Source organism: Odocoileus virginianus, chromosome 10 (genome assembly GCF_023699985.2).
Source record: "Odocoileus virginianus isolate 20LAN1187 ecotype Illinois chromosome 10, Ovbor_1.2, whole genome shotgun sequence".
In the NCBI taxonomy this organism is placed as follows: Eukaryota; Metazoa; Chordata; class Mammalia; order Artiodactyla; family Cervidae; genus Odocoileus; species Odocoileus virginianus.
The window spans coordinates 3,461,974-3,731,298 of record NC_069683.1 but is presented as its reverse complement, the minus strand read 5'-3'; the positions used below and the strand labels follow the sequence as shown (position 1 = coordinate 3,731,298).

The following is a 269,325-nucleotide window of genomic DNA, read 5'->3' as shown; positions in this document are numbered from 1 at the left end:
ATAAATAACCCTTCCCCTTTCTGGCAGGGCGCTAGTATGCATACCCAAATGTGTGATTTGTTGCATCAGAAGACCCCTGGCTCATAATGGGAAGGTGGACTTCCCTGCTAACTCAGTTGATAAAGAGTCCACCTACAATGCAGGAGACCTCAGTTTGATTCCCGGGTTGGGAAGATACATTGGAGAAGGGATAGGCTCCCTGTGCCAGTATTCCTGGGCTTTCTCCATGACTCAGCTAGTAAAGAATCTGCCTGCAATGTGGGAGACCTGGGATCCATCCCTGGGTTGGGAAGATCCCCTGCAGAAGAGAAAGCCTACCCACTACAGTATTCTGGCCTGGAGAATTCCATGGTCTATACAATCCATGAGGTCACAAAGAAATCTACCCTGAATATTTCTTAGGAGGACCAATGCTGAAAGTCAAGCTTCAATACTTTGGCCACCTAATGTGAAAAGATGACTCATTGGAAAAGACCCTGATGCTGGGAAAGGCTGAGGCAAAAGGAGAATAGGGTGGGAAAGGATGAGATGATTAGATAACTTCTCTGGCTTCAGTTACGTTCAGTCGCTCAGTTGTGTCCGACTCTTGGCGACCCCGTGAACTGCAGCAGGCCAGGCCTCCCTATCCATCAACAATTCCTGGAGTTCACTCAAACTCGTGTCCATTGAGTGAGTGATGCCATCAAACCATCTCGTCCTCTGTCGTCCCCTTCTCCTCTTGCCTTTAATCTTTCCCAGCATCAGGGTCTTTTCCAGTGAGTCAGTTCATAGCATCAGGTGGTCAAAGTATTGGAGTTTCAGCTTCAGCAACAGTTCTTCCAATGAATACTCAGGACTGATTTATTTTAGGATGGACTGGTTGGATCTCCGTGCTGTCCAAGGGACTCTCAAGAGTCTTCTCCAACACCACAGTTCAAAAGCATCAATCCTTTGGCGCTCAGCTTTCTTTGTAGTCCAACTCTCACACCCATACATGACCACTGGAAAAACCATACCTTTGACTAGATAGAACTTTGTTGACAAAATAATGTCTCTGCTTTTTAATATGTTGCCTAGTTTGGTCATAACTTTTCTTCCAAGGAGCAAGCGTCTTTTAATTTCATGGCTCCAGTCACAATTTTCAGTGATTTCGGAGCCTCAAAAAAGAAAGTCTGTCACTATTTCCATTGTTTCCCCATCTATTGGCCATGAAGTGATGGGACAAAATGCTATTATCTTAGTTTTCAGAATGTTGAGTTATAAACCAACTTTTTCTTTCTCCTCATTCACTTTCATCAAGAGGCTCTTTAATTCTTCACTTTCTGCCATAAGGGTGGTGTCATCTGCATATCTGTTATTGATATTTCTCCTGGCAATCTTGATTCCAGCTTGTGCTTCCTCCAGTCCAGAATTTCTCATGATGTACTCTGCATATAAGTCAAATAAACATGGTGACAATATACAGCCTTGATGTACTCCTTATCCTATTTGGAACCAGTCTGTTGCTCCATGTCCAGTTCTGTTGCTTCCTCACCTGCATACAGATTTCTCAAGGGGCAGGTTAAGTGGTCTGGTATTCCCATCTCTTACAGAAGTTTCCAGAGTTTGTGGTGATCCATACAATCAAAGGCTTTGAAATAGTCAATAAAGCAGAAATACATATATTTCTTGAAATCTCTTGCTTTTTTGACAATCAAACAGATATTGTCAATTTGATCTCTGGTTCCTCTGCCTTTTCTAAAACTAGCTTGAGAATCTGGAATTTCAGAGGCTTCATGTTGAAGCCTGGCTTGTAGAATTTTTAGCATTACTTTACTAACATGTGAGATGAGTGCAATTGTGCAGTAGTTTGAGCATTCTTTGACATTACCTTTCTTTGGGATAGGAATGAAAACTGACCTTTTCCAGTCCTGTGGCCACTGCTGAGTTTTCCAAGTTTGCCAGCTTATTGAGTGCAGCACTTTCACAGCATCATCTTTTAGGATTTGCAATAGCTCACCTGGAATTCCATTGCCTCCACTAGCTTTGTTTGTAGTGATGCTTCCTAACGCCCACTGACTTCACATTTCAGGATGTCTGACTTCAGGTGAGTGATCACACCATTATGATAATCTGGGTCGTGAAGATCTTCTGTGTATTCTTGCCACCTTTTCTTAATATCTTCTGCTTCTGTTAGGTCCATACCATTTCTGTCCTTTATTAAGCCCATCTTTGCATGAAACGTTCCCTTGGTATCTAATTTTTTTTAAGAGATCTCTAGTCTTTCCCATTCTATTTTTTTCTCTATTTTTTTTTCTTGCATTGTTCTCTGAACAAGGCTCTCTTATCTCTCCTTTGCTATTTGTTGGAACTCTGCATTTAAATGGGCATCTTTCCTTCTCTCCTTTGCTTTTGGCTTCTCTTCTTTTCAGAGCTATTTGTAAGGCCTCCTCAGATAGCCTTTTTGCTTATTGCATTTCCCCCCCCCTTGGGGATGGTCTTACTCCCTGTCTCCTGTACAATGTCGTGAACCTCCATCCATAGTTCACTAGGCACTCTCTCTATCAGATCTATTCCCTTAAATCTATTTCCCACTTCCACTATATAATCGTAATGGACTTGATTTAAGTCATAGCTGAATGGTCTAATGGTTTTCCACACTTTATTCAATTTAAGTCTGAATTTGACAATAAGGAGTTCATGATCTGAGTCACAGACAGCTCCTGGTCTTGTTTTGCTGACTGTATAGAGCTTTTCCATCTTTAGCTGCAAAGAATATAATCAATCTGATTTCGGTGTTGACCATCTGGTGATGTCCATGTGTAGAGTCTTCTCTTGTGTTGTTGGAAGAGGGTTTTTGCTATGACCAGTGTGTTCTCTTGGCAAAACTCTATTAGCCTTTGCCCTGTTTCCTTCCATACTCCAAGGTCAAATTTGCCTGTTATGCCAGGGTTTCTTGACTTCCTACTTTTGCATTCCAGTCATAATGAAAAGGACATCTTTTTTGCGTGTTAGTTCTAGGAGGTATTTTAGGTATTCATAGAACCGTTTAACTTCAGCTTCTTCAGTGTTACTGATTTGAGCATAGACTTGGATTAACATGATATTGAATGGTTTGCCTTGGCAATGAACCGAGATCATTCTGCCATTTTTGAGATTGCATGCAAGAACTGCATTTCTGACTGTTTTGTTGACTATGATAGCTACTCCATTTCTTCTAAAGGATTCTTGCCCACAGTAGTATATAATGGTCATCTGTGTTAAATTTACCCATTCCAGTCCATTTTAGTTCACTGATTCCTAAAATGTCAACATTCACTGTTTCCGTCTCCTGTTGACCACTTCCAATTTGCCTTGATTCGTGGACCTAACATTCCAGGTTCCTGTGCAATATTGCTCTTTACAGCATAGGACCTTGCTTCTATCACCAGTCACATCCACAACTGGGTGTTGTTTTTGCTTTGTCTCCATCCCTTCATTCTTTCTGGAGTTATTTCTCCACTGACCCCCAATAGCATATTGGTTACCTACCGACCTGGGGAGTTCATCTTTCAATGTCCTATCTTTTTGCCTTTTCATCCTGTTCATGGGGTTCTCAAAGCAAGAATACTGAAGTGGTTTGCCATTCCCTTCTCCAGTGGACCACATTTTGTCAAAACTCTCCACCATGACCCATCTGTCTTGCATGGCCCTTCACAACACGGCTCATAGTTTCATTGAGTTAGACAAGGCTATGGTCTATGTGATTAGATTGGTTAGTTTTCTGTGATTGTGATTTTTAGTCTGTCTGCCCTCTGATGGAGAAGGATAAGAGGCTTATGGAAGCTTCCTAATGGGAGAGACTGAGGGGGAAACTGGGTCCTGTTCTGATGGGTGGGGCCATGCTCAGTAAATCTTTAATCCGACTTGCTGTTGATGGGTGGAGCTGTGTTCCCTCCCTGCTATTTAGTAGTAGTGAAAGTGAAATCACTCAGTCATGTCGGACTCTTTGCGGCCCGTGGTTGCTAAAAATCGGACACGACTGAGTGACTTCACTTTCACTTTTCACTTTCATGCATTGGAGAAGGAAATGGCAACCCACTCCAGTGTTCTTGCCTGGAGAATCCCAGGGACAGGGGTGCCTGGTGGGCTGCCATCTATGGGGTCACACAGAGTCGAACATGACTGAAGCGACTTAGCAGCAGTATTAGCAGAGAAATCAGGAGAAAGGTAATGCTATTGTAAAATGCACAGAATTTCAACGACAACAAAAAAAAAAACAGTTTTCTGAAGCTTTTTGGCACATCACACGCATTTAGGGGTTTAAAACGTTTCCAGATAGCTACTGAAGAAATATCACTGCTTGCAGATTTTTAACTTGATGAAGTTGCTCACATTTCATGTCCAAAGCATTGCAAAATGAGTCTGGACTTTTCCCATTGGCCGAAAACACATTCACCTTAGATTTCAATGACAAAATAATAACTAATGGTAAACTTGTAACAGTACAAAGAAAGTTGCTGAACAGTTCATAGAAAATGAGAGCGATATTATATATATAATGTAATACCATGTACATACATAACTATCGATCTAGAGCATATGTTGTTGTTGTTAGTCCCTAAATGGTGTCTGACTCTTTGTGACCACATGGACTCTAGCCCTCCAGATTCTTCCATCCATGGGCATTTCCAAGCAAGAATACTGGAGTGAGTGTGATTTCCTTCTCCAGGGAATCTTCTGGGACCAGGGATCAAACTGGTAACTCCTGCACTGACAGGTGGATTGTCTTCCACTGAGCCGCCAGGGAAGCCCCTAGAAGAAGACACTATCACTGCTGTTCAGTTTCTCTGTTGTGTCTGACTCTTTGTGACCACATGGACGGTCGCCCATTGGGCTCCTCTGTCCGTGGGGATTGCCAGGCAAGAATACTGGAATGGATTACCATTTCCTTCTCTGGAGGATCTCCCTAAATCAGGGATCGAGCCTGCATCTCCTTCATTGGCAGGCCAATTTTTTACCACTGAGCCAACAGGAATGCCCAGAAAAACATACATGGAAAACTTTATTTTAATTTTATATTTTACAAGTTTTTTAAAGAAATCTTGAAGTGTTGAGCATTTACTTAGTTGTTTGTATATTTGTCTTTTAAACAAAAGTAATTACTTTTAAACTAAAAGTAATTTATAAATTAGAATAATATTCTTTAAGAAAAAGAATAAAACATTGTAAGTTAAAAATAAGCAGGGATATGAACATTCTAATGATAATAGTTAGCATTTGTTTGTAAGGCCTTAGATGATTTACATCAGTTGTGTGATATAATACCTACAATAACACTACAGATCTGGCATTATTACTTACTTGGTGTGATTGAGGAAACTTGAGTCCAAAAGTTTCAATGATTTTTTCAAATGTTGCAGAGCTACAAGGGTTGCAGATCAAGAACTGAAATCTAGTACAGCCGCTATGGAGAACAGTGTGGAGATTTCTTAAAAAACTGGAAATAGAACTGCCATATGACCCAGCAATCCCACTTCTGGGCATACACAGCGACGAAACCAGATATGAAAGAGACACGTGCACCCCAATGTTCATCAAAGCATTGTTTATAATTGCCAGGACATGGAAGCAACCTAGATGCCCATCAGCAGACGAATGGATAAGGAAGCTGTGGTACATATACACCATGGAATATTACTCAGCCATTAAAAAGAATTCATTTGAATCAGTTCTAATGAGATGGATGAAACTGGAGCCCATTATACAGAGTGAAGTAAGCCAGAAAGATAAAGACCAATGCAGCATACTAACACATATATATGGAATTTAGAAAGATGGTAACGATAGTCCTATATGCAAAACAGAAAAAGAGACACAGATGTATAGAACAGACTTTTGGACTCTGTGGGAGAAGGTGAGGGTGGGTTGTTTTGAGAGAACACCATCAAAACATGTATATTATCTAGGGTGAAACAGATCACCAGTCCAGGCTGGATGCATGAGACAAGTGCTCGGACCTGGTGCACTGGGAAGACCCAGAGGAATCGGGTGGAGAGGGAGGTGGGAGGGGGGATTGGGATGGGGAATACTTTGAAATCCATGGCTGATTCATGTCAATGTATGACAAAAACCACTACAATATTGTAAAGTAATTAGCCTGCGACTAATAAAAATAAATGAAAAAAAAAAAAAAAAGACTGAAATCCTGTAATGGATAGTTCCAAAGCAAGTGCTACTAATCACTCTGTTATATTGCTTCTCCACAAAGCACATGAAATAATTTCTAGAACTGTTATTACTGTTTCTAAAATGGACCTCTTTTTATAATAAAATTCTCCAAATTTGTATGATACTGTTTAAAGGGTAATAACTATACTTCATCATTCTGCAAATCAGTTGCCCCAAATGAATTGAAGGACACCATGAATTTAGCACGTTTCAGCATTTCAAATTATTTTCTTAAGGCATATTCCAGGAAAAGGGCTTCCCATGGCTCAAGGTTAGAATTTGTTGCCAATGCAAGAGATGTAGAGGGCGCCTGGCTCAGTCCCTGGGTTGGGGAGGTCTCTTGGAGTAGGAAATGACAACCCGTTTCTCTATTCTTGCCTGGAATATTCTGTGGACAGAGAAGTCTGGTGGGCTACGGTCCATGGGGTTGCAAAGGGTCGAACACGACTGAGCATGACCACAATGCCAGGAAATGCCCAAGATCACATTAAATCAAGCAAAGAATTGTTCACAAAACAAACAAACACATAACTAAATAGTTCAGGTTGTTTCTAGAAAGAGAAAGCAGGGGAATAAAATATAGATAAGGAAAAAACAAAACAAAAATGGTGAGCATGAACACTTACCTTCAATGCTATTTTAATTGTTCAGAACACTTTACCTGGACTTCCCTCATAGCTCAGCTGGTAAAGAATCCACCTGAAATGAGGGAGACCTGAGTTCCATCCCTGAATTAGGAAGATTCCCTGGAGAAGGGATAAGTTACCCACTCCAGTGTTCTTGGGCTTCCCTTGTGGCTCAGCTGGTAAAGAATCTGCCTGAAATGCAGGAGACCTGAGTTCGATCCCTGAATTAGGAAGATTCCCTGCAGAAGGGAAAGGCTCCCCACTCCAGTGTTCTGGTCTGGATAATTCCATGGACTGTATAGTCCATGGGGTCACAAAGAATCAGATACGACTGAACGACTTTCACTTTATCTTCTGCATGACTCTACTGAGAGCATTTTTTACTTCCTTGTTTCGAAGACTATATATGAGGGGATTCAGCATGGGGATGACAATAGTATAAAATACAGAAGCCACTTGATCCTTTCCCAAGGAGTAGGATTTACTTGGTTTTAAGTGGGTAAAAATCAGAGTGCCATAAAAGACAGTGACCCCCAGAAGATGTGATGCACAAGTAGAGAAAGCTTTTTGCTTACTAGAAGTGGAAGTGATTTTCAGGATAGTAGATAGGATGGATACATAGGACACTGCTATTGTAATAAGAGACAGCACTAGACTGGAGCCAGCAAAAGTGGATATGATGATTTCTATGTCACGTGTGTCAGTGCAGGACAAGGCTAAAATTGGGGATAGATCACAGAAAAAGTGAAAGATTATATTGGATTTGCAGAAATGCAATCTGCTCATGCAAAGTCCATTAACAAAAGAGTCCATAAAGCCAATCAAATAGCATCCAAATACTAGGAAGCAGCAGCGTCTGGTGTACATGACAATCGGGTAATGCAGAGGGTTGCAGATGGCTACATAGCGATCATAGGCCATGGAGGAGAGAAGGAAACATTCAGTCCCACCCAAGAATATAAAGCAACTCATCTGGATGAAGCAGTTCAGGTATGAAATGCTCTTGGTGGAATTCAGTAAGTCGTCTAAGGTTTTAGGGGTGATGACACTTGAGTAACTGAGGTCAAGAAATGACAAGTGACTGAGGAAAAAATACATGGGTGTGTGAAGCTGGGGGTCCAGGCGGATTATCAGGATCATCCCCACATTCCCCAGCACAGTGATCAGGTATATCAGGAGGAAGAGGGTGAAGAGGACCAGCCGGATCTCTTCAGAGTCTGTCAGGCCCATGAGGATGAAGTCAGACACATGAGTGATATTCCTTCTGCCCATAGTCTTCAAATGCTCCAAACTGTTGAGAACTCAAAGTTGATATTCAGCAGGAATTACTTCAAAAATAAAAAAAAAAAAATTACTTTGTGTATGTATGAATGACATCACTTATTCATATTAATTTAGTGTTTCCATGAAGTGATGATAAGGAGGTGTGTATAGTGTATGCAGAGACAAAAACTCATTTTGATTTCCAAATATAAAAATATGTGTGAGTTGACATTTGGATATATTATAACAAAAACTAATACATTGAAAAATTAGAATAAGCCTGACATGACCCTAAATGCTCCTGTTAAGGCACTTAATTAATGCATTTCACGAGATTTTTATACCATAATTAGCCATATTTTTCTGATGAGACAAAGGGCACAGATAATTTAGTTAACAGATTTAGAACTCCTAAATTTTGGCTCCACAATTCCACTTCGATAGATTGACTCCAGAGAGCATGTCCATAATACTATCTGTGTGTGCTCAGTCATGTCTGACTCTTTGCAAACCCCATGCACTGTAGCCCTCCAGCTTCTTCTGTCCATGGAATTTTCCAGGCAAGAATATTGGAGTGGTTTGCTATATCCTTCTCCAGTGTATCTTCCCCACTCTGAGATCAATGTCTGGGTGCATAGTATGCACCATGTCTCTTGCATAGCAGGCAGATTCTTGACCACTACACCACACCATAATACCATACTCCTATTTATAATTAATTTCAACAAAACCAAAAGTAAACTGCTAGCTATATGATAAGGAATGATAAATGATTAGTTTTAATGTACCATGTTCTGTCCCTTCATTTCAAATACTATTTAATGCTAATGACAAGTATCCAAACTTAGTGGACTTTAATAGGGTGTATTAAAATGATAGACCACATGTTAGTACTAATTTCCAAAAAATATGATATTTTTCTAATCTGACCACTGAAAATCAAATTTCTTCCAAAATTATATCTCTAAAAAATACTAATGACTTGTAGACCCTGATTATATCAACTCTGTACTTCTCCTTCCACAAATCCTGACACTTTTTAATGTCCAAAAGATATCTGCATGCATATCCTGCTGATAAAGTTCCTGTTTTATTGGATCCTACCTAAAACCTTCCAAATTTGAGAATGATACTTACTTTCAGCCAAAGTTGGTGAAAAAACACTTTCTTCCAATATTTTCTCTCTAGAAGTATGTCAAACTCCAATTTTTCTCACAAATAACACATGAAGACCATTTCAGTTGAAAATTACTATGATGCAATATTTGTTTTCTTTGAGATAAGTTCTTTTAAAATTTTGGTGCATTCATTTTGTTTTATTCTGAGGCAAAAATAAATCAAATGAAGTTTTGTTCAACTCCTGATCATGCATAAAATTCGCCAGGAAGTTATGTCTAAAATGAGTATCAGGGATCAACTGTGTACATATATGTAAGTGAAGGCTCTCATTCTGATAACTCCAGATTACGTCATATTCTGGGGGCTGATGATAATGCAAACTTTGGCCGTCTCTGTGGACCAGTTTCCAAGGAAGATTTCTTGGCGTGTCTCCAAGGACAGGAGTTCAAGTACTAAATGCTGCTATGCTAAACTCTGAGAAACTAATTTTTTTCCTTAGAAGCCACACAGTGAAGACCCTAATGCTGTGGCCTTCCAACGTGATGCTCTGAATTTATGCCTGCTGTGGTAGAGAAATTATTTTTAGAGAAATATTTCCTTATTCTGTGACTGAAACTATCAGGGATGGAATGATGCATTTTTTACAATGAAATCTTTATATTTAAATGGTGACAATATTATAGGAGTGGACTTCCCAAGTGACACTTAGTGGTAAAGAATCCGCTGGCCAGTGCAGGAGACATGAGAGACACGGGTTCAGTTTCTGGCCTGTGAAGATCCCCTGGAGGAGGAAATAACAACCCACTCTAGTATTCTGGCCTATTGAATCCCATGGACAGAAGAGCCTGGTGGGCTACAGTCCTTGGTGTTGAAGAGGAGTGACTTAGCACACATGAATTAGAGTAAATAAACATTTTTGAAACAAAATGTCAATATAATAAAATTCAAAGAACAACATGACATAATCAAAACTAATGTAACATTTTGATTATAATTTCCCAATTATCTTTTACTTCATTAAGTGCTTATTTGTAGACCTCTAGATTTTCAATAAAGGACAGAAAAGGTATGGACCTAACAGAAGCAGAAGTTATTAAGAAGAGGTGGCAAGAATACACAGAAATAAAACTGTACAAAAAAGATCTTCACACCCAGATAACCACAATGGTGTGATCACTCACCTAGAGCCAGACATCCTGGAATGTGAAGTCAAGTGGGCCTTAGGAAGCCTCACTAAAAACAAAGCTACTGGGGGTGATGGAATTCCAGTTGAGCTATTTCATATCCTTGAAGATGATGCTGTGAAAGTGCTGCACTCAATATGCCAGCAAATTTGGAAAACTCAGCAGTGGCCACAGGACTGGAAAAGTCAGTTTTCATCCCAATCCCAAAGAAAGGTAATGACAAAGAATGCTCAAACTGCCACACAATTGCACTCATCTCACAGGCTAGTAAAGAAATGCTCAAAATTTTCCAATCCAGCCTTTAGCAACAGGTGAACTGTGACCTTCCAGATGTTCAAGCTGGTTTTAGAAAAGTCAGAGGAACCAGAGAGCAAATTTCCAATATCCGTTGGATTGTCGAAAAAGCAAGAGAGTTCCAGAAAAAAACATCTATTTCTGCTTTATTGACTATGCCAAAACCTTTGACTGTGTGGATCACAATAAACTGTGGAAAATTCCGAAAGACTTGGGAATACCAGACCACCTTACCTGCCTCTTGAGAAACCTGTATGATGTTCAGGAGGCAACAGTTAGAACTGGACATGGAACAACAGACTGGTTCCAAATAGGAAAAGGAGTACGTCAAGACTGTATATTGTCACCCTGCTTACTTAACATATATACAGAGTACATCATGAGAAATGCTGGGCTGGAGGAAGCACAAGGTAGAATCAAGATTTCCAGGAGAAATATCAATAACCCCAGATATGCAGATGACACCATCCTTAAGGCAGAAAGTGAAGAAGAACTAAAGAGCCTCTTGAACGTGAAAGAGGAGAGTGAAAATGTTGGCTTAAAGATCAACATTCAGAAAACTAAGATCATGGCATCCCGTCCCATCATTTCATGGCTAATAGATGGGTAAACAGTGGAAACAATGGCTGACTTTATTTTGGGGGCTTCAAAATCACTGCAAATGGTGATTGCAACCATGAAATTAAAAGATGCTTACTTCTTGGAAGGAAAGTTATGACCAACTAGACAGCATATTAAAAAGCAGAGACATTACTTTGTCAACAAAGGTCTGTCTTATCAAGGCTATGCTTTTTCCAGTGGTCATGTATGGATGTGAGTTGGACTTTAAAGATAGCTGAGCATGGACGAATTGATGCTTTTGACCCGTGGTGTTGAAGAAGACCCTTGAGAGTCCCTTGGACTGCAAGGAGATCCAATTGCTCCATCCTAAAGGAGCCCAGTCCTGGGTGTTCATTGGAATGACTGATGTTGAAGCTGAAGCTCCAGTATTTTGGCTACCTGATATGAACAGCTGACTCATTTAAAAGACACTGATGCTGGGAGAGATTGAGGGCAGGAGGAGAAGGGGATGACAGAGGATGAGATGGCTGGATGGCATCACGAACTCAATGGACATGAGTTTGGGTAGACTCTGGGTGTTGGTGATGGACAGGGAGGCCTGGCATGCTGCCCTCCATGGAGTTGCAAAGAGTCGGAAACAACTGAGCGACTGAACTGAACTTAACCTCTTATCTCTGTTAAGCAATTTAAAACAAATGAGTTAGGCATTTAATTTAATAAATTTAATTTTTTAATGACAACAAATCTGTAGAAATCAGGAGAAGGCAATTATGATTTAAAATACACAGAATTTCAATTAAAAAGCAATTTACTGATGCTTGTTAACACATCATAGAAAGGAAGGATTTTTTTAAAATATTTTTAGATAGTCACCAAAGAGATATAACTGTTTGCAGATTTTAACTTGAATTTAAAAACACTTCATATCCAAAGAATTGCAGAATGAAAGTCTAAATCTTTCCCATGTATCAAAAGCACATTCATCTTAGACTTCATTGACAAAGAAATAGTCAAAGGTTAAACTTGTTAGTGTACACAGTAAACTGCAAAAAGGTACATGTGAAATGACAGAAGTATTGTTCTAGCATATAATATGTATACACACACACACACACGCATAGCTGTCAATCTAGAAGAAAACATACAAAGTTGTTAATTTTTAAGGCATTTCTATTTCCTTACATTTTCAACATTTTTAAAGTTTTCTGCAATATTGACAGGTACCATTTTAAATCCAAACCTGTGAGGTGCTGAGTTTTTTCTTAGCTGTTTGTGTGTTTGTCCTTTAAATGAACCAAAAGTAATTTTTTTACAAACAAGAGAATATTCTGTAAGAATAAGACACTGTTCACTAAAAATACTGAAGAAATAAGAGTGTTCTAATGATAATGGTCTGACTTTAATAGTACTACCTTAAACACTTAATCAGCTATATGATTTAATCTTTATAAAAACTCTATGGACCTGGAAACATAATTTATTATGTCTGATTGAGGAAATGCTTTATTTAAGAGTTACACAGTGGAAAGAGTTGCAGATCTAGAATCAAATGTCTGGAGTGTTTGGTTCAAAAACAAGAGCACTCTGGCATACTGCTTTTCCACAATGTAAATGAAATAATTTATAAAACTGTTATCATAGTTCCCAAAATGAAGCTTTTTTCCATCATAGAATTCTCTGAATCTGCATGATATACTTTAAAATACGGTAAATAAAACTTTTACTTCCTAATCAGCTACCCTTAGAAACAGATACATTTGCACCATTGATTTAACATGTGTCAGTGTTTCCAATTATAATGTGGATTTCTAAAGGCATGTTCTAAAAAATGCCCAAGAAAATATTTGGTAAAGCAAAAGATAATTCTACAGAATAAATGAATAAATAAAGAACAAGTAAAGTCTTCAATTCATTTCTGGAGAGAGGAAGGAAATGCCATAGAGGGAAGAAGAAAAAATAATAGCTTAAAATTTCATCATCACTGTTATTTTAATTGCTTGGAAGCCTTTCTTTTCTGAATGACCCTACTGACAGCATTTTTTACTTCTTTGTTTCTAAGACTGTAAATGAGGGGATTCAGCATGGGGATGACAATAGTATAAAAAACAGAAGCCACTTGATCCTTTCCCAAGGAGTAGGACTTTCTCGGTTTTAAGTAAGTGAAAACCATAGTGCTGTAGAAGATGGTGACTCCCAGGAGATGGGAGGCGCAGGTAGAGAAGGCTTTCTGCTTCCCTGAAGTGGAAGTAATTTTCAGGATAGTGGACAGGATGGATGCATAGGACACAGATATTGTGATAAGAGACACCACGAGGGTGGAGCCAGCAAAAATGGATATTGTGATTTCAATATCATGTGTGTCAGTGCAGGACAGCGCTAAAATTGGGGGTACATCACAGAAAAAGTGATAGATTACATTGGAGTCACAGAAATGCAATTTGTTCATGCAAAGCACATTGACAGTGGAATCTGTAAAGCCAAACAAATAAGATCCAAAGACAAGAGAGCAGCATCTCCTGGTGGACATAACGACGGGGTAATGCAGAGGGTTGCGGATGGCTACACAGCGATCATAGGCCATCGAGGAGAGAAGGAAACACTCGGTGGCGCCCAAGAAGACAAAGCAATACATCTGAGTGAAGCAGTTCGGGTATGAAATATTTTTGACAGAAGTCAATAAGTTGTCTAAGGTTTTAGGGGTGATGACACTTGAGTAACTGAGGTCAAGAAATGACAAGTGACTGAGGAAAAAGTACATGGGTGTGTGAAGCTGGGGGTCCAGGCAGATTACCAGGATCATCACCACATTCCCCAGCACAGTGATCAGGTATATCAGGAGAAAGAGGGTGAAGAGGACGAGCCGGATCTCTACAGAGTCTGTCAGTCCCATGAGGATGAAGTCAGACACATGAGTGATATTCCTTCTGCCCACAGAGTTCAAATGCACCAAACTGTTAAGATATCAAAGTTGAAACATATCAGAAAATACTTCAAAAAGTTTGTGTTGCTATATATGTCATGACATATTTATATTTGTTTAATAATGCAAAAAAGCAAAAGGGCTGCCTGAGGAGGGCTTACCAATATCTGTGAAAAGAAGAGAAGCAAAAAGCAAAGGAAAAAAGCAAAGATATTCCCATTTGAATGCAGAGTTCCAAAGAACAGCAAAGAGAGATAAGAAAGCATTCCTCAGTGATCACTGCAAATAAATAGAGGAAAACAACAGAATGGGAAAGACTAGAGATCTCTTCAAGAAATTAGAGATACCAAGGGAACATTTCATGCAAACATGGGCTCAATAAAGGACAGAAATGGTATGGACCTAATAGAAGCAGAAGATATTAAGAAGAGGTGGCAAGAATACACAGAAGAACTGTACAAAAAAGATTTTCATGACCGAGATAATCATGATGGTGTGATCACTCACCTAGAGCCAGACATCCTGGAATGTGAAGTCAAGTGGGCCTTAGGAAGCATCACCAAAAACAAAGCTAGTGGAGGTGATGGAATTCCAGTTGAGCTATTTCAAATCCTGAAAGATGATGCTGTGAAAGTGCTGCACTCCATATGCCAGCAAATTTGGAAAACTCAGCAGTGGCCACAGGACTGGAAAAGTTCAGTTTTCATTCCAGTCCCCAAAAAGGGCAATGCCAAAGAATGCTCAGACTACCACACAATTGCACTCATCTCACAGGCTAGTAAAGAAATGCTCAAAATTCTCCAAGCCAGGCTTCAGCAACAGGTGAACTGCGAGCTTCCAAATGTTCAAGCTTGTTTTAGAAAAGGCAGAGGAACCAGAGATCAAATTGCCAACATCTTCTGGATCATCTAAAAAGCAATAACTTTCCAGAAAAACATCTATTTCTGCTTTATTGACTATGCCAAAGCATTTGACTGTATGGATCACAATAAAATGTGGAAAATTCTGAAAATGTTGGGAATACCGGGCCACCTGACCTGCCTCTTGAGAAATCTGTATGCAGGTCAGGAAGCAACAGTTAGAACTGGACATGAAACAACAGACTGATTCCAAATAGGAAAAGGAATACATCCAGGCTGTACATAGTCACCCTGGGTATTTAACTTCTTTGCAGAGTACATCATGAGAAACACTGGGCTGGAAGAAGTACAAGCTGGAATCAAGATTGCCAGGAGAAATATCAATAACATCAGATATGCAGATGATACCACCCTTATGGCAAAAAGTAACGAGGAACTAAAAAGCCTCTTGTTGAAAGTGAAAGAGGAGAGTGAAAAAGTTGGCTTAAAGCTCAACATTCAGAAAACCAAATCATGGCATCTGGCCCCATCACTTCATGGGAAATAGATGGGGAAACAGTGGAAACAGGGTCAGACTTTATTTTGGGGGGCTCCAAAAATTACTGAAGATGGTGATTGCAGTTATGACATTAAAAGATGCTTACTCCTTGTAAGGAAAGTTATGACCAACCTAGATAGCATATTAAAGAGCAGAGACATTACTTTGCCAGCAAAGGTCCATCTCATCAAGGTTATGGTTTTTTCAGTAGTCATGTATGGATGTGAGAGTTGGACTGTGAAGAAAACTGAGCATGGACGAATTGATGCTTTTGACCTGTGGTGTTGGAAAAGACCCTTGAGAATCCCTTGGACTGCAAGGAGATCCAACCAGTCCATCCTAAATGAGCCCAGTCCTGGGTGTTCATTGGAAGGACTGATGCTGAAGCTGGAACTCCAGTACTTTGGCCATCTCACGTGAAGAGTTGACTTATTGGAAAAGACCCTCATGCTGGGAGGGATTGAGGGCAGGAGGAGAGGGGGATGACAGAAGTTGAGATGGCTGGATGGCATCACCGACTCGATGGACATGAGTTTGAGTAAACTCCAAGAGTTGGTGATGGACAGGGAGGCCTGGCGTGCTGCGATTCCTGGAGTCGCAGAGTTGGACATGACTGAGTGACTGTACTGAACTGAACTGAATGTTTCTTAGAATTGGTGATAATGAGGTATGGACTGTGTACAAATAGAAAAATAATAATTTGATTCCCAAATATAGAAAAAGATGCAAATTGATATTTGAATAGAATGAAACGTAGTATATTGAATAATTTCTATAATCCTGACACAGTTCTAAGTGCTTCCCTTTATTAATGCATGTAATGACCATGAGATTATTATACTATAGTATTATTAGCCACATTTTTCATATGAGAAAAGGGAGCATAATTTGTGTAATGTATCCACAGTTACAACTATTAGATGTTGGCTCTGCATTTCTACCAAAATAGATTGACTCCATAGAGCATGTCCATAATATTCCTGTGTTAGTTAATTTCAAATATGCCTATTAAAATGCTATATATATAAGAATCATAGTAGAATATTTTTAATATACTATGCTCTACTATTTTCCCCAATATTATTTAATACTAATGAAAAATAACTTTCAACCTTTGGACTTTAGTAGCTTGACCACATACTTAGTATTAATTTCCAAAAGACAAAAACTTATCATAACCTGGCCATTCAAAATCGAATTTCTTCCAAAATTATATTTCTAAATTGCTGAAAGACCATGATCATAGCAACTCTATATTTCTGGGTCCATCAGTCCTGGCACTACTGAAGGCAAAGATATATAAAATGATATTTGCATGCATACTCTTCTGATATTATCCTTACTTTATTTAATTTCAACTAAAACCTTCCAATTTTGAGAATAATGCTTACCGGGAGGCAAGGTTGATCAAAAAACACTTTTCTTCTATATTATCTGTCCAGAAGAATGTCAACTTCAACATTTGCTCACAAATAAAGTATGAAGACCATTTCAGTTGAAAATTTCTGTAATATAATATTTTTTCTTTGAGATAAATTCTTTTTAAATTTTAGTGAAGTCATTTTGTTTTATTCTGAGGGAAAAATTAATCAACCTAGAAAGTTTGTTCAGTTCCTGATCAAATGTAACATCTGCCAGGAATTTATGTCTAAAATGAATATCAGAAGCAGAGCAGCATTGCCTTGCCTCTTATCCTAATAATTCCAGGGCACTTCACATACTGGGGATTGATGATTGCAACATTTGGTCATCCCTGTGGACCAGTTTCCAAGGAAGAATTCTTGGCATATCTCCAAGGGCAAAAGGGAATTGGCATGTCTTCAAGGATTAATGCAGGTATGCTAGGTCATGAGAAACTAGATGTCTTCCTTTCCAAGACCCACAGTGGAGGGACTAATGGTTTGGTCTTCCTGTGTGATGCTCTAAATATTTCCCTAGGTGGCAGAGAAACTATTTATGGAAAAATACTTACTTACTCTATGCCTGAAACTTTCAGGGAAACAGTGATACATATTCACAGTGAGTCTTTTATATTTAATTGTGTGACACTATTATGGGAGTAGGCATTTTCATTAGAAACAAATTGAGAATTTAAGAACATTGAAAAAATGATGTGAAAATTTTCAAAACTTTTGTAACATTTTGGTAAATTTCTCAGGATGATTTTTTTAATAGAAAGCTTGTTTGCATACCTGTATAATTTCATAATTATTATTACACTGGGTGTTCACTATCCACCCTTATTTGATAATTTACATTTCATAACATACTATGACCAATGTTATTCTAGCTTCTCATAAAACCAATAATGTCACATTTTATTTATTAACTGATACCCTATAACCAACTTTATTCTAGTGAAGTTCTCTTCAGATGTTAAGAATTTTATTGAATATTATTCATCCAAGATGAGACAACAAAAAAAAGACTGTAAAAAGGAATAGACTAATTAGATTAAAATACTTTTATGAATCTTTCATTAATTCATGATAATTAAACCAATTTTCATATAGATTTAAAAGTGACTCTTACTGGAAGCTCTGGTCATACTCCAGAATTTCAGGAGATAATTTGTTTGGAAGAAATGAAAAAAGTGTGCATTTATTGTACTTTTAATGAATTTTGGAAGAGCAATTATACTCACCCAAACTTCATCCTGCTAGAACAAGTGTGAAATAAAGTTCATATTTTGTCATGGGATAAGAAAAATTATAAACAAAAACTTTCCCCTGACCTTTCACCTCCTCTCTCCCCTCTCCTGTTTATTGTGTATCTGCATTATTCATTGGACAAGACTCCACCATCAACAGAAACACCTGCTCAGCCTTAAAGAGCAACATTTTTCTAGCATCAGCAGAGCAACTCCTTAAGATATTCCTTCTTGATCTCATATGGGACCACTATGACCCATGACTTCCCTGGTGGCTCAGATGGTAAAGAATCTGCCTTCAATGTGGGAGATCTGGGTTCAATCCCTGGGTCTGGAAGGTTCCCTGGAAGAGGAAATGTCAACCCAGTCCAGTATTCTTGCCTGGGAAACTCCATGGACAGAGGAGCCTGGTGGGCTGCAGTCCATGGGGTCGTAACGAGTGAGACTCAGCTGAGCAACTAACACTTTCACGTGCACCATGACCCATTATTGCTTAGATCTAGATTGTATCTGCTGTCAAATATACATCATTTAATGTACATGTCTCTGTCTCAAAACTTATATAACTGTCTTTTGACTTCTAACGGGCAGAACACTTCTTGGAGATTTCTGAGGAGTTGTCCTCAGGTTATAATCTTCGACTTGAATAAAATTTTCCATTTCTTTCTTGGAGTGACCAATTAATTTTTCACTGAAAGTCTGAATCTTTGAGACCCTATGGACTGTAGCCCACCAGGCTCCTCCATCTGTAGGATTTCTCAGGCAACAATACAGGAGTGGTTGCCATTTTCCTCTCCAGGGGATCTTCTGGACCCAGTGATCAAACTCAGGGCTCCCACATTGCAGGCAGACTCTACCCTCTGAGCCACCAGGGAATCCAGTCTTCTTTGAGATTAAGAAGCCAGAATAAATTTACTTGATAATAGGTAACTTTGAGAGTTAAGTCAAATACAAAGCTAATGGTAATTTTGAATGCAAAAGCCACATCAACAACCATAGTGTTAGTGTTAGTCACTTAGTTGTGTCCAGCTCTTTGCAGCCCCATGGACTACATAGCCTACCAGGTTTCTATGTCCCTGTAATTCTCCGGGCAAGAATACTGAAGTGGGTAGCCATGCCCTTCTGCAGGGAATCTTCCCGACCTGGGGATTGAACCTGGTCTAGAGCATTGCAGGCAGATTTTTTACCATCTGAGCTACAGGAGCTTCCCTGTAGCTTTTGGTGACTATAATTTTGACTATAAATGTGTGATTATAGTTTGATGACTATAATTTTGGTGACTGAAAAGTTACCAGGAGCAAGTCACTTGCTTAATATTTTCCCATTATTGAAATTTATCTTGATTATGTTCAATTGTTTTTAATGAATTTGGGCTATTATTATACCATTGATTGTATAGTAGCAGAAACCAAAGTCTGATCATAGATTTTTTAAAAAAAAAACTTCCTTGATTTAATATGATATAGTTTCATCATCTAATTTATTAAACTATGCCATCCACATACATTTCTTTCTCTCTTGGGTTATTTTTTTTTCTTTCTTTCTTCTTTAATGAAGAAATTAAAGGAAAGAATGCTTCTTTTTTTCTCTTTGGATGATGCTGCTGCTTAATCCCTTTATTCATGTCGAACTCTTTGCAGCTCTATGGACTGCTCACCAGGCTCCTCTGTCTTTTTGGGAAAATATCATTAAATTATCTTTCTTGTTTTCTAATTCTTTCATTGTTATCTAAGTTGTATCACTTTTCACCTACTTTATGAGATCTGTGGGGAACAAAAAATAATTTTCGCTCTGCCCGTTCAGATTTTTGGCTGAAACCTACCTCCTTGTAATGAAAGGCAGATGACCAGAATAAAAACAAATAGAAATTTAGTAACATGTATACCCCCTTTATACATGGGAGACACCCAAGAAAACTGCGTAGTTCTCCAAAAAGGGTCCAAGCCACTACATAAATATCATCTCCAGCTAAAGATAAAAGAAGATGTGGGAGGGTGGGAACCAGGGAAAGAATAGTAACCGAGAGTGCAGTTGTTAATGCAGACTCAGCTTCATTCCTTCTTCATTGAATAGAGATTTAGCCATCTTTCTCTTTCTGGTACAGAAAGGGAGGCAAAGTGAAAGTGATAGTCACTCAGTCATGCTGGACTCTTTGTGAGTCTTTGTGAACTCATGGACTGTATGTAGCCCGCCAGGCTCCTCCGTCCATGGGATTCTCCAGGCAAGAATACTGGAGTGGGTAGCCATCCCCTTCTCTGGTGGATCCTCCCAAACTAGGGATCAAAACCAGGTCTCCTGTGTTGCAGGCAGATTCTTTACTGTCTCAGCCACCAGGGAGAGTGCTACTGTTAGTCATTCAGTTGTGTCCAACTCTTTGCAACCCCATGGATTGGATTGTAGTCCACCAGGTTCCTCTGTTCATTTGGATTCCCCAGGCAAGAATACTGGAGTGGGTTGCCATTTCCTTCTCCAAGGGATCTTCCCCACCCAGGGACTGAACCCAGGTCTCCTTTATTTCAGGCAGATTCTTTACCCTCTGAGGTACATGGACATTTCCCCTTTAAATGTAAATGCTTCCTACAAAAGGGTAACTTCTACTCAATTTCCAGAACATCTTCTGTGTCTACTGTTTTATTTTATTTTTTTTTTTAATAACCAGATAATCCTTGAGCCTAGGAAGCATCTATTGGCATTGAAAATTCTGTCCCCTTTCAGGTTGAATTCATTGTTTTTTCTCTAGGACCTCGTAGTACCCTCTTGGCCCACTCTGGAAAGATGTATATTAGAGGTTTTGAGGGACGGCACAGATAGAACAGTTCAAAGAGGGAATGATTAGAAGTCACCAAGGATAAATTTGAGGTGTATATCAAAATATGTGTACATCTGGACATTTAATCATAACTCAACATGTGAAATATATCTCTACATTTTATGATTAACTGGAAAATTGTGGTATGTTTCTGCTCTTAGAGAGAGATTAACAAGGAAACATTAAAACATAAAAAAAAGCAATTTGATATATAATTTTATTAATACTAAATAAATATAAAGTCCTGAAATGATCTACAGAATACATACAAGTGCAAGTGCAAATACATGCAATTAGAACCCAGGAAAATATAGGAAAATATAAATAAATTTCAACAGCTGACATTTTTCACACAATTATAAAAATTTGAACATTTTAGTTATAGTGCATAAATGAAAAGCTTTGATGGAGAAAAAATAAAGGGAAATATCAGTTTAATAATTTTCTGTGATGATGGTAAAATATAATGAAAGCAATCATCTGAATCTGATATTGTGCTTGGAAGGAAATATGTATGTTGGTTTAAGAAAGGGAATGAGTGATGAGTTGTTAAGACAGCCTTAATAAGTCTCTAAATAATACATAGTATATCTCATCAGCTGTCACTTATAATAGTTTATAATGTAAAAATCACATTGTAAAGTGAAGTTTTCAGGAGTCAGATATCAGTAATGTATGTCAGAGAAGAAAATTAAAATTTTCAAAACCAAATGTATACATTGTGCACACACACACACACATCCTTTCACATGAATTGTCTTCAGCTAGTCCCAAGACTGAAGACTGTTTATTTCTGCAGGAGGTTGGTTTGTGATATATGTAAGATATGAGAAGTCCTAACCAGTTGACTGTGATGATTACAAAACACATCAACAAAGTATAAATCCACAAACACTCATTTCCTTATCCTAACCATTAAAGAAAAAAATCATTTGAAAAGAAATCTATTAATCACTATGCCATTTTTAATATACAAGTAAGCAATGTTTTTGAAAGAATTCTAAAAATAGAATTTTTTTTGTCTATTTTATTTATTATTTTTAGAAATAGAATTTTCAATTAATGTTTTTTGAGTGCTGATATGCACGGCTGCTAAGTCACTTCAGTCGTCTCCAACTCTGTGCGACCCCACAGACAGCAGCCCACCAGGCTCCCCCGTCCCTGGGATTCTCCACGCAAGAGCACTGGAGTGGGTTGCCATTTCCTTCTCCAATGCATGAAAGTGAAAAGTGAAAGTGAAGTCGCTCAGTCATGTCCGACACGTAGCGACCTCATGGACTGCAGCCTACCAGGCTCCTCCACCCAGCTGGTATGCACAGGATTGACTAAATACCAGGCAATATATAAACATGAATAAGATAGAATTATTAACCTTAATGAATTCATCATTAGGTTTCCACAAGCCAAAAAAGCAAAGAAAGCATTTACTTATATGTTGCATATGTGTCACATTTGTTCCATGCTGTGGAGAGAAAAACTATGACTAAACAAATTTTTCTCACAGAGCTTACAATCTTGTTGAAGAGAGAGATAAATATTTTAAATACACATATTTTCTCCTAAAAGAACTTCATGAAATTAACCTTTGGTTCCTTTCAATAAATGTTTTGACTGCTCAATTTGTTTCATTACTTCGCAATGATTCATGCACAGTGAAGGTAGCAATGGGGATTTCATCTTTTCCAGAGGTCATTTTGTAACAATGCTGGGAAGAGTACATTAAACTGGGTTGATGTTCAAGTCTCTTTACAAGGAAAAGTAAAAGCAAAAATTTAGAAAGATGGTAATGATAACCCTATATGCAAGACAGAAAAAGAGACACAGATGTATAGAACAGACTTTTGGACTCTATGGGAGAAGGCAAGGGTGGGGTGATCTGAGAGAACAACATCGAAACATGTATATTATCAAGTGTGAAACAGATTGCCTCTCCAGGTTGGATGCATGAGACAAGTGCTCAGGGCTGGTGCACTGGGATGACCCAGAGGGATGGGATGGGAAGGGATGTGGGAGGGGGGCTCAGGATGGGGAACACATGTAAATCCATGGCTGATTCATGTCAATGTATGGCAAAACCCACTACAATATTGTAAAGTAATTAGCCTCCAACCAATAAAAATAAATGAAAAACAAACAAACAAACCCAGTTTCATTTTTAATACCATCTACTTAATGAAGTTTTTCTGCCTGATTTGGAGAAATGAGAATCTCTAAATATACCTCCAAAATGGCTTAGGAATTATGCTATGCTAAGGTACTTCATGTTTCTACACACACACATAGACACACACACACACCCATTAAAAAATTATCAACTCTTTGATCTTAGGGAAGCACATTATAGTGAATAAAAATTAAACTCAGCTGTTTTTGATGGCTTCTGTACTCCACTGCATAAATGCATCACCTTTATCTTGATACTACACCTGATCTTGGCCAAAGGCCAAGAAGCGATCACCTTTATCTTGAAAACAAGGTAAAAATATAGCTTGTCAAAAGACTAGAAAAATGAAAAATGCCCAGAAATATAAGAAAAAGCATTATGCTTCTGAAAGATGAGAGAAAAGTAAAAAAGTATATTATTGAACAAATGCAAGCAAAAATAAATAGCAATTGCTATAAATATAGAGTCTAGAAAACATGGATATCAGAGCAAAAATAAGTCATAATAGTCTCAAGTAGAATTTGTAAAAATGGAAAATAATTAAAATAAATTAGGTAGGTGAAACAATGCACATTTAAAACATTTGAATTTGTTGAGAGTTTTGAATTAATACAAGTAATTTACATTTACATTATCTCCTAATAAAGAGTTTAAGCTTATGTGTATTATTTTTAACATTTAAAAATATTTTAAAAAACCAAAGATTGTTTTATATAGAAAGCAATCTAAATTTCAAATAACAAATGTTTTTATAACCACTGATGTTTGAATAAAATGATCTACAAAAGTTTAAACAAGAAATATGAAATACCTAGAAAATAAAAAAATATGTTCTGAAATAAGCTTTCAATAGAGAAAATCAAAATTGCAATTCAAGGTTATGTATAAGAAAAGCTTTAAAATATAAGAAATGTTAGTATTCTAAATGATTAAAGGTGATGCATTACCAGATTTCAGAAGTCATTGCAAATTGCTAGCTTTATTATTTTCCTCTGCTTAAAAAAAAAAAATTAGATGAACCAAGCATTTAGATTAAGAATTTATTTTTAATAATCATATCAAACCTATAGAAATCAGCAGAAAGGCAGTAATGTTTTAAAATACACAGAATTTCAACAAAGAAGCATTTACTGAAGCTTGTTGACCTGTAACAGAAAGGTAGCCTTATTAAATATTTTCAGTTGGGAAGGGAACTCCAATCCAAGTGTGAAGGAATATACATACACGTATACTTGATTCACTTTGTTGTACATCAGAAAGTAATGCAGCATTGAAAAACAATTATGCATCAATAAAAAATAAATATTAATAAAATAGAATTGATATATTCTGGGAGTCATAAAAGCAATAACACTGCATGCAGAATTTTAACTTATAAACTTACAAATATTTCATGTCTAAAACACTGCAAAATGGGAATCTAGATTCTCCCACAAACCAAACACAGTCCTTTTAGATTTCAATGATAGACTAGTAATCGAAGATTAAACTTGTAAGTGTACAGAGAAAACCTCAAAAAAGGACACAGGAAATGATAAGAATATTGTTTATGTACATAATACACACACACAAACACACACACACTTATATATATTTAAAAATATCAATCTGTTTACAATAGCTAGGACTTGGAAGTAACCTAGATCTCCATTGGCAGATGACTGGATAAGAAAGCTGTGGCATATATACACAATGAAATATTACTCAACTATTGAAAATAATGCACTTTTATGCATTTTTTTAACCTCAGTTTGAATGAGGTAAATGAAACGTGAGCCTATTATACAGAGTGAAGTAAGTCAGAAAGAAAAGCAACAATGCAGTATATTAATGCATATATGTGGAATTTAGGAAGATGGTAACAATGACCCTATATGCGAGACAGCAAAAGAGACACAGATGTAAAGAACAGACTTTTGGGCTGTGTGGGAGAAGGTGAGGGTGGGATGATTTGAGAGACTAGCATTGAACCATGTATATTACCATATGTGAAACAGAGCACCAGTCCAAATTCGATGCATGCCAACAGGACATCAAACCCGGGGCACTGGGACAACCCTGAAGGATGGGATGGGGAGGGGAGTGGGAGGGGGGTTTAGTATGGCGGACGCATGTACACGCATGGCTGATACATGTCCCATTATGGCAAAAACCACCAAAATATTGTAAAGTAATTAGCCTCAAATTAAAATGAATAAATAAATAAAAACTATCAGTCTAGAAGAACACATACAAAACCCCGAATAACTTCTTAGGCATTTCTATTTCCTTAAATTTTTCAAATATCTCCAATATTAACACACTCCATTCTAAATGCAAAATTGTGAAATGCTGTTTTCCTTTAGTTTTTTTGTGTGTTTGTCCTTTAAATCAACCAAAGCTAATTTATAAAACTACACATGAATATTTGTTAAGAAAAAGGCATTGAGCAATGAAAATACTGCGGGGATGTGAATGTTCTGATGGTAATGGCCAATGTTTACTCAGTTCAGTCGCTCGGTAATGTCCAACTCTTTTGCGACTCCATGAATCGCAGCACACCAGACCTCCTCGTCCATCACCAACTGCCGGAGTCCACCCAAACCAATGTCTATTGAGTCGGTGATGCCATCCAACCATCTCATCCTCTGTTGTCCCCTTCTCCTCCTGCTCTCTATCTTTCCCAGTATTAGTATCTTTTCAAATGAGTAAGCTCTTCGCATCAGGTGGCCAAATATTGCAGTTTCAGCTTCAACATCAGTCCTTCCAATGAACACCCAGGACTGATCTCCTTTAGGATGGACTGGTTGGATCTCTTTGCAGTCCAATGGACTCTCAAGGGTCTTCTCCAACATCACAGTTCAAAAGCATCAATTCTTCGGCACTCAGCTTTCTTTAGAGTCCAACTCTCACATCCATACATGACCACTGGAAAAACCATAGTCTTGACTAGACGGACCTTTGTTGACAAAGTAATGTCTCTGCTTTTCAATATGCTGTCTAGGCTGGTCATAACTTTCCTTCCAAAGAGTAAGCATCTTTTAATTTCATGGCTGCAATTATCATCTGCAGTGATTTTGGAGCCCAGAGAAATAAAGTCAGCTACTGTTTCCAGTGTTTCCCCATCTATTTCCCATGAAGTGATGGGACTGGATGCCATGTTCTTAGTTTCCTGAATGTTGAGCTTTAAGCCAACTTTTTCACTCTCCTCTTTGACTTTCATCAAGAGGCTCTCTAGTTCCTCTTCACTTTTTGCCATAAGGGTGGTTTCATCTGCTTATCTGAGGTTATTGATATTTCTCCCAGCAATCTTGATTCTAGCTTGTACTTCTTCCAGCCCAGCATTTCTCATGATGTACTCTGCATATAAGTTAAATAAGCAGGATGATAATATACAGCCTTGACATACTCCTTTTCCTATTTGGAACCAGTCTGTTGTTCCATATCCAGCTCTAACTGTTGCTTCCTGAACTGTATACAGGTTTCTCAGGAGGCAGATCAGGTGGTCTGGTATTCCCAACTCTTTCAGAATTTTCCACAGTTTATTGTGATCCACACAGTCAAAGGCTTTGGCATAGTCAATAAAGCAGAAATAGATATTTTTCTGGAACTCTCTTGCTTTTTCAATGATCTAGCCTTAAAAAGTTAACATTCATTAACTGGTTTAATATTTACAGTAACTCTTTTGACCTGGAATTGTTGTTTATCTGTGAAGTTTAGGAACTTGAAACTTAAAGTTTCAGTGATTTTTTTTTAAAGCATTCTACAGGTAATTGTGTAGAAGGTTTGGAATCTAAATCCTTGAATATTTGGTTCTCAATGAAGTACTCATATTCACTCTGCTCTCTTGCTTCTCCACCAAGTAAAGGAAATGATTTCTGAAACTGGTATCATTTTTTCCAAATGGAACTCTTTTCAATCATAAAATTCTCTAAAGTTTGATTATGCATGGGCATTTGTACAGCACCCTTCAAAAACTGACAACTATACTTTTCATTTTGCAAATAAGTTGCCCTTAAAAGCATTGATATTGAGACCATGGTTTAAACATGTTTCATGGTTTCCAATTACAGTGTAGATTTCTTAAGTTGTATTGTTAGAAAGGCCTGAGATTGTATTTATTCAAGCAAAAGATGGATCAATAGAATAAATAAATAAATAAATAGTTCAATGTGTTTTTGGAGAAAGAGCAAGGAAATACACTATAGGGACAAAAAAAATCGCAAACAGAGGAGCTTAAAAGTTCAGGATCAATGTTACTTTAATTTTTTGAAGCTCTTTCTCGTCTGTAAGACTCTGCTGAGAGCATTTTTTACTTCTTTATTTCGAAGACTGTATGTAAGTGGATTCAGCATGGGGATGACAATACTATAAAAAACAGAAACTACTTGATCCTGTCCCAAAGAGTAGGACTTACTTGGTTTTACGTAAGTAAAAATCGTAGTGCCATAAAAGACGGTGACTGGCAGGAGATGGGAGGCACAGGTAGAGAAGGCTTTCTGCTTCCCTGAAGTGGAAGTAATTTTCAGGATAGTGGACAGGATGGACGCATAGGACACAGCTATTGTGATAAGAGACACCACGAGTGTGGAGCCAGCAAAAATGGATATTGTGATTTCAATATCATGTGTGTCACTGCAGGACAGCGCTAAAACTGGGGGTGCATCACAGAAAAAGTGATAGATTACACTAGAGTCACAGAAATGCAATTTGCTCAAGCAAAGCACATTGACAGAGGTGTCCATGAAGCCAGTCAAGAAGGATCCAAAGACAAGAGAGCAGCAGCGTCTGGTGGACATAACGACGGGGTAATGCAGAGGGTTGCAGATGGCTGCATAGTGATCATAGGCCATGGAGGAGAGAAGAACACATTCAGTGACACCCACAAAAACAAAACAATTCATCTGGATTAGGCAGTTCAGGTATGAAATATGCTTGTTGGAAGTCAGTAAGTTGTCTAAAGTTTTAGGGGTGATGGCAGTTGAGAAACTGAGGTCAAGAAATGACAGGTGACTGAGGAAAAAATACATGGGGCTGTGAAGCTGGGAGTCCGGGCAGATTATCAGGATCATCACCACATTCCCCAGCACAGTGATCAGGTATATGAGGAGAAAGAGGGTGAAGAGGACCAGCCGGATGTCTTCAGAGTCTGTCAGTCCCATGAGGATGAGGTCAGACACATGAGTGATAGTCCTTCTGCCCATAGTGTTCAAGTGCTTCAAACTGTTGAGCAATCAAAGTTGGTTCTTACCAGGAATCACTGCAAAAAAGATTTGTGTTTCTATGAACAACAAAGCATATTTATATTAGCTTTTTCTGAAAAGGGATAATATTGAGGGGTGTCTCAAGTATGAAGAGAAAAATCTTTTCTTGATTTCTAAATATAGAAATGTGTATAAATTGACATTTAGATGTAGTATATTAAAAGCTACTCTATTGGAAAATTAGAAATAGCCTTGTAGTGTTCTAAACATTTCATTTTATTAAGGCTTTTATTCCCATTGAGAAAATTATACCATAGATATTAATATTAGTCACATTTTTAGATGAAAAAAAGTACATAGATAATTTAGGTAATTTACCAACTGTCAGAGCTAGTACATGTTGTCTCAGTAATTCTATGAAGATAGATTGATCACATAGTGTATGCCCATAATACTAATTGCTATTCATAATTCATTTCAGCAACCATGAAAAACAAATGCTAGATATAAAATAATGATGAAAGAATTGTTTCAATACATCATGCACAATTCTTTTTCTCCAATATTATTTAATACTAATAAAATATAAATCTGACCTTTGGAATTCAGTAGGGTGTATTAAAATGGTAAATCACATATTAGCATTAATTTCCAAAAATATGAGTTTTCATAACTTGACATTCAAAATCAAATTTCTACAAAAAAATTATGTTTCTGAAATATACACATTTCTTGCAGACCCTGATTACATCAATGTTATCTTCCACAAGTCCTGGGAGTACCTAGGGTAAGGTTAAATGATATCTGCATGCATGCTTCTCTAATGTCCTTGTTTTATCTGAACCTAACTAAAATTTTCTGCTTTTTAGAATAATACTTACCAGCAGCCAGAGTTGGTAGAAATACAACTATTCTAATATTATCTGACTAGAAGTATGACAAAGTTTCCCTCACAAATAAAATATAGAGACCATTTCATAAAATATAGAGACCATTTCAGCTGAAAATTTCCGTAACATAATATTTTTTGATAAGTTTTTTTAAAAATTGTAGTTCTTTTTTTTATTCTGTGGGAAAAGTAAATCAAAGTAGAAATTTTGTAAACTGCTGTCCAAATGTAAAATTTGTCAGGAAGTTGTGTCTAAAAAGAGTATCAGGGGTCTAACTGTGTATGAATACAGAGTAGAATACACCTTGCCTCTCATTCTGGTAACTCCAGGGAACCTCATATACTGGGAATTGGTGATTATGCAACATTTGGTCATCCCTATGGACCAATTTCCATCAAAGATTGCTTTACATGTCTCCAAGTTCAAGGACTAAATGCAGCTTTGCTAAGCTTTGAAAAGTTGGTTGCGTTTTCCCTTAGGAGCCACACAATGAAGAGCCCAATGCTTTAGTTTTCCTTTGTAATGTTCTAAATTTATTCCAGTGGTAGTAGAGTAATTATTTCTAGAGAAATGATTAATCTATGATTGTAACCATCAGGAATGCAAAGATACATTTTTTTACAATGAAATTTTATATTTAAATATATGTGTGACACTATGCTAAGAGTAAATATGGCCATTAGATACAAAATGAAATCTCCAAATATGAAAAAGAAAATTTTTTAGAAGTGATCAGAACTGATTTTTTAAGCTTTACTGAAGCGTCATTGATGCAGGAAGATTTATACACATTTACTATATACTCATTAATGAATTTGGACATCTGCACATAGCCAAATGCCATCACCACATTCAAGGTTCTAAACATAGCCATCATCTCCAAAAAATTCCCTTGTGCTCTATGCACGTGTGTGTTTTGTGGTAAAAAATGATGTCTATAGATAACCATCATATACTAAAATATAGCATGTACAAAAATAAAATGAATACATAACAAAATTAAAAAATGATATGAAAATAAACTCAAATTTTGGTGAATGTCTGAGCTATTTTTGTTCATTGAATGCTTAATTGTATTCTGCTATATTTGCATACTTATCATACTATAGAGTTAGTATCCATCTGCATTTTATAACTAAAATTTCACAATATAATGTGACCAATTTTATACTAGCCTTTCATAAATCCCATAATTAAATGCCTTATGCATTGACTGATACCCTTTGACCAACTTTCCTCCAGAGTTCAGTTCAGTCACTGAATCATATCAACTCTTTGTGACCCCAAGGGCTGTAGCATGCCAGGCTTCCCTATCCTTCACCATCGTCTGGAGTTTGCTCAAACTCAAGTCCACTGAGTTGATGATGCCATCCAACCATCTCATCTTCTGTTGTCCCCTTCTCCTCCTGCCTTCAATGTTTCCCAGCATCAGGGTGTTTTCTAACGAGTAGGCTTTTCACAGCAGGTGGCCAAAGTATTGGAGCTTCAGCTTCAGCATCAGTCCTTCCAATGAATATTTAGGAATTATTTCCTTTAAGATTGACTGGTTTGATCTCCTTGCAGTCCAAGGGACTCTTAAGAGTCTTCTTCAACACCAAGTTCAAAAGCATCAATTATTTGGTTTTTGGCCTTCTCTAAGGTCCAACTCTCACATTCATACTACTAGAAAAAACTATTACTACTGGAAAAAGCATCTACTACTTTTTTTCCGTGACTACTGGAAAAAACATAGCTTTGACTGTATGAACCTTTGTCAGCAAAGTAATTTCTGCCCCTCCAGAAATGTTCATCAAATATTAAATATTTCATTGAGGATTGTTTGTCCAAGATGAAGAAGACTCTAAAAGGGGGTAGACTAAATATCTAGGTAGATTACAATATTATTATAAATTTTCTGCTGATTCATGATAATGAAATCAATGTTTATGTAGATTTAAAAGTGAATCTTACAGGGAAGTTTGCCTATACATCCAGAATTTCAGGTAATAATTTGTTGGTATTGATAAAGAAGCTACATTTTTATGTGTTATTCATTTGATGCAATCAACTGTATTCCTCAAAAGATAGTGCTGCTAAAACAGGAATATCTAGAAATTAAAATGCCAGTGTAAACTTATTTGACAACAGACAACTCTGGGAGTTAAACCAACTGAGGAACTCTCAGTTATTTTCAGTGTAAAGTCACCTCAAGAACCATGATGATTGCAAAATTACCAGAAGCAAGTTCTTGCTTAGTAATGTCCCGATGTTGAAACTCATTTTGTTAAAGTTTAGGATTATGCTTTCAGAATATTTATTTATTTGACCATGACCATTTATTTTATCATGTTGATACCAAGTCTTCATAAAACCAAGTTCTGCTGCTGAGTTTATGACTAATATCTATCCAAAATGTTATTCCCTTCCTTGTCCAACACCTGTTCCCCACAAAGTTGAGGATTATCAAAGAAAAGAGGGATTGAAACCCAGCAGGACCTTGTGGGGCCCTCCCAGGTACAAATGCAGTTTCTAGTCCCCAGTTTCCTATTTGTAGAAAGAAGGTTTTCATCCTCCTTGACTTTCCTGAGTTCTGAAGGGCATATTCAAACAATAACTGTTTAGGTCAATGAACACATGGGGAAAGAAACAATAGTGTAGTAATGGGCCAGTGTCCAGCTTCCTCCACAAGGGAGGCACATAACAGTGCATGTCACTGAGATCTTCTATAGGAACTAAGACCCCACCCAGGTGGAGGAGGGAAACTTCAGGCTACGCACAAGCACGGGGACCCCAGACTGGTTGGAACCAGAAGGCAGATCCCTGGAACACCATCCTGTGACCTCACCACCAACCAGTTAGTGGAAGGTAATGTATCCTGCAGAACTCCCTGCAAATTTTCCCTATAAAACTTTTCCTTGAAAGTCATCTGGGAGCTTGGTTCTTTTGAGCATGTGGGCATGTGCACTAACTCACTTCAGTCATGTCTGACTCTGTGTGATGCAATGAAATGTAGTCTGCCGGCTCCTCTGCCCACTGGATTCTCCAGACAAGGATGCTGCAGTGGGTTGCCATGCCCTCCTCTCGAGGATCTTTCCCACCTAGAGATCGAATTCCCATCTCTTATGTTTCCTGCTTCGGCAGGCAAGTTCTTTACCACTAGCCACCTGGGAAGCCCTTTGAACACGAACACCACATCCACCTTACTTAACCTTAGAATAAAGCTTTCTTTGCTCCAAATAGCAACATTTCTCAACAATACCTAACCAGTTGATTTCAACTACTTAAAGTCACCTATACAATGTATAATTCTGTATATTTCAATGTCCTAACCACTAAGAAACACATGATTTGAAAAGATATTTATAAATAAAAGATGTTGTGGTGAACCAAGGATGAAAGAGTAGATAAAACCAAGGAGGGTCCTGGCATACAGGAACAGAAACACCAAACTTCCCGCCCCATGTTGTAACTATTAATGGATTTCAGGTCCTCCTGAGCAGTATAAACTGTCTCCCCTCCTACTCCGTAGGGAGAAGGCATTTGCCTTACTCTGCCCCCCACTCAGTATACGTGCCTCATCCAGTCAGCAAATGACCTGCCAGACCCCTACCCCACCCCTTGTACCCTGGGTATAAAAGTGGACTAAGGACCCCTGTTCAAGGTCAGTTCTCCCTTGAGCTGGTCCACTGTTCTAACAGCATCTCCCACTCTAATAAACTTTATTTCCCTCTCATTCTTCCTCATGTCTAGAAATTTGTTTCCAACCCACACCCAGACCCTGACAGATGTCTTTGAAATAATTTCTTAAATAGAATTTTCAACAAAACTAATAGTTTTTGAGTGCTAATGTGCTCAGTTGCTAAGTCATGTCCAATTCTTTGGGATACCAGGGACTGCAGCCTGCCAGGCGCCTCTGTCCATGGAATTCTCCAGCAAGAATACTGGAGTGGGTGGCCATTCCCTTCTCCAGGGGATCTTCCCAATGCAGGGATCAAACCCTAGTCTCCTACATTGCAGGCAGACTCTTTAGAGTCTGAGCCACCATCTCTATAGATACCTCCAAAATGCCTCAGGAATTGTGCTATAGCCAGTGCTTGATTAATCTACACATACACACACACACACACACACACACACACACGCACATGCACACAGTTTATGCAGTCTTTGAACTTAAGGAAGCACATTGTATTTGTTAAGAAATGGAACTCTGTGGTTTTTGAAATAGTCTCTACTTCATAAGATGAGGTTTCATAGATAAATGGTAAGAATTTTAACTCTCACAGCAAAATGAATGAACATTACCAAGAGATTTCTCTGTGTTACTCAATGTCCTCTTATCATTTGTGTTTACACCTCATGAAAATTAACAACTCTAACCCTAACCATTCCCTTTCAACCACAGATTTATAATTGCTTTTATTATTTTTCTATGCTTTCACTTCCTCTCAGTTAATCAGCAATCATATGTTGTTAATAATATTTTAGTTATCATTTCTTTTCTTTTAATTACTGTATTTATTTTAATTGGAGGCTAATCACTTTACAATATTGTAGGGGTTTTTGCCATACATTTTTCACAGAATATTCTTTATGAAGGGCTAGTTTAGGGATATAGGTTCAGGATTTCCATGAATATCTACAGATGTGGAATAGAAATTTTTTTTTAATATTTTTATTTGTTTTTTGTTTTTTTCATTTATTTTTATTAGTTGGAGGCTAATTACTTTACAATATTGTATTGGTTTTTGTCATACATTGACATGAATCAGCCATGGAGTTACATGTATTCCCCATCCCGATCCTCCCGCCCACCTCCCTCTCCACCCCATCCCTCTGGTTCTTCCTAGTGCACCAGGTCTGAGAACTTCTCTCATGCATCCAACCTGGGCTGGTGATCTGTTTCACCCTAGATAATATACATGTTTCAATGCTGTTCTCTTGAAACATCCCACCCTGGCCTTCTCCCAGAGTCCAAAAGTCTGATCTATACATCTGTGTCTCTTTTTCTGTTTTGCATATAGGGTTATCATTACCATCTTTCTAAATTCCATATATATGTGTTAGTATACTGTAATGGTCTTTATCTTTCTGGTTTACTTCATTCTGTATAATGGGCTCCAGTTTCATCCATCTCATTAGAACTGATTCAAATGAATTCTTTTTAATGGCTGAGTAATATTCCATGGTGTATATGTACCACAGCTTCTTTATCCATTCGTCTGCTGATGGGCCTCTAGGTTGCTTCCATGTCCTGGCTATTATAAACAGTGCTGCGATGAACATTGGGGAGCACGTGTCTCTTTCAGATCTGGTTTCCTCGGTGTGTATGCCCAGAAGTGGGATTGCTGGGTCATATGGAAATTCTATTTCCAGTTTTTTAAGAAATCTCCACACTGTTCTCCACAGTGGCTGTACTAGTTTGCATTCCCACCAACAGTGTAAGAGGGTTCCCTTTTCTCCACACCCTCTCTAGCATTTATTGCTTGTAGACTTTTGGATAGCAGCCATCCTGACTGGCGTGTAATGGTACCTCATTGTGGTTTTGATTTGCATTTCTCTGATAATGAGCGATGTTGAGCATATTTTCATGTGTTTTTCTGCCATCTGTATGTTTTCCTTGGAGAAATGCCTGTTTCGTTCTTTAGCCCATTTTTTGATTGGGTCATTTAATTTTCTGGAGTTGAGCTGGAGGAGTTGCTTGTATATTTTTGAGATTAATCCTTTGTCTGCTGCTTCATTTGCTATTATTTTCTCCCATTCTGAGTGCTGTCTTTTCACCTTGCTTATACTTTCCTTTGTTGTGTAAAAGCTTTTAAGTTTCATTAGGTCCCATTTGTTTATTTTTGCTTTTATTTCTAAAATTCTGGGATGTGGGTCATAGAGGATCCTGCTGTGATTTATGTCGGAGAGTGTTTTGCCTATGTTCTCCTCTAGGAGTTTTATAGTTTCTGGTCTTACGTTTAGATCTTTAATCCATTTTGAGTTTATTTTTGTGTATGGTGTTAGGAAGTGTTCTAGTTTCATTCTTTTACAAGTGGTTGACCAGTTTTCCCAGCACCACTTGTTAAAGAGGTTGTCTTTTTTCCATTGTATATCCTTGCCTCCTTTGTCGAAGATAAGGTGACCATAGGTGTGTGGATTTATCTCTGGGCTTTCTATTCTGTTCCATTGATCTATATTTCTGTCTTTGTGCCAGTACCATACTGTCTTGATGACTGTGGATTTATAGTATAGTCTGAAGTCAGGCAGGTTGATTCCTCCAGTTCCATTCTTCTTTCTCACGGTTACTTTGGCTATTCGAGGTGTTTTGTATTTCCATACAAATTGTGAAATTATTTGTTCTAGTTCTGTGAAAAATACCATTGGGTAGCTTGATAGGGATTGCATTGAATCTATAGATTGCTTTGGATAGTAGAGCCATTTTGACAATATTGATTCTTCCAATCCATGCACATGGTATATTTCTCCATCTGTTTGTGTCCTCTTTGATTTCTTTCATCAGTGTTTTATAGTTTTCTATGTATAGGTCTTTTGTTTATTTAGGTAGATATACTCCTAAGTATTTTATTCTTTTTGTTGCAATGGTGAATGGTATTGTTTCCTTAATTTCTCTTTCTGTTTTCTCATTGTTAGTGTATAGGAATGCAAGAGATTTCTGTGTGTTAATTTTATATCCTGCAACTTTACTGTATTCGTTAATTAGCTCTAGTAAGTTTCTGGTAGAGTCTTTAGGGTTTTCTATGTAGAGGATCATGTCATCTGCAAACAGAGAGAGTTTCACTTCTTCTTTCCTATCTGGATTCCTTTTACTTCTTTTTCTGCCCTGATTGCTGTGGCCAGACACTTCCAAAACTATGTTGAATAGTAGTGGTGAGAGTGGGCACCCTTGTCTTGTTCCTGATTTCAGGGGAAATGCTTTCAATTTTTCACCATTGAGGGTGATGCTTGCTGTGGGTTTGTCATATATAGCTTTTATTATGTTGAGGTATGTTCCTTCTATTCCTGCTTTCTGGAGAGTTTTAATCATAAATGGGTGTTGAATTTTGTCAAAGGCTTTTTCTGCATCTATTGAGATAATCATATGGTTTTTATCTTTCAATTTGTTAATGTGGTGTATTACATTTATTGACTTGCTGATATTAAAGAATCCTTGCATTCCTGGGATAAAGCCCACTTGGTCATGATGAATGATTTTTTTAATATGTTGTTGGATTCTGTTTGCTAGAATTTTGTTAAGGATTTTTGCATCTATGTTCATCAGTGATATTGGCCTGTAGTTTTCTTTTTTGTGGCATCTTTGTCTGGTTTTGGAATTAGGGTGATGGTGGCCTCATAGAATGAGTTTGGAAGTTTACCTTCTTCTGCAATTTTCTGGAAGAGTTTGAGTAAGATAGGTGTTAGCTCTTCTCTAAATTTTTGGTAGAATTCAGCTGTGAAGCCATCTGGTCCTGGGCTTTTGTTTGCTGGAAGATTTCTGACTACAGTTTCGATTTCCTTGCTTGTGATGGGTTTGTTGAGATCTTCTATTTCTTCCTGGTTTAGTTTTGGAAAGTTATATTTCTCTAAGGCCTTGTCCATTTCTTCCAGGTTGTCCATTTTATTGGCATAGAGCTGCTGGTAGTAGTCTCTTATGATCCTTTGTATTTCAGTGTTGCCTGTTGTGATCTCTCCATTTTCTTTTCTAATTTTGTTAATTTGGTTCTTCTCCCTTTGTTTCTTAATGAGTCTTGCTATTGGTTTGTCAATTTTGTTTATTTTTTCAAAAAACTAGCTTTTAGCTTTGTTGATTTTTGCTATGGTCTCTTTAGTTTCTTTTGCATTTATTTCTGCCCTAATTTTTAAGATTTCTTTCCTTCTACTAACCCTGGGGTTCTTCATTTCTTTCTTCTCTAGTTGCTTTAGGTGTAGAGTGAGGTTATTTATTTGACTTTTTCTTGTTTCTTGAGGTAGGCCTGTAATGCTATGAATCTTCCCCTTAGCACTGCTTTTACAGTGTCCCATAGGTTTTGTGTTGTTGAGTTTTCATTTTCATTCATTTCTATGCATATTTTGATTTCTTTTTTGATTTCTTCTATGATTTGTTGGTTATTCAGAAGCGTGTTGTTTAGCCTCCATATGTTTGAATTTTTAATAATTTTTTCCTGTAATTGAGATCTAATCTTACTGCACTGTGGTCAGAAAAGATGACTGGAATGATTTCAATTTTTTTGAATTTACCAAGACTAGATTTATGGCCCAAGATGTGATCTATTCTGGAGAAGGTTCTGTGTGCACTTGAGGAAAAGGTGAAGTTGATTGTTTTCGGGTGAAACATCCTATAGATGTCAATTAGGTCTAGCTGGTCCGTTGTGTCCTTTAAAGTTTGTGTTTCCTTGTTCATTTTCTGTTTAGGTGATCTATCCATAGCTGTGAGTGGGGTATTAAAGTCTCCCACTATTATTGTGTTACTATTAATTTCCTCTTTCATACTCATTAGCGTTTGCCTTATATATTGCGGTGCCCCTATGTTGGGTGCATATATATTTATAATTGTTGTATCTTCTTAGGATTGATCCTTTGTCATTATGTAGTGTCCTTCTTTGTCTTTTTTCACAGCCTTTATTTGAAAGTCTATTTTATCTGAGATGAGTATTGTGACTCCTGCTTTCTTTTGGTCTCCATTTGCGTGAAATACTTTTTTCCAGCCCTTCACTTTTAGTCTGTATGTGTCCCTTGTTTTGAGGTAGATCTCTTGTAGACAGCATATATAGGGGTCTTTTTTTTTTGTATCCATTCAGCCAGCCTTTGTCTTTTGATTGGGGCATTCAACCCATTTACATTTAAGGTAATTATTGACAGGTATGGTACCGTTGCCATTTACTTTGTTGTTTGGGGTTCGCGTTTATACAACCTTTCTGTGTTTCTTGTCTAGAGAAGATCCGTTAGCATTTGTTGAAGAGCTGGTTTGGTGGTGCTGAATTCTCTCAGCTTTTGCTTGTCTGTAAAGCTTTTGAGTTCTCCTTCATATCTGAATGAGATCCTTACTGGGTACAGTAATCTAGGTTTTAGGTTATTCTCCTTGATTACTCTATGTATGTCCCGCCATTCCCTTCTGGCCTGAAGGGTTGCTATTGATAGATCAGCTGTTATCCTTATGGGAATCCCTTTGTGTGTTATTTGTTGTTTCTCCCTTGCTGCTTTTAATATTTGTTCTTTGTGTTTGATCTTTGTTAATTTCTTAATCTACCAATTTTCTACTCTCAACTTGTTGATAGTGGAGAAACCAGCATGTCAAAACTTATGAAAAATCAATTTAATAGGATTTCAACATTTTGCAGTGTGATGGCATAATCACATCAGGGTGGGATTTAGTCACCATTCAGATGTTTTACAAATCTGGGCATGTCTAAGTCTGAATAATTTATGTACTGAAATGAACCCCTTACATGATGATCCAGTATTCCATATCAACAAATAAAATGATAATTCACCTCCTGCATTTCATGACTCTGTTACCATTTATTTTGTCTTATTCTTTTGGGGGTTACTCCACTAGTTCCGAAATTTTTGAGCCATTGAATGCCTGAAACACTCCAGGTTTGCTTTAATTGCAACATGCACAGATTTGTCATGGAAACAGTTTTTGAAATGCTTTCAGAAGAGCATTTTTTACATCTTTGTTCCTCAAACTATAGATAAGCGGATTCAGCATGGGAATAACAATGGTGTAGAATACAGATGCCACCTGTGCCTGGGTCAAGGAGGATGTGTTCTCAGGCTGCAGATACGTGAAAATCAGGGACCCATAGAAGATGGTCACCCCCATGATGTGGGACACACAGGTTGAAAAGGCTTTCTGTCTGCCTGCTGCAGACCGGATCTGCAGGATGGCTGAGATGATGGCCATGTAGGTGACTGTGATGATGAAGAGAGAGCTAAGAAGGGTGAAGCCAGCTAAAACAAAGATCACCATTTCTGTGTTGAATGCATCCACGCAGGACAGGGCCAGAAGAGCTGTGGTGTCACAGAAAAAATGATTGATGCTGACATCACAGAATGCCAATCTGCTGATCACACAGATGGAGACCAGAGAATTGGTGAAGCCGATCATATAAGGCATGACTCCCAACCCCCTGCACACCTTCTGGGACATGACCACAGAATACAGTAAGGGATTGCAGATAGCTACATAGCGGTCATAGGCCATGGACCCCAGAAGAAAGCACTCACTACACACTAAACCCACAAAAAAGTACATCTGAACAAAGCAGCCAACAAAGGAGATGGTTTTCCGGATTGACTGGAGATTTACCAGTGCCTTGGGTGTTACAGTAGTGGAATAAAATACATCAATGGATGCTAAATTGCTAAGGAAAAAGTACATAGGTGTGTGGAGCTGACAGTCGATTCTGATTAACAGAATTAGTCCAAGGTTCCCCAAAACAGTGAAGAGATAAATAAAAAGAAACATCAAGAAGAGGCTGATTTGTAGTTCAGGGTGATTTTCAAATCCAGAGAGGATGAAGAATGTCACCTCTGTGAAGTTGTTCCCAGCCATTTCTGTCCACTCAGATCCTTGACTTCTCTGCTGAAAAATGATAGGAAAAGTTAGAAGAAATTCAAGTCCAAAGGAATGATAAGCGGCACTAACCTAGACTCCCATAATGAGAGAGTAACAGATGGGAAGCAAATATTAAATGACTTCAAGTTAATTGAGAATTTGTGCATGATTTTAATTTTTTAAAAAATAGAACTAACAAACAATAATCAAAATTCTAAGTTCACATTCATTGGAATTGATTGCACTTTAAAAAAAAACCCAAATCTATCTGGATTGCTTTGTAGAGAAATTTCTCTACAGATAAACCATCCTCTTCCCTTGTCTATTACTGGGACCTAGTTCATATGCTTAGAAACTTACATACTGTAATTGATTATATATTATTCTTAGAAAACATGAAACTCAGCTGGAAATTTAAATTTTGACATGTAATGCTACCTTTTGTGGCAGTCATAAGATTTCAACAGCCAATAAGTACTTTACAGGGTTGTTTTAGGTGCTTGATGTGATCTTCTATGGGCATATCTAATAGTTCCTTGGACTCAATAAAACTTGCTAAATTTTGCAAATATATATGTATATACTTTATAAAATATATATTTTACAAAATTGTATATATAAACATATGCATATATTTACATATAGTGAGACATTATATATAATGTGTATATATATAAAATGGAGAAGGGCATGGCAACTCACTCCAGCATTCTTGCCTGGAGAATCCCATAGACAGAGGACCCTGGTGAGCTAGAGTCCATGGGTCACAAAGATTTGGACACGACTGAGTGACTAACACACACACACTCTCTCTCTCTCATATATATATGTATACACGCATACACACACACACACTCTCTCTCTCTATATATATATATATATATATGTATGTATAGATGTATGTATTTAAGTCCCCTAATACAAACTCCCAAGTTGTGAACTTTCAAAGATGTAAATGTGCGTTTCCATGTTAATCACATGTCAGCTCACATGTCTGGCGAGCGTTGTCCGTCCTCTACAATCTGTTGTGCTTTTGTGTAATTTACAACAATGTAGAAATTGCTACGCGGAGTACAGTAGTTCAGGATCTTTATTCCAAGTGCAGGTTGGGCATAAGCAAGCATAAGAGCAGCAGGGATGAAGCTGGTACTGCTCAGAAGAGAATCAGGAAATGGCAAGCGGATTTGATATATTTGAGGAGACACTGTTAGGTTTTTGAGGCACAGGACCCGAATGTAGAATGGTGCACGAAAGCTGCAGCAGCCGTTCAGAATGCAACCCGTTGCTAGCCTGTCTCTAGGAGAAGAATAAAAGAGCTACAACTCAGACATCTCTGCATCGATTTTTGAAGAGGGCATTCATTGATAGAACTGAATCCGGCAAGGAACAAAAACCTGTGCATCGGCGCCAGGCCTGAGTGACATCGCAGCTTGCCCTGTTACTATCGCTGTGGATTTTCAGCTCTGCCATCTCCTAGCTCCTCTCTGCTCTGCACTCGGTAACTTTTCTTGCCTGCCCACTCAGTGCCAGCCCCTGTATGCCAGCTGTTGTTCTGCAGTACTGCACTTTTCAAAGTACTGTACTGTAAGATTTAAAACTTTCCTTCCTCTTTTGTGTTTGTTTTTTATGCATTAGCTGTGCAAAAATTATTATAAACCGACTACAGGAAAAAATTATATAGCTGACTGTGTTATCTGGATACCTAGGCTGACTTTGTTGGACTTAATGAACAAATTGGACTTACCAATGTGCTCTAGGAATAGAACTCCTTCATATGTAGGGGGCTTATATGTTAATATAAAAGGAAACAAACATCTTGTTTATTTTATGCTGCTGCTAAGTTGCTTCAGTCATGTCCGACTCCGTGTGACCCCCTAGATGGCAGCCCACAGGCTACCCCGTCCCTGGGATTCTCCAGGAAAGAATACTGGAGTAGGTTGCCATTTCCCTCTCCATTGCCTTCTCCGTGTTTATTTTATATGTTAATGCTAAAATCCTCTCTACTTTTTTTTTCTATCACATACCCTTTCTTTCTACCAGTGAACATTTCTAAATGGGGATCATAGTCTATGATGCAGCCAAATTGTTTTGTCTCTCTGGTTAGAACCAGGTTTATTGCCAGCATGAAGCACTTGGTTATCTACAACATCAGGCAATAACTAATTCATTGCCAATAGCAGGATTCAACTCAATAATGTGATGCGAAGAAGCCTACAAATGGTAAAAGAATATGATTTGTTATATTTAAAACAGAAAATTAAAATATAAAGTGATTTCACTAAAAATTAAAGAACTTATTTTCCTAGTTATATTGACATAAGCATGTGATAAATAAGTAAAACTGAAACTGGTATGATATTAATGTGGTTTATTTCAGACTTACAGCACTCTGCTTGAGTAGCCCGAAGGAATCTTATGTTATATAAAGTACACCTAATCCCTTAGTATCTCTCACGTTCACAGTGCTCCTATTTATTTATCCATTCATTCCTTTATTTAGCATTTAGTCAATGAAGACATTTTGTCTTGGCTGTCATTAAAGGCGCTTTTCTTAAAGCATACTGGAAGGCGCAGGTGTATAAAAATAAAAATTGTGTCAATGTGAGAATCACACATAACTACACAATAATTAAAAGAAGAGGATGGTAAAATTAGACTTACCTGGGATTTAGTCATCAAAAGGAAACTCTCTTTTCATTCAGGACACTTCCACCTTTTTCAGGTTTATGATCAGACAATAGGAAGACAAAACATTACTTAATACTTGCAAAATTCATCATAATTTTTGGCACATAACTATATTTGTCTCACTATAATTCTGAACTGTATGAATTCCAAGTAAGATAACTTGGATCTGTTGCTGTTTTTGCTGCTGCTGTGTTTGTTATCACAGAGCTCTATTTCTAATATAATGGACCCTTTATGATATTAGGAGTTGGTGGGGAAAATGGTGGTGGTTTTGATGACAATTATGGAAAATACATATATCACCTTCCAATGGCAGGATGACATAAGAGCCAAATTAGCAGAGCGATTGTTTATTTGCATGTACCTTCTCAATAATTCAAATCTATTTTTTAGTTCAAATTTAGATTTTATTCAGAATTATTTTTGTTCTCAGGGTTTTTATAAAACAGTCTCATGACAAAGAATTATCTTCAAAAATCTAGTCTTAAACTGTCTTTTTATACCAAAATCTCTTTTTAAATTCACAAATATATATCATAAAGAAACTGGTCAATTAGCACCTTTTATCTCTTGAGATTTGTATTTTAATTGTACCCCAAGGTTTATTTTTAATTTGTATGGGATGCATCTGCAGTGAAAATGTTTGGAAACAAATAGTCCTTATTTGTGTGTATTTGTTTAAATGTCCATAGGCATACTGAAAAATGCAATTTAATACAGTTTTCAAAATTATATTTATTTTATATTATACATTTAAATTATTAAATATTGCATTTGTTTTTATTATATACATTTTATATTTTCTGTTATAAATTGTTATATATATTTTATATTATTCATATTATATAAAATATATATAACAGCTTTTCTAAAATATGAAATATATATGAGATTCATAATATTAGAAAATATCAGCTAACTACTGCCCCTTTCTAAGCTTCCCAGGTAACTCTCCCAGCAAAGAGAAGTAAGTCTTCCTATCTACTGATTTAACATTGAAATCATGTTAACATCTATGTTAATAAATCTTGTATGCTTTTATTTTTTTTTAATGCAGGCATTTAGTGATTTTTAATTGACTTGCTCCATGGTATGTACACAAAATAACTGGCTGAGAATAAGTACTCCATCTAGAAAAATAAACACAAAATCTTAAGTAAAATTAGAGTTTGTGCTCTGAGTTTGATGCTCAGTGAAATGGTCAGTACTTTGAAAAAATTTAATTATATTATTATAGTTTCTTTATTTTCTAAGCATCTTGGTAAGATACACTCTATAAAGATTCTAGGTTAGTAAATCTCTGAATGGCCCACAAAAGCGAAATTTTTTTTCATTTATTTTTATTAGTTGAAGGCTAATTACAATATTGCAGTGGTTTTTGTCATACATTGACATGAATCAGCCATGGATTTACATGTGTTCCCCATCCCAATCCCCCCCCCCACCTCCCTCTCCACCCCATCCCTCTGGGTCTTCCCAGTGCACCAGGCCCGAACAGACTTTTGGACTCTGTGGGAGAAGGTGAGGGTGGGATGTTTCAAGAGAACAGCACCAAAACATGTATATTATCTATGGTGAAACAGATCACCAGCCCAGGTTGGATGCATGAGAAAAGGGAAAATTTTTAAGTGTCTCAGGTCCATGGATTCTTTCCAAATACTAGCTTAGAAGGATCTTACAGATTTGCCTAATTAAGTTACTTTTCAATTGGTATCATAATATTTTATTTTTTTACTTACCTTTAGAAGGGATTTAGTATTACAATGATGAAACATGACAGATTTTTCACTGGGGAAGAAAAAAAAAATGAATCTCTAATTCTACTTGTTACACTAGAGATTTAAAAAGAGAAATAAAATCTATTATACATGGACCATATCAGTTAAAGGTGGTCAGCATATTAAGATATTAGGAAGAAAGAAATTGTACTATAGTTCCCCCACTCTAGTATGTGTCCTGAAAAACCTAAACTTTCAAAAAATTGGGCTGTAAATATCAAATTTCCATCCATTATCTTACTTTTTTCAACATATCTTTATTGAGCAACTATTAAATAACAGATATTGTGCTTTATGTAGGAATACAAAGATGAGAATAAAATCATCTCACTTTTGCATCCCTTAGAGTTGGTTGCCTCCTTAAAAATTCAAAATTTGTCTCAGTTTTTCAATATTCTGACATTTGATGAGCTAAAGATATTGTGGTTACCATTGTATAAATGGTTTAGGGACGTTGTTGGACCAAGCTATAGGGTGAACATGTGCGAGCATGCTAAGTCACTTCAGTCATGACCAAACCTTTGCAACCCTATAGACTGCATCTCACCAGGCTCCTCTGTCCATGGGGATTCTCCAGGCAAGAATACTGGAGTTGGTTCCTGTGCCCTCCTCCAGGGGATCTTCCCAACCCAGGATGGAACCCATGGCTCATGTCTTCTACCTCAGCAAGAAGGTTCTTTACTATGTATTATATTCTTGTTCAATTAAGTTTATATTTCTTATAAACCCATTTATAAGAGAGTGAAAAAGCTGGCTTGAAACTCAACATTAAAACAAACAAACAAATAAAATGAAGAACATGACATCTAGTCCCACCACTTCATGGAAAATAGAAGGGGGAAAAGTGGAAGCATTGACAGATTTTATTTTCTTGGGCTCCAAAATCACTGCAGGCAGTGACTGCAGCTATGAAACTGAAAAACGCTTGCTCCTTGGAAGAAAAGCTGTGACAAACCTAGACAGTGTATTAGAAAGCAGAGACATCACTTGCTGACAAAGATCCATAACATCAAAGCTGTGTCTTTTCCATTAGCCATGTAGGGACTAAGAGTTAGAACATGAGTTACACCATGTGAGAGTTAGCCAACAAAGAAGGCTGAGCGCTAAAGAATTGATGCTTTCAAATTGTGGTGTTGGAGAAGACTCTTAAAAGAGTCCCTCGGACTGCAAGGAGATCAAACCAGTCAATCCTAAAGGAAATCAACCCTGAGTATTCATTGGAAGGACTGATGCTGAAGCTCCAAACTTTGGCCACCTGATGTGAGGAGCTGACTCATTAGAAAAGACCCTGATGCTGGGAAAGACTGAAGGCAACAGGAGAAGTGGGTGGCAGAGGATGAGATGGTTAGATAGCATTACTGTCTCAACGGACATGAATTTGAGCAATAGTGAATGACAGGAGCTTTGGCATGCTGCAGTCCATGGGGTTGCAAAGAGTCAGATATGATTTAGCACAACTATAGCAAGAAAATAAACCCAGTTTGGACTCTGGCTGTCAATCAGCTATATTTTTAACTTTTTATTAGATATTTGTAGACTTACCTTGTTCAGGAAAGCTAACAGCTTACATGATTATAGCATAATTATTAGCATAAAGAAGAAATAAAGAGTTTACTTAATTTTACCAGTGTTTACACTAATTTCTTTTTTCCTGTTCCAAGATCCGAGTCAGAATAGCATGCTGCACTTGCTCTAGCAGACACTAATGGAGGCACCCCATTATGTTAGTCTTTATTCAGCTTTTGTCCTCTCCACCCATTTAACCTACAGATGTTTATTCTTCCTTTCTTTCTTGCTTAATTGCACTCTGAAAATGTTTACCCTCTAACTATACCCCTCCAAGACAGCACTCTCTAACCTTCCTTTCCTCTGGGGGCATTCCTCATTCCAGAAAGAGTATCACAGGATGATGACCTCAAGAAACATCGAACCTGTCCTGGAATCACCTGAGATCCTGGAATCACCCTAAAGATCTTGCTGCCTCCAGGAAAAGGAGAAGAATGCAAGACCACATCAACCCTGATCCTTATCTTTAGCCCCACTTTCCATCCTGCAACTATAAGACCTCTTCCAACTTCTGAGGAAGGGGGTGCAGTTCTGGAAGCTTTAGTTTGCTGTGGTTCCCCTTTGACAGGCAAAGTAATATAGCTACTCCTTTCTACTCCTCCAAAACTCTGTCACCATATTTCTTCTTGATATTAGCAGAGAGGCTGGTTTTGGTTTTTTTATTTTTTGGCAACACAGTTAATGTCTTATCTCTTTAGTTTTCTGATAGTGATTGCCTCCTTTTCTTTGCTTTTTGTTCATGACCTTGATTCTTTTTAAAGAAATTGGTCAAGTATTTTGAAGAATGTCTCTCAATTTATGTTAGCCTGTTTTTTTCTAGTGACTAACTTGAAATTATTCATAATGGGAAAAAGTACCAAAGGCCCATATACATGCCTTGTTCACATTATCAGAGGATACATTACATTGATAAATATTTCCTGTTTTTTTCTAATGACTAACTTGAAATTATTCATTATGGGAAAAAGTACCAAAGGCCCATATACATGCCTTGTTCACATTATCAGAGGATACATTACATTGATAAATATTTCTAGTAATATTAAACTTGGTCACGTAGTTAAGGTAGAGTCTGCCCGAATGCTTTACTGTAAAAATATGATTCCTTCCTCTGTAATTTACATAAATTAATATTTATATGCAATTATATATATATGCAATAGTAACATTCTTACTTAAATTAATATAATTTACTATGTATTTTATATAGATTCATATATATGTAAAAAACAGACTATGTAAAGTTATTTCATTTATACTTTTTGGAATCCATCAATAAGCTACATCTGCTGATTATCATGGTTGTGCTTTCACAGTAAATTTCCATTTCCCATATTCTTTCAACATATTTTAATGGAAAATATCCTCTAAGGGAGAGTTATTCTTATGCATTTATTTATACCAGTATGTACTTGTTTATAAGTGTTTTGTCCTTTGAGGTTATTATCTAACACTGTCATCACTTATTTTGTTATTCAAATTGTTCTAGCTTTGTTAGTGGAAGCATCATTGTTCCTGTGTGCATGATTATTTGTACATGTTTGTCATTTTCTCTTTATTTTTACTTCTTTTACCCTGGCAGCACAAGGTACTCCATGTTTATTTTATATTTTCCTGGGAAAACAACCACTTTTCCAAGGACACCTGTTATCTTTTATGAGAGTTGGACGTTTGGAATCCAGGATATTTTATTTTCCTTTGCATTTCATTTTCATGTGTGCATTTATATTTTTTCCTTAAGAATATATAACAAATGTTTAATGTTCTAAGTTTTCAAGTTCTTCTGATCATAATTTTATAAATGAAGACTCTATGCTTTAGTTGAAAATGTTTAGAACTTGGAAACATAATTCTGAGTTTGTGTTCAGAAAAACCATTTGCTCACTTTATGGCCATGTAGGCGTTTCTTACCACTTTGATTCACAGTTCCTTGTCTGCAAAGTGACAATAGTAGCACCCACCTTACATGTTTGTGAAAATTAAATTAAATATGTAAAATGCTCTGCATGATATTGAGATTTTACCAGGTACTCAATCAATACCTGAGTGGCTGTTGATGTATTCAGTCAGTTCCCTGGTGACTCAGATGGTAACTAATCTGCCTGCAATGTGGGCAACGTGAGTTTCATCCCTGGGTTGGGAAGGTCCCCTGGAGGAGGGCATGGCAACCTGCTCCAGTATTCCTGCCTGGAGAATCCCCAAGGACAGAGGGGTATGGCGGTCTACAGTCCCCTGGGTCGCAAAGAGTCAGACGTGACTGAGCGACTAAGCACACAGTCAATCAGTATCTATCTCCTGTCCTTAATATAAATGCTTCATAATAATCTATTACAACCATATACCCACATTGATTGAACTGTTTCCTCCACTGTTTGACTTTCACACTCATTATGATTTTTTGTTGTTTATTTTTATACATTTTTTACATTTTTTATTGGAGTATAATCTATTTACAATGTTGTGTTAGTTTCTTCTGTAGGTCGATATGGAATTACAAAATACATGTAGGAAATTCTATTTGTTTATGTAAAATGGTAGGAGGACTATATACTAATATTTGAACATATGTGTACTTGAATTCTACCTCTGAAATCTTGATTTTTTTAAATCTTGGTCAAGCTTTTAACTCTTTGTTTCCTCAACTATAAAATGGATTAGTTCTTCTAGAGTTTAAAAAAGAAGGAAAATTGAAACCACTCTCTGTAACTGATTTTTTTTTGGGGGGGGGTGCTTTGTATAGAAGCATGTATGTGTGGGTGTTTGTGTGATTACCATCTACTGGTTCATTATTATTCAATAAAAGTTGAAAATCATGTTTTATAACTAAACAGCCTATAGAAGATGGTGTCAGTTTCTTACATAAGAAGTTAGAAGATATTCAAAATAATAATTTGGGAATTGAAGGAATCCAAAGTGTACACTGGCATGAAATTATTTCATACTGGAGACATTTTGGATTCAACTTAGAGAGACTTCTCAGAGCTTCCTTTATCTGACTGAAGGCAGAACTTCTGAGAGTGAGGCTGCATAAACCCCCTCTCTTTAGGGCTGCTCTGTCTGCCAGGAAAAGACTGAGAAGGCCACCTGCCTCTATCATACACAAATGATGCCCCAAAATTTCTCATCTGCCATGTCTTCCCTTAGAAGATCATTTGTTTTTCTCACAGAAGCCATTTCTCACTCTCCCTTTCTTCTGTTGTCAAATTATTGAACAAGTAAATTTTTTCTGTACTTTTATATACATAAGAATAAACCTCATCTATTCTCCCATTAATCTAATCTCCCATTAATCTATTCTCCCATTTAATCTACCTTTTGTCAATTTAATCCACATTCCTTTAATTAATAAACCTGAGAAAGTAAAAGAAAAAGTTTCTTCCTTTGTATATGCACACACATAAAATGTAATGTAACGTATGGGCATCTATTTCCAAACGCCAATGAAAAATATCTTTGTGCATATGCTAATTTAAAATATCATCCTTCTTTTCTCCAAAATTCTCACACATATTTAATCATGTACCCATATGTAGCATCAACTAATATTTTTAAAAGTTTCTGCATGAAAATCATAGTCACTGAGCAAATATTTTTCTCTTGATAATTCTTTTCATTGCTTCTTTGGCTTCTGTGTGCCTTACACTGTATATCAGAAGATTTAGTATTGGCAGCAAAAGAGTATAGAACACAGACAAGATTTTGGCTTTCTCCTGTGGGTAGCTAGAGCTGGTTCCCAAATAAGTAAAAATCACTGTTCCATAGAAGAGACTCACTACCGTTAGGTTGGAGGCACATGAAGAGAAGGCTTTGTATCTGCCTCTCAAAGACCGTGTCTTCAGGACCGTGAGAAGGATTTCCAGAGAGGAACTAGCCACAGTCAGAAAGGTGGCCACTGATGTGCTTCCACAGAGGACAGTAAATAGAACCTCATTTGTAATGGGTGTCAGAAAAGGCAAGTTGGAAAAGCAGAGGGATATCACAGAAATAGCGGTTAATGACATTGTGCCCACAGAAGGACAGACTGAGCAAACCAGACAGGTGGGTGAGTGAGTTAGCACAACCCAGTAGATAGGAGGCAGTGACCAGGTGGGTGCAGAAGGTGGGTGTCATGAGACCTTTATAGTGAAGAGGGCGGCACATGGCAAGGTACCGATCATAGGCCGCGGCAGCCAAGAGGAAGCATTCCGTGGTCAGGAACAAGCTGACGAAGGAGTATTGAAGGAGGCAACCGCTGCAGGAGATAGCTTTCTGTCCTGCTACGTAGCTCACCAACAGCTTAGGAATGAAGACTGAGGACTAGCAGAAATCCAGGAAAGCCAACTGGCTAAGGAAAAGGTACTTGGGAGAGTGGAGTTGATCACTAACCAGGATGATGGCGATAATCCAGACATTTCCCAGGACAGTAATGAGGTAGATCAAGAGAAACAGCACAAATAGGACTGTATTCAGTTCAGGGTTATCAGTCAGTCCCAGGAGGATGAATTCAGTTATCCCACTGACACTGCTGTCAGCCATTTATGTGACTCCTCTAAGACTGATCTGCAGAGGGTGAGAGAAGAAAGAAAGTAAGCAAAGGAACAACTTGAATATACGAATTCCATTTGCTAGTAGCTTTAGAAAGCTGCATGGTTTTAGTTAACATTAATAACCTGAAAGTGAAAGCGAAGTATTAGGCACTCAGTCTTGTTCAGCTGTTTGTGGACTTGCCAGGCTCCTCTGTTCATGGAGTTCTGCAAGCAGGAGCACTGGACTGTGTTGACATTGCTTTCTCCAGAGGATGCTCCTGACCCAGGGATGGAACCTGGGTCTCCTGCATCGTAGGCAGATTATTTACTGTCTAAGCAACTAGGGAAGCCTCAATAATAATAATAATAGTAATCTATAATAATCTATAATAATCTAATTCTTTCAAGTATGAAAAGTTTACCAGATATAAAACTTTACTTGGTACAAAGTGTCACCAGTGCATGTAACCTGGCATTATGCATCATAAAAGAACCTCTATAGAAATTAAAGTCCTCATGAAGGGCCCTAAGAGGAGTCTTTAACAAAGAAAATTCAGGAGATAGATCTTAGATAACAGTGTAGTCCAAATTCCATACATAGACAAGAATCTCATATTTTAAGAAAGTACATCTGTTAACAAAGAGCAAAAAAAATCAATATTTAGCAGGTAAATTCTTGAGACATCTAGCAAAATTATTCTGTATAACAACTTTTTTCACCTAGACAAAAAACATGTTAAACAATTAAAAAAACAAATGAATAGAATATATATGCATATACATATGCATGTATATAATATCATCTAATAAAATTAATGATTATCCATAAAAATGGAAAATGGCAATTATGAGTGCCTAGGATATAGAAAGAAACAAATTTAAAAATTGTCTATCTTAACATATCTTACTTGTTAAAACTCATTCACTGCAGGAAGTCATTCTTTGCTCCTCCAATAGATATTTATTATTTCATCCTCTGATTTCCCATTTTATTATCCAATGACTTGAATTTGCCCATATCAGATTTTTAAAATTAAGATAGAAAACTTTCAATATTTTTTAATCCTGACAGTCAAAAAGTCTCAAATCTAATTTCAAGTATAATGCATATGCTTTTGGCATATTTCATCCCAAATCTGAATTTTTACTCAGGTATAATTATCTAGGAATAGTCAGATCATTATTTTATTTTAGTTTTTTATCATATAACTCAAAGAACATAAAAATCAAGGTTCTTATAAAGCAATTATCCATCAATAAAAAAATAAATTTTAAAAAGCAAGGTTTTGATATCTAATATATTAGGGAAATACTTGATTAAATAATTTTTAAGAAAGGTTTTCTTTACTGCAGAACCTTTAGTAATGCATAGTATGTAACTATGCTTTGTGAGTTCCAACAAAAGAAATAAATATAGAACATGTTTCACATCCAATTAACAGTTGAATATATTTTCACTAAAAATTAATGAAAATGATGTTCCAAAATCCATGCTTTGGAAGTAATGCTTCTTGGTATTGAATGAAGAATGAATGAGCTTGGATCTCTATGCCTTATTATCAATGTGGTGTAAAGTAAGCTATTTAATAACATTAGTGTCATGTAAGTTATTAGTAACAATTCAATTCCTACAAACCATGCTACAGAATACCTTTGATTATGTCTATGTTACCAAAGCACAAGATGTATAAAAAGGTGACTAGACACTTTTTTACCACATTAAGTTGTGGTTTCAGATCTCTCAGCTTCATTTATAACCCTTCCTCAAGACATAGTTATGAGAATTAAATAAGAAAACATGTGAAAGCTATGCTGTATACCATAGGCGTTCTCTAAAAGTTTGCTTTATATTCAAAGTAAAACTAATAAAGAAAATAGAGATAAAACTATCTGTTGACATACCAGACAAACAGGTTTTGGCTAAAGTCATTTTTTGGATCTTTGCTCTTTTGAGTTTCGTTTTATTAGCTTTGCCTGGACTAACTTTGTTTCTTAAAAAATCAATGTGTTTCTTTAATGATGAGTTTCTTATTTCTTTGATTTCATATTTCTTTTTTGATTGACTGTCAATCTCTCAGTCATGTCTGACTCTTTGCAACCTCATGTACTATAGCCTACCAGGTTCTTCTGTCCATGAAATTCTCCAGAGAACAATATTGGAGTGGAATCCCTTTCTGCAGGGAATCTTTCTGACCCACAGATCAAACACAAGTCTCCCACATTACAGGCAAATTCTTTACTATCCGAGTCACCAAGGATTACTTAATAAAAAGTAATTTTTATCTATACTGCCTTATAACAGCACTTATCTTTTGCTATAAATTCAGGTATATAAAATAAATTAATCATTGAGTCTCAAGATTAGCTCTGGTAATAGGACCAAATAAATAACTGTTCTTTCCCTCAGATTTAACAAAATTCAACAGTTTGCAATAATTAGTTTTAGTTCTTAAACAATTTTTTAAAATATATTATTGCTTTTAATTTATGTAATTACGTGAAATTTTAAGCACAGCTACTTGAGGAAATATGGACTAAGCCCACTGATTCTTTCAAGAGAGTTAGTTGACTTGTATTGTGAGACTGTTCTATTTCCAATGGTTAGAACAGATTTGAGGCAGGTGATTTTTCTTCCCCTTCCATTTATGGCATGTACTGAGAGTTGCTGTTTTTGAGAAGTGGAAAAGGCATTTATAATTCCTTTGTTAGAACACATAAATGCAACACCTACGTGGTGCCAAAAGGAAGTCTGTTCCTTTCTCTTAGTTTCTTGACTTGTGTTTATATTTGGCTCTGGGCCTTTGGAGGAAGTGATCACCAGGGACTCTGTGAATACTGAGTTTCATCAAAATGGCTAACAAGAGGCATGGGGAAAGTAAGGTCCCAGCATATCTTTCCAAATTATAGCAGTTCATGGATTTGGCTTTTTCCTAGTCTTAGGGAAAATTGTCAATCTGTTCTTGTCTACTAAGATGAGGCTCTACATGGGAAAGTTCTTCCCTGGTGGTTCAGTGGAAAAAAATCTGCCTGCAATACAGGAGACGTGGGTCTAATCTTTGGGTCAGGAAGATCTTCTGGGGAAGGAGATGGCAGCCCACTCCAGTACTCTTGCCTGGAAAATCCCACAGACAGAGGAGCCTGGTGGGCTGCAGTCCATGGGGTCACAAAAGAGTTGGACATGACAACAACTAAACAACAGCAACAAGGGAAAACCAAATTATTAAAAATGAACTCCACGGTGTTTATAATTATGATTTACATAGCTTAATTATATATGTGTGTGTGTGTGTGTGTGTGTGTGTGTGTGTGTTAAAGAATGCTAAGTTCCATTTTTTGATGACTACATGTTTCTGTTGCAGTAGTGTTGTTTAGCTGCTAGCCATGTTCGAATCTTCGCGGCCCCATGGACTGTAGCCCTCCAGGCCCCTCTGTCCACGGGGTTTCTTAGGCAAGAATACTGGGATGGATTGTCATTTCTTTTTCTGAGGGATCTTCCTGACCCAGTGAACTCATGTCTCCTGCATTGCAGGTGGATTCTTGACCTCTGAGCCCCCAGAAAAGGAGCCATAATGGGTCTATGCTTGTGTGCGTGCCAAGTCACTTCAGCTGTGTCCAACTCTTTGCAACCCTATTGATTGTAGCCCACCAGCCTCCTCTGTTCCTGGGATTCTCCGGGCAAGAATATGAGAGTTGGTTGCCGTGGCCTCTTCCAGAGGATCTTCATGACCCAGGAATTGAACCCATGTCTCTTATAACTCCTGCATTGGCAGGTGGGTTCTTTACACTAGCACCACCTGGGAAGCCCAAAAAAACCTCAAATCTTAGAAACATAAATTCATTGCATTGACTTGAGAGTCTCCTAATAAGTATCAAAGATAACCACAGTGTCAGTTTGCCATGGCTAGTCCATATGCTGCCAGTAACTTATTTTTGTAACGCTTTGGACCATTTCCAAATTGCAAACTCTAAGTTTACACATATGAAATAAAATTAGCACATATTTGATAGAGGTTCTCTGAGTGCTGAGAGGAAATTATGTGATATAAACATCAGCTGAGCCCTGATTTCTCTTGATTGATATTAAACAGTAACCAGTTTTATGTATGAAGTATAGAGCTTAGAGCTACAAGTGTTCATTCTCAATTTTTTCCCCTATATTTTATGTAACAATTGATAGAGTACTAACAGATATTTCATTGGTGAAGTCCTCATTGATTCCCCATTGACTAATTGTATTGTCATTTAAAGCCATTTGGAATGTGCTTAACTTGGTTTATTTACTTTCAGGACATATACTAATAAATATATATTTAGTTTGTTACTAATTTTCATTATATTCCTAATTTTTCAATCTAATAATATGAACTACAAATCTGCAGCAGACTCTCCATCTGTCTGAGAATTCTAAGACAGATTTCTTTTCCTCACTTAAGCAGCCAGTTTCCTTTTATAGTATAATGTAGTAGCTCTTCACTGGAGGAGGGAATGGCAAACCACTTCAGTATTCTTGCCTTGAGAACCCCATGAACAGTATGAAAAGGCAAAAAGATAGGACACTGAAAGATGAACTCCCCAGGTCGGTAGGTGCCCAGTATGCTACTGGAGATCAGTGAAGAAATAACTCCAGAAAGAATGAAGGGATGGAGCCAAAACAAAAACAACACCCAGGTGTGGATGTGACTGGTGATGGAAGTAAGTCTGATGCTGTAAAGAGCAATATTGCATAGGAACCTGGAATGTTAGGTCCATGAATCAAGGCAAATTGGAAATGGTCAAACAGGAGATGGCAATACTGAACTCACTGCAGATGGTGACTGCAGCCATGAAATTAAAAGAAGCTTATTCCTTAGAAGAAAAGTTATGACCAACTTAGCATATTAAAAAGCAGAGACATTACTTTGCCAACAAAGGTCCGTCTAGTCAAGGCTATGATTTTTCCAGTGGTCATGTATGGATGTGAGAGCTGGACTATAGAGAAAGCTGAGCGCCAAAGAATTGATGCTTTTGAACTGTGGTGTTGGAGAAGACTCTTGAGAGTCTCTTGGACTGCAAGGAGATCCAACCAGTCCATCCTAAAGGAGATCAGTCCTGGGTGTTCATTGGAAGGACTGATGCTGAAGCTGAACTCCAATACTTTGGCCACCTGATGCGAAGAACTGACTCATTGGAAAATTCCCTGATGCTGGGAAAGAGTGAAGGTGAAAGGAGAAGGGGACAACAGAGGATGAGATGGTTGGATGGCATCACCAACTCAATGGACATGGGTTTGAGTAAACTCTGGGAGTTAGTGATGGACAGGGAGGCATGGCATGCTTCAGTCCACGGGGTCGCAAAGAGTCGGACAGGACTGAGCAACTGAACTGAACTGATAGGAGCTCTTGGGCTTCCCAGGTGGTAAAGAATCACCTGACATTGCAGGAGATACAAGAGAAACAGAAAAACTGTAAGTCAGGAAGAGCATCTGGAGGAGGAAATGGAAACCCGCTCCAGTATTCTCGCCTGGAGAATCCCATGGATGGGGGGACTGGAGGGCTACAGTCCACTGGGTTGCAAAGAGCCAGACATGACTTAGCAGCAAACTGCGGCAACTACACATTCACACTTAGTACAACTGTGTTCTTTTATCCAAGACCTGGGAGTCGGGCCCCTTCTTTCACAGAGACTGTACTGTATCAGGGGCTTCCCAGGTGGTGTTAGTAGTGAAGAGCCCTCCTGCCAATGCAAGAGTTGCAAGATCCAAGGGTTTAATCCCTGGGTGCGGAAAAGCCCCTGGAGGAGGGCATGGCAACCCACTCCAGTGTTCTAGCCTGAAAAATCCACGGACAGAGGAGCCTGGTGGGCTATAGTCCATAGTGTTGCAAAGAGTCAGACACAACTGAAGCAAATTGGCACAGCACACAGAACTATATATATATAATATATATGTATGTATATATATTATATATATATGTGTGTGTGTGTGTGTATATACTATAACAGATTTTTTAATTAAAAATTTATTTTTCTGAGTTTAATAATCTTATTTGTTTCCCTTTCATTGTGTTCCATACTCTTGGATAGAAGATATTGAATATTCTTGAGAAATTGTGAAGAATTATATAAAATTAGGCTTAAATATTACCATTATTTTATTTTATTCTGAAAATTACTTTCATACAAATGCACTTACCTGACATCTTATACCAAAAAAAAAAAAAAATGTAGCCATATAGGAGTCAATAATATATTGAATGTTTTTGGAAAATTGTGAAGGTCTATACAAATGTTATATGCTCTTTTTGATAGTAGTCGTGGTGTTATTTCATTCTAAAAAGTAAACTTTCAAATGAGTTTCTTTGCATGAAAGGATAATATAATAAGCATTTCAACCAGCTACCTTCTCACGTAGTGGAACCATTTGCATATTATTTTAGCTTAAACTGAGAAAAAATAAAAAATAAAAATGTAACAATATTTACTGAGGCTTTAGCTTTCTCATTGTGCTGTTTAGCCTACTTGCCACCAGTTATTTCAGTATTTAGAAAATTAAATATGATTTTATTTATAAAAAAATGTATTCCTTAGAAAACTGTTCCTGTTTTCCAGATATTCTAATTTATAGGAATTTAGGGAAAGGAGATCGCTATGGGACAGTCAGCATTTACAGGCCTGATTTTATCATTATGCATCTGTACATAAAATTTGTGGGGTTTTTTGTTTTTTTCTTATTTCATAAAGTTTCTAACTGGGATTTAACATGTGCTGTGCACACTTACTCAGTCGTGTCTGACTCTGCGACTTCATGGACTGTAGCCCGCCAGGCTCCTCTGTCCATGGAGATTCTCCAGGCAAGAATATTAGAGTGGGTTGCCATTTCCTCCTCCAAGAATTAACATACTCATACACATAGAGAAGTCCATAAATTGTAAGTAAATAGATTTTAATAGAACGAACACGGCTATGTAACTACCACTCAGATCAAGAAATAGAGCATTACCAGCAACCCAGAATCCTCCCTCAAAATGGGAGAAAATATTTGCAAATGAAGCAACTGACAAAGAATTAATCTCCAAAATGTAAAAATCATTCATATAGCTCAGCATGAGAAAACCAAACAATACAATCAAAATATGGGTGGGAGACCTAAACAAACTTTTCTCCAAAGAAGACATATACATGTTCAAAAAATATATGAAAAGATGCTCAACATCACTGATTATTAGAGAAATGCAAACCAAAACTATGATGAGGTATCACCTCACACCAGTCAGAATGGCCATGATCAAAAAATGCACATATAATTTGAGTCAAAAAGAAAGCAACTGGCTTCACATATTTTTTCTCCCTAGAATTCACAACATGTTGTCTCCTATCTACTCTGTCACCTATCTACTCTATCTACTCTCTACTACTGTCAGAAAATTTTTTGTTTAATGTCTAAAGAAGATGTTGGAAGGAAAGGGAAATAAGTCTGATTATCAATGGTTCCTTGATTAACTTGACAGCACCCTTTCTAAACATTAAGCAATATTTTTCAGGATATATTTTCTGTGAGTATTAGTGGCCCTTCTGTGTGAAATGGTAATGAAACCAGTACCTTCAGAGAGGCATTCGATCTTTCTCAGTTTCCTGTGATTTAATAGTAATGGAAGCAATGGCAAGAAAAAAGGAAATGGTCTAGACTAACCCCTGTGAGTGAAAAGGTAATCAAGAACCAAGTCCTCTTTCTGACTATTTTTGTGTGTTTGCATTCATTTTGCAGAATATCTGACTATAAGTGGTTCAGGATAATTCCAGGAACATGTATCTGTCAGTTTTATTGGATAGTTCAATTACCAATGCCTTTTGCTTTAAAATTATTTTGCTTTTTGTCTGTGCTCAATAGAGAAATGAGTTAAGAGATACTTCATTACTTATGAATTTTATGTTTGTGTCGCCTTATCTGTGTGTATGTCTGTATGTATACATTTATTTCTACCTAAATATAGGAATAAAAATGTTAACAATTAGCCAGAGATAGCTAAACTGGAACTTAGTATGGCTTATTAGCTTAGTTTACACAATAACCAGCCAAATGTGCTATGACATGCTATTCTTCCAGGCCTTTTTCTTCCATTGCAAGACAGTTCATAATTTTAATAAATTCACATAAATACCATTATCCAAAGCACTCATTTGTCTACTAACAATTTGGCACATATGATATGACATTAACAAAGAATATGCTTCATTTCTTTAGCCCTTTTCACAGCATGCTTCACTTCCTTGTTTCTTAAGCTATAAATTAATGGGTTTAACATAGGGATAACCATGGTATAAAACACAGATACCACCTTCTCTTGTTCTAAGGAATACTGGGAGCTTGGTTGAATGTAGCTAAAGCTTATAGAGCCATAGAATAGAGTCACAACCGTGAGATGTGAAGCACATGTGGAGAAGGCTTTGTGTCTGCCTGCTGCTGAGCGGATCCTCAGGATAGCAGCAACGATGAAGATGTAGGAGATCATCACAGTCATGAAAGTGATCAATGCAATAATGCCAGAGAAGATTAAAAGCAGCAGTTCATTCATGGATGTGTCAGAACAGGACAGCTTCAGCAGCGGGGGAAGGTCACAGAAGAAGTGCCTGATGACATTTGGCCCACAGAAAGACAATTTCAGCAAGCCAGTTGTGTGAGTCAACGAGTTGATTACGCCTCCTACACATGATCCAATGACCAGAGCAACACAAACTATTTTTGTCATAGCCACGGTATAAAGTAAAGGGTTCACAATGGCCATATAGCGGTCATAGGCCATTGCTGCCAGCAAGAAGCCCTCAGTGGTAAGGAGTGACACAAATAAAAAGTACTGCACCATGCATGCAGAGAACGAGATTGTCTCCCGTTCAACAAAGAAGTTCATCAGCATTCTGGGTGCAAAGACTGATGAATAGCAGGCATCGATGAGTGACAGGCAGCTGAGGAAATGGTACATGGGTGTTTGGAGTTTGGGAGTTATTTGGATTAGAAGGAGCATCCCTAGATTACCCACCAAGGAAATGGTATAGATGAGCAGCAACAGCAGGAAGAGAGCCACTTTCAGCTCAGCATGATCTGTCAGTCCCAAAAGGATAAACTCAGTCACCAGTGTAAAATTAACATCAGCCATGTGTTTGTTTATCTTGGTACCTGTCAACAAATAAATTGAGAATGATCATGCAGCATTATCAAGACTACTCGGAATCTCTAACTAGTAATATGACTTGAGTTATTGACTGCTCTGCTCTGGTGATTTTAGCTATAAAATTAGAAAACATTTAACTAGAAATATCTATTCTCTTCAAGCACTGTCTATTTGCATGTTCCATAGAAAATTTCAAGAATTTAAGCAAGAAAACATTAGAGTCTTAGCTTCAGGATACATTCAAAATGCTATTCTTAGTGTGAAGAAAAAAGCTTAAGTGAATTTCATTCTGTGTGTGTGTGAATTGCTCAGTTGTGTCCTACTCTTCCTCTGTCCATGGGATTTTTCCAGGCAAAAATATAGGAGGGGGTAGCCTTTCTCCAGGGGATCTTTCTGACCCAGGGTTAGAACCCAGGTCTCCTGCATTGCAGGCAGATTCTTTACCATCTGAGCCACCAGAGAAGCTTCTAAAATAGGCAAAATCCAGATTATAAAGCATCATTATTTAAGTTGGAAATTTAACCTGTGGTACCACTGAAGTTCTCTTTTAAAAAATGATACAGGGGTGTCCCTTGGAGTAGTGGTTAGGACTCCATGCTTCCATTGCAGGGGGTGGGGGATGCACCAGAGATTTGATCTCTGATCAGGGAACTAAGTCCCCACAGTCAAAAACTGAAGGAAAAAAAAGTTTAAAAATGACACAGATAAACTTATTTACAAAATAGAAACAGACTTACAGATAGAAAACAAACTTATGGTCTTCAAAGGGAAAGGGGATGGGGAGATATAAAGTAGGAATTTGAAAGTAACATATGCATACTACTATAAATGAAATAGATAAAAACAAGGACCTACTGAATGACACAGGGAACTATACTCAATATTTTATAGTAAGCTATATGGGAAAAGAATTTGGAAATGAATCCATATACATTATATACAAATAATTCATATGTCTTATATACATGCATACATATACATATATATTTATAGAGATAGAGAGAGAGAAAATCACTTTCCCATACACCAGAAACTAAAACAATATTGCAAATCAAATACACATCAACAACAACCAAAAAATAATCTTACATCAGATTTCATTGTGGCTAATGCCAAATCTATAAATATCTGAGCATAAGCTGTATCATAATATTTAAACTTTTTTCCCACTTGTGTTTTCATGTTTAGTGTGTAGTCCACATTTTTTAAACTTTGATTTGACAAAAGGCAAGGTCCCAATATCAAAAACTCTGGATTCATTTTTAGAAAATAGACAGAGGCATTGGCTTTTGAGAATAACGTCCACTAGAAATTGAAAAGGAGTACTCTGAGCTCATATATGAAATATGATGAATAGAACTTATAACTGGCCTTTTTTGGAAAAGTTCCTATTTTAAAAAAAATTATTGAAATATAGTTGGCATGTTTAGGTGATGCTCATTTTCCAAAATGACAAATCATGCAACAATATACTCCTACATTCATATAATAGTGTGGAAAGTCTTATAGAATAAATAACATAAGAAGCAGAACTGTTACTGACCTACTTTGGATGGTTTGTATTAACAATGCATTTCTAATACAAAGGAAGATTCATGGCCTTTGATATCCAATAGAAATGCCATACTCAAGAGACTCAGGAAACAATCTTTATGCTTTTCTAAGTAAAGCAAGCTTATAAAATAAAGCCAACCCATAAAACACACAAGTACTTCTCTGCAATATTTTTTTTCATGATATTGCAACAGGTTTCTTAAAATATGCCATGTCTTTTCCACTTAACCAATGCTCATCTTTTGAGCACTTGGAAAGTCCCATAAAGTAAAACCAACCTATAGAACATACAGCAACTTCTTTGCAATATTTTTTTCATGATATCACAGCAACTTTCTTAAGATATGCTATGTCTTTTCCAATGCACATTTATTATTTCTACATTTTGCCCACAAGATGGAATTCTTTTCTCACATTTATATTAAAAATGAAAACATTGTAAATAAGTCAGGATACTAGTAACCTTGGCTCAGATGCTAAAAAAAATCCACCTGCAATCTTCCTGGGTTTGATCTCAGCATTCTAGCCTGGGAAATTCCGTGGACAGAAGAACCTGGCTGGCTACAGTCCATAGGGTGGCAAAGAGTCAGACAAGACTGAACAACTGACAAACACACACACACACTTCACTCCTACAGAATAAAGATACGGTTTTCTCGGCTTTATCATCCTTTCACATGGGAGATGCTAGCCCTGTGTTCAGTATGTAAAGCCCAATATTTCCTTATTTCCTATCATTTTAATAATCTCACAATATTGTCCTTCTATTATAGTACCCTTTTAGATCTAGAATATCTGTGGAGACAGGTGAATAATCTTCATAAGTTTACATAGTAATGATTTATATTGAAATTCATCCTTTAGAAAATATTACAAATTGAATCCAATCATTCGTTTTTATTACTCCCAAAGAAATCGCATGACAACTTTGAGGTTAATATAGAGAAAGAGACTTAAGCAGAGGATACAGAAAGAGATGAGAGTCAAATTACAAATCCCTCACTCCCCTATACCTTGAAGTCTTTATCACATTAAAATCTGAACCTCTTCTTCTTCTCTGTATTTCAACGTATATTGACAGAATGCATATATGCTGACTATTAAAATCCAGGAATTTTACTTACCAGAGAGTGGAAGAAAAAATGTGCAGCAGTTTAGCTAATTGACGAACCTCATCACCACCCATTCTTGTGATCTGTTTTTCTAAATTTCCCCCAAACAAAAACAAGCACAGAAAAGATAGTTAAATTTGTTGGTTTGCAGTGATGCATAAATTAGGTCAATGACAGATGTTAACAGGTAGTAGATTTGAAATTTAAAATTTCTAAAATAAAAAACAAAAGGCACAGATTCCATGTTGTCAATGCAAGAGTGGGATGATCAAAGAACAATCATATCAGAAAACAGAATTAGTTAAAAAGTTCATTTATATAATTACCTCAGTTCAAATGGGAATAGACTCCCTGGAGTTCATCTTGTGATCAAAGGATATAATAAATGTGTTATTGAAAGTTCCTCTGTGCATCTGGAGGGATTTAGAAAACTCACAAGAATGCAACTGCCCCCTTAAGGCATTTCATGCCCTTACTTTACAATGAATAAAGGAAATTTGCCACAAGTAAAGAGAAAAAAACAGTGTGTATGTATATATATAATATATATATATATATATCTTTATATATATATATATGAGTTTGAGTAAACTCTGGGAGTTGATGATGGACAGGGAAGCCTGGTGTGCTGCAGTTCATGGGGTTGCAAAGAGTTGGACATGACTGAGGGACTGAATTGAACTGAACTGAACATATGTATATATATGTGTATAAATATATATATATATATATTTATTTATTTATATATAAATGCAATTGATAGTGATCCCTGCAAGGTGCATTAGGAAGAGGAGCTTTTCGGAACATATCTGTGCCTAATGTCAGAAACACAGACACACACACACACACATATAGACATTCAAATAAACACAAACAGAAGCAATAGGAAACATCAGTGAGCTTTAAGGTAGTAGAACAAGACCTGATAATTTAAAAAAAAATCTATCCCTTTACTTCCTTGGATTGTAAGAACATCAACAAAAAAATTACAATTAAAACTACTACATCTTAAAAGGTTTCCTTGCAAAGAACCCAACCATTGATCCAATCTAGCCTGTGTCTCCTGATAAAAATTTGGAGGTTTTTACCTTTATCTTAAACTGAATCGTGAGCAATTCTGGTAGCAGTATTTTAAACTATTCCATACATATATATACACACACATGTGGAATATATACATATATATTTGTATGTATGAACTGTCCTTTATTATTTATTCTATAATCAATTACAATTTTTCAACCTAAATTCAAATTTCTTAAATATCAGAATTAACAGCTGATGGGGCAAAAGTTAGGGGTGGGGGTTAGGTGATATTCTAAGCTTGAGCTAGGCCATAAGATAATCCATTATTTGATAAGACCTAGAGCATTTTAAGTACTTGTGTTCTCTGTTTTTTTTTTTTTAATATATAATCCATTTTCAATCCACATATGAGATATTTATATAAAAAATGTACAACTAACCCTTGAATAATGTGTTGGGGTGCCAATCTTCTTGTGTAGTTGAAAAACTGATGTGTAATTGAGAGTCTTCCCTCTGTTTTTGTTTTGATGAGGTTCATCCAGTTCTGCAAATTCAACTGGGGAGCGTTTAGTAATGCAGTAGCTACAATTGAAACAAACTGATGCATGAATGGACCCCTGCAGACAGAAGGGTTGTTTGGACGTTTGGATGGCATCGGTGACTCAGTGGACATGAGTCTGAGCACGCTCTGGCAGTTGGAGATGGACAGGGAAGCCTGGCGCACTGCAGTACAGTTCAGTCCAGTTCAGTTGCTCCATCGTGTCTGACTCTTTGCGACCCCGTGGACTGAGGCACGCCAGGGCTCCCTGTCCATCACCAACTACCGGAACTTGCTCAAACTCATGTCCTTTGAGTCGGTGATACCATCCAATCATCTCATCCTCTGTTTTCCGCTTCTTCTCCCGCCTTCAATCTTTCCCAACATCAGGGTCTTTTCAAATGAGTCAGCTCTTCGAATCAGGTGGCCAAAGTATTGGAATTTCAGCTTTAACATGAGCCCTTCCAATGAATAATCAGGACTGGTTTCCTTTAGGATGGACTGATTGGATCTCCTTGCAGCCCAAGGGACTCTCAAGAGTCTTCTCCAACTCCACAGTTCGAAAGCATCAATTCTTCACCACTGAGCTTTCTTTAGAATCCAAATCTCACATCCATACATGACTGCTGGAAAAACCATTGCTTTAGCTAGATGGACCTTTGTTGGCAAAGTAATGTCTTTGCTTTTTAATATGCTGTCTATGTTGGTCATAGCTTTGCTTCCAAGGAGAAACCATCTTTTAATTTCATGGCTGTAGTCACCACCTGCAGTGATTCTGGAGCCCCAGAAATAGTCTCTCACCTTTTCCACTGTTTCCCCACCTATTTGCCATGAAGTGATGGGACCAGATGCCATGATCTTAGTTTCCTGAATGTTGAGTTTTAAGCCAAATTTTTCAAGCCCTAATTAGTTACTGTGTGAATATGCCCTTTGGGACACAGGGAAAGTCTAGGAGGATGAAAGTCTTCTTTCTACAAATAAGAAGCTGGGGGACAGTGTTTTTGTACTTGAGAGGGCCCGACGGGTTCCTCTGCATTTCAATCCCACTTTTTTTGATAATCTTCAACCTTATGGGGAACAAGTGATGGACAAGAAAAGAGATACAATTTGCATAGAGATGTTAATCATAAACTCAGCAGGGGAGCTCAGTTTTAGGAGGACCTGCTTTCAACATTACAAAATAAATGGTATGAGTGGACTAAAAAAGATGTACAACTTGAGAGATGTGAGTTAAGTTTTATTGGGGGCAAAATTAGGACTGCAGCCCAGAGGCAGCATCTCAGATAGCTCTGAGAGACTGCTCCAAAGCTGCAGTGGGTTGGTCAGTATATAAGGTTTTGGTGAAGTGAGTTCAATACCATGAAGCACTTACTCGACAAAAGGTTTTTTGTTAATCATAAAGATCTGAGGTTACCATGAAGGAATTTAGTGCTTAGTGCTTCTCTAGATATGAGGAGATGCAAGGATTGAGATCATAAAATTTATTCCTAAAAAATCCAACTATCTAAAGACCCGTCCCACCAGATTCCCTGGAGCGGAGAGTGCCTCACTCAACCCTGAACACTCTCAGGGGATGTTGAAGGTCAACATCTATAGCAGCATGGAGTTCAGTCTCCATAGAGGAAGATGGCAAATGCCTGTTGTTCAGTCATTGGCAGTGCCAGTTTTTTGTTGACATATGAGAGTAGCCTGAAGACATACCACTAAACATGAACAAAATGAGTTTCAACTTTGGGATATCATTGAGCAAGAAAACCTCTGTCCTGGTAATTTTGAAATTACCATTGTTACACAGGTGGTATTTACATTAAAAATTACCATTAGTTTCTCAATTGCTGGCTTAACTCTCACAGTTGCCTATTATCAGATAGATTTACACTGCTTTTTTTGTTTTTTTAATTTCCAAAGACATCTGCTTTATTAAAACTAAATTTTGTTGAGTAGAATCCCCCTTCAAAAATATAACACATACAAAAGTAGCTCCTTTATCAACACCAATAAGTTATCACCTGAAAGTGCAGCATGAGCAGCCTTCATTCTCTGTAACAGTCACTTTTAAGTCTATGTTAACATGGATTTAATTATCACAAATCAGCAGAAACTTTATAATAATGTTATAAGCTATTCTTAGTCTGTCCCTTTTAGACTCTTCCTTGTTTCCTTATCTTGATAAATCATCCTCAGTGAAATACTTGTCCTGGTCCAGGCACGGGTTGGAAAAGAATTTCCAGACAATAGACAGAATCAGAGGGAAATAAAGTTTATTAGAGAGGGAGACGCTGTTAGAACAGCAGGCCAGCTCAAGGGAGAATTGACGGTGAACATAGGTCCTTAATCCACTTTTATACCCAGGGTACAAGGGGTGGGATATGGGTCTTGAGGGTCATTTGCTGATTGGATGAGGCATGTATACTGAGTGGGGGTAAGAGTAAGGCAAGTGCCTTCTCCCCTCCTATGGGGCAGGAGGGGAGACAGGTTATACTGCTCAGGAGGACCTGAATTCCATTAATAGTTACAACATGGGGGAGGGAAGGACGATAAGGGTCTGGTTTTCCTTTCCTGCATTCCAGGACCCTCCTTGGTTTTATCTGCTCTTTCATCCTTGGTTCACCACAATGCAGTATTTGATGAACATTTCTGGAGGAAAGTTGGTCATGGAGTATCACTCAATGCATAATGCATGAAATTATGGGTTTTAGGAAAGGACAGCATAACATTGGCCATAGTATATTGTGAAATTTTAGTTATAAAATGCAGATAGATACTAAATAGACAGTATGATAAAAAGTATGCAAATCTAGAGGCATCCAAATAAGCATTTATGAACCAGAAAAATTAAGAAAACTTTATCAAATATTACAAGAGGTTGATTATTTTCATATCACTTTTGAATTTTATTATATTCTCATTTTGTATCTTTATTTTTCCTGATATGTTTTAGTATGCAACAGTTATTTTAGAAAAATCAGTTGTTATCATAAATTATACATATGCAAAAAAGAACACAAGGACAGTTTTGGAGATTTTTGGATAGGCTTAGAGCTTTGATTGTGGTGATGGCATCATGGATATATACAGAAGTCCAAACTCATCAATATGCACCTAGTAAATGAGTGCAAATCTTCCTGTATCAATTATATTTCAATAAAACTTAAAAATATTAATTCTTACCTTGCCTAGAATTCCCTTCACATTTTAAGATTTTATTTTGTTTCTAATGAACACAGTAACTCCTATAATGTTACAGATTTAAATATAAAAGTTTAATTGTGAAAAATGCATCATTTTGTCCTTAATGGTTCCAGTCATAATCAAGCATTTTTCTAGAAATAGTTTCTCTATCACCACATTCATAAATCTAGAGCATCACAAAGGAAGATTAAACCATCATGCTCTTCACTGTCTGACTCCTAAGAGAAAAGATAACTAGCTTTTGAAAACATTAGCATAGCTACACTTAGTTTAAGAAATCTTGTCCTTGGAGACATACAAAATAATATTCCTTGAAACTAGTCCACAGGGATGGTGAAATTTTGCATTAACATCAGTCCCCAGTATGTGAGGTACCTTGAAATTTTTAATATAAGAGGCAAGGCATACGCCGCTCTGTTTACTTACATGGTAGAGCCTTGATGTTCTTTTTAGACACAACTTCCATGCAAAATTTGCACATGATCACCAGCTGAACAGAATTTCTATGTTGATTAACTTTTCTCTAAGAATAAAACAAAATGAATGTACTAAGAAGTCAAAAGAAGTTATCTCAAAGAAAACAAATATTACAGAAGTTTTTGACTGAAAAGATCTTCACATTTCATTGTGAGCAAAATTTGAGGTTGATACTTCTAGACAGATAATAGTAGAAGAAAATGATTTTTCACTAACTTTGCCTCCTGGTAAGTACTATTCTCAAATTTAGAAAACTTTCGTTAGGTTCAAATATAATAAGGAATTATCAGAAGTCTCTGCATACAGGTACCATTTTTTAAATGATATCTGTATCATTTCTCACAGATATCATTTAAATGATTTCTATATCATTTCTTACTGATATTATTTGAATGATTACTTGCTCTATCATTTCTTCTTCTTACCCTAAGAAGTTCCAGGACTTGTGGATCCAGAAATATAAAATTGATGTAATTAAGGTCTGCAAGGAAGTTGCTAATTTTAGAAGAAATTTGATTTTAATAGTGAAATTAGGAAAATGCATATTTTGGAAATGAATGAAGCTATATGAAGCTATAATTTTAATACTCTTTACAATTAAAAAGCCAAGAGGTTGTTATTTATTTTTCATTAGTATTGAAGAATATTTGAATGTAATGAACAGTACATGATACATTAAAACAATTCTACCACTGTTCCTTTTATATCTAGCATTTATTTTCAGGTTTGTTGAAATTAATTATAAATAGGAATAAAGTATCATGAGCATACTTTCTAGGATCAATATATCTTGATAGAATTACAGAGAAAACATGAAATAGCCCTGACTGAAATAATTACCTAAATTTTCTATGCACTTTTTCTCACCTAAAAAATGTGGGTAATAGTAATGCCTATGATGTAATAGTCTAATGAAAATTAAACATTTTAGCAAAAAGAAATGGTGTTAGGGCTATCCTAACTGTTTTTAATATATTAGCATTTATTATATTTTATCCAAGTGTCAGTTTATGCCTGTTTCTATATTTATACATTTGGCAATCAAATTAAGATGTTTCTCTTCATGCTTTACACACTTCATTCTTATCACATCCTAGAAACACTAAATTAAAATAAATTTATCATGTCATTAATGAAAATGCAAACTATTTGAAGACATTTTTCCTGAGTATCAACTTTGATATCTCAACAGTTTGGAACATTTGAACACTATGGGCAGAAGGAATATCACACATGTGTCTGACTTCATCCTCATGGGCCTGACAGACTTTGAAGAGATCCGACTGGTCCTCTTCACCCTTTTCCTCCTGATATACCTGATCACTGTGCTAGGGAATGTGGGGATGATCCTGATAATCTGCCTGGATTCCCAGCTTAACACTCCCATGTATTTTTTGCTCAGTCACTTGTCATTTCTTGACCTCAGCTACTCAAGGGTCACCACCCCTAAAAGCTTAGACAGCTTACTGACTTCCAACAAGTATATCTCATACCTGAACTGTTTCATCCAGATGAATTTTTTTATCTTCTTGGCCGCCACTGAGTGTCTCCTTCTCTCCTCCATGGCCTATGATCACTATGCAGCCATCTGCAACCCTCTGCATTACCTGCTTGTTATGTCCACTAGACGCTGCTGCTCCGTACTTTTTGGATCTTATTTGATTGGTTTTATGGACTCCTTTGTCAATGTGCTTTGCATGAGCAGATTGCATTTCTGTGACTCCAATGTAATCTATCACTTTTTCTGTGAAACACCCCCAATCTTAGTGCTCTCCTGCACTGACACACATGACATTGAAATCATTCTATCCATATTTGCTGGCTCCACCCTACTGGTGTCTCTTATCATGGTGTCTGCATCCTATGTGGCCATCTTGTCTACCATCCTGAAAATTACTTCCACTTCAGGGGAACAAAAAGCCTTCTCTACTTGTGCCTCCCTTCTCCTGGCAGTCACTGTCTTTTATGGCACTACAATTTTTACTTATGCAAAACCAAGTAAGTCTTACTCTTTGAGAAAGGATCATGTGGCTTCCGTCTTTTATACTATTGTCATCCCCATGTTAAATCCACTCAGGTATAGTCTTCGAAACATAGAAGTGAAAAATGTTCTCAGAAGAGTCATGCAGAAGAGAAAAGGCCCCAAACAATTAAAATAAAAGTGATTAAAAATTTTAAAGCTCATTTTTCCCCATCCCTATAGTGTATTTCCTTGCTTTCTCTACAGAAATATATAGAATCAGTAATATTTGTTATTTGTGTATTTATGTTGTTGTTGAACCATCCTCATTAACTAAATACAATGTCAAATATTTCTAAGAATATGCCTTTAGAAATCTACACTGTAACTGGAAATCATGAACCATGTTAAATCATGGTCTATATACCTACATTTTTAAAGGCAGCTGGCTTGCAAAATGAAAGATTATAGTTTTCATCTTTGAAATTATATCAAACAACTTCACATGCATAATCCAACTTCCCAGAATTTTATGATGTAAAATAGCTCAGTTTTGGGAATAGTAAATTATTTTGGAAATTATTTCCTTTACTTTGTGGATAATCAACATAGCAGACTGATTATGAGCACTTACCCAGACCCAACCAACCATTCCAGAATTTAGATTCTAGATCTGCTGTACTTTTGCTTATATAACCCTTTAAAGCATTGCTGAAAGTTTAAGTTTCAAGTTTCCTCAAGAAAAATAGTAATTTATCTTGCTCAAGATAAATAATAATTCCAGGTCCACAAATATTCTATAAAGATTAAATCAGATAATAATGGAATTTAAGGACATACTAATAAGCGCTGGCCATTATTGTTTGAACACTCATAATCCTGCAGTATTTTATATGTACATGGCTTTTTCTTATTGAATATTAACTCTTTTATGAATTACTTTTGATTGATTTGGTTATTTTCTGCAATACAACAAACTGAGTCAGGTAGATACACACACATCCCCTCCCTCTTGGATTGAACCTCCCCCCAAAGAAATCATTTTAAAAGGCTTACTTCTGTGACATGTCAACAAGCTTCAGTACACTGCTTCTTCATTGAAATTCTATGTATTTTAAGACCTCATTGCTTTTCTCCTGATTTCTATAGGTTTGACATGATTATTAAAAATATATATATTTTTTACTTAAATGTTTGTCTCATTTGTATTAATATTTGTAGCAAAGACAAATTGTAAAGCTAATAAATTACAATGAAATCAAATGTTGCAGCAACCTATTAACTTTAATCAAGTAGAGTGCTAAAATTTCTTTTATTTAAAAATTTTGTACATTACCTTTAACTTTCTCTACATAAAGCACAAGAATATATTTTAAATTTTCCAAGTATTTCATAATTTTCTATATTTTTGTAATTAAATAGATCATTATGTTCAAATAATAATGATTGCAAACATTTTATTTTTTTTAATTTATATTGGTTTCTATCTAAAATGGTGTCTGTTTATTTTTTTACAAAGTACTTTTTAAATGTTAAAATTCAAACTCTCTTTTAGGAAATAAATGTTTAAATTATTTTTACCAAATTAAAACTCTCAATAAATTTATATGTCTTGCATTATTTTCCCCTAATTTATTTTAAAAATTCCCTTTCATATTTGAATGCCATTAAATTATGAAGACACCTTTGCTCTGATATTCACATTTTCTAGACTTTATATTTACAGCTATTGTTATTTGCTTTCACTTGCATATGTTTAAGAATAACTTTTTAACTCCTCTCTCCTCTTTCAAAAGCATATTACCTCATTTTATTTTTATGGGCATTTTTTTTTAATTTTTCTAGTCTATTTGACAAACTGACTTTACCTTGATATCAAGGTAAAGGGATACATTTTTGCAGTGGTTGTTGTTCAGTTGCCAATTCGTGTCCAACACTTTGAGACCCTATGGACTGCAGCATATCAGGCTTCCCTGCCCTTCACCATCTCCCAGAATTTGTACAAGTTATGCAGTGAGGCTATAGCATAAAAGAGCAAAATTTAATTTTTTTCTGTTCTTTTTTTTCATTTATTTTTATTAGCTGGAGGCTAATTACTTTACAGTATTGTAGTGGTTTTTGCCATACATTGACACGAATCAGCCATGGATTTACATGTATTCCCCATCCCGATCCCCCCTCCCACCTCCCTCTCCACCAGATCCCTCTGGGTCTTCCCAGTGCACCAGGCCCGAGCACTTGTCTCATGCACCCAACCTGGGCTGGTGATCTGTTTCACCCTAGATAATATACATGTTTTGATGCTGTTCTCTCGAAACATCACACCCTCGCCTTCTCCCACAGAGTCCAAAAGTCTGTTCTGTACATCTGTGTGTTTTTTTCTGTTTTGCATATAGGGTTATCATTACCATCTTTCTAAATTCCATATATATGTGTTAGTATACTGTATTGGTCTTTATCTTTCTGGCTTACTCTACTCTGTATAACGGGCTCCAGTTTCATCCATCTCATTAGAACTGATTCAAGTGAATTCTTTTTAATGGCTGAGTAATATTCCATTGTGTATATGTACCACAGCTTCCTTATCCATTCATCTGCTGATGGGCATCTAGGTTGCTTCCATGTCCTGGCTATTATAATACTTAATCCCTATAATGTGTCTCTCTAAGTTCAAAGAATTGATAAGTTTTAAAGATTAGAAATAACAGGGAACATTTCATGCAAAGATGGGCACAACAGACAGAAACAGCAAGGACCTAAGAAGCAAAAGAGAGTAAGAAGAGGTGGCAAGAACATACAGAAGGACTGTGCAAGAAAGGTCTTAAAGACTCAGATGACCACAATGGCATAGTCACTCACCTAGAGCCAGACATCCTGGAGTGTGAAGTCTAGTGGGCCTTCGGAAGCACCACTATGAACAAAGCTAGTAGGGGTGATGGAATTCCACCTGAGCCATTTGAAATCCTAAAAGATGATGCTGTTAAAGTGTTGCACTCAATATGTCAGCAAATTTGGAAAACTCAACAGTGGCCACAGGACTGGATAAGTGCATTTTTCATTCCAATGTCAAAGAAAGTTCAAACTACAGTACGGTTGCTCTCATCTCACATGCTAGCAAGGTAATACTCAGAATCCTTTAAGATAGGCTTCAACAGCATGTGAACCAAGAACTTCCAGATGTACAAGCTGGATTTAGAAAAGGCAGAGGAACTGGAGATCAAATTGCCAGTATCCACTGTATCAGAGAAAAAGCAATAGAATTCAGGGGGAAAAAGTCTTCTACTGCTTAATTGACTATACTAAAAATTTTATATGGGTCACAACAAACTGTGGAAAATTCTTGAAGAGATGGGAATACCAGACCACCTTACCTGCCTCCTGAAAAACCTGTATTCAGGTCAAGAAGCCACAGTTAGAACCAGCCATGGAACAATGGATTGGTTCAAAACTGGGAAAAGGAGTAGGTCAAGATTTTGTATTTTCATCCTGCTTATTTAACGTCTATGAAGAGGACATCATGTGAAATGCACAGTTGGAATCAAGATTGCTGGGAGAAGTATCAACAACCTCAGTTGTGAAGATGATACTACCCTAAAAACAGAAAGTGAAAAGGAACTTAAAACTCTCTTAATGAAGTTAAAAGAGGAGAGTGAAAAGCCTAGATTAAAACTCAACATTCAAAAAACCAAGATCATGGCATCTGGTCCCATCACTTCATGGTAAATAGATGGCAAATGTAAACAGTAACAGATTTTATTTTCTTGGGATCCAAAATCACTGTGGATGGTGACTGCAGCCATGAAATTAAAAGACACTTGCTCCCTGGAAGAAAAGTTATGACATGGAAGAAAATCTATGGCAAACCTAGTCAGCATATTAAAAGGTGAAAGATTTATATGATCTGAAGAAAAACCAGAGTATAGGCAGCATATTAAAAAGCAGAGACATCACTTTGTGGACACCTGTTCATATAGTCAAATCTATGGTTTTTCCAGTAATCCTGCGGGGAGGTGAGAGTTGAACCATAAAGAATGATGAGCACTGAAGAAATGGTGTTTTCAAACTGTGGTGCTAGAGAAGACTCTTGAGAGTCCCCTGGACAGCAAGGAGATCAAACCAGTCACTCCTGAAGGAAATCAACTCTGAATGTTCTTTGGAAGGACAGATGCCAAAGCTGAAGCTCCAACACTTTGGCAACATGATGCGAAGAACCAACTCATTAGAAAAGATCCTTATGCTGGGAAAGATTGAAGACGAGAAGGGGGTGATAGAGGATGAGATGGTTGGATGGCATCACCAACACAGTGGACTTGAGTTTGAGCAAACTCCCAAGATAGTGAAGACAGGGAAGCTGTTTTATTGCCATCCACACAATCGCAAAGAGTCGGACACGACTTAGCAACTGAACAACGATATGCATGTTTGTGTGTATGTATATAAACATAAAGTGCTAGGTATAGAATATCACTGTGACATTTGTGAGGTATATTTAGAGACTCTCATTTCTCCAGATTGGGCAGAAAAAATTCATTAAATCTATAGTATTAAAAAGAGAAACTGGGTTTTCCTTTTATTTTTCCTTAACAAGAGACTTGAACATAAACCCTGTTTAATGTACTCTCTTCAGCATTGATACAAAATGGCCCCTGGAAAAGATGAAACCCTCAGTACTGCCTTCATTGTGCATGAATCATTTAGAAGTAATGGAAGTTGGGTAATCTTATTTAAATGTTTATTGAAAAGAACTGAAGATTAATCCATAAAGTACTTTTAGAAGAAAATATGTGGGCTTATATTTCTCTCTCTCAGACAAGATTGTAAGTTTTTTGAGAGAAGAGTCTGTTTAGTCATAGTTTGACTATTGCTATTCACAGCATGAAACAAACACATATGTAGTATTTATGATATTTACAATAAGTAAATGTATTCTTTGCTCTTTTTGGCTTGTGGAAACAAAGTGATTAATTTATTAAGATCAATGATTCTTCCTTAATCATGTCTATAACTTGCCTTGGAATTTGGACCATCCTGTACATATTAGTACTCAATAAAACATTAGCTCAGTTGAAAATTCTATCTAGAATTCTTTCAAAAATATTGCTTACTAGTATGTTAAAAATGGCATAGAGATTAATAGACTTTTTAAAATGATTTTTACTTTTAGTAGTTAGGATATGGAAATCAGTGTACATAGATCTGTATTTGTTCATATGATTTTAAATCATTGGAGTCGAGGTTTTAGGATTTCTTTTGTATTATACATCAAAAAGAAACTTCCTGTAGTGATAATTGGTCGTCAGTTTGGGGATAATTGAAGACAATTCATGGGAAGGGATCTATGAGTGCACATATATAGGTTTGATTTAAATTTTTAATTTTCTTCTCAGATATGTATTACTGGTGCCTGATGCCAGGAGACTTCATTTTACAATAAAATATTTTACATTATAAAGTATTGTAAGTGACAACTGATGAAACATACTATTCATTATTTTAGGGACTTATTGAGGATACTGTTTTAACTCATCCCTCATTCTCTTTATTAATTTAACATTGATTATTTTTCTTCTAAGCACCATGTCTGAGTCAGATTAGTTGCTTTCAAGATAGTTCATTATCATTATTGAAAATTACTAAAATAATTATATTTCACTTTCTTTCTCGACCAGGGATTTTCATCCATGCCTCATAACTACAATGCTCAGATTTTGATAATTGTATGAAACATCCTCACTGTTGAACCTTCTTTACATTTACTGTGGTTCTAATTGTACATATATTTTCATTTTCACTTGTATTGAATATATACTCTTCTGTAGATAATTTCAAGATTTTGTATTTATTTAATGCTAATAAAATCAGGTATCTAAATTTTATTTCTGTGCTTTAATATTGCATTGCTATTCTCTTTCTAAGAGAAAAACATGCCACACTTTTTTTATTAAGCATACGACACAGAAATATATTTTATTTGTTCAGACTTATGATTAAATGTCCATCTATATTTTTCAAAATGTCCTAGTATTTATCCCTAGTGTACTTTTCATCATTCTAGACTAAGGAAAAAAGTAGTGTGTATATCTATCTATCTGTATATACATGTAGGTGACATTGTTAGGCACTCAGTCATGTCTGACTTTTTGCAACACCATGGACTGTAGCCCTCCAGCTTCCCTGTCCATTAAATTCTCCAAGCAAGAATGCTGGAATACATAGCCATTCCCTCCTCCAGGGGATCTTCCCACCCCAGGGATCAAACCCTATTCTCCAGCATTGCAGACAGATTCTTTACCATCTGAACCACCAGGGAGGCGCATATGTATGTATGTGTATATATATATATATATATTAACTGTAATCAATTAGGATATGAAGCTGGACCATCATTAAATTAAGAGAGATTTAAAAAATCTCTGATCATGCTTTGGTTCCTGACATGACACAATGAATGGTATAAGAATAGTTTGAAATCAGGAAAAACACTAAAATGAACATAATGAGTTCCAGTGCTAGAAAATATTAAGAAAAACTTTCTCCTCATAGTTTTGCATTTGTTATGGTTTTTGAGGTGGCTTTTAGTTGTAAAATGAGAGTGGATACTGAATATACAGTATGATAGTGATTATGCAAATCTAGAGGTATACAGATAAGTACTCCATGACAAAAATAATTGGGAGAAATTCATTAAATTGTTACAACAGTTTTGGTTTTTTTCATATCATTCTTTGAATTTTGTTATATTCTTGTTTTCTTTTTAACAAACATATTTACTCCCTAAATAATATTACATATTTAAATATCAAAATTTTTGTCAAAATGTATCATTCTGCCCCTGATTATTTTAGTCATAGAGTAGATATTTTGCTAGAAATAGCTTCTCTACCAACCTGGGCATAAATTTAGAGCATCACAAAGGTAGAGCAAGCCATTAGGCCCTTCATTTTGTGGCTCCTAAGAGAAAAGGCAACTAGCTTCTCAAATCCTATCATAGCTGCTTTTGGTCCTTGAACTTTTGTCCCTGGAGACAGGCAAAGAAATCTTTCTTGATAACTGGTCCACAGGGATGAGCAAACATTTCATTATCAACAACTCCCAGTATACAAACTACCCTGGAAATATTAGGAGGAGATGAAAAGCACGCTCTGCTCTGCTGATGTACCTAAAGAGTGGGGCCCTGAAATTCTTTTCAAGCATAACTTCCTGGAAAATTTTACATTTGGTCAGGAACTGAATGAAATTTCTAGTTTGATTTACTTTTCCCTACAGAAGAAAACAAAATGATTCCATTAAAAATTAAAAATAATTTATCTCAAAAAATAACCATGTTTATTACAGAAATTTTCAACTGACATGATCTTCACATTTTATTTGTGAGAAAAAATTGTGGCTGACATACTTCATAGACAGATAATATTGAAAGAAGTATATTTCACCAACCTTGGCCTCCAGTAAGTATTATTCTCAAAGGTAGAAGGTTTTAGGTAGAATCAAATAAAATGGAGATATTTTCAGAATATGTACAGTGATATCATTTAAACCTTTCCCTAAGTAATGTCAAGATTTGTAGAACCAGAAGTACAGAGTTGATGTTATCAGGGTCTGCAGTCAATGTGTGTATTTAGAAATATAATTTTGGAATAAATTTAATTTTGAATTATCAAGTTGTACAAGCATCCTACTGTTTGAAGATTAATATGAATATATGGTCTATAATTTAGTATATGCTACTGAAGTTCACTAAAGTTGAAAGCAATATTTCATTAGTATAATATTAAATATATTGGGAAAGAAAAACAGTGCATGGTGCATTAAAATGTATATATCAATTTATATATCAAATTATCAATTATATATATCACAAACTTTTTTTTGTTTTTTTTAATTTTTTTCTTTTATTTTTATTAGCTGGAGGCTAATTACTTTACAATATTGTAGTGGTTTTTGCCATACATTGACATGAATCAGCCATGGATTTACATGTATTCCCCATCCCAATTCCCCCTCCTGCCTCCCTCTCCATCCCATCCCTCTGGGTCTTCCCAGTGCACCAGCCCTGAGCATTGTCTCATGCATCCAACCTGGGCTGGTGATCTGTTTCACCCTTGATAGTATACTTGTTTCAATGCTATTCTCTCTGAACATCCTACCCTCGCTTTCTCCCACAGAGTCTAAAATTCTGTTCTGTACATCTGTGTCTCTTTTTCTATTCTTCATATAGGATTATCATTACCATCTTTTTAAATTCCATATATATGTATTAGTATACCCTATTGGTCTTTATTTTTCTGGCTTACTTCACTCTGTATAATGGGCTCCAGTTTCATCCATCTCATTAGAACTGATTCAAGTGAATTCTTTTTAATGGCTGAGTAATATTCCATGGTGTATATGTACCACAGCTTCCTCATCCATTCGTCTGCTGATGGGCATCTAGGTTGCTTCCATGTCCTGGCTATTATAAACAATGCTGCGATGAACATTGGGGTGCACGTGTCTCTTTCAGATCTGGTTTCCTCAGTGTGTATGCCCAGGAGTGGGATTGCTGGGTCATATGGCAGTTCTATTTCCAGTTTTTTAAGAAATCTCCACACTGTTCTCCGTGGTGGCTGTACTAGTTTGCATTCCCACCAACAGTGTAAGAGGGTTCCCTTTTCTCCACACCCTCTCCAGCATTTATTGCTTGTAGACTTTTGGATAGCAGCCATTCTGACTGGCGTGTAATGGTACCTCATTGAGGTTTTGATTTGCATTTCTCTGATAATGAGTGATGTTGAGCATCTTTTCACGTGTTTGTTAGCCATCTGTATGCCTTCTTTGGAGAAATGTCTGTTTAGATCTTTGGCCCATTTTTTGATTGGGTCATTTATTTTTCTGGAATTGAGCTTCAGGAGTTGCTTGTATATTTTTGAGATTAATCCTTTGTCTGTTGCTTCATTTGCTATTATTTTTTCCCATTCTGAGGGCTGTCTTTCCACCTTGCTTATAGTTTCCTTTGTTGTGCAAAAGCTTTTAAGTTTCATTCAGTCCCATTTGTTTATTTTTGCTTTTATTTCCAATATTCTGGGATGCGGGTCATAGAGGATCCTGCTGTGATTTATGTTGGAGAGTGTTTTGTCTATGTTCTCCTCTAGGAGTTTTATAGTTTCTGGTCTTACATTTAGATCTTTAATCCATTTTGAGTTTATTTTTGTGTATGGTGTTAGAAAGTGTTCTAGTTTCATTCTTTTACAAGTGGTTGACCAGTTTTCCCAGCACCACTTGTTAAAGAGGTTGTCTTTTTTCCATTGCATATTCTTGCCTCCTTTGTTGAAGATAAGGTGTCCATAGGTTTGTGGATTTATCTCTGGGCTTTCTATTCTGTTCCATTGATCTATATTTCTGTCTTTGTGCCAGTACCATACTGTCTTGATGACTGTGGCTTTGTAGTAGAGCCTGAAGTCAAGCAGGTTGATTCCTCCAGTTCCATTCTTCTTTCTCAAGATTGCTTTGGCTATTCGAGGTGTTTTGTATTTCCATACAAATTATGAAATTGTTTGTTCTAGTTCTGTGAAGAATACCGTTGGTAGCTTGATAGGGATTGCATTGAATCTATAGATTGCTTTGGGTAGTATACTCATTTTCACAATATTGATTCTTCTAATTATGAACACAGTGCATTTCTCCATCTGTTTGTGGCCTCTTTGATTTCTTTCATCAGTGTTTTATAATTTTCTATGTATAGGTCTTTTGTTTCTTTAGGTAGATGTACTCCTAAGTATTTTATTCTTTTTGTTGCCATGGTGAATGGCATTGTTTCCTTAATTTCTCTTTTTGTTTTCTCATTGTTAGTGTATAGGAATGCAGGGGATTTCTGTGTGTTAATTTTATATCCTGCAACTTTGCTATATTCATTGATTAGCTCTAGTAATTTTCTGGTAGTCTTTAGGGTTTTCTATGTAGAGGATCCAGTCATCTGCAAACAGTGAGTTTCACTTCTTCTTTTCCAATCTGGATTCTTTTTATTTCTTTTTCTGCTCTGATTGCTGTGGCCAAAACTTCCAAAACTACATTGAATAGTAGTGGTGAGAGTGGGCAAAATTCCAACATATGGAGGCTGAATTTTTTTGTTATTATATATCTAAAAATTTTGCAGGTTTGCTGAAATCATTCATAAATAAGAATATAGATACTATTATGGGTATTCCTTCTGAGGTCAATCTACCTTGGTAGAATATCAGATCCAATATTTAATAGCTCTGACTGTGGGTGGGCTAACTAACTTCACAGTGCTTTCTTTCTCATATGAAGAATGTGTCAAATGGTAATAACTATGGTATAATAATCTCATGGTAATTAAATGCATTAATAATGACAAGCCTTCAAACACTATCAGTCATTCTAACTATTCAGCTGTACTAGGTTTTGCTACATTATATCCCAATGTATAGTTACCCTTATATCTATATTTGGTAGTCAAATTAAGAGTTTTCTTTTCATACTCTCTACAACCCTGTTCTGACTTTTTAGAAACATGAAACTATAACATCAAATATAAATATATCATGTTGTTTATAAAAATTCAAGCTTTTTGAAGTAATTCATGTCAAGTATCAACTTTGATCTCAACAGTTCAGAGCATTTGAACACTATGGGCAGAAGGAATATCACTCATGTGTATGACTTCATCCTCATGGGACTGACAGACTCTGTAGAGATCCGGCTCATCCTCTTCACCCTCTTCCTCCTGATATACCTGATTACTGTGCTGGGCAATGTGGGGATGATCCTGATAATCCATCTGGACCCCCAGCTTCACACACCAATGTACTTTTTCCTCAGTCACTTGTCATTTCTTGACCTCAGTTACTCAAGTGTCATCACCCCTAAAACCTTAGACAATTTACTAACTTCCAAGAAGAATATTTCATACCTGAACTGCTTCAGCCAAATGTATTTCTTTGTGTTCTTGGGTGCCACTGAGTGTTTCCTTCTGTCCTCCATGGCTTATGATCGCTATGCAGCCATCTGCAACCCTCTGCATTACCCCGTCGTTATGTCCACCAGACGCTGCTGTTCTCTTGTCTTTGGATCCTATTTGATTGGCTTCGTGGACACCTCTGTCAATGTCCTGTGCTTGAGTAGATTGCATTTCTGCAACTCAAAGATAATTTATCACTTTTTCTGTGATGGACCAGCAATTTTAGCATTGTCCTGCACTGACACACATGACATTGAAATCATCATATTCATTTCTGCTGGCTCCACCCTCATGGTGTCTCTTATCACGATATCTGTGTCCTATGTTTCCATCCTGTCCACTATCCTGAAAATTACTTCCACTTCAGGGAAGCAGAAAGCCTTTTCCACCTGCGCCTCCCATCTCCTGGGAGTCACCATCTTCTATGGCACTATGATTTTCACTTACTTAAAACCAAGTACGTCCTACTCCTTGGGAAAGAATCAAGTGGCTTCTGTTTTTTATAGTATTGTCATCCCCATGCTGAATCCACTTATATACAGTCTTAGAAACAAAGAAGTAAAAAATGCACCTAATAGGGTCATGAAGAACAGAAAGGGCTCCAAATAATTAAAATAACAGTGATGTTAAACTTCAAAGCTCATTTTATTTTTTCATTCCTATAGTGTATTTCCTTCCTGTCTCTTCAGAGACAAAAAGAATTGTTTTTTTATTTATTGTGCTGAGCCATCATTTGCCTAACTAAATATAATCTTGGGTATTTTTAAGAATATGCCTTTGGAAATCTACATTATAATTGGAAACCAGAAATATGTTAAACCATGGTCTAACTATACACATTTTTTAAGTGAAACTGATTTCCTAAATGAAAAAGTATAGTTGTCAGCTTTTAAAATATGTCATATATATTCCAAAACATAATCCAACTTCAGAGAATGTTATGATGGAAAAGAGGTCAGTTTTGGGAACAATGATACCAATTTCAGAAATAATTTCCTTTACTTTAGAGAGAAGCATTTTAGCAGAGTGATTATGACCACTTGCTTGGGAACCAAACATTCCAAAATTTAGATTCTAGGACTGCTGCTCCATTACTTATATAACCCATAAATCACTGAAAATTCAAGCCTCATGTTTCCTCAATTGCACTAGATAAGTAATAGTTCCAGGTCCATATAGTTACTATAAGGGGCTTCCTAGGGACTCAGTGGTAAACAATCCATCTGTCAATGCAAGAGACATGTGTTTGATCCCTGGGTCTGGAAGATCCCTGGAGAAGGAAATGACAACCCACTCCAGTGTTCCTGCCTAAAAAATTCCATGGACAGAGAAGCCTGGTGGACTAGAGTCCGTGGGTTTGCAAAGAGTCTGACAGGACTGAGTGACTAAGCATACATGCACTCACACACATAGTTACTATAAAGATTAAATCAATTCATTTATGCAAAGCATTTAGGGTAGTACTGATACATGTTGGCCATTATCAGAAGAATATTGATACCCCTCCAGTATTTTTAACACACAATGACTTCTTTGTAATGAACATATAGTTGTGTTTTATGAGTTATTTTAGGTTGATTTAAAAGGCAAACACACAAACAGCTAAGGAAATACTCACCACCTCACAATTTTGGATTTTGAGTGGAATATGTTAATATTATAAAAATTTGAAAAATATTGAAAATTTAAGGAAATAGAAATGCACTAGAAGTTATTATGTGTTTAGTATGTGTTCTTCTAGATTGATAACTATGTACATTTTATGTGTATATATTATGAACATGTGTGATATTTCTGACATTTCCTATATTTTTTGAGACTTTCTGCATACACTTACATGTACAAACTTGTATATTCCTTTATCATTAAAATCTAAGATGACTGTGTTTGTATGTGGGAAAGATGTTCATTTTGCAGTTCTTTGGACCTGAAATGTTATTGAATTCATCAAGTTAACATTCTGCATGAAAGAATGTGAAAGTCACTCAGTTGTGTCTGATTCTTTGAGACCCCAGGGACTATACAGTCCATGGGATTCTCCAGACCAGAATACTGAAGTGGGGAGCTATTTCCTTCTCCAGGGGATCTTCCCAACCCAGGGATCAAACCCAGATCTCCCGAGTTGCAAGCAGATTCTTTACCAACTGAGCAATCAAGGAAGCCCATTGACAGCTTACACAGTCCAAATCTAAATTTGCCCATGGCCCCTTACAAGATCAAGAAGCAAGGTTTTCTATTCATGAGTCGTTGATGCTGGGAGAGGGTTGGTCTTTACGGCTTAGCACTCGTTTCTGTTGATGGGTCGACACGTAATGCTGATACACAGTGCACAGCGCAGAGGAGAGAGGAGGCCAGAGGACATCAAAATGCTTTTTATCTCTAAATTTTTCTTGAGTCATCATAAAATATGAATTTTATCTCATATCTATGTAATAGAACTTTAAAAAGATTTCAAGTGGTTTTGCCAGTGTTTATAAATAATATTGTATATAAATGTTGACATTTTTATAATAATATACTTAAAACTTTCACATTTTTATATCACCATATATCCATATATGGACAGCCAAACAATACATTCCAAACTGAGCTTAGTAGGGAAAGTTACCTTTCTTGAAGAATTTTTACCAAATGTGTGTGAAAGCAGCACCATCTGTTTATAGAGGTATGTGCTCAGCAAGAAGCACCTTCCAGGGACTTCCCTGACTGCCAGAGATTAAGACTTTATCTTCCAATGCAGAGTTCAATCCCTGGTGAGAGAGCTAAGATCCCACATACCTCATGGCCAAAAAAACAAACAAACATAAAACAGAAGCAATATTGCAACAAGTTCAATAAAGAATTTAAAAACAGTCTACATCAAAAGAAAAAAAAAAGCTCTTTAAAAAGGAAAGAAAAGAGGACAAAGTAAAGGTAAAGGAAACCAAGTGTCATTATTTCCCTGAGTGCTCAAAACTATTCCCTTCCCTTTAAAGCTTCATCAGAAAGTATCAGAAAACACTGGCTTTCTTTAAAAATAAATAAATAAAGGGTAAAATTCCTATGCTACTTTTTGTGATTTCTAAAATCCCACAAAAATACAATTATTTTCTTTTTTCTTTAATGGAAGGTCTTTGGAGAAGGGTCATGAGTTAATGGATTATTAAAATGCTTAATATTCCCTTTCAGTGTGATAGTTGGAGCTTTTTCTCCTTCATTTCTCCCTTCTGTCTTTCTTTTTGTCCTTTTTCTTTGAACAGATATCATGGCACCCTAGAATCTATCAGGAGGATAGATTCTATCAGGTTCTTGACAAAGTTGTGCTTTTACCTATGTGACCTTGAACACATCAATTTTCCACTATATTTACTAGTTCCTTCATCTTCATGACAAGGAACTCAGCCCATTCACCTCTAAGGTAGTTTTTATATATGACATCTCTGTAAGTAAACAAATATGTGTATACGTGTGCCTTGACCTTCAGCAATCGGTAGCTAACTCTTCAGAGAAACTGACGGGAAAACATCCACTTAAGCCGTTCTTTCTAGTGTGAGACTGACAGCTATGCCCTGCACCTTGGTTCTAACGTTTCGGAGTCCAATCCCATGGCAGCTTCTCTTGTCATCACCCATAGCATACTGATGGTAGCTCCTGTCGAGCTTTACAAGGGTGCTAATGACTCCCTAAAAAAATGTGTTTCTTCAGTTCAATTCAGTCGCTCAGTTGTGTCTGACTCTCTGCGAACCCATGGACTGCAGCACGTTAGGCCTCCCTGTGCATCACCAACTCCCGGAGTTTATTCAAACTCAACGTCCATTGAGTCGGTGATGCCATCCAACCATCTCATCCTCTGTTGTCCCCTTCTCCTCCTGCCTTCAAACTTTCCCAGCATCAGGGTCTTTTCAAATAAGTCAGTTCTTTGCATCAGGTGGCAAAAATATTGGAGTTTCAACTTCAGCATCAGACCTTCTAATAAATACCTTGGGAAAGTGAATGTTCTTGAAGCCCTTGGAGAAGCCAGGTGAGAGGTGAGGAGGGTGATCTTTAGGCAGCTGTGGAGTAGATCACACCTAATAGGTTATTTACAATATTTCTGTCGTACATCTTCAATATCATGCTGGGTTGGTCTGACATTCTGATTTCAAATCCCAAATCCTTGCTTGGTGTTCCTGTGCCAATACAGTTAGCCATACTAAACTTAAAGTTCTATTGACCTTGGTCTCATACTCACAGAGTCCATTCCTATAGATATTCTCCAGACTCCTGCCAACCTTGATTGGTGATGTCCTGAAATTCTCAGCAGATCAGATTTGGCATTTCACTGTCTGGGCTATGTGGGCTTTGAAGTTTCACACCAAACACAGGAAAGGCAGGATGATGGGGTTGAGAGTAAGGGAGGCTTGTATCTGCTTGTGTTTAACCCTCCAGGTGCAGTCAGTAACGAGACTTAGTGCTGGGGCAGTTCCTATTCCCTGGGTGAAGGGGAGGAATTATTGGGTTTTGAAATGAGACTTAAGGATTTGAGATGAGAAATTCTCAGATTCTTACTTCTCTACCCAAATGCCCCTACCCTAGGCCTCAGAACCTCACTCCCTTCTGGTCATATTCTTATCTTTCCTTAAAAGCCAAACAAGCTTATTTGGGGAGGTAACTGCACGGCTACAATGTGGTCATAGCATCTGTCCTCAAATACAGTTTCCCAAGGACCAGAGGAAGTGAGAGACTTCTTCAAAGTTATTTAAGCTTGCTGCTGCCTGCTTGTTTTGTCAGTTGGATAGCCTCAGGATTAAACTACAGCAGAAGCCAACTCCCCCCATGATGTTCATAATCTCCATCTGCAAGCTTCTCTGCTACAGGAAGTGATCCCTCAGTGCTTTGTTCCACCTAGCTTTCACTCCATGATGCCACTGGCGATCACTTAAGTAAGTCTGATGCTACTGCCGGGGCTTCTCAGGTGGCACTAGTGGTAAAGAACCCACCTGCCAGTGCAGGAGACATAAGAGACCTGGGTTCAATCCCTGGGTCAGGAAGATCCCCTGGAGAAGGGCACGGTAAACCACTCCAAGATGCTATGTGTTACCACTGTGACATTTCCCACCAGGATGAGTGTATATGTCTAATCTTCAAATAAGTGAACAATTCAATTATATTTGAATGTTTATCTCCTGAGACTGCTCTAAGACCAGTATCAGTTATAAACATGGAAGGTAGCTGAAGGCCACACAAACTGGTTAATTTGGTGAGGGTTTAATAAAGATATTAATACAAAGGGATGTCTAAGGCTTGCAGAATTTCCAAAGACTAGTGCAATAACTCTAGAACTAACAAATTCTGAAAGCCGTTACCTCCTGTGTTCCTGGAGGAATCAATATAAGAAAAGAAAGCACTGGAGGGGAAGCTTTGAAATGGGCCATCCAGCAGAATCTATGGTTTAGGTCCAGGGACGAAGCCAGCTATGACATTTTGCAAGAAAAGAGACTGGGAAGAAAACACTCTGACCCTACTGTCTTCCCTTCTAGTCACAACCACTGGCTAAACACAGTTAAGTACGCAGAGAACAAATGAGCCCACTGACGCAGCTAGTACAGCTGAGCATCCAGAAGCAGAAACGAGATTAAAGGGCTAGAGAATAAATCTGGAAGAACGGAGGAAAGGTATTCAACATGTAGTAAAGGCAGCGATGGAGACAACGACATGGAGAACAGACTTGTGGATAGAACGCATGGAAGGAGACTGTGGGACAAATGGAAAGAGCAGCATGGGAACACGTACAGTATCATGTGTAAAGCAGGTGGCCGGTGGGGATTTGTGTGTGGCTCAGGGGGCTCAAACAGGGTCTCTGTGACAAGCCTAGAGATGTGGGATGGGGAAGGGAGAGAGAAACACAGATATATGCTTATGGCTGATTCACGTGGATGTATGGCAGAAACCAGTGCAATATTGTAAAGTAACTATCCTTCAATTAAAAATAAATAAATTAAAAATAAAATAAAATACATTAAAATGTACCAGTGAACTTGTGATTTTAATATGCAGAACATGCACATAAATATATATGTGTTTACATATATATAGTATATATATATGATACACATAAGTTTAATTTGGCTTATACATAACTAAAGAAAAATGAGAATGAACATTCTGACTGATTATATTTTCACGAGGAAAACGTAGTCTCAAAAAAAATTTCTCCATCTTCAGTTCAGTCACTTAGTCATGTCCAACTCTTTGTGACCCCATGGACTGCAGCACACCAGGCTTCTTTATCCATCACCAACTTCTGGAGCTTGGTCAAACTCGATGTTAAACTCATTGAGTTAGTGATGCCACCCAACCATCTCATCCTCTGTCGTCCTCTTCTCCATCTTAGTAGTTCCCAGTTTCTCAACACACAGCTTTATTTAATTGCCATGAAATCCTAAGGGTTTGCAGGAATCTGCAACCCCAGGGATGCAGAAACTGATTTAAATAATTCTGAGACAACCATACATGAATTCTGTTCAGGCGATGGTACTGCTGATACTTTATGTAAGTTTTCTAAATGAGATATTAGAGGTCTCAACATCATACTCAAAGATATATTTTTGTCTAGTTGCTATTATTAAGGTTAAAACTCAAAAATAAAACTATAAAAGCAATAAGAAATTCAAATGATGTAGAGATTTATTGTACTTTGTTACTTATGCAGTAATTACAAATTGCATTTAAAATTGATTCTTTAGAATATTGTTATATATTGCTCCTTACTGTCAATTACATAAAACACATAGGTAATTCTGTGTACTTTATAATCCTTTCATTGTTTTTTTTTTTGTTTTGTTTTGTTTTTTCAAGTATCACAGTGTTTATTGATAGATACAAGTATATAAAATCAGGGCATGAACATGACTTGATAAATTAAGTAGACTTAATTTCAATACTACAATAAGAGGGACCAATTCAAATTCTCACCATTTGTTTCACACCCACAAAGACCACTTCAAGGGCATTTACGATCTCTCAAAACTGATCAGTTTTGTGCAAGTAAACCATGTTTCTTTTAAAAAGACTTGTGCACTTGCCCAGGCTCAAGGATATTAAAATCTAGCACATAAAGCCCATTACTAGAGGTAGAAATACAGGCAATATACTATTACGGCAACAACCATCAATTACAGTTAAGAATTGTATACAGTTAAGGTGGTATACAGTTGTATACCACCCCTCTCTATATGTTTTTTCCCAAACATATATGTGTGTAGGTTTGTTATTTATTTATTTTTCTGTATAATTTAATATTTTCTTATCCCAAGAGATATTACTAAGATGCATGAATCTAGAAAGATTGTAGAGTGTCCCAACATATAAAAGCACTTAAAAAATACTTTACTGTTTTAAAAAATATGTAAAATAGGAAAGTCTGCAAGTATATAGAGAACAGATTTGTGGTTAGCAAGGGTGAGGGATTGGGGGGAGGGATGGAGAATTAGGTTGGCTTTAGTAGATGTCTATTATATATAGAATGGACAAACAACAACGTCTTAATGTATTGCAAAGAGAACTATATTCAGTATACTATGATGAACCATAATGAAAAAGAATATAAAAATGTATATATATTTACACACACATATATATACATATGAATACACACACACACACACACATATATATATATAAATGAAGCACTACTTCATTTATATATGTACTTATAAATGAAGTAATGTAGAAAGAATGGAACATTGTTGTACTTCAATTTGAACAATTAATGGAATTAATATTTGATATAAACAAGTAAATATTAAGCTATGAAGTAACACATTTAATAAAAAGGAAAATGGACATTACAAATAGCACCAAAATATAAAAGACAGAGATTACAAATACATCCTCTCTTTATTTCAATAATCTTTCAGTTAAGTTCCGTTCAGTTGCTCAGTCTTTGAGACCCGATGAACCGCAGCACACCAGGCCTACTTGTCCATCATCTACCCCTGGAGTCCACCCAAACTCATGTCCATTGAGTCGGTGATGCCATCTAACCATCTCATCCTATGTCATCCCCTTCTTCTCCTGCCTTCAATCTTTCCCAACATCAGGGTCTTCTTCAATGAGTCAGCTCTTCACAACAGGTGGCCAAAGTATTGGAGTTTCAGCTTCAACATCAGTCCTTCCAATGAACACCCAGGACTGGTCTCTTTTAGGATGGACTGGTTGCATCTCCTTGAAGTCCAAGGAACTCTCAAGAGACTTCTCCAACACCACAGTTCAAAAACATCAATCTTCTGCACTCAGCTTTCTTTATAGTCCAACTCTCATGTCCATACACTACTACTGGAAAAAGCATAGCCTTGACTAGACAGACCTTTGTTGGCAAAGTAATGTCTCTGCTTTTTAATACGCTATCTAGGTTGGTCACAACTTTCCTTCTAAGGCATAAGCATCTTTTAATTTCATGGTTGCAATCACCATCTGCAGTGATTTTGGAGCCAAGAAAAATAAAGTCAGCCACTGTTTCCACTGTTTCCCCATCTATTTGCCATGAAGTGATGGGACCAGATGCCATGATCTTAGTTTTCTGAATGTTGAACTTTAAGTCAACTTTTTCACTCTCCTCTTTCACGTTCATCAAGAGGCTCTTTAGTTCTTCTTCACTTTCTGCCATAAGGGTGGTGCCATCTGCATATCTGAGTTTATTGATATTCTCCTGGCAATCTTGATTCCAGCTTGTGCTTCTTCCAGCCCAGGGTTTCTCATGATGTACTCTGCATATAATTTAAATAAGCAGGGGGACAATATACAGCTTTGACATATGCCTTTTCCTATTTGGAACCAGTCTGTTATTCCATGTCCAGTTCTAACTGTTGCTTCCTGACCTGCATACAAGTTTCTCAAGAGGCAAGTCAGATGGTCTGGTATTCCCATCTCTTTAAGAATTTTCCAGTTTATTGTTATCCACACAGTCAAAGGCTTTGGCATAGTCAAAGGCTTTTGACATTTCATGCAAAGATCAGCTCAATAAAGGACAGAAATGGTATGGACCTATCAACAATCTTTACTAAAGTAAGAAATAATAACCAACTTCAGAAATTTAGAACTGAATACTGTTAAAGTCCGTGGGGTCGCAAAGAGTCAGACACAACTGAGCGACTGAACTGAGCAGCTAAAGTAATTAAACTTAGAAGGTATTAGACTGAGGAGGCTCTAAAGTCTTAGTAGACTGTACACAAAACAAAACCCAAATCTGAGAATACAAAGATCAGAAAATGAGACATAAGAAAAAACAATCACAAACAGCTAACTCGACTTTCCCCAGGAAGGCAACAGCTTACTATGTAACCAATGAAATATTTTTTTTGTTTTGTTGTGATTCCACATCTTCTCTATAAAAATTTGTCCCCTAGCTCCTAATCCCTGGAGTGTTCCTAGCTATTTTCAGTTTGGAGCTGCCTGATTCAAATTGAACTGTGCTTAAAGAAAGACTTGAAAATTCCCATCTGCCAAAGTTCATTTATTAGCAATATATATGTAATGGTAAGGTCTGAGTGGTTTTCTTACAAGATGAAAACTCTTTTTAGAATGATCACTTTCATTATTGGATCCTGGACTTCAAGGTTTACTGTTGATACACTGACATTTATTTAACTATTTTGTTTATATTGAGCCCTGTGATTGAAGCAGGACTCCCATTTTCTCTCCTTTTAGGGGAGATTCTCTTCAACCACGGGGAGAAGCGACCACACGGTGGCTGAGTCCATCCGTTGTTGGCGTCACAGCAGAAGCCAGGACAACGCTGGTCCTGTTTGTGGAGTTCCGTGGTGTCCGCTCTGTGCTGTGCTCCACGACCCTCCTGGTGCTGATCTGCAGTGACTCTCAACTGCACACACCCAAGTATTTTCCCTTGGGAATCTGTCTTTTCTGGATTTCTGTTATTCCTTTGTGTACACACCAAAGGTCCTAGTGACCTGCATCTCTGAAGACAAGAGCATCTCCTTCACTGGCTGTGTAGTCCAATCTTCTTCTCTGCAGGGCTGGGATACAGTGAGTGTTATCTGCTGGCTGCCATGGGTTTTGACTGCGAGGTGCCTATTTCCAATCCCCTGCTCTCTGCTCAGGTCATGTCAAGGAGACTGTGCATCTGTTTGTCTGTATATTCCTATACTGGGGGTTTTGTCAATGCAATAATAAGCTCCAGTAACACACTCAAATTGAATTTTTGTGATGACAGTGCTATTGATGACTTTTTCTGTGATGTCCCTGGTGAAGTTGGCATGTGATGTGAAAGAGTCCTACCAGGATATACTGTACTTCCTCCTGACCTCCAATGTGATCATCCCCACTGTGCTCATAATTGCATCCTACCTCTTCATCATCGTCACCATTTTGAGGATCCCACTCCACCCAGGGCCGCCTCAAGGCCTTCTCCACCTGCTCCTTCCCCCACCCCGATCTCTGTCACCTTGTACTATGGCTCTCTTCTCGACATCTACTCCTCCCATCCAACTTCCAGCTATCCCTCTGAGAGGGACAAGATAGTGTCTATATTTTACACCATGGTGTTCCCCATGCTGAACCCCATGATCTATAGTTTGAGTAATACAGATGTGAAAGAAACTCTGAACAAACCCTTCATATTAACATAATCCAAAGTCTAAATTGACAAGAACTTCTCAAATCAGTGCTTAGTGATAACAGACTTCTTCAAGGGAAGCTTGGGTCGAAGAATTAAAGAATACTAGGTTGAGAAGATATTGTTTTGCTTTAGTCATCATATTATAATCTATACTCTAAAACATAGGTTCAATTTAATATTACTATAATTTTTAAAGTAGCATTCATAATTAATGCAAAATAAAAGTGTGCATATTTTGCCTGGAATTCAAAAGACTTGAATTTTACTTTACTAACCCCCCTGATTTGACCCAATTTATTTTCTTTGCCTAATGGGATTTATGGGAATATGAAGAAATTGTCTTATTGATTCTGGGGGGTTTAAGGAAAAAAAAAAAACCAAAAAACTTACTTCTCATCACATACTTAGAGCTTCTGTGGAAATAAAAGAATAAGCAATGTTAGCATTGTGATGAAAACAGAATGGCCAGTGGCTTGTTACTTAAAGAATGTATATGGAAAAGAAAGAGCAGATGCATCAGAGGTAGTGCAGTGAAGTGGCTGCAACTATTTCCTTTAAGTTTTTAATATAAATGTGTTTATCAATGTCTGTACTACAGCAGTAGCTAAAATCTTTCAATAGCAAAGTTCTAACTTATGAGATTCAGGCTGCTCATTCATGATATGTGACTAATAATCCTTAATTTGCAGGGTTGTAAAGAGTATTAAAAAATGCCAACTGACCCTGCCATGCACTGAAAATGGAACTTTAAGTTTCTTTGTACTTAATATCTTCTGGCGGGAAAAAGGCCTTGGGTCTAGAACACAATGGGGCTTGCTTATTGGCTTTTCAGTTTCCATTTGTTCTCCTTGCTATTTCCCTTCAGGGGACATGTGGTGGTCCACAGTGGGAGAGAAGGGAAGTGAAAATGTTCGGCACTCAGCTGTGTCCCAGTCTTTGTGATCCCATGGAAAGTAGTCCACCAGTCTTCTCTGTCCATGGAATTCTCCAGGCAAGAATACTGGAGTGGATAACCATCCCCTAGCTGCTAAAGAGGAGAAGGTGATGGCACCCCACTCCAGTGCTCTTGCCTGGAGAATCCCATGGACGGAGGAGCCTGGTGGGCTGCAGTCCATGGGGTCGTGAAGAGTTGGACACGACTGAGTGGCTTCACTTTCATTTTTCACTTTCATCAATCCCCTGGAGAAGGGAAAGGCTACCCACTCCAGTGTTCTGGCCTAGAGAATTCTGTAGACCATGGAGTCACAAAGAGTCAGACACGACTGAGTGACTTTCACTTTCACTTTCTCCAGGGGATTGACCAACCCAGGGATTGAACCCGAGTCTTCTACATTGCAGGTATATTCTTTACTGTCTGAACCACCAGGGAAACTGATGGCAGGCTTTTGTCTGTAAGAGTTTGCTCTCTCTCAGGATTATACACAATCTAAAAGACACATATTTCTAATGATTTGAAAAGATGTTTGTTTGTTTTCAGTTTAAAAATGATGAAACAGTTGGCTAATAGTAAATTGACACCACTTTTACAAAGACACAAACTGATGAAAATATTTTCCATGTACTCACCTAGAGTTATATGAATAAATATGGAAGGAATTACTTGCTAAAAGCTATATGTGTATAAAATCTTGTGTAATCTATAAAAATTTAGCCACCCAAAATCTTTCCTCATAAAATGAAGTTCACTGACTAGTATTCAAAGTCAAACTATGTGCACAAAGCCCATTGAATTACTTTTCTCTGTAAGACCTCCAAAAGATAAGCAAGTAGAGAGATTTCATGAAAATCTAGTACTCAAGATGGATAATACAGTATTTTAAAATGTCAAACAATCTAGTATTATATGTATATAACAATTTAATCACAACAAAACAGCATTAAAAAAGAAAAATGATTTGATTAATGTTTCATCTTTTAAGTATAACATCTTGTATTTACCTGAAATATGGCAATGTTTCCAAACATGTTTATAAACCAATAACTTGGAAAATGCAATGAGAGCTTTCTGCAAAATATATAAAATATATATAACTTTCATCTCTGTGGCCTTATGGTCTGTGTTGCTTTCCAGAAGGCCTCTTTGATGTCTTTGTTTCTCAGGCTATAGATGAGAGGGTTGAGCAGTGGGTTGATCACAGTGTAGAACAGGGCAGCCATTTTGTCTCTCTTCAGGGAGTAGGTGGAACTTGGCCTTGAGTACATGAAGAGCAGGGATCCGTAGAAGAGCATGACCGAGACCAGGTGTGAAGCACAGGTGGAGAAGGCTTTGCGCCTTCCTGAAGCTGTGTGGATCCTCAGAATAGCCAGAAGGATATTGAAATAGGAAATTATGATGACAAGAATGCTGGAGAGGACGGTGAAACCCACAACACCCAGGAGGACCTGCTCATAGACCTTGGTGTCTGTACATGACATCTTTACCAGTGGTGGTGCATCACAGAAGAAGTGGTCAATGATATTTTTGCCACAGAAACTCAGGCGAAAGGTGTTGGCAGTATGAGCGATGGCATTCAACAACCCTCCTATGTAGGAGCCAGCAACGAGTCCGGTACAGAGAGAAGGGGACATAGAACTTGAGTAAAGTAGCGGGTTACAGATCGCCATGTGGCGGTCATAGGCCATGGCTGCTAGAAGATAGCACTCAGTGTAGGTTACAGCACAGGAAAAGAAAAACTGGGCTCCACATCCAGCCAGTGACATACGCTTATCTTCTGAGACACAAGTAGCCAGGATTTGGGGGTGTACACAGAGGTGTACCAGAAATCCAAGAAAGAGAGATTGCCAATGAAAAAATACATAGGTGTGTGCAGGTGGGAATCAATATGAATTAAGATAACCAGGGTCATGTTACCAGACAAGGTGATCAAATAGAGCATCAGAAATATTCCAAAAAGAATCAGCTGCCACTTGGGGTCTGATGAGAGGCCCAATAAGATGAATTCAGTCAGGGTGGTGTGATTTCCAATTTCCATGTCCACTAGGAGAAAGCTTGATAACATAATGAGATAAATAAGATAGTGATTTTTCTTTTGAAAGAAATAAGTAGGGTATCAATTAAGTCAGCAACTACTAGGAGGCATATTAAATCCTTATTATGTAGATAAAATACATAGTTCAGTCTGTGACATGGTAAGACCACTAAACTGGAGAAAACATCTGCTTTTAAAATTAAGACTTTCCCTTACTAATTGTTTAAGGTAGAACTAGCAATTTGGTCTCATCAAACAGTTCAGCAAAATATGACCCCAACAGTTTGTCTGGTTGAGTTAAGCAGATATACAGGGAAACATCCAACCAAATGTCTGGTACGTGATGAGTGCTCAAAAAATATGAGTATTCTGTGTGTATTATTGAACATTTGTGTGTCAGGAATCATGCAGATATTTCTACAAATATCAGTACACTGTAATGTTCCTGCCACTATTAATACAATAGAAATATTTACATATTTCTTTCTATATATTTTTGCTTAGCTGCTCAGTTGTGTCAGACTCTTGCGACCCCATTGATGTACGTAGCCCGCCAGTCTCCTCTGCCCATGGGGTTTCCCAGGCAAGAATTCTGGAGTGGGTTGCCATTTCCTTCTCCAGGGTATCTTCCTGACCCAGGAATTGAATCCAGGTCTCCTGTATTGCAGGCAGACTCTTCACTGACTGAGCTATGAGGGAAGCCTCACATATACCTACATTCCACTATGTTCAGATAGTATCCTAAATCCATACTTAATCTGCTTAATCCATTTCACAATTTACAAGGTATTATTTTAATCATCACCTTCCCAGGTGGCTCAGTGGTAAAGAATTCATCTACAATGCAGGAGACATGAGTTCATTCCCTAAGTTGGGAAGATTCCTTACAGAAAAAAACTGGCAACCCACTCAGTAGTCTTGCCTGGGAAACTCCATGGGCAGAGGAGCCTGGGAAGTTACAGATCATGGGGTCACAAAAGAGTCAGACATGACAACAGTTAGTAACAGCAGCAATAAAATTATAATCCTTGTGTGTTAGTAGTTGAAGAAACATTTCCAATGCCCTATGGGACTGATCAACAGTAGAGCTGGTATTTGAGCCTAGAGTTTCCTTTATCAAGAACACAAGTTCTCAGCTGTTAAGCCATTGACCTCTCTTAAAAATAGGTAAGTGCATTTTTGTCTTGTTCCCCTATAATCCTTGGACAACCTGAATTTCTTTACCTACAAAGTGAGATTTAAAAGCTATTTTTAATAATGTTTTTATTCTGCACTTTCCTATAGTTTATGTGAGATTTATACACATAGTTAAACATTTTTGGATTCAGAGAACTTTGAATATTAGAAAGAACCAATTTTTTGATGTCAAGGTGACATTGAGAAATCATGAATCCTTCCAGCTTTGTATCTTGAACTTCCAGAGCTCTCAAAGAGAAGCCACAAGAAGGTATCTAATGTAAGCTAAAAGAAGGTACCTAATGTAAACTCTATAGAATGAGTGCTCATGCTCCAAGAGCTAGTTTACTTCCCTCTCAAGTATAGAGGCAGTGAAATAAAGTTAGAGCTAAGAGAACTGTGATTTACTTTAATATTAAAACATTCATCTTTGATTTAAGCCAGAGACAATGCTATACCTAGAATGCAAATCTAAATTTTCTACCTCAGGGTCTATTGGTTTGGTTCCACTTGTTACTTGTGAGGTAGCTCAATCTTTCCAAGATAAGGTATCCTAAACTTTCAAATGTATTGATACATGATGTGTTCAGAGAGGATGCGACTTCATTAATAACACATTGGTGAAAGCAACTTTGGAGTCCTGAAGACCATTCCATTTTTTTTCAGTATATACTGGATTTCTTCTCATTAACACACCAAGCACAGACACTTTAGTCTTATACTCAAGGTTCTATAAACTGACTTTAACTTAAGCTTTTATAAACCTCCCTCTCACCTCTTGTCTTTATCTACTAGAACTTCAACCAAAGTATATTACTCACGTGACTGATCCCCACACATCGTGGGGGCTTCACAGTTACAGTGCTGTTGTTATTCATTTGTACAGTACGACTTCTTTCCGAATATGCTCAAACTTGGTAGAATTATCTCTGGTGGAGTTTTTCAGTATTATAGTGTTAACACATAAAATGGTGCGTTATAGGTACTTCGCTTGTGGTCTGGTGGTTAGACTCTGCTCTCCCAATGCAGGGGACCAATGTTCAATGCCTGGTCTAGGCCTTGTGACCATAAATTAATTTTCTACATTCATGACTCTACTACTTTTCTGTAAATAAGTTCATTTGCACCTTTATTTTATATTCTGCATATAAATGGTATATGGTATTTGTCTTTGTCTGACATAATTGTCTGACATAATTGTCTGACGTAATTGTCATTCAGTATCACAATCTCTAGGTCCATCCATGTTGCTCCTAAAGGCATCATTTTGTTCTTTTTTGATGGCTGAGTAATATTCCATATGTACCACCATAAACATAAAGCTAATTTTTAACACAATATAAATTTAGGAAAAAAACTAAAATATCTGGACAGAACCAGTTATTACTCTTGTACAAGTGCCCTCTAAAGAGATAACTGGAAAAAATAAACAACTGTTGTGGTCTAAGCTCAAAATATTCTCAGAAGTAGAGATATTTAAAAGACCGCCCAAAAATGAGTTCAATGCTAGCCCATTGTCAGGGGTAATGAGAGCAGGAGAGGATATCCATGAGAAGAAAGAACATATATCAGATTCCTAACATGACAGGGAATCTGGTAAGCCAAGAAACAGAGTGATTGACTTAAGATTGGGTGGACAGAGGAACTAGGAATGAGCCATATAAGTTATCAGCTCACTAAGCTTGTCGGAAGCCATCTTAGGGACTTCCCTCTTGAAACTGAAACAACTGGAAATATTGCCATCCTGAGGGAGTAACACCATCAGGTTTGCATTTTCAAGGTTTACTCTGGCTGCAGATCAGACAATGGATTGAAACTCCTCTTAAATGGAGTTTCTCTGAAATCCTTGGTCCTCTATTACCTCTTCTGTTAAGTCTTCTGATAAAGGCAGGAAAGAGACATTCACAAATTGATAGGGACTGTATAAACTGGGGACTTATCTTAATAAGCAAGACTCAAAGACTCTCAGTCTCAATATATCTTCTTACCAGGAAGGTGTATTTATACAATGATTTAATCTCCAAAGACTAAGAAAGGTTTAAAGACAAGATCCATTCAAAGTATTAACTGGTAATGAAAGCATCCCTTCTGTATTTTTTTTTCTCTAGAAATTACAAGAATCTGGAAAATGTGAATTAATAAATTTGGTGAAAACTTTAGAACATTCTATAACAAGATGGGACCTCATAGTCACACTGAATTCTCTGTGAAACATAATTGCATCACAAATGAATCACATTATACTTTGTACTAAATCTCTAATGTTTAAAAGATAAAGAGGGTTTAGGACTCGGTGCACCAACTTCAGGGTGTACTGGTTAAAAAATAGAAGCAGTTTTTAAAATTAAAAAAATAAGGAAAAAAAGTTAACTAATCACAAAGCAATGATCTCTGTGATATACACACTTAAATGACCACAGTACTTTACTGATTTCATGATGTCTAGAGTAGATCTGTTATTACATCCTGTGATCTGGCATCATCTTGGGGTTTGTTTTGATAGTTTGCCACATTGGCAGCACCATGCAGAGGCCAAGCCTGGATCTCAAGAAACATCGCATGTTTCTCTTCTTGCTTTTGGAATTCTGACACCACCAAGTAAACAAGCCTGCTAGTTTTCTGAATAATGAGACATCTGGCTACATTCTCTTTGTGACTCCAGCTGACAGCAAGTTGGACCCAAGACGTGTGAGTGGATCCACATGTGAGAGGTTAAAAATTCTGCAACTGAAAAATTTCTAAGTTTCTTTCTAATACTGACATTCTATAATTATAAGAGATGAGTAATAAATAATTTGAAATTCATGTATTTGATGATGAATGCCTAGTTTCACCCTCCAAAACTGATCTATCTGCTCATTTTCCCTAGAACCTACTTGTCAATGCAGAAGACATAAGAGACGCAGGTTCAATTCCTGGGTTGGGAAGATCCCCTGGAGGAGAGCATGGCAACCCACTTCAGTATTCTTGCCAGGAGAATCCCCATAGACAGAGAAGCCTGGCGGGCTACAGTCCATAGGTCCAAAGAGTTAGACACGACTCAAGCAACTTAGCATGCATTCATGCACACGTTAGGAATCAACCTACTCTGTTTCTCTCCTGTCTTCTCTTCAAACTCCCAAGGAATTCTGGTGTCCCAGCCTTCAAAACATATCCTGAAAGGACTTCCCTGGCAGTCCAGGTGTTAAGACTCTGTGATTCCAATGCAGGGGCCATGGGTTCAATCTGTGGTCGGGGAACTAAGATCCCACATGATCTATGGTGTGGGGGGAAAAGAAAACAAAGTTTATCCAGAGTCAGAGCACTTGTCACCACCTCCACTGGTATCATCGTGATCCAAACGGCCACCATTTATGCCATGAATATTGAAAAATCCTTCCACTGCTCTGCATACTTCTTCCTCTATAGCCTGTTTTCCAAGTATCATTTAGTATTGTTCTTTCAAAAAAAAAAAAAGGGGGGAGGGGGCAAGCCATGTCACCCTTGTTTAAAAAAAAAAAAAAACTCTATAATGTGTTCCAATATATTTTAAGTTGCAGTGAAATTCCACAGAGTGGCCCTAATATCCTCTGTGAGCAGACTCTATGGTCCCTACAGAGCCTTATTTTCTAAGACTCACTCCTCTATTTCTGGTCCAGCCTTGTAGATTTCCTAATTGTTCTCAAGAACAGCAGCCCTGCCCCAAAACAAAGATTGTTTTGTGTTGAGAATCTGGGTTTCCTGTCTGTTTCCTGTGTGAACAGTATTCCCCAGATATTATCAAGACTCACACTCTCAGCTCCTTTAAGTTCCAAGCAATTGACATTTTCTGCCTTTTCTGCTCACCCTCATTGCTCTATTTTAACTTCTCTCTCCCCTTCCAAGCAAACATCCCCATGCTTAACCTGCTCAGACCTGTTCTTTTTCCCCAGCCATACGGCCATCCTCTCCTTTTTATTAAGTTAATGGTTTATCTTTTGCTTTCAAAATGTAACAACACAGGTCAGAAAGACTTCTCTGTTTCGTCTACTGCTGTATTCCAAAGTATGGAAGGGCTCTTAGCATCTGTTTGGCATTTAATCAATATCTCTGAAATTAATTAATGGGTAATTTGCATTTATGATTTGAAGATATCTCCTTTCTAACCTTGCTCAAACTCTCCAGGACACACCTTCCCTCAAGTGGTCAGTGTATTACATCACTGTTAAGAAAAAAGTGTAAATAAAACAAAGACTCACAGCCGCCAAGATGGACTAAAATAAATCCCAAATTTGAGTTAAACTGCAAATAAAAAGTGAATAAAATAAAACACAGAAAACTGTCAGAGCCAGTCCTGTTGAGCCTCCCGTATAAAAGGAGTTCATATGTCATGTGATCCTTGAAACAGCTCTGTCCCTTTCTCCCTTCACTGGAGCTCTTAAAATTCAAGGGAAGAAGGCATCTTTCTAGCACCAGAAAATGAGGGTCAAGAAGGAAAATATCGCTCACTAGCCGTTTAAAGAGCACAGCGTTCTCAGAACTACTAGAGTCAAAAAAGCATGTCTTTTTTGCCCTCTTATTTTCTCTACTCTCTACATGACTATATGATGACCCAGCATAACTACCACATTGAGTTAGAATTCTGAATGAAGGTTACATATAACATGGATGAAATTCTAGGTAGAGGATTGTGTGTGTGTGTGTGTTTGGCATAAGAATGACCCTTCGAGAGCCAGGCCAGACTCTGTCTTAGGTCATGGAAAAGCCAGAGCACTCAGTTACCGCTTACCCTAGCTGCTTACCCTTAATCAGGAAGGACACTTCTGGAAGTGACACCTTCTTCCCTCTCCTCTGATGCTTTGGGGAGCTTTGTTAGATATAATATAAGTGTTTCCTCAATAGTCCTTTGGGACCTCTTCTACAGAGCATCCCAGAAATACGTGCCTCCCTCACCAAAGACACAGTTAGAGCTCATTTGGAGCATGGGGATAATATATTAATTAAGACACGATGAAATGAGTATTTCATTAAAGGTCATCTCTCAAAATGAAACTGTCACAATTCAATTGTACATGTGTGTGATAGTAGAAGCTCCCCAAATGGTACTAATTAGACTATTCTAGAAATTATCATGTGATTCATTGTGTTTTTTATTTCCCCCATTATATGTTCCACTGTCTGTCCCGGCTACTCTTCTTTGTCTCAGTCACCGGGAAACACCTATCAATCCTTGGTGTCAATGCTTGAATTGCAACCCTCTTGGGCTTCCCTTGTAGCTCAGTTGGTAAAGAATCTGCCTGCAGTGCAGGAGACCCAGGTTGGGTCCCTGGGTTGGGAAGATCCCCTGGAGGAGGAAATGGCCACCCACTGCAGTATCCTCGCCTGGAAAATCTCATGGACAGAGGAGCCTGGTGGGTGGGCTGCAGTCCATTGGGTCACAAAGAGTCAGGCACAACTGAGAGACTAACACACACTAAAATTCATATGTTGAAGAGCTAACCTCCAGTAAGTTGGACTGTGGCTGTATTTAGAGACAGAGCCTTTATAAAGGTGATTCAGCTAAAATGAGATGGTTAGGGTGAGCCTTAATGCAATCTGACTGGGATATTTATAAAATATTTTACAAAATGGAACAGAGACACAAAGAGATATCAAGAAAGCATGTGCACACACACAAAAAAGATTCATGTGAGGAGAAAGCAAGAAAGTGTCCACACGTCAACAAAGAATAGAGACTTGAGAGCACACGAAACACACTGGCTCTTGATCTTAGCCTTTTAGTCCCCAGAGCTGTGAGCAATAGTTTTCAATAGTTTATGACACTCAGTCTCCGGTGTTTTGTTATGGCAGGCCTGGCAAACTAATGCACTCACTTATCAATACTGGGGCTTCTATTTTAATAAGCCTTGTGTTTTCTGTGTATAAGGCTTATGAAATGTGATGCATCATAACAAAGCATTCTTTAATCTTCATTAATTCTTATATAAAACTGAGCAAAGAAATATAAACATTCATAGACTTCAGTTGCTATCAATTTTTGCTTTACCTCATTGAGATTTTCACTCTGAATATTTTCTTGAATGCAAAGCTTCTGGAAATCTATCTCTATAGTTTATTTCTATCTACATCTTAATTTTTGTATGCTTCATAAATAGCTCTTCTTTGTCCTTCATTCTTATAGATGTTAGGGAATTTTTTTTAAACTACATGACTCTAAAGATATGTGTTCTTTCTTATGTGTATTGTCAAGGAAATCTTTGTATTATAGCAAGTGAAAATAAGAAAATCAGGAAAGAAAAATAAAGTTATTTTGAATGACATTTTTATGAATCTTAAAACTATACACTTTTAAGAATTTTTAAGGATAAAATTAAGAGTTTTTAAATGACAAGTCAAGCAGGGCAAAGCCTAACACAGAAGCAACATAGGATGAAGGGGTTGTGTGTTGGGGAGACGTGTACCTGCCTGTGCTTAACCCTCCCAGGCACAGTCAGTAAGAGGCTTTCATGCTAGCACCATAGCCTCTGTCTCAGAACCCCAATCCTTTCCAGTAAATACTCTTATCTTTTCAATAAATACCAAGCAATTTTAACCATTTGTTAGCTGAAGAACTCTGCCCTGCTACAACTTGGTCATAGCATTGGTCCTCAAATATAGCACCCCAGGGCCAAGAGTGGGGCTTCCCAAGTGGCACTGGTGGTAAAGAACCCAAATGCAAATGCAGGAGACATAAGAGATGCAGATTCAATCCCTGGGACAGAAAGATCCCCTGGAGAAGGGCATGACAATCCACTCCAGTATTCCTGCCTGGAGAATCACTCACACATGCAAGGAACAGAGGAATCAAGATATTTCTTCAAAGTTGTCCTTAATTTGGTAGATCCCTGCTTGCATTATCAGTTGGATAGTCCCAGATTTAATCTGCAGCAAATGAAACTCTCCATGTGATACTTAAAATCTCTATTAACATGTTTCTACGAGTCTACAGGTGATAGGTGGTAAAGAATGCACCTGCAATGCAGGAGACACAGGTACAGTCCCAGGGCAGGAAGACCTCCTGGAGAAGGAAATGACAACCCACTCCAGTATTCTTGCCTGGAAAATACCATGGACAGAGGAGCCTGGTGGGCTACAGTTGACGAGGCCACAAAGAGTTGGACAGAACTAAGCGACCAAGTACACATACCTGTTTCTCTAACATAGGAACTGATCCCTCAATTCCTTGCTCTCCACCTGTTGTTCACTCCATGATGCCACTGGTGATCACTGAAGTAGTCTGAGGCCACTGATGCAATGTTACCAAGTGGCACTTCCCATGAGGCTGTTTATATGTCTAATCTTAAAATATATGAATGATCCAATTCTCAGTTTAGTTCAGTCACTCAGTCATGTCTGACTCTTTGTAACTGAAAGGATGGCAGCACACAAGGCCTCCCTGTCCATAAAAACTCCCGGAGTCCACCGAAACTCATGTCCATTGATTTGGTGATGCCATCCAACCATGTCATCCTCTGTCATCCCCTTCTCAGCCTGCCCACAATCGTTCCCAGCATCAGGGTCTTTTCCAATGAATCAGCTCTTCACATCAGGTGACAAAAGTTTTGGAGTTTCAGCTTCAGCCTCAGTCCTTCCAATGAACATCTAGGACTGATTTCCTTTAGGATGGACTGGTAGGATCTCCTTGCAGTCCAAGGGACTCTCAAGAGTCTTCTCCAACACCACAGTTCAAAAGCATCAATTCTTCAGCACTCAGCTTTCTCTATAGTCCAACTCTCACATCCATACACAACTACTTGAAAAACCATAGCATTGACTACATGGGCCTTGGTTGGAAAAGCAATGTCTCTGCTTTTTAATATGTTTTCTAGGTTGGTCATAACTTTCCTTCCAAGGAGTAAGTGTCTTTTAATTTCATGGCTGCAATCACCATCTGTTGTGATTTTGGACCCAAGAAAAATAAAGCCAGCCACTGTTTCCACTGTTTCCCCATCTATTTCCCATGAAGTGGTGGGACCAGATGCCATGATCTTAAGTTTTCTGAATGTTGAGCTTTAAGCCAACTTCTTCACTCTCGTCTTTCACATTCATCAAGAGGCTCTTTAGTTCTTCTTCACTTTCTGCCATAAGGGTGGTGTCATCTGCATGTCTGAGGTTATTGATATTTCTCCCGACAATCTTGATTCCAGCTTGTGCTTCCTCCAGCCCAGGGTTTCTCATGATGTACTCTGCATATAAGTTAAATAAGCAGGGTGATGATATACAGCTTTGACATATTCCTTTTCCTATTTGGAACCAGTCTGTTTTTCCATGTCCTGTTCTAGCTGTTGCTTCCTCAGCTGCATACAGGTTTATCAGGAGGCAGGTCCGGAGGTCTGATATTCCCATCTCCTTCAGAATTTTCGTTTATTGTGGTCCACACTGTCAAAGGCTTTGGCATAGTCAATAAAGCAGAAATAGATGCTTTTCTGGAACTCTCTTGCTTTTTTGATGATCTAGTGGCTGTTCACAACTTGATCTCTGGTTCCTCCACCTTTTCTAAAACCAGCTTGAACATCTGGAAGTTCACGGTTCATGTATTACTGAAGGCTGGCTTGGAGAATTTTGAGCATTACTTTACTAGCGTGTGAGATGAGTGCAATTGTGCGGTAGTTTGAGCATTCTTTGGCATTGCCTTTCTTAGGGATTGTAATGAAAACGGACCTTTTCCAGTCCTGTGGCCACTGCTGAGTTTTCCAAATTTGCTAACTTATTGAGTTCAGCAGTTTCACAGCATCATCTTTTAGGATTTGAAATAGCTTAACTGGAATCCCATCACCTCCATTAGCTTTGTTCATAGTGATGCTTCCTAAAGCCCACCAGACTTCACATTCCAGGATGTCTGGCTCTAGGTGAGTGTGAGTAATCACACCTTCATGATTATCTGGGTCGTGAAGATCTTTTTTGTACAGTTCATCTGTGTATTCCTGCCACCTCTTCTTAGTATCTTCTGCTTCTGTTAAGTGCCTACCATTTCTATTCTTTATTGAGCCCATCTTTGCATGAAGTGTTCCCTTGGTATCTCTAATTTTCTTGAAGAGATCTCTAGTCTTTCCCATTCTGTTGTTTTCCTCTACTTCTTTGCATTGATCGCTGAGGAAGGCTTTCTTATCTCTCTCGGCTATTCTTTGGAACTCTGCATTCAAATGGGTATATCTTTCCTTTTCTCCTTTTCCTTTCACCTTTCTTCTTTTCACAACTATTTGAAAGGCCTCCTCAGAGAGCCATTTTTCTTTTTTGAATTTCTTTTTCTTGGGGATGGTCTTACTTGCTGTGTCCTGTGCAATGTCATGAACCTCTGTCCATAGTTCATCAGGCACTCTGTCTGTCAAATCTAGTCCCTTAAATATATTTCTCACTTCCACTGTATAAGGCATGTGATTTAGGTCATACCTGAATGGTCTAGTGGTTTTCCCCACTTTCTTCAATTTAAGTCTGAATTTGGCAATAAGGAGTTCATGATCTGAGCTACAGTCAACTCCCGGTCTTGTTTTTGCTGACTGTATAGAGCTTCTCCATCTTTGGCTGCAAAGAATATAATCAATCTGATTTTGGTGTTGACCATCTGGTGACGTCCATGTGTAGAGTCTTCTCTTGTGTCATTGGAAGAGGGTGTTTGCTATGACCAGTGCGTTCTCTTGGCAGAGCTCTGTTACCCTTTGCCCTGCTTCATTCTGTACTCCAAGGCCAAATTTGCCTATTACTCCAGGTGTTTCTTGACTTCCTACTTTTGCATTCCAGTTCCTATAATGAAAAGGACATCTTTTTGGTGTTTTAGTTCTAGAAGGTCTTGTAGGTCTTCGTAGAACCGTTCAACTTCAGTTTATTCAGCATTTCTGATTGGGGCATAGACTTGGATTACCGTGATATTGAATGGTTTGCCTTGGAAACAGACAGAGATCATTCTGTCGTTTTTGAGATTGCATCCAAGTACTGCAACTCGAACTCTTTTGTTGACCATGATGGCTGCTCCATTTCTTCTAAGGGATTCCTGCTCACAGTAGTAGACATAATGGTCATCTGATTTAAATTCATGCATCACAGTCCATCTTAGTTCACTGATTCCTAGAATGTCAATGTTCACTCGTCTCATCTCCTGTTTGACCACTTCCAATTTGCCTTGATTCATGGACCTAACTTTCCAGGTTCCTATGCAATATTGCTCTTTACAACATCAGACCTTGCTTCCATGACCAGTCACATCCACAACTGGCTGTTGTTTTTGCTTTGTCTCCGTCTCTTCATTCTTTCTGGAGGTATTTCTCCACTGATCTCCAGTAGCATATTTGGCACCTAATGACCTGGGGAGTTCATATTTCAGTGTCTTATATTTTTGCCTTCTTATACTGTTCATGGGGATCTCAAGGCAACAATACTGAAGTGGTTTGCTATTCCCCTCTCCAGTGGGCCACATTCTGTCAGACCTCTCCACCATGACTCATCTGTCTTGGGGGGCCCCACACCACATGGCTTAGTTTCATTGAGTTAGACCAGGCTGTGGTGCTGTGATCAGATTGGCCTGTTGTCTGTGATCGTGGTTTCGTCTGTCTGCCCTCTGATGCCCTTTCTCAGTGCCTACCTTCTTTCTGGGGTTTCTCTTACCTTGGACTTGGGGTGTCTACTCTCGGCCACTCGCTGCTCCAGCATCGTGCAGCCAATACAAATCGAACCCAGTTCTATTTGAACATTTATCTCCTGAGACTGCTCCAAGAACAATATCCATTATGAAAACCTGGCAGGTAGCAGAATGCCACACAAGCTGTTTAATTTGGTGGAGATTTAATCAAGGAATTATTATAAAGGGAGGCATCTGGCTTACAGACTTTCCAAAGAAATTGGCTCAATGGTAAAGAATCTGCCTGCTAATGCAGAAGACATGAGTTTAATCCTTCAGTCAGAAAGATCCCTTGGAGAAGGAAAGGGCAATACACTTCAGTATTCTTGCCTGGAGTCCCATAGACAGAGGAGCCTGGTGGGCTCCTGTATAGGGTCACAAAAGAATCCGACACAACTGAGTGACTAAAGAACAATATTATAATGCTCTATCTATGTCAGGCAAATATAACAGGGGAAAAAATCTGTTAAAAGGAATTATCTTCCATACTTTCCAATAAGTTTTGTCCTGAAATTAAACTTAAACTTAAAAAAAATAATTAGTCTATTTAAAAAGATGGAAGGAGATGATTGTTTTCTGGAAAGAAAGTTGAACCTGAAGCAGGTTAAACATAAAGGGGTCAGTTGAATGGAGTTTTCATTTTCCTTCTACGTACTGTGGGGATTTTGACTCTTTTTAGTAACAGACATGAATTAATATAGCCTTCTAATAGAAATTTAAAAGAATTATTTCCCTCTATCTATAAACATATTAAAGACAATTAATGACACTGTTTATAAATGATTTTTTTTAATTTTTCTTTATAATTATTTATGTCCATATGTGTACAGTCAGAATCTCCAGTCCAACTTCAGCATAACAAGGAAAGACTCTTTTCTTGGAGAAATCTTGCCATGTTGTGGTGTATAAAAATAATACTGTGCTTAAAGTATTCACACTTGTGTTCAACAAGAAGCGCTGTCCTTTTGCCAGGCTCTGCTGCCCTAGATAGAATCCATACCCTTCCAAGTGTCCATAATCTAGAATCCTAACTCTAGTATTTATAATGCTGAATAATTTACATGTATTTGCAGTTGTATATTTCCCTGTCTCTTCTCTAAACCACAAACCCCTAAGAACACTGGGTGATTTTTGCCCTGAGTCAGATATGACTGAGCATGCATGCAAGAAGTAAAACACAGTGTTCTGATACACACATTTATATAGTGCAATGAGTACTATATCCAAGCTAATTAACATGTCTATCTTCACATCATCATCGTGTGTGTGTGTGTGTGTGTGTGTGTGTGTGTTGAGATCACCTGAGATCTACTCCCTTAGCAAGTTTCCAAGATAATATAATTATTAGCTATGATCACCACGCAGCACTTTGGGTTTCTCAAGCTGCTTCATCCTACATAACTGAAACTTCACACACTTTGACCAACATCTCCCTGTCCCTGATGAACACTCTGCTCACTATTTCTATGAATTTGGCTTTTTGAGAGTTCACATGTAAGTGGGATCATGCAGTATTTGTCTTTTTATGCCTGGCTCATTTGCTTAGGATAATGTCCTCCAGGGGCTTACCAGGGCACCTAGTGATAAAGGATCCACTAGAAATACAGGAGACACAAGAGATGCAGGTTTAATCTCAATTTCCTGAAGTAGGAACTGGCAACCCACTGCAGTATTCTTGCCTGGGAAATCCCATGGACAGAGGAGCCTAGTGGGCTACAGTTGATGGGATTGCAATGAGTAGGACACGATTGTGCTCAACTGAACACACTATCCCCCAAATTCACCCATGTTGTTGCCAAACACAGGATTTCCTTCATTTTATTTTTTTTTTCATTTATTTTTATTAGTTGGAGGCTAATTACTTTACAATATTGTAGTGGTTTCTGTCATACATTTACATGAATCAGCCATGGATTTACATGTATTCCCCATCCCGATCCCCCCTCCCAGCTCCCTCTGCACCCATATCACAATTTCTTTATCCACTCATTCATCAATGGACATTTAGAATATCCAATGTACTGATTTCATTTTCTATGGATACATATTCAGAAATGAAATTACTGAATCATATGGTAGTTCTGTTTTCAGAGAAACCTCCAAACTCTGTTCCATAAAGCCTATGACAATTTTCCCCTCCCAAAATGCATGAGGGTCATTTTTCTCTACATCTCTGACTGCACTTGATATCTTTTGTCTTTTTGACAATATCATTCCAATAAGAATGAAGCAACACCTCATTATGGTTTTAATTGGCACTTTCCTGATGATCAGTGACGTGGAATATATTTTGATATACCCATTGGTCATTTGTATGTCTTCCTTGGAGAAAAAAATGTCTATTCAAATCCTTTGCCCATTTTTAAAATCAACTTCTTTGATATTTTTTTACTACTAGGATGGCTGAGATCCTCACGTTTTGGACATTAACTCCTTATCAGATCTATGATTTGCAAATATTTTTCCAAACACAAGTTGTCTTTTCACAATGATGAAAGTTTTCTTTGTTGTGCAGAAGCATTTTGATATAGTCCACTTTTATATTTTTGCTTTTGATTTCTGGGCTTTTGGTGTCACATTCAAAAAATTATTGCCAACGTCAAGGATATTTCCCTCTATGGTTTCTTCTAGTTTTTACAGTATAAAATATTACATTTAAGTCATTAATCCATTTTGGGTTGACTACTGCATGTGCTGTAACAGCAGGGTCCTACCCATATTTCTCTTTTGCATAATTAGTCATGGCTTTTTATTGAAACCCTCTCACGTTTATGTTAAAACTTAGCATTGTCATGCCTTGTAATACCTATTTTGAATTATTTCGTCAGTTCAGGACCTCCCCCTTAGCTAGTATAATGCTTGCTCTGTTATAATTTGCTCTGAGTGTGTTTATGTGTGTGTATACAGAATATACACATACAAAGTTTACATGCATTGAAAATATATAAAGCATATTTGCATGTATTTGTTATATCCATTCAGCAGATTTATACCAATCAACTATCTCTCAGAGAAAAGATTCTTTAAAAAAAAAAAAAAAAGCTGGCCAGAAAGGAAAGAAAAATTGATTTAACTGAGAGCAAGGGTCATTATTTCCCTGAGTGCTCAAGACTACTTCTTTCCCCTTACTGCCTCTGTCAAAAAGAACCAGGAAGCTCTAATTCTCTTTTTTTAAAAATTCTCCTTTACTTTTCTATCACATATTTCTAAAATTCCACAGAATATGATTGTCTTTTTTAAGAGAATGTCCTTTGGGAATAGTCATGAGTTAACCATAAAATGTTTAATGTTCTCTTTTAGTGTGATTAGTTATTTTAGCTTTCTTTCCTTCTCCCCTTGTTTCTTTCCTCTGTTTTTTATAAGTATCATGGGACCCTAAAAAGAGTAACTGCCTAATCATCAGCAGGACCAGGTTCTTAATATTGTGCTTCTACCTCCATCACCTTAAGCCAATCAATTTTATGTATTAGTTCCCTCATCTCACAGAAAAAAAAGATCAGCCCAGATTATTGCTAAGGTAGTTTTCACTTCTAACACTTCTGGGATTCAAAAAACTTTGAGTGAGTTTCAAACCTGAGCAATCAGAAGTTAAATCTTCAGAGAAGCTATTACAGCAAAAAACTAACTTAAGTTTTCCATGCCAGTGTGAGACTTAGACTCCAAGACGCAATATTTTTACTGATCTTCTTCCTAACAAGATGCTTTGGGCATTATTAAGACTGATTGAGTGTTCAGAGATGGGCGATTACTAACCTTGAAAGAAATTATTTGCCTAACTCCTAAACAAGTTTCAGAGGAACTAATTAGTGAAGGCAGTCTTAAATAAGAAAACTTCCTGGGTGATAATTGCTGTTCAACTCTGAAATGTAGCTCTTGAGGTCTGATACAGTGAGGCAGCAAAGAACTGACCCCGGGGGAATCACAATGCCTTTGTAAATTACTATAATGTGTGGGGTAGTTCTTTCTAGCTCTGTAAGTTTATTGATTGTTATCCTAGTTTCTTGAAGTTACATTGTTTTCCTTACAAAACAAGCAAAAGAAAAATTTATTCCCATTTAGCAGAAACTGGCAAAGCAGGAAGATTAAATTGTTTTATAAAAGTCAGAAGCTATAGGAAAGGCTGTAATTCAAACTCTTTGCTAGTTCAGGAACATGGGTCCTAGTCTTCAAAGGCTACATATTTTGTTATTCCCATTACATGACATTATAGAAAAGGCAGAAATATATAGACAGAAAAATATCACCGATTGTCAGGGGTTTGGAGGAGGGTAGATACATAAAGTAGGTGAAGCACAGGAGATGTTACATTAGAAAAAAATAAGAAAAAAGTGCATAGGATCTCTCTGTATTATGTCTTATACTTATTTTTCATATTTCTCATAATTATTTCTCTTTATTTCATCTACAATTATCTCAAAATAAAAAACTTAATTAAAAACAAAACCAAAAGAGTGTGTGTACTGCAGGAGGACAGTTTTAGGTTGGTACACCAGCCCTTGATACTGAGCAAGTTATTTAAAATCCCTGAGTTTGTTTCTTCAAGCATAGGTGCAAGCTAGTGGGACCCACAGAAAGGAATTACATGGGATAGTACATATAATGTGCCTAGAAGATAGTAAGTGCTCAATGTTCCACCTCACTAAACCAATTAGACCATAATATGACTCCATCTAGTTTTCTATTCCTATCCCATACCACTCAGCTGTACCATCCCCATAATCTCAGCTAAACGTGACCCCATGTTTTTCTCATCACCAGGCCCTCCTTCGGTCATTCCCTTCCCCCGCTATTCCTCTCATCACACCTGGACCCCAAAATCCTACCTTCAGTGCCCGTCTCAAAGGGCCCCTCCTCCACAATGATCATTTACTGCCTAATCTAATACACAATGAATATTCCTTCCTTCTTTCCTTCCTTCCTTTGAGTCTTCATCGAACCCTTGTTTCCTTCTTATGACTATTAACAATCCTGTCATAAATTTTAGTCATTATACATTAGCCATGCATTACTCAACTGGGGCTTTCCTAAGGATAGAGACTATATTTTTCTGGTTATTTTTATTAATATCAGCAATAAAGGCCAACAAACTATAGTATTTTAACTTTAGTAAATAACCCCAATTTTGTTGCTCAGAAATGGTTGTAATTCTATATTATAAATGTGAAGCCCTGCTGGGAGCAAGGTAGCTTCTGGAGGTTAAAGAAAAAATTAGTGACAAACTTCAGTCTGATACTCTCCCCTTTGACTTACTATCCAGTGAGCTTCCCAGACCAATATCTTCATAATCTTACCTGGACAAGATCACCAGTCCTATACTGTCAATATTGTCAACAGTCCTTATGCTCTCAGACTTTCTGCATAAACACTTACACATTTGCTAGAGTATTAGTTTATCTCAATTTTACAAGCAAAATTATGCAAAGATTGTAGTCATTTAACTTCCGCAGACCCATCTTCTATTCCCATTTTTTTTTTCCACCAAAGTGTCCACAAGCCCAAAATCTCCAAAAAGTCCATAGAAGTACCTCATCAAGGGCAAAATCCATGCCACAGGGGCCTCAAGTTTAAAACTAGGTAAATCCAAGTATGAAATGAGAATGGTAATGTGTGTTTTATACCAAGAAATAGTAAATTAAAAATTGGAAGTCTATAAATTGGCAAGGGAATGCTTAAAGCATGGTTATTGACTGATACTGAATAATAAATATGTTAAACAGGCTTATTTTCAAATTCAAATTTCAATTAAAAATAAATAAAAGGAGAGTTACTACCCTTGAAAAGGACAATAAAGAATTAAGTGGACAATCTTAAGGGTATTCTAGGATCCTTTCTAAGTAGACATTATAGAGATACACTCATTATATAAAGCTTAAACAGCACAGAAACACAGAAAAAAAATTTTCAGTGATCTCATCACACAAATATAACTGCTACTAAGTTAGGTGGTTCATTTCTGATCTTCCTTGTTTTAAATCTTTCCCCTCTGTTTAGTGTTTTGAAAACATATGTTTAACATTTTTTTACTACATATTTAGCCAGAGAATAATATCATCATGGTTTATAAACACTTGTTTAAGACTGGTAATAGCTAAAAAAATATGTTTATATATAGGACATAAAGTTACAGCTCATTGGGCTTAAATATTCAACAGAGAAAAATAATCATTTTAGTAGTTGATCATTCCATCTGTAGTAGGTGCATCTGAGCCCAAAGATTGTACTTTTAAGGATGAAATTCATAAATCCATTTTAAAATCATTTTGAAGTTCTCGTTTTTAATTTTTGTTTTTTGTATTTTTTTTTTTTTTTTTTTTTTTAGAGAAAAGGTAGAGACCTGGATACTTCTTTAAGGCAGAATCTACACCCCTATTCTGTACAAATCCTGTCAATCAACTTTTTTTAAAAATCATAGTAAAATAACATAAACATATATAAAATTGCCATTTTAATGATTCAATGTATAACTGACTTTATACATAATTGACAATGTATAAGTGACATTAAGTAAATAACACCATCATACAACCATTACCACCATCCAACTCCAGAATTATTGTTTCATCATTCGAAACTAAAATCTGAACCTATCAAATAGCTCCATACTGCCCCCCCTCACCACCTGCTGGTGACCACTGTTCTATTTTCCATCGCTGTGAATTTGACTGCTCTTAGTTTCCCATGTGGCACGAATGGTACGGAACTCGCCTGCCAATGCAGGAGATGTAAGAGACGCGGGTTTGATTCCTGGGTTGGGAAGATCCCCTGGAGAAGGAAATGGCAACCCACTCCAGTATTCTTGCCTGGAAGGTCCCTCGGACAGAGGAGTCTGGCGGGCGACAGTCCACAGAGTCGTGCAGAGTCAGACACAACTGAAGCGACTTAGCTCAAGTACCACACATAAGTGGAATCATATAATATTTGTCCTTTTGTGTCTGGCTTATTTCACTTAGCTTGTCAGGGAACATTTAACAGGAGGATTCCTGCATGCTGTTTTCTATTTCTCATAAATCCTCTGTTCCTTATCAGTTCCTAGCAATGGGAACGAGTGAAACGTCATGTAGTTCTCAGGACTGAGATCTTGGGAAAGGGTATCTGCTTGGATTCCTTGCAGTAACTCCCTTCAGTGACTCTTTTCTGCTTCAGCGACCTTGTATGTATTAGACTATCCATATTGTGACTACTGATAAAATTTCATCCTGTGTAATAGCTGAGTAATCATCTTATGAAAGATATATAAGCCTGCATTTCTGCTAATAAAATACCCTTGCTCCATCAGAGCTTGGATCCCTGTGTCTTTCTTTCTTTTTTTCCTTTCTTTCTCTCTCTCTCCTCCCTCCAGCTCTCTCTTCCACTTTCTTATCATCAACTCTGAACCACCAGGTTCTGGTCCATTAAAGGGCCGCAACAACTGGTGCCTGAACAGGGACCTGGTATACGTGATATTTCAAACAAAGTGACTCAGAGTCTATTGAGATCTGTAAGTACTAACACACGGGGCAACGGCTGAAAAGCCCCATCATTTCTCTACCTTTACTTCACCATTTATTCAAAAAAGCCTTTTAAATCTTAAAGCAGAAAACTATGGGATCTCTGTCTGTCTGGATATATATTTATGCCTCAATGTATGTCTTTGTCTCTAGATAATATTGTTGAGGTTAATTTATGAATGAACTAACAACATTTCATGGTTTCTGAAAGAAAGTAGGATGCATGTTTTCAGTAAAAACAGTATAAGAAATGGAATTACATTTCATTAAGAGAAAAAGGAAGTATGGCTTATAGAGGGCTATTCTATGAATAGACAAAGTGATGAATACAGAAAGTGTAAAAAAGGTTTATAAAAGGTGAGATCAAAAAAAAAGTTCCATGTGTGGTACATTTTATTAAGAAAAAAAGAAAGAAATATGGCTTATAGATGACTGTTCTATGAATGGACAAATAAAGTGATAAATACAGAAAGTGTAAAAAAGGTTTGTGGAAAGTGAAACCCAAGAAGAAAGTTCTATGTGTGGTACATTTTATTAAGAGAAAAAGAAGCATGACTTACAGATGAATACAGAAAATGTAAACAAGGTTCGTGGAAAGTAAAAGAGAGTTTTATACATGATACAAGTTTCTTAAGACTTATGACTTTACTATTAACTGCTAGCTATAGCTATATTACTTTCTATGTCACTTGTTTCAGAAGATTATTTCTTACATTAACAAATGTGTGACTGAGCTTATGATATAATGCTGATATACAGTTCCATATGAGATCAATGATTGTATTAATATAACTCTGGATATGAGAAAAGGCAACAAGAGGAAATATTTTCCTGGACCAAGAGACTAGTAAGAGAGTGGTCCAGAGACTTGCTACTTACAAGGCCTGGTCCAATAGCAGCACACTGAGTGGTCCATCAATGAAATCTTCCCTAGACCTGGGAATGAGCATTCCCAACACCTTGAGACATAATGGCCATAAGATACCCCCCAATCATGGTCAAATGCGTGGCTATGAAGGGACCCTGCTGCCTAGACATTGGCATTTGCCAGCTGCCTCTACAAAGATTACATCATGTCCACTGCAAGCTGTTAACTTTCAACACCACCCAAAAGGAGTTCATGGTGGAAATAAAAAAATAAGACACTCTGTGCTCTAGGAAAAACCCAGAAAACCTTCAGACAGTCAGATGTTTTCAAGTAAAGATTTTATGAGCCCAAATTCTTGCATCTTCTCATACCTAGAGAAACACTAATGTCATGAACCAATGTCTGGTCCTAATTCTCCTGGTAGCCCCTAAACAGCTTTTCTACTTCTATTAATCTTTGGGCCATGTACCTTTAACTTTCTTGTTAAGTTTGATTCTTCCAGAATACAACAAATCTCCAAATATTAGTATGACAAAAATATTCCCTGACCAATGCCTAGACAGTGCTGAAAAAAGTCACCTTATCATTCCATGGACCTCATCCCCTCTGATAATGCACCCTGACACAGGGCAGACAAAGGGACCCCAACCCCACCATGCCCCTGTACAGCCTAAAGAAGCCAGAGCGGTCATCGCCCCTTTTCCCCTGAGACCGGGTTCCCAAATGCCTGAAAAGAGAAATAGGTAGACAGCTAGACATGAACAGGATCTCAAAAGGGACCAAAATCCAAAATCAAGATTTACAAAATTTAAAAAAATAATAATAATGTTTATGGCTAATCATACAATTGTCAATTGGGGAGCCCATGGTATATGGTTATCTAACTGCTCAGAGGATACTAACAGGACTATATATGATTATGTTACTCAAGTAACATAGAAGATTACTAACAGTTCAATGAAACACTTCCATGAAAAGGACTCCTCCTTGGCTGACTTGACGGTAAAATGGCACCTTTTCACCCTCAGTTCAGTTCAGTTCAGTTCAGTTGCTTATCGTGTCCGACTCTTTGCGACCCCATGAATTGCAGCATGCCAGGCCTCCCTGTCCATCACAAATTCCCAGAGTTTACATAGAAGTCAAATAAGGAGGGTGAAACGTAGAGCCTAGCATTTCACATGATGTACTCTGCATAGAAGTTAGATAAACAGTTCAGTTCAGTTCAGTTCAGCCACTCAGTCTGTGTCTGACTCTTTGCGACCCCATGGATTGCAGCACGCCAGGCCTCCCTGTCCATCACCAACTCCTGGAGTTTACTCAAACTCATATCCATCAAGTCAGTGATGCCGTCCAGCCATCTCATCCTCTGTTGTCCCCTTCTATTCCTGCCCCAATCCCTCCCAGCATCAGGGTCTTTTCCAATGAGTCAACTCTTCACATGAGGTGGCCAAAGTACTGGAGTTTCAGCTTCAGCATCAGTCCTTCCAGTGAACACCCAGGGCTGATCTCCTTTAGGCGGTCCAGGGGACTCTCAAGAGTCTTCTACAACACCACAGTTCAAAAGCATCAATTTTTTGGCCCTCAGCTTTCTTCACAGTCCAACTCTTACATCTATACATGACCACTGGAAAAACCATAGCCTTGACCAGGAAGACCTTTGTTGGCAAAGTAATGTCTCTGCTTTTTAATATGCTATCTAGGTTGGTCATAACTTTCCTTCCAAGGAGTAAGCATCTTTTAATTTCATGGCTGCAATTACCATCTGCAGTGATTTTGGAGCCCCAAAAAATAAAGTCTGACACTGTTTCCACTGTCTCCCCATTTATTTCCCATGAGATGTTGGGACCAGATGCCATGATCTTAGTTTACTGAATGTTGAGCTTTAAGCCAACTTTTTCACTTTCTTCTTTCACTTTCATCGAGAGGCTTTTTAGTTCCTCTTCACTTTCTGCCATAAGGGTGAAGTCATCTGCATATCTGAGGTTATTGATATTTCTCCCAGCAATCTTAATTCCAGCTTGTGCTTCTTCCAGCCCAGTGTTTCTCATGATGTACTCTGCATATAAGTTAAATAAGCAGGGTGACAATATACAGCCTTGACATACTCCCTTTCCTATTTGGAACCAGTCTGTTGTTCCATGTCCAGTTCTAACTGTTGCTTCCTGACCTGCATACAGGTTTCTCAACAGGCAGGTCAGGTGGTCTGGTATTCCCATCCTCTTCAGAATTTTCCACAGTATATTGTGATCCATACAGTTGAAGGCTTTGGCGTAATCAATAAAGGAGAAATAGATGTTTTTCTGGAACTCTCCTGCTTTTTTGATGATCCAGCAGATATTGGCAATTTGATCTCTGGTTCCTCTGCCTTCTCTAAAATCAGCTTGAACATCTGGAAGTTCTCGGTTCACGTACTCCTGAAGCCTGGCTTGGAGAATTTTGTGCATTATTTACTAGCTTGTGCGATGAGTGCAATTGTGTGGTAATTTGAGCATTCTTTGGGATTGCCTTTCTTAGGGTTTGGAATGAAAACAAACCATTTCCAGTCTTGTGGCCACTGCTGAGTTTTCCAAATTGGCTGGCATATTGAGTGTAGCACTTTCACAGCATCATCTTTTAGGATTTGAAATAGCTCAACTGAAATTCCATCACATCCACTAGCTGTGTTCATAGTGATGCTTTTTAAGGTGCCCTTGACTTCACATTCCAGGATGTCTGGCTCTAGGTGAGTGATCACACCATTGTGATTATCTGGGTCGTGGAGATCTTTTTTGTACAGTTCTTCTGTGTATTCTTGCAACCTCTTCATAATATCTCTACTTCTGCTGGTCCATAACATTTCTGTCCTTTATTGAGCCCATTTTTGCATGAAATGTTCCCTTTGTATCTCTAATTTTCTTGAAGAGATCTCTATAGTATTTCCCATTCTGTTGTTTTCCTCTATTTCTTTGCATTGATCGCTGAGGAACGCTTTCTTATCTCTCCTTGCTATTCCTTGGAACTCTGCATTCAAGTGGGAATATCTTTCCTTTTCTCCTTTGCTTTTTGCTTCTCTTCCTTTCACAGCTATTTGTAAGGCCTCCTCAGGCAACCATTTGCCTTTTTGCATTTCTTTTCCATGGAGATGATCTTGATCACTGTCTCCTGTACAATGTCACGAACCTCTGTCCATAGTTCATCAGACTGTCTATCAGATCTAGCCCCTTAAATCTATTCCTCACTTCCACTGTATATTCATAAAGGATATGATTTAGGTCATACCTGAATGGTCTAGGGGTTATCCCTACCCTCTTCAGTTTAAGTCTGAATATGGCAATAAAGAGTTCATGATCTGAGCCACAGTCAGCTCCAGGTCTTGTTTTTGCTGACAGTATAGAGTTTCTTCATCTTTGGTTGCAAAGAATATAATCAATCTGATTTCAGTGTTGACCATCTGGTGATGTCCATGTGTAGAGTCTTCTTTTGTGTTGTTGGAAGAGGGTGTTTGCTATGATCAGTGCATTCTCTTGGCAAAACTCTATTAGCCTTTGCCCTGCTTCATTCCATACTCCAAGGCCAAATTTGCCTGTTACTCCAGGTGTTTCTTGACTTCCTACTTTTGCATTCCAGTCCCCTGTAATGAAAAGGACGTCTTTTTTGGCGTCCTCAATAACTAAATTGGGTCTAAACAATGAAACATCTGAAAACTTGCTGCAAATACTGAAAAACTTGAAACTTGGACTAGATATTTCACAGAGACCAATCGTAGTCTAACTGTGTCTTTCATTATAATCAATCAAATTTCATACAAGCTTGGGTTCCCCTTCCTTTTGTTACAATTATATTTGTTGTTTACCATTGCCTTTACACAAAAATTGGTAAAACTAAGCAAACTCAATTGGCCAAGACCCTTCTTACAAATATAATAAATAAGGGGGAATTGTCAGGGAACATTTAACAGGAGGATTCCTGGGTTCTGTTTTCTACTTCTCGTAAATCCTCTGTTCCCTATCAGTTACTGGCAACAGGAATGAGTGACACAGCACACAGTTCTCAGGACTGAGATCTTGGGAAAGGGTATCTGCTTGGGTTCTTTTCAGTAACTCCCCTCAGTGATTCTTTTCTGCATCAGCGACCTTGTATGTATTAGACGATCCATATTGTGACTATTGATAAAATTTCATCCTGCGTTAACAGCTGAGTAATCATCTTACTAAAGATATATAAGCCTACATTTCTGCTAACAAAATACCCTTGCTCCATCAGAGCTTGGGTCCCCGTGTCTTTCTTTCTTTCCTTCTTCCTTTCTTTCTTACTTTCTCTTTCTTTCTCTCTCTCTGTCTCTCCCTTTCACTTTCTTACTGTTGATCAGGACCACCAGGTTCCCGTCCATTAAAGGAGCCCAACATTAGCATAATATTTTAAATTTCATTCATGTTGTAGCATGTATCAGAATCCCACTCCTTTATAAGGCTGAATAATATTCCACAATATGATATCCACTTGCAATGCAGGAGACCCTGGTTTGATTCCTGGGTCAGGAAGATCCCCTGGAGAAGGGATAGGCTACCCAATCCAGTATTTTGAGCTTCCCTTGTTTCTCAGCTGGTAAAGAATCCACCTGCAATGTGGGAGAATTGGATTCAATCCCTGAGTTGGGAAGATCCCCTGGAGAAGGGAAAAGCTCCCCACTCCAGTATTCTGGCTTGGAGAATTCCACGGAGTCGCACAGAGTCGGACAAGTCTGAGCGAATTTCACTTTCACGTTCACTATATGAATACATCACTTTGATATACATTTATTTGTCAATGGATATTTGAGGTTTTTCCATATTGTTCACTATGATGGATAGTCCAGCTATTGTCAGTAACCTTAGCCATGCAAGGACAAAGCAAAGATTTTCTACTGAAATTAGGATGAATATGATAATATAAAATAGTAGCTAGTTTATGAGCACTCATTTAACAAATATTACTAAGCACCTACTCTGTAGTAGACATTCTGCTAGGCGGACAATGCTGAATGAAAAGAGCTTTTCGATTAATGGAAAAAGTACAAGGGTGCCTAGAAATAAGGGGACAAAGACAGAGAGCTGGCCACACAGACCTGGCAGCCTCCTCAGGTACAATATGGAAGGCAGTTTGCAGAGGTGCTCTGATGGCCTGGCCCCGGGACCCCAGGGAGACTAACCCCGACATCCTCTGCTCTGTTCTCCACTTTGCCATCATATACTAATCTGGTTAACACAGGCACCCGAACAACTCTTCTTCACAGCCCCATTGTGGATAAGGGCCATGGGACAGCAGGATAGGGCTGTGGAGAGGCAGCCAGGCAGGAAGTGTGAATATTTTGTCTGGTGAAGTTTCCTGGCAAACACAGCTCCACCTAGGCTCCCAAATCCGTCTTCACATTCATCAGAAACATATGCACCTTTAGCTGACTTGTCATTTTACTGACATCTAGGCTGCAACAGGACTAACACTGCGTGAACATTCCACAGTTCAGAGATGCATCAGCTTTTGGAATATGCTATATGTGAACATGAGACTGGATTTGAAATTCATTTTCATTGTAACAAGAAATCTCAACACTCTGTTTCTCAAAGGGAGAAAATGAAGAAAACTTTAACATCATTTCTTTAAATTTAATGTCATGCCCTTTAAGTATATGCATATGTAGAGCTGATTCACTTTGCTGTATAGCAGAAACAAGCACAACAGTGTAAAGCAAATATACTCTGGTAAAAAAAAATAAAATAAAATAATACATATTTTTTTAATTTAAAAGATTATCCTTCAGAAAATGTTCATAGTCATTTCAACTGAAAAAGCTGAGGTAAACTGTTGGAAGCAAACTCAAGTTTTCCCATTCAAAAATTTGGAAATAAATTATTTGTAATTTGTATACATATTCAAATAACCCATCTTATCATTTTGAATTGTATTTGCTTCATAAAAATATGATATTTTAAAATCATATAGGTTCCCTCTTGGATACCCAGTCTCTTCCCAGTGTCTTTAGTGTGCTGGACAATTAACATGTTTCTTTATTTTACCATGACATGAAATCCATTCAGCTCTATGATGACTAAATTATATGTGTCAATTTGGCTGGGTCACAATGACTGTCTGTGGCCAGACATTATTCTATATGATCCTGTGAGATGTTTTTGGGTAAGAATAACATTCAAATCAGTGAATTTTGAATCAGATTACCCTCCAGCAAGTGTGCGGGCCTCATCTAATCAGTTGAAGGCCTGAATATACTAAAACACTGATCTTTCCTGAACAAGAGAAAATCCTGTGGCAGACTCTTTTAAGATTTGAAAGTCCAGCATTGGCTTTTCTTGTGTCTTCAGCCTGATGGTTGGACTGGAACTATAACAATCAACCCTTTCCTGAATATCCACCCTGCAGAATTTATACTTGCCAGCCTCCATAATATCATGAGTTCATTAATTAAAATTAATGCCATTCTACTTATACACACACATCCTATTGGTTCTGTTTCTCTGGAGGACCCTATTACAAACACAAATGATAATAGCAAACAACTAGTGATCTTTATGTAACAAGACGCTATTCCAGTCACTTCACAAAAATTAGCTATGTAATTATTATTACTATTATTATCAGTTTCATTCTATATATGTGATTACAGAAGCTCAGATACATTAAGTAACTTGCCCAGGTTCACACAACTATTAAGTATAAAAGTAAGAATATAAACCAAGTTCTGTTTTAATGTATATCATCTTAATTAGTATGTATGAATAATATACTTCTTCTGTAGATCTGAATAAAAACAGTGCTTTTCAAACTGCAATATAAGTTCTACTAATGGGAGTAAAATCACTGTGGATGGAGATTGTAGCCATCAAATAAAGAGGCTTGCTCCTTGGAAGAAAAGCTATGACAGACCTAGATAGTATATTAAAAAACAGGAACATCACTTTGCCTGCAAATGTCCATATAGTCAAAGCTATGGTTTTTTCTAGTATTCATGTACAGATGTCACAGTTGGACCATAAAGAAAGCTGAGCACTGAAGATTCGATGCTTTTGAACTTTGATGCTGGAGAAGAGTCTTGAGAGTCCCTTGGACTGCTAGGAGATTAAACCAGTCAATCCTAAAGGAAATCAACCCCACATATTCGTTGGAAGGAATGATACTAAAGCTGAATCTCCAATACTTTGGCCACTTGATGACAAGAATTAACTTATTAGAAGAGACCTTGATGCTGGGAAAGACTGAGGGCAGAGGGATAAGGAGGTGACAGAAGATGAGATGGTTGGATGGCATCACTGACTCAATGGACATGAGTTTGAGCCAACTCCAGGAGATAGTGAAGGACAGGTAAGCCTGGCATGCTGCACTTCATGGGGTCACAAAGAGTCAGACATGACTTAGTGACTGAAAAACAACATTGGGAATACTAATAAAATCTGTTCTGTTTGGAAGGACAGAATAGAACAGAATTGTTTGAAGGAATAGAATTGAATAAAGCAGGAATAAAGTTTCACACTATATGGTTAAATCTATCAGGTTTTTCCTACAGTTATTTTAAGCTTAAAAAATGCACCACTAAGTCCATGTATCTTTACTGGTATTATGTTATGCTTATATTTACCCATCAGGATTTTCAAACCAAACCCCCACAAAATATCTGTTAAATATACGCACCACATCTTCTTTATTCATTCATCTATTTATGGACAATTAGGTTGCTTCCATATCAAAGCTATGTAAATAACATTTCTATGAACATTAGAGTACATATGTCTTCTCAAATAAGTGTTTTTGTTTTCTTAGGATAGATACCCAGGAGTGAAATTGCTAGATAGTATGGTAGTTCCAATTTTAATCTTTTGAGGAACCTCAAATTATATCTCATAGTGGTTGCTTTAATTTGCATCCCAACCCATGTGCAAAAAGGGTTCCCTTTTCTTCACATTTCACCAACACTTATTATTTCTTGTCTTTTTAATTTTTCATTCTAACAGATGTGAGGTGATACCTCATAGAGGTTTTACACAACCTTACCAAAAAAAAATGAAAATTTGCTATTTGTATCAATATGGATAGTACCTGTAAGGTACAATGTTTACTGAGATAACTTAGATAGGAAAAGACTAATATTGTACATTTTCTCAAACACACACATGCATATATGTATTTATACAAATATAAATTTACTGCAAAAAGGTAAAATTGCTGTCTGAAGAGGCCTTACAAACAGCTGAGAAAATAAGGGACTCAAAAAACAAAGAAGAAAGAGAAGAATATAAGCATCTGAATTCAGAGTTCCAAAGAATAGCAAGGAGAAATAAGAAAGCTTTCCTCAGCAATCAATGCAAAGAAATAGAGGAAAACAATAAAAAGGGAAAGACAAGAGATCTTTTCAAGAAAACTAGAGATACAAGGGAACATCTCATGCAAAGATGGGCTCAATAAAGGATAGAAATGGTACGGACCTAATAAAAGCAGAAGATATTAACAGGTGGAAAGAATACACAGAAGAATTCTATAAAAAAAAAATATCTTCATATCCCAGATAATCACGATGGTGTGATCACTCACCTCGAGCCAGACATCCTGGAATGTGAAGTCAAGTGGCCCTTAAGAAGCATACTTACAAACAAAGCAAGTGGAGGTGATGGAATTCCAGTTGAGCTATTTCAAATCCTAAAAGAGGATACTGTGAGAGAGCTACACTCAGTACGCCAGAAAATTTGGAAAACTAAACAGTGACCATAGGACTGGAAAATTTCAGTTTTCATTCCAATTCCTAAGAAAGGCAATGCCAAGGAATGCTCACACTCCCGAAAAATTGCACACATCTCATACGCTAGTAAAGTAATGCTCAAAATTCTCCAAGCCAGGCTTCAACAATACATGAGCATGAACTTCCAGATGCTCCAGCTGGATTTAGAAAAGGCAGAGGAACCAGAGATCAAATTGCCAACATCTGTTGGATCATCGAAAAAGTGAAAGAGTTCCAAAAAATCGTCTATTTCTGCTTTATTGATTATGCCAAATCCTTTGACTGTGTGGATCACAATAAACTGGAAAATTCTGAAAGAGATGGGAATACCACACCCCCGACCTGCCTCTTGAGAAACCTGTATGCATGTTAGGAAGCAACAGTTAGAACTGGACATGGAAAAACAGACTGGTTCCAAATAGGAAAATGAGTATGTCAAGGCTGCATTTTGTCACCCTGCTTATTTAACTTATATGCAGAGTACATCATAAGAAATTCTGGACTGGAAGAAGCACACTGGATTCAGAAATATCAATAACCTAAGATATGCAGATGACACCACCCTTATGGCAGAAAGTAAAGAAGAACTAAAGAGCTTCTTGATGAAAGTGAAAAAGGAGAGTGAAAAAGTTAGCTTAAAGCTCAATATTCAGAAAACTATGATCATGGCATCTGGTCCCATCACTTCATGGCAAATAGATGGGGAAACAGTGGTAACAGTGACTGAATTTATTTTTTTTGGTGGGGGGGGCACTCCAAGATCACTGCAGATATTGATTGCAGTCATGGAATTAAAAGGCACTTGCTGTTTGGAAGGAAAGTTATGACCAACCTAGGTAGCCTATTAAAAAGCAGAGACATTACTATGCGAACAAACTCCCACAAGTCAAGGTTAGGGTTTTTTCAGTAGTCATGTATGGATGTGAGAATTGGACTATAAAGAAAGCTGAGTTCTTAAGAATTGATGGTTTTGAACTGTGGTATTGGAGAAGACTCTTGAGAGTCCCTTGGACTGCAAGGAGTTTCAACCAGTCCATCCTACAGGAGATCAGTCCTGGGTGTTCCTTGGAAGGACTGATGTTGAAGTTGAAACTCCAATACGTTGGCCACCCAATGGGAAGACCTGACTCATTTGAAAAGACCCTGATGCTAGGATTGAGGGCAGGAGGAGAAGGGGACAACAGAGGATGAGATGGTCAGATGGCATCAGTGACTCAATGGACACAGGTTTGGGTAAACTCTGGGATTTGGTGATGGACAGGGAGGCCTGGCCTCCCTCATGGGGTTGCAAAGAGTCAGACACGACTGAGCGACTGAACTGAACTGCACTGACATATATATGGTGCTGCTGCTGTTAAGTCACTTCAGTCATGTCCGAACCTTAGTGACCACATGAACTTAGGCAACCAGGCTCTTCTGTCCATGGGATTTTCCAGGCTATCTATCTATCATCTATCTATCTATCTATCTATCTATCTATCTATCTATCTATCTATCTATCTAACTATCTACCTACCTATCTACCTATCTATCTATCTATCTATATAATTTTACTCCATTCTATCAGAAAGTCTTTCAAGCTTGAAACACGTTAAAGATAAGCCTAAGGGACTGTGTTACTATAAACAGGCTCTGTGGACCATTCCATTTGTCAGAGCTGAACGCAAATAGATATTTAGTTCCTGAGATACACATAGCTCTTTGTGTCAAGGCCTTTCCCAAAACTGGCGGGTACAGCCAGAAATTTCATTTCATTTTTCAGGTTGAACATAAAACCCCACATCATTTACTGTACCGATTCCTATTGATGGAAGCTAAATATGAGTGAAAAATCTTGTGCAAACAATGACATTTAACAAGACCAATTCGAAGGAGTCAGCAGAAAAAGAAAATATATATTTTAGTTCAGTTCAATTCAGTCACTCAGTCGTGTCCAACTCTTTGCAACCCCATAAACCACAGCACGCCAGGCTTCACTGTCCACACCAACTCCAGAAGTTTACTCATTGAGGAGGTGACGCCATTCAACCGTCTCATCTGCTGTTGTCCCCTTCTCCTCCTGCCTTCAAACTTTCCCAGCATCAGGGTCTTTTCCAATGAGTCAGCTCTTCCCATCAGGTGGCCAACGTATTGAAGTTTGAGCTTCAAAATCAGTCCTTCCAAGGAACACCCAGGACTGATCTCCTGTAGGGTTGACTCTTTGGATCTCCTTGCAGTCCAAGGGACTCTCAAAAGTCTTCTCTAACAACATAATTCAAAATAACAATGCCCCAGTGCTCAGCTTTGTTTATAATCCAACACTCACATCCATACATGACTACTGGAAAAATCATAGGCTTGACTAGATGGACATTTTTTGGCAAAGTAACATTTGTTTTTTAATATGCTGCCTAGTGTGGTCATAAGTTTTCTCCCAAGGAGTAAGAGTCATTTAATTTTTTGGCTGGAGTCACCATCTGCAGTGATTTTGGAGCCCAGAAAAATAAAGTCTGTCACTGTTTCCACTGTTTCTCCATCTATTTGCCAAGAAGTGATGGGACCAGATGCCATGATCCTAGTTTTCTGAATGTTGAGCTTTAAATCAACTTTTTCACTCTCCTTTTCACTTTCATCAAGAAGCTCTCTAGTTCTTCTTCATTTTCTGCCACAACTTGTTATCATCTGCATATCTGAGGTTATTGATATTTCTCCTAGCAATCTTTATTCCAGCTTGTGCTTCATCTAGCCCAGGGTTTCTCATGATGTACCCTGCATATAAGTTAAATAAACAGCATGACAATATACAGCCTTGATGTACTCATTTTCCTATTTGGAACCAGTCTGTTGGTCCATGTCTGGTTCTAACTGTTGCTTCCTGACCTGCATACAGATTTCTCAAGAGGCAGGTCAGGTGGTCTGGTATTCCCATCTCTTTCAGAATTTTCCACAGTCTATTGTGATCCATACAGTCAAAGGCTTTTGCATAGTCAATAAAGCAAAAATAAATGTTTTTTCTGGGAACTTTCTTACTTTTTTGATGATCCAGTGGATGTTGGCAATTTGATCTCTGGTTCCTCTGCCCTTTCTAAATCCAGCTTGAACATCTGGAAGTTCATGGTTCGTTCATGTATTGCTGAATCCTGGCTTGGAGAATTTTGAACATTACTTTGCTAGCGGGTGAGATGTGTGCAATTGTGTGGTAGTTTGAGCATTCTTTAGCATCACCTTTCTCTGAGATTGGAATGAAAACTGACTTTTTCCAGTCCTGTGACCACTGCTGAGTTTTTAAAATGCTGACATATTGATTGCTACAGCTTCACAACATCATCCTTTAGGATTTGAAATAAATTAGCTGGAATTCCATCACCTACACTAGCTTTGTCCATGGTGATGCTTCCTAAGGCCCAGTTGACTTCACATTCCGGAATGTATTGCTCTAGGTGTGTGATCACACCATCATAATTATCTGGGTCATGAAGATCTCTTTTGCACAGTTCTTCTGTGTATTCTTGCCACCTCTTCTCAATATCATCTGCTTCTGTTAGGTCCCTACCATTTCTGTCCTTTATTGAGCCCATCTTTGCATAAAATGTTCCCATGATATCTCTAATTTTCTTGAAGAGATTTCTAGTCTTTCCCATTTTTTCCCCCTCTATTTCTTTGCATTGATCACTAAGGAAGGCTTTCTTATCTCTCCTAGCTATTCTTTAGAACTCTGCACTCAAATGGGTATATCTTTCCTTTTCTCCTTTGCTTTTTGCTTCTCTTCTTTTCACAGCTTTTTGTAAGGTGTCCCCAGAAAGCTATCTTGCTTTTTTGCATTTCTTTTCTTGTGGATAGTCTTGCTCCCTGTCTCCTGTACAATGTCAGGAACCTCCATCCATAGTTCATCAGGCACTCTGTCTATCAGATCTAGTCCCTTAAATCTATTTCCCATCTCCATTGTGTAATTGTAAAAGGTTTGATTTAGGCCATACCTGAAGAGTTTAGTGGTTCTCCCTATTGTCTTCAATTTAAATCTGAATTTTGCAATAAGGTGTTCATGATCAGAGCCACAGTCAGCTCCCAGTCTTGTTTTTGCTGACTGTATAGAGCATCCCCACTTTTGTCTACAAAGAATATAATCAATCTGATTTTGGTTTTGACCATCTGGTGATGTCCACGTGTAGTCTTCTTTTGTGTTGTTGGAAAAGGGTGCTTGCTTTCACTAGTGTGTTCTCTTGGTAAAACTTATTGGCCTTCACCTGCTATTTTGTATTCCAAGGCCAAGTTTGCCTGTTACAGCATGTATCTCTTGGCTTCTTCCTTTTGCATTCTTGTCCCCTATGATGTAAAGGACATATTTTTCTTTGTTGTTAAGTCTAGAAGGCCTTTTAAGTCTTAAAGAACCTTTCAGCTTCTTTGCCATTAGTCGTTGGGGTATAGACTTAGATTACTGTGATATTGAATGGTTTACTTTGGAAATGGACAGAGCTCATCGTGTTGGTTTTGAGATTGCACCCGAGTAGTATATTTCCAACTCTCTTGTTGACTATGAGGGCTACTGCATTACTTCTAAGGGATTCTTGCCTATAGTAGTAGGTGTGATGGTCATATAAATGGAGTTCACCCATTCCAGTCCATTTTAGTTTACTAATTCCTAAAATGTCAATGTTCACTCTTGCCATCTCCTGTTAGACCACTTTCCATTTACCTTGATTCATGGACCTCATATTCTGGGCTCCTATGCAGTATTGTTCTTACAACATTGGGCTTTACTTCCGTCACTAGTCACATCCACAACTGGGTGGTTTTTTTGTTTTGTTTTGTTTTGTCTCCATCTCTTAATTCTTTCTGGAGATATTTCTCCACTCTCCTCCAGTAGCATATTGGGCACCTACAGACCTGGGGAGTTTATCTTTCAGTGTCATACCTGGAGGACTGTGGGACTTGCTTACAGAACTTACACAGGAATAGAGAGAAACAGACTCTTGGAGGGCACAAACAAAACCTTGTGTGTACCAGGACCCAGGAGAAAAAAACATTGATCCCACAGCCTTGATGTATTCCTTTCTCCATTTGGAATGAGTCTGTTGTTCCATGTCCAGTTCTAACTTTTGTTTCTTTACTTGCATACAGATTTCTTAGGAGGCAGGTAAGGTGGTCTGGTATCTCCATTTCTTGAAGAATTTTACACAGTTTGTTGTGATCCACACAGTCAAAGGCTTTGGAGTACTCAATAAAGCAAAAGTAAATGTTTTCCTGTAACTCTCTTGCTTTTTCTATTATCCAAAGGATGTTGGCAAATTGATCTCTGGTTCCTCTGAGTTTTCTAAATCCAGCTTGAATATCCGGAAGTTCACAGTTCACATACTGTTGAAGCCTGACTTAGAGAATTTTAAGGTGCATATGAATGGAATGAATTCAGTGAGTCCAGAAAGCTTGCATCTTCCCATACACAGCATGCTAATTTTTTTTTTACTTGATACGTGATCTTTGATATTCAGTCTGCCTTCTCCCTTTGTTGCAAACTTCTATATACCCTGACTTCCCCTCCCGCTTCCTTGGAGCAGTTTTCTCAGAGTTGCTGAGGTGCTGTCTCCCAGGCCCAGAATCCTGTACATTCCCACCAAACAACTGTTTACTTTCAGGTTGTAACTATATTTTTTATTCAACAGAATTTTCCAGGCAAGAATACTGAATGGATTGCATTTGCTACACCAGGGTGCTTCCCCACCCACAGATTAAACTCCCATCACTTGCATCTCTTGCAATGGCAGATGAACTATGTTACCATTCCACCACCTGGAAAGCCCCTAGAGATATCATTAAGGCTCCTCATTTGTACCTCCAGAAATCCTCTCCTAAAATTAATGTGTTTGCAATAGAAGGAAATTAGGTTCATCCATTCTGATAGTAAAAACATGAGTGGAAAATAATGGAGGGCAAGAAAATATCCTGTCACTTTTGAAAAATATAACCTGTTACATTGGACACAAATAGGATTAAATTGTTGTTTTATCTAAAGAGAGAGTACATTCATTAGAAGGAGTTGACCACACACACACACACACACACACACACACACACACTTCCAAAATCAGGCTATAGGTGAAAGTTCCTATTAAAATGTGTTATATGGAGTAAGGAACTATTGATTATCATTCTTAAGGCAGCTTAACCAGATGCCACTAAATATTCAAATTTTAGCCGCCCCTCCCTTACCCATTTCCATATCCACCAAGCAAGCTCAAAGCCAGCATATGCCCCCCCCACACACAAACTTAGATCTTTTGTTCTATGCCCCCTCTTTAAGGGGCCTGAATGAATGAGGCCGTGTGGTTCATTCTCTACAGAAACTACACTTGTTGTTCAGTCATGTCTGACTCTTGCAATTCCAAGGACTGCAGCATTCCAGGCTTCCCTGTTCTTCACTAGCTCCAAGAGTTTGCTCATCCAGTCCGCTCATCCTCTGTCATTCGCTTCTCCTCCTGCCTGTATATTTCCAATTAGTTTGCACCTTGCATCAGGTGGCCAAAGTACATATCTAGTGATAAAATAATAAATGAGTGATAAAATCATAAATGAGTAATAAAATCATGAACTCTACTTTCATGTATTATCCTTTGGGGAGTTTTGCCAGGCTTTTAGATATCATTGTCCTGTGATAGTCTTTGGTTCAAGTCAAAGCCATCAGTCCAATTGTCCTTAACACGAAGATTCTATACTTGACAACATAGGTAGATTCAGACTAGAAGTATCTGAAGTAAATTTTATAAGAATTTTGGGCAATTGCTCAGTTTCTCTCAAGGCACTTTATGTCCATGGACTAAACTTTCAAACATTAATGAGTCTGCTTTGGTGGAATATTCAGCTGATGTACACATTACTCTTATCTCCATGTGGAAATAAATGGTCACCTGAGTACATCATAGACTTAGTGATGGTTATTAACTCACCTGGTAGTCTCTTTTCCAGCCATATGAGCAATCAGACAATTGTATGGTAATAATTAGTTCAGTTGATTCCAAAGAGAAGCAAATTAGGTATAATATAGTTTAGGCTCAATAAGTTGAAATCTAAAATCTGTTAGAATCACATGTTTGTCTTTTTTTCTTTCCATATCCAAAGGTGACATGTTAATCCTCCATGACACAGCTACTTTCTTTCATTTGTCAAGACAGTGAAAGATTATTATCTCACTGATATCACATGAAATACTTGCCTTTCTAGTCAAGTGAATATGGGTAATTCATTTAGCTATGGTCAGATAAAATATTTAGCTAAAGTGCACTCCAGATTTTATAAAAAAAAAAACTTTATTTTACAATTAAGCAAATGAAGGTCTCACAAAAGTCATATGACGTGTGGTCTCATAACCATTTTGTGGTAAAGCTGCAGGCTGACAAAGGGCAGATTAGCTCCATGATAAATGACCTCAAGAGAAATAAGACTGAGATTTTATCAAGCATAGAATCGACTCCAACTTAAGCCAGATTCATATTCACTGATCTTTCCAGGTTCCAAAGTGTATTCACAGTCACAGTCATCCACAGGGCCTTATTTGACCTCTCTGTGAACGTTCTTGGTACCCCAGTTTAAGAAAATAGGCAAACACTTGCTTACTTGACTCACCTACACACTGGCAATATCTGATATGGCATATTTTAAGTAGCATGACTTTAGCTTAAGGTTTTATTCGCCTACTACATTTGGAATGCAAATACACCTGGGAAATTCTTACCAGTCAGTAAACACTCAGTAACTTTTCAAAGTGAAGGAACTCTTTTCTCTCTAAAGAGCTATTTGTTAATTCATTCATTTCTTTGATCGTGTATTTAATGAGTATATACTTCTATAAGTCCATCTTGTCAACACTATGGTCTTCCACTTGTTATGTATGGATGTGAGAGTTGTACTATAAAGAACACTGAGCACCGAAGGAATTATGCTTTTGAACTGTGGTGTTGGGGAAGAATCTTGAGAGTCCCTTGGACTACAAGGCGATCCAACCAGTCCATCCTAAAGGAGATCAGTCCTGAATGTTCATTGGAAGGACTGATGCTGAAGCTAAACCTCAAATACTTTGGCCACTTGATGAGAAGAGCTGACTCATTTGAAAAGACCCTGATGCTAGCTAAGATTGAAGGCTAGAGAAGAAGGGGAAGACAGAGGATGAGATGGTTGGATGGCATCCCAGACTCAATGGACATGAGTTTGAGTAAACTCCGGGATTTGGTGATAGACAGGGAGGCCTGTCGTGCTGCAGTCCGTGGGGTCACAAAGAGTCAGACATGACTGAGTGACTGAACTGAAACTGATAGGATCAGATGGCAAGATCTTCATTTTTTTGAATGCTGAGTTTTAAAGCAGCTTTTTTACTTTCCTTTTTCACCTTCAAGAGGATCTTTGGTTCCTCTTCACCTTCTGCCATATAAGTGAAATCGTTTGCATATCTGAAGCTGTTATTATTTCCCCTGGCAAACATTATTTCAGCTTGTGAGTCATCCAGCCTGACATATTACTTAATATACTCTGCATAGAAGTCAAATAAGGAGGGTGAAACGTACAGCCTAGCATTTCACATGATGTACTCTGCATAGAAGTTCAACAGTTCAGTTCAGTTCAGTTCAGCCACTTAGTCGGTGTCTGACTCTTTGCGACCCCATGGATCGCAGCATGCCAGGCCTCCCTGTCCATCACCAACTCCTGGAGTTTACTCAAACTCATGTCCATCGAGTCAGTGATGCCGTCCAGCCATCTCATCCTCTGTTGTCCCCTTCTCCTCCTGCCCCAATCCCTCCCAGCATCAGGGCCTTTTCCAATGAGTCAACTCTTCACGTGAGGTGGCCAAAGTACTGGAGTTTCAGCTTCAACATCAGTCCTTCCAATGAACACCCAGGACTGATCTCCTTTAGGATGGACTGGTTGGATCTCCTTGCAGTCCAAGGGACTCTCAAGAGTCTTCTCCAACACCACAGGTCAAAAGCATCAATTTTTCAGTGCTCAGCTTTCTTCAGAGTCCAACTCTCTCATCCATACATGACCACTGGAAAAACCATAGCCTTGACCAGGAAGACCTTTGTTGGCAAAGTAATGTCTCTGCTTTTTAATATGCTATCTAGGTTGGTCATAACTTTCCTTCCAAGGAGGGAGAATCTTTAAAGTTCATGGCTGCAATTACCATCTGCAGTGATTTCGGAGCCCAAAAGAATAAAGTCATCCGCTGTCTCCACTGTTTCCCCATCTATTTCCCATGAAGTGATAAGCAGGGTGTTAATAATCAAACAGAACTTAAATTAGGTTGCCAGGGTAATCTCTCCAATCTGGAGACATGGTATATTACCCCATCCATCATTCATTCAATTGCTCATGTTTCTTTCAAACATTATAAAAAATGAAAGCAGCAGAGGCAGAACAAAAGGAATAAATTGAAATATGGAAGAGCTGTTGCAAGCCCTCAGAGGCACTAATAAATACCTACTCTGTGCCATGGAAAACTGAGCAGTAGCCAAAATAATAGAAAAGGTCAATTTTCATTCCAATCCCAAAGAAAGGCAATGCCTAAGAATGTTCAAACTACTGCACAATTGCACTGATCTCACATGCTAGCAAAGTAATGCTCAAAATTCTCCAAGAGAGGCTTAAATAGTAGGTGAACTCTGAACATCCAGATGTGCAAGCTGAATTTAGAAAGGGGAGAAGAACCAGAGATCCAATTGCAAGTATCTATTGGTCATTGAGAAAGCAAGAGAGTTCCAGAAAAACAACTACTTTTACTTTATTGACTATGCCAAAGTCTTTTACTGTGTGCATCATAATAAACTGGAAAATTCTTGAAGAGATGGGAATACAAGACCACCTCACCTGCCTCCTGGGAAATCTGTATGCAGGTCAAGAAACAAGTTAGAACTGGGCATGGAACAACAGACTGGTTTCAATTTAGGATAGTTCAGCAAGGCTGCTTATTTGTATATTGTCACAATGCTTATTTAACTTATATGCAGAGTACATCATGTGAAATGCCAGGCTCGAGGAAGAACAAGCTGGAATCAAGATTGCTCGAAGAAATATCAATAACCTCAGAAATGCAGAGCACATCACCCTTATGGTAGAGAGTGAAGAAGAGCTAAAGAGCCTCTTGATGAAAGTGAAAGAGGAGAGTGAAAAACGTGGCTTAAAACTCAACATTCAGAAAACTAAGGTGATGGCATCCAGTCCTATCACTTCATGGCAAATAGATGGGGAAAGAATGGAAACAGTGAGGGGCTTTATATTTTGGGCCCCAAAATCACTGGAGATGGTGACTGTAGCCATTAAATTAAAAGATGCTTACTACTTGAAAGAAAAGCAATGCCCAACCTAGGGAGCATATTAAAAACCAGAGACATTACTTTGCCAACAAAGTCCCTTATAGTCATACTATGGTTTTTCCAGCAGTCATGAAGAATTGATGGTTTTGAACTGTGATGGTGGAGAAGACTCTTGAGAGTACCTTGGACTGCAAGGAGATTCAACTAGTCAATCCTAAAGGAAATCAGTCCTGAATATTCATTGGAAGGACTGATGTTGAAGCTGAAACTACAATCATTTGGCCACCTGATGTGAAGAACTGACTCATTGGAAAAGATTCTGATGCTGGGAAAGTTTGAAGGTAGGAAGAGTAAGGGACGACAGAGGATGAGATGGTTGGATTGCATCACTGACTTGGACATGAATTTGAGCCAGCTCCACGAGTTGGGGATGAACAGGGAAGTCTGGCGTGCTGCAATCTTTCAGGTCGCAAAGAGTCGGACACAACTGAGCAACTGAACTGATCTGTGACTTGGAGCAATTTCTTAAATTATCAGGGTCTGTTTCCTTATTTGCAAAATATGGACCATTAACCAAGCTTAGATCTACTTGCATTTGTATTAAGTAATAAATATTAAGGACACTGGTGCATTTCAAAGTGCTTTTTAAGCTGAAGTCATTGCTATACAGACACTGAAAAATACCATCAGTTGATTGTCCACTATATGGTACTGCAAGATGCAAATTTGAACAAGGCACATTGCCTGCCTTGTGCTTTTAACAATCTAATGCAGTAATGTTCCAGGTTCACCTGATTTACTCTCTGCTTACTGCTCTGGCTTATCAGAAATCAGTGTTCTTCATGCTGGGGGAAAGAAAAGATTCCAGTTGAGGACAATCACAGGGATTGATTTCAGTCTCTTACCTTGAAATGAATCATTTGATCATCTCCGATAGCCTGACCCATGAAGGCAGCACCTGCTCGAAACTCTATTTCCTCAAACACCAGGTAGATGAGAAATATCACACATGCAGGGGTGGAAATGGATCTCACAGAAAGCAAATGTCTCTCCAAACCCACATCTTGGACATCTCTGGTAAGGTCTTAAGTGCAAAGCAGAATCTTTAAAGACTTCCTTGTACAAAGTCTGCAATATTGTATATAAATCTCCAAGCTTCTACACCTCATTAATTTAGTCTACATCTGTGCAGTGGGAAACTGAAGAAATCAACCAGATAATGAACACCTGAAAATTTGTCATTGAGAGGCCTGAATTACTCATCTAAGCTGGTGACATTAGGGAAAGTGATTAGGAAAAAACTCCTCTCCACCTCATTATGCTAAAGCTACACACACACACACACACACACACACACACATGAAATGTTATCTAATATGACATCATAATATACAACTTAAGTTAAGCCTCCCCCTGGCCCCAGTCAGCTTAGAAGGGAAGAAATGGAGTGCAACAGAAGAAATATGTGAATTAGAGTTTAATTTACACCACTGCACACATATTCAGCTTCCCTGATAGCATATTGTGTTTAGGGTCTAAGTACTTTAAATATTTATCTATAAAATCAGAAAACCAGGGTTTTAAAAAAACAACTATTTACATGAATAAAGAAAAATTACATGTTTTTTTTCTCTCTCTCTTTTCTGCTTCACCAAGTGAAATTAAGCTCAAAGATATTACTTTTCTTAGGGAGGGGGGAAAAGATTTCTCTCCAGAGAATTTGTAGAGGGAGAAGATAATTAGACTCCTTTCTGATGAGATATGCAGATGGATTGTGAGTGATTATCTGACACCAAGGTGCAAGCAGCTGCAGAGATGCTTTCCCCCTGAGCTTGCACCTTAGAGAGGACAAGGTTCTTTGGTTTCTGTCTGTTGTGGATCAAAACCAGAGGAGATTGTCATGTGACTGGGGAAACACTGAACGTCTTATTAAATGTAGAAGGTCAATCTAGGGAGCAGGAAAGTGGCCTTTCTTTGAAAAAGTCTTGAAATGTTTTTTAATTGTTTCCTCAAAAGTGACTGAACAACGACTCCAAATGCTTCCTACATGAGGTAAATCATGCTGCTAAGGTTAAACGAATAACCTGAGGAAGGACCTGAAAAATGTATTTGAAGAGATAATAGCTGAAAACTTCCCTAACATGAGAAAGGAAACATTCGCCTAAGTCCAGGCGGCAGAGTCCCTGGCAGAATAAACCCAAATAGGAACACACTGAGACACATAGCAAGCAAACTGACCAAAATTAAAGGCAAACAAAAATTATTAAAAGCAACAAGGGAAAAGCAACAGATAATATACAAGGGAAACGCCATAGAATTATCAGGTGATTTATCAGCAGAAACTCTATAGGCCAAAAGGGAGTGGCATGACATATTAAAATAATGAAATGAAAGGCCCTAGAAGAAGGAATGCTCTAACCAGCAAGGCCCCCTCTCAAATTTGATGGAGAAATCAAAAGATTTACAGACAAGCAAGAGCTAAGGCAATTCAGCACCACCAGAACAGCTTTGCAAACAAATGTTAAAGAAACTTCTCTAAGCAGGGGAAAAAAAAAAAAAAGAACCACAACCAGAAACAAGAAAATTACAAATGGAAAAGTTCACCAATAAAGGTAAATATAGAGTTGCTGCCATTCTTTAGTTGCCAAGTTGTGCCTGATTCTTTGTGACCTCACGGACTGCAGAATGCCAGGCATCCCTGTCCTTCACTATCTGTCAGTTTGCTCAAACTCCTGTCCATTAAATCAATGATGCCATTCAACCATCTTATCCTTTGTTCCCACTTCTTCTCCTGCCCTCAATCTTTCCCTGCACCAGGGTCTTTTCCAACGACTTGGATCTTTGCATCAGGTGACCTAAGTATTGGAGCTTAGGAGCTTAGGCTTCAGCATCAGTCCCTCCAATGAGAGATTTCTTTTAGAATTTCCTCTCAATTCCCCTCCAATGAGTCGATTTCCTTTAGGGTTGACTGGTTTGATCTCCTTGATGTCCAAGGGACTCTCAAGAGTCTTCTTCAACACCACAGTTTGAAAACATCAATTCAGCACTCAACTCTCATTATGGTCCAACTCCACATTTGTACATGGCTACTGGAAAGGTGGGACATCATTGGCACACAAATATAATATCAAAAGCAGCAACTGTGATAAAGAGCACATATGCAGTATACTTGAAATGCATTTAGAATTAAAAGACCAACAACTTAAAGCAATCTTGTTTATATGCAGACTACTCTATCAAAATCTCATGATGACCTAAAACCAAAAATCTGTTGGGCTGGCCAAAGAGTACATTCAGATCTTCAGACAAACCCAAATGAACACTTTGGCAAACCCAATACAACAGATACATACATAGGTAAAGAAAAAGGAACTCAGACACAACACTTAACTTAGCCATCAAATCACAAGAGGACAAAAGAGGAAAGGAATAAAAAAGGCCTACAGAAACAAATCCAAAAGAGTTACCAAAAATGGCAATAAGAACATGCTTATCAATAATTACCTTAAACATAAATGGGTTAAATGCTCCAACCAAAAGACACAGACTGGCTGAATGGATAATAATCTGAGACCTGTATGCATGTTGTCCTTAAGAGATCCACTTCAGATGTAGGGACAATTCAGAATGAAAGTCTGTATGGATGGAAAAGGGGATCCCATGCAAATGTAAATCAAAGGAAAGTGGCAGTAGCAAAACTCATGTGAAACAAAATAGGCTTTAGAATAAAGACTAGTATAAAAGACAAGAAGGAAACTATATAATGATCAAGTGATCAATCCAGGAAGAAGATGTAATAATTGTAAACATATACACACCCAACATGAGAGCATCCCAATACATACAGCCAAAAAAAGAAGGGAAAATGACAGTAATGCATTAATGGACAGATCATCCAGAAAACAAATAAGGAAACATAGACCTTAAATAACATGTTAAGTCAGATAGACTTAATTGATACTGATAGAGCATTTCATTCAAAAGTAGCAGAATACACATTCTTCTCATGTGCACAAGGGAATATTCTCCAAGATTCACCACATGCTGGGCCACAAAGCAAACCTCAGTAAATTTAAGAAAAATCAAAATCACATCAAGCATCTTCCCCAACTACAGCACTGTGAGATTAGAAATCAACCACAAGAGGAAAAAAAAAAAAAACGTAAAATAGATGGAGGCTAATATGCTACAAAACAACCAGTGGATCACAGAAGAAATAAAACAGAAAACAAAAAATCACTTGGAGACAAATGAAAATGAAAGCATAATCATCCAAAACCTATAAGATGCAGCAAAAGCAGATCTAAGATGAAAGTTCATAGTGACGCAATCTTACCTTAAGAAGGAAGAAAAATCACAAACAGCCGAAGACAACCTGACATTATACATAAAGGGAATAGAGAAAGAACAAGCAAAACTCAGAGTTAGCAGAAGGGAGGAAATAAAAAAGATCAGAACAAAGGTAAATGAAATAGAAATGAAGAAAACAATAGAAAAAAAATCAGTGAACTTAAAAGTGGTTCTTTTAGAAGATAAACAAAATTGATAAACCTCTACTTAGACTCATCAAGAAAAACAGGAAGAGGGCTCAAGTTGATAAAGAGATAAATGAAAAAGAAGTTACAACAGACACCCTAGAAATAAAAAGCATCATAAAAGACTATTACAAGCAACTACAAACAGCATGGCCAACAAAATGGACAACCTGGAATAACTGGACAAATTCGTAGAAATGAACAATCTCCCAAGACTGAAGCATGAAGAAACAGAAAATGTAAACAAACTAATCACCAGTATTGAAATTGAAACTGTGATTATAAAACTCCCCCTCTTTGCTACATCTTTATCTATCCATCTATGTATGGATGGGCACAGAGGTTGCTTCCATAGCTTAGCAATTATAAATTCTGGTGCATATATCGTTTTTGAGCTAGTGTTTTTGTTTTCCTTGGATATATACCTAGGAGTGAAACTGATGGTTAATGTGGAAGCTCTACTTTTACTTTTTCTTTTTCCCTATAGATGTCAGAAATTGAAGATTCCTTCTTGAAATACACAATGGCTCTGCTCAAACTCAGGGGGAAAGTTGGAAGGTCATTAGGATGAAGCTTGACAATAAACTGATATGTAACAAAATTAGTCGTAATGGAATGACACTGTGTAAAACAGAAAGAGCTTCAGCTATGAAGCCAACCACAACCAAGTTCAAATCCTAATTGAGTCACTTTCCAGCTATGTGACATTGAGGAGATCATATCAATTCTGAAACTCATCTGCAAAATGGGGCTAAGGATCAACTGTTAAGACTGATTGAGAAATTGAAATTAACATTTTGGAACACAGCAGTTGTGCAATAAAAGGTAAAAACAACTACAAGGATCAGAAGATCAACTGCAGTACTGAACGCAAAGTCATGAATCTGCCACTTGCAACAGCAAATGCTTCTTAGAAAACCACAGTTTGGGTCTTTAGTTTATCACCAGAAGAGTTTGTTAGGCCTTCAGAAATCACTTTTTGCCCTTCATGAGAATTTGCTTAGCAGACTTTTCAACTACCTTCAGACTTAAAAATTATGTAAGTGATACAAAAATGTAAACAACACATCAAAAGATAAATGAGTGCACCGAGAACTAAAGACCTAAGGACACTCTGACCAGGTGAGAAAGAGCAGGCAGGGATCACACTGAAATCAGTCACAAGGCTTGGCACCGCTAAGGCGAGACAGGAGCTGGGGGTTTAAGTGGGGCTGGCGCTCACCCCCTCACCTCCATCACAGAAAGCATATATGACAGAGTAGAGTGTGCACAACTCTGGGCCTTAGCTCTCCACTGACCCAGTCATTCACTCTGTAAGCGAATACTGAACACGAGTTAGTGCCTGGTTTGAAAAATGCAGAAGTGAAAAAGGCATGCTCCCTGCCTTCAAACAATTGATGATCTAGAGGAGGAAAGGGACAATAGTGGTGACAGAAACACAAACAAGACGTGACCAAAGCAATAATCTCACCGTGCCGAAGGAATCATGAGAACGCAAAGAAGGAGTTTTTCTCTATCAAGATTGAGCATGAAAGAATAAAGGTGCTTGCTTAAACTGAATTCTGAAGAACGAGCAGGAGTACCCTAGAAAGGCAGGGTGGTGTGGACTAACATAGGCATGGTGACTTTGTGACGTCACAAGTAGACCATAACAGGAGTGCAGAAGGTGTGAGTGGGCAGGGACGGGAAACCACTGTGAGCAGAGGTCACACTCGGCCTTTCCTATGTGTCACCTGAGAACGCCTAGCAGGCTGTTTGGCAGATATGTTCATTTATTATGAAATGTCATATTTTCTGAAGATTTAATCTGATATGTAACAGAGGCAAGTATTTATTATGAAATATCACATTATCTGAAGATTTAAACCCATAAATCATAGAGCAGAATCAGAAGTATACTTTGTCTCTGGTTAAGGGAAAACAATGAACACCCGACTTTACCAGAGAAAGGAAACAAAATGGGGTTTCTTTTTATCTAAGAGCTGGGGAAAAAAAATCTCAGATATTATCCAATGCAATGTTCAATGATCAGCCAAAAAATAGCTTTTGATTTCTAATTCACTATTCTTGGGGATCACTGAGTCCTTGAGAACAACATTAATGCAATCATTGTGAGATGAGGACATGGAGACCCAAACAGAAAAATGATCGTGCAAAGCATCCAGCTAATCAGCAATGTTCAACCTACCGTGCATTGCACTCATTTCACAAGCTAGCAAGGTAATGTGCAAAATCCTTTAAGCAAGTCTTCAGCAGTATGTGAACCAAGAAGTTCCAAATATACAAGCTGCATTTAGAAAAGGCAGAGGAACTAGAATTCAAATTATCAAACTCCACTGGATCATAGATAAAGAAAGGGAATTCCAGGAAAACATCTACATCTGCTTCATTGACTACACTAAAGCCTTTGACTGTGTGGATCACAAAAACTGTGGGAAATTTTTAAAGAGATGGGAATACTAGACCAATTTACCTGCCTCCTGAGAAATCTGTATATCAGTCAGTTCAGTTCAGTTCAGTTGTTCAGTCGCTTCCGATTCTTTGTGGTCCGATTCATTGTGACCCCATGAACCGCATCATGCCAGGCCTCGCTGTCCATCACCAACTCACAGAGTTTACCCAAACTCATGTCCATCGAGTTGTGATGCCATCCAACCATCTCATCCTCTGTTGTCCCCGTCTCCTCCTGCCCCCAATCCCTCCCAGCATGAGGGTGTTTTCCAATGAGTCAACTCTTCGCATGAGGTGGCCAAATTGTCGGAGTTTCAGCTTCAGCATCAGTCCTTCCAATGAACACCCAGGATTGATCTCCTTTACGATGGACTGGTTGGATCTCCTTGCAGTCCAAGGGACTCTCAAGAGTCTTCACAACACCACAGGTCAAAAACATCAATTCTTCACTGCTCAGCTTTCTTTATAGTCCAACTCTCACATCCATACATTACTACTGAGAAAACCATAGCCTTGACTAGACGGACCTTTGTTTGCAAAGTAATGTGTCTGCTTTTTAATATGCTGTCTAGAATGGACATAACTTTCCTTCCAAGGAGTAAGTGTCTTTTAATTTCATGGCTGCAATCACCATCTGCAGTGATTTTGGAGCCCAGAAAAATAAAGTCAGCCACTGTTTACACTGTTTCTCCATCTATTTGCCACAAAGTGATGGGACCCGATGCCATGATCTTAGTTTTCTGAATGCTGAGCTTTAAGCCAACTTTTTCACTCTTCTCTTTCACTTTCATCAAGAGGCTCTTTAGTTCTTCTTCACTCTCTGCCTTAACAGTGGTGTCATCCGCATATCAGCAGCTGCTGCTGTTAAGTCGCTTCAGTTGTGTCTGACTCTGTGCGACCGCATACACCGCAGCCTACCAGGCACTCCCGCCCTGGGATTCTCCAGGCAAGAACACTGGAGTGGGTTGCTATTTGCTTCTCCAATGCATGAAAGTGAAAAGTGAAAGCGAACTCGCTCAGTTGTGTCCGACTCTTAGCGACCCCATGGACTACAGCCTACCAGGCTCCTCCGTCCATGGGATTTTCCAGGCAAGAGTACTGGATTGGGGTGCCATTGCCTTCTCCATCTGCATATCTGAGGTTATTGATATTTCTCCCTGCAATCTTGATTCCAGCTTGTGCTTCCTCCAGCCCAGGGTTTCTCATGATGGATTCTGCATATAAGTTAAATAAGCAGGGTGACAATATACAGCCTTGACGTACTCCTTTTCCTATTTGGAACCAGTCTGCTGTTCCATGTCCAGTTCTAACTGTTGCTTCCTGATCTGCATACATGTTTCTCGAGAGGCAGGTCAGGTGGTCTGGTATTCTCATCTCTTTCAGAATTTTCCACATTTTACTGTGATCCATACAGTCAAAGGCCTTGGCATAGTCAATAAAGCAGAAATAGATGATTTTCTGAAACTCTCTTGCTTTTTTGATGATCCAGCGGATGTTGGCAATTTGATCTCTGGTTCCTCTGCTTTTTCTAAAACCACCTTGAATATCTGGAAGTTCACCGTTCACGTATTGCTGAAGTCTGGCTTGGAGAATTTTATGCATTACTTTACTAGCGTGTGAGATAAGTGCAATTGTGTGGGAGTTTGAGCATTCTTTGGCAATGCCTTTCTTTGGGATTGGAATGAAACTGACCTTTTCCATTCCTGTGGCCATTGCTGAGTTTTCAAATTTGCTGGCATATTGAGTGCAACACTTTCACAGTGTCGACACCGAATTTCACAATTGGTCAACACAGAAATCAGATTGATTATATTCTTTGCAGTCATATGGAGAAGCTCTATACAGTCAGCAAAAACAAGACCGGTAGCTGACTGTGGCTCAGATCTTGAACTCCTTATTGCCAAACTCAGACTGGAACTGAAGAAAGTGGAGAAAACCACTAGACTATTCAGGTATGACCTAAATCAAATCCATTATACAGTAGAAATGAGAAATAGATTTAAGAGGCTAGATCTGATAGACAGAGTGCCTGATGAACTATGGATGGAAGCTCATGACATTGTACAGGAATCATATATCAAGACCATCCCCAAGAAACAGAAATGCATTAAACAAAATGGTTGTCTGAGGAGGCCTTACAGATAGCTGTGAAAAGAAGGGAAGTGAAAAGCAAAGGAGAAAAGGAAAGATATACCCATTTGAATGTAGAGCTCCAAAGACTAGCCAGGAGAGATAAGAATGCCTTCCTCAGTGATCAGTGCAAAATAGAGGAAAATGAGAGAATGGGGAAGAATCTCTGTCAAGATTTCAAAAAAATCTCTTCAAGAAAATTAGAGATACCAAAGGAACATTTCATTCAAAGATGGGCACAATAAAGGGCAGAAATGGTAGGGGGCTAACAGAAGCAGAAGATATTAAGAAGAGGTGGCAAGGATACACACAAAACTGAACAAAAAAGATTTTCATGACCCAGATAATCACAATGGTGTGATCACTCACCTAGAGCCAAGCATCCTGGAATGTGAAGTCAAGCGGGCCTTAGGAAGCATCAGTACAAACAAAGCTATTTGAGGTGATGGAATACCAGTTGAGCTATTTCTATGAATAGTACATTATATGAAATGCCAGGCTGAATGCATCAAGCCAGAATCAAGAGTTCCAGGAGAAATAACAACCTCATACATGTAGATAATATCACTTCTATGGCAGAAAGTGAAGAGGAACTAAAGGGTCTCTGGATTAAAGTGAAAGAAGAGTGAAATAGCTGGCTTAAGACTCAGCATTCAAAAAACAAAGATCATAATATCCAGTTCCATCACTTCATGGTAAATAGAGGAGGAAAAACTGGAAACAGTGTCAGATTTTATTTTCTTGGGCTCCAAAATCACTGCAAATGATGACTGCAGCCGTGAAATTAAAAGACACTGCTCCTTGGGAGAAAAGCAATGACAAACCTGTTAAAGAGCATATGAAATAGCAGAGACTTCACTTGGCCAGCAAGGGTCCATATAGTCAGACTATGGTTTTTCTCGTGTATGGATGTGAGATTTGGATAATAAAGAAGGTTGAGCACTGAAGAATTGCTGCTTTTGAATGGTGGTGTTGGAGAAGACTCTTGGGAGTCCCTTGGACAGCTAGGAGATCAAACCACTCAATCCTAAAGGAAATTAACCGTGAATATGCATTGGAAAGACTGATGCTGAAGTTGAAGCTGCAATACTTTGGCCACCTCATGTGAAGAGCTGATTCATTGGAAAAGACCCTGATTCTGGGAATGATTGAGGGCAGGAGAAGGCGGCAACAGGAGATGAGGTGTTTGGATAACATCACTGACCCAATGGACATGCTGCTGCTGCTAAGTCGCTTCAGTTGTGTCTGACTCTGTGCGACCCCATAAATGGCAGCATACCGCGCTCCCCCATCCCTGGGAATCTCCAGGCAAGAACACTGGAGTGGGCTGCCATTTCCTTCTCCAAAGCATCAAAATGAAAAGTGAAACTGAAGTCTCTCAGTCTTGTCTGGTTCTTTGCGATCCCATGAACCCCAGCACACTAGGCCTCCCTGTCCATCACCAACTCTCGTAGACCACACACACCCATGTCCATTGAGTTGGTGATACCATCCAACCAGCTCATGTTCTGTCCTCCCCTTCTCATCCTGCCCTCAATCTCTCCCAGCATCAGGGTCTTTTCAAATGAGTCAGCTCTTCGCAACAGGTGGCCAAAGTATTGGAGTTTCAGCTTCAACATCAGTCCTTCCAATGAATGCCCAGGACCGATCTCCTTTACAATGGACTGGTTGAATCTCCTTGCAGCCCAAGGGAATCTGCTTATCACAGTTTAGGCACCACCTGTTTGAATAGGCAGCTACCAGTATCATGACTTTCAGGATCTTCAAGTACAGACCATTCATAATCCACAATGGTACAATTTATGTTTATGGTGAGAGTTTCACCTTCCAGTTTATCTTGAAGTAAAACTAAGTCTGTGAAAAGCAAACAGAAAGGGTCAGGATAAATGAGGCCAGCTTACAATGATAAAAAGAGGGCTTTTAAAAATCCCACATTCTCTGGCCTTATCATATTTCTGATTCATGCCTTCACACACAAAAGAGGGGTTTGTCTTACAGTCTGATTAGATAGTATCTTGAAACTTTTGAGTCAAAAGTAAGAATTGCTGTTTTGTCCACTGAAAGATGGTGGTAACTGATTTTTCACCAGGAAATTTTAAAAGCAGAGCAATTAGTTTGTGCTGTTCTTTACATACATTTGATCCTTTCATCAGTAGTCCCTGAATGAATGGTAATTTGATGTTATCTAAAACACACTTAATGGAATAAAAAGCCTTATACTAGAACTGGGAGATGAATGAACTGTAGGGTGTGGGAATTCAAGAAATTCTAAAAACTTATCTGTTCAGTAAAATCATCTGGGGGACTTTCAGAAAATGCAGAATCTGGAAGCTCCATCTTGAACTAACTGAATCAGAATTTCCACATGCTGATATGGAGAATTCTACATTTACAAAAGCTTTCCAGATAACTCATCATTATCTAATCCACCCAAGTAAATTTTTGCAATAATTTTCAGAAATGAAGATTTTAAGTTCAAATGGTGACATCAACTATGGCAATCAATTATAATCCTACTTGAGATATAGGAACTAGATCTGCTGTCCCTTTCCTTCCTCCAGATATTTCTTCTTTTTAGGACCCTGCCTATTTATTCATTAAACAAATAATTCTTAAATGTCTATTCTGCTAGAATTGAAAATATGATAGTGGACACAAGAAAAATGATTATTTTCTCATGGAGCATATTGCTCTCAGTCACTGGAATACTACAAGAAATCTATTCAGGAAATTTTCCTGAATATATAATCTTGACTTTTTTTTTACTCAGTTTTACTTTTATTTCCTCAATTATTCCACTTGCTACAGACAAGCCTTTGGGCTTCCTGGCCCAAGTGGTGGAGAGCAACTGTGGTCAATAGCTCTTAAATTTACATATCCTCCATTCATGATAATAGCTAATTCCAAAAGAAGTTCCCTGGCTCAGCTGCAGCTGAGTAGCTCTCCTAAATCAGCCTCTGTGGTTTAGAGGAAAAGAGTTCTGTTACAGAGACATAGTTGCTCCAATTGAACTACATCATAAGAGGCTGGGCATTTCCATTAGAAAGAGATGATGGATAGACAATTAAATACATTCCAAAAGCACTTCTCTGGGGAAAATTCATTGTTGCTGCTTACTGTCTGAATTTTGGCTCTGCTAAAATAATTAAGCTCTTATAGTCATTCTTTCATTATTTACTCATAAAGCATTTATTATGCATTGACCTGATCCCAAGGATAAAAAGAAGCAAGAATTGTGTAGAGATTAGCAGTGAAGGCAGAGTGAAGTGAAGTCGCTGAGTCTTGTCCAACTCTTTTGCGATTCCATAAACTGTAGCCTACAATGCTCCTCTGTCCATGTAATTTTCCAGGCGAGAGTACTGGAGTAGGTTGCCATTTCCTTCTCCAGGGGATCTTCCCAACCCAGGGATCGAAACCAGGTCACCCACATTGCAGGCAGAGGCTTTACCATCTGAGCCACCAAACAGGCACATAATGAATATTACTGCTGCTGCTGCTGCTGCTGCTAAGTCACTTCAGTTGTTGTTGGACTCTGTGTGGCCCCATGGACTGCAGCCTACCAGGCTCCTCTGTCCATGAGATTTTCCAGGCAAGAGTACTGGAGTGGGGTGCCATTGCCTTCTCCATAATGAACATTAGGAGGTAGCAAAATAAGCTAAGTACGAAGAAAGCACAAGAGACTTAAAGAATCTTCACATTACTTTAAATGAATCTTAATGAATTATAGACATTTTCCTGTCCAGGTAAAGTGAGAAGATTTCCAAACAAAGCATACTATAGAAACAGAGATTTGTGCAGCAGAAGGAATTTTCACGGTCGAGAAGTGTAACTGACTAGCAGACTAGTCACTGTGGAAGTGATTTGCCAGTCCTGCCACTGGGAGCTGTGTGCATACGAGCAAGTTACTAAAGCTTTCAGTGCTTGTCCCATAGGACTGTTGTGAGGATTAACTTTTCTAATGCATGTGAAAGGTTTAGAATACTGCTGGCACATCTTTGGTGCTTAATAAATGTTTGATTATTGTTATCACTGTCAAATCATCAAACAAATGTGCTATTCCTGGGGTGTTTCTTTTACTTGTGAGAGGAGAGCCCATTTTGTTTATCATCATACCACAAATACTGTAATTTGAATGTGGCCCAGGGTGCAAAGGAGTAAGTTCATGGATCATGTACATCAGGTTGCTGATAAGGTCATGGTAGATGTCATAGACTTAGCTGAGGAAATTCCATTCTTCAAAAACCCACATGCTGCTTTTATGGAATCATATACTCCCACCAAGAATTATCAATTCTACTTGGTTTCATAAAATATTTCTACTGACTAAACCTGTCATTCAGCCCAGTCCCCATCATAGGGTCTATAAACCAGGATCCAACATCATTCTTTCAGAATAATGTTCCAAAGCATGAACCAATCTCAAAAACACAACACCACACCGCAGAGACAGCTAAATTCCAACTTCAGAATTAATTCCTGTGTATTCTTAGGACTTTGGCTCAAGGGATGAGACCAATACTCCCTTAAGTTTTAGTAGGAGTTAGAGAATTCTTTCTATTCCTGCCAATCCTTTATCTCTTCAGTCAATTACCAACCATGAGGACAATATCATTTTCAACCAGAAAAATCCATCCCCAAACCACTATCTTTGTTGATTCTCTTATTTCTAGCTTTGCCGAGGACCGCAACTTTGCTTCTTCAGTACAAATAGGGCTCTTTCTATTAAAATTTGCCAGTTACTGTATAGGTGGTTAGAATGGAGATATAAAGGTCATGGTCTTTAGTAAGTGTCCCTGCGTGAAACTCAGATGATTAAAATGAACACATACAACATTGTAGGAACCAGCACAAAGCCAGCGCAAAATAGACGCTCAACATGAGAATGTTCAGATGAATTTTGTTTCTTTCACTGAGCCATAAGACACTAATTATATTTGACTTGACATTTAAAAAGCAGCAATTATATGTGATTCCAACTAATGAAGGTTCTGATGGGATTAATCATTGGGTATTCTTGGAGTACTGGGAAATATTTACATGGACTGAAGACCTAGCTTGTAAAAATTAAACTTTTCTCCTTGTTAGAAAAGCAATATATCAGAGAAGAATCTTAAAGAATAAGTTCATTTGCACAATCTCTCCACTTTACTGCCACTCCTCATGTGTAATCCATCATCACCTCTCCCTTGGAGTACTGCAAGAGCTTCTTAACTGGCTTCTCTGCTTTCATTCTTCTTGAACTTGGGTATGAACTTGGGTGAGCATCCCTGTTCACACATGTACAATGGACAGGAGTTTGAGAAAGCTCCAAGAGATGCCGAAGGACAGGGAAGCCTGGCGTACTGCAGTCCATGGGGTCACAAAGAGTTGGATAGGACTGAGCAGCTGAACAACATGAAATAAAAGAAATAAATAAACACATAAGAGACTTCCCTGGTGGTCTAGCAGTTAAGGGTTCACCTGCTGATACAGGGGACACAAATTCAATCCCTTGTCCAGGAGGATCCCACTTACCATGGAATAACTAAGCCACAACTGCACACAACTACTGAGCCCACACTCTAGGGCCAACGAGACACCTGCTGAAGCCTGTGGGCCTGGAGTCCACACTGCACAGCAAGGAGGCAACTTCAACAAAGAGCGCCCCTGGCTCACTGCAACTCGAGAAAGCCCGTGCTTAGCAATGAAGACCAAGCACAGTGAAAAAGAAAATAAATAAATAAATAAAAATAAACTCATGAGACCTACTTAAAAGCTTTCCACAGCAAAGGAAACCACCAATAAAACAAAAAAGACAACTTACTGAATGGAAGAAAATATTTGCAAATGATATGAGCAAAAAGGGATCCAAACAACTCAACATAAATGACTCATACAACTCAACATCCAAAAACCAAACAACCCAGTTAAAATATGGGCAGAAGAAATGAATAGACATTTTTGCAAAGAAGATATGCAGATGGCCAACAGATATATGAAAAGATGTTCAACGTTGTTAGCCATCAGGAAAATGCAAATCAAAACCACAATGAGGATTAAAGAAAAAAAAGAAAGAAAAGACAAAACCCCAAATTGTAAATAGGAACAAGAACAAAGTAGCATATACACACAAAAGAGAAATGAAAACAGAACCAAAAACAAAACAAAACTCAAGAGAACAACCAAACTAAAGAACCCAAAAAGGAAATCAAACAATTTTAAAAAGCTAAACAAACAAACCATGAAACAAAACCAAAGCAGAGTGCCAACTGAAGAATAAAGCAAAGAAAGTAAAACAGACAAAAATGATCAGAAATAATTAAAAGATAATTGAAATGATTAAAAGCTGAAATCTTAACACTTTTGGAAATAGGGATGGTCTGAGAATTTGGGCTTCCCTGGTGGCTCAGATGGCAAAGCATCTGCCAGCAATGTGGAAGACCCGAGTTTTATCCCTGGGTTGGGAAGATCCCTTGGAGAAGGAAATGGCAACCCACTCTAGTATTCTTGCCTGGACAATCCCATGGGAAGAGGACCCTGGTAGGCTACAGTCCATGTGGTTGCAAAGAGTCAGACATGACTGAGCAACTTCACTTTCTTGAGAATATTACACTAAGTGAAAAAAATCAAGCAGAGAAAGACAGATACTACATGATTTAATTCCTTTGTGGATACAAAAATAAAATAAGTTAAAAACAAAGATACAGATCAGTGCAGTGGTTACTTGAGTGGAAGGAGTTGGGAGGATGGTAAAATGGGTAAAGAAGGTCAACACCAATACAGTATATTGACACATATATAAGGAATTTAGAAATATGGTAACAATGACCCTATGTGTGAAAGAACAAAAGTGACACAGTATAGAAGTACAGAACAGACTTTTGGACTCTGTGGGGGAAGGCGAGGGTGGGATGATTTGAAAGAATATCACTGAAACATGTATATTATCATATGTGAAACAGATCACCAGTCCAGGTCTGATGCATGAGTCAGGGTGCTCAGGGCTGGTTCACTGGGATGACCCAGAGGGATGGGATGGGGAGGGAGGTGGGAGGGGGTTCAGAATGCAGAAGACATGTACACCCATGACTGATTAATGTCAATGTATGGGAAAACCCACTACAAGATTGTAAAGTAGTTAGCCTTCAATTCAAATAAATAAATTAAAAAGAAAAAGATGAGAGAGGAAAAAAAAAAAAGGTCAACTATACGGTGACTGATGGAAAATAAAACATTTGGTGGTAAGCATGCTGTAGTGTTTCAGAAGTTGAAATATAATTTTCCACACCTGAAATTTATATAATGTTATAAACTAAGGTAACCTCAATAGGGTGTTACAAACATTTCAAAGTCAAAATCCTTTTTTCAGAAACTTAAAACCCTTAGGGACAAATAACAGCTGTGAAAAGAACAATTTGCCTTATGACTCAGGAAATTCAAACAGGGGTTCTATGACAATCTAGAAGGGTGGGATGGGGAGGGAGATGCAAGGGATATGGTTGTACCTGTGGCTGATTCTTGTTGATGTATGACAGAAAGCCACAAAATTCTGTAAAGAAATTATCCTTCAGTTAAAAAATAAGTTCAGTTCAGTTCAGTTGCTCAGTCATGTCCGACTCTTTGCGACCCCATGAACCACAGCACGCAAGGCCTCCCTGTCCATCACCAACTCCTGGAGTTTACACAAACTCATGTCCATCGAGTCGGTGATGTCATCCAACCATCTCATCCTCTGTTGCCCCCTTCTCCCCCTGCCCCCAATCCTTCTCAGCATTAGTGTCTTTTCCAATGAGTCAGCTCTTCGCATCAAGTGGCTAAAGCTTTGGAGTTTCAGCTTCAATATCAGTCCCTCCAATGAACACCCAGGACTGGTCTCCTTTAGGATGGATTGGTTGCATCTCCTTGCAGTCCAAGGGACTCTCAAGAGTCTTCTCCAACACCACAGGTCCAAAGCATCAATTCTTCACCACTCAGCTTTCTTTGTAGTCCAACTCCATCCATACATGAATACTGGGAAAAAACCGTAGCCTGACTAGATGGAACTTTGTTGGCAAAGTAATGTCTCTGCTTTTTAATATGCTGTCTAGGTTGGTCACAACTTTCATTCCAAGGAGTAAGCATCTTTTAATTTCATGGCATCACCATCTGCAGTGATTTTGGAGACCCAAAAAATAAAGTCAACCACTGTTTACATAGTTTCCTCATCTATTTGCCATGAAGTGATGGGACCAGATGCCATGATCTTAGTTTTCTGAATGTTGAGCTTTAAGCCAACTTTTTCACTCTCCTCTTTCACTTTCATCTAGAGGCTTTTTAGTTCTTCTTCACTTTCTGCCATAAGGGTGATGCCATCTGCATATCTGATATTATTGATATTTCTCCCTGCAATCGTGATTCCAGCTTGTGCTTCCTCCAGCCCAGAGTTTCTCATGATATACTCTGCATAAAAGTTAAATAAGCAGGGTGACAATATACAGCCTTAATGAACTCCTTTTCCTATTTGGAGCCAGTCTGTTGTCCCATGGCCAGTTCTGTTGCTTCCTGACCTGCATACAGGTTTCTCAATTAAATTTTTTTTTTAAAAAGTAATCTAATAAAACCAGAATTAAAGGAAAGTTTCCAATCTTAACAACAACAACAACAAAAGAACATTTCCCAATTCCAAGAGGCGTTCAGATCCTCCTAGAAATTTTGAAACCTTCTGCTCATGTGTTGAAGGAAAACAACTCTTCCTTTCAATGGGGGAGAGCTAATGCATCTGACCCAGCGTGATCCAGAGTAGGCAGTCAGCAGAGAAGGAGCCCAGCCCCTCCTCCCAGGGATCAGGCCACACCATCCTCTGGACTATGATTGGCTCCAGCTCTTCACTAAGGGACATTTAATGACGAATAGGAACACTGCTAAACGATCAGCCAGCAGAGAGAGAGAGAGAAGAGAGAAAGGTAGACTAATTTTGGGTGCGGGGAAAGGTAGTACGGTCTTCATCAGGAAAAAAAAAAAAAGACTCATGCAGAGAAGTGAGAGGCTGAGAAGGAGCTCACTCTCAGCTTTGCCAAGAGCCAAGTAGTCTAAAAAGTTTTCTGTGTAGGCTTCTTACTTCAGGGAATAAAAGGAGAGGGAAAAGGTCATTCTGTAGTTCAATCAGGCGAGAAATAGAAATTCCAGGTGCCAAGCCAGAGATTCTAAAAATACCAGAACGATGACGTTTGAAGAAAAGCCTGAGGGCAATGGGAGCCTTGTAGATGAGAGCCAGCAGTACCTAGGTGCGAGGCATCAGGCAAACGGGAAACCAGGAGCAAGCGGGAAAGCCAGGCTCTCTGCAAGGCAGGAGGTAAACGACAAGTGTGACTTGCCCAGAAAAAGCCTCAACACGTACACCTGGCAGGAGATCCAGAGACACAGTCAGGAGACTGACCAGTGGCTGGTGATCAATCGCAAGGTCTACGATGTTACTGGCTGGGCGGACAGGCATCCCGGTGGGCGCCAGGTCCTCAACCACTACGCTGGGGAAGACGCCACGGTAAGGAACTCGAAGTCAGCCCTCTCTCTCTGTTCCAGCGGCTGGGTGGCTGGGACCTTGGCTGTCTTTCCAAAAGTATTTCAAGTATGTGTTCAAGCTCCATGCTCACTCATCTCCTCCCAAACCAATTTTTCAAGATTCCTATCCAGCAAAAACTTGAAAGCTAATTGAGCCTGAAGGTCTAGCTATTATTTACACTAGGTTTGGGGTGGGCTTAGATGCTGACAGTAGGTACTATGTGTATTTCAGGTTTTGGTTTTTGTTCTTGGCATTATTTTTGTTTGTTTGTTTTGTTTTGTTTTGAAATGGAGTCATTGTCTTATAAGAAGAAAGTTACAAATAAGTGAGTAAAATCTGGAAAAAAATGTCTTCACTCAAGTAGAAATTTCTCAGACTCCTACAACTGGAGTGTGTGAAACAGACAGCAATACATCAGGTGAGCATCAAAATGTTGAATGATGTTGAAAGCATACAGTGAAACAGGCTTTTAGACTTTGTAGAGTTCTGTTTTGTTGTGTAGTTCATTCAATGTGATACACGTAATACAATCCGCTTTTATGGAAGAAGTAACTGAAAGCAGAAGTAACTGAAATCAGTGGTTAAGTGACTGACCCAAGTTCATCCAGCAAGCAGATCTCAGATTCAAAACACTTATCCTGCTTAACTTTCAGTCTTAACCACTTTCCTTCACTGTTTTTCCTCATAACTCTCCTCCACCAAAATAGCTGAAAAAATAGACTTTCAATGGATGCCTAAAATACGACACATCATGTGTGTTAAGTTGCTTCAGCTGCATCCAACTCTTTGTGTCCCTATGGACCACATTCCGCCAGGCACCTCTGTCCTTGGGATTCTCCAGGCATGAATACTGGAGCGGGTTGCCGTGCTTTTTTCCAGGGGATCTTCCTGACCCAGGGATCGAACCTGTATGTCTTACCTCTCCAGCACTGGCAGGAGTGTTCTTACCATCAGCACCACTTGGGAAGCCCGAAGACACCATACACACATTCAAATGCGTGACCTCACTTAAGCCTCATCGTAAGGAAAGTGAATGGTATTCCCATATTAAAGATGGAAAAAACTGATACTAAAACATGAAAATAATGTATCTCAGACCACACAAATAACAGTGACAAATTTTTAAATCAGATAGGCTTTTTTTTTTTTTTTTTACCATATCTGTCTAATCAGGGTCTTCTACCATCTTCTCATCTTGATTCTGCAGTCAGAGGAATGTCTTTCTGAGCAGACCCTTCCACATCCCCACCACTCCGGTCTGATGTGATATTTTTAAAACAAAGTTCAACCTTTTCCTGGGAAAGTGTGCATGAGCTTCTGGCCCATGATGGGAGTCTCACATGCGTCAGGAAGACCCTAGGAAACCAGAGAGCTGAGGGTAGAAGAAGCCAAGTGACAGGCATTTGTGCAAGAATCAGGAGAAAGATCAACAAAAATAAAGGGAAAAAATACTTGTTGATGTATGACAGAAAACCACAAAATTATATAAAGCAATTATACTTCACTTAAAAAAAATAATGTGACAAAAAAGGAAAAAATACCACAGATCTCATCTCCACAACACAAAGAAAATATGGGCAATGCTTTTCTAATACAAGTCACAGAATCAGTTCAGAGGATGCTTTAGAAAAAATATGTACCTTCAACCACCTTGAATATAACTGGTAGATAGATGTAGCTTGCACAAGCAGCTCAGCTGATGAATTTGTAATTTGCTGGTGAGTTTTTATCTCCCAGAAGTCAGAGAAAGACCATGTTTCTGCATCCAATTCTAGGCAATAAGGAAGAATTGAACATTATGGGAAAATACGCATGACACCTTAGAATGTGTGACATGAGGATGAACACCCTGAGCATGGTCAGTCGTGTACCCTAGATTTTAGAAGGCAGATCCAGAATGTTCAGAGAAAAGTCTCCAGGGGATGATGGCTAGAGAAGAATGGAAGGGTGGCAGGAGAACTCTGACAACCACAGTATTCCATGGCTGCTCAGAGTACATGGAGCCTGAGGTGCAGTAACTTGTTACATAAGCCTGGGAAAGTCCCTGAAATGCTCTGGAATTCAGCTTCATCATCTACATAATGGGAACGACCTTACCCATCTAATTGGTAAATGAGACGAAAGCTTGTAAAGGGTTTAGCATAATACCAGATGTACCTTTCATTAAACCATAGCTAGTGTTATTCATATCACAGCATCCATGGCCTCAGAGATGTGACTCACATTTCTTGTTTACCACCTGCTTAGAAGTCCTGATTGTTTGTTGCCAACTCTTTGGGAGCAGAGGAGTATGTGGTGGAGAAACAGCATGCTCTCTAGGGAAGGAGGGAAGAACATGAAGTCAGAGAACCTGAGGTCAAATGCTCTCTCTCTACAGCCTAAAAAGCTGTACCCTGAAAGGCAAATGTGCACCAAATATGATCTCTGTACACAAGCCCTGGACCATAGCTGCACCTGCCCAGAGGGGAGCATCTTTCCTTATTTCCATAGAAACTCTTCCCCAAGCCCCCATCCTTCTCATGAAAAGTACATAATGATGCCAAGGCAGTTTGTTCCATAGGGTCACTCACCGGTTCATTCATTCATGTGGTGAATCATTCTAAAACTTTTTTAGGTGTCCACTCTAATGATTAAGAGTACAAATTTGGGAATGAAAGAGGTGTGGTTTCTACCTGGGCTCCACCACTTACCAGGAATGTCCTGAGAAGCTTGCTGAAGTTCTTGGAACCTCAGTTCCTTTATCTAGAAAGTGGGATAATGATACTTCTATCTTAGTATGGTTGTCAAAGTCAGTGGAGATAAAATAAAGGTTTTCTTCTTATATCTGGGACAGATTAAACACTCAAAAATGGTGTTTATTATTACTTAGTTATTCTGAGATAAATTGTCATTTTTTCCAAGGAATTTTACTAGAGTAAGTTAGTCGCTCCATCATGTCAAACTCTTTGTGACCCCATGGACTGCAGCACAACAGGCCTGCCTGTCCATCACCAGTGCACAGAGTTTACTTAAACTCATGTCCATTGAGTCACTGATGCCATCCAACCACCTCATCCTCTGTCATCCTCTTCTCCTCCCACCTACAATCTTTCCTAGCATCAGGGTCTTATCAAATGAGTCAGCTCTTTGCATCAGGTGACAAAAGCATTGAAGTTTCAGCTTCAACATCAGTCCTTCCAATGAATATTCAGGACTGATTTCCTATAGGATGGACTGGTTGGATGCCCTTGCAGTCCAAGGAACTCTTAAAGGTCTTCTGCAAAACCATATTTCACAAGCATCAATTCTTTGGTGCTCACATTTCTTTATATTCCAACTCTCACATCCATACATGAATACTGGGAAAAAAACATAGCCTTGAGTAGACAGACCTTCATTGGCAAAGTAACATCTCTGCTTTTTAATATGCTCTCTAGCTTGGTCATAACTTTTCTCCCAAGAAGTAAGTGTCTTTTAATTTCACAGCTGCAGCCACCATCTGCAGTGATTTTGGAGCCCCCCAAAATAAAGTCTCTCACTGTTTCCAATGTTTGCCCATCTATTTCCCATGAAGTAATGGGACCAGATGCCATGATCTTAGTTTTCTGAATGTTGAGCTTTAAGCCAACATGTTCACTCTCCTCTTTCACTTTCATCAAGAGGCTCTTTACTTCTTCTTCACTTTCTGCCATAAGGGTAGTGTCATCTGCATATCTGATATTATTGATATTTCCCTGCAATCTTGATTCCAGCTTGTGCTTCCTCCAGCCCAGAGTTTCTCATGATGTACTCTGCATAGAAGTTAAATAAGCAGGGTGACAATATACAGCCTTGATGTACTCCTTTTCCTATTTGGAACCAGTCTGCTGTTCCATGTCCAGTTCTAACTGTTGCTTCCTGACCTGCATACAGGTTTCACAAGAGACAAGTTAGGTGGTCTGGTATTCCCAACTCTTTCAGAATTTTCCACACTTTATTGTGATCCACACAGTCAAAGGCTTTGGCATAGTCAATAAAGCAGAAATAGGTGTTTTACTGGAACTCCCTTGCTTTTTCAATAATCCAGCAGATGTTGGCAATTTAGTCTCTGGTTCCTATACCTTTTCTGAATCCAGCTTGAACATCTGGAATTTCACGGTTCATGCAATATTGAAGCCTGACTTGGAGAATCTTGAGCATTAATTTACTAGCATGTGAGATGAGTGCAATTGTGCAGTAATTGGAACATCCTTTGGCATTGCCTTCCTTTGGGATTGCAATGAAACTGACCTTTTCCGGTCCTGTGTCCATTACTGAGCTTTCCAAATTTGCTGGCAAAATGAGTGCAGCACTTTCACAGCATCATCTTTTAGGTTTTGAAAGAGCTCAACTGGATTTCCATCCCCTCCACTAGCTTTGTTCATAGTGATGCTTCCTAAGGCCCCCATGACTTCACATTCCAGGATGTCTGGCTCTAGGTGAGTGACAGCATCATCGTGATTACCTGGGTCTTGAAGACTTTTTTTGTACAGTTCTTCTATGTGCCCTTGCCACCTTTTCTTAATATGTTTTGCTTCTGTTCGTTCCATACCATTTCTGGCCTTTATTGAGCCCATCTTTGCATGAAATGTTCCCTTGGTATCTCTAACTTTCTCAAGAGATCTCTAGTCTTTCCCATTCTATTGTTTTCCTCTATTTCTTTTCATTGATCACTGAGGAAGGCTTTCTTATTTCTCCTGGCTGTTTTTTGTAACTCTGCATTCAAATGGGTATATCTCTCCTTTTACTCTTTGCTTTTCATGTCTCTTCCTTTCAAAGCTATTTGTAAGGCCTCCTCAGACAGCCATTTTGCTTTTTTGCATTTCTTTTTCTTGGGGATGGTCTTGCTCTCTTTCTCCTATACAATGTCATGGACCTACATCTATAGTTCATCAGGCATTCTATCTGTCAGATCTAGTCCCTTGAATCTATTTCTCACTTCCACTGTATAATTGTAAAGGATTTGATTTCAGTCATACCAGAAAGATCTAGTGGTTTTCCCCAATTCTTCAATTTAAGTCTGAATTTGGCAATAAGGGCTTCATGATCTGAGCCACAGTCAGCTCCCGCTCTTGCTTTTGCTGACTCTATGGAGCTTCTCAACCTCTGGCTGCAGAGAATATAATGTATCTGATTTCCGTGTTGACGGTCAGGTGATGTCCACGTGTAGAGTCCCCTCTTTTGTTGTTGGATGAGGGTAAATCTATTATACAAGGCACAGGCACATGAATTCCTGTTACTGCACATATTGTTTATCTGATTTTTTTCAAATTGTATGATTTGAAGTTAATACACAGTGCTAATAAATAAATCAAGGCTTAGATCTTCTCACCTGACAAAGCTTACCTATGAAAAGCCAGAAACAACCTATAAGTCCAACAAGAAGAATTAATTATATAGATTACAATATGTCCATATGAAGCATGGTGCATGCTAAGTTGTGCTAAGTTACTTCAGTCATGTCTGACTCTGGGCAACCCTATGGACTATAGCCCACTAGGCGCCTCTGTCCTTGGCGATTCTCCAGGCAAGAATACTGGAATGAGTTGTCCTACCCTCCTCCAGGGGATCTTCCCTACCCAGGGATCAAACCTGCATCTCTTATGTCTCCTGCATTGGCAGGAGGGTTCTTTACCACTAGTGCCACTTGGGAAGTCCCAAGTTTTATATAAGTAAGTCAGCAATATTTCTGGGCTCCACAAAAGAAGTAAACACAATCTTGTGAGGTGTGCACAAGAGCAGCATGTTCAGAACAAAGAAGTCAGGGTTATCACCCAATGTGCATGGTCAGCCACCCCCTTGTGTCTGAACATCATGCTCTGAGATGTTCAGAGAAACTCAAAGTCTTCATCAGAGTAAAAATCCAATATGACAGGAAAAATATGACAAAAGCCTAGAGGAAAGAGCAAAATTTGTTTCAATTGCTTGGAAGACTGCAAGGTGGAAGAGGAACGAGCTGCATGCAAGTCCAAAAGAGTCAGTCATGTGAAATCAACAGAGGCAAGGCTGGGGCAGGGGAAGAGAGGATGTATACAGCGGTGGGATACAGATCAGGTTCACATCGTGAGTAAGCACCAGCAGAATAGGTGCCCCGGCTTGGCCACATCCTTTGCTTAGCACAGTCCTGGTCAACATGATGACTTGAGGATGAGAAGAGGAGAAGGAGGAAGAGAGGATGAAGGGTGTGGGAGGTAAAGAAAGAGACAAGAGAAGGAGGAGGGGGAGAAAGGGTCTTGAGTTCTGAGCGAAGGACTCTGAATTTTACCATCATTGTAGGTCTTCCTCCCCTCCCACTGAAGGTAATGACACTTCTCTAGCCCAGCATCCCTCCTTACACCCAGTCCTACAAGGAAACCAACCAGGACTCCAGCTCTTTATAAAAGGAAAGTTGTCATCCGTAATAAGTGCATCTTTTGTGGGCTGTCAACATTTTTTTTTTTTTTACTTTAAAATTAAACTTTACTTTGATTCTCATTTGAATGATGGTTCAAGTTGAAAAAAGGTACAAGAGTAAAGAGACAAGTGCAGTTAAAGTGCTAATGGGTGATAATGCCCATGAAGAGGGACTCTTTTTCAAACGCCAGCCTGGAGGTTAAGTAAAGGTTGAAGATCAAGAAGACTTAGTCAAGGCAGAATGGATACAGATATCCGTGTGGCTGAGTCCCTTTGCTCTCCGCCTGAAGCTATCACAACATTGCTAATAGGCTATGGTCCCATATATATAAAAAGAAAAAATTTACAGAGTCAAAACAAAGGAAGGAGTCCACGGAACATGCTGAAGTCCTGAATAAGACACTGACCACAGGAATGAGGACGAGGGGATGGATAACGAGGAGACATCATTTATAACAGGGGGTAAGTGGCTGGGTGAGTAAGCAGGAGTAAGGAGTCTACACTGTCTGATGGATGACTCGTGTAGGTAGGTGGGTGGCAGTTGCCATTACGGGGTAATAAAGCCAGGAAGATGAAGGTTTGGTGGGGACACTAGAGAGAGAGAGAGAAAGAGAGAGAGAGAGAGAGAGAATCTGGCCTGGAATTCAGTTAAGTATATCACAGGAAATAATCTGAAATAATGAAAGCTTTCAAATAATAGAGTGAGTTACGGCAAAAAAAAAAAAAAATAGCCCTCTGTTTATCCCTGTAGGTAGAGGGGAATCTTGGTGACTTCATGTAAACATTCTCCACTCCAAAGTGGCTCTTTTCCAGAACATAGGCAAACAGTATATTCTACACATAAATAAGCCTACTCAAAACTTGTGATCTCCCAGAAATACGAGGGACCTTGATTTAGCATTTGCCTTGAAACAGGTGAGGTCTGAGAAGGAAGCAGAAGAGAAATTACCCAAAGATGTAGGAATGGGTGTCCGCGGTTGGGTATTGAATATTCTGGGGAGTTTCTGGTTTTTGGCTGTGCTGCAAGGCATGGGGGACCTTAGTTGCCCAACAGGGATGGACCCCACACCCCTCCATGGAGGCATGGAGTCTTAATCACCAGACTGACAGGGAAGTCCCCTGGTGAGCTTTTTTGAGATAAGTAAATCAAAATCTATGTTCTAGTTATATTGATTTTGTGACTATATACATATATTCATGATGGGTGCTTTTTTTTTCTGAATTTGTGGAAATTTCAACCCTCTTCAGGTGAACCAAATAATAATTATATAAAAATATCATTTAATAGCATCTGATACCCAAACTTAAGCTCTTTGTTGCTAGGCTAAGTTTTCAGCAAGGTTTTGTAATGACTGAATAAATGAATGAAGGAATAAATGAGCCCATGTGGGAGAATAAGTAGCATCCACAGTTAGAAAACGGATTGAATCTTGAGAGATTAAGCATTTTTCCAATATAAACAACATCCTGCACTGCTCCCTATGCTGTATTTTGGTGTAAATTTTATAGGCACACACTTTGGTTGATTGAAGAACAAGATTTGGCCAAGGGAGTGTCTCCTGAATTTCAACCCACACATGCCCTCTAGGCCAAGTGCCTTGATGCAGGGCACAGCCTGTATACAGTAGGTAAATTGTAAGGACATGATCCTTCTCAGGCCTTCTCACTTTACATACTTGTCTCTCCCACTAGGGATCATACTGCTCTTCCAATAAAGGACAGCTTTCCATCCCCCATTAAATAACATCAAAAAATCAGCAGGATTTCCAAAGTCTCTTGTGAAAGCAAAGATATCACACATTTCCTCTGTGTTGATGCTGTTTGGGAAATAATCAGTCTTAAGAGGAGCTACAGTGTAAATTTATGAATAGGTTAGGAAACAGTGATGATGGTTGAGAAGTGAATCAAAAGATAACAGACGAAAATGAGAGATTATAAAGTAGTTAAGAGGTCAGAAAATAGAGATGCTGAGAGCGGGGAAGAGACTGCAGTGCTTAAGACCCATATCCTTGAAATCAATATTTCTCAACTGAAAGGTTGTTGCTGAACGATTAGACACGGGATTCTTGCCCTCCGGAGGAGACGAATTCAATCCGGGGCCAGAGACGAGGCTGGATCGCTCAGAGCTTTTGTGTAATAAAGTTTTATTAAAGTATAAAGGAGATAGAGAAAGCTTCTGACATAGGCATCAGAAGGGGGCAAAAGAGTACCCCCCTCCTAGTCTTTAGCTGTATGTTATATAGTCACTCACAGTCTGTTAATGAAAAGAATGTCATAAAATTTAGAATGGCACCAGATAATTCATCCCTGGCCATAAAAAGATTGACTTGAATCTTGTAGAAGGGCAGAATACCAACAAATAGTTTCGTTTACAAAGATTAGGGGAACAATACCTGAGTAAGTAAGTTAGGCCATTTGGCAGAACGGGCTCATTAACATAGCTTAAGACAACATTTCCATACGAAAAAGAAATGTATTGGGTAACTCAAGGTTTGAGAGTAGTTAGTTTCAGGTTAGACCAGGTGTCATGGCAACACAGCACTTTAAGAGAAACCTCCTTTTAAATTTGTATAGAGAAGGAAAGACATAAAGCTGGTTTGTTTCTTCCTGCCGCTTAAGAGGGATAAAAATGTCTGGCACTTGCAGCCTCTTTCTTTCATTTGGAGACCCCTGGCCTTCCTGCCTGTTACCCTCTCATTCCCTTCTTTTCTTTTAGGAGAATTATGTTGCCTAGGGAAAAGGGGCGTCGTTCTCATTCCATAACTGCTTCCGAGCTGACAAGGGGCGTTGTCCCTAAATTGGTGAGGCAACATATTCTCCTAATCCTCATAGTGAGGATGTCTGATCCAGGGGTCCCAAATAATAGTCGGGAGAAGCTGCAGTGATAGCAGGAGTTTGAGCAACCATTTGTAACTTTAAAGCTTTCATGCGACTAGAAACAAATCCAGTTACACAGTTACAGATGCAGGGAGCAAAGAGCAAAAACAAAACAATCAGAATTAAAAGTCACATTATGTCCATAGTTAAGGTACAGAGTATTACACCAGTCTATTCTAGGGTTTTTAGATGTCATCAGATGAAGAAGAGGCATCACATGTGATTGTTGTCGAAGGTATTCGCAGACTTGGAGAAAGTCTTTTCCTTGAAGTGGAGATGTCCACCGCGGAAAGCCTTCCACTGATGAAGTGGGGAGTGCTCCACAGACCCAGCAGTTAGACCGATTGTGGTATGCAGCATAGGAGTGAGCCCAGGACAGGAAGGCATTGTCTTGAGGATCAAACGGCAGACTCAGGATTTCTGGAGTCAGCAGAAGTAGGCTCACATAGATTATCAGGCCCATCTGAAACATACAACGTCAGAGCATAGAAAGTAAAAACATAAAATGACATCACTTAGTTCTGGTCAGGGTGCCACCTCTTGACTCGAGTGTGATGTACCCATGAATCAATTCCTGGCACTTTGACAGCTGTGGGAGAAGAAAGAATAACCTGGTAAGGGCCTTCCCAGAGGGGCTTGAAGGATGAGCCCCCAGATCCCAATGTTTTTATGAGGACCTCAGTTCCTGGCTCAAATAGAGGCTTGCTGGATTCAGAGGCTGGGTCAGGAGTCATCTCCCAGAGTTCTGTTAATGCCTGTTGAAAAGCTGAGAGCTGAGTTACATAATTAGTTAAGTCCAAGGCTTCAGGGTCTATAACAATGTCTATGCATAAGAAAGGCTGTCCACAAATACATTCAAAAGGGGACAGTCCCTCCTTTTTGGGGGCAGTTCGAGCCCTCATTAAAGCTATGGGTAGGACTTTAATCCAGTTGTCTTGCTGTTTCTTGAGTTAATTTGCGCAGATGTCTTTTGATAATGTCATTAGCTTTTTCAACCTTTCCTGAGGATTGGGGTCTCCAGGAGCAGTGTAAGTGATACTCTATTCCTAGAGCTTTAGACACCCCCTGAGTTACAGCAGCTTTAAAGGCGGAGCCATTGTCACTCTGAAGGCTCCGTGGCAGCCCAAACCTGGGGACAATTTCATGGATTAAAATCTTTATAACCTCTTTAGCTTGTTCACTACGACAGGGGAAAGCCTCAATCCATCCAGTAAAAGTATCCACCCAAACTTGTAAGCAAGAATATCCATTAGCTTTTGGCATATGAGTAAAATCAATTTCCCAGTCCTCTCCAGGATACTTTCCCATTCGTTGTAACCCAGATTTGGCTAGCTTTTCAGTCTTTGGGTTACTTTTCTGACAAACCTCACACCGTTTGATAATGTTCTTTAAAGTTTTCATTACATTTTTACCTCCAAACAAACGAGAAGCCATCTGGTAAGTACTTTCTACACCCAAATGAAAACTCTGATGTAAACCCTTAAGAATTTTCCACTGAGCATTCTCAGGAATTATTAATCGTCCATCCTCGGACTGTAACCATCCTTTATCAGTAATCTTTGCTCCTCTTTTCTCATATCTTTCTAATTCTTCCTCAGTATATTGTGGTTTTTCCTGTTCCACAGGACCTGTCCAGATCAAAGGCGTCTGTAGGGAAGGGGTTTCGTTAAGTGCCGCTTCTTTGGCTTGAGAGTCAGCTAACTGTTACCAGCAGCTACTTTACTCCCATCCCTGCTGTGTCCTTTGCAATGCATAACTGCTACTTCTTTAGGACAATAGATAGCAGTTAAAAGTCTCTCGATGTCTCTGAAATGCTTAATAGGTTCTCCTGTTGCTGTTTTAAACTGTCTTTCCTTCCATATTGCAGCATGAGCATGTAAAGTCAAATAAGCATACTTAGAATCAGTGTAAATATTCACCCGTTGCCCTTTGCTTAACTCTAGAGCTCGGGTCAGGGCCACAAGCTCCGCTAACTGGGCACTGGTTCCCTGGGGGAGAGATTTTGCTTCCAAAACCTGTTCAGCAGTCACCACAGCATAACCTGCTTTAGGCTTTCCATCCCGAACAAAAGAATTGCCATCTGTAAATATTTCCAGGTCAGGATTGTCTAATGGGGTATCCATTAGATCTTCCAGAGCTGCATAGTTTAAAATTAAAAATTGAGAGCAATCATGATCAGGTGTTTCATTTTCTTTCTCAGGAAGGAAAGTAGCAGGATTTAAATTTCCACAAACTTTAAGCTTAGTTACTGGTCCTTCTAACAACAGTGACTGATATTTAAGAAGCCTACTGTCTGTCATCCAAATATTAACCTTAGAATTCAAGATTCCACTCACATCATGAGAAGTCAGTACGTAAGGTTTCGTCCATTAATTATTTTTAAAGCTTCAAGTGCTAATAAAGCCGTGGCTCCAATTACTCTTAGGCAGTGGGGCCACCCATGTGCAATTACATCTAATTCTTTGCTTAGATAAGCAATTGGTTGCTGGTGAGGCCCTCGGGTTGTGTCAAAACTCCCAGGGCCATACATTTTCTTTCAGTGACAAACAAGTTAAATTCTGACCCTGTGGGCAAACTCAAAGCCGGAGCTTGCAGGAGAGCAGTCTGAAGAACCTTAAAAGCCTTTTGAGTATCTGGGGACCAAACCAGTTCGTCGGTTTGGGCCTGCTGAGTTTCAGCTATAAGTTTATATAAAGGCCGGGCAAGTTCCCCATAGCCCGGAATCCAAATACGACAGTAGCCTGTCATTCCCAAAAATCTTCTCAATTGCCTTAAAGTCATAGGTAGGGGATGATTTAGTATAGGTTTAATTCGCTCAGGACCTATGGCCCTAGTCCCTTCTGATATGATTAGGCCCAGATATCTAACAGATTGTTGACAAAGCTGAGCCTTTTCTCTTGATGCCTTGTAACCACAGCCTGCCAGAAAGTTTAAGAAATCTTCTGAGGCTCGTGAACAAGCTTCCTCTGTCTCAGCACAGAGCAAAATATCATCTGCATATTGTAACACTACCGCTCCAGAGCTATTAAAGTTTTATAGATCCCGTGACAAACTTTGTCCAAATAAGTGAGGACTGTCACGAAATCCCTGGTGCAAAACTGTCCAGGTTAACTGAGAAGCTGGCTGCCTGGGGTCTTCAAAGGCAAATAGAAAGTGACTTTCCTCTGCCAAAGGCACTGAATAGAAGGCATCTTTCAAATCAATTACTGAGAAATATTTGGCTCGTTCAGGAATTTCAGACAATAGAGTGTAAGGATTAGTCACCACGGGGTGTAAAGGAACCACAGCCTCATTTATTATTTGTAAATCTTGAACTAATCTGCATTTACCGTTTGATTTCTTTATACCCAAAATAGGAGTGTTGCATGGACTGTTACAGGGAACTAACAGTCCCTGCTCTGTTAAATTCTCAATGATAGGTTTTAACCCTTCCTTAACCTCAGGTTTCAGTGGATACTGCTTCTTATGTGGGAATAAGTGTGGGTCTTTGAGCTTGACAACTACAGGAATAGCATTTTGTGCTCGACCCACAGATTTTCCATCAGCCCATACTCTAAGATTCACATTTTGTTCAACTAAAGGGAGAGAAAGGGAGGGCTCCATATTCATGAAAACAGAGGCATGGACCTTGCTCAGTATATCCCCCCCCCCCAAAGGGGTGAGGGTGATTCTGGCACGATAAGAAACTCGTGTGAAAATAACACAGAATCCCAGTTGCACGATAAAGAATAACTGAAGTAATACCTTTTGGCTCGTCTAGACAGTCCCATTACGGAAGCAGATCGGGAAGAAAGTGCACCAGGGGCTTCATTAAGCACGGAGTAAGTTGCCCCAGTATTTAAAAGGAAATTGACGGATTGGCCTCCCACCGTTATCAATACCCGGGGCTCCTCAGGTGTAATTAGGACGGGAGCTTGTGTGGGGACCCCCGGGCACCTTCAGTCCTGATGGTCTTGAGAGTCAGACCCCTGAGACCTACGCCTCTGGGGGCAGTCTCTCCTCCAGTGTGGTCCCTTGCACACCGGACATGGAGCCGGGGGCGGCTTAGATGCCTGAGGGCAATCTCGCTTGAGATGCCCCTCCTTTCCACAGCAATAGCAAGCCCATCCCTTTTCACCTGGGTCCCTCTGGGCATTTTTCTCAGGCTGTTTAAGAACGGTTTTCATAGCCATTGCGAGAGCTTCTGCCTTTTCCTTCATCTTTCTCTGCCTTTCTTTCTTTTCCTCATATTCTCTTCCATAATAGACTGTCTGAGCCAGTTGTAACAGATTACCTAAAGATTGATTTGGTCCGTGCGCCCGTTTTGATAACTTACGGCGAATATTTGGAGCCGACTGAGTGAGAAATCTATCCTTTAAGATCACTTTCCCCTCTTCACTTTTGGGATCAATCTCAGTGAATCTGCGAAGGGCTTCTCTCAGTCTATCTAGGAATTTACCAGGAGCCAGCAACAAGCGGGGGTGGAACGGAGAGGAGCGGGCAGCATTGCTTAGGGTGAGGAACGGGCGGCATTGCTTAGTGTAAGGACCGGCCCGAAGACCCTGAGAGCAATCGGAGGGAGCTTTTTTAAACTGTGGGATAGCAAGGGTCAAAATTAACCGGCCCGAACACACTGCCGGCAGTTCGCAAAACAAAGAGACTGAGAATCTCCAGAGAAGAGCCGGCCCATCCCTGCTGGAGGTAGGAGGCAGGGGGGAGGGGAAAAGGGCAAACTCAGCCCCTGAGAAGCCACCCCCTCCCACACTGCAAACAGGCCCCCCGGTTCCTATCTAAAGACTTCCTGAGACCCGACTGGCGGTGGGTGCTGGGGCTGCGGAGGGAAAAACCGCCCTGTACCCGGGGAGATTGCGCCCAAGCCTCTGGCTGCCTGGGCCGCTCGCCATGGAGGGAAAAGGCACGCCGCATCCAGGGAGAGTGCGCCCAAGCCTCTGGCTGCCTGGGCCGCTCACCGCGGAGGGAAAAGGCGCGCTGCACCCGGGGAGAGTACGCCCAAGCCTCTGGCTGCCTGAACCGCTCAGGCTGGGGAAAGCACAAAACGCAGGCGCAACCGAATCTGCGCTTTTGTGGAGTACCCGAAAACTGGAACCGCACTCAATGCAGGGCCCGCTCCATATAGAGCAGCCAGGAGCCTGAGCAGTGTAGACGGCGAAAGCACTGACACCCGTGAGCGGGGCAAACCCAGTGTGGCCGGAACACGGTGAGTGCTATCCACACAGAGCGGTATCTGTCTGCAGCGCCCCGCCCTCCCCGTAGCAGGACTGAACTGAACTAGCGATCACCTCCGCCCGTCTGTGTCAGGGCAGAAATTAGACACCGAAGAGACGGCAAACAGAAGCCAAATAAACAAAGGGAACCGCTTCAGAAAGGACCGGTGCAACAGATTAAAATCCCTGAAGGTAACAAAGACTACACCTGAAGGGGCCTATAGATATCGAGAAGTGTAAGCTGGAAAGAGGAGCTATCTGAAATTGAACTGAACGTACACTGACCGCAACAACTCCAGAGAAATTCCTAGATATACATGTATATATATATTTTTAATTAAAAAAAAATTTTTTTTCTTTCCTTTTTTGTTATTTTTTATTTTTTCTCTTTTATTTTCTTTTAAAAATCCCTATTACTCCATTACTCCTCAACTTTCATTTTCATATATATTTACGATTTTTTTTAATTAGAGGAAAAAAAAATTTTTTTTTTCTTTTTCCTGTTTTTCTCTACTATTTCCTTTTAAAGTCCTCTAATACTCTTCTATTATTCCTTAATTTTCATTTTCATTTCACTATAACCTTGTCAAAAAAAAAAAGAGAGAGAGAGAGAGAAACCCTATTTTTAAACCAAACTTCATATACATTTCTAAATTTTTGTGTGTTTTTGTTTTTGTTTTTAAATATTGTATTTCAAGGAGTCTAACCTCTACACTAGATTTTTAATCTTTGTTTTTCAGTATGTGATATAAATTTTGGACATTTAAGAATCCAATATTCAGTTCTCATTTCTATTCAGGAGTGTGGTGATTACTCTCCCACTTTTGACTCTCTGTTTTCTACCTCAGAACACTTCTATTTCCTCCTTTCCCCTTCTCTTCCCAATCCAACTCTGTGAATCTTTGTGGGTGTCTGGGCTACAGAGAACACTTTGTGAACAGATAACTGCGTAGATTTGTCTCTCTCCTCTTGAGTCCTCTTTTTCTCCTCCTGCTCACCTCTATCTCCTTCCTCCCTCTCCTATTCTTCATGTAACTCTGTGAACCTCTCTGGTTGTCTCTCAAGGTGGAGAATCTTTTCACCATTAACCTAGAAGTTTTATTATCACTGCTGTATAGTTGGAGAAGTCTTGAGACTATTGGAAAAATAAAACTGAAATCCAGAGGCAGGAGACTTAAGCCCAAAACCTGAGAAAACCAGAAAACTCCTGACCACACGGAACATTAAGGAATAAGAAACCATCCAAAAGCTTCCATACCTACACCAAAACCAACCACCACCCAAGAGCCAATAAGCTCCAGTACAAGACATACCATGCAAATTCTTTAGCAACGCAGGAACATAGACCTGAGTGTCAACGTACAGGCTGTCAAAAGTCACACCTAACACATAGACCCATCGCAAAACTCATTACTGGACACTCCATTGCCCTCCAGAGAGAAGAAATCCAATTCCACGCACCAAAACGCTGACACAAGCTTTCCTAACCAGGAAACCTTGACAAACCAATCGTCTAACCCCACCCACTGGGTAAAACCTCCACAATAAAAAGGAACCACAGACCACAAGAATACAGAAAGCCCACTCCAGACACAGCAATCTAAACAAGATGAAAAGGCAGAGAAACACCCAACAGGTAAAGGAACATGAAAAAAGCCCACCAAGTCAAACAAAAGAGGAGGAACTAGGGAATCTACCTGAAAAAGAATTTAGAATAATGGTAATTAAAATGATCCAAAATCTTGAAAACAAAATGGAGTTACAAATAAATAACTGGAGACAAAGATTGAGAAGATGCAAGAAATGTTTAACAAGGACCTAGAAGAAATAAAAAAGAGTCAATTAAAAATTAATAATGAAATAAATGAGATCAAAAACACTCTGGAGGGAACCATGAGTAGAATAACAGAGACAGAAGATAGGATAAGTGAGTTAGAAGATAAAATGGTGGAAATAAATGAAGCAGAGAGGAAAAAAGAAAAAAGAATCAAAAGAAATGAGGACAACCTCAGGGACCTCTGGGACAATGTGATATGCCCCAACATTCGAATCATAGGAGTCCCAGAAGAAGAAGACAAAAAGAAAGGCCATGAGAAGTTACTCGAGAAGATAATAGCTGAAAACTCCCCTAAAATGGGGAAGGAAATAGCCACCCAAGTCCAAGAAACCCAGAGAGTCCCAAACAGGATAAACCCAAGGCGAAACACCCCAAGACACACATTAGTCAAATTAACAAAGATCAAACACAAAGAACAAATATTAAAAGCAGCAAGGGAGAAACAACAAATAACACACAAAGGGATTCCAATAAGGATAACAGCTGATCTATTAATAGAAACCCTTCAGGCCAGAAGGGAATGGCAGGACATACTTAAAGTAATGAAAGAGAATAACCTACAACCTAGATTACTGTACCCAGCAAGGATCTCATTCAGATATGAAGGAGAACTCAAAAGCTTTACAGACAAGCAAAAGCTGAGAGAATTCAGCACCACCAAACCAGCCCTTCAACAAATACTAAAGGATCTTCTCTAGACAGGAAACACAGAAAGGTGGTATAAACGCGAACCCCAAACAACAAAATAAATAGCAACAGGACCATACCTATCAATAATTACCTTAAATGTAAATGGGTTGAATGCCCCAACCAAAAGACAAAGGCTGGCTGAGTGGATAAAAAAGCAAGACCCCTATATATGCTGTCTACAAGAGACCCGCCTCAAAACAAAGGACACATACAGACTAAAAGTGAAGGGCTGGAAAAAAATATTCCCGGCAAACGGAGACCAAAAGAAAGCAGGAGTCGCAATACTCATATCAGATAAAATAGACTTTCAAATAAAGGCTGTGAAAAGAGACAAAGATGGACACTACATAATCATCAAAGGATCAATCCAAGAAGAAGATATAACAATTATAAATATATATGCACCCAACATAGGAGCACCGCAATATGTAAGGCAAACGCTAACGAGTATGAAAGAGGAAATTAATAGTAACACAATAATAGTGGGAGACTTTAATACCCTACTCACAATTATGGATAGATCAACTAAACAGAAAATGAACAAGGAAACACAAACTTTAAAGGACTCAATGGACCAGCTAGACCTAATTGACATCTATAGGACGTTTCACCCCAAAACAATCAACTTCACCTTTTTCTCAAGTGCACACGGAACCTTCTCCAGAATAGATCACATCCTGGGCCATAAATCTAGTCTTGGTAAATTAAAAAAAACTGAAATCATTCCAGTCGTCTGTTCTGACCACAGTGCAGTAAGATTAGATCTCAATTACAGGAAAAAAATTATTAAAAATTCAAACATATAGAGGCTAAATAACACGCTTCTGAATAACCAACAAATCATAGAAGAAATCAAAAAAGAAATCAAAATATGCATAGAAATGAATGAAAATGATAACACAACAACCCCAAACCTATGGGACACTGTAAAAGCAGTGCTAAGGGGAAGATTCATAGCATTACAGGCTTACCTCAAGAAACAAGAAAAAAGTCAAATAAATAACCTAACTCTACACCTAAAGCAACTAGAGAAGGAAGAAATGAAGAACCCCAGGGTTAGTAGAAGGAAAGAAATCTTAAAAAATAGGGCAGAAATAAATGCAAAAGAAACTAAAGAGACCATAGCAAAAATCAACAAAGCTAAAAGCTGGTTCTTTGAAAAAATAAACAAAATTGACAAACCATTAGCAAGACTCATTAAGAAACAAAGGGAGAAGAACCAAATTAACAAAATTAGAAACGAAAATGGAGAGATCACAGCAGATAAGACTGAAATACAAAGGATCATAAGAGACTACTACCAGCAGCTCTATGCCAATAAAATGGACAACTTGGAAGAAATGGACAAGTTCTTAGAGAAGTATAACTTTCCAAAACTGAACCAGGAAGAAATAGAAGATCTCAACAAACCCATCACAAGCAAGGAAATCGAAACTGTAATCAGAAATCTTCCAGCAAACAAAAGCCCAGGACCAGATGGCTTCACAGCTGAATTCTACCAAAAATTTAGAGAAGAGCTAACACCTATCTTACTCAAACTCTTCCAGAAAATTGCAGAAGAAGGCAAACTTCCAAACTCATTCTATGAGGCTACCATCACCCTAATTCCAAAACCAGACATAGATGCCACAAAAAAAGAAAACTACAGGCCAATATCACTGATGAACATAGATGCAAAAATCCTTAACAAAATTCTAGCAAACAGAATCCAACAACATATTAAAAAAATCATACACCATGACCAAGTGGGCTTTATCCCAGGAATGCAAGGATTCTTTAATATCTGCAAATCAATCAATGTAATACACCACATTAACAAATTGAAAAATAAAAACAATATGATTATCTCAATAGATGCAGAGAAAGCCTTTGACAAAATTCAACATCCATTTATGATTAAAACTCTCCAGAAAGCAGGAATAGAAGGAACATAACTCAACATAATAAAAGTTATATATGACAAACCCACAGCAAGCATTACCCTCAATGGTGAAAAATTGAAAGCATTTCCCCTGAAATCAGGAATAAGACAAGGGTGCCCACTCTCACCACTACTATTCAACATAGTTTTGGAAGTGTTGGCCACAGCAATCAGGGCAGAAAAAGAAGTAAAAGAAATCCAGATAGGAAAAGAAGAAGTGAAACTCTCTCTGTTTGCAGATGACATGATCCTCTACATAGAAAACCCTAAAGACTACCAGAAAATTACTAGAGCTAATCAACAAATACAGTAAAGTTGCAGGATATAAAATTAACACACAGAAATCTCTTGCATTCCTATACACTAACAATGAGAAAACAGAGAAATTAAGGAAACAATACCATTCACCATTGCAACAAAAAGAATAAAATACTTAGGAGTATATCTACTAAAGAAACAAAAGACCTATACATAGAAAACTATAAAACACTGATGAAAGAAATCAAAGAGGACACAAACAGATGGAGAAATATACCTTGTTCATGGATTGGAAGAATCAATACTGTCAAAATGGCTATACTACCCAAAGCAAACTATAGATTCAATGCAATCCCTATCAAACTACCAACGGTATTTTTCACAGAACTAGAACAAATAATTTCACAATTTGTATGGAAATACAAAAAACCTCGAATAGCCAAAGTAACCTTGAGAAAGAAGAATGGAATTGGAGGAATCAACCTGCCTGACTTCAGGCTCTACTACAAAGCCACAGTCATCAAGACAGTATGGTACTGGCACAAAGACAGAAATATAGATCAATGGAACAGAAGAGAAAGCCCAGAGATAAATCCACGAACCTATGGTCACCTTATCTTCAACAAAGGAGGCAAGGATATACAATGGAAAAAAGACAATCTCCTTAACAAGTGGTGCTGGGAAAACTGGTCAACCACCTGTAAAAGAATGAAATTAGCACACTTTCTAACAGCATACACAAAAATAAACTCAAAATGGATTAAAGATCTAAATGTAAGAGCAGAAACTATAAAACTCCTAGAGGAGAACATAGGCAAAACACTCTCCGACATAAAGCACAGCAGGATTCCCTATAACACACATCCCAGAATATTAGAAACAAAAGCAAAAATAAACAAATGGGACCGAATGAAACTTAAAAGCTTTTACACAACAAAGGAAACTATAAGCAATGTGAAAAGACAGCCCTCAGATTGGGAGAAAATAATAGCAAACGAAGCAATAGACAAAGGATTAATCTCAAAAATATACAAGCAACTCCTCCAGGTCAACTCCAAAAAAATAAACGACCCAATCAAAAAATGGGCCAAAGAACTAAACAGACATTTCTCCAAAGAAGACATACAGATGGCTAACAAACACATGAAAAGATGCTCAACATCACTCATTATCAGAGAAATGCAAATCAAAACCACAATGAGGTGCCATGACACGCCAGTCAGGATGGCTGCTATCCAAAAGTCTACAAGCAATAAATGCTGGAGAGGGTGTGGAGAAAAGGGAACCCTCTTACACTGTTGGTGGGAATGCAAACTAGTACAGCCGCTATGGAAAACAGTGTGGCGATTTCTTTAAAAGCTGGAAATAGAACTGCCATATGACCCAGCAATACCACTTCTGGGCATACACACCGAGGAAACCAGATCTGAAAGAGACACGTGCACCCCAATGTTCATCACAGCACTGTTTATAATAGCCAGGACATGGAAGCAACCTAGATGCCCATCAGCAGACGAATGGATGAGGAAGCTGTGGTACATATACACCATGGAATATTACTCAGCCATTACAAAGAATTCATTTGAATCAGTTCTAATGAGATGGATGAAACTGGAGCCCATTATACAGAGTGAAGTAAGCCAGAAAGATAAAGACCATACAGTATACTAACACATATATATGGAATTTAGAAAGATGGTAATGATAACCCTATATGCAAAACAGAAAAAGAGACTCAGATGTATAGAACAGACTTGTGGACTCTGGGAGAAGGCGAGGGTGGGATGTTTCAAGAGAACAGCGTCGAAACATGTATATTATCTAGGGTGAAACAGACCACCAGTCCAGGTTGGGTGCATGAGACAAGTGCTCGGGCCTGGTGCACTGGGAAGACCCAGAGGGATCGGGTGGAGAGGGAGGTGGGAGGGGGGACCGGGATGGGGAATACATGTAAATCCATGGCTAATTCATTTCAATGTATGACAAAAACCACTACAATAATGTAAAGTAATTAGCCTCCAACTAATAAAAATAAATGGAAAAAAAATAAAAATAAAATAAAATAAACAATGATCTCTTCCAATGCTTGGGGATCAAGTTTCTACCCAGGACTTGCCTAGTAAGCCATGCACTCAGTGGGTCGATCACCATTGTGAGACTTTTGTAGAGGAATTTCAAGGATAAATGTCAACCTAGAGTTAGAAGTAAATGCTCTATAACATAGCCTGTGCTGATTCCTAAGGTCGGTACAGAATGAAATAACAAAGGGGAGATATCTGTGTAAGCATGCCTTTCTTAAGTCTCTAACAGTTCTCTCTGATTCACAGGACGTCTTCAGAGCCATGCATCCAGACCCTGACATTGTGCAGTTGTACCTTAAACCACTGCTCATTGGAGAGCTTGCTCCAGAAGAGCCCAATCAGGAGAGAAACAAAAATGTGAGTGAGGTCTCAGGACTGAAGAGTATGCAGAGGGATGGGGACGAGGTATATTTCAGGGCCAACTTATCATTTTCTGTGGGAAACCAGCCATCCTGCCTGGGAGGGCCTGCAATAGCATAAATGAGTGGATTCCAAATATTTCAAAATAATGTCATCCTCCTGAGATCCTCAGAATTCTTAAACCTCTGAGAAACAAATGAATGAAATGCTTGGCCCTGTGCCAAACAGTAATTCCATGTTTCTAACTACCTACTTCTTGCCACGCAACTTACACATAACTTTTCTTTTTCCATGTCTGCTTATAATTGTTTCATTTTCCCTGTTAAACCAGTTTCCATGAGAGCAGAGACTATGTCAATTTTGCTCATCCCTGAGTCCTCAGTACCTATCAGCACAGGATTGGACTTGTAGTAGGAATTCCATAAATAGCTATTGAATCAATGATGTGACTATATCCTAACTATAGTTCTTTTTACAATTGGAGAAATTACAGTTCCAGGAGAATAAACTACCTTCTGAAAAGCAAAGAACAGGAACTCCAGTTTGCCTCTTTCTGGCTCCAAACCTTTGGATATATCCCATGAAAAGCACCCCTTTTCTTTCACCAAGAATTTGGTTGACTGAAAAACTGTCTTCAAAGGGCAGGGCCTCCATAAAGCTAGAATTCACTAGAATGGTTGCACATAAAGCTTAAAGGGATTTTAGCTAATATTAAGGACTTCATTTTTTTTTTTTTTGCACTTCATGTTTTAAAACAGCTTACAATTGTACCATTCTTTTGAAATATTTTGTACAAAGTAGTGATTCAGATATCACTGTGAGGCAGAAAGAAAAAAGTATATTCCACTTTAAGAAATGAAGAAACATACTCAAGGGGATAGAAGGAATCTGAGGAGACAGGACTGGTTACATGCAGGATGAAGAGGAATACTTAAGCTGACTCCTTAGGCCCATGTGCATCCCTCAAGGCTCTGTGTCAGGAAGCAACGCACTGTATTGAGATGAGTGCGTCCTCAGGCAGACAGCCTGGACACAGAGCCAGGTTCCTGTGACGAGGTGTAGGAGCCAAGATGCTGTTGTTCGGTCAGTAAGTCACGTCTGACTCTGAGGCCCTGCGAACTGCAGCACGCCAGGCCTCCATGTTCCCTCACTATCTCCCAGAGTTTGCTCGAACTCATGTCCATTGAGTCCATGATGCCATCCAACCATCTCATCCTCTCTCCCTCTGCTCTTCCTGCCCTCAACCTTTCCAGGCACCAGGGTTTTTTCCAATGAGTTGGTTCTTCCATCAGGTGGCCAGTGTATTGGAGCTTCAGCTTAACCATCAGTCATTTATTTATTTTTTTTCATTTATTTTTATTAGTTGGAGGTTAATTACTTTACAATATTGTAGTGGGTTTTGTCATACATTGACATGAATCAGCCATGGAGTTATATGTATTCCCCATCCCAACCCCGCCTCCCCCCTCCCTCTCTACCTGATCCCTCTGGGTCTTCCCAGTGCACGAGGCCTGAGCACTTGTCTTATGCATCCAACCTGGGCTGGTGATCTGTTTCACTATAGATAATATACATTTTTCAATGCTGTTCTCTTGAAACACCCCACCCTTGCCTTCTCCCACAGAGTCCAAAATTCTGTTCTGTACATCTGTGTCTCTTTTTCTGTTTTGCATATAGGATTATCATTACCATCTTTCTAAATTCCATATATATGTGTTAGTATCCTGTAATGTTCTTTATCTTTCTGGCTTACTTCACTCTGTATAATGTGCTCCAGTTTCATCCATCTCATTAGAACTGATTCAAATGAATTCTTTGTAATGGCTGAGTACTATTCCATGGTGTATATGTACCACGACTTCCTTATCCATTCGTCTGCTGATTGGCATCTAGGTTGCTTCCATGTCCTGGCTATGATAAACAGTGCTGCGATGAACATTGGGGTGCACGTATCTCTTTCAGATCTGGTTTCCTCGGTGTGTATGCCCAGAAGTGGTATTGCTGGGTCATATGGCAGTTCTATTTCCAGTTTTTTAAGAAATCTCCACACTGTTCTCCATAGTGGCTGTACTAGTTTGCATTGCCACCAACAGTGTAAGAGGGTTCCATTTTCTCCACACCCTCTCCAGCATTTATTGCTTGTAGACTTTTGGATAGCAGCCATCCTGACTGGCGTGTCATGGCACCTCATTGTGGTTTTGATTTGCATTTCTCTGATAATGAGTGATGTTGAGCATCTTTTCATGTGTTTGTTAGCCATCTGTATGTCTTCTTTGGAGAAACGTCTGTTTAGTTCTTTGGCCCATTTTTTGATTGGGTCATTTATTTTTCTGGAATTGAGCTTCAGGGGTTGCTTATATATTTTTTAGATTAATCCTTTGCTGTTGCTTCATTTGCTATTATTTTCTCCCAATCTGAGGGCTGTCTTTTCACCTTGCTTATAGTTTCCTTTTGTTGTGTAAAAGCTTTTAAGTTTCATTCGGTCCCATTTGTTTATTTTTGCTTTTATTTCCAATATTCTAGGAGGTGGATCATAGAGGATCCTGCTGTGATTCATGTTGGAGAGTGTTTTGCCTACAACACCACAGTTCAAAAGCAACAATTCTTTGGTGCTCATCCTTCTTTCTGGTCTGACTCTCACATCCATATATGACTACTGGAAAACGCATAACTTTGACTATATGGACCTTTGTTGGCAAATTAACGTCTCTGATTTTTAATAAGCTATCTAGGTTTCTCACTGCTTTTCTTCCAAGGAGGAAGCATCTTTTAATTTCATGGCTGCAGTCAGTAGCTGCAGTGATTTTTGGAGACCAAGAAAATAAAGTCTGTCACTGTTTCTATTTTCTCCCCATCTATTTGAAAGAAGTGATTGGACTGAATGTCATGATCTTCATTTTTTGAATGTTGAGTTTGAAGCCAGATTTTTTACCCTCCTCTTTCACCTTCATCAACAGACTCTTTAGTTCCTGTTAACTTTCTGCCATTAGAGTGGTATGATCTTCTTATCCTAAGTTGTTGATATTTCTCCCAGCAATCTTGATTCAGCTTCTGCTTCATTCAGCACAGCATTTCACATGATGTAATCTGCATATAAATTAAATAAGCAGGGTGATAATATACAGTCATGATGTACTCCTTTCCCAATTTTGAACCAGTCCATTGTTCCAAGTCTGGTTCGAACTGTTGCTTCTTGGCCTGCATACAGGTTTCTCAGGAGGCAGGTATGATGGTCTAGTACTCCCATCTCATTAAGAATTTTTCATGGCTTCTTGTGATTCACAGAGGATCAGAAGAAACAGTAAACGCAGAGGAATATTAGAGTAGTCAGTGAAGCAGATTTTTTTTTTATTTTTTGGAATTCTCTTGCTTCTTCTATGATCCAACAGATATTGGTAATTTGATTTTTGGTTCCTCTGCCTTTTCTAAATCCAACTTGTATATCTGGAAGTTCTCAGTTCATGTACTGTTGAAGCCTAGTTTGAAGGATTTTGAGCATTACTTTGCTAGCATGTGAAATGAGAGCAATTATGTAGTACTTTGAATGTTCTTTGGCATTGCCTTTCTTTGGGATTGGAATCATAATTGATTTTTCAAGTCCTGTGACCACTGCTGAGTTTTCCAAATCTGCTGGCACATCGAGTGTAGCATTATAATAGCATTATCTTTTGGGATTTGAAGTAGTTCAGCTGGAATTCCACCACCTCCATTAGCATTAAATCACCAACTTTTATATTATAGAATGTAATGTGCTAACATTTGGAAGGTCAGCATAACTCAGTGACCTAATTTTTTTTCAGAGAGCAATGTATGATGTTACAAAATCATGCATGGGTAAAAAGTTAGACCAAATGAGTTACATGTAATAAAATATGAAAAGTTCATTGATATGCTTCCCTATTCCACATGTCAAGTTTTAATGTAATATCAAGCACACCTATAATTATCTAAAAAACAATTAAAATATTTCTCCATTTTCCAACTATGCCTCTGAGCAAAGCCAGACTTTATATTTAAACACTTCAACAAAATAGCACATTGTAACAGATTAAATGCAGAATCAAATATAAAAATCAAGTTGTCTACTAAGCTAGATGCTAAAAAGATATGCAAAGATATAAAATGCCATTTTTATCAATATTATTTCTTGGTTTAAAATTTTTTCATAAAGATATGTTAATTATGTTAACATGTAATGGGTTTATTTTCATTAATTCTGTTATTTTTTAATGAATTAATAAAATCAATATTTAAAAAAAAAAAATCACCTCCATTAGCATGGATCATTCCAATCCTTTCTAAGGCCCACTTGACTTCACACTCCAAAATCTGACTCTAGGTGAATGACCATATCATCGTGGTTATCTGGATCATTAGAGCTTTTTTGTATAATTCTATTTATTCTTGCCACATCTTCTTAATATCTTCTTTTCTGTTAGGTCTTTACCATTTCTGTCCTTTATTGTGCCCATCTTTGCATGAAATGTTCCCTGGACATCTCCAATTATGTTGAAGAGATCTCTAGTTTATTCCATTCTATCATTTTCCTCTACTTTTTGGTTTGGTCACATAAGAATACTTTCATATCTCTACTTGATATTCTCTGGGAAACTGCATTCAGTTGGGCATATCTTTCCTTTTCTCCTTTGCCTTTCACTTCTCTTCTTTTCTCAGCTATCTGTAAGGCCTCCTCAGATACCATTTTGCCTTTTTGAATTTCTTTTCCTTGGGGATGATTTTGATCATCACCTCGAGTACAATGTTCCGAACCTCTGTCCATAGTTCTTCAGGCACTCTATCAGATCTTATCCCTTGAACATATTTCTCATTTCCACTGTATAACAACAAGGGATTTACTTTACATCATACCTCAATGGCCTAGTGGTTTCCCCTACTTTCTTCAATCGAAGTCTGAATTTTGCAATAAAGAGTTCATGATCTGAGTCATAATCAGCTCCCAGTCTTGTTTTTGCTGATGTATAAACCTTCTCCATCTTTGGCTGCAAAGAATATAATCAATCTGATTTCAGTAGTGACTGATTCAGTATTGATCTGGTGATGTCCATGTATATAGTTGTCTCTTGTGTTGTTGGAAGAGGGTGTTTGCTATGACCAGTGCATTCTCATGGCAAAAATTCGTTAGCCTTTTCCTGGCTTCATTTTGTACTGCAAGGCCAAGCTTGCCTATTACTGCAGGTATCTCTTGACTTCCTACTTTTACATTTCAGTTCCCAAACATGAAAAGAACATCTTTTTTTTTTTTTTTTTTCTTTTTAAATGTTAATCATAGAAGGTCTGGTAGGTCTTCAGAGAACCATTCAACTTCAGCTTCTTTAGCATTAGTGTTCGGGGCATAGATTTGGATCACTGTGATACTGAATGGTTTGCCTTGGAGTCGAACAGAGATCATACTCTCATTTTTGAGACTGCATCCAAGTACTGCATTTTAGACTCTTTTGTTGACTATGATGACTACTCCATTTCTCATAAGGGATTTTTGCCCACAGTAGTAGATACAATGGTCATATGAATTAAATTCACCCATTCCCATACACTGTAGTTCACTGATTCCTAAAATGCTGAGGTTCACTCTTGCCATCTCCTGCTTGACCACGTCCAGTTTATCTTAATTCATGGACCTAACTTTCCAGGTCCTATGCAATATCGTTGTTTACATCATTGGACTTTTTTGCCATTAAACACATCCACAACTGTGCATCATTTCTGCCATGGCCTATTCTCATATTTTTTCTGGAGCTATTTCTCCACTCTTCCCCAGTAGCATATTGGATATCTATTTGCCTGGGGGGCTCATCTTTCAGTATCATTGCTTTAGCCTTTTCATACTGCTCATGGGATTCTTGAGACAAGAGTACTGAAGTGGTTTGCCACTCCCTTCTGACCACATTTGTCACAATTTTCTACCATGGCCCATCCATCTTGGGACCCTGACTTTGAAGGGCTTCAGACTGTGGGATATGAGTCTAGGCCAGTTACCAAAACTGTCTGTGGTTCAGTTTCTCTCTCTGTAAAATAGCAACAATAGAACCAACCACTAAGTGTTCTTGGGAGATTACTGAAAGAATTAAAGGCATTTAAAGTGCTTAGAACAGTGTCTGGAATGAAGCAAATGTCCAATAACCTTTAGATATTGTAATTATCATAAACTCAACAGTCACACAAGTAATTTACAAGCCTCTAAATTTACAGAATTATTTAGGGCAGGATGCCCTAGTTTAAAAAGAGGAACTAGTGCAGAGTTTAGTTGTTTTTCCTAAATATTTTCTCTAAGGAAAAGAAAATCCCATTCATGGCTCCAAGCTATAATTATTCACTATCTAAAACAGTGCTGATCCCTGAGGGTAAATATCTGATATGAATTTTCTTTGTGCATCTGTGATTACCCAGAGATATGTATGCAGACAATTATTGTTTGAGCACAGAACTGAAAGTCAGGAAGTACAGGCTAAAGTACAGCTTCCATCACTTGCGGAGGACTTCACATTAACCACTCTTCTGGGATTGAGTGACCCAGCGAACTTTAGTGAATGTGATGGTAAAATCAGGGAAATGCCCTGTTGCTGTTGTTCAGTCACTAGATTGTGTCTGACTCATTGTGACCTCATAGACTGCAGCACAGCAGGCTTCCCTGTCCTTCACCATCTCCCAGAGCTTGTTCAAACTCATATCCATTGAGTCAGCGATGCCCATCCAGCCATCTCATTCTCTGCCATCCCCTTCTCCTCCTGTCTTCAATCTTTCCCAGCATCAGGGTCTTTTCCAATGAGTCAGCTATTCCTATTAGGTGGCCAAAGGATTGGAACTTCAGCTTCAACATCAGTCCTTCCAAGAACACCCAGGACTGATCTCCTTTAGGATAGACGGGTTGGATCTCCTTGCAGTCCAAGGGACTCTCAAGAGTCTTCTCCAACACCACGGTTCAAAAGCATCAATTCTTCACTGCTCCGACTCCTTTATAGTCCAGTTCTCATATCCATACATGACTACAACAAAGACCATAGCTTTGACTAGACAGACATTTGTTGGAGAAGTAATGTCTCTGCTTTTTAATATGCTGTCTAGGTTTGTAACTGCTTTTCTTCCAAGGAGTAAGCAAAGTTTAGTTTCATGGCTGCAGTCACAATCTGCAATCATTTTGGAGCCCAAGGAAATAAAGACTCTCACTGTTTTAATTGTGTACCCCATCTGTTTGTCATGAAATCATGGGGCCAGTTGTGATTATCTTCATTTTTGAAAGTTGCATTTTAAACCAGCTTTTTCACTCTCCTTTTCACCTTCATCAAGAGGCTCTTTAGGTCCTCTTCACTTTCTGCCATAAGGGTGGTGTCACCTGCATATCTGAGGTTATTGATATTTCTCCTGGCAATCTTGATTCCAGCTTCTGCTTCATCCAGCCCAACATTTCTCATTATATACTCTGCATAGAAGTTAAATAAGCAGGGTGACAACACACAGCCTTGATGTACTCCTTTCCCAATTTGGAATCACTCCATTGTTCCATGTCCAGTTCTAACTGTTGCTTCTTGGCCTGCATACAGGTTGCCCAGAAGGCAGGTCAGGTGGCCTGGTATTCCCAGCTATTGAAGAATTTTCCACAGTTTGTTGTGATCCACATGGTCAAAGGCTTTAGCATAGTCAGTGAAGCAGAAGTAGATGTCTTTTGGAATTCCTTTGCTTTCTCTATGATCCAACAGATGTTAGCAATTTGATTGCTGGTTCCTGTGCCTCTTCTAAACCCAACTTGAACATCTGGATGTTCTCGGTTCACCTCCTGTTGAAGCCTAGCTTGGAGAATTTTAAGCACTACTTTGTTAGCATGTGGAATGACTGCAGTTGTGCAGAAGCTTGAAGATCCTTTGGTATTGCCTTTCTTTGGGTTTGGAATGAAAATTGATTTTTCAAGTCCTGTGGCCACTGCTGTGTTTCCCAAGTTTGCTGGCATATTAAGTGCAGCATTTTCACAGCATCATCTTTTAGGATTTGAAACAACTCTGCTGGAATTCCATCACCTCCACTAGCTTTGTTGTTAGTGACGCTTCCTAAGGCCCACTTGACTTCACACTCCAGCATGTCTGGCTCTAGGTGAGTGAGATAACATCATGGTTATCTGGGTCATTAAGATCTTTTTTGTGTAGTTCTTCTGTGTATTCTTGTCATCTCTTCCTGATATCTTCAGCTCTGTTAGGTTCATATGGTTTCTGTCCTTTATTATACCCATCTTTGTATGAAAATTTCCCTTGGTACCTCTAATTTTCTTGAAGAGGTCTCCAGTCTTTCCCATTCTATTGTTGTCCTATATTTCTTTGCATTGATCACTGAGGAAGGCTTTCTTATCTCTCCTTGCTATTCTTTGGAACTCTGCATTCAGAGGGGTATATCTTTCTTTTTCTCCTTTGCCTTTCACATCTCTTCTTTTCGCAGCTATTTCTAAGGCCCCCTCAGGCATCACTTTGCCATTTTGCATTTATTTTCTGGGGGGATGATTTTGATCACCACCTCCAGTACAATGTTATAAACCTCTGTCCATAGTTCTTCAGGCACTGTATATCAGATCTTATACCTTGAATCTATTTCTCACTTCCACTGTATAACTGCAAGGGATTTACTTTAGGTCATACCTGAATGGCCTAGTGGTTTCCCCTACTTTCTTCAATTTAAGTCTGAATTTGGCAATAAAGATTTCATGATCCGAGCCATAATCAGCTCCTGGTCTTGTTTTTGCTGATATATAGAGCTTCTCTATCTTTGGCTGCAAAGAATATAATCAATCTGATTTTGGTATTGAAGATCTGGTGATGTCCATGTGTAGAGTCATCTATTATGTTGTTGGAAGAGGGTGTTTGTTATGACCAGTGCATTCTCTTTGCAAAACTCTGTTAACATCTGCCCAGCTTCATTTTGTACTCCAAGGCCATGCTTGCCTGTTACTCCAGGTACCTTTTAACTTCCTACTTTTGCATTCTAATCCCCTATGATGAAAGAAATATAAGTGCTGAAGAATTGATGCTTTTGATCTATGATGTTGGAGAAGACTCTTGAGAGTCCCTTAGACAGCAAGGAGATCCAACCAGTTAATCCTAAAGGATATCAGTCCTGATTTTCATTGGAAGGACTGATGCTGAAGCTGAAACTGCAATACTTTGGCCACCTGATGTGAAGAACTGACTCATTTGAAAAGACCCTGATGCTGGGGTAGATTGAATGTGGGAGGAGAAGGGGATGACAGAGAATGAGATGGTTGGATGGCATCACCACCTGAATGGACATGAGTTTGAGTAAGCTCCAGGAGTTGGTGATGGACAGGGAAGCCTAGAGTGCAGCAGTCCATTTGGTTGCAAAGTGTTGGACACGACTGAATGACTGAACTGAACTGATGATGAAAAGGACATCTTTTTTTGGTATTAGTTCTAGAAGGTCTTGTAAGTCTTCAGAAAACCATCCAACTTCAGCTCCTTAAGCATTAGTGAGCAGAGCACAGACTTGGATTACTCTGATATTGAATGGTTTCCCTTGGAAATGAACAGAGATCATCTTTCATTTTTTATTTTTGTACCCTAGTACTCTATTTCAGACTTTTTTGTTGACTAGCACACTGTATGATTTATTAAAGTTATCTGTGGCCACCAGAATTCTGATGTTCATGGGACCTCTAGAGATGAGCCCATCCAAACCTTTCCAAGGCACTGGATCATTTAAAAGTTGTATCAGTGAATTTGAAATGAATTTTCTTGCTCCTAGGATTATGTTCATAGCTCTTTTTTATTATTATTTCAAATTTCTCATTCCTGTAGAGCTTCTGAGCATCTCACAGGAAATTCATCCTTTGAGATAATCTAAGTGAACTCTATATTTCATAAAGGAATCTTTTGCACATGGTAAATAGTTGATAACATAGAAAGTAACACAGATCTGTATAGATAGCAAAGTTCGCCAAAGTATAATTAGAGATCAAACAACACATTGATTTAAAAAGGTAACTATTATTAATAGATACTCACTTCTACATATAAAACAGACAAACAACAAGGACCTACTGTTTGGCAGGGATCTATATTCAATATCTCATAATGGTCGACAGTGGAATAGACTCTGAAGAAACAATATGTATGTATATATCGTTTGCTGTACACCCGACACCAGTGCAACATTGTTCATCACCTACACCTCAATAAAACCTTTGTTTTGAAAAGTAGAAAACTTCTTTTGGGGGTCTTCCCTGGCAGCCCAGCTGGTAAGACTTCTCCTTTCAATGCACGGGGTGCAGGTTTGATCCCTCATCCGGGAACCACGATCTCACATGCCTCACAGCAAAAAAATAAATAAAACATAAAATAAAAGCAATATTGCCACAAATTCAATAAACACTTCAAATGAAATGATCTGTATCAAAAAAAATTTAATTAATCAGTTTTAAAAAGAGAATTGTTAGAGTTATGTATCTGCTCAATGAACCTCCCCCATCCCCCAAAAAAGAAGTAAATTATAAGTCCCATAACAATTTGAGGACAGTTTACAAATCACTACTCATCTGTCTGTTCTCCAGGAAAAAAAAAATTTATCATAACTTGTTTTTAGCATTTTGCTTTTTGTTAATTTTTTAAGGTTTCATTTTTTGTTTAAATTATGCCTAATTATATTTATTAAATAAATGTCTATTCATAAAATTAATGTATCATACATTGATAAAATAGATTAATAATTATGTTCATCTGTGCGCCCACTCCACTGAAGGAAGTAATTCCTTTCTTGCATGTTTATCTCACAGTCCCGGTTGGTGGAAGATTTCCAAGAACTGCGGAAGACATTAGAGACCATGAATTTGTTCAATGCCCACCTGGGGTTCTTCTTCCTTCACCTCGCCCAGGTCTTGATTTTGGAAGCCCTGGCTTGGGTAATAGTGTGGCATTTTGGCAGTGGCTGGCTTGTCACAATATTCATTTCTTGTCTTCTCACGGTTGCTCAGGTAAGTAGGTGTCCTAAGCCCAGGCAGTGGCTCTATGGGAAGCCTCAGAATTTTTTCTTCCCTCTTTACACTGGTGTCAGCGGCCTCCTGGCACTTCCTGGCAAGCTACTCATCAGTGTCTGACACCAGCAAGTTATCAAAACTCACTGGGCCCCAGTTCTCTCATCTGTAACACGGGGTAATGATTTTTTTATGAAAATATTCTGAGGAGAACTAAACAAGTTACTCTGTAGAGTACCTAGCACAGAGACTGGCATGTGGTAAATATCCTTGGCAGTTGCTACCCGTTGCCCAATATTATCCACACAATGTCAGTAACTGGAGTTCTGTTCTGGGCCATGTAACCTTTACCTATATCTTTCATTTGTTATCCAACCAACATTTTTAATGGTTGTTTTATGATTTTACAAAGACTATAAGCACATATGTGAACTTATTTTGTTTTCTTTTTAATCGCTCAGTTGTCTCCAATTTTTTTAGACCCCATGGACTGTAACTGGCTCCTCTGTCCATGGATTTCTTCAGGCAAGAATACTGGAGTAGGTTGCATTCCCTTTACCAGGGAATCTTCCTGACCCAGGGATCAAATCCGAATCTCCCACATTACAGGCAGATTCTTTACCCTCTTAGCCACCATGAAGAAACAAAGACCCACACTAATTTATACCTATATGTGTGTGTATATATATATACATATATATCACTATTTATACATGCTGTTCCATAATAAAAGATTCTACTAAAAAGAAGTTTTATATATATATATATATATATATATATATATGTATGTATTTTTTTTAAAAATTCCCTGAGACCCTGGCCAAAAGCCTCACTTCACCAATACTTATCAATACACCAATCTATGAAGAGAGTCTATTTATTATCCCATGATAATAGGATCAAGTATTCTGCCAGAAATGGCAATCAGCAACTGGCGTGTAGCAGCGCAATTGATAAATCCTTTGAATGAAGCACAGATCTTTGAAGAGGGCCTTCTATGCCCACAACACTGTATTGTGGACACAAAGGGAAACGCACCTGACCTTGTACTTGGGCAGCAGTCATCCAACAGAGGAGACGGTCATTTAAATATCTAGACATGATACAAGGCAGAAGGGGAAAGAAACAAGCATGTGCTGCTGGAGCAGAAAGAGGCATCTAATTCTAATTGAGGCAATTGGGGATGATTTCATGGAGAATTAACATCAATGGTAATTACAAAATTTTATATGCTAATTTTTTTCTTGAAAAGTCAACTTGCTTTATTCTTTGAAAAGCAACTTTTGGAATCAAGGAAGAAACAAATATTTGACCGCTTAGCATTATCAGGAATTTTACATGTATTTTGGCTGCAAGACAGCTGAATGAGCAAGGTATAATATTATAATCCCTGCTTCTCAGACAAAGAACTGAGCTCAGAGCCACCGACTAGCTTGGCAAGAGTTGTATAACTTGTAAAGTGGTAAAGGACAGTTCAGAGCCCTAGTCAGCCTGACTCCAAAGGCATCCTCCTTCCAGTCCACACTGGACGATTCTGACAGTAGAGAGAACATTCTAGGCTTAGAGAGCCACCTGTGCAAAGGTACAGGGACGGGAAAGCACTCAGCAAGTGTGACAGATACAGAGATCGCCACTGTTCTCATGGGGTCCTGAACCCACCAGCGGGCCCACTTACTGCTTCTTCTTTCTTTGTCAACTTCTCTGACTGCAACCCTGTCTCTTCCAGGCTCAGGGTGGATTTCTGCAGCATGACATGGGACACCTATCCATATTTAAGAAGGCCAAGTGGAACCGCCTGATGCAAAAATTTGTGATGGGTCATCTCAAGGTACAGAATGTTCCAGGAGTATGATGGGATTCTGAAAGTCATCTCACTAAGCAGTGGTTTCTACATACACTTATCAGCAAAAAATGTTACTACACACCCCACAAGTAAATGTAAATATACTGACAATGTACACATAACATTATAACATATATGTTAAATTAGACTTTTAAATGTTTACAAGAAAAGGTTTATTTTTATTAAGAAGTTCTGTTTTTTTCTTAGCCAATAAAACATTTGGACCAATCCCTGATACACCATTAAAGAACCACCTCTCAAGAGATATACCTATAAAGTCATGAGTAGGGATATTCTTAGAAGGGGTCTGGACATGTGTTTCTGGGAGGCTAGGGGAATCCAGCAAACCATTTTAGCCCTGGGAGGACTATGTATAAATAAAAGATGATGCAGAATAGAGAAATGTTTAACAAAAGAGAGAAACCACAGGAAGTTAGATGGCTCTGTTTAAGAGTTGAGGGCTGCAAAACCCAGACTGCCGGAAAAAGCAGGGGCAGTTGGCCTTACCCCCCTCACATGTGCTCCAGGAGGCAGGCACACTGTCCTATGCACCCCTGAGATGCAGCGCCTAGCAGAGTGCCTCACACGCAGTAGGCCTTCCGTAAGCATCTGTGGAATGCATGAAGGAGTGGATGGAGGAATGGGATGAGGGATGGAAACCTGAAAACACGACAAGGATTGATGAAAGTCGGTTTCAGCCCTGGCTCTGATAACGCTCACTGTGCAACCCCGAACAAGTCAGATTCCATCTCTGGCTCTCAGTGTTCTCATCTCTAACATTAGGACTTCAACTGGATCTCAGCTTTTCTATGATGTTCTAGGATTTGGTGAGAATCCAAATGACAGAATGATCTCTGTTCATTTCCAAGGCAAACCATTCAGTATCACAGTAATCCAAGTCTAGCTAACTCTGCTAGCCTTTGCCCTGCTTCGTTTTGTACTCCAGTATTCTTGCCTTGATAACCCCATGAACAGTATGAAATGGCAAAAAGATATGACAGTGAAAGATGAGCTCCCAGGTCGGTAGGTACCTGCTACTGGAGAAGAGTGGAGAAATAACTCCAGCAAGAATGAAGAGATGGAGCCAAAGTGAAAACAATGCTGAGCTATGGATGTGACTGGTGGTGGAAGTAAATTCTGATGCCATAGAGAGTGATATTGCATAGAAACCGAGAATGTTAGGTCGATGAATCAAGGCAAATTGGAAGTGATCAAACAGAAGATGACAAGAGTGAACATTGACATTGTAGGAATCAGTGAACTAAAATGGACCAGAATGGGCAAATTTAATTCAGGTGACCATTATATCTACTACTGTGGGCAAAAATCCCTTAGAAGAAATGGAGTAGCCCTCATAATCAACAAAAGAGTCCAAAATGCAGTACTTGGATGCAGTCTCAAAAATGAAAGAATGACCTCTGTTCATTTCCAAGGCAAACCCTTCAATATCACAGTAATCGAAGGCTATGCCCCAAACATCAGTGCTGAAGAAGCTGAAGTTGAATGGTTCTGTGAAGATCTACAAGACCTTCCAAAACTAACACCAAAAAAAAGATGCCCTTTTCATCATAGGGGACTCAATGGAAAAGTAGGAAACCAAGAGACACCTGGAGTAACAGGCAAGTTTGGCCCTGGAGTGAATGAAGCACGGCAAAGGCCAACAATTTTGCCAAAAACACACTGCTCACGGCAAACACCCTCTTCCAACTTTATCACTCCTGCATATATTCCAAATATTTTCACTTTTATGTGGAAGAAATATACAAATTATCAATATATCTTACATTTCTTTTTTCATTCTGAGGCTTTGAATCTAGTATGTATTATACACTTACACAGCCTGCCTCAGTTTGACTGGTCACATATTAAGTGCTCAGTGGCCACACATAGGTAATGGTTACTCTATTCAGCACTGCAGATCTAAAATATACATTTGAGATTTTTGAGAAATGTCAGATATGCAATAAAAACTATGACTATTGCTTATTCTTCTATAAATGATTAATGAAATATGGGAAAGGAAGAGAAATTGAATATCTCAAAATGCCAGCATTCTACATACAGAATCTCATGTCTCCTTAAACAACCCATGCAGGTAAATGTCATTATATTATACTATATTTACTGAAGATGAAATTAAACATCCAAGGATAGATAATTTTCCCAAACCACACAGAAGCATTTATACACCCCGTGGATGCAACTAAGTTGATGTGCTTCCAAACCCTTTTCTCTGTTAAAACCTTCAGATTTTCACTGAAAGAGAAAAAAAAAATCCCAAACAACCTAATCAGAAATGATATGAGCTCAGCATCAACTAAAATAGTTTTATTCTCATTTATATTTAATGAGATCATTGAAATTTGAACATGTGATAATCAGAGGCAAACTCCCATAGGAGATGACTTCAGATCCATGACTCTTTAGAATATTTATTGAAGTAGGAACCCTGGGGCCATTTTCCCTCCCGAACTAATTTGTTTTAGAGCTGGTTTCTTTATTGATAAAATAAGAACTGTACTCTCTGCTCTACCTATTTCATATTTCTTTTTAAAAGCTGGGCCAAAAAAAAAAAAAAGAAAGATGGTAAGACATTTCATTTAATCGGTTTCATTCTTCTTCATTATCAGGAGTTGTTTTAGCCTGGAATTTGTGTTCCTGGATAGGATAATTGTTTGCTGGTAGGCTTTTAGAGCTTCTAGCCAATAAATCATTCTGTGACCCAGGAATGGGGGATGGCATGTTCCAGGAATCCATATCCTAGTTAAACTTTGGAGATGTAGGCAGAAAACTCTGATTGTTACTATTCAGGCGCTAGTCATGTCTGACTCACTGCAACCCCATGAGCACAGCACAGCAGGCTTCCCTGTCCTTCACCATCTCCCAGAGCTTGTTCAAACTCATATCCATTGAGTCAGCGATGCCCATCCAGCCATCTCATCCTCTGTCATCCCCTTTTCCTCCTGCCCTCAATCTTTCCCAGGATCAGGGTCTTTTCCAGTGAGTTGGCTCTTCACATCAGGTGGTCAGTACTGGAGCTTCAGCTTCAGCCTCAGTCCTTCCAATGAATATTCAGATGATTTTCAGTTGATTTTCTTTAGTTTTGGAAAACTCTGATAATGAAAGATATTTCAGGAGAGAAATCTTGCAGCTAATGAATGTTCTCTTCTCCTCAGGGCCTATCTGCAAAATGGTGGAATAACCGGCACTTCCAACACCATGTCAAAACAAACATCTACCCCAAAGACCCAGATGTTGATCTAAGCCCATTTCTTGTTATTGGAGATTTACAACCTGTCAAGGTATGTTTAGAAATCCTAAGCACTTAGAGAAATGTTTCAGGAAGTGGCTCTTGGAAAGGTCTACACATTTGTCTTGAGATCAGGCTGGAAATTCTGGATTCAATTGTTTTCAGAGCATCTCTTCTTCTTTTAAATCCAGGATATAGATTTGAAATAAGTGAATCTGGTGTTGTAAGAAAAGAAGAAAATGTGGAATGAATGACTCTATCATGTTAAAAGTCATTCAGGTTAAATTACTCATAGAAGGCATGACAGTACATTCAAGGAATGCTAAATCAGGAAACACCTATGTATCTATTTATGTCAACTAATTCTAGCTGTTGGAAGAAACTAAGCTGTTATTTTTAGTTTAGTTTATTTTGGTTCATTTATACATGACACTCAGCTTAAATGCCTCGTAATACACTTAGGACCTCACCTCTAATTCAGACTTCTTTTTTTTTTCCATTTATTTTTATTACTTGGAGGCTAATTACTTTACAATATTGTAGTGGTTTTTGCCATACACTGACATGAATAAGCCATGGATTTACATGTTTTCCCCATCCCAATCCCCCCCTCCCACCTCCCTCTCCATTCCATCCTTCTGGGTCTTCCCAGTGCACCAGCCCTGAGCACCCATCTCATGCATCCAACCTGGGCTGGTGATCTGTTTCACCCTTGATAGAATACTTATTTCAATGCTGTTCTCTCTGAATATCCCACCCTCACCTTCTCCCACAGAGTCTAAAAGTCTGTTCTGTACATCTGTGTCTCTTTTTCTATTTTTCATATAGGATTATCATTACCATCTTTTTAAATTCCATATATATGTATTAGTATACTCTATTGGTCTTTATTTTTCTGGCTTACTTCACTCTGTATAATGGGCTCCAGTTTCATCCATCTCATTAGAACTGATTCAAATGAATTCTTTTTAATGGCTGAGTAATATTCCATGGTGTATATGTACCACAGCTTCTTTATCCATTCATCTGCCGATGGGCATCTAGGTTGCTTCCATGTCTGGCTATTATAAACAGTGCTGTGATGAACATTGGGGTGCATGTGTCTCTTTCAGATCTGGTTTCATCGGTGTGTACGCCTAGGAGTGGGATTGCTGGGTCATATGGCAGTTCTATTTCCAGTTTTTTAAGGAATCTCCACACTGTTCTCCATAGTGGCTGTACTAGTTTGCATTCCCACCAACAGTGTAAGAGGGTTCCCTTTTCTCCACACCCTCTCCAGCATTTATTGCTTGTAGACTTTTGGATAGCAGCCATCCTGACTGGCGTGTAACGGTACCTCATTGAGGTTTTGATTTGCATTTCTCTGATAATGAGTGATGTTGAGCATCTTTTCATGTGTTTGTTAGCCATCTGTAAGTCTTCTTTAGAGAAATGTCTGTTTAGTTCTTTGGCCCAATTTTTGATTGGGTCATTTATTTTTCTAGAATTGAGCTTCAGGAGTTGCTTGTATATTTTTGAGATTAATCCTTTGTTCCTTCATTTGCTATTATTTTCTCCCAATCTAAGGGCTGTCTTTTCACCTTGCTTATAGTTTCTTTTGTTGTGCAAAAGATTTTAAGTTTCATTAGGTCCCATTTGTTTATTGTTGCTTTTATTTACAATTTCTGGGAGGTGGGTCATAGAGGATCTTGCTGTGATTTATGTCGGAGAGTGTTTGCCTATGTCCTCTAGGAGTTTTATAGTTTCTGGTCTTACATTTAGATCTTTAATCCATTTTGGATTTATTTTTGTGTATGGTGTTAGAAAGTGTTCTAGTTTCATTCTTTTACAAGTGGTTGACCAGTTTTCCCAGCACCACTTGTTAAAGAGGTTGTCTTTTTTCCATTGTATATTCTTGCCTCCTTTGCCGAAGATAAGGTGTCCATAGGTACATGGATTTGTCTCTGGGCTTTCTATTTTGTTCCATTGATTAATTCAGACTTCTTAAGCAACAGATAAAGGCAAGCAAACTCCAGGATGTCTCAGCTGTTGACTTTCTTAAATCTCAGCTTAAAAACCAGCATGTAAGGATTATTACCAAGATTTTTAGAGTCTGCTTTCAACATAGAAGGTATAAGGATAAGCACAGAAAGGTATCTTTCCTTGAGAAGAAATAATGGATCCTGAGAATTAAGTGCTTAGGAAGAGGCTCTATCTCCCTCTGGAAGAATTTAGGAGCTTTCTAATAACAAAGGAGTGTAGCTTGGTCAGTTGCTGCATGGACTTTGTGGTAACCAGAATTGTGCAACTTTCTGAAAATAGGTTTTCCCAGTTTTGGAAGACAACCTTCTTTCAATTAGCAAAAAAGAGTCTCCTGCCGAGATATAAAGGAAAAAAGAAAGATACCTTGACTGTAGTCTTCAGTCAGTTGTTCTTCACAATGACTCCACAAAAGAGTCAGAGCTCTCTAAAGTTTGAGCTCTCTAAAGTTTGCAAACTCCTAAAGTGAAGTTGATCACTCATGTCTGACTCTCTGTGACCTTTTGGACTACAGCCCACCAGGCTCCTCCATCCATGGGATTTTCCAGGCAAGAATAGTGGAGTGGGTTGTCATTTCCTTCTCCAGGGATCCAACCTGGACCTCCCACATTGCAGGCAGACTCCTTACAGTCTGAGCCACCAAGGAATCCCTGTGAACTCCTTGGCTGACCACTAAACTTATGACATTTTTTACTTCTCTCCTCATTCCCTCACAGCAATGGAGATTTGTCTCACTCAAGTTCATGAGGCAGCCTGACCCCCTCCAGAAGTGCCTTCTGTAGAACTGTATCTAGTTCACATGCTGCCACTTCACGGAGGATGGAGACATCATCACTTCTCCACCATTCTAGAGACATATCCCTCGAGCCTTAGGTTCTGTATACTTTAATTTCAAAGCAACTGCACAACACATTACTTAAAATCTTTTAATCTCTAAAATTCAGTTGTTTCACAACAAAACTAATTCTGGTAAGCCTTAACTGTTTCTGTTCTTCCCTTTTTACTGTCAGTCTTTCTACCACTTTCTTCAAACATTCATTCTTTTAGTAAGTATTAATTAGATCCTCTAGGGCCAGGTCCTGTACTCATAATCTGGAAAAGTTAGACTTCTCTTATGGAGCAATACTCAAAAATCAATCCTTCACCTACATTTACCAACTCTCCAAAATTTCCCACCAGCTCCCTCTTTCAAGTTTCCTACCACTTAAATATCCAGAAGCTTGGGAGTAACTGCAAATAACTATCATTACTTTATCATCATGACATTTATTTTTATTTACAATAGTAAGAGAAAGAAGGGTCAACTCTAATATCCAAATAACAGAGGACATATGTAGAAGGGATGATACCCAAAGAATGGGAAAAGCAAAAAATTAAACACGACTCACAGTGTTTTAAGTGACTGACATATGGTAAAATTATAGAGGAGATTTGAATTATCATTCATTCATTAATTCCTTCAACTAAACATTTATTAAGTGTCTCTTAGGTAATAGAGATAAACCATTACTTCTATGCTTCCTCTCAAGATACTTGTGGCCTTTGTACATTTGGACACAGACTAAATTAACTAAGAAGACCCCTAGGAAATGACTCAAATCCCCAGTGGTAAGATTATACATTATCAAGCCTTAAAATGAGTAAATCACAGCATGAGATCCAGGATGGAGTTAAAGGAGGAAAGATGAAGTAGATACTAGAGGTTATGACTATGTGTCTTATAACACAACCATTCAACAAATACCTGTTAAATGGATGAATAGATACAAGCAGACTGTGCTTCAAGCAGAATTCTAAGTACATAGGTTGGAGAAGACCTTAAAAACTTATCAGAAATGTTTCTCCTCAATCAACATTCCATTCCACACCAGGACAAATATTTTAAAATGGCTCCCATGGGTATAATAATAAACGATCACAATCCCTGAAGTCAAACGGAATGAACCATCCCTGTAAGAATTTCCCACATTTAAGTAAAGAAAAAAGATACCACAATATTTCCTCCCCCTTCAGTTCTGCTTCTTCAGTGCCTTCAGTTTGACAGTAAATGAACTCTGACCAGATGACTCTTTCTATAGAGATTCTACACACACACACACACACACACACACACACACACACGACCTTGAGTATAATAAGAGAAGTCTATATTGTTCTTACCTTAGTTTCATTCTCTCTTCATTCAGTACGGCAAGAACAAAATCAAATTCATCAACTACGAGAAGCAGCACCTGTACTTCATGGGTGAGTCCCAGGGAGCCACAGTCCCTATCATCCCATTTCCTTGAAGCAAACAGTTGTCAACCAGAAGGCACAACTGAAATCCTCCCACAGAGAGACAATCCCATGGCTTGTTGTGCCCCAAAAAAGCAGCGTGCTTTACTTCAGACTTATTTGGGTGAAATCTGAAGAGGAAAATAGAAGAGTTATTAGGTATTCTTAATGGGCATCTCATCACTCTGGCTACTGTACAGGGAAGGAGATGTTCCAAGAAGGATGGGAGGCAGGATGCCAATCAAGGGGTCTGGAATATGTGACTCTTGTGCTGGATAAATTAATAGAATACTTATGAAGAAGAAAAGGATAGTGTATACGCACAGGGAGGAAAACTAGGGAAAGAATGCTCAAGCACTGACAGTAGGTGCCAGGAAAATCAGAGTCTCATGAATAAAAGTCACCTGCAGAGCTTCTGTGTGGAAGAAAGTTGACCGTTCCCACAGCTTACATACAGCTGGAGAAGGTATTTTAGTGGACAGATACACACACACACACACACACACACACATAACATAGATCTGTGCATGTTCTAGGCTTGAGAGAAAATAGGGTAGCTGAATAATGCTAATACCATTGAAAATATTAGAAGCAAAAATGTTCTGCTCTTAACCAAGTCAAACTCATGATAGCTCACAAAGGAAAGTTTAGGAACCCAAAATATGCTCGTCTAAAACATGCTTACTCATTTGGAAAAGAAACCCAAATTAGGGAAGATTCCAAACATTTCCTGTAGATCAGTGGTCCTCACCTAAGAGCATAGTTGCTCCCAGTGGGACATTTGACACCATATAGATACTTTTCTGATTATCACAACAAAGCGGGAGAATGGTACTGACATCCATGGGGCTGAAGCCAGGGATGTTATGAAATGCCTTACAGGACACAGAACAGCCCTGAACAATAAAGAATTCTCTGACCCTAAGATGCCAACAGTGTTAAGATTGAGAAACTGTTGCAGATGATCTGGCTCGCCCAGACACTGGCCACCAGGGGTCATCTGTCTCCCCTGACCGGGATGGCCTGTGAGTCTGTTTTCTGAGACACGAGGCTCAACCACCACTGCAGCCTCTTCCAGTGCTAGAATCTGAGGACTGCTCCTAAGGCGGTTATTCTCTTTCATGACCAAAAAGGGTGTGGAGGACACTGGTTCCCCAGTTTGAAAGGTAACTATTCCAGCCCAGACAGATGTGTATTCACATAAGAAAAGAACTGTTGAGGTCTCTTGTCTGAACTCTCCTCCTGTGTGTAGTAAAACAATACAGCCTTAGCTTATGAGGAATGGGTGAATATTGTAGCTTCCCTGCAAATGCCCAGCTTACAAACCACATCGTCCTCAGGAGCTGTTTCATTTTGTCATTTTCTTTCAAATGTCTTCAACTTAGTATGACAGGTACAAATGAGTCCTACTCAACCCGTCAAAGGGAGATGAAGCTTGACATTTCATAAGGGTGGCGAGACAGCTTTCATGCAGATTCCTGTAGCAGGGAAAGGTACTTCAGTATAAGCTGAGCTCAACTCTCAGAAAAGAAAGGGGGGAGACTTTTAAAACACTGGGACATGCTAAAGGAAATTAGGGAAAGAGGATAAAGGGAGGGGAAGCTTGTCATGTGGTTAAGCCATGTGTGTCTTCTCACCGGTGTTTATCAAAGTCAAACTCCTTACCCTCCCAAAGACTGCAGGACAGAGCCCGATCCTCTAAGACTGTACTTCAAAGGGATGACTCCCAAGTCCTTGAGAAAGACATTTCTGAGTCAGGGAAGATCCATCTCAGAGGGACAGAGTGAGAATTTTATAATTGTAAGTTTTCTATCAAATGATCGAAGAAAATGGAGGTCAGAAGCCTACTGAACATGCATTAAGTTCTTTGGACAGTCTTGAACTTTCTCATGCAAGAATTTTAAGGGGGCTGGAGTCATCCCAAGAGCATGGCCTTGAACTGTTCTTAGAAACGATTTCTAGCATTTGTGCAAGTCTCTTAGTGTGTAGGGTGGACAAAATCATCTGTGCTGACAGTTCACAGACTTTGAAAGTTTACAGGTCAAGTTTGGAGCCTAGTCAGGAAGAGGACTCCAGAGCTTCTGGCTCAAGTTTGATCAAGGAGAGAGTTGTCAAAGTCTGAAGTTGTCCATATGACTCCTACGTGCTCCAGGCAACTTCAGTGGTCCTGGGGGAAGGGCAGGTAAATAACTATCTGGCCAGACTCAGTATGCCTGCTCTATATCTGCCACCTGGACATATTGTGACAGGGCTCAACACAAAGGATCGTGAAGGATTGAAGGATTCCAGGGACCTTGAGAAAAGTTGAAAGCTCAGAGCAGAAGCCTTTCCAGGATACCTTCATCAAGAATGACTCAGATCTTCAAAGCTTCCCTAGTCTCCCTAAGGGAGCTTCAACCAAAGTCCTGGTTCAGCCTCAGAGACTCTAAAAGCCCAGCAGCATCCAGGATGTGGTTGTGGCTCTCCACCTTGCATCCCTTCTCAGGGGAAATATTCCAGGGGTAGCATGTTAAGATCAACTCCCACTCGCTTCCGCAGGAATCATATCTGCTTATTTTTTCACTATCCTCTTTTTTTCCTCAGTTGGGGTCCACATTTTCATGCCAGTAGCTTTCAACCTGAAATCCATGCAAGAGATGTACCGGAGAAGGTATTGGGAGGTAAGCAAATCGACTCCTTCTCTAGAGCTCGATCAGGCTAGTAGGAAAGGGGAACTGTACATGCTTCGTCCTTTCCAGATGCAGCTTCCTTGAGTACCAGGATATAAGATTTAGCCAGTTTTATTTCCACTAGCTTAACTTTCAAACACTTCTTTCTGCAGGACATTGCCTGGGTCAGCAGCTCTTACATTCGCTATTGCATCACATTTGTTCCTTTCTATGGAATCTTTGGAACCTTGGTGCTCATGTTTTTAGTCAAGTAAGTAAACAATAATATTCTCCCACTCTTATTCTGGATGGTCCTCTTACCTTTCTTATCTGAGCTATTTATGAATAGCAATGATTAGCAGATTATGACACCAGACCATATTCTAGTAGCTGAGATATTTCCAAGAAAATGTGGGATAAAACAGCTGAAATAGTTGAATGAGTTTCTTGGAAACTGAATTTGCCCAATCTTGCCTTTTTTCCCACAAGATTAATTCCCAATTGCAGTATACTAGTCCCTCAGCATCTGAGCAGGATTAGTCCCTGGACCCACCTCAGTTACCAAAATTCAAAGTTATTCAAGCTCCATAGTCATCTATCCAAATATGTGGTTCCACAACTGAGAATTCAGGCAACAACTAATCTTGTAGTAGAGTATGTGTTTACTTAAAAATATCCACATTTAAGTGGACCTGCACGTTTCTCAAAGGACAATTGCATTCTGCCTGATCACCAAGTCCTTCAAACTGTAATCCAGCTGGACATATTATAATTCTTACCAAAGATAATAGCCCAGTTTTTTTAAAAAGTTATTTTACTACTAGAGATTTCCCTACATCAAAAGCACTTTAAACTGAATCACCCTGTTCACCTCGTGATGCATCCCTCCCTGCTCACCGCATCGCTCCTCATCGCAGCAGCGGCGGCTCCTCTTTGTCAGGCCGTTTGCTGAAGGCTTCACACTGTGGGCGTCCCCCCGCGTCACTCCTCATACCAGCAGCGGCCCCGCGTCACTCCTCATACCAGCAGCGGCGGCTCCTCTGCGTCAGGCCGTTTGCTGAAGGCTTCGCACTGTGGGCGTCCCGCCGCGTCACTCTCACAGCGGCAGCGGCGGCTCCCCCGCGTCAGGCCGTTTGCTGAAGGCTTCGCACTGTGGGCGTCCCGCCGCGTCACTCTCACAGCGGCAGCGGCGGCTCCTCCGCGTCAGGCCGTTTGCTGAAGGCTTCGCACTGTGGGCGTCCCCCCGCGTCACTCTCACAGCGGCAGCGGCGGCTCCTCCGCGTCAGGCCGTTTGCTGAAGGCTTCGCACTGTGGGCGTCCCCCCGCGTCACTCTCACAGCGGCAGCGGCGGCTCCTCCGCGTCAGGACGTTTGCTGAAGGCTTCGCACTGTGGGCGTCCCCTCGCGTCACTCTCACAGCGGCAGCGGCGGCTCCTCCGCGTCAGGCCGTTTGCTGAAGGCTTCGCACTGTGGGCGTCCCGCCGCGTCACTCTCACAGCGGCAGCGGCGGCTCCTCCGCGTCAGGCCGTTTGCTGAAGGCTTCGCACTGTGGACGTCCCGCCGCGTCACTCTCACAGCGGCAGCGGCGGCTCCTCCGCGTCAGGCCGTTTGCTGAAGGCTTCGCACTGTGGGCGTCCCGCCGCGTCACTCTCACAGCGGCAGCGGCGGCTCCTCCGCGTCAGGCCGTTTGCTGAAGGCTTCGCACTGTGGACGTCCCGCCGCGTCACTCTCACAGCGGCAGCGGCGGCTCCTCTATGTCAGGCCGTTTCCTGAAGGCTTCGCACTGTGGGCGTCCCCTCGCGTCACTCTCACAGCGGCAGCGGCGGCTCCTCCGCGTCAGGCCGTTTCCTGAAGGCTTCGCACTGTGGGCGTCCCCTCGCGTCACTCTCACAGCGGCAGCGGCGGCTCCTCCGCGTCAGGCCTTTTACTGAAGGCTTCGCACTGTGGGCGTCCCCCGCGTCACTCTCACAGCGGCAGCGGCGGCTCCTCCGCGTCAGGCCGTTTGCTGAAGGCTTCGCACTATGGACGTCCCGCCGCGTCACTCTCACAGCGGCAGCGGCGGCTCCTCCGCGTCAGGCCGTTTGCTGAAGGCTTCGCACTATGGACGTCCCGCCGCGTCACTCTCACAGCTGCAGCGGCGGCTCCTCCGCGTCAGGCCGTTTGCTGAAGGCTTCGCACTATGGACGTCCCGCCGTGTCACTCTCACAGCTGCAGCGGCGGCTCCTCCGCGTCAGGCCGTTTGCTGAAGGCTTCGCACTGTGGGCGTCCCGCCGCGTCACTCTCACAGCGGCAGCGGCGGCTCCTCTGCGTCAGGACGTTTGCTGAAGGCTTCGCACTGTGGGCGTCCCTGGTGGCTCAGACAGCAGCGAGCCCGCCTGCATTGTGGGGGACCAGGGTTCGATCCCTCGGTCGGGAAGATCCCCCAGAGAAGGAAAGGGCAACCCGCTCCAGTATTCTTGCCTGGAAAATTCCATGGATGCAGGAGCTGGGGGGGCTAGTCCACGGGGTCGCAAAGAGTCAGGCACGACTGAGCGACTTCACTCACTTTATATGCATTATCTTACTTGATGTAATCAAAAATTCACAACAAGGCAATGTAGATGGTATCAATTTTACTTTTCTGGTAAGAACTAGTTCAGAGAAATGAAATCACTTACTCAAGAGCTAATAAGGGCCAGTGGCAGTGCCAAATCACAACTTGTACCCAGTTGTACCTATCTGATGACAACATCCAAGCTGTTAATCACATTGCATATATCCTCAATTTGTTGTTGCTTTAGTCGCGAAGTCATGTCTGACTCTTTTGTGACACCATGGACTGTAGCCTGCTAGGCTCCTCTGCTCTGGGGGTTTCACAGGCAAGAATACTGGAATCGGTTGCCATTTCTTTGTCCAGGGGATCTTCCCAACCCAGGAATCAAACCTGGATCTCCTGCATTGGCAGATGGAATCTTGACCACTGAGCCACCAGGGAAGCCTGACCTTCAGTTATCTAGGATCTTCTGAGCCTTGCACCAATGCCGACAGAAAATACTGGGGACACTGCTCTGGTACAGTAGGCTGCAAGACAGGGAGTGTGACTGATACCTAGTGTGTCATCTTTAGATATAAAAGGTCTGCAAAGATGAAAAACAAATAACCACCACTTTATTGGAACCTTTGAGTCACTGCCCTTTCCTCTAATGCTCTGCCAGATCTGTCAGTGGTTATGCAAGCCCAGTGACTGGAACTGAAACTCCCCAAGGAATGATCATATCTTCCTTTTATTCTCTTAAAGGTTTCTTGAAAGTCCCTGGGTTACATATGTTACCCAGATGAGCCACATACCAATGAAAATGAGCAACGAGGAGAACCAGGACTGGTTCAGCACTCAGGTAATAATGCTGTTCTTGGGAAAGCATCCACCAAAGCATCCTGATTACCATCTGCTTACCTCAGATAATATTTATTGGGGGCTTGCAGGGGCCAGGCATTGTCAACTGTTTTGCATGAGGTGTAGCTACATGCTCAGAGTATTCCCACTTCACAAATGATAAAATTGAGGTATGAAGAAGTTCTATAACTTGGGTAAGATCACACAGCTAATAAGTGGTAGAAGCAAGTTTTATTTACTTATTTGGCCACACTGTGTGGCATACAGGGTCTTAGTTCTCCTACCAGGAATCAAACCTGTGTTAAGCACACAGTCTTAACCAGTAGACCAGTGGGAAATCCCTAGAAGCAGGTTTTAAACCTCGGCAGTTTGATTTCAGAACCTTTGCTCTTAACCAAGGCTTAATAAACTATAGTCCAAGGGCCAACCTAGTCCAGTCTGTGTTTTTGTAGTTCTATTGGAACACAGCCACACTTATACGTTACATATTCTCTGATAACTTTCATTCTAAAACAGCAGAACTGTGTAGCTGTGATGAAGAATTAAAACATTTACTGTGCAGGCACTTTACAAGCAAGGTTTACTAAACCTGCCTCAACATGATACAATCTTTCAACGAATCTCACACTCCTAGAATAACAGAGTGGAGAACCTGGAATCCCCCTCATTTCATTGTATAGATAGTGTGGCCCGGAGAGGAAACTCAGCATTCTCGGCAAGAATGCTGTTAACCATTAAAAGACTTGTGACCCGTGCAGAATACCATTGCCCCCTAAGCCTGACACTGGCTGTGTTGTGATTAACTGGAGAATCCAGTCATCATACTGCTTCCTTCTCCATCCTCGTTTCCAAATTCAGTGGACACTCCACACAGTAGTGGTTCTCAATTGTTTTGATCAAGAAACCACTCTTAAAACTTATTGAGAACATGAAAGAGCTTTCTTTTGTGGAGGTTATATCCACTGATACTTACTGTATTTGAAACTGAAACTGAGAGTTTAAAAATATATATTAATTAATTTTAAAAAAACAAGATAAAGCCAATAAAGGTTAACATCAGAGTGATGACATCATCCCATGTTTAATAGCCTCTGGAAACACCCATGCTATAAGCATGCATGAACGAGAATGAAAAAGGCAAGTACTGTCTCAGAAGTATTATGGGGATCATTTTGATCTTGAACCCCAAGGTGCTCTAAAGTACACTTCAAGGAACCCTGACATAGAACAACTGCAAAAATAACATGAAAAATGGCAACAACCCTAACAAGAATTAAATCTTAGAAAGGCACTGAATAAAAGTCACATTCATATGCATTCTAAGTAGTCTGGAGAATCTTATGAACTTCTTCTCAGTCTGTCTTTGAATAAAATAAAATACATTAGATTAAAAAGGAAGCTACTTGCATATATTAATAAATGTATCTCTAGGCACAAAACCCTTGATTAAAGCCCTTGTATGCTTTATTCCTCATTTAGAAGTCCTTTAAGTCTATTCTGTGGTAATAACATTCAAACTCGTATAATTTCTACCAGAGTCCTACAATCCCACTTCCATCTGCCAAAGTCCTTACTCATGACACCTTAGTCTTCTGATTTTGAAGGCTGATAGTGACTCAGTCCTCTCAGATCCTATTCACTTCTTCATGTCTATTGCCTTATCGATACTTCTTAGCAAAAGGTCTTATTTCCTTTATAGTTGTAAGGTCCCTGAGACCTGGGACTTATTTCTATCCCTCATGGTTTGTTACACAAAATGCATACTCAATCAGCACTTGTTGAATGATGGATAAATAAAAGAGTAACTAAATCTCTTGTTTGTCATGGGCTCATTTACATCTAATGTAAGCTTTTTCTTTGCAGGTCCTGGCCACCTGTAATGTTGAACAGTCATTTTTCAATGACTGGTTCACTGGGCACTTGAACTTCCAAATTGAGCACCAGTGAGTAAGAGAAACAGTTCATGATAAAGGGCAAGGGCTGTCACTAATAACTGCCCTCCATATAGTACAGAGTGAAGCAGAAGACTCACCATCTTAAGGGAAAAAAATGAACCAGGGCTCTCTAAAGGATGCTATTTTTCAATTAACAACAATGATAGATAAGGGAAGAAAGAAATGAAGGAAGTGTCACTATTGTGAGTAAATGGAATGAAATCTTGGAAAAGTATCAGTGACTCAGTTTCCAGATTCCTATGGGCTTAGGACTTGGTGATTTCTTTGCATTTGCTTTGTTGGCAAAACCTAAGAAAAATCAGGACACTTGGGTAACCAACTTGTGTTCAAACTTAACTATATTATAATTCAAAAGTTTGCTTATCTGTGTCTTTGGAGCCAAGTTTACAAAATAACTAGTGAAGTGGAGTCCCTGCTGCAATTTCTAAACGGTATCTGGAAATACTTTACCAATGGATCAGTTACAGAGAGGAAACAGGTAGTTCACTGCTGCTGTCCATGGGGTCAGAAAGACCCAGACATGACTGAGCGACTGAACTGAACTGAACTGAAGGGATAAGATGAGTCTGCCAGCAAGTTTTCCAACTTCCCAGAACAAAAGTATTGTGTCTCTGTGGCTGATACCATTTTATTTTGTAAAAGGAGAAAGGGAACTTTGGGTTTCTCCTTAGGTCTGAAAAGTTGTATATCTCCTCTGTTTCTCTAGTCTGTTTCCCACAATGCCACGCCATAATTATCACAAGGTGGCACCTCTGGTGAAGTCACTGTGTGCCAAGCATGGACTGCCGTATGTGAATAAGCCCATGTTGAAGGCATTTGGAGATATTGTCAGGTAATAACAGTCCCATAACCCACAGCTCTCATTTCCCTTCACTGCTGGTCCCCAGACTCTTCACTGCTTTATGAATCATTCAGTCAAGAGCTATTTATTAAGAAACATTCATGTGCCCAGCATGGACAGGAGGCTCTATAAGGAACAACACTAACAGAGAAATGATAGCAGTCATTCCTACCATTTACTTGCTACCTTCTAGGTACTTCTTAGTGAAAATATCTTAGTGCCCTACTAAATTACAAGCTTCTTATAAACCAGGGTTCTGTATTATTTGTCTTTGTATCACCCACAAAGCCTTGACATGATTTAGAACTTAACCAGTAGGAGGGACTCTCCGTTCATCTGGTTCAGGGTTGAAAACTAAGATGCTTGCTGGGTCTGGTGGGATAGGCAAGGGTGACTCTTTCTATAGGAACTGAGAATCCATACTCATCCTAAAGCATGCACAGTTACCTAGAGAATCCTGTGCTCATCAAATTAACAGCCAAAACCTTGGTTGAATATTTTTTTTATCTTCAGATTAGGTAAAAAAAAAAATTGTTAATATGAATAAATAAGCTATCAAGGCTAGACCTGGTCAAATCTGATCCCTGAGCAGTAATCCATCTTCAGTTTCAACCACTGCCCTCCTCCTTTCCTGCCCTCCAGATATCTGCCCTCCCTTCAGTTGCTACAGAACTCCCTGCCCCTTGCCCATGACGCATCCTTGGTCACATTTTCTTCTACCTAGTATAACCTTCAAACCTGCCTCCTCCCTCCTGTCACCTTCTCAAGTTCCATTCACTCTCCAAAGCTCACCTGAAAGGTCTTTTCTTCATCTCAGTCCTCCCTTGTCCCCAAGACTAAACCTGTCACATGCTTGCTTCTCTTCATGTCTGACTTTTATCACAATCATAATTAAATATCATATTGGGTAATATGTATCTCCCAGTGCAGACCAGGAACTCCAGGTGGACAAGACTCTCATCACTCTTATTCACTGCTGTATCACCAGAGCCTAGAAAAATGTTTCACTTTATAAAGTAGGAGAGGTATGTGGATATAAGATGAGTTGGTTTATAGTCATACGGTTTATCTTACAGAGATTCAGCAGAGCTTTTTCTTTTAATACTGGAGAAAAGGAAAGTGAAGATTTGGAGTACTGAAAAGCGTAAAATATCAGTCTCCTCCATATAGAAAATGTGAACTCACCTTCTAAACCATAAGTCAGTGTATTTGACTCCCTCCCCCGGATGAGATAGAAAGAGGTCTTTCAGATAGAGCTGAAAATGACAATGTTGTAAAGTATTAAGTAAAAGAGCAAATGTTCCATGAAGTAGCTCCTTTGACCTGAGCCTCACCTACTCATGATTTTGTCTGCTCCTCTTGCAGGGCCCTGAAGAAGTCCGGAGCCCTCTGGAAGGAGGCTTACTGCACGCATCCAGAAATATAATGCAGATGTGCAGGTGCTAAAGAGAAAACCACAGGCCCCAAAAGTGTCCCTTGTGCTAAAGTCCATGATACCAAACCTCTTCAATACCTGACATAATTGCAGTTACAGCCTTCCTCAGAAATGTTATCTTAATCAACTAGTCTGGAATTTTTGGGTAGGCAATGTGGTGGTAATCTGTTGTGTTTTACTCCTGCCCCATTCCTGCTCCTGGCCCAGAGAAAGTGTGTGTGTGCATGTGTGTGTGTGTATCTGCATGATAAAACCCTTGTAATTCCTCCCTCCCCCCAAAAAATAAGGTGTCTGCCCTAAATATAATTTGCTGATGGCTTCCTTGCCCCTCCTTTCTTCCTATAAAAACATTCCTTTTGCACAACCCCTGAAAATTCCTTTCTGCTTACTAACTGGGATATTGCTTGATTCAGAAGTCATTGAATAAAGCCAATGAAGTCTTCAGATTTACTCAGTTGAATTTTTAACAGCTTGTTCAATAAGCTTCCCAGAGGAGGACACTCAAGGTCTATTACTTTCACAACTTCCCAGATCACTGAGCATGGCGTTAGAATTCAGATGATCAATCCTGTGGATCATGTCTGCCCTCTGCTCACTGGCCACATGAATAAAGAGGGCTTAATTGGGCAGACATCCATTTAAACTAAATGACTCATGAGAGTTATGTTACAGTCCTACCTGAAATTCTTCAGTGGATTCCCATTGCTCTTGGAATAAAGTTGCAATCTGCAACCTGGTGATTGCCAACAGCCTACCAGCACTGGCCTTCCTCCAAGAACCCTGCCCCACCTTGTACCACTTCCTCCCTCAGCTTCAGTGCCAGGCAGCCAAAGTAGGCACAGGGAAGAATGTTTGACCTCAAATAACACCCAAAACTAGGTCTCCGTACCACCTCCAGGGAACCAAAGCATCAGGACATGTCTGGAACTTGAATGCCAGAATCCTTTTCAGAAGTGAAGGCTTCTCCATCCTAGAAGATTCCATGTTGAAGCTTCAACCATATCTTATCATAAATGGACAAGTCCCAAAGCCCACTAATTGATGCCTGCTCCACCAACATTTCTGCCAACTAATACATCATCCACAACTCATAATGTTTGACCAAACCCCAGATCAAAGACACAGATTTGAGCCCTTCCCATGTCTCCTTGCCAGTTGGCCTCAAAATAACACACTTCTCAAAAGCTGGTGCCATAGTATTGCTTTCTACGTGCTTCAAGCCGTGAGCCCTTTGCTTGGTAAAGATTTCAGGGAAGCCTCCCCATTAATTCAAGGCCTCCTTGTGATATACTCTGTAGTAATTACTAGAGGTATATTTTCACATCCATCTGTGTGATCCCTTAGTCTTCCACTGTAACCTGCAATATCCATAAGAGTAGAGACTGCCTGACATGATAGAGACACTCAATGAAGACATGCAGAAGGAAGGCAGGCAGGGAGGGAGGGAGCTGGAGGGGAGAAAGGAAAGAGGGAAAGAAGGAAGTGTCAACTACAAATTGGCACTTGACAGCTACCTCTACAAGGAATAAATCAAGTGCTGCTGCAGCTGCTGACATTCAATACCCTCTGAAAGAAAGTTAGAGTGGAGAACAGGACTGAGGCACTCTGGGCTCTTGGAAAAACTGGCAGGACAGGTATTCAGATAGTTAGATATTTTCAGGAGAAGATTTTATGAGCCTAGTTAATACATCTGTTCATATTCAGAAAAACTCGTTGTGAATCTGCTCCTCATGGCTAGCAGCAAACATCTGCCAAAATGTGTGCATGACTGCAGGTTCCCCCTTCACTAAAATCATATATGACACTTACCTTATCCCCTAACAAGACACTGAAATGTTTTCAGAGATAAAAGAACAAAACTGTAAGTCAGGCAGCAGTTCCTCTTTGGAGCAGTTTCTAAGAGCTATCAGAAATGCTGTCTCCCAGGCTGGAGTCCTCATTTTGCCCCAACAACTCACAGCTCGCATGCTGTGTCTTTCTTTCAGTCTAAAGGAGGAAGGAAGGGAGGGAGGGAGGGAGGGAGGAGGCAGGAAGAAAAAGCTGTGTGTAAATGTTGCTGTTGTTCAGTAGCTAAGCGGTGTTGAACTCTTTGTGACCCAATGAACTGCAGCATGGCAGGCTTCCTGGTCTTTCGCTGTCTCTCAGGGTTTGCTCAAACTCATGTCCATTGAGTCAGGGATGCCATCAAACCATCTCATCCTCTGTCCCTCACTTCTCTTCAGTCTCTCGTAGCATCAGGGTCTTTTCCAATGAGTCAGCTCTTCAAAATAGGTGGCCAAATCCTGAAGTTTCAGCTTCAGCATCAGTCCTTCCAGTGTATATTCAGGGTTGATTTCTTTTAGGCTTTACTAGTTTAATCTCCATGCTATCCAAGGGACTCTTGACAGTCTTCTCCATTACAATGGAAAAGCATCAATTCTTTGGTGCTCAGTCTTCTTAATGGTCCAAATCTCACATCTGTACATAACTACTGGAAAAACCAAAGCTTTAACTATACAGACCTTTGTTGGCAAAATGCTGTAAATGTAATTCCTTCTAATTAGATAGTAAGATGAATTTTATCAAACTTGTAAGCAGCATTTCTATATTCTAACTGAATTATTAAAATTCTTAGCAATAGTTATGAGCATCTCCTAAGCTGTAAATACTGAGTTGCACCCTTCATAAGTATTATTCCATTTAGTCCTCACAACAGTTAGAAATGGCAAGTTTTATAATTAATCTCATTTTATAGATAAAAACATGAGGCTTAAGGGAGACCAAGCAACTTGCCTGATGGCACAGGTAAGTTGAGTATAGTCTCAGACCCAGGGATGTCTGACTCTGCAGTCAACAATCATTAACATTCAAGAAACCAAAAGTAAAGGGGAATTAAGTTGCATTACAAGTCATGAGCAGTGGGCACATTTGAACTAATAGTTTCCCAGGAGCTGATGGAATAAGCATGAAAGTAGTTATCGTTCCACCTCACTAAGAACAGCCACCTGGGGAGGGGAGGATACAAGGAACATGACAGGCACAGCAGCAGCATAGTAAGAATGCCTGTTAGCTAGTCTCTACTCCCCAATCCTTAAATAGTATTATTCAACTCAGAAGAATTCACTGGGAGAGAATCAAGCAGAGATTTAACCTTTCAGCAAGGGACAGACACTGCAAAAAGCATAAGAACAGAACAGAGAATTGGATTCGAGATTTTGGGATAACATAGCATGAATTCAACCTGGGAAAAGTTCACTTTCCCTGTGGCTTTTCTCTGATACTCTATTTCCTTGAAAGTCTCCCTCCTTTTGATAAAATCTGGTAGTAAAAATTGCCTACATTTTCAGTCGAGCATTAGATAAGGGTGACTGATTGAATTAGAAATCAGGAATCTCAGTCCTAATTTCAGCTCCTCAGTAGCCTGCTATGAAATTGGCCATGTCTCTCACACATTGCCTCGATCTGTAAAATAGGTGGATACATAATATTACCTGGCTTATTTGCAACATAGCATTGCTGGGACAACCAATTAAAGTACGGCAATTAGAATACTTTCATAAGCCAGGAACACTCATTCAGATGCTGGTTGTTATTAATGTAATCAGGGTTCCTCACATCCTGGACCATCAAAATCAAGAGCAATTTCGAGGTCAAACAGATTCACAGGACAGAAAGACACTGAACCATCTCAAAGGTGAAGAGGGCACATTTCATTTGATGAGAGGATTATGAGTCACAAGTGAGACCATGATTTCTCTTATTACAACACGTAACACCTGGGAGCCACCTTCCACTTCTGACTTTACTCAGTCCCCTGGAACCAGCAGCCAGATCTCAAGCCAAAGGAATAGTGAGCCATGGGCTCCAGTTTTCCCAGCTTCCAATTAACCATGTGAGTGCACAACTCTCTAGTGGAAGTCATACCAAATCTATCATTTGTTGGTTAAACAATATACTGTAAAGGGTTTTCTTGACTATTCTCCTGCTAATCATCGACCTGAAGGACACAAAATATAGATTAAACTTTACTCAGAGGAGGAATATACTCAGGTACATTTTTTGCCCACATTTATTTATGAAAATTTGCATAAAGACAGTTGTGTTGAAAGAATTTACCAGTGAACATCTGTTTAGCCATAATCAAAATTTTGAAGTTACATTTTAGTAAACTTGTTTTATTTTATATATATATCCATCTACCTGTCTATCCATTAATCTATCCTTTTTACGTGCTTCAAAGTAAATTTCCAGGGGCTTATTTTTAAAACTAAACCTCAGATTATGCAAATAACAAAGTTCATTTCTCATCTTCAATAAAGAATTGTGTAGCAGCTTCACCTTTAAGGGAGTTTTATTGGAATTTAAGGGAATATAACATGGTTAATATCGTGCAAAATAAATTAATTCAGTACAAACCTTCTTGTGCAAACATTTATCCTTCATTATTTATTGAGCACTTCAATATTTTTTGAGTGCTTATCATGTGTCAGACTTGGACCAGTTAATGTGACCCAGAGACCGAGGAGCCCAGGTTCTTGAAGCTTACAATCTAGTATAAAAAATAAATAAATAAATAAATAAATGGAAGAAAATCCAAAATCATCACATCTGAAGAAAACAAAAGGGTGTTTTGAGAGTGATAAGCAGGGACTAATCAAAATAAGGAGGGTCATGGAAAAGAAGAATATGAAAGAGTCTGCAATCAGATTCGAAGGAGCGAGGGAGCATCGGCACCAGCCAAGTGCAAAGGCCCTAAGGCAGGAATAAGCGTCTGTTCAAAGAACACAGCAGGAGGCCTGAATGACGGTGGAATAGTGTCCCAGTTTTTCCCTCAATGTTACTTCAACTACATTTCTTCACTGTATTTTGCCTTGACTATTCAGGGGCATTCAAAACTAATTTTCTAGATAAGCAACAAGGATAAATTATAGAGCACAGGGAATTATAGCCATTATCTGGTAATAATTTTAGTAGGGTATAAACTGTAAAAATGCTGGAGCATCATGATATACACCTGAAACTAAAAATAATATTGTGAATCAATGATACTTCAATAAAAAATAATAGAAGTATTTTCTGTTATTTGTACAAGAAGTTTTCTCCGGGAAATCCTCCCAGATTTAACTGACTAGGTTAAATCTCCCTTCATGAGCTCTGTGTCCTGTGTGCCTCACTTATACAATTTATTTCTTCCTGTGCAACCACTGAAAACTGAAAACTCCATGAGGGTAGTGACCACCCTGTATGTTGTTACCATTTTATCACCAGGCACAGTCCAATGTTTGGCATTGACCAGGTATTCAATAATGTTTTAAAGAATAATTAATCATTCTTAACAAGCACTCCAAAACTCCTTGTAATTGCTACCTAGAATCCAGCTGTAATCCTGATGCTCTCTGTTCCATATGGAGATTCAGTTCAGTTCAGTCACTCAGTCGTGTCTGACTCTTGTGACCTCATGAACCACAGCACACCAGGACTCCCTGTCCATTACCAATACCCGGAGTCTACACAAACCCATGTCCATCGAGACGGTGTTGCCATCCAGCCATCTCATCCTCTGTCATCCACTTCTCTTCCTGCCCTCAGTCTTTCCCAGCATCAGGGTCTTTTCACATGAGTCAGCTTTTCGCATAAGGTGGCCAAAGTATTGGAACTTCAGCTTCAGCATCAGTCCCTCCAATGAACAACCAGGACTCATCTCCTTGCAGTCCAAGGGACTCTCAAGAGTCTTCTCCAACACCACAGTTCAAAAGCATCAATTCTTTTGTGCTCAGCTTTCTTTGTAGTCCAACTCTCACATCCATACATGACCACTGGAAAAACCAGAACTTCGACTAGACGGACATTTGTTGGCAAAGTAATGTCTCTGCTTTTTAGTATGGCGTCTAGGTTGGTCATAACTTTCCTTCCAAGGAGTAAATGTCTTTTAATTTCACGACTGCAATCACCATCTGCAGTGATTTGGGAGCCCCCCAAAATAAAGTCTTCCACTGTTTCCCCATCTATTTCCCATGAGGTGATGGGACCGGATGCCTAGATCTTAGTTTTCTGACTGTTGAGCTTTAAGTCAACTTTTTCACTTTCCTCTTTCACTTTCATCAAGAGGCTCTTTAGTTCTTCTTCACTTTCTGCCATAAGGGTGAAGTCATCTGCATATCTGAGATTATTGATATTTCTCCCAGCAATCTTGATTCCAGCTTGTGCTTCCTCCAGCCCAGCATTTCTCATGACGTACTCTGCATATAAGTTAAATAAGCAGGTGACAATATACAGTCTTGACGAACTCCTTTTCCTATTTGGAACCAGTCTGCTTTTCCATGTCCAGTTCTAACTGTTGCTTCCTGACCTGCATACAGTTTTCTCAAGAGGCAGGTCAGGTGGTCTGGTATTCCCATCTCTTTCAGAGTTTTTCACAGTTTATTGAGATCCACACAGTCAAAGGCTTTGGCATAGTCAATAAAGCAGAAATAGATGTTTTTCTGGAACTCTCTTGCTTTTTCAATGATCCAACGGATGCTGGCAATTTGATCTCTGGTTCCCCTGCCTTTTCTAAAACCAACCTGAATATCTGGAAGTTCACAGTTCACGTATCGCTGAAGCCTGGCTTGGAGAATTTTGAGCATTACTTTACTAGCCTGTGAGATGAGTGCAATTGTGTGGTAGTCTGAGCATTCTTTGGCATTGCCCTTTTTGGGGACTGGAATGAAAACTGAACTTTTCCAGTCCTGTGGCCACTGTTGAGTTTTCCAAATTTGCTGACATATTGAGTGCAGCACTTTCACAGCATCATCTTACAGGATTTGAAATAGCTCAACTGGGATTCCATCACCTCCACTAGCTTTGTTCGTATTGATGCTTCTTAAAGCCCACTTTACTTCACATTCCAGATTAAAAAGTAATAATAACACTCCTCAGTGAAAGGAATTGTTAAAGCCTGCAACTCGGAACCTTTTGCTCAGTCAATTGAAAAAGGCTGCACAAGGGTGACTTGGGTCTATGTCACAGTGGAACAGACTCAAATGCTGACTCACACAAACTGAATTTGTATTCTGACACATGTTTCTGGGGGGAAGGAACAGACAGAGCTGAAGAGATGAGAAAGTTAACGCTGCCCTAAACCACGATGTGGAGTTTTCAGCCCTAGATTTGGATTCTCTTAATAGTTATATATCTATTCCTCACTTACTCTCTGATCATGAGCTTGCTCCTTACTTTCTAGAGATTACCTCTTATTTATAGGTAATCAATTGAAATACAAGGAATTATTTGGGCTTACAAAAAGGCGATACATGTTAGAGAGTTCAGTACTTTGCCTGGCGCTGCTCAGCTTTCATGAGCTACTGTATCAGCTTTCTAACTGTTCTCATTGTTTACCCTCTTCTTCCCCTCACCAAGAGCTTTGAACTCGATATCCTAGCTATCTGGATCTCCCAGATATTTGCACGATGGGTACCTATTTATTATCTCACCCCCCTTCTATCTAATCAAACCGATGCACGAAATCCTTGTTCCCTCCCTACGAGAGTTTGTCATTCCCTAAGCACTAACCTCTATTATTTCCTTCACGGTGTTCAACATCATCTGGAATCATTTGCTATCTCATATCATTGGGATATGTTTTAACACAGAAACCTGGCAAATGAATAAGAATATATTCTTGCTCTTCATAAAATTTAAGGAGAACGGGAAAATAACATCAGCTCCTTGAGAGCAGCGGTTTTGTTATAGCTCTAGCACCAGAGTTGTCTTGAGGGCCTGTTCAGTAAAAACCTGTTTTTCAAGGGCTGCTTTTTTTTTTTTTCCTCCCCCTCTCTTCAAGCCACCAAACACATCTCGGAGCGGTCCTGCAGAGGGTACAAGGTCCAGGCCTGGCTGGAATTTCTGAGGGAAAAAGCCACCAGTGTAGTGGTGGCCGCCGTATTCCGAACCTGAGACGTGATGGGCCTTTGCCTCCATTGCACGGTCCTACGCCTCTCCGCTGAGGCCGAGGCCGCTCCCCTGCACCTCTCCGCCTGCAGCCCCCCTTGCCACCAGGCAGGCCAGCTGCCCCCGCTGCCCATCCGCGGCCACCCTGGAGGTCACAGGCTGACTGTGGGGTGAGCCCCTGGCGCCCGCCGCCTCAGACGGGGATCCCAGTTGACTGCACCTCCGCTGTCTCTACGCGGCCAGTGCCGCCTCTCCCGCCTGCGCGACTTGCTCCACTGAGAGCTGGAGGACGTCTGCCGGATCGGCTGGTACTTCTGACTGGCCGCTTTCTGCGCTGGCACTTCTCTGCTCTGGGCGCGGAGGCCAGGAGGCGGGCACAAGCTGGGGCAGCCCTGCTCCACCGTTGGCAGCGCCAGTAAACCCCTCCCCCAGGCAGGAGGCCGTTAGTGAGTAACTGACGACCAGCGACCGTTAGTGGCCCCCTCAGCCATTGGTTTCTGCCAGAGTAAGCCCCGCCCCCTTCTATAAACAAAGGCGCCCACATTCTGACAAATGGAGGCTGGCTCTCTGACAGGCGAGGCTGCCATTTCTCTGTCAGCTAGCTTTCTGACCAGAGCCTTTATGCCTTGTTCCAACAACTCGTCTCCGGATTCGTTGGCCTGGAGCAACAAGCAGAACGAGCGTGGGCTCCTTAGCCCCAGCCCTGTCCAAGGGAGTAGAACCTGGAGGACTTCCCAGTCTCGCTTCAGAGAAGCCAACATGCAACCATGGAGAACCTTGTATCGGCCACGGTGCGCTGCAGGCACGTGGACTGTGGATCCGCCCTCGAAGAGCGGACAGCTTTACTAACAAGACTAAAATAGATTTAATAGAAAGATACTTAACACACCAGAGTGACGTCGGACACACCGAGGGGAGGGGCGGGAGGCAGCGCCTGCGCAGAACTTGCCAACATCGGAGGGTTCGGGGTTCCGTCCCCAGGAGGCGGGGCGAAGAGAAGCCGCCTGAGGTCACGGTGCACAGCCAGGACCGGAGGCCCACCAGGCTCCCTCTCACTGGTCCTGGAGAAGCTGCTGGAGAAGCCCCGGCCTGAGGCGCGCCGCGATAAAGAGAAGGAAAAGGTGGCGGAAGAACAGGCCGAGACAACCAAGGGCGAGTCTGGAAGCATATCTTGGCAGGTGACTGCGAGACATTCCACCCGCTGTCCGTGGCCCCAGACGGTTTCCTGCAGGAGAAGGGCCTCCCCCAGGCCCCAGCCACCTGGCTGAGAACCTGTCGCTGCCCGTGGCCGAGGTGAAAGTGAACGAGTGTCTTCCAGGTCGTCCCCAGTGCTCCTCCATCACTTTCTTCAGCCCTGAGAAACCTGTCCAGCTGAGGTTGGTGCTGGGTCTATGGGCAGGACCACCTCCCATACGAGGAAGCCCACTGCCTATGGTGGGCTGCTGGTGAGCACACACCCAGTGAGGCCCGGCTCCCCGGGGGGTTTGGAGGAGAGGTCCTGGTGGGCCCACAGTGGGGAGAAACTGTCTGTTCCCCACCCTGAAGCACAGTCCTTCCCTCCAACCTGGGGACTCCAGCGTATGTCACGGCCACGGCAGCAGCAGGCAGAGCCTTTGTGTTGGTTACTGTGCTGCAGGTGGTCAGGACAGGGCGGCGAGCTGCATTTTCACAGCTGCTCTTTACTCTCACGTGCACTTTGATTATTGGTAAGCTCAGGCAATAATATTAATGCCAGCTGACATTTATTTAGCACTTACTTTATGCCAGGCATAAACACAAAATCCTCACCAAATTGATACTCGCATCCCCATTTTATAGGAGAGGAAAGAGAGGCACAGAGAAGTAACTTGCTCAAGGTCACACAGATAGTAGGCAACAGAGGTAGTACTACATCCAGAATGTCTGCTGGAGAAGGGCCTCCCCACCGCCCGTGAGTACTGATTAGCCAGGTACTTACTGCTTAGGAGCCGGCACTAAAATGATAGTCGGACAGCAAAGCAAGGACCAGCATCATCTTTGGGATTCCTCCTTCATCCTCTGGTCCTTTTCCAGTTTTACCTCCAGGGGTTGGTTTGTTTGATTTTTTCCATGCCTCTTGGACATGAATCCAGTAGAGTAGACATGGCCTCCTTTTCAAGGGAGTCTGTAGAGCTTTCTGTAGACTCATTGAAAGACATACAGGGTGATGTCTCCTGGGAAGAATCCCAGGAACTGGTATGGAACCCAGAGAACTTTTACCAAAGGATTGTCATACTCTTTTTTTTTTTTTTTTAACTTTTCATTGTGGAAAACTTTCCACAGGCAATAGCAAAAGGCTTCCAAAATGAACTTCCATGTAAGTGTCACTCAACTTCCCTAATGCTCAACTCATAACCAGTCTTGTTTTCTGTAGGCCTTTCCATTTCCTGCCTTGATTATTTTCAATCAATTCCTAGATATTATATCATTTCATCCATAAATATTTCAAAATATATAAGAATATAAGAATTCTTTCAAAAATACAGCAAGAATACCGATTTTACATCTCAAATAACATTCAAATGTTAATAAAAAAGAAAAATAGAAATAATGATAATTAACACTCTAAGAAGGAGTCTGTGTTGTCTTCCAGAAAAAATAAACCACTGGCAATAATGTCTACTGGACTTTGGCCTCCGTGCCTTGAACCTCTCATGTAATAAATTAAATGAGGGAGTTAAAATGATATTTAAGTTTTCACCTACCTCTGATATTCTAGTAGTTTTCATGACTAGGTGGATTATCCTGTACCTATGGGTCTGGGTACTCTTTAACATACCCTTAAAGTTTTTATTAATAACACTGTATTTGATCTGTCTCCCCTACAGGGATGTCCACTTGTAATGGGCCAAGAACTTATCTTCTTATTCACTGCTAGATCCTCAGGGTCTAGTGGGCAAATTGTGAAGAGTCTTGTGTGCTGAGCCAAGGAGTTTGAACTTTATCCTGAAACAATGAAGAGTCATGGAAGGAATTCACTGAGATAAAATGCATCACCAGAAGTGTCTTTAAGAAAGATAGGATTTGTGGAAGATGAGAATAGCTAATGGGAGGTCAATTAGGAAGTTGTTCTTGTGATCCTGAGCTAAAGGAGCAAAGGCATGAACTAAGGCGATAGATATGAAGGTGGACAGTTTGGAGCTCATGAAAGAGAAGTAGAATTAATTTGGCTTTAAAAGAGACAGTCAAACAAAAGACCACTTTGAGAAACCCAAGTATGGCCATTGGAAGGGAACTGTGGACCTCATTCCTATTCAGATTGAGAGCATTACTTCCCTCTTGGCAAGCTCTGACTCTTGGTGCAACATCAGCCAGCAATCAAGATGCAGTGGGACAGCTGATGAGGGTGAAGCATGGTAGGTAATGCTGGTCACCATTTGCAGCTTCAGTGTAGATTATTGATGAAGTACACTGAGGATTTGGCCAATCAAATTGCAATTACTACAGTGTCTGCCTACTTGATGGTTATTCAGATAAAAGATTCAAATATCTTGAGTGCTTCAGTAAACATGGATTATATAATTCAATGGATGATAGAATCCTTAAGCCCACAAATCCCAAATTCCAAAGTTTCTAAGAGGTTCAGTAACTTGCCCACATTCACTAGGTTAATGGGTAACAGAGCCAGGCAATGGGCACAGGCCAAATGTCTCAAAGTTCATGCTTTAAAAATTCATGTGACATACAGCCTACCACCTTGCCCATCCAGCTAGGTAAAAGATGAATACAACCATTTAATACTGGAGATTAACAAATATAAGAAGAGGAGGCAATAAAAGATGAATTTATAACAACTTTTTGTTGTTCAGCCAGAGTCCCTGCCAGGGCATCTAATGCCTGGAGAAGAAAGGATTTGAATTCTGTAGAAACCCTCAGCAATTCAGCTCAAGTACATAAAAAGAGCTCTCTGAAATGAGTTTGAATTTTATCCCAAAAGAATGAGGAGTCATGGAAGAAATTCAGTGAGAGAGGGTGAAGCTGTTGCCTGAATATCTACCAAGTAGGCAAACATTGTAGTAGTTGGAATTTGCCTGCCCAAATCCTCACTGTACTTAACAAATAACCTACACTGAAACTGTGAGTGGTGACCAGCATTATTTATCATGCTTCACCCTCTTCAGTGAATCTAAAACCATAGGGTAATGCTTGTGAGTTTTCTTCTAAAGACCACCACAGGATTAATGTTGCAGCAAAAATAGGAATGAACAGCCTTAAGCACAAAACAGCCAAACAGGTCTGCAAGGGTTAAACAATCTGAGTTATTCTTTGGCTGTTGCTACTAACAAACACTTGTAGGCAGACATGTCTTTCGCAAAGCTAATTACTCTCTGACTCCATATGAATTATACTCTGCACCTGGCATTCTTCTCCCCCTGTGCTCCCTTATAGCAGTCTTGTATTTTAAAACAAAAAGGTCACAGGCAGATAATCTGAGAATCACTAGACAGTTACTGAGCCACCTGATGCTGGCTTTGACCATAGATTTTGCAGAAGAAAGGAAGAATGCAAGACTTTCACCACTCTGATCCTTTTCACGTACCCCAGACCATGAACCCTGACTATAAAACCTCTCCCTATTTCCCTGAGAGGAAGGCACAGTTCTTGAGGTGCTAGCCTTCCATGTTCCCTCTTTGCCTGGCAAAGAAATAAAGTTACTCTATGTCTTTTCTCCAAAACTTTGTCTCCATATCTCTGTTCAGCAGCAGTGCCAAGATTTTGCCAACATTAGTAAAGTGAGGCAGGGAGTTAATCATGTTAATAACTGAGGCATGTGGATATCTCTCATGATGGGAAAAGAGTTCAAGTTGAGGATCCTGGCTATGTAAGGCCCCAAGAGTCCTTCAGGTAGGTGACAATGAGAACAGGTGCATCAGGGCAAGAAGGAAAGAGGGGCACCCAGATTTGGAGATGTCTTTTAACAGGAATAATTCTGATAATCCTTTCATGCAATACCCTCCACAGTTCAAAAGGCCTATACATGTATGTGCATTCCACACTCGCTCTTTCAGCACCACTGAGGCAGCGATGTCTGGTGTCATTAGGTCTATTGTGTAAGGGGAGAAACTAAGACTTAGAGTAAATGGAAAATCCAGGATGCAAAGCCAAGTTTTCAAAATCCAAGATCAGCTAAATATCAGAACAGGTGGCCCCCCAACTCTTGGAGTAAAGAAGTGCAAAGTGCCTAAAGGACAGACCTGGAAAAAAAAAAAATTAAGTGGTCTCAACTGGGAAGCTCAATACCTGTACATTCAACTTAGTCCCCAGTGTTTAAGATTCCCATGAGAATGGTCCTTAATCCAACAGCCCTTAAAAATAAATCCCCCATTTGTAGCAAAAGCAAAATACCACTTGGCCAGACACACAGAAAAGGATATTCTAATATAAATGGGACTTTCTAAACAAATAACTCATCAAATTTTTCTATAGGGTCTTGGAAGGGAAATCCAAGCCTGTATGTCAGAAAAATACACTAGGAATTTTATCTCTTGATTCTTTGCAGATTCCAGAAGAATCCTCTTCCAGAAAATCAGGAGTGGAAATGAGTAGCAGGATCATTGAGGACCAGGAGAGTTGGGAACAACTTGAACATTAGTATTTAAAACAATTCCTTGGATATTTTCAATGAACTGTGAAAGATTTACAACTGAAATAATTCATCTTAGTCACCAGTTAAGACTTTGGAAAAGATAAAGTCAGGTCTAGAACCATAATTTACCTTAAGGAGTACGTCAAGGCTATATACTGTCACCCTGCTTATTTAACAGAGTACATCATGAAAAGCGCTGGGCTGGAGGAAGCACAAGCTGGAATCAAGATTGCCTGGAGAAATAGCAATCACCTCAGATATGCAGATGACACCACCCTTATAGAAGAAAGTGAAGAGGAACTAAAGAGCCTCTTGATGAAAGTGAAAGAGGAGAGTGAAAAAGTTGGCTTAAAGCTCAACATTCAGAAAACTAAGATCATGGCATCTGGTCCTATCAGTTCATGGGAAATAGATGAGGAAACAGTGGAAACAGTATCAGACTTTATTTTTCTGGGCTCCAAAATCACTGCACATGGCGATTGCAGCCATGAAATTAAAAGACGCTTACTTCTTGGAAGCAAAGTTATGACCAACCTAGATAGCATATTAAAAAGCAGGGACATTACTTTGCCAACAAAGGTCCATCTAGTCAAGGCTATGGTTTTTCCAGTAGCGATGTATGGATGTGAGAGTTGGGCTGTGAAGAAAGCTAAGTGCCAAAGAATTGAAGCTTTTGAACTGTGGTGTTGGAGAAGACTCTTGAGAGTCCCTTGGACTGCAAGGAGATGCAACCAGTCCATCATAAAGGAGATCAGTCCTGGGTATTCATCGGTAGGACTGATGTTGAAGCTGAAACTCAAATACTTTGGCCACCTCATGGGAAGAGTTGACTCATTGGAAAAGACCCTGATTCGGGGAGGTATTATAGGCAGGAGGAGAAGGGGATGACAGAGGTTTTGATGGTTGGATGGCATCACCAACTTGATGGACATGAGTATGGGTAAACTCCAGGAGTTGGAGATGGACAGGGAGGCCTGGTGTGCTGCAATTCATGGGGTCACAAGAGTCGGGCATGACTGAGGGACTGAACTGAACTGAACTGAACTGAAGAATATTTTTGAGTAGAACAGTGGTTGCCAGGGACCAGAGGGGGGAGGAAATGTTGGTTACAGGGCACAAAATTCCAGTTGTAAGAGGAATGAATTCTGAGGATCTAATGTACAGCATAGCGACTACAGTTACCACTTCTATGTCCTGTACTTGAAAGTTGCTATAAAAGTTGATTTTGAACGTTCTCACCATAACAAAGGTAACGTGGCAGTTAGGTGAAGAATGTGTCAACTAATCTTACTATAAATACTTGACAATGTATTTGGGTATCAAATCATCACATTATGCACCTTAGACTTACATGTTATATGTCAGTTACATATCAATATAGCTGTGGGGGGAAAATGTCACTGAAAGAGATAGAAGAAAAATCTCTTATATATTAATATAAAGATCGCTGCCAATTAGAGCAACACTCCATCATTGTATGTGTGAGTGCCTGTGCCTCTTGCCCTTAGTTTGGGACAGCAGTCCTGCGCGTCCTGTTTGGAGTTACCATCACTGGTTCTTCACATCTCTAGTTTATATAATCCCAAATATGTTTTAGTACCAATTTGTCTTTTAATGTTGAAAATGGTAATGCCTTCTAATGTCTAGCAAAGGAGATGTGGCTTTGATTTAGTAAAACTGGCAGCATTTTGACTTGCTGAGAGAGGTGGTGTGTCTGTAACTTGTGCTTTAAAGGCAATTTGGGGGTGTAAATAACATTTAATATTACAAAAGGCATGTAGACTATACAACCAACACATATAACCACTAAATATGTCACCAGTAACAGTAAAGCCTCAGTATTTTACTGTGCTATAATTAATCTATAAGCTCTTTCCCTCAATATTATTTTTTTTTAAATTTCGGTTGAGAAGTGTAGCACTTATGAATTCATTTTCATTAATGCATGATATTCTTCTCTATGCGATTATTTATTTCATTATTGTTTCATTTCTTTTTCATCCTTGTCTATTATATCAAATGGCTTGATTTATATTTATAAGATCCACATTCACAATCGTTGAAATTTAATGACATGTTCAGTCCATTTTTATTTTCCTTACTAATTCATTTAGACTTATTTATGCCTTCTCAGGGGATTTCTGTTTGTATTGATTTTTCCTATAATTCTTTTTACCTTCTTTATTTTTATTTAGATTGATTGATTTTAAAAGTCCATTTATTCCCCTAAACTTTAAAAAAATTTCATTGTTATCTTTGTGATTTTTGAAATTACATACATCTAAGTAATAAAGTATAAGAATTTTAGAGTACTCTGAATGTAGTGAATACTCAAATATAGTGTGTTAGTGTTAGCTGATATTTTTAATTTCTCACTTCCCCATAGACATAGGGCTTCCCAGGTAGTTCTAGCAGTAAAGAACCTGCCTGCCATGCAGGAGACATAACAGACGTGGGTTTGATCCCTGGGTCAGGAAGATCGCCTGTAGGAGGACATGACAAGCCACTCCAGTAATCTTGCCTGGAGAATCCCATGGACAGAGGAGCTTGGTGGGCTACAGTTCATGGGGTCACAAAGAGTCAGACACCACTGAGCGACCAACACACACAACATAGACAATATTATTAATATTTAAAACTCCCTCTGTTTATGCCAATGTGTTATTTCCCACGTTTGCCAGTTTCTAAGCTCACTGTTTCTTCTTTCTTCTAAGACTTTGCTCAGAAATCATTTTCCTCTCTTCTGAACAAGTCTTTAGAAGCATCTTTAGTGTGCAACTGTTGATGGTTAACTCTCTGCATTTGTTCTTGCATGAGAGTGTTTTATTATCTCCATTTTTATTAATTTCTTATTTTTAAAAATAAAACCTTCCTAACAGTTAAAATGATAGTACAAGAAACACTGGTATGAACTTCACCTGATTAACCCATTCTGGGAAATAGCAACTCACACCAGAAATCTTGCCTGGAAAATCCCATAGACAGAGGAGCCTGGCAGGCCCTGCTATGGGGTCACAAAAAATCAGACATGACTGAGTGACTAAAGAAAAACATTATAATACTCTATCTGTGGCAGGCAAGTATAAACAGGAAAAAAAATCAGTTAAAAAGGAATTATCTTCTGTACTTTCCAATAAATTTTGTCCTGAAATTAAACTTAACCTTGAAAAAAAATTAGTCTATTTAAAAAGACGGAAGGAGGTGATTGTTATCTGAAAAGTAAGTTGAACCTGAAGCAGGTTAAACATAAAGGGGTAGGTTGAATGGAGTTTTCATTTTCCTTCTACGTACTCTAGCGATTTTGACTCTTTTTAGTAACAGACGTGAATTAATATAGCCTTCTAATAGAAATTTAAAAGAATTATTTCTCTCTATCTATAAACAAATTAAATACAATTAATTCACTATTTATCAATGATTGTCTTAATTTTTCTATGTAATTATTTGTGTCCATATGTGTACAGTCAAAAAACCCAATCTAGCTTCAGCTTAACAAGGAGAGACGCTTTTCATGGAGAAATCTTGCCACCTTGTGGTGTATAAAAATAATACTGTGCTTAAAGTATTCACACAAAAACAAGAAGTGCTGTCCTTTCGCCAGGTTCTGCTGCCCTAGTTACTTATAGAATCCGTACCCTTCCACGTGTCTAGAATCTAGAATCCTAACTGTGTAGTATTTATAATGCTGAATAATTTACATGTATTTGCAGTTGTATATTTCCCTGTCTCTTCTCTAAACCACAAACCCCCAAGAACACTGGGTGATCTTTGCCCTGAGTCAGATATGACTGAGCACGCATGCAAGAAGTAAAACACAGTGTTTTGATACACACATTTATATAGTGCAATGAGTACTATATCCAAGCCAATTAACATGTCTCTCTTCACATCATCATCATGTGTGTGTGTGTGTGTGTGTGTGTGTGTGTGTTGAGATCTCCTGAAATCTACTCTCTTAACAAGTTTCCAATATAATATAATTATTAACGATGATCACCACTCAGCACTTCGGGTTTCTCAAGCTGCTTCATCCTACATAAGTGAAACTTCACACACTTTGACCAGCATCTCCCTGTCCCTGATGAACACTCTGCTCACTATTTCTATGAATTTGACTTTTTGAGAGTTCACATATAAGTGGGATCATGCAGTATTTGTCTTTTTATGCCTGGCTTATTTGCTTCGGATAATGTCCTCCACGGCTTACCAGGTGGCACTAGTGATAAAGCATCCACTAGAAATACAGGAGACCCAAGAGATGCGGGTTCATTCTCTGGGTCGGGAAGATCCCTGAAGGAGGAAATGGCAACCCGCTGCGGTATTCTTGCCTGGGAAATCCCATGGACAGAGGAGCCTGGTGGGCTCCAGTTGATGGGGTTGCAATGACTTGGACACAATTGTGCTCAGTGATCACAGTATCCTCGAGATTCACCCATGTTGTTGCCAAACACAGGATTCCTTCATTCTAAAATTATAGGTATAGATATAGATATATCACAATTTCTTTGTCCATTCATTCATCAATGGACATTTAGAATATCCAGTGTACTGATTTCATTTTCTTTGCATACATATTCAGAAACGAAATTACTGAATCATATGGTAGTTCTGTTTCTTGAGAAACCTCCAAACCCTGTTTGATAAAGCCTATGACAATTTTCCCTCCCCAAAATGTATGAGGTCCTTTTTCTCTACATCTTTGACTACACTTGTTATCTTTTGTCTTTTTGACAACAGCAATTCCAACAAATATCAGTTCATACCACATTTTTGTTTTAGTTTCCACTTTGCTGATGACTAGTGATGTGGAGTATATTTTTATATTCCTATTGGTCATTTGTATGTCTTCCTTGAGAAAAAAAAAATTGTCTATTCAAGTCCTTTGCCCATTTTTTAAATCAACTTCTTTGATATTTTTTACTACTAGGATGTTTGAGATCCTTACATGTTTTGGACATGAACTCCTTATCAGATCTATGATTTGCAAATATTTTTCCAAACACATTCTCTTTTCATTATGATGATAGTTTTCTTTGCTGTGCAGAAGCATTTTGATACAGTCTACTTGTATATTTTTGTTTTTGATTTCTGGGCTTTTGGTGTCACATTCAAAAAATCATTGCCAACATCAGGGATATTTCCCTCTATGTTTTCTTCTAGTTTTTACAGTATAAAGGATTACATTTAAGTCTTTAATACATTTTGGGTTGACTATTGCATGTGCTGCAACAGCAGGGTTCCACAAGTATTTCTCTTTTGCATAATTAGTCATGGCTTTTTATTGCAACCCTCTCACTTTTATCTGAAAACTTAGCATTGTTATGCCTTGTAATACCTGTTTAAACTTATTTCAATTCAGGACCTGCCCCTAAGCTAGTATAATGCTTGCTCTGTCATATATTTGCTCTGAGTGTGTTTATGTGTGTGTATACAGCATATACACATACAAGTTTACATGCATTGAAAATATATAAAGCATATTTACATATATTTGCTATAACCATTCAGCAGATTATACCAATCAACTATCTCTCAGAGAAAAGATTCAATTAAAAAAAAAAAAAGCTGGCCAGAAAGGAAAGCAAAGTTGATTTAATTGAGAGCAAGTGTCATTATTTCCCTGAGTGCTCAAGACTATTTCCTTCCCCTTACTGCCTCTGTCAAAATGTACCAGGAAGCTCTGACTTTCTTTTTAAAACATTCTCCTTTACTTCTCTATCACATATTTCTAAAATTCCACAAGAATATGATTGTCTTTTTAATAGAATGTCCTTTGGGAATAGTCATGAGTTAATCATAAAATGTTTGATATTCTCTTTCACTGTAATTAGTTATTTGAGCTTTCTTCCCTTCCCTCCTTGCTTCTTTCTTCTGTTTTTTATAAGTATCATGGGACCCTGCAAGGAGTAACTGCCCTAATCATCAGCAGGACCAGGTTCTTAATATTGCATTTCTACTTCCACGACCTTGAGCCAATTGATTCTTTATTAGTTCCCTCATCTCACAAACAGAAGGATCAGCCCAGATTATTGCTAAGGTAGTTTTCACTTCTAACATTTCCGGGATTCAAAAAAACTTTGAGTTTCAAACCTGAGCAATCAGTAGTTAAACCCTCAGAGAAGCTATTACAGCAAAAAACTAACAAGTTTCCCATGCCAGTGTGAGACTTAGACTCCAAGACCCAACATTTTTACTGATCTTCTTTCTAACAAGATGCTTTGGGCATTATTAAGACTGATTGAGTGTTCAGAGATGGGTGACTACTTACCTTGAAAGAAATTATTTGCCTCACTCCTAAACAAGTTTCAGAGAACTAATTAATGAAAGCAGTTTTAAATAAGAAAACTTTCTTGGTGATAATTGCTATTCAACTCTGAAATGTAGCTCTTGAGGCCTGATACAGTGAGGCAGCAAAGAACTGACCTGGGGAGAATCACAGTGCCTTTTCAAATTAACGTAAGGTGTGAGGTAGTTCTTTCTAGCATTGTAAGTTTATCTATTATTATCCTGGTTTCTTGAAGCTAGATTATTTGCCCTACAAAACAAACAGAAAACTTTATTCCCATTTAGCAAAAACTGGCACAGTTAGAAGATTAAATTACTTTATTAAAATCAGAAGCTATAGAAAAGGCTGTAATTCAAATTCTTTGCTGGATGAAGAACATGGTTCCTAGTCTTCAAAGGCTACACATTTTATTCTTCCCATTACATGACATTTTAGAAAAGGCAGAAGTAACAGACAGAAAATGATCAGTGACTGTCAGGGGTTTGGAGGTGGGTAGATACATAAAGTCGGTGAAGCACAGGAGATGTTACATTAGAAAAATTAAGTAAAAAGTGCACAGGATTTCTCTGTATTATTTCTTACTGCCGCATGTGTGTCTACAATTATCTCAAAATAAAAACTTACTTAAAAGCAAAAACAAAAGAGTGTGTGTACCACAATAGGACACTTTTAGGTTGGAACACCAGCTCTTGATGTTGAGCAAGTTATTTAAAACCCCTGAGTATCTGTTTCTTCAAGCGTAGCTGCAAGTTAGTGGTACCCACAGTCAGGAATTAAATAAGACAGTGTGTATAATGTGCCTAGAAGATAGTAAGTGCTCAATAAATATTACTTCTCATTCTTGCTTAATTATCACTATTATTCTCACCCAGACTATTGCACTAGCTCCTACCAGGTTGTATCACCTCTAGACACTCTGACCATCCTACATAAAGCCACCTTTCCAACAGGGTAGCCCTAATATGGTAAAAATTAGCCTCTTTCTAGAAAATAGTGTTCCAGCTCACTATACCAATTAGACCATAATATGACTCCACCTATTTTTCTGTTCCTATCCCATACCACTCAACTTTACCATTCCCACGCTGCTGCTGCTAAGTCACTTCAGTCGTGTCCGACTCTGTGCGACCCCATAGATGACAGCCCACCAGGCTCCCCTGTCCCTGGGGTTATCCAGGCAAGAACACTGGAGGGGGTTGCCATTTCCTTTTCCAATGCATGAAAGTGAAACGTGAAAGTGAAGTCGCTCAGTCGTGTCCCACTCTTCGCGACCGCATGGACTGCAGCCCACCAGGTTCCTCCATCGGTGGGATTTTCCAGGCGAGAATACCCCTAATCTCAGCTAAACGTGACCCCTGTTTGTCACATCACCAGGCCCTCCTTACGTCATTCCCTTCCCCCGCTATTCCTCTCATCACAGCTGGACACCCAAATCCTACCTTCAGTGCCCGTCTCAAAGGGCACCTCCTCCACAATGATCATTTACTGCCTAGTCTAATACACAATGAATATTCCTTCCTGCTTTCCTTCCTTCTTGAGTCTTCATCAAACCCTGTGTTTCCTTCTTATGACTATTAACAATTCTGTCGTAAATTTTAGTCACTATACATTAGCCATGCATTACTCAACTGGGGCTTTCCTAAGGATAGAGACTATATTTTTCTGGTTAGCTTTATTAATAGCAACAATAAAGGCCAACAAACTATAGTATTTTAACTTTGGTAAATAAACCCTATTTTGTTGCTCAGAAATGGTTCTAATTCTATTTTATAAATGTGAAGCCCTCCTGGGAGCAAGGTAGCTCCTGGAGGTTAAAGAAAAAATTAATGACAAACTTCAGTCTGATACTCTCCCCTTTGACTTCCTATCCAGTGAGCTTCCCAGACCAATATCTTTTTAATCTTACCTGGACAAGATCACCAGTCCTATACTGTCAACGTTGTCAACAGTCCGTATGCTCTCAGGCTTCCCACATAAACACTTACACATTTGCCAGAGTATTAGTTTCATCTCAATTTTACAAGCAAAATTATGCAAAGTTTATATTCATTTAACTTCCCCAGACCCATATAATCTTCCCATTGTTTTTTCCCCACCAAAGGCTCCACAAGCCCAGAATCTCCTAAAAGCCCTTAGAAGTACCTCATCAAGAGCAAAATCCAGGCCACAGGGGCCTCAAGTTTAAAACCAGGTAAGTCAAATGAAATGAGAATGGTGAATGTGTCTTTTATACCAAGAAATAGTAAATTAAACATTGGAAGACTATAAGTTGGCAAGGGAATGCTTAAAGCATTGTTATTGACTGATATTGTATAATAAATATGTTAAATAGGCTTATTTTCAAATCCCAACCTCAATTAAAAATAAATAAAAGGAGAGTTACTACCCTTGTAAAGGACAATAAAGAATTAAGTGGACATTCTTAAGGGTATTCTAGAATCCTTTTAAAATAGATTTTATAGAAACATGCTCATTATGAAAAGCTTAAACAACACAGAAATATAGAAAAATTTTTCAATGATCTCATCATAGAATAATAACTGCTATTATGTGGTTCATTTCTGATCGTCCTTGTTTTAAACCTTTCTCCCCTATTTCATGTTTTGAAAACATCTGAATAACATTTTATCTTTACTACATATTTAGCTAAAGAATAATATCACCATGGTTTATAAACACTTAAGACTGGTAATAGCTAAAAAATATTTTTATATATAGGACATAATGTTACAGTTTATTGGGCTTAAATATTCAACAGAGAAAAATGATTATTTTAGTAGTTAATGGTTCCATCTGTAGCCAGGTGCATCTGAGCCCAAAGCTTGTACTTTTAAGGATGAAATTAATAAAAGCCATTTTAAAATCATTTTGAAGTTCTCATTGTTAATTTTTGGATTTTTTTTAGAGAAAAGGTGGAGACCTGGATACTTCTTTAAGGCAGAATCTACACCCCTATTCTGTACAAATCCTATCAATCAACTTTTTAAAAAAATCATAGTAAAATAACATAAACATATATAAAATTGTCATGTTAATGATTCAATGTATAATTGACATTATACATAATTGACAATGTATAAGTGACATTAAGTAAATAACACCATCATACAACCATTACCGCCATCCAACTCCAGAATTATTGTTTCATCATTGGAAACTAAAACCTGTACCTATCAAATAGCTCCATACTGCCCCCCCCCCACCACCTGCTGGTGACCACTGTTCTATTTTCCATCGCTGTGAATTTGACTGCTCTTAGCTTCCCATGTGGCACGAATGGTACGGAACTCGCCTGCCGTTGCGGGAGATGTAAGAGACGCAGGTTTGATTCCTGGGTTGGGAAGATCCCCTGGAGAAGGAAATAGGAACCCACTCCAGTATTCTTGCCTGGAAGGTCCCACGGACAGAGGAGCCTGGCGGGCGACAGTCCACAGGGTCGCACAGAGTCAGACACAACTGAAGTGACTTAGCACAAGTACCTCACATAAGTGGAATCATACAATATCTGTCCTTTGGTGTCTGGCTTATTTCACTTAGCTTGTCAGGGAACATTTAACAGGAGGATTCCTGCATGCTGTTTTCTATTTCTCATAAATCTCTGTTCCTTCTCAGTTCCTAGCAATGGGAACGAGTGAAACGGCACACAGGTTTCAGGACTGAGATCTTGGGAAAGGGTATCTGCTTGGATTCCTTTCAGTAACTCCCTTCAGTGACTCTTTTCTGCTTCAGCGACCTTGTATGTATTAGACTATCGATATTGTGACTATTGATTAAATTTCATCCTGTGTAATAGCTAAGTAATCACCTTACTAAAGATACATAAGCCCACATTTCTGCTAATAAAATACCCTTGCTCCATCAGAGCTTGGATCCCTGTGTCTTTCTTTCTTTCTTTCTTTCTCTTTTTCTTTCTCTCTCTCCCTACAGCTCTCTCTTTCACTTTCTTATCGTCAACTCTGGACCACCAGGTTCTGGTCCATTAAAGGGCCACAACAACTGGCGCCTGAACAGGGACCTGGTATACGTGATATTTCAGAAGGAATGACTCAGGGTCTATTGAGGTCGGTAAGTGATGAGGCTGAAAAGCCCCATCATTTCTCTACTTTACTTCACCATTTGTTCAAAAAGACCTTTTAAATCTTAAAGCAGAAAACTATGAGATCTCTGTCTGTCTGGATATATATTTATGTCTCAATGTATGTCTTTGCCTCTAGATAATATTGCTGAGGTTAATTTATGAATGAACTAAACAACATTTCATGGTTTCTGAAAGAAAGCAGGATACATGTTTTCAGTAAAAAGGATATAAGAAATGGAATTACATTTTATTAAGAGAAAAAGAAATTATGGCTTATAGATGGCTATTCTATGAATAGACTAAGTGATGAATACAGAAAGTGTAAAAAAAGGTTTATAAAAGGGGAGATCCAAAAAAAGTTCCATGTGTGGTACGTTTTATTAAGAAAAAAATAAAGTGATGAATACAGAAAGTGCAAAAAGGTTTGTGGAAAGTGAAACCGAAGAAGAAAGTTCTATGTGTGTTACATTGTATTAAGAGAAAAAGAAGTATGACTCACAGATGAATACAGAAAATGTAAAAAAGGTTTGTAGAAAGTAAAAGACAGTTTTATACATGATACAAGTTTCTTAAGACCTATGACTTTACTATTAACTGCTAGCTATAGCTATATTACTTTCTATGTCACTTGTTTCAGTAGATTATTTCTTACATTAACAAATGTGTGCCTGAGCCTATGATATAATGCTGATATACAGTTCCATATGAGATCAATGATTGTATTAATATAACTCTGGATATGAGAAAAAGCAACAAGAGGAAATATTTTCCTGGACCAAGAGACTAGTAAGAGAGTGGTCCAGAATTTTGCTACTTGCAAGGCCTGGTCCAATAGCAGCACACTGAGTGGTCTATCAATGAAATCTTCCCTAGACCTGGGAATGAGCCTTCCCAACACCATGAGACACAATGGCCATAAGATGCCCCCCAATCATGGTCAAATGCATGCCTATGAAGGGAACCTGCTGCCTGGACATTGGTACTTGCCAGCTGCCTCTACAAAGATTACATCATGTCCACTGAAAGCTGTTGACTTTCAACACCGCCCAAAAGGAGTTCATGATGGAAATAAAAAATAAGACACACTGTGCTCTAGGAAAAACCCAGAAAACCCAGCCTTCAGACAGACAGATGTTTTCAAGTAAAGATTTTATGAGCCCAAATTCTTGCATCTTCTCATACCTAGAGAAACACTAATGTCATGAACCAATGTCTGGTCCTAATTCTCCTGGTAGCCCCTAAACAGCTTTTCTACTTCTATTAATCTTTGGGCCATGTACCTTTAACTTTCTTGTTAAGTTTGATTCTTCCAGAATACAACAAATCTCCAAATATTAGTATGACAAAAATATTCCCTGACCAATGCCTAGACAGTGCTGAAACAAGTCACCTTATCATTCCATGGACCTCATCCCCTCTGGTAATGCACCCTGACACAGGGCAGACAAAGGGACCCCAACCCCACCATGCCCCTGTACAGCCTAAAGAAGCCAGAGCAGTCATCGCCCCTTTTCCCCTGAGACCAGGTTCCCAAATGCCTGAAAAGAGAAATAGGTAGACAGTTAGACATGAACAGGATCTCAAAAGGGACCAAAATCCAAAATCAAGATTTCCAAAATTTAAAAAAGTAATAATAATGTTTATGGCTAATCATACAATTGTCAATTGGGGACCCCATGGTATATGGTTATCTAACTGCTCAGATGATATTCACAGTACTATATATGCTTATGTTACTCAAGTAACATAGAAGATTACTAACAGTTCAATGAAACACTTCCATGAAAAGGACTCCTCGGCTGACTTGACGGGGAAATGTCAACTTTTCGCCCTCAAATCATCCTCAGTAAACAAATTGGGCCTAAACAATGAAACATCTGAAAACTTGCTGCAAATACTGAACAACTTGAAACTTGGACTAGATATTTCACAGAGACCAATCGTAGTCTAACTGTTTCTTTCATTATAATCAATCATATTTCATACAAGTTTGGGTTCCCCTTCCTTTTGTTACAATTATATTTGTTGTTTACCATTGCCTTTACACAAAAATTGTTAAAACTAAGCAAACTCAATTGGCCAAGAGCCTTCTTACCAATATAATAAATAAGGGGGAATTGTCAGGGAACATTTAACAGGAGGATTCCTGCGTTCTGTTTTCTACTTCTCGTAAATCCTCTGTTCCCTATCAGTTACTGGCAACAGGAATGAGTGACACAGCACACAGTTCTCAGGACTGAGATCTTGGGAAAGGGTATCTGCTTGGGTTCTTTTCAGTAACTCCCCTCAGTGATTCTTTTCTGCATCAGAGACCTTGTATGTATTAGACGATCCATATTGTGACTATTGATAAAATTTCATCCTGTGTTAACAGCTGAGTAATCATCTTACTAAAGATATATAAGCCTACATTTCTGCTAACAAAATACCCTTGCTCCATCAGGGCTTGGGTCCCCGTGTCTTTCTTTCTTTCCTTCTTCCTTTCTTTCTTACTTTCTCTTTCTTTCTCTCTCTCTGTCTCTCCCTTTCACTTTCTTACTGTTGATCAGGACCACCAGGTTCCGGTCCATTAAAGGAGCCCAACATTAGCATAATATTTTAAATTTCATTCATGTTGTAGCATGTATCAGAATCCCATTCCTTTATAAGGCTGAATAATATTCCACAATATGATATCCACCTGCAATGCAGGAGACCCTGGTTTGATTCCTGGGTCAGGAAGATCCCCTGGAGAAGGGATAGGCTACCCAATCCAGTATTTTGAGCTTCCCTTGTTTCTCAGCTGGTAAAGAATCCACCTGCAATGTGGGAGAATTGGGTTCAATCCCTGAGTTGGGAAGATCCCCTGGAGAAGGGAAAAGCTCCCCACTCCAGTATTCTGGCCTGGAGAATTCCACGGAGTCGCACAGAGTCGGACAAGTCTGAGCGAATTTCACTTTCACATTCACTATATGAATACATCACTTTGATATACATTTATTTGTCAATGGATATTTGAGGTTTTTCCATATTGTTCACTATGATGGATAGTCCAGCTATTGTCAGTAACCTTCTTAGCCATGCAAGGACAAAGCAAAGATTTTCTACTGAAATTAGGATGAATATGATAATATAAAATATTAGCTAGTTTATGAACACTCATTTAACAATTATTACTAAGCACCTACTCTGTAGTAGACATTCTGCTAGGCGGACAATGCTGAATGAAAAGAGCTTTTCGATTAATGGAAAAAGTACAAGGGTGCCTAGAAATAAGGGGACAAAGACAGAGAGCTGGCCACACAGACCTGGCAGCCTCCTCAGGTACAATATGGAAGGCAGTTTGCAGAAGTGCTCTGATGACCTGGCCCCGGGACCCCAGAGAGACTAACCCCGACATCCTCTGCTCTGTTCTCCACTTTGCCATCATATGCTAATCTGGTTAACCCAGGCACCCGAACAACTCTTCTTCACAGCCCCATTGTGGATAAGGGCCATGGGACAGCAGGATAGGGCTGTGGAGAGGCAGCCAGGCAGGAAGTGTGAATATTTTGTTTGGTGAAGTTTCCTGGCAAACACAGCTCCACCTAGGCTCCCAAATCCTTCTTCACATTCATCAGAAACATATGCACCTTTAGCTGACTTGTCATTTTACTGACATCTAGGCTGCAACAGGACTAACACTGCGTGAACATTCCACAGTTCAGAGATGCATCAGCTTTTGGAATATGCTATATGTGAACATGAGACTGGATTTGAAATTCATTTTCATTGTAACAAGAAATCTCAACACTCTGTTTCTCAAAGGGAGAAAATGAAGAAAACTTTAACATCATTTCTTTAAATTTAATGTCAGGCCCTTTAAGTATATGCATATGTAGAGCTGATTCACTTTGCTGTATAGCAGAAACAAGCACAACAGTGTAAAGCAAATATACTCTGGTAAAAAAAAATAAAATAAAATAATATATTTTTTTTTTATTTAAAAGATTATCCTTCAGAAAATGTTCATAGTCATTTCAACTGAAAAAGCTGAGGTAAACTGTTGGAAGCAAACTCAAGTTTTCCCATTCAAAAATTTGGAAATAAATTATTTGTAATTTGTATACAAATTCAAATAACCCATCTTATCATTTTGAATTGTATTTACTTCATAAAAATATGATATTTTAAAATCATATAGGTTCCCTCTTGGATACCCAGTCTCTTCCCAGTGTCTTCAGTGTGCTGGACAATTAACATGTTTCTTTATTTTACCATGACATGAAATCCATTCAGCTCTATGATGACTAAATTATATGTGTCAATTTGGCTGGGTCACAATGACTGTCTGTGGCCAGACATTATTCTACATGATCCTGTGAGATGTTTTGGGGTAAGAATAACATTCAAATCAGTGAATTTTGAATCAGATTACCCTCCAGCAAGTGTGTGGGCCTCATCTAATCAGTTGAAGGCCTTAATATACTAAAACACTGATCTTTCCTGAACAAGAGAAAATCCTGTGGCAGACTCTTTTAAGATTTGAAAGTCCAGCATTGGCTTTTCTTGTGTCTTCAGCCTGATGGTTGGACTGGAACTATAACATCAACCCTTTCCCAAATATCCACCTGCAGAATTTATACTTGCCAGCCTCCATAATATCATGAGTTCATTAGTTAAAATAAATGCCATTCTACTTATACACACACATCCTATTGGTTCTGTTTCTTTGGAGGACCCTAATACAAACACAAATGATAATAGCAAACAACTACTGCTCCTTATGTAACAAGAGGCTATTCCAGTCACTTCACAAAACTTAGCTATGTAACTACTATTACTATTATTATCATTTTCACTCTATATATGTGGTTACAGAAGCTCAGATACACTAAATAACTTGCCCAGGTTCACACAACTATTAAGTATAAAAGTAAGAATATAAACCCAAGTTCTGTTTTAATGTATATGATCTTAATTAATATGTGCTAATAATATACTTTTCTCTAGATCTGAATAAGAATAACGCTTTTCAAACTGCAATTTAAGTTCTATTAATGGGAGTAAAATCACTGAGGATGGAGATTGTAGCCATCAAATAAAGAGGCTTGCTCCTTGGAAGAAAAGCTATGACAGACCTAGATAGTATATTAAAAAACAGGAACATCACTTTGCCTGCAAGTGTCCATATAGTCAAAGCTATGGTTTTTCCAGTAGTCATGTATAGATGTCAAAGTTGGACCATAAAGAAGGCTGAGCACTGAAGAATTGATGCTTTTGAACTTTGATGCTGGAGAAGAGTCTTGAGAGTCCCTTGAACTGCAAGGAGATTAAACCAGTCAATCCTAAAGGAAATCAACCCCACATATTCATTGAAAGGAATGATACCAAAGCTGAATCTCCAATACTTTGGCCACTTGATGACAAGAACTAACTTATTAGAACAGACCCTGATGCTGGGAATGATTGAGGGCAGGGGGATAAGGAGGTGACAGAAGATGAGATGGTTGGATGGCATCACTGACTCAATGGACATGAGTTTGAGCCAACTCCAGAAGATAGTGAGGGACAGGTAAGCCTGGCATGCTGCACTTCACAGGGTCACAAACAGTCGGACACGACTTAGTGACTGAAAAACAACATTGGGAATATTAATAAAATCTGTTTGGAAGGACAGAATAGAACAGAATTGTTTGAAGGAATAGGATTGAATAAAGCATGAATAATGTTTCACACTATATGGTCAAATCTATCAAGTTTTCTCTACAGTTATTTTAAGCTTAAAAGATGCACAACTAAGTCCACGTATGTTATGCTTATATTTACCCATCATGATTTTCAAACCAAACCCCCACAAAATATCCGTTAAATATATGAACCACATCTTCTTTATTCATTCATCTATTTATGGACAATTAGGTTGCTTCCATATCTAGTCTTTGTAAACAACATTTCTATGAACATTAGGGTACATATGTCTTCTCAAATAGGTGTTTTTGTTTTCTTAGGATAGATATCCAGGAGTGAAACCGCTAGATAGTATGGTAGTCCCAATTTTAATCTTTTAAGGAACCTCCAATTATTTCTCATAGTGGTTGCTTTAATTTACATCCCAACTCACATGCAAAATGGGTTCCCTTTTCTTCACATTTCACCAACGCTTATTATTGCTTGTCTTTTTTAATTTGTCATTCTAACAGGTGTGAGGTGATACCTCACAGAGGTTTTACACAACCTTAAAAAAAAAAAAAAAAAAGAAAATTTGCTATTTGTGTCAACATGGATGGTGGACCTGTAAGGTACAATGCTTACTGAGATAAATTAGATAGAAAAAGACAAATATTGTACATTTTCTCAAACACACACATGCATATATGTATTTATACAAATATAAATTTACTGCAAAAAGGCAAAATCACTATCTGAAGAGGCCGTACAAACAGCTGAGAAAAGAATGGACTCAAAAAACAAAGGAGAAACAGAAGGATATAAGCATCTGAATTCAGAGTTCCAAAGAATAGCAAGGAGAAATAAGAAAGCTTTCCTCAGCAATCAATGTGAAGAAATAGAGGGAAACAATAGAATGGGAGAGACTAAAGATCTCTTCAAGAAAATTAGAGATACAAAGGGAACATCTGATCCAAAGATGGGCTAAATAAAGGATAGAAATGCTATCGACCTAACAAAAGCAGAAGATATTAAGAAGAGGTGTCAAGAATAAACAGAAGAACTGTACCAAAAGAAGATCTTCACAGCCCAGATAATCACAATGGTGTGATCACTCACGTCGAGCCAGACATCCTGGAATGTGAAGTCAAGTGGACCTTAGGAAGCATACTTACAAACAAAGCAAGTGGAGGTGATGGCATTCCAGTTGAGCTATTTCAAATCCTAAAAGAGGATGCTGTGAAAGTGCTACACTCAATATGCCAGCAAATATGGAAAACTAACCAGTGACCACAGGGCTGGAAAAGTTCAGTTTTCATTCCAATTCCTAAGAAAAGCAATGCCAAAGAATGCTCAAACTCCCGAAAAAATTGCATGCATCTCATACGCTAGTAAAATAATGCTCAAAATTCTCCAAGCCAGGCTTCAGCAATACATGAACCGTGAACTTCCAGATGCTCAAGCTGGATTTAGAAAAGGCAGAGGAACCAGAGGTCAAATTGCCAACATCTGATGGATCATCGAAAAAGCGAGAGAGTTCCAGAAAAACATCTATTTCTGCTTTATTGACGATGCCAAAGTCTTTGACTCTGTGGATCACAATAAACTGGAAAATTCTGAAAGAGATGGGAATACCACACCCCCGACCTGCCTCTTAAGAAACCTGTATGCATGTTAGGAAGCAACAGTTAGAATTGGACATGGAGCAACAGACTGGTTCCAAATAGGAAAAGGAGTATGTCAAGGCTGCATATTGTCACCCTGTTTATTTAACTTATATGCAGAGTACATCATAAGAAATGCAGGACTGGAAGAAGCACACTGGATTCAAGATTGATAGGAGAAATATCAATAACCTCAGATATTCAGATGACACCACCCTTATGGCAGAAAGTGAAGAAGGAGAGTGGAAAAGTTGACTTAAAGCTCAATATTCAGAAAACTATGATCATGGCATCTGGTCCCATCACTTCATGGCAAATAGATGGGGAAACAGTGGAAACAGTGACTGAATTTATTTGGGGTGGGGGGGCTCCAAGATCACTGCAGATAGTGAATGCAGCCATGGAATTAAAAGACACTCACTGTTTGGAAGGAAAGTTATGACCAACCTAGACAGCATATTAAAAAGCAGAGACATTACTTTGCCAACAAACTCCCTCCAGTCAAGGTTATGGTTTTTTCAGTAGTCATGTATGGTGTGAGAACTGGACTATAAAGAAAGCTGAGTTCTTAAGAATTGATGGTTTTGAACTGTGGTATTGGAGAAGACTCTTGAGAGTCCCTTGGACTGCAAGGAGTTTCAACCAGTCCATCCTACAGGAGATCAGTCCTGGGTGTTCCTTGGAAGGACTGATGTTGAAGCTGAAACTCCAATACATTGGCCACCCGATGGGAAGAGCTAACTCATTTGAAAACACCCTGATGCTGGAATTGAGGGCAGAAGGGGAAGGGGACGACAGAGGATGAGATGGTTGGATGGCATCACCGACTCAATGGACACGGGTTTGGGTAAACTCTGGGATTTGATGATGGACAGGGAGGCCTGGCCTGCTGCAGTCCATGGGGTTGCGAAGAGTCAGACACGACTGAGCGACTGAACTGAACTTAACTGCACGGACATATATATATATATATAATATACATATATATGTATATATACACATACATATATATATATATGTGTGTGTTTATATATATATATATATATACATATATATAATTTTATTCCATTCCATCAGAAAGTCTTACAAGCTTGAAATGCATTAAAGATAAGCCCAAGGGACTGTGTTACTATAAACAGGCTCTGTGGACCACTCCATTGCCAGAGTTGAACACAAATAGATATTTAGTTCCTGAGATACACAAAGCTCTTTGTGTCAAGGCCTTTCCCAAAACTGGTGGGTAAAGCCAGCAATTTCATTTCATTTTTCAGGTTGAACATAAAACCCCACATCATTTACTATGCCGATTCCTATTGATGGGAGCTAAATGTGAGTGAAAAATCTTGTGCAAACAATGGCATTTAAAAAGACCAATTCCAAGGAGTCAGCAGAAAAATAAAATATATATTAGTTCAGTTCAGTTCAGTCACTCAGTCATGTCCAACTCTTTGCAACCCCATAAACCGCAGCACACCAGGCTTCACTGTCCACACCAACTCCAGAAGTTTGCTCACTGAGGCAGTGATGCCATCTGACCATTTCATCTGCTGTTGTCCCCTTCCCCTCCTGCCTTCAAACTTGCCCAGCCTCAGGGTCTTTTCAAATGAGTCAGCTCTTCCCATCAGGTGACCAACGTATTGGAGTTTCAGCTTCAAAATCAGTCCTTCCAAGGAACATCCAGGACTGATCTCCTGTAGGATTGACTGTTTGGATCTCCTTGCAGACCAAGGGACTCTCAAAATCTTCCCTAACACCATAATTCAAAATCATCAATTACTCAGTGCTCAGCTTTGTTTATAATCCAACTCTCACATCCATACATGACTACTGGAAAAATCATAGGCTTGACTAGATTTGTTGGCAAAGTAAGGTTTGTTTTTTAATATGCAGTCTATTGTGGTCATAGCTTTTCTCCCAAGGAGTAAGAGTCATTTAATTTTTTTGGCTGGAGTCACCATCTGCAGTGATTTTGGAGCCCAGAAATATAAAGTCTGTCACTGTTCCACTGTTTCTTCATCTATTTGCCATTAAGTGATAAAACGGGATGCCATGATCTCAGTTTTCTGAATGTTGAGCTTTAAGCCAACTTTTTCACTCTCTTCTTTCACTTTCATCAAGAGGCTTTTCAGTTCCTCTTAACTTTCTGCCACAAGTTAGTGTCATCTGCATATCTGTGGTTATTGATATTTCTCCTGGCAACCTTGATTCCAGCTTGTGCTTCATCTAGCCCAGGGTTTCTCATGATGTACCCTGCATATAAGTTAAATAAGCAGCATGACAGTATACAGCCTTGATGTACTCCTTTTCCTATTTGGAACCAGTATGATATTCCATGTCCAGTTCTAACTGTTGCTTCCTGATCTGCATACAGATTTCTCAAGAGGCAGGTCAGGTGGTCTGGTATTCCCATCTCTTTCAGAATTTTCCACAGTTTATTGTGACCCACAGAGTCAAAGGCTTTGGCATAGTCAATAAAGCAGAAATAGATGATTTTCTGGAACTTTCTCACTTTTTTGATGATCCAGCAGATGTTGGCAATTTGATCTGGGTTCCTCTGCCTTTGCTAAACCCATCTTGAACATCTGGAAGTTCACGGTTCACGTATTACTGAATCCTGGCTTGGAGAATTTTGAACATTACTTTGCTAGCCTGTGAGATGAGTGCAATTGTGTGGTAGTTTGAGCATTCTTTAGCATTGCTTTTCTCTGACATTGGAATGAAACTGACATTTTACAGTGACCATTGCTGAGTTTTTCAAATTTGCTGACATATTGATTGCTCCACTTTCACAACATCATCTTTTAGGATTTGAAATAGCTTAACTGGAATCCCATCACCTCTACTAGCTTTGTCAATAGTGATGCTTCCTAAGGCCCACTTGACTTCACATTCCAGAATGTATTGCTCTAGGTGAGTGATCACACCATCGTGATTATCTGGGTCATGAAGATCTTTTTGCACAGTTCTTCTGTGTATTCTTGCCACCTCTTCTCAATATCATCTGCTTCTGTTAGGTCCCTACCATTTCTGTCCTTTATTGAGCCCATCTTTGCATGAAATGTTCCCTTGATATCTCTAATTTTCTTGAAGAGATTTCTAGTCTTTCCCATTCTTTTTTCACTCTATTTCTTTGCATTGATCACTAAGGAGGACTTTCTTATCTCTCCTAGCTATTCTTTAGGATGCTGCATTCAAATGGGTATACCTTTCTTTTTCTGCTTTGCTTTTTGCTTCTCTTCTTTTCACAGCTTTTTGTAAGGCCTCAGAGAGCCATCTTGCTTTTTTGCATTTCTTTTTCTTGGGGATAGTCTTGCTCCCTGTCTCCTGTACAATGTCATGAACCTCCATCCATAGTTCATCAGGCACTCTGTCTATCAGATCTAGTCCCTTAAATCTATTTCCCATCTCCACTGTGTAATCGTAAGGGGTTTGATTTAGATCATACCTGAATGGTCTAGTGGTTTTCCCTACTGTCTTCAATTTAAATCTGAATTTTGCCATAAGCCAAAAAATTGATGCTTTTGAACTTTGGTGTTGGAGAAGACTCTTGAGAGTCCCTTGGACTGCAAGGAGATCCAACCAGTCCATCCTAAATGAGATCAGTCCTGGGTATTCATTGGAAGGACTGATGCTGAAGCTGAAACTCCAGTACTTTGGTCACCTCATGCGAAGAGTTGACTCATTGGAAAAGACCCTGATGCTGGGAGGGATTGGGGGCAGGGGGAGAAAGGGATGGCAGAGGATGAGATGGCTGGATGGTATCACCAACTCGATGGGCATGAGTTTGAGTAAACTCCGGGTGATGATGATGGACGGGGAGGGGGGGGGGCTGGTGTGCTGCAATTCATGGGGTCGCAAAGAGTCGGACACGACTGAGCAACTGAACTGAACTGAACTGTTCATGATCAGAGCCACAGTCAGCTCCCAGTCTTGTTTTTGCTGACTGTATAGAGCATCCCCATTTTTGTCTGCAAAGAATATAATCAATCTGATTTTCTTATTGACCATCTAGTGAGGTCCACGTGTAGAGTCTTCTCTTGTGTTGTTGGAAAAGGGTGCTTGCTATAACCAGTGTGTCCTCTTGGTAAAAGTCCATTGGCCTTCACCTGCTATTTTGTATTTCAAGGCCAAATTTGCCTGTTACACCATCTCTCTCTTGACTTCTTCCTTTTGAATTCCTGTCCCCTATGATGTATAGGACATCTTTTTCTTTGGTGTTAAGTCTAGGAGGTCTTTTAAGTCTTACAGAACCTTTCAGCTTCTTTGCCATTAGTTGTTGGGATATAGACTTATATTACTGTGATATTGAATGGTTTACCTTGGAAATGGACAGAGATCATCGTGCTGTTTTTGAGATTGCACCCGAGTAGTGCATTTCAGACTCTCTTGTTGACTATGAGGGCTACTGCATTTCTCCTAAGGGATTCTTGCCCATAGTAGTAGGTTTAATGGTCATATGAATGAAGTTCGCCCATTCCAGTCCATTTTAGTTTACTAATTCCTAAGTGTCAATGTTCACTCTTGCCATCTCCTATTAGACCACTTTCTATTTACCTTGATTCATGGACCTCATATTTCGGGCTCATATGCAGTATTGTTCTTACAACATTGGGCTTTACTTCCGTCACTAGTCAATCCACAACTAGGTGGTTTTTTGTTTTGTTTTGTTTTGTTTTGTCTCCATCTCTTAATTCTGACAGTAAAACCATGAGTGGAAAATAATTGAGGACAGGAAAATATCCTGTCACTTTTGAAAAATATAGCCTGTTACAATGGACAGAAATACGATTAAATTATTGCTTTATCTAAAGAGAGGGTACATTCATTAGAAGAGGAGTTGACCAGTAATACAACCACACACACACACACACACACACACACACACACACACACACACACCTCTAAAATCAGGCTATAGGTGAAAGTTCCTATTCAAATGTGTTATATGGAGTAAGGAACTATGGATTATCATTCTTAAGGCAGCTTAACCAGATGCCACTAAATATTCAAATTTTAGCCGCCCCTCCATTACCAATTTCCATATCCAGCAAGCAAGCTCAAAGCCAGCATATGCCCCCCCACACACAAACATAGATGTTCTTCAGGGGGCCTGAATGAATGAAGTCATGTGTTTCATTCTCTATAGAAACTACATTTGTTGTTCAGTCACTCAGTCATGTCTGATTCTTGCAATTCCAAGGACTGCAGCATTCCAGGCTTCCCTGTCCATCACCAACTCCTGGAGTTTACTCAAACTCATGCCCGTCGAGTCGGTGATGACATCCATCCATCTCATCCTCTGTCGTCCCCTTCTCCTCCTGCCCCCAATCCCTCCCAGCATTGGGGTATTTTCTAATGAGTCAACTGTTCGCATGAGGTGGCCAAAGAATTGGAGTTTCAGCTTCATCATCAGTACTTCCAATGAACACCCAGGACTGATCTCCTTTAGGATGGACTGTTTGGATCTCCTTGCAGTCCAAGGGACTCTCAAGAGTCTTCTCCAACACCACAGTTCAAAAGCATCAATTTTTCAGCACTCAGCTTTCTTCACAGTCCAACTCTCACATCCATACAGGACCACTGGAAAAATTATAGCCTTGACCAGACGGACCTTTGTTGGCAAAGTAATGTCTCTACTTTTTAATATGCTATCAAGTTTGGTCATAACTTTCCTTCCCAGAAGTAAGCATCTTAAAATTTCATGGCTGCAGTCACCATCTGCAGTGATTTTGGAGCCCAGAAAAATAAAGTCTGACACTGTTTCTACTGTCTCCCTATCTACTCCCCATGAGGTAATGGGACCAGATACCATGATCTTAGTTTTCTGAATGTTAAGCTTTAAGCCAACTTTTTCACTCTTCTCTTTCACTTTCACCAAGAGGCTTTTCAGTTACTCTTCACTCTGTGCCATAAGGGTGGTGTCACCTGCATATCTGAGGTTATTGATATTTCTCCCAGCAATCTTGATTCCAGCTTGTGCTTCTTCCAGCCCAGCGTTTCTCATGATGTACTCTGCATATAAGTTAAATAAGCAGGGTGACAATATACAGCCTTGATGTACTCCTTTTCCTATTTGGAGCCAGTCTGTAGTTCCATGCCCAGTTCTAACTGTTGCTTCCTGACCTGCATACAGGTTTCTCAAGAGGCAGGTCAGGTGGTCTGGTATTCCCATCTCTTTCAGAATATTCCACAGTTTATTGTGATCCACACAGTCGAAGGCTTTGGTGTAGTCAATAAATCAGAAATAGATGTTTTTCTGGAACTCTCATGCTTTTTTGATGATCCAGCGGATATTGGCAATTTGATCTCTGGTTCCTCTGCCTTTTCTAAAACCAGCTTGAACATATGGAAGTTCTCGGTTCACATATTGCTAAAGCCTGGCTTTGCAGACAAAGGTTCATCTAGCCCACGCCATGGTTTTTCCAGCAGTGAGATATGGATGTGAGAGTTGGGCCATAAGGAAGGCTGAGTGCCAAAGAACTGATGCCTTTGACCTGTGGTGTTGAAGAAGACGCGAGAGTCCCCTGGAATACTAGGAAATCAAACCAGTCAGTCCTAAAGGAAATCAGTTCTGAATATTTATTGGAAGGACTGATGCTGCAGATGAAGCTCCAATATTTTGGCCACATGATGTGAAGAACCAACTCATTGGTATAGACCCTGATGCTAGGAAAGATTGAAGGCAGGAGAAGAAGATGATGACAGAGGATGAAATGGTTGTATGGAATCACCAACTTGATGGACATGAGTTTGAGCAAATTCTGGGAATTGTTGAAGGAGAGGGAAGCCTGCGATGCTGCTGTCCATGGGGTCGCAAAGAATCAGACATGACTGAGCGACTGAAAAAACAACTCAGAACAATCCACAGACAGTTTTGAAGAGAGAATGTTAGGGGAAAATATGAGGGAATTCTAGTCTGAGGGAGATGAAGAGAAAGAATGAAGAGGAAGGCCAAAAATCAGTTATTCAGGGCTGTCAGCTGCTCATCTGACCTCATCCAGTAAGACCTGAGATTTGCTTGAGACAGGAGCTCACAATGTGTAGACTTTTCATTGTATCATATTCCAGAGTGAATACAAAACTAGTATAAAACATCAGTTACACAGTGCTGAATCATTGAAATAAGACTCCAATAAATGAGGAAAGAGACAGCACAGATAAACATCAGTGAGGTCCATGACTTTGGACACCGCTCCCAAGATCCTTCCTCAGGGGTATATGATGCTTTTTGTATTTTGAATCAGGAATTACCAAGATGCATACAAGGCCTGGACTTAGCAGAGCCACATTAATGTCCAGGGAAGGCTGGGTGGTCAAAATTAGGCTGCCTGACCAAGAGCAACTGAAGAAACCAAGAAAGCTTAACGTGAGATCAAGTTCATGTGGCCGATGCACGGAGAAGTCAAACCAACCAACTTTGGAGCAGAGAAAAGTTTATTGCAGAGCCACTCAAGGAGACAGGTGGCTCATGAACTAAAAATACCCAAGCTCCCTGAAGGGTTTGGCCAAGTATCTTTAAAAGTCAGGTGTGGGAGGGGAGGGTCCAGGGAAGGTTGTGCTCATCAGCACATGCCCTATTCTCCAACTGGCTGATGGTGTGGAGCAGGGTGATGTCCCAGAGATTAACTCTATCACTTCTTAGGCTGCAGGAGGCCTGGGGCTATATGCTCATGATCATCAAGTAGTTAACATCTATTTGGTAAGGGGTTTTTTCCCATCTGTAATACAAGTTAGGAAAAGCCTATCTGATACTGTTATCTATACAATAGCCACTTCTGGAGCGATGCTGAAGCACATAATACAGGGGAAGGCTGGTCCCTGGAAGGGCACATAGGGTCCTGTTTGGGTACAATTACAGAAACTGGGTGCAAATCATCTATCAGTATCGTTTTTTGTGGTTTTTTTCTTTAATACTTTTATTTATTTTTGGCTGTGGGTCTTCATTGCTATGTGGGGTTTTCTCTAGCTGCATCAAGTGGGCGCTACTCTCTAGTTGCCGTAAGTGGGCTCCTCCTTGTGGTGGCTTCTCTTTTTGTGGCTCCCAGGCTCTGGACAAGAGGCCTAAAAGTTGAGGTTCATGGGCTTAGTTGCTCCATGGGATGTGGTATCTTCCCAAATCAGGGATTGAACCCATGTGTTCTGCGTTGGCAGGTGGGTTCTTAACCTCTGACCCAGCAGAGAAGCCAGTGTTTTTTTGCTTGTTTGTTCTTATGACCGACATCAATAAACTAGCACGGGCTGTGTACCATGTCTCTCTCAAACCCTGGCACAGGAATATTTATCACTAGCTAGTTGACTTCATCCTGGATTAGCCAGGATCAGCACCTTGGCTCCAGATGTCCCAGAAATATGCACATAATTCTAAATCAGCTGAGATTAATTCAGTACTCACATATGTAACCTGCACTTCTTCAGGCCACAAGGTGACAATTAAAAATGAAGTGCTAAAACAATGATAGGAAATATCTTTTGAATCCATCTCTATAACACATCCCTAACTATCCCTATTCAAATATTTCCCTTTCAGCCCTGGCTAGCATTCAGAAGCTCCCTGAAATTTTCTTAGCCACTGGCTGCAACTGAGCCTGGGACCTGCTTTTCTTCCTGGGGCCAGACTTGGTTGCCACTAAGTACATCCAAACAGTATTAATACATCCAACTGCTGGTTGACTACTCTCATCTCTGTTACCAGAGATAGAAGATTCTCTTTCCAGCTTCAGTGATGATGTTCTCGGACACAAAAGGGAGAATCCCTGCTTTCTTCCCACCAGTTAAGACTGGATACTCTATCTTGGCTGGTAATGTGGGATTGGCCACATATAAGCTCAGCACCACTGTTGGAAGTTGTTCTCTACTCAGATTAAAGGACTTCACTTGGTGAACTTGCCAGCAGCTTAAATGAAAAGGATTTTGAGTCAAGTTAGAACATAAAGCAAACAGTGCCTATAATATCTCTGTGAAGGTTTGCTTGCAAGGTCTTCTCCTATGTTGCTGCTGATGAATTCAAATCCACTAAAACTGCTGTTTCTCTGAAAGATTGACTTCTCTCTTTGAGAAAGTGTTTATCAAGGTGGACAATAACTAGGATTCAAAGGACAAGTTAGCCATTCAGCTCCTGACGTGAAAAGCCATTGTAGTACGCCCTTCTCCAATCACAATAAAATAACACTTAGAAGCTCAAAAGTAAGCAACCTGGATTTTGATGGAGCAATATACTGTCAGGTTTAACTAAGCAATGCCAAGAATTATTCCTAACAGTTCACTTCAGTTTAGTCACTCAGTCGTGTTCAACTCTTTATGATCCCATGAACCGCAGCACGCCAGGCCTCCTGTCCATCACCAGCTCCCAAAGATTAAACAAACTCATGTCCATTGAGTCCTGGATGCCATCCAACCATCTCATCCTCTATTGTCCCCTTCTCCTCTTGCCTTCAAACTTTCCCAGCATCAGGGTCTTTTCCAATGAGTCAGCTCTACCCATCAGTTGGCCAAAGTATTGGAGATTTAGTTTCAACATCAGTCCTTCCAATGAACACCCAGGACTGATCTCCTTTTGGATGGATTGGTGGGATCTCCTTGCAGTCCACAAGACTCTCAAGAGTTCAAAAGCATATATTTTTCGGTGCTCAGTTTTCTTTATAGTCCAACTCTCACATGCATACATGACTACTGGAAAAACCATAGCCTTGATTAGATGGACCTTTATTGACAAAGTAATGTCTTTCTTTTTAATATACTATCTAGGTTGGTCATCACTTTCCTTCTAAGGAGTAAGCGTCTTTTAATTTCATGGCTGCAATCACCATCTGCAGTGATTTTGGAGCCCCCAAAAATAAAGTCAGTCACTGTTTCCACTGTTTCCCCATCTATTTGCCATGAAATGATAGGACTGAATGCCATGATCTTAGTTTTCTGAATGCTGAGCTTTCATCCAACTTTTTCACTCTCCTCTTTCACTTTCATTTTTTATTATTTATTCTTTAATTAATTTATTTATTGATTGTACTTTACAACATTATATTGGTTTTGCTACACATTGACTTGAATCTGCCATGGGTGTACATGTGTTCCCCATCTTGAACACCCCTCCCACCTCCCAGCCCTTCCCATCCCTCTGGGTCATCCCAGTGCATCAGCCCTGAGCATACTATCATGCATCAAACCTGGACTGGCAATTCATTTCACATATGGTAATTTACATGTTTCAATGTCATTCTCCCATATCATCCCACCCTTGCCCTCTCACAAAGAGTCCAAAAGACTGTTCATTACATCTGTGTCTCTCTTGCTGTCTCACATACAGGGTTATTGTTACCATCTTTCTAAAGTCCATATATATGCATTAGTATGCTCTATTGGTGTTTTTCTTTCTGGCTTACTTCACTCTGTATAGTAGGCTCCAGTTTCATCCACTCCATTAGAACTGATTCAAATGTATTCCTTTTATTGGCTGAGTAATATTCCATTGTATATATGTACCACAACTTTCTTATTCATTCATCTGCTGATGGACATCAGTGTTGCTTCCATGTCCTGGCTATTATACACAGTGCTGTGATGAATATTGGGGTACAAGTGTCTCTTTCAGTTCTGGTTTCCTCAATGTGTATGTCCAGCAGTGGGATTCTTGGGTCATATTGCAGTTCTATTTCCATCCTATTTCACTTTCATCAAGAGGCTCTTTAGTTCTTCTTCACTTTCTGCCATAAGGGTGGTGTTATCTGCATATCTGAGGTTATTGATATTTCTCCCACAATCTTAATTCCAGCTTGTGCTTCTTCTAGCTCAGCATTTCTCATGATGTACTCTGCATATAAGTTAAATAAGCAGAGTGACAATATACAGCCTTGACGTATTCCTTTTCCTATTTGGAACCAGTCTGTTGTTCCATGTCCAGTTCTAACTGTTGCTTCCTGACCTGCATACAGATTTCTCAAGAGGCAGGTCAGGTGGTCTGGTATTCCCATCTCTTTCAGAGTTTTCCACAGTTTATTGTGATCCACAGAGTCAAAGGCTTTGGCATAGTCAATAAAGCAGAAGTGGATGTTTTTCTGGAAATCTTGCTTTTTCAGTGATCCAGCATATGTTGCTAATTTGATCTCTGGTCCCTCTGCCTTTTCTAAAACCAGTTTGAACATTTGTAAGTTCATGGTTTACATATTGCTGAAGATGACTTGGAGAATTTTGAGCATTACTTTACTAATGTGTGAGATGAGTGCAATTGGTGAGTCCAAGGAGCAAGCGTCTTTGAATTTCATGGGTGCAGTCACTATCTCCAGTGATTTTGGAGCCCCAAAATTAAAGTCTCTCACTGTTTCCACTATTTTTCCATGTATTTGCCTTGAAGTATTGGGGCTGGATACCGTGATCTTAGTTTTGTGAATGTTGACTTTTAAGCCAACTTTTTCACTCTCCTTTTTCACTTTCATCAAGAGGTTCTTCTTCGGATTCTGCTGTAAGGGTGGTGTCATCTGCACATCTGAGGCTATTGATATTTCTTCCGGCAGTTGTGATTTCAGCTTCTGCTTCATCTAGCTTGACATTTCGCATGATGTTCTCTGCAGATAAGTTAAATAAATAGGGTGACAACATACTGACTTGACATACTCCTTTCCCAATTTGGAACCAGTCTGTTTTTCCAAGTTCAGTACTAACTGTTGCTTCCTGACCTGTATACAGATTTCTCAGGAGACAGTTCAGGTGGTCTGGTATTCCTATATCTTGTAGAATTTTCCACAGATTATTGTGATCCACATAGTCAAAGACTTTGGCACAGTCAATAAAGCAGAAGTTGATGTTTTTCCTGGAACTCTCTTGATTCTTCGATGATCCAGAAGATGTTGGCAATTTGATCTCTGGTTCCTCTGCCTTTCCTAAATCCAACTTGAACATCTGGAAGTTCATGGTTCATGTACTATTGAAGCCTGGCTTGGAGAATTTTGAGAATTACTTTGCTAGCTTGTGAGATGAGTTCAATTGTGCTGTAGTTTGAACATTCTTTGGCATTGCCTTTCTTTGGGATTGGAATGAAAACTGACATTTTCCAGTCCTGTGGCCACTGCTGAGTTTTCTAATTTGTGGCATATTGAGTGCAGCACTTTCACAGCCTCATCTTTTAGGATTTGAAGTAGCTCAACTGAATTTTTATCACCTCCACTAGCTTTGTTCAAAGAGGTGCTTCCTAAGGCCCGCTTGACCTCACATTCCAGGATGTCTGGCTCTAGGTGACTGATCACACCATTGTAATTATCTGGGTCATGAAGATCTTTTTTGTATAGTTATCTGTTCTCTTGCCACCTCATCTTAATATCTTCTGCTTCATTACCTTCATATAAGAAAGAGATTGGTGCAGGGACAAATAAATACACTTATGGTTGTGTTTCTATTAGACTCTCAATAGAGAATCAAGAGAGTAATAGAAGTTGTTGTGCAAAAATGAGGTATTGGCACGTAGAAGGACTAGAGGTAGAAATGAAGTTGGAAATACGCTGCATAATATTTATTTATGACCTATATGAATCCAATATCCTAAAATATAAATAAAGTCTGAATCACTTAATTTTTTTTTTACTATGTGTTTATTGTAGTTTATGACAGAAAATGTGAGGGACAAAATACAAAAATTCTTTTTCAGAGGTATTTAATCTTTTTTTTTTTCATTTATTTTTATTAGTTGGAGGCTAATTACTTTACAATATTGTAGTGGTTTTTGTCATACATTAACATGAATCAGCCATGGACTTACATGTATTCCCCATCACAATACCCCCTCCCACTCCCTATCCACCCGATCCTTCTGGGACTTCCCAGTGTACCAGGCCCAAGCACTTGTCTCATGCATCCAACCTGGGCTGGTGCTCTGTTTCTCCCTAGATAATATACATGTTTCAATGCTGTTCTCTTGAAACGTCCCACCCTTGCCTTCTCCCACAGAGTCCACAAGTCTGTTCTGTACATCTGTATCTCTTTTCCTGTTTTGCATATAGGGTTATCATTACCATCTTTCCAAATTCCATATATATGTGTTAGTATATTGTATTGGCTTTATCTTTCTGGCTTACTTCACACTGTATAATGGGCTCCTGTTTCATCCATCTTATTAGAACTGATTCAAATGAATACTTTTTAATGGCTGAGTAATATTCCACGGTGTATATGTACCACAGCTTCCTTATCCATTCGTCTGCTGATGGGCATCTAGGTTACTTCCATGTCCTGGCTATTATAAACAGTGCTGTGATGAACATTGTGGTACACGTGTCTCTTTCAGATCTGGTTTCCTCGGTGTGTATGCCCAGCAGTGGTATTGCTGGGCCATATGGCAGTTCTATTTCCAGTTTTTTAAGGAATCTTCACACTGTTCTCCATGGTGGCTGTACTAGTTTGCATTCCCACCAACAGTGTAAGAGGGTTCCCTTTTCTCCACACCCTCTCCAGCATTTATTGCTTGTAGACTTTTGGATAGCAGCCATCCTGACGGGCATGAGATGGTACCTCACTGTGGTTTTGATTTGCATTTCTCTGATAATGAGTGATGCTGAGCATCTTTTCATGTGTTTGTTAGCCATCTGTATGTCTTCTTTGGAGAAATGTCTGTTTAGTTCTTTGGCCCATTTTTTGATTGGGTCATTTGTTTTTCTGGAATTGAGCTGCAGGAGTTGTTTGTATATTTTTGAGATTAATCCTTTGTCTGTTGCTTCAGTTGCTATTATTTTTTCCCAATCTGAGGGCTGTCTTTTCACCTTGCTTATAGTTTCTTTTGTTGTGCAAAAGCTTTTAAGTTTCATTAGGTCCCATTTGTTTGTTTTTGCTTTTATTTCCAATAATCTGGGAGATGTGTCATAGAGGATCCTGCTGTGATTTATGTCAGAGAGTGTTTTGCCTATGTTCTCCTCTAGGAGTTTTCTATTTTCTGGTCTTACATTTAGATCTTTAATCCACTTTGTGCTTATTTTTGTGTATGGTGTTAGAAAGTGTTCTAGTTTCATTCTTTTACAAGTGGTTGACCAGTTTTCCCAGCACCACTTGTTAAAGAGGTTGTCTTTTTTCCATTGTATATCCTTGCCTCCTTTGTCGAAGATAAGGTGTCCATAGGTGTGTGGATTTATCTCTGGGCTTTCTATTCTGTTCCATTGATCTATGTTTCTGTCTTTGTGCCAGTACCATACTCTCTTGATGACTAGCTTTGTACTAGAGTCTGAAGTCAGTCAGGTTGATTCCTCCAGTTCCATTCTTCTTTCTCAAGATCACTTTGGCTATTCGAGGTTTTTTGTATTTCAATACAAATTGTGAAATTATTTTTTTCTAATTCTGTGAAGAATACAGTTGGTAGCTTGATAGGTGTTGCATTGAATCTATAGATTGCTTTAGGTAGTATAGTCATTTTCACAATATTGATTCTTCCAATCCATGAACATGGTATATTTCACCATCTGTTTGTGTTCTTTTTGATTTCTTTCATCAGTGTTTTATAGTTTTCTATGTATAGGTCTTTTGTTTCTTTAGGTAGATATACTCCTAAGTATTTTATTCTTTTTGTTGCAATGGTGAATAGTATTGTTTCCTTAATTTCTCTTTTTGTTTTCTCATTGTTAGTGTATAGGAATTCAGGGGATTTTGAGTGCTAATTTTATATCCTACAACTTTACTGTATTCGTTGATTAGCTCTAGTAATTTTCTGGTAGAGTCTTTAGGGTTTTCTATGTAGAGGATCATGTCATCTGCAAACAGCGAGAGTTTCACTTCTTCTTTTCCTATCTGGATTCCTTTTACTTATTTTTCTGCTATGGCCCAAACTTCCAAAACTATGTTGAGTAGTAGTGGTGAGAGTAGGCACCCTTGTCTTGTTCGTTATTTTAGGGGAAATGCTTTCAATGTTTCACCATTAAGGGTAATGCTTGCTGTGGGTTTGTCATATATAGTTTTTTTTTCTTTAAGTGGTGATAGTTCTTGCATAGATTTTAGGGATTTTAGGGTGCCTTCCAAACTTTGCAACTGTACACAAAATACTGAATGTTTTTGCAAATATATATATTTCTAGGGAAATTATGTGGCATTTTCCAAAAGACCCCATGATCCAAAGCAATGTGATAAATCATGATTTTGAGGATTCATAAGAATCTCCAGACTTATTCTTTTGAATATCAAGATACTACATAACATGGTGGTTATGAATATTGAGTTCTGGATACAGGAGAGCTGGAATCTTCTCTGAACTGCTTCACTTAACTAGCTGTGTATCACTGCTTAATTTATTAAAACTTCCTAACTTCACTTTTCTTTATTTACAATAGAAAGAAAATAGTAATAGTCTCCAAATGGCATTATGAGGGTTAAAATAATGCATGTGAAAGTGTTAGTCACTCAGTGGTGTTCAACCTCTTGGACTGTCCACCAGACTTCTCTGTTCATGGCATTTTCCAGGCAAGAATACTGGAGTGGGTAGCCAGTCCCTCCCCAGGGGATCTTCCCCATCCAAGGATCAAAACCAGATCTTTTGCATGGCAGAAAGATTCTTTACTATTCCAGATACATAATAAGAATAGTATTATTAAAATAATTGAACTACATATTAGCACTGTGATTACTTAGCAAGCTTTGGGATGGGTCAAAACATGCACTGTGTTTTGGATATGTTCAATTTGAGATGCTTGCAGGATATCTAAATAGATATCCAGTACAAACTTGGATTTAAGGGTCTGGAATGCTGGGAAAGGTCTCTGTTATGTTATTAAGTTTGGTTTCTGTCTATACTTATTTTAGTCCCTTGGTTAGTTCATCTAATTTCATTGTCATATGGGTTTGACTCTCAAAGTCATATATCCAGTAGAAGTCTTCCTAAACAGACACTCCACACACCTATTCAGCAAATATAATTGGATATTTTATAGGCATCTCAAAATTAACATATCCCAAATCAAATTCTTGATCATCCCCTCTTAACCTGACCCATCTACAGCCTTCCACATATTGGGCTTCCCTGGTTGTTCAGATGGTGAAAATCTGCCTGCAATGTGGGAGAGCCAGGTTCAATCCCTGGGTCAGAAAGATAACCTGGAGAAGAGAATGGCTTACCCAATCCAGTATTTGTTCCTGGAGAATTCCATATAGAGAAGAGCCATATATTAATTAACAATATTTTCATTTTTCTATTTATTCAAGCCAAAGATATTGAAGTCACCCTCATTGTCTTCCTTCCCTTCCACCCCACATAAAATTCATTCAACAATATTGTTAGTTCTGATACAAAATACTATATCCATATTCAATTATTTCTTACTATTTTCCTTGATATTACTCCAGTTCAAGATACTACTAACTCTCTCATTGAGATTATTATGATAGCCTCCCAAGTCATTTTTCTGCTTCCACCTTCCCCTGAAGAGTAGTAGAGTAGGACCTCAGCACTGTGATCAGGCAGGTTATTCTTCAAAAATAAAAAAAGAAGAAAGAAAGAAATGAGAACAAGTCACTCTTCTTCTCAAGACCTCAGTGGCTCCCATCTCACCTGAAAGACAACCACATTCAAGGTCAGAGAAACCCAATTAAGACCCCATTCCCACCAGAGACACTCAGAGGTCTCAGACAAACCTTGTGCACACCAGGACCCAGGGACCCCACAGAGACTGAGGCAAAACTGTGTTTGAGCATCTCCTGTGGAGGTGTGGGTCAGCAGTGGACTTCCACAGGGACAGGGGCTCTGGGTGTAGCAGACTTGGGCATGGCATAAGCCCTCTTGGAGGAAGTCGCCATTAACCTCACCACAGAGCTGCCAGATGTACACAGGACTGGGACATAGACTCTTGGAGGGTACAAACAGACCCTTGTGCACCAGGACTCAGGAGAAAGGAGCAGTGCCTCTGAAAGAAACTGACCCAGACTTGCCTGTGAGTGTCCAGAAGTCTCCAGCAGACATGTGGGTTGGTGGTGGCCTGCTACAGAATAGGGGACACTGAGTGTAGCAGTACATGCGTGGGATTTTTTGAAGGAGATCACCATTATCTTCATTACCTCCACCATAATTTCAGTTCAGTTCAGTCACTCAGTCATGTCCAAATGTTTGCAACCCCATGGACTGCAGCATGCCAGACATCCCTGTCCATCACCAACTACTTAGCTTTACCCAAACTCATGTCCATTGAGTCGGTGATGGCATCCAACTATCTCACCCTCTGTCCCCTTCTCCTCCTGCCCTCAATCTTTCCCAGCATCAGGCTCTTTTCAAATGATTCAGCTGCTCACATCAGGTGGCTGAAGTATTGGAGTTTCAGCTTCAGCATCAGTCCTTCCAATGAACACCCAGGACTGATCTTCTTTACGATGGACAGGATGGATCACCTCGCAGTCCAAGGGACTCTCAAGAGTCTTCTCCAACACCACAGTTCAAAAGCATCAATTCTTCAGCTTTCAGCTTTCTTTATAGTACAACTCTCACATACGTATACAACAACTGGAAAAAACCATAGCTTTGAGTAAATGGACCTTTGTTGGCAAAGGAATGTCTCTGCTTTTTAATATGTTGCCTAGGTTGGTCATAAATTTCATTTCAAGGAGCAAGCATCTTTTAATTTCATGGCTGCATTCAACATCTATAGTGATTTTGGAGTCCAAAAAAATAAAGTCTGACACTGTTTCCACCGTTTCTCCATCTATTTGCCATGAAATGATGGGACTGGATGCCATGATCTTAGTTTTCTGAATGTTGAATTTTAAGCCAATTTTTTCACTCTCCTCTTTCACTTGCATCAAGAGGCTCTTTAGCTCTTCTTCACTTTCTGCCATAAGGGTGGTGTCATCTGCATATTGGATGTTATTGATATTTCTCCCAGAAATCTTGATTTCAGCTTGTGCTTCCTCCAGCCCAGCGTTTCTCAGGATGTACTTTGCATATAAGTTAAGTAAGCAGGGTGACAATGTACAGCCTTGATGTTCTCCTTTTCCTATTTGGAAACAGTCTGCTGTTCCATGTCCAGTTCTAGCTGTTGCTTCCTGACCTGCAACCTGCATACAGATTTCCAGGCAGGTAGATGACAGGGAGGGAGCACAGGTACACCAATCAAGAGAAAAGTGGATTAAAGGTTTACTGAGCATGATCCCACAATCAGAAAAAAATCGAGTTTCCCCTTCAGTCAGTCTCTCCCATCAGGAAACTTCCATAAACCTATTATCCCTCTCCATCAGAGGGCAGATAAACTGAAAACCACAATCACAGAAAACTAACCAATCTGATCACATGGACCACAGCCTTGTCAAACTCAGTGAAAGGATGAGCCATGCCTGTACGCTACCCAAGACGGATGGGTCACGGTGGAGTGTTCTGACAAAATGTGGTCCGCTGGAGAAGGGAATGGCATACCACTTCAGTATTCTTCCCTTGAGCACCCAATGGACAGGATGAAAAGGCAAAAAGGTGGGACACTGAAAGATGAACTCCTCAGGTCAATAGGTGCCACATATGCTACTGGAGATCAGTGGAGAAGTAACTCCAGAAAGAATGAAGAGACGAAGACAAAGAAAAAACAACACCTAGTTGCTGATATGACTGCTGATGGAAGCAAGGTCCAATGCAATAAAGAACAATATTGCATAGGAATCTGGAATGTTAGGTCCATGAGTCAAGGCAAATTGAAGTGGTCAAACAGGAGATGGCAAGAGAGAACACTGACATTTTAAATTAGTGAACTAAAATGTATTGGAATGGATGACTTTAACTCAGATGACCACTATATGTACTACTGTGGGCAAGAAGCCCATAGAAGAAATGGAGTAGCCATCATAGTAAACAAACAGTCCAAAATGCAGTACTTGCATGCAACCTCAAAAATGATAGAATGACCTCTGTTCATTTCCAAGGCAAACCATTCAATATCATGGTATTCCAAGACTATGCCGCTATCAGTAATGCTGAAGCAGAAGTTGAACGGTTCTATTGAAGACCTACAAGACCTTCTAGAACTAACAATCAAAAAAGATGTCCTTTTCATTAGAGGGGACTGGAATGCAAAGCTAGGAAGACAAGAAACACCTGGAGTCACAGGCAAATTGGCCTTGGATACAGAATGAAGCAGGGCAAAGGCTAACAGAGTTTTGCCAAGAGAACACACTGGTCATAACAAACACCCTCTTCCAACAACACAAGAGAAGACTCTACACATGGACATCACCAGATGGTCACCACTGAAATTAGATTGATTATATTCTTTGCAGCTAAAGATGGAGATGCTCTATCATTCAGCAGAAACAAGACTGGGAGCTGACTGTGACTCAGACCATGAACTACTTACTGCAAAATTCAGACTTACATTAAACAAAATAGGTAAAACCACTAGATCATGCATTTATGACCTAAATCAAATATTTTATGATTATAGAGTGAAAATGGGAAATAGATTTAAGGGATTAGATCTGACAGAGTGCCTGATGAACGAACTACGGACAGAAGTTTCTGACACTGTACAGGAGACAGGAATCAAGACCATCCCCAAGAAAAAGAAATGCAGAAAAGCAAAATGGCTGCCTGAGGAGGCCTTAAAAATAGCTGTGAAAAGAAGAGAAGCAAAAGGCAAAGGAGAAAAGGAAAGATATAACCCATTTGAATGCAGAGTTCCAAAGAATAGCCAGGAGAGATAAGAAAGCCTTCCTCGGTGATCAGTGCAAAGAAATAGAGGAAAACAATAGAATGGGAAAGACTAGAAATCTCTTCAAGAAAGTTAGAGATACCAAGGGAACATTTTATGCAAAGATGAGCTCAATAAAGGACAGAAATGGTATGGACCAAACAGTAGCAGATGATATAAGAAGAGGTAGCAAATATACAGAAGAAAACTGTACAAAAAAAGATCTTCACACCCAGATAATCATGATGGTGTGATCACTCACCTAGAGCCAGACATCCTGGAATGTCAATTCAAGTGGGCCTTAGGAAGAATCACTATGAACAAAGCTAGTGGAGGGGATGAAATTCCAGTGGAGCTATTTCAAATCCTAAAAGATGATGCTGTGAAAGTGCAGCACTCACTATGTCAGCAAATATGGAAAACTCAGCAGTGGCCACAGGACTGGAAATATCAGTTTTCATTTCAACCCCTAAGAAAGGTAATACCAAAGAATGCTCAAAATACCACACAGTTGCACTCATCTTACATGCTAGTAAAGTAATGCTCAAAATTCTCCAAGCCAGGCTTCAACACTGCGTGAACCATGAGTTTTCACCTGTTCAAGGTGGTTTTAGAAAAGGCAGAGGAATGAAAGATCAATGTCCAAAATCTCCTGGATCATCAAAAAAGCAAGAGTTCCAGAAAAACATCTATTTCTGCTTTATAGACTATGCCAAAGCCTTTGACTGTGTGGGTCACAAGAAACAGTGGAAAATTCTAAAATAGATGGGAATACCAGACCACCTGACATGCCTCTTGAGAAATTTCTACGCAGGTCAGTAAGCAACAATTAGAACTGGCTATGGAACAACAGACTGGTTCCAAATAGGAAAAGGAGTATGTCAAGGCTGTATATTGTCACCATGCTTAATTAATTTATATGCAGAATACATCATGAGATAACACTGGGCTAGAAGAAGCACAAGCTGGAATTAAGATTGCCGGGAGAGGTATACAGATCATACCACCCTTATGGCAGAAAGCAAAGAACTAAAGAGATACTTGATGAAAGTGCAAGAGGAGAGAGAAAAGTTAACTTAAAGGTCAACATTCAGAAAACAAAGGTCGTGGCATCCATGCCTATCACTTCATGGCATATAGATGGGGAAACAGTGGCAGACTTTATTTTTCGGGCTCTAAAATGACTGCAGATGGTGACTGTAGCCATGAAATAAAAAGACACTTACTCCTTGGAATAAAAGTTATGACCAACCTAGACAGCATATTAAAAATCAGACATTACTTTGTCAACTAAGGTCCATCTTGTCAACGTTATGATCTTCCAGTGGTCATGTATAGATGTGAGAGTTGTACTATAAAGAACACTGAGCACCGAAGGAATTATGCTTTTGAACTGTGGTATTGGGGAAGAATCTTGAGAGTCCCTTGGACTACAAGGAGATCCAACCAGTCCATCCTAAAGGAGATCAGTCCTGAATGTTCATTGGAAGGACTGATGCTGAAGCTAAAACTCAAATACTTTGGGCACTTGATGTAAAGAGCTGACTCATTTGAAAAGACCCTGATGCTAGGTAAGATTGAAGGCTAGGGGAGAAGGGGAAGACAGAGGATGAGATGGTTGGATGGTATCCCAGACTCAATGGACATGAGTTTGAGTAAACCCTGGCATTTGGCTATGGACAGGGAGGCCTGGCATGCTGCAGTCCATGGGGTCACAAAGAGTCAGACTTGACTGACTGACTGAACTGAAACTCACAGGATCAGATGGCATGATCTTCATTTATTGAATGCTTAGTTTTAAGACAGCTTTTTGACTTTCCTTTTCCACCTTCAAGAGGATCTTTGGTTCCTCTTCACCTGCCACATAAGTGGTATCGTTTGCATATCTGAAGCTGTTATTATTTCCCCTGGCAAACATTATTTCAGCTTGTGAGTCATCCAGCCTGGCATATTACTTAATGTACTCTGCATAGAAGTCAAATAAGGAGGGTGAAAAGTACAGCCTAGCATTTCACATGATGTACTCTGCATAGAAGTTAGATAAACAGTTCAGTTCAGTTCAGCCACTCAGTCATGTCTGACTCTTTGCGACCCCATGGATCGCAGCACACCAGGCCTCCCTGGCCATCACCAACTCCCGGAGTTTACTCAAACTCATGTCCATCGAGTTGGTGATGCCATCCAGCCATCTCATCCTCTGTTGTCCCCTTCTCCTCCTGCCCCAATCCCTCCCAGCATCACGGTCTTTTTCAATGAGTCAACTCTTCCCATGAAGTGGCCAAAATACTGGAGTTTCAGCTTCAGCATCAGTCCTTCCAATGAACACCCAGGACTGATCTCCTTTAGGATGGACTGGTTGGATCTCCTTGCAGTCCAAGGGACTCTCAAGAGTCTCCTCCAACACCACAGTTCAAAAGAATCAATTTTTCGGTGCTCAGCTTTCTTCACAGTCCAACTCTCACATCCATACATGACCACTGGAAGAACCATAGCCTTGACCAGATGGACCTTTGTTGACAAAGTAATGTCTCTGCTTTTTAATATGATATCTAGGTTGGTCATAACTTTCCTTCCAAGGAGGGAGCATCTTTTAATTTCATGGTTGCAATCACCATCTGCAGTGATTTCAGAGCCCAAAAGAATAAAGTCATCCACTGTCTCCACTGTTTCTCCATCTATTTCCAATGAAATGATAAGCAGGGTGTTAATAATCAAGCAGAACTTAAATAAGGTTGCCAGGGTAATCTTTCCAACCTGGAGACATGGTATATTACCCCATCCATCATTCATTCATTCACTCATGTTTCTTTCAAACGTTGGAAAAAATGAAAGCATCAGAGGCAGAACAAAAAGAATAATTGAAATATGGAAGAGCTGTTGCCAGCCCTCAGAGGTACTAATAAATACCTATTCTGTGCCTTGGAAAACTGAGCAGTAGCCACAGGAATGGAAAAGGTCAATTTTCATTCTGATCTCAAAGAAAGGCAATGCTTAAGAATGTTCAAACTACTGCACAATTGCACTGATCTCACAAACTAGCAAAGTGATGCTCAAAATTCTCCAAGAGAGGCTTAAATAGTATGTGAACTCTGAACATCCAGATGTGCAAGCTGGGTTTAGAAATGGGAGAAGAACCAGAGGTCCAATTGCAAATATCTATTGGTCATTGAGAAAGCAAGACGGTTTCAGAAAAACAACTTTTACTTTAGTGACTATGCCAAAGTCTTTTACTTTGTGGATCATAATAAACTGGAAAATTCTTGAAGAGATGGAAATACAAAACCACCTCACCTGCCTCCTGGGAATTCTGTATGCAGGTCAAGAAACAAGTTAGAACTGGACATGGAACAACAGACTAGTTTCAATTTAGGATAGTTCAGCAAGGCTGCTTATTTGTATATTGTCACAATGCTTATTTAACTTATATGCAGAGTACATCTTGTGAAATGTCAGGCTGGAGGAAGAAAAAGCTGGAATCAAGATTTCTCGAAGAAATATCAATAACCCAAGAAATGCAGAGCACATCACCCTTATGGTAGAAAGTGAAGAAGAGTTAAAAAGCCTCTTGATGAAAGTGAAAGAAGAGAGCGAAAAACTTGGCTTAAAACTGAACATTCAGAAAACTGAGGTGATGGCATCCAGTCCTATCACTTCATGGCAAATAGATGGGGAAAGAATGGAAACAGTGAGGGGATTTACATTTTTGGGCTCCAAAATCACTGGAGATGGTGACTGCAGCCATGAAATTAAAAGATGCTTGCTACTTGGAAGAAAAGCAATGCCCAAACTAGGGAGCATATTAAAAACCAGAGACATTACTTTGCCAACAAAGTCCCTTATAGTCATACTATGGTTTTTCCAGCAGTCATGAAGAATTGATGGTTTTGAATTGTGGTGGTGGAGAAGACTCTTGAGAGTACCTTGGACTGCAAGGAGATTCAACTTGTCAATCCTAAAGGAAATCAGTCCTGAATATTCATTGGAAGGACTGATGTTGAAGCTGAAACTCCAAATCTTTGGCCACCTGATGTGAAGAACTGACTCATTGGAAAAGACCCTGATGCTGGGAAAGTTTGAAGGTAGGAAGAGTAAGGGACGACAGAGGATGAGATGGTTGGATTGCATCACTGACTTGGACATGAATTTGAGCAAGCTCCACGAGTTGGGGATGGAGAGGGAAGTCTGGCGTGCTGCAGTCTTTCAGGTCCCAAAGAGTCGGACACAACTGAGCAACTGAACTGAACCGATCTGTGACTTGGAGCAATTTCTTAAATTATCAGGGTCTGTTTCCTTATTTGCAAAATATGGACCATATGCCAAGCTTTGATCTACTAGCATTTGTATTAAGTAATAAATATTAAGGACACTGGTACATTTCAAAGTGCTTTTTAAGCTGAAGTCATTGCTATATAGATACTGAAAACTACCATCAGTTGATTGTCCACTATATGGTACTGCAAGATGCAAATTTGAACAAGGCACAATGCCTGCCTTGTGCTTTTAACAATCTAATGCAGTAATGTTCCAGGTTCACCTGATTTACTCTCTGCTTACTGCTCTGGCTTATCAGAAATCAGTGTTCTTCACGCTGGGGGAAAGAAAAGATTCCAGTTGAGGACAATCACAGGGATTGATTTCAGTCTCTTACCTTGAAATGAATCATTTGATCATCTCCAATAGCCTGACCCATGAAAGCAGCACCTGCTCGAAACTCTATTTCCTCAAACACCAGGTAGATGAGAAATATCACACATGCAGGGGGTGGAAATGGATCTCACGGAAAGCAAATGTCTCTGCAAACTCACATCTTGGACATCTCTGGTAAGGTCTTAAGTGCAAAGCAGAATCTTTAAAGACTTCCTTGTACAAAGTCTGCAATATTGTATATAAATCTCCAAGCTTGTACACCTCATTAATTTAGTCTACATCTGTGCAGTGGGAAACTGAAGTAAGCAACCAGACAATGAACACCTGAAAATTTGTCATTGAGAGGCCTGAATTACTCATCTAAGCTGTTGACATAAGGCAAACTGATTAGGAAAAAACTCCTCTCCACCTCATTATGCTAAAGCTATACACACACACACACACACACACACACAAACCCACAAATGAAATGTTATCTAACATGACATCATAATATACAACTTCAGTTAAGCCTCCCCCTGGCCCCAGTCAGCTTAGAAGGGGAGAAATGGAGTGCAAGAGAACAAATATGTGAATTAGAATTTAATTTACACTACTGCACACATATTCAGCTTCCCTGAGAGCATATTGTGTTTAGGGTCTAAGTACTTTAAATGTTGATCTATAAAATCAGAAAACCAGGGTTTAAAAAAGACTATTTACATGAATAAAGAAAAATTACAATTTTTTCTCTCTCTCTCTCTTTTCTGCTTCACCAAGTGAAATTAAGCTTGAAGATATTACTTTTCTTAGGGAGGGGGAAAAGATTTCTCTCCAGAGAATTTGTAGAGGGAGAAGATAATTAGACTCCTTTCTGATGAGATATGCAGATGGATTGTGAGTGATTATCTGACATCAAGTTGCAAGCAGCTGCAGAGCTGCCTTCCCCCTGAGCTTGCACCTTAGACAGGACAAGGTTCTTTGGTTTCTGTCTGTTGTGGAACAAAACCAGAGTGAGATTGTAATGCGGCTGGGGAAACACTGAACATCTTATTAAATGTAGAATGTCAATCTAGGGAGCAGGAAAGTGGCCTTTCTTTGAAAAAGTCTTGAAATTTTATTTAATTCTTTCTTCAAAAGCAACTGAACAACAACTCCAAATGCTTCCTATATGAGGTAAGTCATGCTGCTAAAATTAAACAAATAACCTGAGAAACGTATATGAAGATATAATAGCTGAAAACTTCCCTAACATGAAAAAGGAAACATTCACCTAAGTCCAGGCGGCAGAGTCCCCGGCAGAATAAACCCAAATAGGAACACACTGAGACACATAGCAAGCAAACTGACCAAAATTAAAGGCAAAGAAAAATTATTAAAAGCAACAAAGGAAAAGCAACAGATAATATACAAGGGGAACGCCATAGGATTATCAGTTGATTTTTCAGCAGAAACTCTATAGGCCAAAAGGGAGTGGCATGACATATTAAAATAATGAAATGAAAGGCCCTAGAAGAAGGAATATTCTAACCAGCAAAGCTCACTCTCAAATTTGATGGAGAAATCAAAAGATTTACAGACAAGCAAGAGCTAAGGAAATTCAGCACCACCAGAACAGCTTTGCAAATAAATGTTAAAAGGAAGTTCTCTAAGCAGGAAAAAAAAAAAAAGAACCACAAACAGAAACAAGAAGATTACAAATGGAAAAGCTCACCAGTTAAGGCAAATATAGAGATGCTACCATTCTTTTTTGTTGTTGTTGTTGTTGTTTTTGTTTTTTTTTTTTACATGTATTCCCCATCCTGATCCCGATCCCTTAGTTGCTAAGTTATGCCTGATTCTTTGTGACCCCATGGACTGCAGAATGTCATGCTTCCCTGTCCTTCACTATCTGTCAGAGTTTGCTCAAACTCCTGTCCATTAAATCAATGATGCCATTCAACCATCTTATCCTTTGTTCCCACTTCTTCTCCTGCCCTCAATCTTTCCCTGCACCAGGGTCTTTTCCAATGACTTGGCTCTTTACATCAGGTGACCTAAGTATTGGAGCTTAGGAGCTTAGGCTCCAGCATCAGTCCCTCCAATGAGAGATTTCTTTTAGAATTTCCTCTCAGTTCCCCTCCAATAAGTTGATTTCCTTTAGGATTGACTGGTTTGATCCCTTTGATGTCCAAGGGCCTCTCAAGAGTCTTCTCCAACACCACAGTTTGAAAACATCAATTCGGCACTCAACCTTCACTATGGTCCAACTCCGCATTCGTACATGACTACTGGAAAGGTGGGACATCATTGGCACACAAATATAATATCAAAAGCAGCAACTGTGATACAGAGCACAAATGCAGTATACTGGAAATGCATTTAGAATTAAAAGACCAACAACTTAAAGCAATCTTGTTTATATACAGACTACTCTATCAAAACCTCATAATAACCTGAAACCAAAAATCTGTTGGGTTGGCCAAAGAGTACATTCAGATCTTCAGACAAACCCAAATGAACACTTTGGCAAACCCAATACAACAGATACATACACAGGTAAAGAAAAAGGAACTCAGACACAACACTAAACTTAACCATCAAATCACAAGAGGACAAAAGAGGAAAGGAAGAAAAAAGGCCTACAGAAACAAATCTGAAACAGTTACCAAAAATGGCAATAAGAACATGCTTATCACTAATTACTTTATACATAAATGGATTAAATGCTCCAACCAAAAGACACAGACTGGCTGAATGGATAAAATCACGAGACCTGTATGTATGTTGTCTTTAAGAGATCCACTTCAGATGTAGGGACAATTCAGAATGAAAGTCTGTATGGATGGAAAAGGGGATCCCATGCAAATGTAAATCAAAGGAAAGTTGCAGTAGCAAAACTCATGTGAAACAAAATAGACTTCAGAATAAAGACTAGTATAAAAGACAAGAAGGACACTATATAATGATCAAGTGATCAACCCAGGAAGAAGATGTAATAATTGTAAACATATACGCACCCACCATAAGAGCATCCCAATACATAAGTGAAATACAGCCAAAAAAAGAAGGGTAAATGACAGTAATACATTAATGGACAGATCATCCAGAAAACAAATAAGGAAACATAGACCTTAAATAACATGTTAAGTCAGATAGACTTAATTGATATTTATAGAGCATTCCATTCAAGAGTAGCAGAATACACATTTTTCTCATGTGTACAAGGGAACATTCTCCAAGATTCACCACATGCTGGGCCACAAAGCAAACCTCAGTAAATTTAAGAAAAATCAGAATCACATCAAGCATCTTCCCCAACCACAGCACTGTGAGATTAGAAATCAACCACAAGAAAAAAAACAAAACTGTGAAATAGATGGAGGCTAACTAATATGCTACTAAACAACCAGTGGATCACAGAAGAAATAAAATAGAAAATCAAAAATCACTTGGAGACAAATGAAAATGAAAGCACAATCATCCAAAACCTACACGATGCAGCAAAAGCAGATCTAAGAAGAAAGTTTATAGTGACGCAATCTTACCTCAAAAAGGAAGAAAAATCACAAACAGCCTAAGACAACCTGACATTATACTTAAAGCGAATAGAGAAAGAACAAGCAAAACTCAGAGTTAGGGCGCCGGCGCAGCCGGGAACCGCGCAGGTCGCCATGGCGAAGCTGCAGCAGCAACTCCAGGTGCAGGAGGCGGTGGACTCCGTGGTGCAGAGTCTGGAGAGGGAGAATATCCGGGAGATGCAGGGCCTTATGTTCCGGTGTAGCGCCGCCTGTTGTGAGGAAAGCCAGGCGTCCACGCAGCAAGTGCGCCAGGGCACTGAGCGCTGCCATGCACCTCTGGCTCAAGCCCAGCCCTGGTGACCAGCGAGTTGGAGAAGTTCCAGGACCGCCTGGCCCGGTGCACTATGTATTACAATGACAAGGCCAAAGATTCGATAGATGCAGGGAATAAGGAGCTTCACGTGAAGCAGCAGCTGGAGACCTGCGTGACCAAGTGTGTGGATGACCACATGAACCTCATCCCAACCACGACCAGGAAGATGAAGGAGTCGCTATCATCCATGGGGAATTAGCTGTCTGTGGCCATCAGGGTTGAGGGCAGGAATCGATTTAAAAGGAGGAATGGGGATTTGGGTCTTTCAAGGAGAGTTAAGGAATGAGGAAATTAAGGGTGGCAGCAAGTCTAAGGCCTGTGTTTCTTTCCTCTGGACGCTGGTTCCTTTGTGTTTCAATCCTAGAAAGTGAAATAGAAAAAAAAAGGTGCTAAAATTTGGGTCACAGATGGCACAGGAGGTTTGTTGTGAGCCTGAATTTCATGTGGCACGTACTTCTCCCGCCAATAGGGAGTCTCCCTTGTCCCAAACCAGGGCCCTCCGAGGTACCAGATTCTCCTACTGCACAGATACCAGGAGGCCGGCAGGTTCGTGTAAGCTGCTTATGGTCTAGTGGAGTATGAAAGGAGGTGTTTCCATTTGTTTCCCACCTGCTGTTTACCAGAAGGATCACTACAACATATTCCACAAACTGATAAAATCCATGCAGTCACTAATGAAGAAAGGGGCAGGGGGCTTTAGGGGGTTTGTTTTGCTTGTTTTTCTTTTATAGACAAGGGCATGATGTTAAGATGTAAAGTTGGGAGAGGCAGTTTGGATAAAAACTCTGAAAGGGTCCCTGCAGGTACTCATTTCTCCATCAAGATGTGGATGTGTGTTTCCTAAAATTCTCACACATTACATCATTCAGCCTGGAGACCCTGCAGAAATGTAAGACGCGATATCACACTGGTGAGGGAAGCAAGTGTTCCCTCTCACTGGCAGCGATGGTGGGCCCTGAGGCCGCCGGCAGCAGAGTCAGCCAAGCGACAAGACAGTCTTACAGTGACACTCGGCCTTGAAGGGAAACGGGATTTTGACAGTATTATATGCTCATATTCAGGAACGAACAGTGAAAGAGGAACTATTAGCTACTTAAATAAGAAGGTTGTGAAGTACGGGCTTTGGAAAAATCTGTTTTTCATGAAACAGAATGAAAGCCTAAACCCAGTGTTGCTTACTTTGCCCCCTGAAAGAACAGAGCTTTGTTGAGACAATCCCCTGGCAACAAAAAAGTCAAGGGAGGAAAAGTAAGCAACTCAGGGGTGAACTGTGGCTCCTTTAGAGCGATAAAGGGACTGCCCTCCATTACCAAATACCACTTTTACCAGGGCCTTTGCTCCATGTATTGTTCTTGCCCCAGCTCTGGCCCCTTATCATTTTGATAAGGACCTTGTTTTTTTTACCAACTTAGTACTTGAAATGATAATATTGTCTGTTTGCTGTTTCAAGACTGTAATATATTTTCCTAGTGGTTTGGTTTTCAAAATAAATAAGACTAAATTTTCTTCCAAAAAAAAAAAACCTCAGAGTTAGCAAAAGGGAAGAAATCAAAAAGATCAGAACAAAGGTAAATGAAATAGAAATGAAGAAAATGATAGAAAAAAATCAGTGAAACTAAAAGTGGTTCTTTTAGAAGATAAACAAAATTGATAAACCTCTACTTAAACTCATCAAGAAAAAAAGGAAGAAGGCTCAAGTTGATAAAGAGATAAATGAAAAAGAAGTTACAACAGATACCCTAGAAATAAAAAGCATCATAAAAGACTATTACAAGCAACTATAAACAGCATGCCAACAAAACAGACAACCTGGAATAACTGGAAAAATTCTTAAAAATGAACAATCTCCCAAGACTGAAGCATGAAGAAACAGAAAATGTAAACAGACTAATCACCAGTATTGAAATTGAAATTGTGATTATAAAACTCCCCCTGTTTGGTACATCTTTCTCTATCTGTCTATGTATGGATGGGCACAGAGGTTGCTTCCATAGCTTGGCAATTATAAATTCCAGTGCATATATCATTTTTGAATTAGTGTTTTTGTTTTCCTTGGATATATACCTAGGAGTGAAACTGATGGTTAATGTGGTAGCTCTATTTTTACTCCCCACCCCCCCACCATAGATGTCAGAAATTGAAGATTCCTTCTTGAAATATTCAATGGCTCTGTTCAAATTCAGGGGGAAACTTGGAGGGTCACTAGGATGAAGCTTGACAATAAACTGATACATAAGAAAATTAGTCATAGTGGAATAACACCTTGTAAAACAGAAAGAGCTTCCGCTATGAAGCCAATGACAACCAAGTTCAAATCCTATTTGAGTCACTTTCCAGCTACGTGACTTTGAGGTTTCATATCTATTCTGAAACTCATCTCCAAAATGGGGTTAAGGATCAACTGTTAAGACTGAGGAATTGCAATTAACATTTTGGAACACAGCAGTTGTGCAATAAAAGGCAAAAACAACTGCAAGAATCAGAAGATCAACTGCAGTATGGAATGCAAAGGCATGAATCTGCCACTTGCAAACAGCAAATGTTTCTTAGAAAACCACAGTTTGGGTCTTCAGTTTATCACCTGAAGAGTTTGTTAGGCCTTCAGAAATCACCTTTTGCCCTTCATGAGAATTTGCTTAGCAGACTTTGCAATCATCATCAGACTTAAAGATTATGTAAATGATACAAGAATATAAACAGCACATCCAAAGATAAATGAGTGCACCGAGAACTAAAGACCTAAGGACACTCTGACCAGGTGAGAAAGAGCAGGCAGGGATCACACTGAAATCAGTCACAAGGCTTGGCACCGCTAAGGCGAGACAGGAGCTGGGGGTTAAGTGGGGCTGGCGCTCACCCCCTCACCTCCATCACAGAAAGCATATATGACAGAGTAGAGTGTGCATAACTCTGGGCCTTAGCTATCCACTGAACCAGTCATTCACTCTGTAAGCGAATACTGAACACGAGTTAGTGCCTGGTTTGAAAAATGCAGAAGTGTAAAAGGCATGCTCCCTGCCTTCAAACAATTGAAGATCTAGAGGGGGAAAGAGACAACAGTGGCGACAGAAACACAAACAAGATGTGACCAAAGCAATAATCTCACTGTGCCGAAGGAATCGTGAGAACACAAAGAAGGAGTTTCTCTCTATCAAGATTGAGCATGAAACAATAAAGGTGCTTGCTTAAACTGAATTCTGAAGAACGAGCAGGAGTACCCTAGAAAGGCAGGGTGGCATGGACTAACCTAGGCATGGTGACTTTGCGACGTCACAAGTAGACCATAACTGGAGTGCAGAAGGTGTGAGCGGTCGGGGACGGGAAACCACTGTGAGCAGAGGTCACACTCGGCCTTTCCTGTGCATCACCTGAGAACGCCTAGTAGGATATTTGGCAGATATGTTCACAGGAGATAAATATTTATTATGAAATGTCATATTATCTGAAGATTTAATCCCATACACAATAGAGCAGAATCAGAAGTACACTTTGTCTATGGTTAATGAGAACAATGAAGACCTACCTTTACAAGAGCAAGGAAAACAGAGAGGACTTCTTTTTATCTAAGAGCTGGAAAAAAAAATCTCAGATATTATCCAATGCAATGTTCAACAAGCAGCCAAAAAATAGCTTTTGATTTCTAATTCACTATTCTTTGGGATCACTGAGTCCTTGAGAACAACATTAATGCAATCGTTGTGAGATGAGGACATGGAGACCCAAACAGAACAACGGTTGTGCAAAGCATCCAGCTAATCAGCAATGTTCAAGCTACCCTGCAATTGTACTCATTTCACAAGCTAGCAAGGTAATGTGCAAAATCCTTTAAGCAAGTCTTCAGCAGTATGTGAACCAAGAAGTTCCAAATATACAAGCTGCATTTAGAAAAGGCAGAGGAACTAGAGATCAAATTATCAAACTCCATTGGATCATAGATAAAGCAAGGGAATTCCAGAAAAAATCTGCATCTGCTTCATTGTCTACACTAAAGCCTTTAACTGTGTGAATCACAAAAACTGTGGGAAATTCTTAAAGAGATGGAAATACTAGACCATTTTACCTGCCTCCTGAGAAATCTGTATGTCACTCAGATCAGTTCAGTTCTGTCGCTAAGTCTTGTCCGACAACTCGTGACCCCATGAATCACAGAACGCCAGGCCTTTTGTCCATCACCAGCTCCCGGAGTTTGCCGGTAGCTGGCACACGAGATCCCACCCATGACAAGGTCATGAGGAGAAAAACTGACAGGCAAGGCGGATCAGGTTTTCAGGGATTTCAAAAAGCTGCTCCCAGGCACTCACCTTAAAGATGATATCTGTCTTTCTGATGCCTGCCTCAATAGTCAACTCCCTAATTTCTGTGACACAGGCTGAAGGCCGTCCCCCATCTCTTCCCAAATAAAAATCGATTTAGAACTTTAATCAATAAATTTCCCAGGTGGTGGTATTTTATGAGATTATCCAGGGTGAAAGGAGTGTTTTAATTTAAACTCCTTTGCTGGTATTTTCGTTTGTTTGGCAAATGCATTTATGCCCTTGGTACTAATATGCATGATTGCTTATATTAATACTCTAAGCATAAAATAGCATAAAGAACCTGATCATATAAAGGCCCTAGTAGACATAGAGCCCTTCAGGGAGTGAGAAAGTCCTATTAGAAAACATAAGAAAAATTATTCTAAAGGTGGTTATTGGGTTGACGTTTGCTTGCTGTGTTTTGCTTGCTGTTTTTGCTTTTCATGTGCTAAGGTTGTGTTATAGAAACCATTGTTAATATAGCTAAAGATTTGGAGAAATAAGAGCCTAGAGAAAGACCACCCTAGGGTGGTAACAATGAGATGGTTGTTAATTGTCAGCCAGGAGTGCTAGGCAGAGGCTGCCTCACCGAAGCCACAGAGTCTGTGTGGGGTAAACTTCTTAGATAAACGCAACTGACAACTTCTGCAGGAGGATTAATTTTTGTGTTAACAAGGTTATACTTCTACTCGGTACTGTTGCCCTATGAGACTGCTACCTTTCAGTTAAGGTCACCAGAGAAACAGAAAATAGGTTTACATTCACCTGACCTGCATAAAATGTTAATAGGCCCCAAGGCCAGAAGATAATGTACAAGACCCTCATAAACAAAGGAGTATGCAGAAAACACCCTGGTTTTTTGATGGACAAGCTGATGTAATGTTAAACTATCTTTCCCTTACAAATGTACTAACTTAGGGTATAAAAGCTATGGTAAAAAAATAAAGCATTGCCAGACTCTGCCAGACCCTGCAAATACCCCCATCTGTTCATTCACTCTCTCTCTCTCTTTCCCTCCCACTCCCTGGCAGACTTGGCCCTATCAAGGCGGGTCTCACGTGTCTTCTCTCTCTCTCGCCAACGCCGTTCATCCTGAGGGTGCTCCCTGGATCCTGCCGAGGCTGGACCCCAGCAGGAGTTTATTCAAACTCAAGTTCATTGAGTTGGTGATGGCATCCAGCCATCTCATCCTCTGTCGTCCTCTACTCCTCCTGCCCTCAATCCCTCCCAGTATCAGGCTCTTTTCCAATGAGTCAACTCTTCACATCAGGTGGCCAAAGTATTGGAGTTTCAGCTTCAGCATCAGTCCTTCCAGTGAACACCCAGGACTGATCTCCTTTATGATGGACTGTTTGGATCTCCTTGCAGTCCAAGGGACTCTCAAGAGTCTTCTCCAAAACCACAGTTCAAAAGCATCACTTCTTCAGTGCTCAGCTTTATTCACAGTCCAACTCTCACATCCATACATGACCACTGGAAAATCCATAGCCTTGACTAGATGGACCTTTGTTGGCAAAGTAATGTCTCTGCTTTTAAATATGCTGTCTAGGATGGACATAACGTTCCTTCCAAGGAGTAACCGTCTTTTAATTTCATGGTTGCAATCATCATCTGCAGTGATTTTCAAGCCCAGGAAAATAAAGTCTGACATGGTTTACATCATTTCCCTATCTATTTGCCATAAAGTGATGGGACTGGATGCCATGATCTTTGTTTCCTGAATGTTGAGCTTTAAGCCTACTTTTTCACCCTCCTTTCACTTTCATCAAGAGAGTTTTTAGTTCCTCATCACTTTCTGCAGTGAGGGAGGTGTCATCTGCATATCTGACGTTATTGATATTTCTCCTGGAAATCTTGATTCCAGCTTTTGATTCCTCCAGCCCAGTGTTTCTCCTGATGTACTCTGCATTTAA

At 39.2% G+C, this 269,325-nt stretch overlaps 9 protein-coding genes, 1 long non-coding RNA gene and 2 pseudogenes across 14 annotated transcripts; 6 read left to right on the top strand and 6 right to left on the bottom strand.

Annotated features, from left to right (window-relative positions):
* Window positions 1-7,136: 7,136 nt before the first annotated feature.
* On the bottom strand, window positions 7,137-8,066 carry LOC110144577 (olfactory receptor 8H1-like). Its single transcript, XM_070473719.1, has one exon. It carries the CDS (start codon window positions 8,064-8,066, stop codon window positions 7,137-7,139), a length of 930 nt encoding a protein of 309 aa, XP_070329820.1.
* Window positions 8,067-13,199: 5,133 nt separating this feature from the next.
* LOC110153048 (olfactory receptor 8H1-like) lies at window positions 13,200-18,188 on the bottom strand. Its single transcript, XM_070473718.1, has 2 exons — window positions 18,178-18,188; window positions 13,200-14,166 (listed from the first exon to the last, which is right to left on the bottom strand). Exons 1-2 carry the CDS (start codon window positions 18,186-18,188, stop codon window positions 13,200-13,202), a joined length of 978 nt encoding a protein of 325 aa, XP_070329819.1.
* Window positions 18,189-26,646: 8,458 nt separating this feature from the next.
* On the bottom strand, window positions 26,647-28,373 carry LOC110144576 (olfactory receptor 8H1-like). Its single transcript, XM_070472825.1, has one exon. It carries the CDS (start codon window positions 28,337-28,339, stop codon window positions 27,392-27,394), a length of 948 nt encoding a protein of 315 aa, XP_070328926.1. The 5' UTR covers window positions 28,340-28,373; the 3' UTR covers window positions 26,647-27,391.
* Window positions 28,374-38,093: 9,720 nt separating this feature from the next.
* Window positions 38,094-50,316, bottom strand: OR8I2 (olfactory receptor family 8 subfamily I member 2). The gene is made up of 3 exons (XM_020904515.2): window positions 44,179-50,316; window positions 42,413-42,464; window positions 38,094-39,778 (listed from the first exon to the last, which is right to left on the bottom strand). The coding sequence occupies exons 2-3, from the start codon at window positions 42,425-42,427 to the stop codon at window positions 38,819-38,821; spliced, it is 975 nt and encodes a 324-aa protein (XP_020760174.2). The 5' UTR covers window positions 42,428-42,464; window positions 44,179-50,316; the 3' UTR covers window positions 38,094-38,818.
* A 6,925-nt stretch (window positions 50,317-57,241) lies between these two features.
* Window positions 57,242-198,404, bottom strand: LOC110144557 (olfactory receptor 5J3-like). 4 transcript variants are annotated; one of them, XM_070472933.1, is made up of 4 exons: window positions 197,128-198,399; window positions 67,280-67,376; window positions 62,110-62,188; window positions 57,242-59,436 (listed from the first exon to the last, which is right to left on the bottom strand). In XM_070472933.1, exon 4 carries the CDS (start codon window positions 59,414-59,416, stop codon window positions 58,478-58,480), a length of 939 nt encoding a protein of 312 aa, XP_070329034.1. In that variant the 5' UTR covers window positions 59,417-59,436; window positions 62,110-62,188; window positions 67,280-67,376; window positions 197,128-198,399; the 3' UTR covers window positions 57,242-58,477. The 4 variants fall into 4 exon arrangements, 1 of the variants encoding a protein (XP_070329034.1); XR_011489849.1 differs by lacking the exons at window positions 57,242-59,436; window positions 62,110-62,188; window positions 67,280-67,376 and adding exons at window positions 160,112-161,324; window positions 193,469-193,713 and having other exon boundaries at window positions 197,128-198,388; XR_011489850.1 differs by lacking the exons at window positions 57,242-59,436; window positions 62,110-62,188; window positions 67,280-67,376 and adding exons at window positions 177,638-189,504; window positions 193,469-193,713 and having other exon boundaries at window positions 197,128-198,390.
* Window positions 68,542-69,489, top strand: LOC110144556 (olfactory receptor 8H1-like). Its single transcript, XM_070472824.1, has one exon. The coding sequence runs from the start codon at window positions 68,542-68,544 to the stop codon at window positions 69,487-69,489; it is 948 nt and encodes a 315-aa protein (XP_070328925.1).
* Window positions 79,918-80,856, top strand: LOC110144555 (olfactory receptor 8H1-like). The gene has a single exon (XM_020904497.2). It carries the CDS (start codon window positions 79,918-79,920, stop codon window positions 80,854-80,856), a length of 939 nt encoding a protein of 312 aa, XP_020760156.2.
* Window positions 85,907-90,919, top strand: LOC110144595 (olfactory receptor 9G19-like; annotated as a pseudogene).
* Window positions 92,775-93,813, bottom strand: LOC110144554 (olfactory receptor 9G4). Its single transcript, XM_020904496.2, is given in 2 exon segments — window positions 92,775-93,573; window positions 93,576-93,813. Coding segments are annotated over 2 exon segments (936 nt in total). The 3' UTR covers window positions 92,775-92,875.
* On the top strand, window positions 150,975-204,283 carry LOC110122474 (fatty acid desaturase 2-like protein FADS2B). Of its 2 annotated transcripts, XM_070472931.1 has the most exons (12): window positions 150,978-151,576; window positions 173,099-173,209; window positions 183,999-184,196; window positions 185,923-186,024; window positions 189,216-189,341; window positions 193,495-193,552; window positions 196,166-196,242; window positions 196,404-196,501; window positions 199,507-199,603; window positions 201,466-201,545; window positions 202,264-202,389; window positions 203,764-204,283. In XM_070472931.1, exons 1-12 carry the CDS (start codon window positions 151,256-151,258, stop codon window positions 203,822-203,824), a joined length of 1,455 nt encoding a protein of 484 aa, XP_070329032.1. In that variant the 5' UTR covers window positions 150,978-151,255; the 3' UTR covers window positions 203,825-204,283. The 2 variants fall into 2 exon arrangements, with proteins under 2 accessions (XP_070329033.1, XP_070329032.1); XM_070472932.1 differs by lacking the exon at window positions 202,264-202,389 and having other exon boundaries at window positions 150,975-151,576.
* A 7,987-nt stretch (window positions 204,284-212,270) lies between these two features.
* Window positions 212,271-220,673, top strand: LOC139037061 (uncharacterized). The gene is made up of 3 exons (XR_011489847.1): window positions 212,271-213,117; window positions 214,588-215,115; window positions 217,260-220,673. It is a non-coding gene; the product is annotated as an uncharacterized lncRNA (long non-coding RNA).
* Window positions 220,674-262,897: 42,224 nt separating this feature from the next.
* Window positions 262,898-263,316, top strand: LOC139037223 (protein FAM136A pseudogene; annotated as a pseudogene).
* The last annotated feature ends 6,009 nt before the right edge of the window (window positions 263,317-269,325 follow it).

Coding starts and splice junctions, on each gene's coding strand:
- LOC110144555 (XM_020904497.2), top strand. CDS start 79,918: ATGGGCAGAAGGAATATCACTCATGTGTATGACTTCATCCTCATGGGA.
- LOC110144577 (XM_070473719.1), bottom strand. CDS start 8,066: ATGGGCAGAAGGAATATCACTCATGTGTCTGACTTCATCCTCATGGGC.
- LOC110144557 (XM_070472933.1), bottom strand. CDS start 59,416: ATGGCTGATGTTAATTTTACACTGGTGACTGAGTTTATCCTTTTGGGA.
- LOC110122474 (XM_070472931.1), top strand. CDS start 151,256: ATGACGTTTGAAGAAAAGCCTGAGGGCAATGGGAGCCTTGTAGATGAG. Junction 193,553..196,165: donor GCAGCACCTGTACTTCATGG/GTGAGTCCCAGG, acceptor TTTTTTCCTCAG/TTGGGGTCCACATTTTCATG. Junction 202,390..203,763: donor GCATTTGGAGATATTGTCAG/GTAATAACAGTC, acceptor CTCCTCTTGCAG/GGCCCTGAAGAAGTCCGGAG.
- LOC110144576 (XM_070472825.1), bottom strand. CDS start 28,339: ATGGGCAGAAGGACTATCACTCATGTGTCTGACCTCATCCTCATGGGA.
- LOC110144556 (XM_070472824.1), top strand. CDS start 68,542: ATGGGCAGAAGGAATATCACACATGTGTCTGACTTCATCCTCATGGGC.